Genomic DNA, 264,194 nt, shown 5'->3' on the forward strand with positions numbered 1-264,194 from the left:
CAGCCCCCCCCCACCACCCCCCCCTACCTCGTCAGCCCCCCCCACCCCCCCCTACCTCGTCAGCCCCCCCCACCACCACCCCCCCTACCTCGTCAGCCCCCCCCACCACCACCCCCCTACTTCGTCAGCCCCCCCCACCACCCCCCCCCCTACCTCGTCAGCCCCCCCCACCACCCCCCCCCTACCTCGTCAGCCCGCCACCCCCACCGTCAGCCCCCCCCCACAACCCCCTCAGCCCCCCCCCGAGTGCCTAGGAAGCTCTGGGGCGGTAACGGCGAAATATTCCACGCAGCCCGCGATTTGAAATTTGAATTCGGCTGGGCGTCATTACTCCGTGCGATTATTATTGGTACAGTAGCAGTGCCACCACCGCCACCACGACCACTGTATTTGGTTCTGCGTCTGTTTCGGTGCGAGGTGGTAACGATGGGACAGATTTTCGTGGAAGAACGAGAGCGGAATGCTCGTCTCATTCTACAGATGTGCTGCATGGGTGCGTACCCCGCCGCCTTGAGCGCCGCCGGCTCGCCTCTCTCTCTGTGTGTGTCGTGTGTGTACTGTGTGTATACTGTGTGTCATGTGTGTGTGTCCTGTGTGTGTCATGTGTGTACTGTGTGTTGTGTGCCATGTGTCGTGTGTGTGTCATGTGTATACTGTGCCATGTGTCCTGTGTGTGTCATGTGTGTGATGTGTGTGTACTGTGTGTGTCATGTGTGTACTGTGTGTACTGTGTGTGTCATGTGTGTATACTGTGTGTTGTGTGTCGTGTGTATGTCCTGTGTGTGTCATGTGTATACTGTGTGTCATGTGTCGTGTGTATGTCCTGTGTGTGTCATGTGTATACTGTGTGTATTGTGTGTTGTGTGCCATGTGTCGTGTGTGTCCTGTGTGTGTCATGTGTGTCCTGTGTGTGTCATGTGTGTGTTGTGTGTCGTGTGCTGTGTGTGTACTGTGTGTGTGTCATGTGTGTGTTGTGTGTACTGTGTTGTGTGTACTGTGTGTGTGTACTGTGTTGTGTAGTGTAGTGTATATACTGTGTGTATTGTGTACTGTGTGTATATACTGTGTACTGTGTGTCGTGTGCTGTATGTGTACTGTGTGTGTCATGTGTGTGTGTTGTGTGTCGTGTGTATACTGTGTGTTGTGTGTACTGTGTGTGTGTTGTGTAGTGTATATACTGTGTGCATTGTGTACTGTGTGTATATACTGTGTGCTGTGTAGTGTATATACTGTGTGTATTGTGTACTGTGTGTATATACTGTGTGCTGTGTGTGCTGTGTGTATTGTGTACTGTGTGTATATACTGTGTGCTGTGTGTGTGTTGTGTAGTGTATATACCGTGTGCTGTGTAGTGTATATACTGTGTGTATTGTGTACTGTGTGTATATACTGTGTGCTGTGTGTATTGTGTACTGTGTGTATATACTGTGTGCTGTGTGTGTGTTGTGTAGTGTATATACTGTGTATATACTGTGTGTGTTGTGTAGTGTATATACTGTGTGTATTGTGTACTGTGTGTGTATTGTGTGCTGTGTGTGTGCTGTGTGTGTCGTGTGCTGTGTGTGTGTTGTGTGTGTGTTGTGTAGTGTATATACTGGGTGTATTGTGTGCTGTGTGTATATACTGTGTGCTGTGTGTGTACTGTGTGTATATACTGTGTGTGTGTACTGTGTGCTGTGTGTGTCGTGTGCTCGCGGGCCCCGTTGTGGCGCGAAATCGTCTCCGCTGTCATTCCCACCCCGCCGAGCCGCACGACGTCGCAGCCTTTGTTGGTATCCCCACCCCGCTACAGCGGGCAATGCTGAGATATATACACACACAGATACACATAAACATATACACAGAGATATACAGATATACACAGAGCAGTTTGTAGGCATGAGTTCGCCGCGTTTGTCCTACGACGATTGCAAAAACAAAAGCCGCAGTGGATTTTTGTCGAGGGCGCCCTGCAAAGTGCCCCTCGGTGCCACCGCTCCCCTCCTCCTCCTGCAGACACAACACACAGCCAGAGACTGTGTCTCCTGCAGACACAACACACAGCCAGATACTTTGTGTCTCCTGCAGACACAACACACAGCCAGAGACTTTGTGTCTCCTGCAGACACAACACACAGCCAGAGACTGTGTGTCTCCTGCAGACACAACACACAGCCAGATACTTTGTGTCTCCTGCAGACACAACACACAGCCAGAGACTGTGTCTCCTGCAGACACAACACACAGCCAGATACTTTGTGTCTCCTGCAGACACAACACACAGCCAGAGACTGTGTGTCTCCTGCAGACACAACACACAGCCAGAGACTGTGTGTCTCCTGCAGACACAACACACAGCCAGATACTTTGTGTCTCCTGCAGACACAACACACAGCCAGAGACTGTATGTCTCCTGCAGACACAACACACAGCCAGAGACTTTGTGTCTCCTGCAGACACAACACACAGCCAGATACTTTGTGTCTCCTGCAGACACAACACACAGCCAGAGACTTTGTGTCTCCTGCAGACACAACACACCGACTTTGTGTCTCCTGCAGACACAACACACAGACACAGGCTTTGTGTCTCATGCAGACACAACACAGAGACACATACTTTGTCTCATGCAGACACACCACAGAGACACATACTTTGTGTCTCATGCAGACACAACACACAGCCAGAGACTTTGTGTCTCATGCAGACACAACACACAGCCAGAGACTTTGTGTCTCACGCAGACACAACACACAGCCAGAGACTTTGTGTCTCATGCAGACACAACACACAGCCAGAGACTTTGTGTCTCATGCAGACACAACACACAGCCAGATACTTTGTGTCTCATGCAGACACAACACACAGCCAGAGACTTTGTGTCTCATGCAGACACAACACACAGCCAGATACATTGTGTCTCATGCAGACACAACACACAGCCAGAGACTTTGTGTCTCATGCAGACACAACACACAGCCAGAGACTTTGTGCCTCATGCAGACACAACACACAGCCAGAGACTTTGTGTCTCATGCAGACACAACACACAGCCAGAGACTGTGTGTCTCATGCAGACACAACACACAGCCAGAGACTGTGTGTCTCATGCAGACACAACACACAGCCAGAGACTTTGTGTCTCATGCAGACACAACACACAGCCAGAGACTTTGTGTCTCATGCAGACACAACACACAGCCAGAGACTTTGTGCCTCATGCAGACACAACACACAGCCAGAGACTGTGTGTCTCATGCAGACACAACACACAGCCAGAGACTTTGTGTCTCATGCAGACACAACACACAGCCAGAGACTGTGTGTCTCATGCAGACACAACACACAGCCAGAGACTGTGTCTCATGCAGACACAACACACAGCCAGAGACTTTGTGTATCATGCAGACACAACACACAGCCAGATACTTTGTGTCTCATGCAGACACAACACACAGACACAGGCTTTGTGTCTCATGCAGACACAACACACAGCCAGAGACTTTGTGTCTCATGCAGCCAGGGACTTTGTGTCTCATGCAGACACAACACACAGCCAGAGACTTTGTGTCTCATGCAGACACAACACACAGACACATACTTTGTGTCTCATGCAGACACAACACACAGCCAGAGACTGTGTCTCATGCAGACACAGCACACAGCCAGAGACTTTGTGTCTCATGCAGACACAACACACAGCCAGAGACTGTGTGTCTCATGCAGACACAACACACAGCCAGAGACTTTGTGTCTCATGCAGACACAACACACAGCCAGAGACTTTGTGTCTCATGCAGACACAACACACAGCCATAGACTTTGTGTCTCATGCAGACACAACACACAGACACTGGCTTTGTGTCTCATGCAGACACAACACACAGCCAGAGACTTTGTGTCTCATGCAGCCAGAGACTTTGTGTCTCATGCAGACACAGACTTTGTCTCTGGTGCCCCATCGTGCCCGGGGTGGCTACAACATTTAAAACAAAATTGCGGTTCAATTCGAGCGCTCCGCGAGCATCTCTGGGCAGGCAGTCGCTTGTCACTGCTCGAGAGAGAATTCGTGGAGGTTGTTTTTGGCCTACTCTTCCGTCTCGGATCGGACGTCAATTGCGCCCAGCTGAATACACATTGCACGAGCTGATACTGCGCGCTCCAAACGTGCTCGTGTGAAGGCGAATTCGTATAAAACATCATCGCCACCGCGTCCAGAATGTGCCCGAAAGGGCCCCCCGAAGTTGGCGTTGCCGAATGCTTCAACGTGCAGCCCCCCCCACTCCAAGCAGCTTTGCCGCGTGTGTGTGGCGACAGATGGCTGAGCCATTACAAGGGCATCATCCTGCCCCTACCACTGGGGCACGGCGTGCGTGTGTAGGATGGTGGGCCACTACGCGTCTGTCTGTGTGAAGTCTTTTCATATTGCTGGATGGTGTGAGATCAACTTACGCCTCGTCGGGAACGCACAAGACTGTTTCCAACACAGTGCTGGGTACAGTGTGTCCCCGCAACGTGCCCACACACACCACCACACCACGTGTTGTTGGATGGTGTGCACGCAGCGAGATGTTGCGGTTTCGGGGCTCGCAACTCGCAATCGTAAGGGCGAGAGTTCAAGTCGTGGTCGGCACAAATGTGTTACACGTTTCGGGTTGTCGTGCGGAGAGACTGGCTCCTGTCATGGGAATGTGGAGTTTGTACCGCTGGCGGAGTGGTGCCAATGAAGATGAGCAGTAGCCCACGCTTCCTTTAGGGTGACTTTCATTGACATTTAACGTAAAGGTGTGGCTTTAGAATGGGGCTGGTGCATTGTCATTGTAATGCGATGACGGATATACTAATGCCCTTTACCCAGAGAAGGTGCTGCGTTAGGGTGTTTGGCCAGAGTGGCATATGGAAGGAAACGGGAGCGACCAGAGGAACCCCACGCATACAAGGGGGTAACACTCAAAACTCTCAATATCCATTATTCTACTGAGATCTCTGTCCCTTAACAGCCCAAACTTATTGACGCCTGTTATTCTCAGGTAGAGTCGCACCCAAATACTATCCAGCGCTTGACATCTGATGAGTTCAGGCTCATTTAGAATTATTTGGTCGTATATAAGGGAATGATAATCAGTGATCCGCACAGATGGATTCAACAATTAAATGTTTGTACGTTCATCTCCTGGCCGCTTTGAAGCTCAGCAGGTTTTGGGAATTTCACAAATCTGCGTGATCCACTGACCTTATCCTCCAAAGCCCTGGATCACACGTGTGTGCCACCATGCCTAGCTTGTGCCATTTGCAGGTAAATGTGTAAAGTATTGTAATGTAATATGTGTAGTATGTGTCTCCCTGTTAAAATACTTCAATGGGTTTACACTGAGTTAAAAATACTATCAATGTTATGACTGTTTAAAAAGCATGTTTTACACAGCGTAAATGTATGCGTATACTTTCGTGTGTGCACTGATTATTATAATTAACTGCTATGACACATTGATCAGAAACAGGGACATTAAAAAAGCTCAAAACTGCAGAAAGTGCCATTGAGACATGCGTGCTTAGAATGACACTGAGGGACAGAAAGATGATCACATGGGTCACAGGTTAAAATCAGTATTTTAACTATTAACACAAGTAAGTTGGCTGTAAGAGATGGCCAAGAATAATGATGGAGTGCCAGCCAAGGGAGGGGACAGGTCTGAAAGTTTGGTCACCGTGGAGGTGGAGTGATGAAATAATGTCCTTTGCAGGACCTCGATAGACTGTAAAACCTCGCGAGACCGCAATGAATGGTGACACCTTGGGGAGTCCTGCATCCAGCGGTCCATTGATCATGGCTGATGATGATCATTAAAATGAATGAGGCAGGAATGCATCGATGGATATGGTGTCGGTCGTAAATAGAAGGTCATCGTAGTCGTCATTGTTATTGGCGGTATCACAATTCACCCCCTCCCTCCACCCTATAACCCTGACAACTTTGAATAGTGATTCGGGATTACAACGATGCATCAATGATTCAATTCAAATGGATTATTCCTCTCACCATACTTGTATGACATCACGTATGATAATTTATTGTTTACAAAGCGTACACATCATGGGTTAATGATAGATTTAGTCGAATAGAGCGAACAAACCTGGACAAATGCGAAACAATATATAAGGGTAAAACTGAGACGACAAAATGAGAGATTTATGAATGGAATCGCAACTACAAATCATGACAATCGCATCTGATTTTTGGGTTTAGTTTTTTGTCCTCCAACATCTCCGATGAGCTCGGTTGGCTACATACGGTGCGAAAAGAAGTTCACCATACGAATCGCTGTGGTTGGGGGTAAATAATGACATACCAGGCATTGACACCATACCCTTGACAATTGTGAGAGGTTGTCGAGAGGGGAGTAGTGCACTGGCAGTAACATTGTTGTATCGGGTTTCGTTACTCTGGTTTGGCAGATGAACGAGACAGGGTGCAAAAGAAAACGTTCACCAAATGGATTAACAACCACTTACAGCAGGTGAGTGCTGGTGAACTGTAGAACACATGAATAACGTAATTTATAATTACAATTCCTTTCCCATGATAAGCCTCACTGAGTCTCAAGGTATTTTTTTTAGGATAGCAATGCATTAAAATGTTCGGCCAATTCCATCCATTGGTGTTTGACAGCAACCGTGCTACGTGGAGAAAAGGCTCCACAGATAGATTGAAGTAATCCATTCCTTTCCTGGCATCTACCTGCTACCTTGCAGCCCAAGCCTTTAACGCCTCATATTCCCAGGCAGTTGCACATCAAAATACAAAACAGGGTCAAAGCTGCGTTGCTTCTTAGACCTGCTTTGTGTACGACAGCACTTGTATCCTGCAGAAACATTCCAACGCAAGAATGTCCTACCCTACCCATAGAAAGCATTGTATTACTCTCAGTGGGCATTACGTAGCGTACACTATTATTATCGCGGCTCTTAGTTGTGATTGTCACGGGGGCTTTGACGCCGGGAGCACCACCGCTCATAGTGAAGAGATGTTAACTCTCTCGCCTGGTATGCAGTAAGTTGTGGGTTCGATGCGGACCCTGGCACCTACTGTATATTTGGAGTTTGTATATTCTCCCCGCGTTAAGAGTATTTGGCTTAAATTTCAATTTAAAGCTTTCGTGACTGCAGGATTCATATTCTTGGTTCTTTCGGTAAAGTCACGTAGAAGGGAAATAATGAAATAATGCAAATAAAAATAATAAAATACAATTCTCACGACGTTTCGGCCACAACACAAGCAGCCGTCCTCAGGTGAAGAACAGAGCTGTCGGAAAGACAGCGTCCCAATGTATTTGGCTTCTATAAATGTTCACATGGTACGTCATATCGTTGAATTATAATTTGTTATAGCCAGGTCACTTCTGAAAATGAGCCATATCGCTCAGTGGGGCCTTAATTGGTAAAATAAAAATGGCGTTCTTAGCTCACAGTGTGGATCCTGCGCTGTGCCATGCTGCAGGTGCGCGTGAACATTGGAGACCTGTACGAGGACCTACGCGATGGACAGGCCCTCATCTCGCTGCTGGAATCCATGTCTGGAGACTGCATTGTACGTGCGATCGGTCCTTTCTACACAACGGTGGCATACTGAACCCTCCGGATAATAAGATGGACACTTTATTTTTTAACCTGCAATTGAAAGCAAAAGTCGAGGGGTGCGTCTCGTTAATACGGTAGTTGTGTGTGTGCGTATGTGAGACCAGATTTGTGTGACTTTCACTGACACTGGGAACAACTTTGGGGTGCCTTACAATCTGGAGTGGATGGTAGCTATCGAGTGTGCGGGCGGCGCAGCTGCACCAGGGCCCACGGGCCGGAGAGAACGCCGGGGATATGGAGAGGGGGGGATGCCAAGAGGCTGGGTGGGGGGGCATTGCAGTACTTGCAGCAGGGCCCAAGTCAACCACGTGTGTTTAAACAAGTAGGAGTAGACTTTCGCGACCAATATTGTCCATATTAAAGGTTTGTTTTGGGTTAGATCACGTAAATATTAAATGTTAACCCACCACCACCCGACACAGCCAATTAGTCAAGTTTGTCACGTAAACAAAATGTCGCAATTAGTTTCTACTTTGTTGAGTACGATGTTTAAATGGAAATCCAACCACTTCTGCTGCACAGCGTCTCTCTCGCCATGCCGATCTTGCCGCTCCAAGAGATTGAAGCGACCGCTGCTGAAACTGTAGCTCCTCTTCGATGTCGGCGATTTAAGAAAAAAAACATACAAAGAGGATTTTGCTGCTCATTTGAGTATGGGACAGTGCTCGTCTGTTGTTCAAAACACCCCGAGCTAGTCATGGACATTTCACATTCGGGTGGTCAAGCCAGATAACTGAGTGAGGAGCAGCGGAGTGTATCGCTGTGATGTCTCCTTGTGAGGTGGACAGTCTGCTTGAGGAGAGAGGGAGATCCTCAATGCAATGGAGGCAGTCAGTCTGCTAGAGGGGAGAGGGAGACTCTCAATGGCAATCTGCGTTTCTTTCTCAGATTCGAGAGAAGGGGCGGCTGCGTGTGCACCACGTGCAGAACATCCAGATCGCACTCAACTACCTGCAGCACCAGCAGGTGAGCGAGGCAGCCTGTGTTGGTCATGGAGGTTGTGTGGACATACTTCACCACGCTGGTCGGTGAGGGTTATTTTAAGTTGTTATCGGCGCAAAAAAAACACTTTCTGACAGCACATTTTGCTCCCATACTAGATATACAATGACACAAATGTGTCGGCTTGGAAATGTTATGAAAAGGTCAAAGTGGTTTCTGCTCAGTTGAGGCAAGGGCGACAATTGTCTCCTGTTTACAGCACCGCGTGAGTAGTGGACATTCCACCTTGCTGTGGCAAGGAGGTTGAGTCTTTCTATAAGACAACGACCGTTGACCTCCCTATGAAGCGCTATTAAATGTTATTGGGCCCAAATGGATAAGTTGACCCTCAACCTGGAGTGGAACTCACAACCTTCCCGATTGCGAACCGCACGCTCGACCGCTGTTAGCTAAATATCATGAATGCAACACAGTAATATAATTATCATACGGATTTTTAATGTAAGCAGTATTATATTATTGGTTCTTTCGGTAAAGTCACGTAGAAGGGAAATAATAAAATAATATGAATATAAAACAATACAAATTCTCACGACGTTTCGACTGCAACACAAGCAATCATGATCCACAGGATTTCACACCTGATGATGATTCTTTGGTTCTTTTCGGTTAAGTCACGTCTAAAAATAAAATAATAAATTTAAATAACATATTACGACGTTTCGATTGCAACACAAGCAATCATCATCAGGTATAAAAGAAATAGCAACACAAATCTAACTAGAAAACTATAGACAGACATACAAGCAGACAGACATCACAACGGCACACAGAGAGAGGACACAAATCGGCACAAAGAGAGGGGTCGTTTCTGTGACGGTCCCTTAAATATAGAGAGGGGGGGCGGGGACGGAGAGAGGGAGGGGGCAGAGAGAATTAGCATATCAATGAGTGTACGGCAACGTACTGCTGTTGCAAGTAAGATGACAATGTGGATCGGGCACGCAAAATTGAAAACGGGCACGCAAAATTGAAAATTAGGAGACAGGCACACGAAAATTAAATAACCTAGCAAAATATCGAAATGTGATGTAATACAACACAGAGAGTCGGTTAACACACAATTAACGCATAGCCTGGTTGATTACGTGTTTCAAAATTTGCTAAGTTAGAATTTTAAGTGTGAAAATTCCAAAGAGAGGACACAGGCAGAGAGAACAAATAGCCAGAAAGAAAAAGGATAAGCTTAAAACTTCCCCGTAGAAGTGGTTCAATCTTAATTTAGGAGCTTTCGTGACTGCAGGAATTATTCTTTGGTTCTTTTCGGTTAAGTCACGTCTAAAAATAAAATAATAAATTAAAATAACATATTACGACGTTTCGATTGCAACACAAGCAATCATCATCAGGTATAAAAGAAATAGCAACAAAAATCTAACTAGAAAACTATAGACAGACATACAAGCAGACAGACATCACAACGGCACACAGAGGACACAAATCGGCACAAAGAGAGGGGTCGTTTCTGTGACGGTCCCTTAAATATAAATATTCTATATTTAATATAAATATTCTATATTTAAGGGACCGTCACAGAAACGACCCCTCTCTTTGTGCCGATTTGTGTCCTCTCTCTGTGTGCCGTTGTGATGTCTGTCTGCTTGTATGTCTGTCTATAGTTTTCTAGTTAGATTTTTGTTGCTATTTCTTTTATACCTGATGATGATTGCTTGTGTTGCAATCGAAACGTCGTAATATGTTATTTTAATTTATTATTTTATTTTTAGACGTGACTTAACCGAAAAGAACCAAAGAATAATTCCTGCAGTCACGAAAGCTCCTAAATTAAGACTGATGATGATTGCTTGTGTTGCAGTGGAAACGTCGTGAGAATTTTAATTGTTGAATATTTGTATTATTTTATTATTTCCCTTCTACGTGACGATACCGAAAGAACCAAGAATATGAATCCCTGCAGTCACGAAAGCTTTAAATCAATATGTAAGCAGTATTGTTAATAGTGTGAACATGTATTGACATGATAGCAATCTCCATTGTTGATTGAAAAAAATATATATACCTGCTATCTCTATAAGATGAACCCGATAAGCTCATTGTTGATACAATTGACTTTTTTGGAGATTTTACAAGAAAAATATACCTTTGGGATTAAATTAGAACACTTTATTAATGTAATAGTCTAACAAATTAACTGCATTCGTGCATCTGACAATTGTCAGCTTTGAAAGGAGTTGAAAGCAACAGATGTAGATTTGTCCTTTAAAAAAAAATTAAAGTTTATCTAAAAACAGGTGAATTTAATCTATTTTATGGTCCTAAAATATTTTTACGTACAGATTATTTTTTAAGTTCCCCTCTATGTTAATGTATTGAATTTGCGTAAATATTTGTATTTCAAACTCTGAACTTCATGCAGATGAGTCAAACAAAATATGAATGCATGTATTTTATTCTGTCACGCATGAAATAGAATACAGTGCACCAGCATGCACATGTACTTCCACATAATTGTATAAACTGTCATTCGGATGTCCAGAGGAAGGGCTCAGGCGTCACTGAGCTGCTACTCTTGAGATCATAGGTTCTCATCAGGGTGTCAGCTGCCTGTGATTAAACTGGGTTCTCTAAGTGCACCTAATTAATGGTAAGCCTGGTCACCAGTGACCTTAAAAAAACGATTTCAAAAAGATTTTCACTTATTTTGTTTAAATTCTAGCTCTGGGAACCAGAAACAACATCAGGTTGCCTTGCATCAGGGTGTGTTGGAAAGTGCGACCACCAGTGTGCATCTAGAAAAAAGGTAATTTTAGTGAATCCCAGAAGTACTTCTGTGATAGACTCTTCCACGGGTCATTCTCTCACGAATGTGGGTACGCACTGCTCTGCAAGATTGCAGAATGGATTCTGCTTCTCACGATATTGCGCCAATAGCAAAACTGGAATAAAATCAGCAAGAATGCAATGAATAAATAATTCAAAATCTCCTGTGTAGCTCTCCAACGCGTTTTTGGATTGCACCGCACATTTTCCGGATCTGCTGCTGAAGCAATGTTTTTACACGAGGCCTCTGTGCGCGCCGGTGAGCAGGTGAAGCTGGTGAACATCAGAAAGGAGGACATCGTGGATGGGAACCCCAAGCTTACCCTGGGCTTGATCTGGACCATAATTCTGCACTACCAGGTGATACACACACTCGTAATCCGTTCTCCGTTTAGCTACGTCCGCCTTAGGTCAGGGGTCTTTCCCCGTCCCCTGTTTTTTAAGTTTTGCCAACCCGATCGGAGGTAGTACCACCACATGCCACACATTTCTGAGAAAGTGAGAGAGGTGATGTGCCAGAAGATGTCACAGGTACATTTTAAATGTCTTCCTGTATTGTATAAATGCAATGTACGTCCAGTGAATAAAATACAACTATTCCTGATTCATTAATAAAAAATATCAACCAGCAGGCCTTGTGGTCCATTCCAGGATATTTTAGACGATTTAGATATTCTGTTCCATGTGTAGTGGTTCACAAACGGAGACGAAGGCTTCTTTGGAGGCAACACGTTTATGCATCAATTCAGCCCTAAACACAAAGGGGTATCTCCCCTTTAATAGATAACCTAGGGAGGTAGTCCCTCCTGGTGAGCCAAACCCTCACACACACTGGGGAGGCTATATTAGACCGGACCCCGACTCAGGTCCGGGTCTTGTCTTCGGGGCTTCTCTTCCAGGCGACGACTTCGTGTCTTCATTCATTCAACAGCAGCCGGCCCCGTTCAGGGCTCCGGCTTACATTGTCAGTGGCGGGCTTGTTCGGCCCTGAGCCACGCCCGTCTTCTGGAAGCTCCCAGAAGGATCTCGATTGGACTTGTGGTCCCCCAGCCCCCTCTTTGGGGGCCCCCCCAGTCGGTACCTCCCGTCACGTGTGCCACGGGTTCACTCAGAGTGCCGTGGCCCCTTGTGAACCCCGCACCGCCCCCTAACCTCTGTGGGCTGGCACTGCACGTGGAGTGCAGTGCCATCCATCTCTGACAAGTGATCTCAGCCGGCCCCCGCTAGGGCCGGTACTGCATCCACATTGCAGGGCCGATGGTGGTGTGCACGCCGTATATGTCGTGCCTCTCACACGGGCCTGCTCACACCACATGCAGAGGCATCCCACGATGCCACAACACATGTAAAAAGGTACATTTTTATAGTGTAATTACATTACCACAGCTTGTAATTAAGTGGCAGCTGCATGCTCATCCAAGTGCATTATTACTCATGGGACTTTGCATCAGCAAGGACTTATTTTGTTCCCATGGACCTCTGCTTTCGACTTATGAAACCACAACCTGTCTTAAATGAGTTAAATCATTAATTTGATTACAACCACAATCCTCTGTAAATAAAACATGTGCACCATAATTCGCATGTCTACGTATCATTTAATGGGTAGGCTGAAGGTGCCACCCTACAATTAAGTAATGAAGTGCTCACACCACACCACACTGATGGCCGTGGGTATTTTTTCACTGCTCTCGTCACGGCGGTCAGGCGTCTTGGTAGAGGTGGGAGCAGCCCACGTGTTACCCCACGACATGTGACTTGTCAATTGGATAACCGTGGTGTCCCCATTTGTACTACTGGGTGTACTACAGCCCCTGGGGCGGGGGTGGGGGTTAAGAAAATGTGCTCTTTGTTGCAACTGCCGCACTGCAAGATGAAACCGGAGACCTCGAGATTGCAATTCCAGCTATTCCAGGATTACACCACGGGAAGATTTCCAAACAATTTAGTACGTAACCATGGATCCACCTCGCTTGCTGTCTGTTACATAAATTAGATGCTGTTATTTACAAACGCACAGCGCCGCTTGTTGTGCTGAACTGCTCTTTGCCGTTTTGACGGTAGCAGCTGCCTGGACAGGTTTGGTAAGCGAGAGGGAATGCACTCAGCACGGGGAGGGGGAGATTCTGCCGTCTCCTGCCTCTGGCAGATCCGGCATTCAAAATTAGTGACTTTTGGATAAAGCGAGGAATGTGTCCTGTAAAATAACCTCCAGAGTGTTCATTCATACGACCGTGAAGATTATTTTCACAAATGCGTGAAACATGGACAGTTGAATTTAGTTTCACACCGAAGTTTGTGTGTGTGTAAATCATCTGTGGGGAGCGGTAGTGTCGCGGTTAGCGTTCTGCGCTACGAACCTGGCGACCCAACACCATTGACGATTATCTGAACCGGTCCTGGGCCTCCCCTAGGTCGACTCAACCTCAAATGAGTACCTGGTGAGGTGTGTAAACATCGCCACTAGGGAGACAAAGGCGGCCGGGCGTGGTGCTGACCACCCACCCCCTCGTGTGCCGTGCCGGCCTTCATAGGTGCTCGCTAACAGCACTTGCCCCAACAGTCTGTTCAGGCTATACGGGGGATCTTTGTGTGTCTTTGTAAATATCATCATCAGCCATGGTGAATCTACTGCTGGATGAAGGCCTCCCCAAGCTGCTGCCGTCTCGCATGACCTACGATACGAAGTCTGTCTAAAAACAGCCATTAAAACGAGAACACTTGATATCGTAACTATAGGGGAGGCTGTGATTGTAATGAGTGAATATGATGAAACCCGTTGAGCTAATTTAAAGATGATAATGCTGATGCGCCCGAAGACACCAGGAATAAAAAAATAAAAATGGGAGTGTGACTAATGCATCCTGGGAATGCCAGAAATGTTGACAGGGTGATTTATTTATTGATGGGTTTTTTGATTGTATTATGCAACAATTTTTTCATCTGTGACAGACTCCAGGACTAGATAATATCAACGATTAATTTGTTGAGCTCAATAATATATTTACACTGCAATACTACGTGGAGTATTATATAGCATTTTATAGAGCGCTTACATGCAACTGCATCTCAACACCGTACAAAACAGTGGTACGTGAATAATCATGGCAAATGAGGTATGCATTTGCATATTGTCTGACCAGCGTGGTGAAGTATGGCCAAACAACCCCCATGGCCGAACACGTGTGTGGGAAGGCCTTCATCCAGCAGTGGATTGCGAAGGGCTGAACGTTGTTTTCATGGTTACTAGTTGAGAACCCGTGGCTCTGCAAAAGCAAATAAGAGACAGCTGTCATTTTCATACCCTTCTTACAATCCTGTTCTCTGAACTCTACAAATAATCTGCCTTTTTAGCATAACAAAATGGCAAGATAATATGAAATTTCAGGTTTTCATATATATACGCACTCTAGGATGTAAAGAATATTCTGGCAAAGTAAATTAATAGGAATACAAATTGAAAAGATATAGCAAATTTAAATGAACCGTGTCAGTCTTCTCTATCTGTTATTCCCACTCCTTCGGTGTCGCTGTCTTTTATTAAATGTCTTCTGAGCTTCTTTTCTCCCAATTTCAATTCAACTCAGTGTTTATTTGTTTCACGGAAAATACCGTTTTAGCCAGTTACCCAGCTAGCTTCTGTGGCAATGTCCCACAGCCATTAACAGTGACATTGGGGTCGCGAGGAGCCCAGCCAGCAACCAGCCAGGGAACTCAAGGCATAGATTATTATAAATGTATTGTCATAATTTAAATGTATCATTATCACCAAAGCACTTCCAACATGATCTTCAACAATCGGCAGTTGAGTGGCATTAATTAATCTCACTCACAATTTGGGGAAGCCATTCGAATTTAATAATAAAGTACCCTGCGTCTTTTAACATGGTGGAGAATTGTAGCACCTCTAGCGGCTGCAGGGGTCACGTGGATAATTGCACGTGTGCAAAAGGAATGTAATCAATGTTCACACAAACAATTTATACAAGAAATAAAGAAAGTAGCCTTATACCAGACTGCAATCTGTATCTAACAGATCTCTCTTTATTTATTGAATATGTTTCTGTTCTGTTTACAACCAGGTTCAACAATAATGCAAAACGGTAAATATATAACTTATACTAATGTTTCTACAGTAGCATATTTTATACTGAGCAAGAGTAAGGAATTAATTATCGTCTAAAATAAGCCGTGGATGATAGCCCCATCATCCTATCAATGTTTAAACTCATTATATTTCAAGCACCAGCAAGGCCTTGCGTTCTGGGAATCTAGCAAGGCAGCGTTGCGTGTGTTGAACTCTGCTTGCCCGTTTTTTAGAATGCCTCTGTTGCACACATCGAGGGACACCTGTACGTATGTCGAACATCTTTCATATCGTATGTAGCCATTGTGCTAATCGGAGGTGCGTGAATACGAGAACTCTTCCCTAACATCTCAGTGCAATGACAGTAAAATTGTGTTAGCCGTGGCTTGGCAGTGCCTTATCCGGCATCACCGAACAGTGCGATTAGGCCGCTTTACTCCGTGTTGATTCTTTGCAATTTTATTTTCAGCGGGGACACATCATCGCCGGCCGTCTGTGACTGAACCCTAATACGAGAGGAACCAAGCGCTCTGGTCCGTGTTTTAGCAATAGCCGAAAGTCAGGTGTGGTCACGGGTAAAGGTGGAACGTGTTCGTTCGGAGATGATTTTCAAGGATCTCTGAACCAGCCTTGCCCTACAGAAAACTCTTAGTCAGTGGTTATTTTTTCTCAACCTCAAATGACCCGTATGCATATTAATAAAAAACAACTCCAAGACGAACAAGGGCGTGATACGTGCACACGGTGCACTGTGTTAATCCAGCTTCTCATGCTGCATGAATGCAATCAGTAGAGCATAGTATGGGGCAATGCTTACATTGTTTGAGTATGTAAAACCTCGTTAACTCAGCTCATTTGTCTTATTATACTCGTAAGCACGAGGAATTATGCAAGAAATTGATCAGCAAGGGCTGCAACACTTGGCCAAAATGTGTTACTTGACTCCAAATACACTCTTATCTGTGACAATGAATTGGGAGGGGGCTTTACGTAATGCGGTCACACACGCACGCATCAACACGATAAGCCAATCAAATGAAAGGAAAACGAGCAAAAAAATAAAACATGAGAATGAATGGTTGTTGCTCTTCCCCGAGCCGTGGCTGCAGCCCCGTGGCATGTCAACCATTCAGACCTCATGCCCAGCGGCAGAAACGGGGCGGGAGTCTTCCTCGGTGTACGCTGGGCGAGCCCCGCCAATCGGCAGTGTGCACCTCAGATCGGCTTAGTGTCGGCTCAGAGATTTGCAAACGCGTCTGTTTCGCGTCGGGGAGCGAACGGCTCGGACAGGTGTTCGCGGTACCTGATCGTATCTGAAAGTCGTTTGTGTGTGTTTTATATACACGCGAGCATCTCTGAAGGTATAATTAGCTCCGATAGGTATTCTTTGTCGTTTAGAAAGCTGTGTTTTAAAAAAATATATATTTGCGTCGATTTCAACGAGAAAAAGTTTTTACCACCCCCTCCCCCCCGCTGACTGCGATGGGAAACTCGTTAGGCTGTGTCGACAACCAGGAGCTGGAATTCGATCCAACAAAGGCTCCGCTTGAAGCCACCTCGGAGGTCGTCAACAAGACGTACAAGGGCAAGAAGAAAAATAAGTACACACTGAAGAAGCGCTTATGTGTATCAGATCCAGAGGCTCTAGCAAAGGAAACGGTAATACCAGTGGATGAAGTTTCACTCAGCACTGCTGTCCTAAACGAGTTTGATTTACTGTCTGCGCAAGATGACGGGAGAGTCAAGGCGCGGCTATCGAAACACAGCAACATTAGTTCGCTGGAAGAGGCTTTGGATGCTCAAGATGAAGCTAACCAGGGTGAAGAGGAGGAGGAGGAAGAAGTGAAAGAGGTCATCAAGGAGACTGAGGTCGAGGGAGTGAAGGTGACCATAATTGAACGCACAAAAAGCAAAGTCTCAAAGTCTTCTATGCAGGATTCGGTGTCCGAGATGGATCAATCGCAGTGTGGAGAATTGTCCAAGGATGACGGCAGCCTGGTTTCTACCGGAGGCTCGGGCCTCAAACGGGGTTCCACGTCCAAGAAGACCATGATCACCACGGAGATAGTGCTTCAGGAGATCGCCAGTGACGCTGACGTCGGCAAGTCGGCAAGTATGTCACGCTTGGAACAGGTGCCAAGAGCCAAGAGCGGGGACCACATTGCCGGTCAGATTCATGCAATCAGCTTGCACTCGGTTGTTGACCGGAAGGACAGGCGTGGAAAGGTCGACCTGGCATCTGCATTCCAAACTTCGCCAACTTCACCGACCTCTGGACCCAATCCAGGGCAGAGGCGGCAGATTTTAGGAGAAGATGGAAATGAGTCGCCGTTAAGCGACAAGCATCGCGCCGCTGGGGTCACAAGTAGGGGTGGAATGGTTCCAATTGGGGCAGAAAGATACGGCTCGTCAAATGCAGACTTCAATGGGAGTAGCGTATCTACGTTGAGTGACCCAGACTCTGGTAATTTTGGGCAGAGTGTGGGAAAACTGAGTCAGATGAGCCCTGCAAAACGCCGATTTTTCGACCTCGAGCAACCGGTTAATATTTATCCTGCCATCTCCACGACAGAGGGTGACACGTTAGTCACTCCGCTGAAAGGCAAGCAAGAGAGGTCTAATGGTAAAGAAGATGTGTCTGCAAACCTCAGCGGCCTCGGCCTTGCCATGCAAAGCAAGGCTCCATTAGGTTCAATGAAAGTCCAAGACGGAGAATCGTTGGGTGAATCAAATGCGCCTGTAAAGCGAGCGGCCACGCCGAATGAGGGACATGCAACTGGGAATGCTGATGGATGGTTGAAGGAAGATTTAGCCGCTCAAGACAACGCCGTTCCTTTTGAAGTCGAAATGGAGAGTGCTACCCCTGCTCTTGAAGCCAGAGATTCATCGCATGAAATGGTACTTATTATTGCGTATTCTTAACTGCGGTACTGTCTGTTTATTTAGTGTGGTTTTTGTGGGTGTGTGCAAATATGCTTCGAACATTGTTTTTGCCAGCTGTGCTAAATGCAGTGTATATTAAGCTGGAGGAATTGCTTCGATGACTCAACATATTGAAAAGAATGCACCAACACCCATTTCTTAGTCACGATGCTTAGCTTAGTTACTAAAAATAGTTGCCCACAAAAATGCCTTTTCTGGAACCTGTTTTCCACTTCGTACAGTTGTCGTATTGAAGAAGAAGGGTGAACGACGCTCGGCATGTTAATATTTAATGTAAATGAATCGCATCGTACGGCGTTGGAGAACATTTAAAAATAACGTTTTCCTTGCAGTGTTGTCCTAAGCGAGGTAGATATATGTTGAACTTCTGTTGCACCGTACTCAGTCAACCGCGCTAAATGGTCTTGGACTCTGGAATTTCCCAGGTTAACAGACTCTGCTCACGTTTTTCTTCAAAAACCCGCTGGGATAAGCTACCGTTGGAAAGTGACAATAATGACAAAGGCAGCCTAATCTGTAATTAGAGGTTCATTTGGCTTTTTGCTGGGAGTGCATTCAACTTTTAATTAAGCCATGTACCGCCCAGTAAAACGTAAACATGGAACGCTGGGTCCAATGATGGGCCAATATTTCCAACCACGTATGTATATGTGTACAACTTCTGTCGCACCGTACATTGCAAACCACATGCCAAGGTTGACCGAATGTTGGCTCAACGTTGCCATGTTTACTGGGTACAAGCCGTCTACCCTGTGGCGAGATGTGAAGTATGCAGGAGGGTCGTGGGTTCGATACCGACGCTGACGCCTGTGAATTTGGAGTTTACATGTTCTCACCGTGGTCGCGTGGATTTTTGTCCAGGTTCTCCACATTTAGAAACATGCGTTTATAGTATTTAGCTGCTATAAATATCCACGTGATTAGCCACTTCATTGAGCTGTCATTTGTGGCAAAGGTCGCTTCTGAAAAAGAGTTACATAGCTCAGGGGGCCTTACCTGGTAAAATAAAAAAATTGTTTAGTTTAGTTTACAGTAGCATGCAAATTGAGTAAAAAACGAAAGATGAGTGTGAGTGTACTCGAACGTCACCAACAGTCATGCACCAACGCAGAGGGTACAATTTGACCATTTCTTTGTCGAGAGATAAGGCCATTTGATCGTATTTTCTATGAATTATACGTACAGTACAATGTCACATATCTGACGTCACCACATCTGCCCAGATCAATTAAACGTCCACACCCAGTGAACTATTTGCGCATGATGGTGTAACTAATATTATTAAACAAACGACCTCACAGACAGGAACGCAATCTTAACCTCGTGTACGCTTCAGTTCTATTGCACGGCGAATAGTGATAATAATAATGATGATGGTGATGATGTTGTCCCCGTGCTCAGGCAGTGTGAGCTGTGTTTTGTCCGGTAGCCTGTGTGTGTGCACGTGCTGCTGCCAATCTCTCTCGATGTTCACATTTCCCATTTTTCACATGCCCACCTGTATCTCAGTCCCACGGGAAGTCGGGTAGGTGACCTTATACCGTAATTTGCATACGTCATTAAAGCCTCCCTACTTTTTTAATTGGGGCATTGCCTTCACGTGGCGACACAAATGAAGAACCTTGAAAAACCTGAGATGCTGTACCGTGGAGGATAACTCACATCAGTCGCACCACAGTCCTCAGTGAGACAAAATGTGTTCCCTTCACCACCCCACATTGACCAGCCTGGTGAAGTATGGTTCAACAATGCCCATGACCGACTACGCACTTAAAACCAAAGCCCCCAGTCTCAAGCAGCTCTGGATCCACCAGCCATGGCATTGGCTGGGTAGGTGAAGGAGCAGGGGATGATAGGAATCCACTGGGCAAGAACCACACACAGCCTTTCTGGATTGCAACATTGCTACGTTACACACACAGACCCTGCCGGTGAATCGGATACAGAATTGGGAGCATTATTTGAAGAATACTCAATCTTCTGACATTAGAAGCCGACTGGAACTCTGTGCTTTTACATCTACATTGCAAACTCATTTATTAAGGACTGTTACTTGTGCAGAGTTTTGTTGTCCCTCTCCTGCACCTCTGATTAGCATGGTTGTCTAAAAGTTCGACGTACATACAGGTTTCTCTCGTTGTATGCGGTAGCTGCATTCCAGAAAAGGGCGCACAAAGCGAAACATACAGTCCACACAGTCCCACGTCCGACAGCATCGCCGCATATGAGTGAATTCAAACCGCATATTGCGAATTTTGGCTTTAAATAGGTTAGTCACATTTACGCGAAATCGCACAAACCGAACCTGCATAAAGCTGAGTGAAACTTGTACATATAAGACACAGTAAAGAAGATAACTCCATACATTTAAATATTGGCATCTCGTGTGCAGGAACTGTGATGGGCTGTGGCATGGCAATCCTGTGTGAAATATGGTGACGGTTTGGGAAAGCCTTCGTGCAGCAGTGGATCAGCCATGGCTGATGATGAGGCCCATTGCGTAGACTTCGATGGGGTTCACTGCTCCTGAGCTCACAACATACGCCCCCCCCTCCCCGCCTGTTCAGTTGTACACTTGTCTGAAATGACAAACATTGACAGGTCACGGGGAGAGATGTCTGGGGTGAAGGGAGGCCATGGATTGAGCTTCAAGGGGGTGGTGAGCAGTGAGTGAAGATGCTGGCAAAGGAGCAGGTCAGCACAGTTTAGCCAGTCATATGTTAAATGTCACCATTTACATAAGGGGTGGTATGGGGACAGATCGAGTGATCTTTAACAGAGAACACTGTGCCGTTTGACATATCGTTTTATAATTTGCATTTTAATCAATTCGCTGCCAATACAAATATCGGTTTGAAAGTTAAATGTTGCTCACGTTGAAAGCTGATATGTTTATAACCACCGTTCAGATGAACCAACACAGTGCAGGAAAATGCAAACTTTGCTGAGACCACAGTCGATTGGATTGTTGGCCAGATCTGAAACCTGTCTTACCACTGAGCCTTTATTTAAATACACACCACTGCGGCCCCATTGTATTCACAAGCCGAATGCACTTTTAAATTACCACAGCAATAAAGGTCACTGGTATATGCACCTACCTTAAACTTGTTTAACTTGTAAGGGTGTGTTGAGAATACAAAAAAGAGAATGTGTAATAACTGATGAAAATGAAATAAACATTGATTGAATAATTTTAACCTATCTACATGATTTTACCGAAATACTTTACCGAAAGACCCAAAGAATAGGAATTCCTGCAGTCACGAAAGCTTTAAGTCAGGTTTTAACGTGTAATAAATTGCCAATTTAAAGGCATTTAGGAAACAGTAACATTTATCATTCGTTTTCCTTGTAGTTAAATGCAAATGGTTAAATATTTGTTTTACTGCAAAAAAAAGCGGACAGTATTCCAATGTAACATATCTCTCCCATCACATAAAACATTTACGTCTTTTATTTTACACATCCCATCGGCCTCTCGACCTTCTGGGAGTGCAACATTTCAGCAGCATTGGTTTCACTCAAGCAAAACTCTGGACCGGATTTAACATCCAGCGTCTCATCAGCAGAGCCAGGCTTGATCTATACAATGATTCAACACATGCAAAACTCTGGACCGGTTTTGAAGTGCATTGTCTCATTCGCAGTCAGACTTGCTTGAAGCAATGCTGGTGAACTGCCAGATGTCTATAGCCAAAAACCCTCTCTGTTTGATATGGGTCCTAGTTTGACGCAACACTATACACGTAATACGTTATATAAAATTATCGTTAGGACTGTTGCGGAGAAGATAAGTAATTAAATAAGCAGACAACACACCTCATTTACACAGTTGTACCTCAACATGAGTAAGACGTTGTATTTTAACTCATTCAAGCTAAAGAATGGCTCTTCCACGTTTGCAAATTACTTTTATAAATTCTAAATATAACACCGATGATGACTCAATGGCATGCCAGCACAATGTAAACACATTCCTTTTTATTCAAGTTAATTGTAGAATAATCTTGATAATTATTAATATACGTTAATAAACACATTTATACTTAAATTAACAGATTATAAAATTTATACAAATTTTATTTCTAAACGAATTAAAATAAATGTATGTTTGTTTCAGATTTATTTAGATATGTTTGAGTTAATTGCGTGTACTAAAACCGTACGTTAGACTTTGACCTGATGACTTAACAATGTGGTCATTTTTTGTGATTTCAATTCACTCTATCATTCGAGTAAGTGCTGCTTATTCAATTAAAACGCGTTTGTAAAATTGACAAGACAGATGAATATACATACATTCTTCCTTAAGAGCCATATCCTACTCGTGAAATAGATACGCACATGCAAATATGTCCTTTATATTTCAACAAATAATTGCATTTCGGATGCAGTGAATGGGATTTTAATTTGAAATCAACTACACGTGATGGATGCTATCCAATCATAGACAGTCACTGCAAAAAATGCACAGATCCGAGTAGACACGATGCCACTAGCAGCCGTTAAAGATATATAATTCTGCCATTTCATATTTTAATTTGAATAAGCCGAGTTATTTCTTCAGCTTAATGCATACGCAAGGTTTAGAGACATCGTTCAAACTACGAGGAAAAAGTGTGGGCTTGGGCAGGACCTCGTCGCTAGAAGGAATTGATGGTCGATGAGCAAGAATCATGACGGAGTGGCAGTCAAGGCATGGAATGAGTTGAGGTCATTTACTTGCGGTGAAATTAAATGGCAGGGCCCCTTTTTTTTAATGCAACGAAAACACACGGCAATTGATCGTCTCATTTGCCATCGACTGCACCTCGTGTTTGCTGACATCGGATCTGGGCTTTCGAGACGACAGGTCACATTGCGGCACGATTAAAAGAGCACGGCGATGGGTCGTGCTCTTTAAATCTGCACGCGATCATGAGCCACTTCGTTGAGCTATCATTTGTGGCCCGGTCGCTTCTGAAAAATAGGTTAATACCTCAGTGGGCTTTGCCTGGTAAGATAAGATTAGTCTTATTTGTAGATTTTTAAGTGAATCGTTTACCCTTCCTATACTTTGTACTCCTATCGTGTCTTTGTATTTGTTCGCTATTGTTACATTCTGACACCGTGCCTCTACAGATTCCTCCTGCAGTATAAATGCATATTCTGAATCTAATGAGGACGAGTGGCCTCCCTGTTTGTCTCGAGGGCAGGTGTCGGCGGGGCAGGTGGGTGGCACGCCAGGCAGGGAGCGGCTACTGGCTTGGGCGCGGCTGGTCGCAAAGGATGTCCCCGGGCTGTCGTGCCACAACTTCTCGAGCAGCTGGAGGGACGGGCGGCTGCTCTGCGCCATCGTCCACGCGCACAGGTGTGACCCCTCGCGGGACTCTTCAAAACATCCCGGTGTTGGTGAAACCCACTCTTTATCCACCACTGGCATTATCGGCAACTTCTAAACTATTTTTTTTATTTTAGCAGGTAAGGCCCACTGAGCTATACTGCTTAGATTTTTTTCAGCAGCGGCTTAGCCAAAGATGAAAGGCCAATTGTCTTCTTTCGTATGGCTGATGTAGCTGCAGAGCAGCAACCACAATTTCACATTTAAGGTGGTCAAGTCAGACAACCGCGTCAGGAGCAGCGGAGTGTCTCGCTGTGATGTCTCCTTCGTCTTTGTGGGCATTGCATCGTTATACTTCGTATGGTCTGTTCTGGATGACCACAGTCGCACACTGGAGAGCCCAGTAGCCCCATGAAGTGGTTTATGGAAATTCATAGCAGCCAAAGTCTCGAAACGCATGTTTATAAACGTTTAGGGAAAACTGGAGGACCCGGAGAAAAATCCACGCGACCACGGGGAGAAAATGCACACTTGCAAAGCCAGTGGGGGGGGGTGGGAGGTGGGGTGGCATGTGCCCCCCCCAATGATCCGATTGAAATCCCTAATTTCGATCGGATTATTGGGGTTTATTAGTAATAAATCGGCATTTTGCGACCCCCACTGCAGTTGTGTAGCATATTATTACGTGCCAGGGCCTCTATGAGATGATAGGCAATAAGTAATGGCAAGGCAGTTATAAGTGACTTACAGAATTGTACGCAGTTGCGTATTCAGTTCATGACTTCCCTGAAGGCATTCACCTTCAGCGAGCGCGATGCCGATCACATGCGGTTCGAATTCGACCCTCGATCGATGGCTGGGCCATCGCCGCACACGCGTCGAATAAAAAGCAAGGGACGAGTCCATACTTACTAACAACTCCTCTATCATGTTTCATTGCTAGAGGGGTTGCCCCCCTATCTGAAAATCCTGGCTCCGCCACTGAACATGCAAACTTCAAATATACAGGCATCAGGGTCAGGATTGAACCCACGACCTCCTGTATACCAGGCGAGGTAGCTAACATATCGCCACCATGGTGCCCCCAACTTCCATGGCAAGTGTAGAAGAGTAGGCCAAACACATGCATAGTTGCTCACTCAAGCTCCTTCTATTGGGAGGTGTTTGCACCAGCAGTGGCATAAGTAAGTAATTGCAGGCCTGCACCCATTTATTATATGTGGCCCTTAATCGATCGGAAATACATCCCTGTGTTTTGTTGCAGATGAGAGGATTCACGTGAGAATGTCTTCTGATTGTGTTTCTACCTCACTTAAGTTGTTGTAGTGGGTGATAAATTCATCTTCCAGCCTGCGTGACCTCACAGATAAATGAGTTACGAGGAAGAAAACCTGGAATCCATTTCATTGCGATGATGTTATTCAAAACAAATTGCAATCCAATTGTATTTGCCATCTCAGCAAGCAGTGTTCTTTTTAAAATTGTGATTATAATTGACCCCATGTCCGCCTGGAAGTGGCGGTATATTCGTCCCATTCACATTTATTCCCCGGTGACGGTGTAGGTCAGAGGAGGTATTTTTTGTGTGGAGAGACACAAATAATATTATCTGCCAGTAGTGGCTCCCCACACCCTCCCCACATTAACAACGGCATGAGAAGAAAAAATTGCCGTACTCCCAAATCCTTGGGTGCATTTTGAGGTGTTGTACTAATTTACCTCAGTGGGGGCAGTGCTGGGACACACAAACGTCCAAAAAATAACAATAAACTCCTTAAATAAAGTTATTTTTAAAACAACGGTTTTATTAACAACTTCGTTTAACTCACGGTCTTCGAGAAGTACGTCAATGGCGCCTGAGACACGCGGCGCCTGCGTTTTGTGTAAGCCGATTCCACAGTTTATGGACCGCGGCATTTTTGAGCTACACAAAAATAAATAATTAATAAGCCGTCCATACAAAAATTGTAATTGCTTGAAAGGAGGCAATTTAATTGACGAATTGATGCCGATTTTCATACAGGCATAAATTGTCACCGGATCTGAGTACGCGTGCAAAATTTGGAATTGATTGTACAACAGGAAGTAGACTAACTTTTGATGACAAGATTTGACCACGACAAACACAAGTGAAGTTAAATAAAAGCGTTGAAAAACCCCGCAGCTGTGTCATACATGTCTGCTGCCATCATAACGAAGACGAAGATCCCCCGTATAGCCTTCAACGACTTTTGGGGAAAGTGCTGTTAGCCAGCACCTACGAAGGCCGGCACAGCACACGACGGGGTGGGTGGCCAGCACCACACCTGGCCACCTTTGTGTCCATAGTGGCGATGTTTACACACCGCACCAGGTACTCATTTTAAGTTGAGTCGACCTCGGGAATGCCCAAGACCATCATAACAAGCACTGCATTGAAACCATATGCACAGGGTGATTCATCTACAGATACCTCACTGATTTCGAAATGCGCTCTTGCTTTCTTTTAAACGGGTCTTTGAATAGTATTACAGCGTTGGCTTTGTTGGACAAGGTGTATCCGGAGACTGTTAAAACATTGAATGCGTGTATATTGTTTGGCAGGGAGACATTTAGAGCCTTTGAATTCAAATGTAGTTTTCTCTGTAATGTATTCTAATTATGTTAGTGGGGTATCTATACATGGGTCTCCCTGTATACTCATGCTGTCAGCAGAAGCCCCTCCGATTAGCATGGTTGGCTACATACGGTGCGAAAGAAATTCAACAAACATACATTGCAATGCAGCAGATTGTGAATTTTACAGGGTGGGCCAAAAGTCATGACATTTATTTCAACAAATCACAAAGGGTTATTTGATTTATTTCAACAAATGTTTACTTTCATTAACATGAATCCATGCACGAATTCTCTTTTCATATGGATTTAGGACTTTTTTTTAATTACAGGTGTAATCTTTGAGCATTCATTAATTGTTTTTAATTTGAATTAATTCAGGGTTCTTGGTCAAGTTTAGCAAACGACGGATTGGAGGTGACCCCACAAGAAGAATAAAAATAGATAATGATGATACTTATAGATAAAATATCAACTTAAAGATTGAAACATTAAAATGTTTAAATGCCAGTGTTCAAATACATCAAATCACCCTATGTGTCCTGACTTTTGGACCACCCAATAGTTTAGGGGACAGGCTTTTACAGCAGAGAATATCTACTTCCATGCCATCTCGGTTCCTCACACGTCATTTAGCCTAAGAACATTTCATTATTTAGTTTAATAGCTTTTAAATGTGGATCCTGAGCTTTTGTTCACGTCGCTTGACAGCGGTAAATGTAGATAGATGAAGAAATAAACAGGAAAGTAAGTTAACGATTCTACATATGTGCAGGTGTTTGCGATTGTGCTGTGCCACGTATTTTTAGGCTGTACCGCGTGTTCGGCGGCATATTCCGCACCTCCGATTAGCAAGGTTGGCTACATACGCGAAAGAAGTTCAGCAGACATGCATATTCGACATTTTCTCTCCACGTGCTGAGCAAGTGAAAAAGCTCCAAGCACTTGGTAGCGATATATACAACCCGACGACACATTGGAGGGCTTGATGTTTACAGAGGTAATATATCGGAGGACATATACGGACAGACGCACATAAAACGCACGTACTTTAACCGAGATCTGTGAAGATGCCGTGTGCATTTATCCCTTGAGTGTTGACAGCAGCCAGTGAGTGAGTGGTGGCATCGGGCATTGCAAAGTGAAGTCAATTGCAGAGATGTGATCCGTGACATGTATGATCACACCCCTTGCCAATTAAAATGGGGTTGCCGGCGGTTTACCCGTCCCAGTTCTGTCTCATACATATCTTTTTTTAGTTCATAGGACCGCGTTGAAGTACACATTGTTTTTTTTATGAGCGATTGAATGCCGCGTGCCCAACGACCTTCACATTTAAGTAAGCGAGGTGTGTCTTCCCGGAGGGAGAAAAAAAAAATCCATTTATGTGCTCCAAAATAACGATGTCAGTGCAGCGATTAAACTTATACGGTGGTTCTGCCCAAAGCAAAGTTGCCAAGCCAAATCGTTGGTAGAATGCAGTCTTCTAAACACATACCTTCACCGTTCGCAGCGCTTTCCTTTAATTATCCTTTGACAATTTTTATCACTTGTTTATGGCATGCGCCTTCTGTTTTCGCTGGTTTTTAAAATATTTTTTTCGCCTGTGAATTTACCTCATTTTGTTCTAATTAACGCGATACAGACATATACGGAATGTGCTCACGTACGTTTCAGTCTGTTTTCCTACGATAGAATGACCGTGCATGCTATATTTAAACCACCTTGGGCCTCTTCCATTCATTGTGTGTACATAACTCGCATATTTCATGTACGTCTCACGGTTGTAAAATTTGCTAATGACAATAAGTCACGCCCCACCTACTGAAATAGTACACGCGTCTGTTGACAGTGAGACCGCAATAAGCCTCTGAGGTCTCTGAGTATAGATGGAAATACCACATTAAATGGTTGTGAAAAGGTGGGGTGGATACCCAGACTTTACCTCACCGTGACCCTTTTGCTGGCAAACTAATTTGAACCACACACACACACGTTGCTGTAGGAACTATAGGTAGTTGTACAAGATTTGAAGTGTCTTGAGGACTCAGGATGCAGATCACTGAGCCGGCAACCACTGAGATTGTGGGCCTCAGTCCGGATTTCATCCTCATAGCTGTGGTGAGTTGATGGTGTCGGCCCAGTCGGTGATGAGTGGAGAACAAAACATCATCACCTAAAATGTAGGTTTTTACTTCATTTTTTTGGTTCTTTCGGTAAAGTCACGTAGAAGGGAAATAATAAAATAATAGAAATAAAACATAATAACATACAATTCTCACGACGTTTCGGCCACAACGCAAGCAGCCATCCTCAGGTGAAGAACAGGGCTGTTGGAAAGACAGCATCTGAATGACTTTCCGACACGTCGTGAGAATTGTATTTAATTGTTTTATTTTTATTATGTTATTTCCCTTCTACGTGACTTTACCGAAAGAACCAAGAAAATGAATCCCTGCAGTCACGAAAGCTTTAAATCGAAATTTTACTTCATTGTTACTAAATTCCAACCAGTGTATCAGTTCGTCACGTGGCAAAAGCATTCTTTGTGTAGCCGGGTGTGTGGGAGAGTGTGCGGCCCCTCATGTGAAGGGATACCTTAACAAGTTCCGCGATATCCGCTGCAGTGCACCATTCTCTAGTGGGGGTCATGCATCTCTGTGTGAGACTTCCATATCGACTCCTCATTCCATGGCACGGTGTTGATATGCCATTTGTAGTTATGATCACTCAATCGCATTACATCCAATTCGCACTATGAAAACACGCGTTATAGGAGATCGCGTTGTAGTCATTTGGACTCCCCACCCCCCCTCCCGTATCGTGTCACCGGCTTAAACGTTGCGATTGTCCGCGCAGGCCGGGTCTCGTGGACCTGGAGGAGGTCCGGCGCCGGGGCGCGCGGCAAAACCTGGAGGAGGCCCTCTCGCTCGCGGAGTCGGAGCTCGGCGTGCCGCGGCTGCTCGACCCGGAAGGTTTGTGCGGCGACGTGGTCGGTGGCCGTACGCCGACGAGAATGCCTCTGAAGCCGCAGGACGAGCGGCTCTCGTCTGATTGAGCGGTGTCGGGGTGGCACAGCCTGGTCTGGGCTTGCACATAATTGGAAAACAAACGTTGACAGGAATAAAAAAAACGTGGCCAAGCCCCGTCTTGAATGGCATCACTGTGTTTGGCATTGCACGTTCGTGGCCTCACTGCGTTGGTATTGTCTTGTGTAATACGGTAGTAACGTCTCACATGTTAAACTGATGTCACACTGAACATGTGTTTTTACATATTTTTGTTTTGTGTGAGTGGCAATTATTACTGCCCCGTTTTAACATACGTGGCATCACTCACATAGTCTTAAATTCTATTGATGTAGCAGTGATGTCACTATTGTGCAATAATGAAATGCTTGACTGCAACTTCAAAGTCCATCTTCTTAAAACACAATCTTCGTGCATGTGTAGGACAGTGTGGGACACAACATCTGGAGAATAAATATATCCATATAATATTTAACATATATATATGCTCTGTTTTGTACCTTCCTTTCAATGGCAACACATGCGCAATACAACCGTATGCCCCGTTTTGTCTGTGTGCAGATGTGGACGTGGACGCCCCTGATGAGAAATCCATCATCACATACGTCTCCGCGCTGCACAATGCCCTCCACAAGCAAGGCGGGCAGAGCCGTGTCGCCCTGGTACCTGTGCACGGATATTTTTCACTCCTCCCACCACGAGGGTTCGATTTATTTCGTGAATGGGTTTTAAGGGATCATTTGAATTCCGCACACGTATCGTGTACGGCTCGCAGTCGTAAGGTTGTGAGTTCAAATCCGGATGGCGTCATTCGTACTGCGTTACGTCATTGGCTCTCTGAATATTGCAGTTTAACTGTGACTCGAATCTGGTGTCTTTATTTCACACAGAGAGTAGTTTAAAAAACTAAACTAAAAATACGTTTTTATTACCATGTAAGGCCCACTGAGCTTTATAGCTCTTTATCAGAAGTTATCTGGCCACAATTGATACCTCAACGAAATGGCTTATCGCATGGTAAATGTATAGCAGCCAAATACTCTAAATGCGTGATGTTGATTCTAAATGTGGAAGGAAAAACTGGAGGACCCGGAGGAAAAATCCTTGCGACCACGGGGAAAACATGCACACTCCAAATATACAGGCGTCAGGGTCGGGATCGGACCCACGCGAGGCAGTTATCATCTCGCCACCGTGGCACCCCACATAGAGGTTACGGGTATCTGAGCAAGGAAGCAGTGTTTCCAGCAGCAGATAGTAGCAGCAGCCTTATCACAAACAGGGAATTAATTATTAAGGATGCGACCAAAGGTTCCCGCCGTTGATCGTCGATTGTTGGGGCTGTGACGAGGATGTGAATGAGGATGCAGACGAGTTCTGGAGACTGGCTGCCTCCCTGCGAGTCTGGATTGAGGAGCGTACCATCACCCTGCAAAGCAGAACCTTCCCGTACAGCATCGACAAGCTGATGGTGAGCGACGCAGACGCCCGGCTGCATATGTTTGAATTGGACGATGCTGGACTATTTCTGTCAAAATAATAGTTGCGCGGGTAGTTGAGGTTATCTTTTTTTCTTTCCTGTGCAATTGTGTCGAGCCTCCAAAGGGGAAGAGTATTCAGGTTCTGAATGTGTCATTGTGGGTGTATATTTGGGGGGAGGTAGTTTAGACAGGGGGGGTGTGTAGCGGTTAGCGCACTGCGCTACAAACCTAGTGACCCAAGTTCGATTCCCGCTCATGGCCAACACCAGTGACAATTATCTGAACTGGTCCTGGGCCTCAGATGAGTATCTGGTGTGATGTGTAAATATTTCTACTTGAGAAACAAAGGTGGCCGGGCGTGGTGCTGGCCACCCACCCCATTGTGTGCCGTGGTGGCCTTCATAGGTGCTCGCTAACAACACTCGCCCCAACAGTCTATACGGGGAAGGGGGAGTGGGGGGGGATCTTTCTCTTTGTCTTTAAACTTTGAAAAAATCTGGACTATCATAGTAACATTGACAAACAGTGCGCAAGTCTTCCAGTCAGCCTCCGATACCCTGCTGTGCCGCTCTGGTGCGACTTCCTGGCGGTCCCCCTTGCACTGTGCATGGAGGGAGTGGTGGCAGCCGTGTGAATATCCTGAGCTTGGATATTCAAACTCCCGTCAGGACCCCCGCTGATCTCCGTAACTTCACTCACTTGAAGTGGCAGTGCCACTCGCATTGTTGAGCGGCATAGAGATTCATCCACTGCACCGGGATTGCACCAAGAAAAATATTACAACATCAAAATAATCGTCATAGTCGTTGTGGAGAATATAAGGAACATATAAATAAGGAGACAATACACCTCATTCACATCTCTGTTTCTCCACGTTAAAACAAATGTAAACGTTTTTAAACATCCCATAATCTCAGCAGAATTGGTTCAATGTGAGCAAAACTCTGAACCGGTTTTGACATTGACTGTTTCATCAGCAGAGTGAGGCTTGCGTCAACCAATGCTGATGAACTGCCTATCTGTTAGACACGGGTCTTTGTTCAACACAAAACGATATAATACATAACACAGAATAAGAATTAACTGTGGAGAATACAAGTGACAAAATAATTCAGCAGCCAATACACATCCTTCCCATATTTAGCCCTCCATGTAAAAAATTAAGGATATTTTACACTTGCTCACTATCGGCCACGTGGGATTCTGGGAGTGAATTCATAATTTCAGCGGCATTGGTTCAACACAAGCAAACCCTGGACCCGTTTGGATATTCATTGTCTCACAAGCATGCTTGCTTGAAGCAACGCTGGTGAACTGCCAGATGTTCATTGGACCAACATTTTAAGGTGCAAACCTCACATTGCTGAATTGAAAGGATGCCCTCTGCATTGTTACAAAGCCGATGGCAGGATAATCACATTGGGATCCTTTGTCCGTAATTTGTGAGATACATTTCCACCCGTTGTGCCCACAGGTGATGCAGAAGGAACACGCTCTCATGAAAAACTCAGAGTTTCCAAAGAAGAAAGCCGAACTGCTGCAGCTGGAGGAGGTGTACAAGTCAATGGAGGTACATTGTGTTCACTTGCGCTTGACACCAGATGCATGAAATAATATTTGCCTGCCTGTGTGGCTACCTTCCCCAGAGAATTACATCACACGAATTACTTTTAGAACACCAACGTGGAAACATATATATATTTTTCCCTTGGGCAGTAAACTCCCACTACCGACACACTTCACATTTGATCCTCTAAAAAAAATATTAAGAGCAGATTAAGGCAGATCCACCACCCCCCCTAGACCAGAGGGGTGTCCACCACTACCCCACTCACCAGAGAGGTGTCCACCACCACCCCCACTCACCAGAGCGGTGTCCACCACCACCCCCACTCACCAGAGGAGTGTCCACCACCACCCCACTCACCAGAGCGGTGTCCACCACCACCCCACTCACCAGAGCGGTGTCCACCACCACCCCCACTCACCAGAGCGGTGTCCACCACCACCCCACTCACCAGAGCGGTGTCCACCACCACCCCCACTCACCAGAGCGGTGTTCACCACCACCCCACTCACCAGAGCGGTGTCCACCACCACCCCACTCACCAGAGCGGTGTCCACCACCACCCCACTCACCAGAGGAGTGTCCACCACCACCCCACACATCAGAGAGGCATCAACCACCCCCATACAGCATTCATGAAGACAGAAAGCCCTTCTCTCCGCATACAATGCAATGAAACCCCTTGTTTATTGGGCTTTTTTTACAGTGACAGTTTATCACGTGTTAATATCGCGTGTTTATGTCACATGTTTACATCACACGCTTGGGGCAGTGACATGGCCTAGCAGTAGCGCGTTCGCCAAGTTTTGCAGAAGTTAACGGTTTGAACCCAGCGCCCGCCGTGATTATCACAACACGTGTAATCTGCGTGTATGTTGAACTTCTTTCGCGCCGTACTTAGCTAACCATGCCAATCGGAGGTGCAAGATAATAACCATAGCAATATACAGTGGTATCCCGGAGATCGAACTTAATTCGTTCCAGAAGGCCATTCGAACACCGATTTGTTCGAACACCGAATTAATTTTCCCCATAAGAATTAATGTAAATGACATTAATTGGTTCCAGACACAATAAATATCTCATTATAAAGCACTTTTACACGGAGTTTATAGTAATTATATGCATAAAATCATACAAAAAAACAAGAAAAACAATAAATAAATGGAATAAATGAAATAAATTAACATTGAACTTCACTTTACCTGTAGTAAGGAGAGTTGATGGCTTGAGATGAAGGTGGTGAGGAGGAGGAGGTGGTAAAACCTTTGTCTGGGCAAGCGTCATGCACGATGGCCATAGGCGTCTTTCAAGTCGCGATTGCCCGTTCGACCTCCGAATTTCGTTCGGTTTCCGGGGCAATTTTTTTTCGTAAATATCGTTCGAACACCGATTTGTTTGAGTTCTGGTGCGTTCGATCTCCGAGGTTCTACTGTACTGCACAATGGACGTAAACGATCCCCTGACGTCATTAGCAAGAGGAGGCCATAGTCTGCCAGTGTCAGGGTTCAAACATGCCACATTTGATCGTTACCCGCAAATTACTCAATTTGTATTTTTCGTATAAATCATCGCCCCGCTACTGGCAGACGAATGTCCCAGGTCATTCTTGCAAACGAGGCGTTGCTGGTCTGTTGAGTTCTCACCTAGTTAAACACATGTCACTCGTTTAGATTGTTCCTCATGGGTTCTTTGTTGTTTTTTAAAGGTTTGTTCACCCAATTAGCCTTACTGAATGTGACACTAAAATGTCATTTGATAAAACATAAACATTTGATTCTCACACAGTAGAGTCGATGCATGTAGCATCATGAGCACAATAATCTATTTTAATTAATAAATGTATGCATTGTTCCATGCCCATTTTTTACCCCACAAAATCTGTTTGCATCAGACATTACATCGACTTAAAAAAGGTTGCAGTAATCTGTTGTACCTTTATATCAGTTGTCGGTTTGGTCTCTCGACACGGCAGTTTAAACAATGGGCAATCTTCTTAACTCTCCCCACCTCTGCCCACCCAGCTGTACAAATGGGATAGCCACAGTTAGTTCATTGGCAAGTTGTGTGTGGTGGGGTAAAGTGGAATCAAGTACTTCCACCTCTTTTAAGATCTGTGGCTAACGTGAAAGAGTAGGCAAAATACTCTCAAGAGTGGCTCCTCCTATCAGATGCCCTTCCGCCAGCAGTGACATGCGCAAGCAATTTCAGGGGCCGCGCCTTTACCTTTTTAAGCCATATTTTCTATATGATAAGGTATAAGCATGCCGCACAGTGTTTCTCAATACCCACGTTGTGTTTGGTTTTGTGTGGAAACGTGGACTACTGGACATCTGCCGGCCACTTTGCAGCCGCAGCTCAGCAATGACGGGCATGAGGCCTGCCGGCCCGACGAACTCCATGAAGCCTGGAGTGGCCTGCTCAACGCGTCCGCCAACTACGAAGACGCCATCGTCACCGAGGTTCAAAGGTGAGTCCTGGCAAAACGTGGATCACACCCCCGATTAGCACGGATGGCTACGTACGGTGCGAAAGAAGTTCAACATATATGCTTACATGAACACGCCGGAAACAGCTGCAGGGTGAACATGTTGACTATAGGAGGCAGTACAAGCAAGCACGTTACTGGGTCTGGCTGTCCATAGTTGGAGTGATGTTCCCTTGTTTGTAAGGGTTTTCTCTGAGGGCTCATTTTCTGCCCATGTCATAAAGTACTAAGAACAGAAATTGGACAAGCATCTTGAACAGCAACCTCCTGGACACGAAAGTGTTTGAAACTCCGTGAAACTTTTTTAATGACAGATTTCCATAGAACACTTGAGACCAATTTGAGCTGGTTTGATTGGACTCATTTCTCGCAGAACTTTAGTAGAACAGAGCTTGAGTTGCCCAAAAAAAGTGAATTTCCTTGGTTTTCAGTTACGTGGGTTATCGCGTGAGTTGGGCAAGGTTTTTTTTGCCAAAAATCTGAGTCGAACTTTTACAGAAATGCTTCGCGAATTTGCAGCCAACTAAATTTAACAACAAAATCTCGAAATGCGCTGTTGAGATGTCAATTTGAGGCATGTGTCTCATAGAAACTAGGTTTGAATGTTTTTGTTGTTGCTATGTTACTGTCTTCCTCTTCACATTTTAGGCTTGGTAGATATTTTACCTTCATTGTAGAATTTTTTTATGTAGGTGGAATCAGATAGGGCCAGTTATCTGTGATACAACTGGGTGGCGCAGTAGCAAGTTTATATTCTGGTTCGGGAACAACACAGTCCTTCACTCCTCCAGGATTGATAAAACGAGTACAGTCTTTTCTCCTATAACGTGTGTTTTCATAACGCGAATTGGATATAACCCGATTGAGTGAATAGAGCTGAGTCGCGCGTGTAGGAATACGCGGTTTTACGGCTGCCTCGGCATAGTGTCACTCATGGCGGGATGCTGCTGGATGCTTTATATATGCTACCCCCGCGCGTTAGTATCTGTTGAGTCTCCGTATGCATCTCACGTGTTATCGCAGACTGTGCTTTACCCTATATTATATATTATTTATTACAACGCGATTTTTCTACAACGCGGTGTTCTTCAGGAACAAGCTGTAACTACGTTGTGAGTAGTCAGCAATGTTTGTACCATGTATAGTTTCTCCTGCTACAGGAAAGGGGAATTCCCGCCATTGCCCCAGAGCTGTAAGCAGGAGATGAGCAACACTCCCCACGCTGATTAGAACATTAAAACCACTTGAACTTGTTTCAGATTTCGATAGGCACCTCAGACCTGTCAACAGGTGGACCGCATTGTTGCGGTTGAACCCGATTCAAGAGCCGAATGGCTCACAGGGCTATACCTAATAAATGAACTTTGAACTTTGAACGGCAGTGGCGAGAGGAAAACATTGAGATTGTTGGTGCTGCAGGTTATGTGAACGCCTTCAAATGACCATGACATTGATCTATGAAAGCAAATGTGCATTCAGGACATTCTGCAAATACCGACGCCGTTCTGCTACCCAGCGTGCTTGTTTGAGCGGTTTTCGTGTCTATCTGAACCCTCCGTCACGTACGCCCAGTGTGCCCAGCAGGTCCTCTTTACGCAGCCTTTAGCTGTTCATGTCCAACTGAAACGCCAGCAGTGTTTGTTTAATCTGTGTTGCTGTCAAGAGGCACAACCTCAGCTGCATGTTTTACGTTTCATGCGTTACATGAGACTTTGTTTTTTACCCTGAAAAGATTCACCACCCCCCCCACACACCCCCCCCCCCCCCTGCAATCCCCGACCCCTCCCAGCGATGAGATGAATTGTGACGATTCGGGGGGTCACGATTTGAGAAGTGATTCTCTTTCGTCGCGTTTCTACCGTCTCGCCCGCATTGTTGTTTCACTTTCGTCGGCACGGTTTTGTTCAACGCATCAGTCGTATAAATGCACAATTTGAATGTCATATGCTTTCATGATATTAATTGAATCTCAAGCACGTAATAGTGTACAGGTGTACCTCGATTTGCACGGTAGTAGATGCGTTCCAAATAAGGGAACACAAAGCGTAACTGCACGAGATAGCTGCCTGGCAAGTAGCACGTACAATCCACACAGTACACACACAGTATACACACACTACACACAGTACACACACACAGTACATACACAGTACACACACACAGTACACACACAGTACACACACACTACACACAGTACACACACACACAGTACACACACAGTACACACACACAGTACACACACAGTACACACACACTAACCACAGTACACACACACTACACACACAGTACACACAGTACCCACACACTACACACACACACCACACACACAGTACACGCACAGTACCCACAGTACACACACAGTACCCACAGTGCACGCACAGTACACACAGTGTTACTCCACGTCCGACCGCATCGCTGCATGTAGAGCGAATTCAAACCCCGTAAAGAGAATTTTGGGTAGTAATAAGTTGGTTAGCGTGCGTATATGCGACATCGCGTAAGCCGAACGCTCGTAAAGCGAGGGAAACTTGTTCATGCATCGTGATCTTAAAAATCCATTTTAACCGATTAATACATCTGTGCATTCATATTGGCCTCATTTTTACCCACCATATCTGCATTTGTTTGGCAATTTCATAGACCTAAACAATGTTACATTTGTGGCTGCACCTTCATATGAGGATGCTACTGTAGTGTGGTGGTCAGCGCACTGGACGTGCGATCCAGAGGTTGCAGGCTTGAGCTCCCCTTGCGGCAATTTAAACTCTGGGAAACTTTTTTTTTAAATCCCTTAAATTTACTATCTGCGTAGAAGAGTAGGCCAAATACCCTCCAGAGCACCGATGGCTACCAGGCGCATGCTGGCTCTTTAATACACCACGTGCGGGCTCTATCAAAGGGGCATAGCGCAGAACGTGCTATCACAGTAGCAAAGAAACATGAATGTCACCCGTGCTGTGACGAAAACTGTCAATATATTTACACGTGTGTAGATCCACTTGGCTCTTTGCAGAACTCTTGGGTGCTGTTTGGCTCTTGGTCTGATACAGGTTGGCGGGCCCCGTTCTCGAGTTCCCGTTCGTGTGGCGTGAGCAAGTGATTGCGGGGCTGCACCTTTGCCTCGTCTTTCACGCCGCGCGTTAACGGATGAGCGTCGCAGCAAGGGGGTTTTTCTCAATCTCAGCTTTCGACAGCGTTCTACCGTTGCCTGCACCCTCTTTTCTCAGGAGACAAATCGCCCTGAAACGCTTAGCCTCCCATGGCCCCGTTGCTCCGCTACGTTTCTCGTTGCCAACGCAGCGGAGCTGCTGCTAATTTAAGCAGCGGTTGATGCGGCCGGACGTCAGTGAACAGCCTCATCAAAGTGTGCCCCCCCCGCCCCGTGTGGACTGTAAGGGGGGGGTTTTCACGTACAGGTACGGTACCGTGGGTTGCGTGTCTTGAGAACAATGGCACAGCCTCTTGGGGTGCCCTCTGAATGCCCATTGCAGGTGTCCAGTGGCCGCCATCCCTTTGTGTGCTGTTAAGTCACGCACTCGAGCTGGGTGTGGTGGGGCCCCGATCTTTCTCTCTCTGTGTGTGCACTGCTCAGAGGATGCCGGCACACTGCCCACTCAGCTCAGACATTCATGAAACTCCCTCTGCTCAGTGATGGGAAGGAACCTGGGATTTTTTTAACACACATCCCATACTCGGGTCAAAAGCTTTAACGCATGAGCTCTGTCCGTCCGTCTGTCTGCCCGCCTGTAACAGGGGGTCGTGATGGCTGGAGTAACGACGATTCAATGTGATTACAACTTTCGCAGAAAATTTCGCAGAAAGTTGTGCTGCGATTAGGGACCACATCGATCAAAGCGGGTTGCACTTTCATCAATTTGGCCTTTGCGCGGCTTGGAAGGCATTGCTATTGTTGCTAATCAAACACTCTTTGGTTCTTTCGGTAAAGTCACGTAGGTAGAAATAAAACTAAATAAATCACGGCTAATCAAATACTTCCAAACACAAATGCTTACAGAATCGATTCCTCCTTGATTCGGTAAACATTTCACTGTTGTAGTTCGTCGATAAGGGCGTGTGTGTGTTTTTTTCTCTCTCTCAAATGTTGGTATGTTTTTTTTCGTAACGTATCTACCCTGTACCTGTCTCCAATAACAGCCACAGTCATTTTGCCCAAGGGATAGGCGCGTCAGCTGTCAACTGCGCATTTCGATTGCTCCAAGCGCGCGCGATTGGCCGGATTGGTGGGTCTATGTTCTCACGCGTACATTTGAACCAATGACACGGCTCACCCGCCAAGGTTAGTTGGCAAAACAGTGTAGAGCGTGCCGGACCGCAAGAAGAAAATACTGTTCATGTTGTGGTAGCCTGCTTGTTAATTGTTGGGGAAGTTGGAGGGAGGGGTTGCATTCTCACATGAAGAGGGTGTTTATGCAAAATATGTTACTTTTACTGCACATTTATAAAACTACTTCATATATAGAAGTTAGTTTTATTTACAAACGAATGGTAATTGAGCGCACATACAAACGCACACTGACTTTTCTCAGCTCAAATTAACATTGGATTCACTTATTCACTCTCGTGCAGGACGATAAATGCACGCACTGCCATGCTAACGATCTCCAAGAAAGGTGAACCCAACGTGGGCACCTGTGAGCGTCACGTCGCTTCCAAAGGCATGTGTGCATGGTCCAGGCAGCGTGAACATATTGACCCTACGAGGAATCGTGATTCAGCTGTGCTTCTTTGGCTTTGGAATTCCACGATCCCTTGTCAGCCTTCTTGCCTTCATGCGTGTTCGTTCGCATGTTTCGCCACAAGTACGTGCGTGTGGTTAATGCAGACTTGATGCCTTGCAATAAAGGTATCTGTTTGGCGTTAGAACATCTTAACACCCGTTTTATTGCCAGAGAGGGTAAAACCTATCCTTATGTTTCATCATTTTGGATACTGCCAAAAAAAGGGTCCCATAGATTGGTATACAACGTGTTTCACTTTGGTGTTCCTGGTCCGCCCGCAGCAATGCCTTCTGGCAATCGTCTAATAATGCCATCGTTTTCGTTGTACAACTTCTAGCATCAAAGTGGCTGTATCACACATGCTTTGTACGCGATATTTTACTTATTTTTCTGTTGTTTTAAATCGTCACTGGCCCTTTTAACGTGAAATATAAAAATCGAAAAGTGCAACCGATTTGAGCAAGTGAGGTTAAATACTTTATTTATCAAAACACAGCCAATGGTATTCCACCTCGTGGTAGTATTCGAGTTTGTTTTCAACCATTTTTGTTCGTCACAATGGTACGACTAAAGTTTGTTTACTTCCATGGATAAAGGGGCGATTGTTAATACAGGGAAAACAATATATATGTACAACCAAAATTTTTATTATATTCTTGGTTCTTTCGGTAAAGTCACGTGACTTTACCGAAAGAACCAAGAATATGAATCCCCGCAGTCACAAAAGCTTTAAATCATAATTTAATTATTCGCATGGCTGATGTTGATGTAGTGCAACAGGTATAATTTTGCATTGAGGTGGCTGAATTGATTTATAATTGCACTATGTGGCAGGAGAAGTGCGTGGGGAGGGGCGTATTTGTAACACCACTGTGAGAGGGAAAGATTGACGAGCTTGCGCAAGATATAAATTGCCTGTTAAGAAGAGTGAGTGGGCTTTGCAGGACACACTGCTCAAAGAGATGATGGCCAGTGGTCTACACTAGCGTCAGAGTGGCAAACAAAGCACGCAATTCGACCGCAGAGATGGAGCCGTGAAACCATTTGGCTTGCCATCGAACATTTTGGCTAGCCGCCGAACAAAGACGGCCACTGCATCGTGCACTTTCTGATGCACTTCTGCAGCCGTCTGGAACGCTCTTCCTTCCGATATAAAGAAGCCACCGGAGCGATCCACTGATTTTTGTGTTTAGTTTGTTGTCCTTCCACCGCACCTTCGATTAGCACGATTGGCTACTTATGGTGCGAAATAAGTTGAACATATTCAGTGGGTCTTTCGGTAAGGTCACGTAGATAGGTCAAAACGTCGTAGTTTTTAGTTATGTCTTGTTATTTTCTTTGAACCTATCTACGTGACTTTACCGAAAGACCCAAAGAATATGAATTCCTGCAGTTACGAAAGCTTCAAGCCAAGAAGTTCAACATACAAACATACATAATGCACAGGCGCGAGATGGATTGTTGCATTGTAAGACTATGAAAAATGAGCATAGCTTGGTGAGGCCTTCCACCAGCAGTGGATTGATTGTGGCTAATTACGATGATGAAAGGCGAATGAGGCAGGAATGCGAACATGCAAACGGAACAGAAGTCGTTATAATGAAGGCTAATTGTCCTGCAGAAGCCGCTGGAATGTCAAAAATGGTTCTTGTGGGCTTCTGCGTGCGCTGCAAGTCAAGGCAGTGCCCTGGAAGGCTTTCAAGCGGCGTGCCCGGGTCGTGTTCGCAGGCGAGGCTCAGCCTCCTGCACACCCACTGCTCGCTCTCCGGGCCGACACACCCAGCCGTGTTGTGCGCTCGCGCGCGCGAGAGAGAGAATCTGTCCGGACAGGACAGCGCCACGTTGGTTTCGGCTCGCGCGGCAACCCCGAGTTACTTTTTTAAGCCTTTTATTCCCCCCCGCCCGCAAGAGAATATCGACTTGTATTCTTCCTTCTCGTGCGAGCCGTTAATTTATCCACGAGGGCTGTCGACAATCGGCGCTTCATAGCTGGTAGGAAGGAAGGAAGGAAAAAAAACGCAGGATTTTTTTTTATTTTGTCAAAAGCAAGTCTGAACGTGGCTGGAGATTTGTTGCCATTAGGCGGCGTTTGAGATGACAGATGGGGAATGTTGGAAGTATTAATGCTGTGGAATATAAAAACCTCAAGTGACAGTTAGCACCCGTGGCAACCCGTGCATTCCTACTCAGTGAGTCATCGCACGGATGAGAAATTACAATAATTCATTGGATTTTGTTGGAATCCTATAAATCCTTTTAAATGAGAGAGGATTTTATTTCTCCTCCTCGATAAGTCCATTTGAATGCTGCGCTGGATTAAAAGGCCTCCTGTAAGTTTACAACTCATCTCAGGCTACGGTGTTGGAAGCGTGGCGATGAAGAGAAGCGCGCGCCTGGCGGAGTCACCAAAATAGCGTTGAATCTTCAAAATCCGAACAGACGTTTGAAACGGCGGCCGGCGATGTCCCTCGCGACGCCGCACTTCTCCGGCGGAAGGCGAGGAATTTTCGGCGACTGAAGTCCGGCGACTTTCCTCCTCCGTTCGCGACTCAACCGATTCCCCGTCTCCGCGCGAAGGGGACACCGAGGTGCCGAGATGAGCGCCTCCGAGTGGAGCACGCTGCCCAGGGCGGCACAGCCCGGCGCTCCGGCCGCTGACGCCACGCAGTTCTGGTCGCTGCCGAGACAGCGGGTCGCCCCCGTCTCATACAGCCCGGCCTTCGCTCACGGCGGCAGCGGCGGCGGCTTTGGAAGCGTCTCCCGCCTTGGGTCCAGCTCAAGCGATCAAATCCACATGGCCTCGTTGTCCCGTTACATCCCGAACCACACGCTGGTGTTCGAGGACGTGAACCCGTACAGGTAGAGCGCCGGGCACACCGCTCACTTCTGCAGTGACCCCTGGTCGCTGTCGAGCTTGGATGTTTTTCGTTTGTTTACTTTAGGTATGCATATTGGTTTAGTTACCGAAGGTTGTCAGCGTAGCTTGTTAGTAATGTTTGCTGCTGTAAAGTGTGAGTAATGTCAAGTGATGTGTCATTAGGGTGGTGCATTGATTAGTGCACTGCGCTGTGAACCTATCAGCCTGAATTTTGATTACTGTCCATAGGTTACATTATTATTTATTGCGTATTTGGTATATACTGTCATTTATTTATAATGATCAATACCAGCTGTTGTAAATTAGCAGTCGTGCCTTTGCTTTCGTGTGTAAAATTCAAACTCACGTCTTCTACTTTTCTTTTCTCTCAAGTCCAATGACAGCAATTGTTCCTTAATTTTATAAACGTATTTACGTCTAAAATATATCGAGTGCACGCATTTCACGTAAGCTGGAGATTTATTTGCGTCTACCTTTGTGATAATTATTTTTGTCTATTTTCGTGCTATATATTCAGTATTCAACAAAACTTTAGCCAAATTCGATTTTGCGTAGCATTTAGGGTGTGATTGACAGACTAGCAGAGGGCTTCTTGTCTGGAGAAGGTTGCTGACTGTTGGTGGCACAAAGGTGGATGTGCTTCCACGGATCGCACCGACAGGCTTAAATGGCCTTTGGCCAACATTTGAATTGCCACTCGTTTGACCGTACTGTTCAGCATTGGTTGGTGGAGGGACTATGGGTGTTAGCTGCGGCCCAGAATCAATCTCAGGACGCTGGGTGTATGGCGTGGTGTGCTAACTACAGCAACGCTCCTCAAACCGACAAAGTCATTGGCATACTGTAGTTGTATTAACTTTGTAAAAAAAAAAATACCCGTCTGTAATGTGTTTAAGTTGGCTGATTCCAGTGGCCAGGAAATGGTAGTAAATCAAACTCTTTCTTGAATCCATCTGTGTGGAATTTTGGGTGCTATCCCCTTGTACGTGTGGGGTTTTCTCCAGGTGCCGTAGTTTCCTCCCAGATGTAAAGCACGTGGAATTGGCTGCACATTCCAATTCATTAGGATCCACGAAAAAATAGTATTGAGGCTCTTGCAACTTTCTTGGATAAATACAGGGCATTGTTATTTGTAAAAACACAGGGCATTCATGCCAGAGTACAACTGTGAACAATGCAGGATGTATATTCGTAATCACTTCATCTTTGTTTGGGATAAAACTGTGCCCAGCACTGACTTTCTGTGAGCTACAATGGAAAAAGTGTTAGTCATCAAGCTTCATTGTGGTAATGATACTACTGCTCTCTATGAGTTCATACCACGTGCGGTTGCATGAGGACATCCATTATCAAATGCAGCAGAACATTCTTCAAATCTGTTTACATCGTTCATGATTGGTGTCGTACAGTCTTATATTTGGAGACATAAGTGAAGTACATATGTTCGTCTAAAGCCACTGCATACTGTGCTTTAGAGATGTGCTCATCCGAAAGTCAGGCCGAGACACGAAACATTGTACGATTCACATTTTATATATTATTTGGGTTGATCCAGAAACTAGAAGTGCTGTCCCTAATAGGACTTTTAGGGACAGCACTTTCACACTTTTCCCGCCAACAGTTGTGTCACGCTGCACGTGTAAGCACGAGGACATTTTACATTTGTACAAAATGTCAATGATCCAAAAAGATCACAGACCAGATTATCCCAAAATTTTAACTCGTCCCTACTGTAGATGCATTTTATTCCGTTTTAAAACGTGTGAATATTTTTGTAACCGAGTTTCTGAAAGAAGTGCCGACGTTTATCGTTGACCAATTTTAACGTTAAGCATTTATTTTGCATCCACTCGTCATATTGTTGGATTCAATCAGGTGAGATCCGATGAACTTATTCTCGTGACATGAATTTAGGTTTCAAGATTACAAAAAAATGTAATTGTAGTTGATGAACACAGGCCCAGAGGTCCACAGTATCAAGCAGCCAGTAACAAACAGCAACGCTTGAAGGTGTAATCAATAAGTTAATATATTTCTTGATTTTGAGCAAAGTTGTAAACACTTGGAAAAGAGACGATGGGAGGGAATTCCAAAGTCTTGCAATGCGAAGAAAGAAGCAGAGAGAGAGAGAGAAGCGAATTGACCTGCAGTGTCGTGGTTGAACACAGCATGCATGAGATAACATGTCAGTCCGCATGGGCTGTACGCTGAGACAGAGAAGCGGCGTAACATCGCACATATGAGACAACCCCCCTGCCTCCACTGCCTCGCTTGTCCCGAGTGTCACTGTGTGGGGAGCGGTAGTGTAGTGGTTAGCGCGCTGCGCTACGAACCCGGCGACCCGAGTTCGATTCCCGCCCACAGCCAACACCGGTGTGACGTTATCTGAACCGGTCTTGGGCCTCCCCTAGGTCGACTCAGCCTCAAATGAGTAACTGGTGCGGTGTGTAAAACCATCGCCACTGGGGAGACAAAGGCGGCCGGGCGTGGTGCTCTGGCCGCCCACCCCCTCCTGTACCGTTCCGGCCTTTTTAAGTGCTCGCTAACAGCACTTGTCCCAAACGTCTGTTAAGGCTATACGGGGAATCTTTGTGCTTACGCGTGGAGTACAGCCTGCGGCTTTTGCTGCAGCATGCCGTGTGTGGGCTGTCTGATGTTTAGCGCAGGGGGGTCACGTGTGTTGAGAATCTTTGATCACAGGACACAGTTTCCCTCTATCCACAGCAGCCATTGAATATGCAAGCCAGCACACTGCCCGTGGTTGATGTTTGTTGTCAATCCAGCTGGAAGAAAAGTGTCTCCCGTCTGTCACTATCAATCCAAATGTTTGTTTCTCAAAGGTCAATTCAATTAATATTAATCTTAAGTCACGGTGGTAGTTATAACACGAATGTATGTGAGACATTCTTTCGCACGCCATGTAGCCAACCGTGCTAACCGCTGAAAAAATTAAAATGTTAGCTGAATATGTTTAGTGGGAATATACAGGGTATCCGTGAAGCTCTGTTTTGCTATTACGATTTGAAACTATATAACAGTTTGAACTGCCTGCTTGAAATGTCGGCAAGAAGTTGCTCGTCCGCAACATGTTGACGACACTGAAGAGCTTGAGTGATCCTCAAAAGCACGAAACAGAAACATTCAAGACAGCCGCACTCGAGGTATCGTCGAGAGGGCCTGGAACTTTCCTCTCTGATTTCGACTCGACGAGTTATCGTCCACGCTGTTACAGCGGTGGAGGTTTAGAGGCATTATAGTTAAAAGATGACAAAAAATGTATATTGCACAAGTGCGAGTGTGGGACGTATGTGTGTGTCGTGTTTTGTGTAGCGGTTAGCGCTACGCTGCGCTCCGAGCCCGGCGACCCGAGTTCCATTCCCGCTCATGGCCACCACAAGCGACGATTATCTGCAATGGTCCTGGGGCTCCCCTAGGTCGACTCAGCCTCAAATTAGTACCTGGTGCGGTGTGTAAATATCGTCACTCGGGAGACATAGGCGGCCGGGCGTGGTGTTGGCCACCCACCCCCTTGTGTCCCTTGCCGGCCTTCATAGGTGATCGCTAACAGCACTTGCCCCAAAAGTATGTTAAGGCTATATGGGGGATCTTTGTCTTTGTAGTTTTATAGACCTAGCTCAAATTGCTGGGTAGTATTATTCTTTAATCGTAGATGATACTTTCATGAACATCCTGTATAATCAGCCATTCAACCTAAAACTCACATTTAATCCACATGGACATCACAAGGCTTTACTATGCCAAACGATGAGTGGCAGTTCCTCACCACTAAACGTTTAAGAAAACAACAGCATTAATGCTTGCAGGAGGCAATGAAGGCGTGATTTTCCATGATTAGTGAGGTGCCCTGTTAAACGATTATGTTGGGTGTCTCTCCTACCCCTTTCCCACTGGCAAAGTTGAGCCAAGCCAGCAAGGGTTCCTTTTTTTTGCCGAGGCAAAACCAAACTGCACGACACTGCTCTCGCAAGGCATCCATATCTGATTCGGAGGCCCAAGCAGGGCCAGGGGTGGGGCTAATTGCGCTTTCATTGCACGCAACATCAGCGGCGCCGCGCGGGTTTCTGCGGTGGAAAAACAACCTTCCTCCTCCTGATCGGTGCCCGGCTGGTTCGGCATGGCCCCAGCGTGGCTTGGTTGTCGATTGGAGAAGAGGCAGCAGCGGCATAATGCGTGGTGTCTCGTTTATTTTTCCCTGCACCTCCGATTAGCGTGGTTGGCTACGTACGGTGCGAAAGAAATTCAACATACACGTGTCCCTGTGACTATGCGCACCAGGCTGGAGATGCTACAGAGGCTGGCACAGAAGATGGAGGTGGACACCAACACTTGCGCCGAAGGCCTCAACAAAGTCTACGAGGCTCTGCAAGCCGTGAGTTATTTCATCTGATGGAATCTTTCCACCTTCATTATCATCACCACCACCTTTTATGTATGTATGTTGAACTTATACTGATAGGAACCTCCTGGTTACACCAGCCCACAGGGGATTATTGTGTCCGTCCGTAGTGCAGGGAGGGGCTGGGTGGGGAGGGAGGGGCTGGTTGGGGAGGGGAGGGTGGGGAGGGGCTGGGTGGGGAGGGTGGGGCTGGGTGGGGAGGGGAGGGTGGGGAGGGGCTGGGTGGGGAGGGTGGGGAGGGGCTGGGTGGGGAGGGTGGGGCTGGGTGGGGAGGGGCTGGTCACCCCGTGGTGCCCTTATAAAACTCAACGTTTAACCTACTCACGCCGGCTTGTGCCCGCCCTCACAGTCGGGCATATTTGTGGAATACACCACGCCGCCGTTGACCCTGGCCATTGACCGAGCAACCCAACGTTCAGCTCCCTCCGCAGGAATGTGTTTTCCCACAGTGCTCATCCTGATCTTGCCAGATCTTGGAAGCTATGCAGGCGTGAGCCTGGGTAGTAATCAGACTGCCAGGGGACACCGTGTACTGTAGACTTGGGTCACTCGGTGGTAAGGTGCTGGCAGTCGTAATAGATTATTGGATTAATCTTTACGCTGCACTCAGTGATACGCCCTCACATATATTGGTTTTCTCTGTGTGCTCCGTTTGCTCTCCCCATGCTAAACACTCATTAATGGAGTGGGCAAAAGATCATAATGCAGGGCATTCCTGTGAGTCTTGAGACTCAGGCTTTCCTGAGCAAAGAACGCTATTACTGATGCTTATAATGCATTATCCAACAGAGGTAACAAACCTTCAAAGTAACATTTAACGATGTTTTATGAGTAATTTTCGTGGGGAGGAAAGTTATCATAACCGCCACTCCTTGAAATGCACTGCTCACGACACAAGCCTGAAGGCGTGCTTCTGGTTGTGATGACAGCTTCTGCTTTTTAAAGACCTCGCGATAAGAAAAAGCTTTTAATTTTGAAAAAAAAGGCAGTGCTCATTTCACAGTGGCTGCTCATTGTGGTTCTTGCACATTCTCAACTGACTCGAGTGAGCTTCACCCAAACCTTGAGTGGCTAACCCGCATTCTCAAAACACCTCATTTGCTAAAAAAAAAACCCTGTCTTTCGGATTTTTTTTGGTATTGCGATGGAATCTGCCTCTTCTTGTTGTCCAACTACTGGAGATACACTAAATTAGACAAAATCATATTCACACTCTACCATCTTATGCTCTGTATCTAAGTAGTTTTTTGGGCTTGATCTGTTTGGAGGAAATTATAATTTTCGTAAAAAAATGAAGTTGTTGAAACGTCTTGCAATTCATCACGTGTTTTGTGGTAAACTTTGCGATAAAATAGTAATGCTCTACAAACAGGTCAACCCCACGCCCTGGCAGTGCGCGTTTCCCACTTGTTGCGGAGGTTTACGGTTCCAATCCTGCGGCCGCCCTGGTTAATACTGCGGGTGCATTAACAACAATTGCACTCCACGACATCTGCGTCACAGTAGACGACGTTAAAGATCCCCCGACGTCATTCGCCAGAGTAGGGCACTCTGTGTCGTTGTCATGGTCCAATTTTGCCAAATTAGAAATTGACTCAATGTGGATTATACAAAGCAATCATTGCCCATACTGGTAGAGTAATGCCCCGGGTCACTCTTGCAAATTAGGCTATCCTGGTCTCTTGAGTTCTCACCTGGTTAAACAACATTAACTTAACTTAAACACGGTGTGATATATTCACTTGGTGTAAATAATTTCTGGTTGATTTCTATCGGGAGAAAAATGTAAATTTTCGAAAATGGTATTTTTCTGCTGCATTTGGCTTCATTTAATTCCAAATAAGGCGTTCTCCAACAACGAAATATTAAAATTATGTTTAGTCTCTGGAAACTATTTCTATGTTTCAGTAATAATTATTATTAGTAATAATAAATGAATTATAATTCATTTGATAATAATTTAAACCAAGAAAGCTTCTCCTGGTCGATGTTTGGCCAGTTCCTTTGCTAATGATTAATTTTCATGTTCACTGCCTCTGGGATACTGCCGTGGTACAATGGTTCGCACACTGGACTTGCAATTACATAAAATTGTATCTCCCCGCCTCTATTAACCAACAGTATAAATGGGTCCACCACAGTTAATTGATTGGCAGGGTCATTGTGGTGTGGTAAAGTGTGGGTGCTCCCAAATATATCAAGATATCTGGCCAGCGTGGAAGAGTAGGCCAAATTCTCTCTCGAAGGGCTCCGTCTAGTAGAGAACCTTCCGCCACCAGTTGCGCGAGCAAGCAATTGCAGGGCTGCACCTTTATTTTAAAATTTGTTTTAAAATTATTGATCATCTCTTTGAGCCTGTAAATAGATTATGCCGTGCTTCTGGGCCGTGTGCAGGACGTGGCTCTGATCAACTCTGGCCGAGCCCCACAGCACGGGGAGGAGATCTCCCGCTGCCTCTCGGAGATCGAGGTGTTTGTGCAGAGTCTCTATCCCGACGTGCGGACGCTCACAGACGGGGGATGTTCCCAGCCGGAGCTGCTGCAAACCCGGTAAACCACCAGCACTCACACAGAGACAAACGCAGATGTCCCATGTTTAGTCTCAGAATGTTGTGGCCGTGTGTTGCCTCTGTCTCCCAAGTGAAAATGTTGATGCACTCCACTAGGTGACCGGTTAAAGCCCGAGTTGATCTAAGGGAATTCCAGGCCAGCGTCAAACTCAGATTAGCACCAGGGCAAATTTTTGGCCAGAAGTTGAATGCAGGTTGATAGAATAATCACGCAGTGCCCTAGCAGCGACATAGCTACAACCCTTATCATCGTGTTTATAATCATCGCCATCATCATTGTCTCAGTTTGTCCATCTTTGCAATATCCATCATCAATCATCAGGATAATCAACTACAGCTGACTTGGCAAAGTATGACAAGAGTGAAATTCAGGCCATCATTTTTTTTGTTACATCTGAAGCCATGAAATGTCTTTCCATTCTGAGCATCGGTACATACCCATTGCTCTTTTCACACACGCTGTCAAATGACTGATTTTATCCCTCACAAACGGCCATCTTTCCACCGCCATATCAACGTTTACCTTTCGCTAGTTTTCGTTCAAGGTTTTTGCGTCTCGAGGTCACCCTGTGAGCACCTCACCCAGCTCAACGCGACGATCGCGCGCCGCGCGTGTGCACAGCGTTTGCCGAGTAAAATGACGAACTCACACTTGACGGGGCTTTTCTGTGGTGGGCGCTCGACGCGCAGGCTGCGGCGGCTGGAGGAGCAGGTGGCGTCTTTGCGAGCGGAGCACGCGAAGATCACGTCTCGCGCCGGGGAAGGGGCTCGAAAACGCAGCCGGGATGAGGCCCAACTGCAGGAGGCGTCTTCCCAGCAGGACCAGACCGCCGCGGCCTACCTGCAGGAGCTGCTCACCTGGGTGCAGAGCAACCAGGTCTGGGGCCACGCGCACGGTCCATTAAGTTAACTTACTACACTAGAAGATGTCAGCCATCGTGTATATGTGTGTGTTAATAGGCACAGGATTATTTTAATTAATGCTCCCCCAAATCACCTGCAATGCGCCTGATCTCGTGGGATATCAGAAGCTTAGCAGAGTTGTCATGCACTGACAAGTTGTCATTAGGGTTTGCTGGATTACTTGATACGTCTATGGATCCAAGTAAATACTCCCCATCTTCCACCAATTCACACTGACCAGCATGGTGAAATATGGTCAAACCACCCCCCACGATTGAGACAGCGTGGGGAGGCCTTCATCAACTAGTATATTGACAAAGGGCTGTACGTTGTTATTGCTATAGATGAACATATTGCATTGAGTAATTTGCACATGCTGAGTAATGCAGTAATGTAATATTATTTATGTATGATTCGTGGCCACAGGTAACGGTTGACAAGTCTGGCTATGGCAAAGACTTGGATGAGACGACGGCTCTGCTGGAAGAGCAAAAGGCCCTTCACCAAACCATCGAGAACTTTCGGTCAAGCCTGGGTGAAGCTCAGCAAACAATGGTAGCTAATGACGTAACGTGGCGCATCTATTCACTTAGCGAGGCGGTAAAGCATGAACTCTGCACAGGGCCTGATTCCAGCTACAGTTATCCGGAGTTGAACTCAAGAAAAATATTTTCCTGCCCCCGTCTCCAGCTCTCGCTGTGGGGAGGGGGAGGGAGGTGGCGGGAGAAGGTTGGAGGGTGGAAAATATTCCATGAAGCCCTGATTTTACACAATCCGGAAAATATGTTATCTCACAGTTATCTTCAGTCGGCCGTGTTTTTCTTACATTGTAATTTTATGATGTTTGAAGGTTGTACAATTCATGTTTTAGAAGCCACAATTTGTCAAACGATTACGTAATTTAAAATGAGCATTGTAACTCGATGTCGGCATGTAATAATAACACATCAATTATGCCACCACATCAGTTTGGTGTGTTTAATATGCTTGAGGCAAACTTATGCAATCAAATGTGCTTGTGTTCATTTGGTTGTAAGTCGTTTCCATTGACATTCATGGCTTTTTTCCAAAGTGGACAATTACTTCTGATTACAATTGCCATTGTTAGCTCGTGTTTTTACACCATATACAAGTTGTTATTGTTATTTAGATTTTATTAATTGCTTTAAATTATTCTATTTAATTGATCCTTTATTTAAAAAAAACCCATTCATTGTGACCAACTGCAGTAAATGTTTTCTTCCTTACCAACCATCCGGTGCTTTCAACGTGTAACAGATGAACTTGCATTTGCATCGAGACGATTGGTAAATGCTACAGGAGACCACTGTGCTGGGTGGCGAGGAGTGGCATTTGCAAACCTGTCAACCCCTTATCAGTGCCCTACCTTATCACAGACCAATTCAGACCTCATTGGTCACCCCGTGTCCCTTATAAATCTCAACGTTCACCCTACAAAGTCCCATCACGAGGGAGAAACACAAACAAATAGACAAACAAAAATGGTTTTGCCCGTATTGGAACGGCTGTACGCCGTATGGACCTGCACATTCTATTTCCCTGTACAAGAATGTGGGGTAAACCGTGTGGGTTGACACGGTATGCATTTGAGAAGCCCTACTTCATGCCTTGTACTCCTGGTTCACAGGAGGCCGACACAAATGACTCCAGGCATGAACCATAAGACTTTACGTTGCTGCATTTACAGCAGAGTGTGTCGCAAGGCAGCCGCTACGACTACAGCAAATCACTGGACAAGCTGGAGCAACAATACAGCAAGCTCTTGGTGAGGGCACGTGACCTTGCAATATTGAGATCGTGGAATGCTGACAAAAAACAATCCTCGCAACAATAGATAACATCTATTCAAAGATATGTACGCAGACACTTTCACAGCAATTGTCCTGAACGAGTATTTTTGTTTAAGGCTGACACAGCACACAGAGGGTTGGTGTGACCAACACCACCACTTCCCAGCTGCCTTTGTCTCCCCCTCCCAGGCGCTCGTTTGAGGATGAGTCGATATAAGAGGAGAAAATGTTTATGTACCAATTTATCAAGGTGTACATGGTCAGGAAGTGGAGTGCAGTGACATAGCTGATATTATCACCAATCTGCACGCACACATATTTAAAAGGCTTAATATCACATTTGTAAAGACCACAAACTTTCCACCGTAGAATCAAATGATCTAGGCATCTAATGAGTTTGAAATGCACAGCAATTTTGATAAATAGTTATAAATAAGCGTGATAATTAAATTAAGAAAACGTTTGTTTTGGTTTTGCATTATTACATGCCCAATAGCAACCCTTCCACCATAGAATCCCAAAATGACGGAATGAAATTGTCTGGTCTTAATGGTCTCTTTTTCAAGCATTTTGTCAATCCACACTCCGTGTCATCCATGTGCTTTATTTGACCATACTTCACCATCATGGTTGGTGAAGTCTTGGTGAAAAGTGGAGGTTTGTCTTCATTTGTGTCCATCTATCTTAATCTCTTTGATTTATCAATAATCACAAAGATGCCCTAAAACCTTAAGGGGATCTACTCAGCTGTAGCCTAACTGCTGATGAGACCCAGAAGGTCACAACCAGTCCAGAGTGTTTTTCCTTAAACAAATGCTACTTGATAATAACAGTCCGGAAAGCCAATAGCCTGATGGACTAAACAACTACCGTATTCTCTTGTTATTCACCAACTTGTTATCCACAATTTTGGCTATCCACGAAGCGCATCTCTCTCTCTCGACTGCATCGAGAGAGAGAGAAAGAAAGTGATGAGATAAAGTGATGAGAGATAGAGCAACGAGGTACAGAGATGTGCTACTATGATAATTTTCACGTATTTAACAGCTTATTTATATACTTATTTAAGGTAATTCCTTTTCGTAGGCCAATATGAGTATCCGCAAAAACTGATATTCACGAGCATCTCCGGAACGTATCCCTTGCGAATAACGAGGGAACACTACCATCAAACGTAGAGACACAGAGCGGAGCTCTGCTTGCACACGCTCGTACTCGGCCGTATCGCTGTACGCTCGCCGTGGTGAGTTCAATCAGGAGCTGTGTGCGCAACCGCCTCCGCCGCCCCCTTGTCCCGACGCAGAACGGCTCGCGAGCGCGGCTCGGGCTGCTCGAGAACCAGCAGGGCTTCCTGCGCCGCTGCCAGCGGGAGATGCTGTGGCTGACGCAGCGTGAGGAGCGCGAGGTCGCGTACGACTGGAGCGACCTCAACCCCGACCTGGAGCCCAAGAAGGAGGCGTACGCCGTGAGTCCCCCCGCGCCCTCGTACGCCCTCAGCGGTCGTGACGGGGATATTCATGTGTCTGTGCGTGTGTGCGTATGTCCATGCCTGTGTGTGTGTGTGGGGAGCAGTAGTGCAACCGTTAGCGCACTCCGCTATGAACTCGGCGACCCGAGTTCGATTCCCGCTCACGGCCAACACCAGTGACGATTATTATCTGAACCGGTCTTGAGCCGACTCAGCCTCAAACGAGCACCTGGTGCGGTGTGTAAATATTGCCACTGGGGAGGCAAAGGCAGCCAGGCGTGGTGGTGCTGGCCACCCACCCCCCTCATCTGCCCTCCCTGCCCTCAAAGGTGCTCGCTAAGAGCACTTGTCTGTTAAGGATATACGGGGGTTCTTTGTTTTTGGAGCGGTAGTGCAATGGTTACGTACCCGGCGATCCAAGTTCGATTCCCGCTCATGGCCAACACAGGTGACGATTATCTTGCCCCCAAAAGTCTGTCGCGGCTGTACGGGGGATTTTTGTATATTTTTTTGCCTTCAGCTGCTGGTGCGAGAGCTGGAGCAAAGGGAGCCGGCGTTCCGGGAGGTGGTGCAGGCCGGGGAGGACTTGGTTGGCGAAGGCCACCCTGGCAATCCGACCATCCAGGTGGGAGGCTGTGCCTACACAGGCAGTCACGTGGCCACGTTTGTAATTTCATGGAACATCTGCAGCTTAGTCTCTTTTGTCACCTTTTTTTTTATCACAGTTGTTGCTATCGGTTTCTTACCGTGAGACGAATGGGCCATTCGGAACTCTGGCAGGACAGCGTAAGCCCCCTGTTTTTAGAGGATGACCAGCAGAAGCGGATATTGCAGAGCTCCTGCTGAGATCTTTTCAAGCCTGCTGCAGATTAATGCTCATCGCATGACAATCAAACTGATATTTTACATTTTCAGAGGCGGAATTTAGCCAAACGGAGTGCCGAATCAAATAAAATATTCTATACTATAATGAGCCAAGAATGTCTGTGTGTCCCGCGCGTGACGTCACTCCACGTCGACCAGCCCCCCTCATTAATAATCATGAACAGGTTACGTCCTCCACATGGACCCCCCCTCCTCATTAATAATCATGAGCAGGTGACGTTACTCCACATCGAACAGTCCCCCTCATTAATAATCATGACCAAGTGACGTCCTCCAATTGGACACCCCCCCCCATTCATAATAATTAGCAGCTGACGTCACTCCACATGGGGGGGCGAGGCGCCTCCTCCCCCCTCCTCGGTGTCGACTTACAACCCTCACTACAAAGGCAGAACCCTCACGTCACGCGATCTCCGTAACGCTGTTGAGACATCAAAGTTAAACGGACATCATGATGAACAAGGGATTATAACCTTAAAATGAACTAGATCTGTGTCACCGCGGCCTTACAGATTGCACACGAATGGATGCAATGAATATCACGTCGCGGTCTGCTTTTCGCTTCAGTTTCAGATTTACTGCAATACACCCATCCTTGGATGGGCAAAAGGCTAGTTATGGTTTATTTATAAAGTCATTGGTGACTGACATGACATTAAAGTCACTATACTGTACTTGAAAACCAGGTTTTATCATAGGCAGCTAGATTCGAATCCAGGAGCTGAGATTAGTCACAGCTGAGTGCTCTGACCTGTGGAAGAAAGTAAATTCTTGAAATAACGACTTTACAAGCAGCCGAATGTGATTGTTGCAATAATTTCACGAGCAAATTGAAACATCGTAATGGAGACAATGCATGTGTTTGCAAAAAAAATATCTGTACCAAAACAAACATTAACAACACATGAACCAGACCATTTGGTGGCTTCAGACATACATCGAAAACCTCGTACCCTGCACTCAAAGCTCACGTGGTTCTCTCACAAGGCAGCACATACAGTTATGACTGCATTGCTTTGAGTCAGCTGAAAACCAGTTCGGACATATCCCGTTGAATACAAAAGGCGTTTCGGATGTCAAACCACAATGCTAATTACGTATATTGCTTTTTGTATCTTGCTTTTCCTAATGTAGCCTTTGGGTAGACACGAATATCAAGACTCGTCCTGTTTTGATTTGCTTAGCTAAAGCGGTAACAATTCGTAACTCATTGCTGGCATTTTACTGACACTGGGAATCTGTAGACATTGCATCTGAATAAAATGTTGGCCTTCACTCTAGAAACACTGTGCCACTCTTCACTGTGTGGCACCAATCCAGAGGCGTATATCTCCTTTTAATGGCAGTTAACATAAAACAAATCTGTATTGTCTAAATGAGTGTTTTTATTTTCCATATAAAGTCAGTGATTACTAGTAAAATGTTAATACAGTAATAATGTACAGTCCTTTGTCAACACCCTGCTGGCTGAACGCCCTTCTACGCTGTGTTGGTCATGGAGGTTGTTTGACTATACTTCACCACGCTGGTTAGTCGTGTATATTTGTTATGGGGGGCCCAAGACCATTTAGAATATCAGTTGGCAACGATGTTAGCCATGACTTGAAAACATATTCAGGTCACATGCTTCATAGTGCTGTGCCCTAATCCAGTGCCACCACGCTGCCATCTGTAACACAGCGATATAATAACAAATCATTATGAATAACATATAATGTCGCATAACTGTATCTTTTTTTTTATAAATGACTTGACTTACAGCAGGTAATTTAAACTTGTCAGGAGCAAACAGTGGCCAACTCTTGCCAAGAGTGATGTGGAATCTGTGATGCCTGCAGGCCAAATAAAATAACTTGACCACGCTCATTCCGTACGCACGGCATCTAGGGAGGCTCGCACATTCATCCTCACGCGTATTCCCACGTACATGTGTCAGGTTAATGTGGGATACCTTTGCAGTGAATGTATTGGAGGTGCGATGACATTTTTTTTTTACCGCAACCTTTTCACCCTGGAGGTGGTGAACTGGTCCCAGCTCCGCACCGCCGCATGTGCTGACCATAATGCGCGTGCGCCACGTGTGCAGGCCTACCTGCTCGCCCTCAAGACCCAGTGGTCTTGGCTGCTGCAGCTGTGCTCCTGCGTCGAGACGCACCTGGTCGAGAACGATGTCTACTTCCAGGTAGCTGCCCCCCCCCCCGACAGCCTGTGGCCCTTTAAGCGTCAGCGATGTGCAATCGAGCTGCCATGTCCACGTGAGGCTCAACTGGGACACGTGGTCAGCACGTAGACCCCCCCCTCCGTCTATAAGCCCCACCCACTTTTATATAGCCACACCCACTCAGTCACTAGCCCCTTCCACACAGCGGGTGGCTTTGCTCTTTCTGATGTTGACCCGTACAATTGCTCACAGACCTCTATCACGACAGGCACCGAGAGTCAGGACATAATATGACAATTTTACAGCCATAAAATATGGCAATTTTACAGCAGTTGCCACTGGTTATTGTGACGGTCAATGTATTTACTAAGACCAACAAAGGCAACTTGGTATGGCAGTGGCATGAACGGACAGAGTTGCGTCTAGCAAATAGAAACTGTTGAGAACTGTGATGAACAATGATTGCTTTTTCGAGCACAGAACGTTGGGATATTGAGAGGCTATTGAGACCACTATCGACAACACCTTGAAAGGTGCCCGTGAACAGCTGTTGCCCCTGCGGCCTAGCATACAGCACAGGGGACCTCTGTGCGTGTGCGTGGTCGTCAGTTATTCAAGAATGCATGGGAACTGGAGAAGCACCTGCTATTGGAGCTGTTAACGTGCACAATTACAGCCACCTAAATTAAGATTACCTTGATAGCTTATCAGAAGAGCACTTGCCCATATGGCCTGCAGTACCCCGTGTGTGTGCGTGTCCATGAGTGGTCATCAGTGTGGTAGTGCAGCGGTTAGCGTGTTGCGCTACGAACCCGGTAACCCGGGTTCGATTCCCGCTCACGGCCAACGCCAGCGACGATTATCTGAACCGGTCCTGGGCCTTCCCAGGACCGACTCAGCCTCAAAGGGGTACCTGGTGCGGAGTGTAAACATCGCCACTAGGGGAGCCAAGGGTGGCCGGGCGTGGTGCTGGCCATCCACCCACCCCCTGTGCGCCACAGTGCCGGCCTTCATAGGTGCCACTCGCTAACAGCGCTTGACCCTACAAGTGTGTTGATGCTACACGGGGGGGGGATCTTTATCTTTGTGGCCATCAGTTCTTTAAGGATGCCCGGGAGCTGGAGCAGCAGCTGCGACGCGTGCAGGACGCGGTGCGGCGCCGCTACGCGTGCGACGTGAGCACTCCGCTCGCACGCCTCGAAAACCTCCTCCAGGATGCCCAGGTGAGCAGGACATCAGCATCGACGTCATCATCATCATCATTTACTGGACATCTGTGAACAATAGATTATAGCTTATTGGATTCATCCAGTATAATAATCATTCAGATTCTGATCACCAGCCATGCCCTATCTACTGCTAGGTTAAGGCATCCCTAAGCCGTTGCCTTCTCGCACGGTCTCGCGATGCAACACTCGGCTTTTGCGACCGATGTTATCCATTATAGAGGTTTTTTGTTTTTGTTTTGGGTGAAATCCCGTAAATGTAAATGTGTCGTTAAACCCGCCACCACCCGACACAGGCAACCAGTAAGGTTTCTCACGTAAACAAAACATGCCAATGAGTTTCTAGCTCAATCCCGACCCAGACGCCTGTATAGTTTGGAGTTTGCATGTCTCTCTTCTCGTGGGCGTGAGGATTTGTCTCCGGGTCTGGGAATATTATGTGAGATGTTAACTGCCTCGCCTGGTACGCAGGTCGTGGGTTTGATCTCGACCCTGACGCCTGCTGTATATTTGGAGTTTGGATATTATTTCTCCGTGGACGCTTGGACTTTTCTCCGGGTCCTCCGGTTTTTCCCTCCACATTGAGAATCAACATCACGCGTTTCGAGTATTTGGCTGCTGTAAATTTCCACGTGATCAGCCACTTCGTTGAGCTATCATTTGTGCCCAGGTTGCTTCTGAAAAAGAGCGATATACTGTAGCTCCGTAGGCCTTACCTGGTAAAATAAAAATTGTTTAGTTTTAGTTTATTAGCGCTCTGAGCCACTTGCAGTCTGTTTCACAGCCTAAAACAAACTCGACCAGGAATGTGGGAATGTTCCACACTCCGATTGAATGCATTACAGAGCAGGTGAGTGAACGAATTAATGAATGTGAATGTGTGATGGCCACAGGAGGAGAAGGAGCAGCTGTCGGAGCTCAAGGTGGGCGCATCGAAGCTGCACAAGCGAGCCAAGGGCGTGGTGCAGCTGAAGCCTCGCCGGCCCGAGTTCTCGCCGCGCTCCCCGACCCCCATCACGGCGCTCTGCAACTACCACCAGGACCAGGTGCGGCTGGCTCCGCACGGCCTCCGGCGTTGGGAGTGTCGTTGTTGTCGTTGTCTTGAGCGTCGTCGGCGTGATGTGACGAGGAGATCGATGTCTTAGAAAGTCTCGCGGAGAAGTGCATCGCCCCAGGTTTGAGAACAGTCCACAGAAGCGGATGTCACGGAACTACAAGTTACGTAGAAACATCGCCCGCCTGCTGTGAAACTACTGACGACTGTAATAGTCTGAAAACATAGCACCCGCATGTTGGCCTTGTGATATAAATCATGTTTGTTGTGTGACAGTCAGACTGATAATTATTAACATCTCTAGAGCTGGAACATATACAAAACGACATTTAATATTATCGCTCGACTTAAAAACCTGGGCGAACCTCACCTGGTATATAGGAGGTCGTGGGTTCAACCCCGACCCTGATACCTGCTGTATATTTGGAGTTTGCATGTCCCTCTCCCCATGGTTGCATGGATTTTTCTCTGGCTGCTTGGTTGAACTATCATTTGTGGTAATGTCGCTTCTCAAAAATAGCTATATAGCTCAGTTGGCCTTACCTGGTAAAATAACAAATTGTGGAATAAAAAATAAGTTTAGTTGAGCAGCCCAGGTTTGAACCCAGGAGCTCGGCGGCAGTGCCAGCTGGAACAATGCACTTTTAAATCTCGATTGAAAACTCACTTCATTGGATCGGCTTTTGTGTTATTTTCTTGTTCTTTCCCGCACCTCCAATTAGCACGGTTGGCGACGTAAAGAAAGAAGTTCAACACACACACACACGTGTACTCGGTACTCTGAGCGACACTGAAGGGAGAGACGCACGCGATCTAAATGGGAGATGGTGGGGGGGCTGTCGCTCGCGTCGCCACTTAAGAGTTTCTCGTCCGCCGGCGCCTTTGCAACAGGTGACGCTGACCAAGCACGACGAGTGCTCGCTGAGCGGGGCCGAGGACGGCCGCTGGACCGTGAGCAGCCCCTCCGGCCGCTCGGGCACCGTGCCCTCCGTCTGCTTTCTCGTGCCGGCGCCCAACAAGGAAGCGCTGGACTCCGCCGCACGGTGAGGGGGCCCCGTCCACCACCACGCAGCCGCCTACCGATCCGTCCTCGAGCACGGGGGGGGGGGGGCCCTTTTAGGGCGCCGCGGTGGCGAGATGCTAATTCCCTCGCGTGGTGGACGGAGGTCGTGGGTTTGATCCCGACCCTGACGCCTGTATATTTAGAGTTTGCGGTGTCTCTCTCCCCGTGATCGCGTGGATTTTTCTCTGGGTCCTCCGGTTTTTCCCTTCACATTGAGTATTAACATGCGTTTAGCGTATTTGGCTGTTATACATATTCACGTGATAAGCCACTTCGTTGAGATATAATTTGTGGCCAGGTCACTTCTAAAAAAGAGTTACATAGCTCAATGGGTCGTATCTGGTAAAATATTTTTTTGTGAATTCAGCCTCCGGTTTAGCGCCTCGGAGAAATGGCGAACACCAAAAATCGACCCTGAGTGTCCGCCTATTTTACCGTTATATTTTACCGTATTCTGGCCATGACCCAGACGCTTATAGGCCCAGTCGGCTCTCCATGTACAGCCCTCTCTCAATCCACTATCGGATGAAGGCCTCCTCTCAGTCATGGGGGCTGTTTGACCATACATCACCGTGCTGGATGTTGCAAATTGGTGAAGGGTCAGATATCGCTCGCCACCATAATTAACCATGGCGAGAAATCAAAGTCAGGTCGCCCAGTTGGGCTGCCATCTGGTTATGAATTAAGATTGCTTACTTAGCAACCTATTTGCCCATCCCATCAGTGATTAAGCCTAATAGTGGTATGCTGCACCGTGCGTGTGTGCGTGTGCACATGTGCGTATGTCCGTGTGTACATGTGTGGTTTGCGCGTGTATGTGTGTGTGTGTGCGCGTGTGCGTCCACTGGCCACAGGGTGGAGCAGCGGTACCAGGACAGTGTGTCTCTCTGGAAGCAGCTCTACGGCAAAATGCAGGGGCTGTTGCTGTGGCAGCACCTCCATGCTGACATGGGCATCGTCATGGCCTGGAATATCGACAACGTGAGTGCCGCGTACTGCTCACTACTCATTAACAAAACGACAAACACTCAGAAAAGCAAAGACGAGGAAACGCGGGGAGGGCTATGAGGTTCATTTTACCTTAAGTATATCTTACTTAAGGTATGAGGTTGGGCGGATGTGGGTCCCTTGTTCCTTTTTTCCCCCCAATCCCCTTGCCCCTAAATTGTCTCGAACAAGGTTGTCCAAATTAACGGCGCGAACTGACGAGATCAAGTCGCTCGTCGAGCCGCCACCCCCGCTTGTAATCCGCTCTCCCCTCCGCCAGTTCCGTGGGCTGGCAGAGCAAGACTACCTGTCCGTGATGGACGCCCTGGAGAGCCACTACGGGCAGCTGGAGGGCCACAACGAGGCGAGCCAGGCCTTCTCCGCGGCCGAGATGCAGCAGCTGCGGGGGGACGTGGCCACGTGCCGCACGCGCTACCAGCAGCTGCTGGAGCAGCTTGTGCTGGGTAAACTCGCGCTCGATTTGTCTCCAGTCCTCGTCTCGCGTCGGCTGTCGGAAAGCTGAGCAGGGTATATATATAGAGCCCTGCTGATGTGATCATACCCCCTACTGGACGTCTGTGAGACTACTGGACGTGCGTGATAAAGAACTTTAGAGCTCATCGGATTCCTCCGGTATAAATAAATATTCTCATAGGACTTGGATTAGTGACCCATCAGGAGTTGTTTGCGAGGTATGGCCATGGAGGCTCGTGTAGGATGCCGTTGGGCAGTTGGAGGCAGTGACTTGCTCACCACTTTCTCTATCTTTTAACTCTGATCATTTGTTGCATTGTTTGCTGCTGTAACTTGCTGACCCGCCCCATACCGGACATCTGTGAAAAATAGATTAATAGCTCATCAGAATAAAAAAAAATCAGATTTTGAGTCGCCGTCCAATAACAACGGAGGGCGGAGGAGCAACGCTCTCACAACAACGAGTGGTAGCGCTGGGCGGATAAAACGCAGCAAGTTCGCACAGCAGGGAGCACAGTTGGTGCATCTGCCAGTCGTCTCAGGCAGTCAATCTATGGCACCTGTGTCTGTCCCGTGGCCTCCTGCCAGCGAGCTTTAACACGGTTTAGTGCATTTCAGTTTCTTTGAGGTCAGGAGAAGCCAGGAAATTCCTTAATTGGATCTTCAACAGGTGTGTAATTAGAGGCGATGCATGCTGACCACCTTTCTCAGCGTGTTCACATCACCCGTCATTGAACAATGATCTCGATACTCGTTGGTTCTTTCGGTAAAGTCACGTAGATATAAAAATTGAATAAATGATCTGTACAAGAATTATGAGCCATACTTGTAAATCCTCTGCTGTTATCCAGGTGGTAGTGCAGTTCAGTAGTGGCCATGGCGCTGCGTACCATGGAGAGTAGTGTGGTGATACTCAGTCTAGTGTGATGAGGCATGGCCTGGTATGATGAAGATGATGATGTGACGGTGCCTCATCTGGTCTGATGATATGCGTTTTGATGCGATGGAACTTCGTCTGGTGTGTGACGACGCCTTGCCTGGTGCGTAACGACACGCCGGCTGGCGTGACGCCACCTCGCCCGGTGCGTAACCGCGCGTGGGGGCTGGTGTGACGCCGCGTGTGCCACAGAGGAGAGGACGGACGAGGACAGCGAGCAGCTGCTGTCGGACCTCGCGGCGCTTTCTCAGCGGCTGCGGGAGTGTCAAGAGCAGCTAACTCATGGCGTGCGCGCCCCCCTCGACGCCGAGACGGCGCAATACGTGCAGCTGTGCTTGACCGCGCAGGAGGTGAGCGCACTGGGATGTCCGGGGAAAGCCACGTTGAGCTACGGAATGTGCAGTGGGATGTTTACAGGCCTTTCTTTCCCTCCCTGTGCCGGACCAATTCGTCGTGCGTTCCGCGCAAACCCCCGATGCGTCGTGACGTCGTGCGTTCTCCCCTCTCCTCTGGCCACAGGGGCTGCACCGGGAGGTGGAGAGCCTCGGCTCGGAGGTGGACCGGATGGCGCGGAAGTGCGAGCCGGTGCTGAACCAAGGTGTCGCGAGCCCTCGCCTCCACGCTCTGAGGTCCCAGCTGGAGCAGCTGCAGCACTCGCTCCAGCAAACGCACAGCCTCTCGCTGCTCTACCGCGAGAAGTACGTGGCCTCACGCCGACCGCCACGCACACTCTTGTGGTCCCGCGACCGCTCCAGGCCCGACCCAATCTCCGTTGTTGGCGCCGGCGACAGGTTCCGTCGATTTTCGCTTCGCAGTCGGGGAATGATGCCGTGGTCGTCCGTCCGTTTCCAAAGGGGCAGGCGAAACCTGCTCGAGGAATTAACAGAAGCGTCAGGCTCGTCGGCGAGTTGTTTTCGACGATCGCCGGAAACAGAATAAGTGACATTTTTTTATGCCGGACGAGGATGGAGATCGCTTGCACAATGTAACAAGGAGTTCACATCAGAAGTGCCGCCAGGCGTGGGCACACGCTTTCACCGAAGTTATTCACGGCGAACATGCGACGACATGTTCTGAAAATTGGAGTGGCGAAATAAAGGCGTACATAAAGGTATAGGAATAGGTTTTACCCTTTGTGGCAATAAAACAGATGTTAACATGTTAAAACACCAAACGGAAACTTTTTCAAGGAATCCTATCTGCAGTAACCACACGTACTTGTGGTGAATATGCAGGGAAAAAAATACATGCTCTGATAATATGTGCAGTCTTTGAAACTGATTGGTCCACACCAGAGACAGCTTTCTTTGGAGCCTAGTCTCAAACAGTGTTAGACCAGAAAACGCCAAAAGGCGAACAGCACAAAGACTGCCACTATCAGGGCATTTATAGCTCGGAGTGAGCAGCTACAACATGGGACCTCTCTTGCCAGTATCAGAATATAAGAATAGGTTTTACCCTTTCTGGCAATAAAATAAAAAATCTGTTTCTGGTGTGGACCAATCATTTTCAAGGACAGTGCATATATTATCAGAGCATGTTTTTGTTTGGATGTCCACCACAAGTATCTGCGGTTAATGCAGACATCTTGCAAAAGGTTTTTGTTTGGTGTTTTAACATCTTAACACCTGTTATTGCCACAAAGGGTAAAACCTATTCTTATTTTTATACCGGCAAGAAAGATCCCATATTATAGAGGTACTAGCGGAAGTACCCGGCTTTGCCCGGGTGAAAAATATATTTCTTAAAAACCTTACATATATATACACAGATACTAAGGTATTGTCAAAGCCCGGTGGGCTGTTTGTACATTTCTCCACCAACAAATATATAAGAGGCTTTCACAAGTCCAAAAAGTTGTAGAAAGTGTGGGGTAAATAGTTGATGTCAAAAGGTTTCCGAAAATTGCGGTCTCCCCCCCCCCTCAAAAAATATCTTTACCCCTCGTAGGTATATATACTAACAACACCTTACATACAACAGAGGAAGTGGTATCTATTGACTCTGTAGTAGTATCTACTGACTGTACTGTAGTATCTACTGAGCCAGTAGTAGCTACTGACTGTGTAGTAGTATTTAGTGACTGTAATAACTACTGACCATAGTAGTATTTACTGGGCCTACAGTAGTATTTACCGACTATATACTCGTAACGACTAACTGTATAGTATCTGCTGACTCTATAGTTGTATCCACTGACTATAGTAGTAACTACAAAATCTATAGCAGTATCTACTCACTCTATAATAGTATCTACTGACTCTAGTAGCTACTCACCGTGGTAGTATGTACTGACTGTATAGTAGTATATACTGACTGTAGCAGTATTGACTGACTGTAGCGGTATATACTGACTGTTTTAGTATTTACTATAGCGGTATCTACCAACTCGATAGCAGTATCTACTATCGCTACAGCAGTGTATACCGACTGAGGTCGTACCTGCTATCACTACAGCAGTGCATACTGCTGTGTTGGTACCTGTTATGAAGACAGCAGTGCATATTGTGGTGGAACCTGCTATGATTACAACAGTGCATAGTGCTGTGGTGGTATCTGCTATGATGAGAGGAGTACATATTGTGGTGGTGGTACCTGGTATGATAACAGCAGTGCATATTGACTGTACTCATCATTCACCCTCACCATTCACCACTCACAACTCACCCTTACCACTCATCCTCACCACTCACCACTCCCACTCACTATTCACCATTCACCCTCACAACTCACCACTCACCAACCTCCCTCACCAATCTCCCTCACCACTCACCCTCACCACTCACCCTCACCACTCACCCTCACCACTCACCAATCACCACTCACCCTCACCACTCACTCTCACCACTAACCCTCACCACTAACCCTCACCACTCTCACTCACCACTCTCCCTCACCACTCACTCTCACCATTCACCCTCACCATTCAGCCTCACCACTCACCCTCACCACTCACCGTCACAACCACCACTCACCCTCACCACTCAACTTCACCCTCACTACTCACCATTCATCCTCACAAATCACCACTGACCAATCACCACTCACCACTCTCCACTAACCCTCACCACTCAACCTCACCACTCACCCTCAAAACTAACCACTCTCTCACCACTCACCCTCACCACTCAGCACTCACCCTCACCACTCACCCTCACCACTCACCCCTCACCGCTCACCACTCACCCATCACCACTCACAACCGCCACTCACCCTCACCACTCATCCTCACCACTCACCCTCACAACAACCACTCACCCTCACCACTCACCCTGACCACTCACCACTCATCCTCACCAATCACACCCTCACCAATCACCACTCAGCCGCACTGCTCACCCTCACCACTCACGCTCACCCTCACCACTCACCCCTCACTAATCACCACTCATAACCGCCACTCACCCTCACCACTCACCACTCACCCTTAACACTCACCCTCACCACTCACCGTCACCACTCACCCTCACTACTCACCACTCATCCTCACCAATCACACCCTCAACAATCACCACTCACCCTCACAACTCACCCTCACCACTCACTCTCACCACTCACCCTCACAACAACCACTCACCCTCACCGCTCAGCACTCACCCTCACTACTCACCCTCACCACTCACCACTAATCCTCACCAATCACACCCTCACCACTTGCCACTCACCCTCACCATTCACCCTCACCACTCTCCCTCACCACTCTCCCTCACCACTCACCAGTCACGCTCACCACTCACCCTCACTACTCACCACTCACCCTCAACACTCACCCTCACCTCTCACCACTCACCCTCACCACTCACCCTCACCACTCACCCTGACCACTCACCACTCATCCTCACCAATCACACCCTCAACAATCACCACTCACCCTCACCACTCACGCTCAACACTCACCCTCATCACTCATGCTCACCACTAACCCTCACCACTCACCCTCACCACTCACTAATCACCTCTCACAACCGTCACTCACCCTCACCACTCACTCTTACCACTCACCCTCATCACTCACCCTCACCACTCACCCTCACAACAACCACTCACCCTTACTACTCATCCTCACCAATCGCACCCTCACCAATCACCACTCACCCTCACCGCTCACTACTCAACCTCACCCTCACCACTCACGCTCACCCTCACCACTCACCTCTCACTAATCACCACTCACAACTGCCACTCAACCTCCCCACTCACCCTCACCACTCACCCTCACCAATCACCACTCACCCTCACCACTCACCCTCACCATTCACCCTCACCACTTTCCCTCACCACTCTCCCTCACCACTCACCCTCACCACTCACCAGTCACGCTCACCACTCACCCTCACTACTCACCACTCACCCTCAACACTCACCCTCACCACTCACCACTCACCCTCAACACTCACCCTCACCGCTCACCACTCACCCTGACCACTCACCACTCATCCTCACCAATCACATCCTCACCAATCACCACTCACCCTCACTGCTCACCCTCACCGCTCACCCTCACCACTCACGCTCACCCTCACCACTCACCCCTCACTAATCACCACTCACAACCGCCACTCACCCTCACCACTAACCCTCACCACTCACCCTCACCACTCACTAATCACCTCTCACAACCGTCACTCACCCTCACCACTCACTCTTACCACTCACCCTCACCACGCACCCTCACAACAACCACTCACCCTCACAACAACCACTCACCCTCACTACTCACCCTCACCAATCACACCCTCACCAATCACCACTCACCCTCACTGCTCACCACTCAACCTCACCAATCACGCTCATCCTCACCACTCACCCCTCACTAATCACCACTAACAACCGCCACTCACCCTCCCCACTCACCCTCACCAATCACCACTCACCCTCACCACTCACTACTCACCCTCACCACTCTCCCTCACCACTCTCCCTCACCACTCACCACTCTCCCTCACCACTCTCCCTCACCAGTCACGCTCACCACTCACCACTCACGCTCACCACTCACTACTCACCCTAACCACTCACCACTCACCCTCAACACTCACCCTCATCGCTCACCACTCACCCTCACCACTCACCCTGACCACTCACCACTCACCCTCACTGCTCACCCTCACTGCTCACCCTCACCACTCACCCTAACCACTCACGCTCACCCTCACCACTCACCCCTCACTAATCACCACTCACAACCGCCACTCACCCTCACCACTCACCCTCACCCTCACTACTCACCACTCATCCTCACCAATCACACCCTCAACAATCACCACTCATCCTCACCAATCACACCCTCAACAATCACCACTCACCCTCACCACTCACGCTCAACACTCACCCTCACCACTCATGCTCACCACTAACCCTCACCACTCACCCCTCACTAATCACCACTAACAACCGCCACTCACCCTCCCCACTCACCCTCACCAATCACCACTCACCCTCACCACTCACCCACACCACCACCACTCACCCACACCACCACCACTCACCCACACCACCACCACTCACCCACACCACCACCACTCACCCACACCACCACCACTCACCCACACCACCACCACTCACCCACACCACCACCACTCACCCACACCACCACCACTCACCCACACCACCACCACTCACCCACACCACCACCACTCACCCACACCACCACCACTCACCCACACCACCACCACTCACCCACACCACCACCACTCACCCACACCACCACCACTCACCCACACCACCACCACTCACCCACACCACCACCACTCACCCACACCACCACCACTCACCCACACCACCACCACTCACCCACACCACCACCACTCACCCACACCACCACCACTCACCCACACCACCACCACTCACCCACACCACCACCACTCACCCACACCACCACCACTCACCCACACCACCACCACTCACCCACACCACCACCACTCACCCACACCACCACCACTCACCCACACCACCACCACTCACCCACACCACCACCACTCACCCACACCACCACCACTCACCCACACCACCACCACTCACCCACACCACCACCACTCACCCACACCACCACCACTCACCCACACCACCACCACTCACCCACACCACCACCACTCACCCACACCACCACCACTCACCCACACCACCACCACTCACCCACACCACCACCACTCACCCACACCACCACCACTCACCCACACCACCACCACTCACCCACACCACCACCACTCACCCACACCACCACCACTCACCCACACCACCACCACTCACCCACACCACCACCACTCACCCACACCACCACCACTCACCCACACCACCACCACTCACCCACACCACCACCACTCACCCACACCACCACCACTCACCCACACCACCACCACTCACCCACACCACCACCACTCACCCACACCACCACCACTCACCCACACCACCACCACTCACCCACACCACCACCACTCACCCACACCACCACCACTCACCCACACCACCACCACTCACCCACACCACCACCACTCACCCACACCACCACCACTCACCCACACCACCACCACTCACCCACACCACCACCACTCACCCACACCACCACCACTCACCCACACCACCACCACTCACCCACACCACCACCACTCACCCACACCACCACCACTCACCCACACCACCACCACTCACCCACACCACCACCACTCACCCACACCACCACCACTCACCCACACCACCACCACTCACCCACACCACCACCACTCACCCACACCACCACCACTCACCCACACCACCACCACTCACCCACACCACCACCACTCACCCACACCACCACCACTCACCCACACCACTCTCCCCCTCACCACATGTTAAGGGCGATCCTAAAGGAATCTACAACCTTCGATGATTCCTTTGCGCGATTCAAATAATCGATTCCTGGCGCATAGGAGGTTTCTATTTTTAATTACAGAGTTTTATTTGCATTCGTATGTTATGTTTTAAAGTTTTTAGGAGTTTTTAATTATATTTTAGCCCCGGTCAACGCCGGATATTTCCCATTCGTAGCAGTTTATATCAACTCTATAACCAACTAATATTAAACGGAAATAAGGCGATTCTAAATGAATCTAAAACCGTCGATTCCTTTTCGCGATTCAGAGAATCGATTCTTGGCGCGGTCGGGTTTATAATTTTAATTACACAATTGTATTTTCATTGGGATGTTATGTTTTAAAGTTTTCAGAAGATTTAAATGTATTTTTCCCCCGGGCAACGCTGGGTATATCGAGTTTATACCACAGAGTCGTCGCCTGACAGAGTTGCGTGTCGAGGCCTAGTACCGTGCAGAGCCTCCGGCCTCGCCTAGATTGCCCACCCGACTGAGGCTGGGTGCTGGGGCCGTTAACCCCCCCCCCCCCCCGCGCTACAATAATACTGTCTAATCGCTATAATTGTATTATCTACCGACCCTATAATAGTAATTGCACACATTGGGGTGGAAGGGGAGTGAAGAGGACGTGAAACTTTGATGAATTTACCTCAGAGTCGCGTGTTAATGCGTGCGCATATTTATAACGGAAATTAAAAATGGCGTCCACCTCGCAGCGAATGCGTCGCTACTCGTTGCCAGGGGCAACCGCCGTGGTCCGCGCCGGCCGGCAAGAGTAAATAAATAAATAAAGCGTTAAATAAATAAATAAAGATAAATCGCACTAAATCGATAATCGGTCCGATTTAAAGTTTAGAGACGAAAAATCGGAAATGCCTAAGTTTACCGCGGGACCGGGGGCGTGCCCACCTGCAAAATTTAATCTCGCCGAACCCCACGGTCCGAGAGCTAAATCCCCCGGTAGGGAGCGTACGCAGACGGATGGACGGACGGACAGACAAAAAATGAATTATATAGGTTAGATAGGGACGATACTTTTCCCCCGTCGCTTTTATAAGAGAATAACCCAACGCGGCCCGCCGCGTAAATATAAAACGAAAACAACTAAAACTATTTTGGTTTTACGAGATAAGGCCCATTGAGCTATGTAGCTCTTTTTCATAAGTGACCTGGCCACAAATGACAGCTCGACGAAGTAGCATATCATGTGGGCATTTATAGCAGCAGCGAAATACTCTAAACGCACGTTTCTAAATTTGGAGGGAAAAACCGGAGGACCCGGAGAAAATTCTGCGACCACGAGGAGAGAACCCACAACCTCCTATATACCTGGCGAGGTAGTTAACATCTCGCGGTCGCGGTGCGTGCACTGACGGGCGGCCGATGCGCTGCGGCGTCTCGTGTGTCCAGGCTGAGCATGTTGAACGAGGTCAAGTCCAGCATGGAGGAGACGGAACGACTTCTCGGCTCCTACGAGGGCCGACTCTCCGAGGAGAGCGGCATCCCGAACGAGACGGACGGCATCGACGCTTACCGCAACACCGTCAGGGTACGCGCCGTCGTCGTTGTCGTCGCGCTCGCCGTCACCGGACCGCCCGGCAAGTGGGCTGCCCCATCGATCGCAGTCGGGCAGATTCTTGGGCTCGGCGATTGTAGTCTCGGTACGGCTGCGGGGCGCTTTGAAGGTGCGGGAGGCACGGCGGGACGTGTTTCCGTCGCTCCATAGGAGCAAAGCAGCCACTGAGTGCTCATTGTCCCCAGCTCGTTTTTTTTGGAAATTTAGCTAAATAACTGTGAAACGCAGCCCGAAAATTACACAACAACCGTTGCAGTCAATAATTTTTCGGCCACTGCACGTGTTGTAGGGTAAACTTTACGAAAGACATGAGCCCCGTGGCGGTGCCCGTGCAGGCGTGGGGGTGGCTGGAGGGGGGTGGGGGGGGTGGCCATGGTTCTATCGCACCTCACTCGAGACACATAAAATAAGAAAATTGGCATTTTATTGATATTGACTAGAGACTACATTTGGGTACGGCCCACTCACACCTTCTCCCCCCCTTCCCCCACGCCTGCCGCCCGACGAGAGGTTTCTGGATCCACCTGTGCACCATTCATCACTGCCAGACAAGTTGTTAACGCGGTCCAACAAAACCAGGCTGTGAAAACGGTGGTGACCGCAGTTAACGGTAACGGAACCCTGGGTTTTCCATTGCCTCGTGTGTGTGCGTGCATATTTGTGCATGTGTGCACGTGTGTGTGCGTGCGTGGGGTAGTGTAGCGGTTAGCGCGCTGCGCTACAAAGCTGCAGACCCGAGTTTGATTCCCGTTCACAGCCAACACTGATTATCTGAAGCGGTCTTGGGCCTCCCCGAGGTCGACTCAGCCTCAGATGAATACCTGGTATGGTGTGTTAACATCAATACTGGGAACACAAAGGCGGTCGGGCATGGTGCCGGCCACCCACTCCTTGGTGTACCGTGCCGGCCTTCATAGGCGCTACTCGCTAACAGCACTTGCTCCAACAGTCTGTGAAGGCTACACGGGGGGATCTTTGTCTTTGTGCGCGCGCGCGGCAGCAATGGCAGACGGAGGTGTCCCAGAAGCGGCGCTCGATGCGGGGCCTGGAGGAGGCCCTGGGCCGCGCGCTGACCGTGGGTGAGCGTCTGTCACGCACGCACGGCGAGGCCTGCGTGGACCTGGCCCGCATGCGTGACGCCACGCAGGCCCTGCAGGGCCGCTGGGACAGCGTCGACGCGCAGGTCGACTCACGGTGAGAGGCGTCCACGCACGCACGCACGCAAGCGCGGGAATCGGCATTGGCCTCGGCCGGGTCCTCAGTTTTGCCGCGGTGATGGGGTGGAGTTGTGGAGTTGCCAACATGTCATCCTCGTCGCCGAGAACGATGAAATGAGGCACCAACAGCTCCACAATTGGTGTCTTTCTTCTATTACGAATGCATCAGAGAACCCAATGCCCCCTCTTGCCACGGTCTTGTGCCATCGTTCACCCGTTCGTTATGAGAACACAAGGAGATTAATCGGCAGACTATTCGATCTGATTTGAGGTAATGTCAGGGTATGGGTAATGTCACGTGACATGAAAGGCATTATGGGGGAACTAAAGCTTTGGTTACGATCACGCCTTTTGCTGTCCATTCTTACCCTTGCGACGAGGTGCGTGTTTGCCAGTGGTCGCTGCGGGTTATTTGATTTACACGGTCACGAATGGGTCGCTGCAGGGTTCGTGACCTGGAGAAGTTGTCACGCATCCTGGGCCACTACCGTCAGTCGTACCAGACCATCATGCAGTGGGTGCAGGAAGTGGGCGGCCAGCAAGAGGAGCCCCTCCCCACACAGACGGCCGACTACCAGGAGCTGAGCTCCCAGCTGAACCAGCACAAGGTGATCACCTGATATTATTATTAGAAGCATCAGTAATAATATTAATATCGCTATGCGGACTTGCGAATGTCTGCTTTTCTGAGGATGTTAACTACGCTTTTTCAGCTGGTAAATAGGAGGTTGTGGGGTCATAAGGTTCGATCCCGACCCCTGATGCATGTTGTACATTTGGAGTTTGCATTTCTCTCTCTCCCCGTGGTCGCGTGGATTTTTCTCCGAGTCCTCTGTTTTTTTTCTCCACATTTATAAATGTGCGTTTTAGAGTATTTGGCTTCGATAAATTTCCACGCGATAAGCCACTTCGTTATGTTTTCATTTGTGGCCAGGTCGATTCTGAAAAAGAGCTACATAGCTCAGTGGGCCTTACCTTAGTTAGTTAGCTCGTTAAAGTACATGACACTTACGCCTGTATAATTCATGCTTCCCCCGCTTCACCTTCGCAATTTAATGCGTTGTCACGATTTGGGATTCCTGGGATTCAAACTCAGGCTGTCAGGTTGCCAGGTTGTGCAGTGCGCTCTCCACTCTGCCGCCGATCGACCCCGAGATAAAAAAAAACAATCTCGGTTTATATGCTGCTGAAGCGTTTCACGTGTTAGATATTCACGCACACAGAAGCAGACGCCACGCAATCACCGACTCTGAGGTCGCCGCGTCGTTTTCACCCTCACAGGAGCTGGTCACTGAGATCGACAGGAGGCAAGACAAGGTGAACGAGTGCCAGCGCTACTCCGAGCAGTACTGTGCAGCGCTCAAGGTGAGCTCCGCTCTCCGTTCGCACTCGGCTCACACAGGGCGACACTAGCGGCAGAGGGACAGCGGAGGGAGGGGACACGCCCGGGAGGATGTCCACCATGGAGGTGGAGGGATATTTCCTCACGTGATTGTAATGCTAATTTCTGAAGAAAAAAATCTTGATTAATTCGAGGCATGAACATTTTCAGTAATATTTTTTAAGCGAGCCATCGCTGCACCCCATCTAATGCAAAGGTAAAGGTGCAGGTCTGTAATTATTTTCTCACGACACTGCTGCCAGAATGTCCTCCTTTAAAGGCACTTAAGAGAGGTTTCTCTAGAGGGTACTTTGGCCTAATCTTCCATGCCAGTCTAACATCTTGGAAGAAGTGGGAGTGGCCCACACTTTGTCCCACCGCACGCGACACGCCAGTCAGCTCACAGTGATCTCAATATTTATACGGCTGGGTGGATAGGGGCTTTGGTGTTTTAAAATCAAGTTGCACCAGTATTTCAACTGCCATGCCGGGAGACCGAATCGTACCGGTCGAACTTCTGGATTGTCAGTCCAGTTTGCTCACCCGGGAATGTTTGACCTTAACGCTCGTGACGTCACTCCACATCGACCAGCCCCCCTCATTAATAATCATGAGCAGGTGACATCACTCCACATCGAGCAGCTCCCCTCATTAATAATCATGATAAGGTGACGTCTTCCAAATGGACACCCCCCCCCCCATTCATAATAATTAGCGGCTGACCTCAGTCCACATGGGGGGGGGGCGAGGCGCCTCCTCCCCCCTCCTCGGTGTCGACTTACAACCCTCACTACAAAGGCAGAACCCTCACGTCACGCGATCTCCGTAACGCTGTTGAGACATCAAAGTAAAAGGGACGTCATGATGAACAAGGGATTATAACCTTTAAATGAACTAGATCTGTGTCACCGCGGCCTTACAAATTGCACACGAATTGATGCAATGAATATCACGTCGCGGTCTGCTTTTCCCTTGCAAGTTTCAGATTTACTGCAATACACCCGTCCTTGGACGGGCAAAAGGCTAGTATGTACATATATACATATGCCTATGTAATTTCCTGCCAACTTAGCCTTGTATGCGTTTGCCAAACCCTGCTGCCTGTGTTCATGTATGTGTGTTGTGCTGCCTGGTTCAGTGGTAGTGTAGCGGTTAGCGCTACGCTGCGAACATGGCGACCCGGGTTCGATTCCCGCTCACGGCCAACACCAGTGACGATTATCTGAACCGGTCCTGTACCTCCCTTAGGTCGACTCAGCCTCAAATGAGTACGTACTGCGGTGTGTAAACATCGACACTGGGGAGACAAAGGCGGTCGGGCGTGGTGTCGGCCACCCACCCCTTCGTGCGTTGTGCCGGCGTTCATAGGTGCTCGCTAACAGCACTTGCCCCCAACAGTCTGTGAAGGCGAAACGAGGGATCTTTGTCCTTGTGCCGCCTGGTTCACGTAGGAGTATGAGATGCAGCTGATGGAGTATCGCGCCCTGGTGGAATCGGCGCACAGTGGCCCCAGCAGGCACCAGTGGCAGCAGTCAGAAGCTGACACCATTGCGCAAGAGGTGAGCCCACTTGCTCGACTTGTTGTCTATTGTTACACTTGTTTACCCAGAGAAGCCTCACCGAGTCTCACGACTCTTTGTCACGAGGGTCCTGCCCAAGTGCATTTGCTTTCAGACACATTGTAAGGTGATGTATTTCTTCCCGCTAACCTTGACTGCGGGCGTGTGCGCGTCCCACTGTGTATTCCGGGTCAGTTTCTCGACCTGCGAGGTCGCTACACGGCTCTCGTGAACCTCACGGGTCACCGCGTGAAGACCATCAGTGACTCGCTGCAGCAACTACAGCAGCAGGAGGTGAGCTCCAGTCAGACCTCCTCAGCCACCCGGCAGGGGACACGTGGTCTCTTTAGAGCAGTGGTTCTTAATCTTTACTGCAGCCTTGCACCCCTTTGGTTCTCAATCGTAACAACAACATTCTAATGTTAATAAATGCATAGGGGTTTGATGAAACAAAGTAGTTGTACTTACGTGTCCGTGCTTAATTTTACTTTTCGACGATTCACCTTCTAAAAAACATCTGGCCACGTCTCGCACCCCCAGAAAGGGCATCTCGCACTCCCAGGGGATGCGTGCATCCCAGGTTAAGAACCACTGCTTTAGAGGGTAGGCAAAAGAGAGATCATGAAAGGCTAAATTTGTGGACCCATCAGGACTGCCACCCCAACCCACACTGTTTACGTTTGTTCCCCCATATCGTTATGATAGGATGCCTGTTTAATGGTCATGCCTTGTGTGTAACTTCTGGAAATTGAACACAATCCCATTGTGTGCCCTCTGCATTCATAAGCACTGGACGCACCTTTATCCAAAGTTGACGTTTACTTTCTGTCTGCCAGCTCTGCATTTACAGGTATTATATATTTACAAACTGTTTGCCTGTGTTGTGTTTCTTAAAACTTTTATCTTGACAAATTAAAAGCCAAATTTGATAGCAATGTAATACTCCATTGAATGCAAGTTATTATACGGTGGCACTTTTATTTCAAGTGGAATGCAGTCGTAAAAAGATCAGCTTTGGCTGCGCGCAAATCATTTAATTCGGGGCACATTTCATGGACCGTCCCCTGCACACTCATCCGACCGGCAACTCTACGAAGCTGCCGCGCCTGGGGCCACGGCTCCGCCTGGCTGCTTCGTTGACAGTTGCCCCCCATTTGAAAACAAATTAACCGATTTCAATGTTTGTTGCGCGTTTTGAGAGTTTTTTTTCAAGCATAAATGTCAACGGTTCATCAAAAGCCGACCTCTTAAAATGGAAAGGCCACCGCGGTAGCGCGTTGCCGTCGAGTTTCGACGACGGCGGCGGCGTTTGCAGCGATGGCCAAAAGGCCGCTCTGCGGTTTGTTTGTTTTTTTTTCTTCCGCCTGGCTGTGAACCGCATTAACAAGGGAGACGCACCCCCCGCGCTCTCCCATCGCTTCGTGAGCGGCCGAGTTCCTGGCGCGTGGCGGCAATACAGCGTCCGCTGTCATCGCCGACAGTATTCACCGAGCGGGGGATACTGTGTGAAGCGAAGTGTGGCTTTGATTGTGTGTGTGTGTGCCGCTGCTTGTTGCTGTTGTTTGTGAGCTGGCTGCACAAGCCGTCTCTTGCCCCGAAACCACCGATTGCTTCTGTGCAGGATCGCGTCGAAGCCAATTGCAGGTTAACCGTGAAGTACACGAGTAAACAAGTTATATCAGTAAAAAATATTATTAAAACGCAATATTAACGGACTGCATTGCGGCAGATGGAGGTGTCATACAACGTTATCTTGGTTCTATTTTGAGGGATTATCATATGTTGAGGATAAGGAAGTACCTGAGTAGATTATTTTTCCTATTATAACAGTCAACTCTCGATCTGTCTGTGGGTAATGGTGGGGGGCAGATGGATTGCTTTGATTTGCAATAATGTGGATTATGCAAAACATATGCTTGGCTCTAAAAAACATTTTTCTTTTAACAAGGTAGCATTAGGGGCAAAAAAGTAGAATGTGTCATGTACTTTATCGCTTCTTGATGTAATCGGTGCACATGGTGACCTTCCATGTGTGAGGAGCAGCTTATAATTAAACCAGTGAGCATTTTGCAGATATTTTTTTTCCCCCATAATTCGGATAATCTTCCTACAGATAATCGAGAGTTAAGTGCATCCAATACAGGTTACAGTACAATTATTTAAATGGTTTACACGTGAAAATAGTGAGGGGAAGTATGGGCTGTTCTGTATTAAGGATAAGGAGTACTCCGATCAAGGAGGCTTAATGTGTTGAAACCGACAAGAATCTGATCGTAGGGTGGTGTAAATCCTGTCTGCATGGCGTGCAAAACCCCAAAATGCTTGGCCGCTTCAGCGATGTGCGGACGACGCATGGCATCCAAGAGCAGCGAGCGTGAGCAAAGCACCCAACTAAGCGTCGCCGCTCTGCAATGGCCACGCCAAAGCATCGCTTTTTACGCTGAGCTGGAGTGGCTCCACGCGCAGCGTACGCGCCGTTGCCTTGAGAAAACAAAACCTTCCGTGGTTTGCGCTTCGCTCCGCTGCCGGTGGGCGGTGCTTTGCCGCTCTCCGAGGTAAGCTTCAGCTTTTCGCGGCGAATCGAAGGCGGCGGAGGCGTCCGCTAACGATCGATGTCTGTCCTGGAACGAGCCACGGCAGAAGCAGGCCGAAGCCGTGCCGAGCGTTGCCGTGGGAATAGTTGAGGGAGGAAACGTCCGGGAGGGCGGGACCCTCGAGAGACTCACGTCGCCCAGAGCTCGGCAGAGAGTGACGCTCGTCGAGAAGTCGGTGACGAGGACTGTTGACGAACACGGGAAGGTGCACGTCCAGAAGCTGAAGAGAGACAAGATTTTCTTCCCCGCCGGGGAGCCGTCGGCGGGGCGGCCGCAGATAATCTCAACCGAGATCACGGTGGAGGAGCGGCGAACGCGAGCCGATCGTGGCGCGAGTCCCACCCTGTCTCCCAAGGAGGTTAAGAGCCCGTTGAGGCTTTCCCGGGACATCACGGACATCCGCGGGGGAGCGGAGGAGGAGCTCAAGCGGCACGAGCAGGCTTCGTCCGACATCCAGAGGAAAAAGGACGCTGCTGAGCAGGAGGCGAAAGATCTGAAGGCGAAGTTGGAGGAAATCTCGCACGCAACCGAGGCCACGGAGAGGGAGCTCAACGACCTGAAGCTCGTCCACCAGCAGGGCCAGCTGAGGAGCCTCGCTGCGGAAGAACACCTCCGCGTCCTGAGGGAGAAAACCGAAGCCGGCAAGGCGGTCAGGGTGAACATGGAGATGGAGCTGAAAAGACGGGAGGCACACCTTGAGCAGATCCAGGTGCAGAAGAAAAGAACGGAGGATAAGTTGGCGCAAAAGGCCTTCACCGAAGGTCAGCTGAGCATGAAGGTGCGGCAGTCGGCGCAGCACATGCACAGGCTGGACGCGGAAGCCACTGAACGTCTGCAGAAGCACGGGATGGCCGAGATGGAGGCCAAGCAGCAGCTGATGTTCATTATAGAAGCACTGCAGCTCGAACGCATGAAACACAGCGAAGCGTCGGCCCAGGAAAGGCAGCTTCTGATGGAGATCGACAGCTTCGCTCGGACCAAAGAGAGTGACCTGAAGCAGATGGAGATGCTCAAGTTGAAGGTCGAGGAGCTGACTAAGTCGAAGGAGAAATCGGTGGAGCAGCTGGCGGAGCTCAGGGCTCAAATTCATTCATTGCAGCAAGAAAAGGGCATGGCTGAAGCCAAAGTTCGGGAGCAGGTAGAGCAGATCAAATTGCTTTCGCAAAAAATCCAGAAAGCAGATCAGCTGATCAAGGAAAAAATGAAGACAGAGCAAGAATACATGAGGAAGATGAAGCAAATGCAGGAAGAGCTGTCACTGACCAAGAGATCGACCACAGACATACAGCAACAAACAGGAGCCCTGCAAAAGGCATATGAACAACGGCTGCAAGTGTTGAAGGATCAGATTGAAAAGGAGAAGCATTTCGTGGAATCTGCCTTTGAGGCTCAGGTCACCCAAAAGGAGGCGGAGTTGAAACGGAGAATGGACATTCTCGACAGAGAAAAACATCTTCTGGGCGAAAGGGTGGAGAAATTGAAGCTTCACTCTGAAAGTATCGAGAAGACCAAGGAAGTGGTTGAGAGAGACGTCGAGGCTCTGAAGGCTCAGGCCGATCAGGCCGTCTTAGAGAAGCGCCAACTGGAGAGGGAGATTTCGGAGCAGAAGGCTTACATCGACGAGCTGAAGCTGCACCAGAAGAAAATCGCGCAGGAGGTGAAGGCATCGCAGGAGGCTGAGCGCCTGGCGATTCAAAAGCAAAAGGCAGTGGAGTCCGAGGTGGCCACGATGAAGAGGAAGGTGAGCACGGAGCAGCAGAAGGAGCAGCGGAGCAACAGAGAGGAGATGCTGCTCGAGGCGGCCACGCAGACCAAGCAGGAGGAGATGGTTCGCAGGGTGGCGCACGAGGCCGAGAGGCTGCGTCAGATGGAGGAAGGTTTGCAGAGGCAGCACGGCCTTCTGGAGGAGCTCAAGGGGCAGAAGGCGGAGGCCGAGCAGGAGACGGAGAGGCAGCGGCGGCTCGCGGAGCAGGAGAAGGCCGCCGAGCGGCGCTTGGAGGAGGAGCTGAGGAAGATGGAGGCGGTGTGCGAGAAGGCAGAGGAAGGGAACCGGAAGATCAAAGAGGAATATGAGCGGCTGAAAATGTTAACGCAGGTATTCCGTCGCCCAAGTTAGACGTCCACCCGCTTGTAGATTGCGCTCACCTTGCTGCTAAAGCGAACGCCGAACGCGCCCTGAGATGCAAAGCAACAAATGCGTTTGACCCCTGTAGTGGTGGTGGCAATATGCACGAGCAAACTAACCAGAAGCTTAGGAACCCGAGTAGCCTGTGCAGGATCTAATCATTGTAGCGAGAACACCCACAAATAATTTCTGCTTAAGGCCCCCAATGGGCTTTGCCCCAGCACTAACTTCGCTCATCACTCTGATATGAATACTTATTTATTTAATGAACTCGTTTTATTTGATGTGATCGTTATACATAATTTGCTAAATATATGAAGAGAGAGAAAAGAAAATGAAGAACACATTTTTATTTGATAAATGAACGTCTTTGTGGTTCAATTATTTGTATTTATTTAATTAAAAACTATCTACAAATAATGCCAGGTACATTTATGTGTAGTTTAGACAATTTTCATTGAGATAGATAAATGTTGTTTTCAATTTAATCATCACTAATTCGTACATTATCAGGCGATACATCGATATAACTTAAGCAACGTTAAAATAAATTATTACTGATTTGTTTTTAAAAGTATTTTACACCCCATAATTAGAAATAATTTTCATTAGAACTGGTAAACATCTTATAATGTTAAGATTGGTTATTTATCCCTAACTGCTTATTTATAATGGATAGACGAACACGGCTGTGTGTGTGTTTAGTGCAAAGTTTTGCTTGCATGGATCACGACGTTTATCCGCTCTGTATGAGAATGGCTGTGCCTTCGTAAAGAGTGGCTGGGTTGTTCAATTTCCGCGTACCATACATAGGACTCTATCTGGAGTGGATAAGCTGCAGGTTACTCAAAGCCATTGTGTGGCACTGCAAAGCCTTGTTGAGATATTCAGCTTCAGTATTTTGAATTACCTTGTGAGCCAATAAGCTATTCAATCGGGTTTCATCAACAACAAATAAAACAACGCCGCTTCTCCGACATACGCAACAAGTCACAGTGAAAAATTAATCGATAATAAAACAATAATAGATGACTGACATAAAAAAATAGGAAAAATAGACTGAGGTCAATGGAAGTCCGTGGTTCCAGGTTGGAGAGGCAGTCTCAGGCAGACCACATGGTTATTTAATCATGAAGGCAACCTGTGGTGGTGGTGATGGGAGTCTCAATGAGAATTTATGGGACTAGTTGATAATTGGAACATGAAGGAAAGGTGAGGTGGTGGTGGCAATGATGATGATAATGCATCCAGTGGTGGGTTCCCACCAGAGCGGTTCACCTGGCAATCTGCGTGGGCTGCGGTGGCCGCGTCTGTTGGAGAAAACTCTGATGGTGAAGCCACTGCCAGCACACTTATCCACTCCACATGCACGCATCGCCTACAGACTGGAACACAGCCCGTATTAATTTGCTATCTCGTGTATACTCAAAAGGAGGGGCAGTTGAAACACCTCGAAAACAAAGCTTTAAATATTTGTACAGATTCGCAACAATGGCCTTATTTTTTGTAATCAATAGGCACGCCCACAATTACACACTATGATTAGCACATGCATTGACTCGCAAAATCGTCGTCGCGTTCGACAATGCAAACATTGGTTTAGTATCTGGTTCACAAAACCCCATTGTGCATTCGTGCATAGAGTAAGAAGCAGTACTTGGTGGCTATAACGTGAATCATTTTCATTAGCCTACTACAGTTTATTGGCGTGTCGCGTGTGGTGAGGTAAAGTGTGGGTATTCCCACCTCTACCAAGACGTCTATCTAGCGTGGAACAAAGGGCCAATCTACCCTTTAGTGGGGCTCCCGAGAGCTGCCCCTCTTTAGTGGAGGTCCATCTGCCAGCAGTGGCTTTGAGCTAGCAATTGCAAGGCTGCACCTTTATCTTTTATAGGACACAATTTTTCGTCGTGTCCTTTAATTGGGAGGACAACTTTTAAATTAATGTATGTATTTGCATGCTCATCTACAGTACATTTGGGAGTTCTGATAAAAAACTAAATAATGATGCCTCATAATGTAAATCATGTAATTTGATACAATGAATCGTGTTCTTTGTGAGGAAACGTTTGTGCTGGTGAGTACTTTATTCATCATCCAGGTCTCCCTTTTTGTTTTGTGACAAGAACACGCCGGGGAACAGAAAAAACACAGTGGGTGGCGGGGGAGGGGGTGGTCAGTCGGCCCTTCAGGGCTATACTTGGGGGCGGGGGTGGGGAGTGATGGGCCCGTTGCCCCAACCTCGTGGGGACCTTGTGGGGGGGGGGGGGGGAGAATCTAGGTCTGAAAACAAGATGTGAAAAGTCAATGAGCCCTTATACCTCGTCGAAGTTAAGGATACTCACCTAACTGTATAGTTAAATACGTTTCAAAAGGTCGGCGTTTATCCAAAAGCATTGCCTAGATGGTTGAATGGCTTCTTTGCTCAAATATTTAATACTTTATGGAATAAATAAATACTCTCAAAAGCCATAAGTCAAATATGGTATGATCAAACCAGTATGTGTGTGTATGCATATGCCACCTATTTGCACGGAAAAATGTATTAACACGTGTTTCTTTCCTCAGAGAGATCAGGTTGCAGGCACAAAGATCACGCACGAGATTGAGACATTGCAGAAGAAAATCAAGGAGGAGAACCTGAGGCACCAGACGGAGAAGGAATCTCTCCTCCTCAAGCAGACGATGATCGACGAAGAGAAGGCAAGGCTGGCCAAGATCTACGAGGAGGAAATCTCCCGGGTGAGGTCTATGGCGGAGAACGAAGCGCAGCAGAAAATGCATCAGCTGGAGAAGAACAAGCAACTGCAAAAGCAGGTGGAGGAGTCCTTCGGCGAGCAGTCGGGTGCGGCGCTGGAGAGGCTTTACGAGCCCAGGAGCATTTGTAAGAAAGAGACGAAAATCACGATCACGACCTCATCCCCGTGCGACAAGTCGCCCGACCTGTCCACCGAAGAAGGACTCAAGCAGTCGCTCTTAAATTCGACCGCCAACATACCCTCGGGCCCATTCGCGGGCAAGGACGTGACCGCCTGGGAGCTCGTGCAGTCCAATATTTTGACGGAGGAACAGCGGAGAAAGCTGCTGTCGGAGTACAGTTCCGGCAAGATCATCATCGAAACGCTCGTCTTGGCGATCGCTCAGGCCATCCAGGATGGCGTGGACAGTCAGGAAGTCGTGAAGACCGTCACCTTCAGGGGCCCCGTTGGTGACATTTCCCTGCAGGAGCTCGTAGACTCCAAGGTGTTGCATCCGAGCGTCGCGAAGGAGGTAGAAGAGGGAAAACGATCGGCTGATGAAGTGAGCAAAATGATTGAGAAATACAGCCTGACGAAGAACAGCATTGCTGGCATTTTTTTGGAAAACACCAAAGAGAAAGTGTGTTTCTATAACGCCATGAAAAGGGGACTTATTAGAGCTGACACTGCCTTTGAGCTTCTGGAGGCACAGGTAGCCACTGGCTACATTATTGACCCTGCCACGGCCTGCAAGCTGACCTTGGACGCTGCCATACAAAAGGGCCTCATTGGTGCCGAGTTTAGGGAAAAGCTTCTGTCGACCGAGAAGGCGGCATCTGGGAACCCAGTGCCCTTGTTTGCAGCGATACAGAGGGGGCTGGTGACGAAACACCAGGGACTACGTCTCCTGGAAGTGCAGGTGGCCACAGGTGGGATCGTAAACTCGCAACTCGGGTTGCGAATCCCTCTGGAGGATGCCGTCCCGCTGGGCCTCGTGGACGAGGAGACGAAGAGGGCTTTGTCAGAGAGCGGCCGCGTTGTCAAAGGATTTTTTGACCCAAACACGGAAGAGAGCGTCACGTACCAGGAGCTCATGCAGCGCTGCATGACTGAGCCTCACACTGGCCTGCGCCTCCTGCCCATCAAGGCGAAAGTGCGCGACAGGAAGCTGTCGAGCACGTCCTCCATCCGGAAGCGGAGAATTGTCATCGTAGACCCTGACATCGGGACGGAAATGACCCTGTACGAGGCCTACTGCAAGGACCTTATCGACTTGAAGTCCTACATAGAGCTCTCGGAACAGGAGTGCGAATGGGAAGACGTCACGACGACGATGCCAGATGGAACGACCATCTCCGTTTTGCAGGACACCAAATCGGGGCTGAAGTACAACATCAACGAGGCTCTTGCCAGGGGCTTCATCGACAAAGCCAACTTTAATCTCTACCAGGCGGGTAAGATATCCATCGCCGATTTCGCCGACATGCTGACCGGAAGTGGATATCGTTCCCGTTGCTCGTCGACAAGTTCGGATTCGGCCCCGCTCAGCCCAAAGAGGAGCCCCGTGCCGTTGCTCCCGAACAGTCCCATCAGTGACCCCACAGAGGAAAAATCTCTCATCGCTGGAATATTTGACCTCCACAGTTTGGAAAAGATCACCATCAGGGAAGCTATTGGGAGAAACCTGGTCGATGTCATCACGGCGCAAAGGCTGTACGAAGGCCAGGCGTGCACCGGCGGCATAATTAGCCCGTTCACTGGGCAGAAAATGCTCATTCAGGATGCGGCCAACCGCGGCATAATTGACAGGCAGATGTCAGAGAGGATCGCGCTGGCGCAGAAGGCTCACACCGGATTCGAAGACCCTAAAACGGGCAAGAGGATGTCGACAGCACAGGCCATGAGGAAGGGCTGGCTCTACTACGAGACGGGCCAGCGCTTCCTGGAGGCACAGTACCTCACCGGTGGCCTCATCGAGCCCGACACCTCGGGGAGGGTGACGATGGAAGAGGCCCTGAAAAACGGCACCGTGGATGCGCGCACTGTGCAGAAGCTCCGTGACGTCAACAACTACTCCAAGTGCCTGACCTGCCCCAAGACCAAGCTGAGGATATCCTACAAGGAGGCGCTCGACTCCTCCGTCGTGGACCCCCTGACGGGGCTCAGGCTGCTCGAGGCCTCCACCTCTTCCACGAAAGGCTTCCCGAGCTCCTACAGCGTCGGAGACGTGAGCCCCACCTCGGGCTCGAGGGCCAGCTCGCGCAGGGGGAGCTTCGACGCGTCCGGCACGAGTCACTCCTCCTCGGGCTACGGCACGGCCAGCGTCAACGGCGGACGGTGGTCGCTGTCCACCCCGCACCCGTTCTGAAGCGGGCACGGCACGCGCATGCACGGCCGGACGTTGACCCGGTTACGTGCGTGCGCACGTTGAGTGTGTGCGCGTGTGCGTCCAAAAACGCGTAAGCACTACGAAAGTGTACATAGGAGAAAACGCTGATGTCTGAAGATTGAACTCTAGAATGTCGGATGTCTCGCCCGTCTCTCATAATTCATGCCAGCCGCCTGGATTGTTAGATATAGTTGACGACGTCAGTTACAGAGGAGCTTTGCTTTGCTTTGCTTTTTTACTTTAATTCAATGTGGTGGAAATATACACTCGGGCATACCATTATTTTTGTAGATATTGTTAGCGCGATTCAAGTTCTGTAAACGATAGATGCATCTTTAGATGTCGCAAGTTAAGATTAAATCTTCAATCCTTAACTTATAAGAAGTTGTAATGATGGTATGATTATGGGTTATTACTGTGTAACGGTTATATACAACTGAAACTGGAGGAGAATGTGATTCAGATTTACCTCAAATGCCACGAACCAATCTCCATGGCATGAATTTTCAATTTCAAAGAAAACCCCAGAAAAAACTATGCAGCCCCCCCCCCCACGTGGTGTCAATGCACAGATTAAATAGCCAGTGGTGACAACTTCAAGACCCAGAATCGTCCAAACCGATGATGCCCTTCAGGCAAGGGCGAGAGACAATGAAACGCCACGAGGTTTCACGGCCGCTGAAACATAAATGCAACGTTCAAGTTCGTGGAATCCTTCGGCAGTTCGGCTCCTGGGCCACTCTGCATTTTGACGAAGCCACGCAAGCCCAAGACGAGAGAGATCGCGACAGGTCTCCCCATGTTGTTGTTGGTGGTTGGTTATCCTGCTTTAGGTGACGGGACTTCCGCTCGTGTCAAACGGACAAGTGTTCGTGGAATTGTGCAGAAGGGCTGACTTTGAGACAACTAAGCTCTGTTTGCTTCGTTGCCTGCGTAAAAATAAAAAGTAATACACGACATAAAGCCGACTGCAAATCGGTGCAACATTTATCTGAATTCGAATCAGATAATGAGCATCTCATTATATCAATGCAATAAGTCTGATATTTGGCAAATTTTAGTTATAAGGTTAATGTTTTTTTACGGCAGTTCGGTGTATCCCTTAAAACCAAAGTGCTTCAGAAAGCAGTTACTCTCTGCACATATCTTGTTTTGACACCCATGGTAAATGGGTGATGGAAATGCGGTTGGCTGCTCAATAAACACTTCTCAAACGCACGGAATCCTTGGTCTCCTTCGAGGTTCTATGGGCTTTTATCTTCCTCTGGTGGCGGTACGCTTTACTTCATTTCGGTGTCGGGATCTGCAACTGTTGATGAGATAATACCTCGGTGTGCTTGTCTCGTGAAGGACTCCTCTGTGGCATTGACCGTTTTCACGATTTGTGCTCATGTGCTAGGAACATTGTTGTGGACGGTAAGATGAAATATTTCATACGCTATGGGTGAACTTACCAGCTTCCACTGCTGCTCTGATTGTTTTAACTGCCGATGTTAAGGTGCCGGGACTTTTGTTGTGTGCGGTGTTTCTGTGGCCTAAAGGCCGTCTGGGTGAAACACTTTTCTATTTACACGTTTTTGGAAGATCATGGGGCTCTTAAAATCAGCGGATGTTTACTCCGTGCAGAGAAACCTGCGTGAACTTGTGAGCAGCAACAACGAATGTCTGTTTAACCAAGTGGTCTCACGTTTACGTGTTCTGTAAATAAACGTAGGTGTTCATTTAACTGGCAAGCATTCGGTGAGAAATTGTCACTAATTTTAATACCAACTGGAGATTGCTGTATCATCGAGCACGGTGACGCAGGTTTCACGGCAATGGGGTTAAAATCCAACTGCTGACATTCTTTTGCTCGTCGCCCATTGAGTTCCGACGGTGAATTGACCGAGTCCGGCGTGCTTGCAGGAGACGACGGGAAAGTGCACCGGGATTGGAGGGGAGTTCGTGTCCAGCGACCGCGGCGAGGATTGGGGTGGAGAGGAAACGGCGGACACCTGCGCAGGGAGCCCGGCTCCGCAGGTGAGAGGGAGCCATCGCTAAAAAGCGTGTGTTCATTTACGGCAGCCTTTAAAAATATATATATTTTCGTCATAGTCTTCGTCTAGTTGGTGAGATTTTAGTCAAGTCTCAGTGGATTCCATTCCGTCAGCCTCTTAATCTTGTTGACGTAAATGATGAAAAGTGTAGTCCGCTTTCACTTGGAATATGTTGGTGTGAGGGGTGTGCATTTAGCACTCTCCCACCTCCCATATCAAGTCGGCCAAGAAGCGAACTCGGTAAATCCTTTCACACAAGCATGGCGCACTGCGGTCTCTGATAGCGTTTACTAAATTATCTCAGTCTGGATCGTCATTCAGGCACTCGTTAATTTTGTTGCGTCATAGTAATGTCATGCTTTGGTAGGTGGTCGTAGTCACGTACAGTATCTATGTTGAACTTATTTTGCACCGTACGTAGCCAACCTTGCGATTGCAACTTTTTTTGTGCACAGTCAACGTTGACCGATATATAAAAAACCCACAATATTTACAACACCGATTTCGTTAACAAAATTAACGCCGGCCAAAATCCACTGCTGCATGCCACACTGCTTGCATTTACCGTTCTGAAAATGCCTTCCACTGGTTAGCCACTCATCCTCTCTAAGTGCAAGAATCTCCTCTTCTTTTCTCCTCCTCCACCTTCGAATACTTCTTCCATAACTCCTCTCCCACCCCCAATGATGACACCTCCCCCCCTACCGTGAGTTATCCCACTCGATAAAAGCATCTCGCAACGTACATTCATGTTGGTTTTATTCAGCGACACCTCAATGTTGTGCACCTTACGGGCAATCGGCCGAATTAAATGTTTGCATGTGGGAAAATGTAAAATCAGGGAAGAATGAATGTTATCGATTGGAATGCTTTAGTGAATCTTGAAACGATATGTCAGAAACGGGAAATTGCGGAAAGTGTGAATATTACAGCGAGGATTCGCTTACATGGTAATATTTTAGATTTACAGCCGTCTATCGGTCCGCTGCTGGATGAAGGCCTCCCCATATACCTGTGGTGGCCATACAGATCAGTTGACTGTGATTGGCGAGAGGGGGGCCCATCATAGTCAAGTTCAGATATTGCTTGCCACCAGCGTTCGCTGTGTCCTGGAGCAAAACTGGGGTGGTTGGTTCGGAGTGCGGAGCAATATCCACTGTGCCACCATTGCACCCTGTGTTGTAATAGGGTAGCATACGACACGGACGTGTTTAGAGAAGCATTTAAAGGCTTTGTTTTTCCGTATTCTAAAGAAGAATTGACGTCGGGTGCTTTTTCATTCTATTGTCTGCAGGTCTTCAGTGATGAGAGTCCATCATCAACGCAGAATGCTCTGCCCGAGCAAGATGCAACTGGTATGGTTTTCACTTGGCTAAATGCGTTTGATTAACCTTTCAATTGTGATATTTCACGAAGGATCTGCTGACTAGCGAGCATCTTTGTTGCTCCAACTGTGACCGTGTCGACATTTGTGGTTGTCACTTTCAAATATGATGATGGTGATACAATGATAAAAAAACGTTATTTTTAATTAACTTATTTTTCAACAGCAAACAATTCATTGAGGCTTACTTGCGTAAAATGCAGTAGCTAATCTTTATTACCAGAAAATGTAACTGATTACTGAATTAATACAACTCTAACAAATATATTATCTTACCATTCCATATTTATTAAGCACTTGATTAGGACAACTTGTATTGAAGCCATGTATCGTAACATGTGACAGGACGTAGAATTTCACAGGCTGATGGTGCCTCGCAATCTTGCCATTGACACACACTGCCTTGTCATACACAAACATCTAAACTACTATTAGTACCGGGTGCCCGTAATGGAATCACAAGAATTATAATTAGTACATTTTTATATAGGTCGATAAATCTGAGCACACACTTGGCGGTGTAACAAAAATGATCGTGTGAATTTCATGCCTCTTGACGTCCACATATTCACCGTGGCATTTTGGTCAAAGGTATCGTAGAGCGAGTCTTGGATAATCCCCAACATCTCGGGCGTGATGCCATTTTTATGTTGGTTGAAGATCTCTTAAGCTGTTAGTTTTTGTTGGTGTACACTTTGTAAAAAAACACCATCTACACATTCATCAATAATACTGCCTTGAAAAGTATACATGAAGCAACTTTTTGGCAATGGCCCTTCATAGCACATGAACATTGTTTCCCGCATTGTAGCATGCAGTGGTATTAACGAATGTGTCGTTTTATGTTGTTATTTGTGCTTGTGCACCGCTGCCAACTCAGCATCACCAAAGAATACACTGTATAGGTCAGATTAGCTCAACATTCAACTGTGCTGTTCAAACTTCCGTCGAATTATTATGGCTGATATCTTCATGGACACCTTATATTTCAGTCAGACCTCTGCAGAGCAGGGTATGAAATAACCAGGTAATAGAAATTGCTCGTTGGTGAAACATGTTCTTCGTACACCTTCAGCACCATCTCGAACACAGCCACCTGGTGACTTTCTTGACGATTGCGTTGAACAAAAAAATTCACATCTCCCCTGCCGTAGATTCAGCTATTTGCCTGAACGAAGACTCGGACGACGCGGAGATAGCCCGTGAGGCCGAAGAGGATCCGGCACGGGACGCGACCTTCTCGCTGGGGTCGCCGCTGGACGGCTCGGAAGCGCTACACGCGGAGTGCGACAGCCACCGCAGCGCGTCGGAGATGTGCGCAGACGGAGACGACGATAAAGACGATGAAGACGAGACGCAAGGCTGCGAACTAGAATCTCCTTCGGTTTTCAGCCGCGAGCACGTGGACCTTGCCACGATGTTAGACCAACAGCTTGAAGACGATGAGCCTGAAGACGCAAGCAAAGCCAGGGAGGGTGACCCGAACTCTCAGGAGCAGCAGGTAACCGTGATATGTGTTTAGGTTATGGATTGTATGCTCCTACTGTCTGCGTTTATAAGTGCATATGTTTTGCGTGGTTTGTGAGATGCCTGTGCGATGTCTGCGTGTTTTCACCTTCGTAGGCTTCTCAGGCACCGTCTCCACCAGGATGCAATAGTACTAAAAAACAGAATTGGTCAAATATCTCTAACATTATCCTCCTGAAATTTTGCCTTGAGACTCAACGAGGCTTTTCTAAATGAATAGCACCACCATCATTATCATCGTCATTATCAGCCATTGGCTAACCGATGCTGAAAGAAGGCTTCTCCGCATTTCCACATTACCATCAGAATCAGAATATTTATACTGGAGGAATCCAATAACCTATGAAACTAATTTTGTAGAGATGTCCAGGAGGGGCAGGTTAGGACGTTACAACAACAAACAATACAAAAATCCGATAGGAGTGCAAAGTATAGGAAAAGTAAGCAAATCACAAAAAAGCAATTACAAATTAAACTACACTTTTTATTTTACAAGGTGAAGTCCACTGAGCTATCGGCTTCTTTTTCAGAAGCGACCTGGCCACAAATGATAGCTGAACGGAGTGTCTTACCATGAAGGCTGCTGAGTGCGGAGGATGCTACATTCACTCTCGCTCTTGCGCATTAACGATCTCATCGTTCCACCTCCACGGTGACCGTCCTCTCGGCTTCGTCCATTCAATCACCAGCGTCATCCGTCGGTCATCATCCCTTCCAGCCATGTGTCCAGGCCAAGCCCAGTTACTTCCTCCCATAGTCAAAACGATGTCTCTCATTGGCATTTATTTTCTAATCCACGTTTTGCCTCTGCTATTTCCTCAGTGTAATTCGTAACTTATATTCGGTTAAGCTCTTTAAACACTTTTTAGCTTTTGTTCGCTTTCTTTGTTCAGTTCATTGTACGTTATCGACGACACGCATGACTCTTGAGATTGTTATGCCCTCTGCTTTTTTCACGACCTCGTGGGCAGTTTCTGGACAGCTGGAAAGCCATGCACGCATGGTTGCTGGAGATATCAGACGCCCTGAGCCAAGAGCCGGGCTGTGACGATGGCATCGATACACTTACGGAACGGCTCCTCAAGCTCAAGGTAACAAGGCCATCTCGGTCCAGCTCGTATCACTGAGCATAGGGAGCCGGTATAGGTAGCCTTGTAGTGCGGCCAAAGCTCCTCTTATCCGGGAACTCCGTTGCCCTTAAAATATGGGACCTTTCTTGCCAGTATCAAAATATAAGAATATTGGTTAATGCAGACAGGATTTCTTGCGCAAGGTTTCTGTTTAGTGTTTTAGCATCTTAACACCTGTTGTTTTATTGCCAGATAGGGTAAAACCTCTTCTTATATCCGTTGCTCTTATCTGCAATGTCGTCAATAACCCCCCGGGGAAGCATTCACGAGGAGGACACTCCGCTACTTGCGGCTGCTCCGCCGCCGAACACTTGCGTGGGAGGCGGTGTCGCAGGCCGCATCTATCCAATGATGCTTGCGCAATAGACCTCCGCGGGTCTTGCGCACCCACATGTCACGTTTGAGCCGCATGGCATGATTGGGAGTGTGAGCAAGAGATGGATTTGGCGGAGCGTGCTGGGTTTTCAAGAGTGTGTGGAAGACCGCGGTGGTGATCTTTGCTGCACTGTTTATGGACCCCCCAGGAGCTTCAGGGAGGCCTGCGCGCTCACGAAGAGGCCTACGAGGAGTGCGTGGATCTCGGAGAGTTGGCGGTCGAGGCCGCGGCCCTGACTTCAAACCACGGCCAATTTCAGAGCATGCTGGGAGAGCTGCGGGCCACGTGGGAGAAGGTGCAGGCCCTGTCTGCCGAGCGGTGGGTATGATTGCACACGCACGCCTACGCCCAACTTTGTTAAATCCACTGCTGGATGAGGAATCCTCATGCCGAACTGAAACGGGCTGGTAGTTAACCCACCAACGTCCCCTCCTGCGCCCCGAACCTCCCGACCACGGCATCCGCACCTCCCAATAGCACGGTTGGCTACGTGAGGTGCGAAAATCGTTCAACATACATGCGTACATCCTGATCCCACTCCTCGCTGCCCAGCCCTGCCGGGAGCCGACCCGGTGGCACCAGTAACGAGCTAAGCATCGACTCGCCCATTACATTTCAAGTGTATCGCTCACGATGTACGTGCCCAGTCCTTTTGTCGATCAACTGCTGGACGAAGGCCTCCTCATGCCATTCTGGTCACGGCGGTTATTGGACCATACTTCACCGTGCTGGTCGGAGCGGATTGGTGAAGTCTTTAGGCATTGGTGTAGGAACATACAACTGCAAAGTACAGTCCAACAACAGGTTTTACTGTACTGCCCTCTGCTGCCCACAACGTAGCTCTGCAGAAACCTGTAACACCTGGTAATGCATTGTGGTCACCCATCCAATCACTCTCCAGGCTCAGACCTGCTTAGCTTCTAAGGTCTGATAATCGTGGAATTTGGTCAATAGGGCTTTTGTATCCCCCTAAAGTATACCTTTCATGAATTGTTTTCTTCCTGTATTTTCAGCATCATATCATAATAACAGCAATGTTTAATATCAGAGCTGGAATAATACACGTTACGTGATAAACCCAGTTGCAGGTAACTGAAAATTGCTGCACTTAAGAAGCAGATTTAATCGCGGGTGGCAGCAACCTCGCTTCTAACCAAGGTTCCACAGCGATACCAACTCAGTGGCCTGACCCCCACAGTCATCCACAGATTTATATTTTCAAACATTCACAAATGAGAGGTATGCTCATTACGTACCAAACGCATATGCAGTCGAAACCTTAATTGAGATAGCATATGCTTTCAATAACTTGTTTTAGTGGGTGGAAGTGTTTTGTTGTGTAGGAGGAATGTCACTAACAGTGACACAGAGGTTTACAGAGCTGGCTTCAGTCGGGTGCAGAGGCATCATTGTATGGTAGTAAGTGCTCGGTGTTCACTAAAGTGCTAATTTTATGATGTCTGTCTGTTTAGGGTTCATAGTATATATTTGTTATTGTTCATTGCTTTATTTTCATGGACATGGTTCATGTGCATAATCCACAACCTGTCATTTACATTTTCTACTGATGAAAGAAATAATGAATCTATAAATCATCACTCTGTAAATGTGTGATTCATAATGTATTTTTGGGTAGGCCCACGTAGGTAAAATGTCGTGTCGTAAACCTTCCTCCAGCCGACACAGACAATTCATAAAATTGTCACGTGATCAACCGGGACAGTGAATTATTGCTTCAGAACATCGGTGTGTCAGAGATCGATCCACACACATTTAACAAAAGCCTTTGTGTTAAATGTATGTGTGCGTAATGTTTCTGCTGGTACAAGTGCATAAATCAAGTTCAATGGAACGCAACTCATTTATATTCCAATAACATTTTATGAGCATGCCGCATACATTTGATGCACATCAACATGCGGTGAAAGTCACGCATGGTGCTCCGTTCTCCCAGTAATTCACTCAGGGAGACGTTCGCAAAATGCGGACAAAAAAAATGCGAATAAAAGATAGCTTGATAAAACTTAAATCAAAACGACTGTCATCTGTACAGTTTTACTGCGATGACATCGCCTATATATGACGCAAAGAGCAGTAAGCTTTTTTTTATTTCAAACCGGGGTTGCTTGTCATTGGACGCCTTGTACCGACCACCGATGTGCGCCGAGGGCTCCCTTGGCACGTGGCCACCTTCGGCTAGCTGGCACGGAGCCGCGTGTTGCAGCAGCGTCTGTGCGGCAGTGCGACCCGGTGAGCGTTGTGCCGCATCGGTGACAGCGCCAGCGCGTTTGGTGCCGCTCGGATGAAGCTGCGGCAATGACCGCGTCGTGGACTCAGAAGTAACCGGTCCCTCATTTCGCCGATTTTTGTTTGTTGTTGTTGTTGTGAGGATGCATGTCTGCGTTGGCTAAATGTGCTGCTGTACTGTGCATTCTGTTTGGTTCAATGTTGTATATCTGTGTGCTCGTGTTTTGGTGTGTATATTATGTTACACGTGATTGCATTTTGATAGCGAGGCCTCATGTAGGGTATTGTATCATCTGCTATCGTGTATCGGTTCTTTACTAATCTACCCGGCTGTGTGGTGACAAGCAGTGTGAGTGTGTGCGCACGTACGTGAGTGTATTTTGCGAACATTTCAATAACATGGCATGTCCAATGTGTTTTGTCATAACTCGTATTATATCTTTGTTCATACTAAACTAGGTGGCTGTGTAAGTCACCCATTAGCCCATCAGATTATTATAATTATTAAAAGTATGAATGCAAAGAGACTGGTGGTGTCAAGCTTTATACAATGAAACACTGCGGTTTAAACAATCTGCACTGTTTGAATAACCAGTACAAAGTTGGAGTTAAACATTATTTGATTGAAATGAACCAAAGTAATATGCTTCATAATTGTACTTTTCACATTTCATGATAAAAAATTGCAATTGGCACATTATTTTAGAAAGTACTATGTGCTCACGTGTTTCTTTAATAAAAGTTCTGTATCTCTTAACTCTGTAAATGCCAATGCGTAGCTTGATAACTCTGTCATTCTATGAGCCCAAATGTTATCCTGATGAGCGTTAATTTGCCTCCATTAGTTTTACGACAACGCACCGATGTCTTCATGACTGGCTCCACGCCAAATCGTGAAGGCGACGATGTCTTCTGGCACGTTTACTAAAATGGGAAACTAGCCCTCATTCTTCAAGTAAATTACCTACGGTAGTTCATTGTTTATTCCGTACCAGTCATATTCATGAACTATCTTGGACCCAGTAGATTGCCAACATTTGATAGAAAAAAAATATGTTAGACCTGATTATCAACAGTTTCGAATTGCTATGAATGTAAATACTTTTCAACATTTTACGTCTTACAAAAATCTGTTATTCCTGTTTTATATGGTGTTAAAGTTTTCCATTAAATGTTTTGTTTATTTATTGGTGAACTTGTTTTGCTGTTCGATGTATCTCTAGAGTGTAACTGTCTTGCTCCTTGATGTAGTTATTTTTACCCAGGTGAACCTTGAAGAAGAGAGGCTTATGGTCTATTTGGTCTCTCGGTCAATCAATACGCCAGCTGGGCGTTTTTGCGCCGGTGTATTGACAGCGTCGCTGCTGACCGTAGCAAAGTGACTTGCATGCGTGGCATGTGTCGGATCGCTCGGATACAGGGAGCAAAGCTTGGAGGCATCGTTGATGCTCTCAGGGCAGCTGGTTGACGCCCTGCAGGCCCTGTCCGCGTGGCTCGACGGCGTCGAACCGCTCCTGTCACCTGACTTTCCCGTCCTGGGCGACATGGACACGGTCGCCAGGCTCCTGCGCGAGCACCAGGTACGGCACAACGTGTTCACCCGGTACAGCACAACACGTTCACATGGTGCAGCACGACACCTTCACCTGGTTCAGCACAACATGTTCATCGGGTACACCACAACACGTTCACCTGGTTCAGCACAACACGTTGACTAGGTACAAAACAACATGTTCACCGGGTACACCACAACACGTTCACTGGGTGCAGCACAACACGTTCACCTGGTTCAGCACAACGTTCACCGGGTACACCACAACACGTTCACTGGGTGCAGCACAACACGTTGACTAGGTACAACACAACATTTTCACCGGGTACAGAACAATATTATCACCAGTCACCACACAATACGCCCAGGATATGACGGCCGGGGATAAAATCGCGGCCCAAAATGCAATCTCTTTAAACGTTGCAAAGTTTTGTGGTTTTTAGCGCTGGGGGTGGTCCCTGCTGTCGTCCCGCCATTGCGCCCCCCGTCGGCAGGCCCTCCGCGAGGAGCTGTCGGAGCATGGGCAGAGCGCGGAGTTTGTGCGCCGCGCCTCGCGGGAGTGCGCCGTGCTGGGCGGAGGGAACTCGTGCGGCATGGTGGAGCGCTCCGAGGCGCTGCTCGCCCGCTGGGAGGCCGTGTGCCGGCTCGCCACCGCCAAGGAGACGCGCCTCCACGGGGCGCTCCAGCAGGTGCCGTGGTAGCGAGGGGATGTTAACTACCTCGCCTGGTATGCAGGAGGTCGTGGGTTCGGTCCCAACCCTTGACCGCCTGCTGTTTATTTGTAGTTTGCGTGTTTTTCTCTCCCCATGGTTGCGTGGATTTGTCTCCAGGTCCTAATGTTTTCTCCTCCACATTTAGAATCAACATCATGCGTTCAGAGTATTTGGCTGCTCTAGATTTCCGCGTGATAAGCCACTTCGTTGGGCTATCATTTATGGCCAGGTTGCTTCTGAAAAAGAGATAGATAGTTCAGTGGGCCTTACCTGGTAATATTAGAAGTTTAGTTTAGTAGAGGTGCGCCTGGCGCGATTCAGTTCACACGGATCAATCCAAACTTCTGTTCAGGGAATTATTTTGCCACGCTACGTCCATCTCAAATTCTTCTTCTCCCTTTATTTATTCACAATACTGCAGTGGTGTCCGGCAAGATAAGCAGTGTTCTCGACAAATATCGGGTGAGAAAGTCAGCCCAAATAATTCCTTGTAGCTTATGAAGCCAGCCACGCATGTATTGTGCTCTTCAACGAGGGTGAACAGCATCATGTCTGCTCGTAACAGGAGGGGGCCCTATAACTCTTGTAAAAAAAAGAATGAATAAAAATAAATAAATAAAAGAAACTAAACATTTACAGTACTAAAGTACCTGTAGTAGGGACTTTACTTTTTGAAAACTTGACAAATTAGTCAAAAGGTCACCGAAAATGTGGAGACACAAACCAGAGCAAAAATAACTATTTGCTATAATATGAAAACACATTTGCCCCGACAGCTTCCACACTGCAAATTAAATCCTTTGGAAGGACGTTTGTGCCATTTTTACAGAGTACCACAGTGAGCTTGCTCTCGTGATGGGCGTGATTATCTGCTTCGTACCATCGCTTTTGCAACCGTAGCAACGTCATCAACAGCATCCTTTGAATTCATGTGGAATGTGTGCAGGCCTCTCAGGCGTGGAGAGGTGCGGTAGTAATCAGCGGGTGGCCTTAAGATTGGCCCTGCGTGAGAGGCAGTTGAACATATGAAAGGGGTCCGGTGTGAACGAGTGATGCATGAATCTCAGACCTAACTGATCAGTTTCCAGCGTAGTTTGGTGGGGGTGGGTGGGTGGGTTGTGGAGCATGGCGGAGGGGGTGGCGGTGGCGGCGGGGCTGTTGCTGTGTTTGTAAGAGACCGCAAGGGCCCAGGCACCTGGGTACAAAGACGGGGGGATTTAGAGAGGGCATCCTATTGGATTCCTTACACCAGGACTCATTCCAACCACGCTTTGCCACTGTTTCGGAGGTTGTACTTTCAGGCATTTTATACCTGGGCAGATGCAAATCAATACCTTTCGTATGAATTCAATAAATATTTCCACGTTCCCGCGCCTGGAAACGTGTGAGATAATCGGTATCACCCTGAGAGCGTGAGAAAAATCCTGACTATGTGAGTCTCGGCGCTAATGCGCGAGGTGTGAGAGCATTTGCGAGCTGAGACGCAGCGCTCCGTTTTTTGCAACGCCGTCGCTTTAATCCACGACACACGTGAGAGCTTTTGCGGCTGCTTTTCTCTCTCTCGTCCGGTCATCTCGCCGTGGAGCAGGCGGAGGAGCTGGCGAGAGCGATGACGCGGCAGCTGGAGTGGTGCACGTTGGCCGATCGGATGCTCTACCCGCACGACGCCCTGCCCGAGGAGGAGGATGGCTTGCAGGAGCTGGCCAAGCAGCACGCGGTCAGATGCGAACGCTGCGCACGATCTGCCCGTTGCCCCCCCCCTCCCCCACGTCGCAAACCCGCCCACCATCTACTGGACGCCTGTGAAAAAGCTTTGTAGCTTATCGGATTCCTCCAATCTCAATAAAGATTCTGATTCTGAGAAAGATTTTGAGGTTTGCTACCTCGATCCTGGTTTTCCCAGGATAGTCCGCTTTGTTTTTGGTTCCTGTAGCTGTCTTGGAATATCTGCAAGTCTTCCCAGTACAACAAATGTCCCGGTTTGTGTCAGTTAATTAATGATACACCACGCAAGATAATCCATTTACATGTAGATCCCCTCCTTCTGCTGTATTGTGAGATTCGTTTTTCCCATGACATGTCCAGTTTTTTCGTACGTCAGAGGTGGCACCCCTAAACAGACCCTCCTCCTCCCTCCTCCCCTCGCCATCCCATCGACATACATCAGTGTTCTTCACTTATTTTCAGAGGGGGGCCGATAAGACATCAGTGTGAGGGCCGCCACACATTTTAAACCATTGGGGGTTTGACAGCACAATGTTTTTTCACATTTTCTATTGTCGGGGGCCGCACGTCAAAGGCCACACTGAAGGCCACCAGGGGCTGCCAGTGGCCCGCGGGCCTTGCAATGAAGAACGCTGGCATACAGCGTGAGCGAGTGCTTACGCGGCATTTTATTATCACCGCAGGAGTGGATGCTGGAGCTGGAGAGCAGGGAGGAGGAGATGGCAAGGATCTCTGGCCTGGCTGATGCCATCTTGTCTACCTGTCACCCCGACGGCACAAACAGCCTCAAGCAGTGCCTGGCCTCGGTGCACAACAACTTCCAAGAGGTGAACACGTGGCCCCGGCAGACAGGACATTCTCAATTACTGGCACATGTTTAAGGAAGCAGATAATAATGTACGTGTGTATGTTGAACTTCTTTCGCCGACCTTCTGACTTCATAGGCCACCACGATTGGTGGCCACTGTTTACGATTATCCAGGAGAGCCTAATTGAGTCTCGGGACTCTTCCTCGGGAGGATCGTGCCACATTTGGATGTTTGGCCAGTTTAATCAATAAAGATTTGGCATCTGGGAGGACGGGCCTACGTGTGCACACTATAACCTAATGTGGCTTATTCACTTACAAATCCGGAGCCACATTGAATTGTAGATTGTTTCTTAGCGACCCTGGCCGCCAGGCTAGAGTTGTTCATAACACTTATATTTTTGCTATTGTCTGCACGTGCAGGTGAGTGGCCGGGCCTGGCGGCTCCAGGCCTGGCTGGACACGTCGCTGCGGGAGCTTGAGGAGCAGGCACACCTGGCGGAGGAGATGTTTCTGTGGCTGCAAGAGGCGCAGGACTCGCTGGCCGAGAAGGAGACGGAGCTCCTGCCCCAGGATGAGGAGTCCATACAGGGCCTCATCGACGAGCACCAGGTGACGAGCCCAGCTCGCCGAACCGGCGCACTTTTGCCGTACGTTGCCATTGACTTGCTAGCTCAGCCATTGGTTGGTTGCACTTTGAACTTTCCCATTCCGAGACGTCTGCACGTTGCGGGGTCGGTCCCGTTCACCGCTCAATCTTGAAACGCGCAAGCGGTTAGCGTTAATTTTATTTCCAGAGGCGTAGTGCCGCTGTTTTAAAGATATTGTACTCACTGCAGAGAACTGTACCGACACGACCGCACTCTAGGATAGCTGGCGCCAACCTGTGCCACACGCCTTCCCGCATGGGAGGGCGATGATGTACACGTATGTCGAATCATGCAAACGAATTGGAGGAAAAACTGTTAACGTACATGTACGTCATCGGAATGGGTTAACAAATGATAGACATATATCACGCACCCATGTGTTGCGCTTCAACATCACGTACCCTGGCAAATAGGTATTTATTGGGACAATTGTGTCGAATCATGAAAACCATTAATAAAGGAAGAGTCAACATAGTGATGAGGAGACTCATCTGAAATGTGTGATGTCTCAGTGGTGCATCCAAGGGGTGCGCAGTGGAGGGTGACTGCTACCTCCCTGGGTATTTTGTTGATAATTACCAGAGAAAATGTGTTGATTGTTTATCGTTAATGTAGGACCCCATTCCTAGAGAATTAAATACTGGGGCCATTCCCCCCGCCCATCCCCCCATGGGAAGAGGTCCGCCTCTGTGATGTCAGTACTAATTATGAACGGGTGACGACCATACTCAGTCACTCACTTACTCACTCACTCTATCATGCACCGACTATCTGGTTCCTGTACTTACTCAGGCAATTCTTGAACGAGCCTCAAGACTCTTTTTCAGGAGGTTAATCCTTGCGATGTCTGGCCAATTCCTCTTCAAGCATTCTTAACTGTGTGGGGAAAACGAAAGTGCCTGGATAAAGTACAAACATACGAGTCATAACTCCTCGGAGATACGGTCAGAAACTTGCTTCCTTTCGTGCTGCTATCAGTGAGATGATGACGAATTCACCTGCAATTCAGAACGATGCGTTTTGCACTCACTACATTTCACCTGCTTGCTTTTTTTGCTTATCACGGTTGTTGAGTGCAAGCCCAAAGGTCCCCCAAAAACGCCGACGCTGCCTTCAACCAACCACATCTTCTCGTCGTCTCCAATTGCCCGATGTTGCGTCTAGACCCCCCCCCACCCCGCCCCGCCCGTAGCGAAGCGGGGTTTCTCACTCAGCCACGCGCCGTTCGCTGACACGAGGCCGTTGTCCGCAGAGCCTGATGGAGAGGATGATGCTGAAGCAGCCGGAGATGGACCGCCTGGGTAGGTGCAACAGGCGCAAGTTCTCCAGCGAGTCGCAGCTGAGCGGGACCCTCTCCCCCTTTCTGGACAAGACGAGGACGCGTGAGTTTGGCCATCGTTTTTCACTTCACGCTTTTACAGGGGAGCATATTGAGTCCACCGATGATCTGTGGAGAACGAGTGACTGAATTGGAGTTCGCATGTTTACTGTGCTGACTTTGTATTCCTCGATCATTGCATGAGAGCTCATTGCTTTGGCTGCATGATCGTGTGAATTATATGTGTTGTGTGTGCAGCATTGTTTGTGTAAGCTGTAGGTAGTCAGCACACTGCGCGCTACGAACCCGGCGACCCGAGTTCAATTCCTGCTATATTTGAACTGGGTCTAGGGCTTCCTCTAGGTCGACTCAGCCTTCATCGAGTACCTGGGGCAGTGTGTAAACATCAGCACTGGGGAGACAAAAGTGGTGGGGTGTGGTGTTGGTCCATCCCGGCCTTCATAGGTCCTCGCTAAGAGCACTTGCACCATAGTTAAAGGCTATATTGGGGATCTTCGTCTTTGTGCTGTGGCACGTGTGTCTTGTGGTCATGTGCACGCTGTGGTGTCCATGCCCTTGCCACATCCGCCTTGTGGCATTATTGTTCTGTGGCACGCATGCGGGGTATGGTGTGTGTGTGTGCGTGCGTGCGTGTGCGTGTTCGGTACATGACGTGAGCAGCATGACCCGCATACGTGTGCGTTGTGTGACATGCGTGCCGTCGCACGTGTGCTTTTGCACCCGTGCATTGACTTGCGTGTTTTGTGCACGGGCGTTCAAGTGCGGCACGGTGCGGGCCGCCGCGTGCGCCAGCGGCGGCAGGGCCCAGGCTCGTGCCGTCTTACCCTGGCACGAGCGCCGTGGCGACGTCGCCCTCTCTGAAGCGGCGTGCGGGGGCGTGTGCGTGTCTGGGCGCAGGCAAGCTCTCGGGCTCGCAGCCCGACAGCCCCGTGTCGTCGCCGCTGTCCCCCGGGCCGCTGTCTGAGCCGCGAGACCCCCACGTGACGGCGCTCGTGGCCTGCTGGCACCAGGTGTGGCTCGCGGCGCTGGAGCGGCAGGGCCGGCTCCGTGACGCCCTCCAGCAGAGCCAGACGGTGAGCGAGCAAGTCGACCTCTGGCGGTCAGTAATTAAGGCTGTGCGAATTGTTAATTCATCCCAGAGTGCCATTATTATTATTATCATCATCACTGTAGTGGCATTATCATTATTATCATCATCATTAGTTGCTCAATGACATCTTATCCATCCGTTATTGTCATTCTGTTCTGATCGTTATCATCATTATCATCAGCCTTGATCTATTCACTGCTGGATGAAAGCTGCAAGCTGTCACCATCTCTCACGGTCTCCGTCTAGCTCCTACATACAAGCTGACTTCATCACTCCATCTCAGCCGTAGACTTTCTCTCAGGTGCCTGCCACTCTGTCATTTGTCTCGACCATCGGCTGTCATCCCCTCCTAGAGCCCTGTCCTGCGCAAGGCCACTTGCTTGTCTTAGGTCAGCGTGATGTCTCTAACTTGTCTACGTTCTCCAATCCTTGTGTTCCTCTTCCAAACATGTATGTTTCCATGCACTCGTGCAGAATTCTGTAGAATCGGATATTTATTTGGAATTGTTGTTTGAGCTCATGTGGTTCTCGTTCGCTTTTAATATGAATTTGGTCAACAGCAGTAAGGAATTACCAATGATCTTGAAGTGTTAGGCATGTAATTATGTATGAAATAATTAAATAAAATCTACAATCATGCTCATGACACATGTATCTAATTGTGCAAGAATTAATTAATTACAATTTGTTCAAATTACTCATTCAACAACATCAAAAACTTCAGCTTTCATTCATAAGGCACTAAATCACGTAACCAAATGTCTCGAAGTGCCACATATTCGTACATAAGTAAGATGCTAATTTGTGGCATTCAGACTCATGGAGTGAAACATATTTAGTTTAAATTATATTGCAAAAAATAACAACTACAAACAAGGTTTAAGATTTACAATAACGAATGATCAACTCTTCCATAAAATAACGAGTCTTAAATAAGGAGAATCATAAAATCACCTCAGTGTATGAACATGCCGATGAATTTCCATAAAACTTCTTTCATCGTTTGAAACATTTTTGTGCTGATGGTTTATGGTTGTGGTTCTACAGAACAGTCGAACTCATCAGACATTAGAAGCTAAGCCTGGGTAAGACTTAGATGGGAGACTACCTCGGAATACAGAGTCTTGTAAGTTTGGGCTTTGAGGTGGCCAGGAGATGACAGTACTAGAGAGGAATCATTGACTCCATCTGTGTGGAGCTTTGAGTGTTACCCCCTCGCATGGGCGGTGTGTTTTCTCCAGTTATTCCACTTTCCTTCCCAAACAAGAAGCCAAAAACTCATGAATGGAATTGCTTAAAACACCCAGTGTAGCGGGACCCTCCTGCAAATAGCCTCTTGTGACTCAGTGAGGCTCCCCTGGGGACGTAAATCACATCGCCATTATGACCTTCGACATCGTCTTGAAAACATCCCTTGTTTAATAATCGATTGGTCAAACATATAATGAAGGACCCTCCTTGAAAGGAGTCTGGTGGCCCAGCGGGGCTCTCCCGTGTGAATGAATACCATTGTTTTTACATCGTACAGCATCGCCGTAAATCGTAATTTTGACAACGGGCAGATGCGGCAGGAAATGGAGCAGGAAAAGTTCAGCTTCGCGCAGTGGAGGAAGCTCTTCTCGCAACAGACGAAGCTGAAGAAGTCTCGTCTCATGGACATCTTCAAGCGTCTGGACGGAGACCAGGACGGCCGCATCACACGGGATGAGTTTGCCCGCGAGATCTCTCTGCTGGGTAAGAAGGAGAGAAGCCTCTCCCTGTCGAGACAATAGCAGCGTACAACCATCCATTCATCAACGTTATTTAGAACCAGGTGCCTATGACTAGATCACTTGGAATGGGCCCAATGTCGTCAGATCTCATGAGCTAAGCAGGGGTGGAGCCTGGATAGTGCTTAGATGGGTGACCCACAACACACACGTAAGAAATGTGGTAGGGCTTGCGGGACTTAGTGGTGAGCAGCAGAGGGCAGTGAAGCAATATCCATAATTGTTCTGCACTTCTTTGCCCCACAAGTCTCACGTCCATTCATCCCCGCCTTTACCAACCTGCAAGGACCAATAAATCCTATGCTGCAATAAATCCTATGACCTGCACGCCTTGGGAAGACTTTCATCCAGCTACGTACGGTACGAAAGAAGTTCAACACACAGTACATGTATCGGGAGCACGAGACGTCAGTGCAATCGATGAGTCGATGCTTCGCTTGTAACTGGTGACCCTGGTCCATTTCCTGTAGGGCTGGGCAGCGAGGAGTGGGAGCTGGACGCCGTGGTTGGGAGGTTCGGGGTGCAGGAGGGCACGCTCGTGGACTACTACCAGTTCGTCTCCGAGCTGTGCCCCAGCAAAGCTGGCGGCAGCATGACAGACGCCGACAAGATCGACGACGAGGTGAGCTGTGCACCATGCACAGATGAGTTTCATTTTGTAAAGATGCACGAGCAAACGCGCAGGCATATGCCAACTCAATGCAACTCCAGCAGTAGTCCCTGCAAGACCAATTTCGAAGTGTTTGTATGACTGCTATTGTGAGGGTAAAAATAATGCAAATAGATCATTAAGAAGCAAATTGGATAAAACATGAAATATCAGACGTGATGTTTCTCGAATTGGCAGGAAGCATTGGTGAAGTGCGCTGTGAACCCGGTGATCCGAGTTCGATTCTCAGCCTCGGCTAAGACCAGTGGAAAGTGATTTCTGAACCGCCCCTGAGCGACCGCTTCACAAACCCACACTGACTAGCGTGGTGAAGCATGGTCAAATAACCCCCATGACCAGCATGGCGTAGGGAGGACTTAATCCGGCAATGAATTGATGAACACGGCGGCGAGATGTTAACTACCTCGCCGCTTGTGAAGAAGGTCGTGGGTTTGATCCCAACTCTGACGCCTGTATATTTGGAGCTTGTATGTTCTGGCTGTGGTTGCGTGGATTTTTCTCCAGGTCCTCCAGTTTCTCTCTCCACGTTTGCTACTAGAAGATTTCCACGTGATAAGCCACTTTGTTCAGATATAATTTGTGGCTAGGTTGCTTCAGAAAAAGAGCTTTATAGTTCAGTGGGCCTTATCTGGTAAAATATTAAATAGTTAATAGTAACAGCTATATATAAAAACAAAGTGTTGAATCCAGAATCAAAGCGATATTTCTATACAGAATTCTATAAAAAAAATTCATACAAAATAAGCCTTAAAATATTTTTATTTATTTAGAATATGGCTCAATTACATTTTCTCCATTTAAAGATGTTTGGGTTAGATCGTAACCCACCACCACCCGAAACAGCCAACCAGTAAGGTTTGTCTTGTACACAAAACGCGCCAATTAGTTACTACTTCAGCCCACTGGTGTGTTGGAGAGTAAATCCACAATATTGGTCGCGAAAGTGTATGTGTCAAACTGAAATTTTCTTCTGAACTTATGTGCACAGATGTGAAACAGGTACTTTCACTATACTGGTGATGTTCCAGTCTACATTGTAATCCAAATTGAGGTATTTGGATTTGTGTATGAGGATTGTACTTGTGTTGACGTACTCCTATACTGAGTGGTAACATCTTTGCCCATCACTGCCAGGTCATTAGAAAGGTGTCCGCCTGCAAATGTTCCCGGAGGTTCCAAGTGGAGCAAGTGGAAGAAAACAAATACAGGGTAAGTTTCACGTTTGTTCAATCTGGGAAAAATAAAACCCCAACAAAATTCAATAAATGTGCACATTTGAAGATTTAAATATTCACCCAGAGACAGCTCCACAAACTAAGGTCCCTGCTGAATTACATCAGAATGTTGCATGGTGGATGCGGACATCTTCAACGCCAGTATCGAATTATGAGTAGTTCACAGAGTGACTGTGGATCCCAATTTCAAAACCATGGACCACGTGGTCACATCCCCATGGGCTGTGGCATACTATGTGGCCTTTAATGGTGTGGCAATGAATAAATAATATAAAAAAAACTCTTTTTAAAACACGCTTTAATGAAATTTACCGTACTAGTAATGGAAGTACTCCAGGAAGTAGCCGCGAGGCTTGCCATAACGTAAGGGACCGTGGCCATTTAGAGCCAACGTCAGTTGACCATGGACAATTATAGCCAAGCCGAAACATCACATATAAAAAATAATGTTTCAAAATATGTTTTTTTTAAATGATAGAACATAGTATTATCATCAGTATGACATAAGTATACCAAGTTTGCAGTCGATACCACATTGGGAAGTGGGTACAACTTGAGTTACAAGATTTGAGGATACAACAACGACAACAGACAGAGTGAGTTAAATAAAAGCGCGTAAAAAAAAGATCTTTTACCATGATGGCCTATGACCAAATCACCCAGAATGCATTCGATCTTGTCAGACGTCGGAAGCTAAGCAGGTTTGGGCCTGCTTAGTGCTCGGGTGGATGACAGCAGTACACAACAGCTGTTAAAGGCCACAGGTCTATGTGGCAGGCAGCAGAGGGCAGCGCAAAAAAAATGTGTTATACTGTACACTCGTGCTCCTTGTATGTGTTCCCACCTTTATTGATGTGGTGAAATATGGTCTCCACCCCCCCCCCACGATCCGCATGGTGTGGGGGATGCCCTCATCCAGCGGCTGCGTGTGTGTGCACGCGCGCGTTACCATGCCGAGCCGTGCGTGGCGGCGGGAGTTCTTTTGACGTCGAGATTGTAGTGCAAACCCTCCCGCGGTGAACACCGCACTCATCAGTTGCGGCTGCCGCACGCAGTTTGGGGACTCGCAGCAGCTGCGCTTGGTGCGGATCCTACGCAGCACGGTGATGGTGCGCGTGGGCGGGGGCTGGCTCTCGCTGGACGATTTCCTCCAGAAGAACGACCCGTGCAGAGGTACCATGGCGCTCTGTCGCACCACCACCAACCTACCTTGTCACGGCCACTCGGAGAACCCAGTGGTAATACTTACGCCTTGCGGCAAGAAGTGCCCGGGTTTGATTCCCGACTCGAGCACCTCTCTGTGTGTTTGTATATCCTCGCCCTTTTCTGCATGGATTCTCTCCAAGCCATCCCGGTTCTCCCCCCATAACTACAAAAACACACCGGAGTGTCATTCTCGATTCGAACATTTTGAAGAATTCGAAAATGTACCTACAAATTACTCTTACGGTAGTCACCCTTTCCTGGCAGATTCACGCCCAGTTCCTAGCCAGATGTCGAGTCGCCTTGTCACACACAAGGACAGCTCCCGAAAGGTGCATCGAACACATTTTATTACGTGGTGAAGAGAGCACAATGTCAATGCATTCATTCAGTCACGGGAGGCTGTCTGAATTCTAAATGTGGACTTATTGATGCCAGCTCAACTTCTGAGCCACCCATACAGTACACCCTGTCGCTCAATTTACTTTTTTTGTTCTCATAGGTTCATGTAAATTCGGCAGCCACGAAGAGGTTTCACTTCCACATCAATGGAATAAAAAAATAGTTGATGATCGTATATTGTGACAATTTATGCTTAAGAAATTCAACCATTCTCAAATCTACACACGGATTTACAGGGATATTGACAGCCTTCAGCCAGAAGTTGATGTATATACGTATATTGAACTTCTTTCGCACCGTACGTAGCCAACCGTGCTAATCATGACAACGACGGTGATGACAGTGAATGGAAGTCGGTGCCCGTCCTTATTGCTTGCCGGCTTCCGTGTGCCACGCAGCCAAGGGCCGCACCAACGTGGACCTGCGAGAGCGGCTGTCGTCGGGCGAGGGCGGCGGCAAGGCCATGGTGCTGTTCCGGAGCAAGAGTGGCGGCGGGAAGGTGGCGGCTCCGAGCCGACACAACTCCACCAGCAGCCTGCCCAGCCTGAGCGCCTGCCCTGAAGACGCCGCTCCAGCCGGCGGCAGCCGTGACTCCCAGCAGGTGTGCAAGTCGACAACGCGGCCGCGAGCTACGGCCTGATACGAATGTCGCACCGGTTGCCGACGATGTATATACAATAGAGCGGTGGTGACGTATGGGCAATGTTTGTGATGCTTCCCGCTCCCACAGGCGTCCGATGCCGCTGCGAACAAATTCAGGAAGTCGGGAAATGGAAAGTCTGGGCGCAAGGAGCGCATTGGCCAGCTCAGCAGCTCCGTGTCCAGCATACCCTCCCAGGCCCTGTCTTCAGGTAGACCGTGACTTGTCTGCTTTCTCTACATTTCTGTCTCGTACACTTATTTTTTTCCACTGCACAACAGAGCCGTTCCGGGGCCGTTCCGGGGCCGTGCTGAGCTATCCCGCGGTGTTGGCTCACGAGTCGCCAGGTTGTCTTTCCACTTTAGAATCAAAGAAGCTGTGCCACTGAGGTCACGTGCACCGAGACTCGTCGAGACTCGTGGAGATCACACCCTCACACAGAATGTGTTATTCACTCCGATTGCTCAGTCTCGAGCTATAAACTATACAGGCGTCAGGGTCGGGATCGAACCCCCGACATCCTGTATAACCAGGCGAGGGAGTTCACATCTCATCACCACGACGTGTCTTGCGAGACCACCATCTGGTTCCACCTTTGCACTGCTTGATGTTATCTCTTTGCTTTTCATTTGCTTTTTGATAACATGAGGATATAATTTACATAAATTATAAATTCGTGATTCTTATGCACATGATTCAGTGTATATACCACGAGCATAAAAATATGTTTTGATGTGAACATTGTATGTGATGATACTGCATTGGCAGTGGTGCCCAAGTTCAATTAACAAACAACACATTTGTTAATTACACTGTCTTTAAAGAACAAATTATAATTGGTGGCATTTCAGGCAATGGGCCCTCTTCATAGCACTGTATTTTTTTTATGACATTTCACTCCCTTTGTCTCTCCACAATAATTATGCGATTTGTGTCCATGTCACGAGCTCCAGAATCCATTCGGACCTCGTGCAGTGCAATACAATCCCTTTATGTTGGATAGCAGCGAGCGGACACATTTATCCGAGCTGCCTCTAAAAGCCCGCCTACTGACCCCTGGGTGCCCGTGATATTCTCGTTTCGAAGCAGGCTCCCACAAGCCCTCGGGAATCCCTCCAGCAACCACTGCCGAGGCGCGTCCTGGGAACAACAGCAGCAGCAGCAGGGTGTCCCCCACGCAGCGACGCAGTGGCACCGCGCCAGCTCCACTGGCGAGGATGGCCACCAAGGTCGAACCATCCACAGCCCCGGCGGCCGACGGACCCAACCAGAAAGCCTCCCGGCCGCTGCCGGCCAAAGTGTCCAAGATTCCCACTCACGCGAGCCACGCGACCTCCCGGACAGCCACTTCCAATGGCCCAAAGCACTAGAGCCTTGTTTCGAAGGCGGCACGTTGTTTGGAATTCCCATTTTTGTTGGACGTACGTACGTACATATGTTGAAGTTCTTTCGCACCGTACGTAGCCTACCGTGCTACTCAGAGGTGCGGGCGAAGGACAACAAACTAAACGCGAAAAGCAGCTCGATATAAATGAGTTTTCAATTTAAAATGTGAAGACATATAATATATTTTACAGCAGTTTGACCATAGTGAAGCCAGTCTTAACTGGGAGAATTCTACGTCCGAGCATATTTGATACCCACGATTCCACCCGAGAAAATTCCTGCAAGAACCAACAGTCTTCTATGGGTGGTTCCCCTGTTAAAATATCCAATCAATTGAATGAGATCCTTACAGGAAAACGGCTATGGATGACTCGTGCAATAAGATGGGATTCTATTGAGATTCTGTTGCAGATATAGCTTAAATTTCGATTTAAAGCTTTCGTGACTGCAGGGATTCATATTCTTGGTTCTTTCGGTAAAGTCACGTAGAAGGGAAATAATAATTATTATTATTTTATTATTATTTCCCTTCTACGTGACTTTACCGAAAGAACCAAGAATACAGATATAGCTTAGCTAAGCATTGGCAATGTCATCCTATCAATAGGCCAAAATCGCCATTGCAATGCATTACTATGCTTCGAGCATAGAATTGGGCCGATTCCACGTTAATTGCAATGTGGCATTGAGGATACGAGGTCCCATAGGACCTGGATGGGCTAGTGGAGGCTGTCCCAGGGACGGTGCTTACCCACATCTGTTTCAGGATATCGCCAAGCCTAGCAAGGCAAGGCAGGCCCCACTAGCCCTACTCTCTCACCTGTATGATATGATACAATTAGGGTGGAATTGGCCAAGTTTAATACAATAGACATTTGCACATGGTCCAGAGTGGTCGTCTCAGAGATCTGGGTGTTAGTCCTGAACACGATGAGCACCCTGAGGAGCTCTAGTCCTGAATATGCTTGGATATTTACGTGCTCAATTAAATGTCAAATACTGCACTGGGAGGTAAAACATGTCCTTGTGAAAGTTTTTTAAGCAGGATCCTCTGTATGTCAGTGCATGACGAGAGCCTGGAAATGAAGTGGTTCATTATCTACAGGTCAACATCTGACCCACCAGAGTTACTGTTACTTGTGCATACAACAGCCAATATTATGTACTCTTACCTCTTACACACGTCATAGGGTATGACGATTTCACATCAGAAAACAATATAATTGGACCCTAGCATACAGGCCTGTTAACTGGGATGTCAACATTCTATTGAGTTTCTTTTTCAGTAAAATAACACTACTAACTTTGAACTCCAGTGAACTCGATTACCTCTGGGTGGATTAACTGGCTTGTGGACTAACCTTGCTTGTGGCATATAAAAATGTTTACACATGCCCAAGTTTCATTATTAGCTGGTCCTTAATCTTGAAGGGACAGCGACTCAGTGCAAACCAATCGACAAGTAAACCCATTGCTTTAATATAAACATACGATGCACTGTCAACTATTCTACATAGGTAAACACTTTTATCATATAAATTACATGTTTAGCATTATCCGTTTTTTGTGTTACCAGTGCCACTCCTCCACACCATTTTCCAAGATAATCCAGTTAAATGCAAGATAACCACCTTGAGGCATATGAAATGTGATCTTACCTTCACTGCCATGGGTATGTCTCTTTACCTTTTAGGCATCGGTGATACTATTTCATGAGATTTAATGAATTGTTATTGATGACAAACACTGTATTGCCACTAGAGAATTATGCATTCGTGCAAATAACTATTTTCCCTGTGGGTAGTAACTGCACCACGTTCCAAAAGCAATACTCGCAAGGTACAAATTAAAGGCGTGTGAATTTATATCGACTGGAATGCACGACTCGTAGAGTTCATTTGTTGCAGAACCACTGGCTGATTGTAAAACAAGTATTTAAAGAAACCACAGCTCCTCTAGTTTGAGATAAGTTTATATATATTGGGGGAATGTTTTAATGGTAGTGGTTTAACGCTAACTGTAACTTATTTTAAGGATATTGAATGATGGCGATGTCAGAAATGGGAACGTTTGTGGGCATTTGTTTTGTAAATAGCTACCAAAGCCTGGTCGACATACAGACCAATGTTATCTCTCTTTAACTGTGAAGTATTGTGCACGCACAAAGCATGAATTCCCCCTGGAATGCAATTAGACAACGCCATTATTGATGCGCATTTGCACATGGAAGCATTGGGACACCACGTGACCATGCTGGTACTTCACAGGTAAAGGGATAAGTCGGCACTGGCTGGTATCCCATCGTATATTCAGATATCTCTAGAAAGCTCACACTGCAATGAATGTCATAGTTTTATCATGTGTTATGTATCTTAAGCGAGTGGTTTTAGCTTTGGGACTATTAAGTAGCTGCAATGTGATATCAGGAAATGTTAATATTGTCTGTGCTGGCATTTGCCGTAGTTGTGCCGATGTTCGTTTAGAGCAGTGGAAATCAGAGCCCCAGGTTGATCAAGTCGCACTCTGTGGCTTTGCAATATTGTTCAATATAATCAAATCACTGAAAAAGTTTGCTTTTTTTTAAAATGAGATTTTTAACTTGTAACATTTTTACAATTATACTACGCATTATAATGGGTCGTAGGATGCATGTCCCACATCATATTGCCAGATGTTAAGGTCTTAGCTAAATGGGTGTTTGCTCTTTCAAAAATAAAGGTACAGAATGACAAAACTCACCGCTGGTTTCTTTTATATTTCTTTCAAAATACCATTTGGCACTTAATATACATTGAAAACATGAAAATTAAAACACAATTCCAAAGTCTGGAATTACAATATGTGGGAGCTTAGCGTAAACATGATTACACTAATTGTACAACTACAAAATATTGTATACGAGTATAAAAGGATAGATAGTTTTAATAAAAAATGCCAACCATAAATAAAGTAGCATACAAATGAGCTGTACCATGCCACAATTTGCACATGTCCTTCATGGGAAAGCCAGGATTGAAGACACTTGTAAACAAAGTTATATTTTACGAACAAAGACAATCCTGTTTTAAAGTATGCTCACAGCAAGAGCTGACTGCACTTCAGAGTGTTATACATGAAAACAAAAATTCCAAATAATTATCCCCCCAAAAATCTCCACAACAAAAAAACAACCATTACCTGGTCATAGCGATCATTAAAATATCAGCATAAAAATAACACGCAGTTTATGCTTGCAGAGATACTAAGAGTAAACAAGTTGGGCACATCCTTGCAGCCAGCCTGGGCCCTTTCGAGCCAAAACAGAATGCTGAGATTGTATCCCCAACTCACTACGTATAGAGACAACTGTTTACATACTCGATTGTCTAATATAGTCCCAACGTAAGGACGTGTTCCACAAGGCAAACAATTCATTTGACATTCTCAAGTATTTGAGCAATGCTATTACCACCACTTTCCACCGTCTATGAAAATGCTCATTCAATGCCATTTGGAGCACTCGTTCTGCCTCCATTGGCAGCGGGAGAGGGGAATGCTTACGAATGAGTCTTGGCTGGGTGAGCATAGGCACCTGTATAACAGCGGGTTTCCCCACAGCCAGCAGAATGGCATGGTAGCCGAGGCACCATCACACCGCGGACAGCTCCATCGGGGGTCTGACCTAGCCCCTCCTTGACAGGATTTTTGGCAGAGTCTTCATTGAGACGGAGCCTTCGGTGTCTGGCAACTCGGCCACGTTGCACGCTCTGCTGGCGAAAGGAAACTAATGACGACAACACAGACGTCATCGCGTGCCTCCTCTCCAGTTGGATGAGCTAGTTATTATTTAGAGAGTTGCATTTTTTTACCCAGTGGCAATATGGCCTTTTCATTGCCAAAAGATTTAGGCTTAAAGTATTTTATAACACTGCATATACCCTGATGGATAGTTCAGATACTCAATTCAATGCAAGATGAAGAAAGGAAGAGGTTTGACCCAAGGGTTGTGTGTGTGTTGGGTATCTTAAAAGGTTACGTTGTGTAGCAATGTGCTTTGAAGATTTATCATGAATGATACACGAAGAACAAAGATTAATTTTCAGAACATTAGAAGGTTTTCCGCACTAATGGCCAGCTTAGGTTCTAGTATATTGGATTGGAGGGCGACGCTTTGTATCCATGTTGGTAAAATTTTGTTTTTCTAAAAAAATATTAAAATTTGTAGGACCCTGACATTTCTGAACCATTATTGTAACTGCAAAACAAATTGACTTCTGGTACCTACACAGCACTGGCAATGAAACCACATGTATCGGGCAATTTTTCAAGTCTAAACTACATGAGACAAATCTTTGCACATTTTGTAATCTTGCATTCGCTTACTAGTCTCTCTACGTGGATTGCATTGCATTAAGGTGAAGTGTGAAATACAAATTAGTTTGTCCTACTGAGGGCAACCCTGCTGCTGCTGCTCCACACTGCTCACATTTCTGTCCATGAATCGTAGGTTAGAATATAAAAAACGCTTCGCACTTTCGTGATTTTACCGAAAGACCCAAAGAGTATGAATTCCTACAGTCACGAAAGCTTTGAGTCAAGATTTAATTAGTTTGTTGAATTAGAATGCTAAGCATGATTTATCCATGGGATGGTTCAGCGATGTGGATGCTTGATAGGTATACATTGCGCCAAGTGCTTTAGGCCTGCAGGTAGGTGTGGGCCTTCTGCAGGCCTTCCTTGAGGAACTTCAGGTAGGTCGTGCTCGTTGGGTCCAGGAACTCGGCTGGGAGGTCCGGTGTCAGGTCCTCTGCTTTCACAGCGGTGGCATCCAAAAAGTCATTGGCATTGATGCAATGGACCTGGAACATTGACACAAGAATATGGGGAGGGGCTTAATATGCGATGACCGCTGCATATATGTACATGGATAATAGTCAGTATTGAATAATGCACGTGCTAAGTATATATAGTAAAAAGCACAGCGATGTGGTTGACGAAAGGTGGAGTGACAACAAGAAAAATATTAAATGTAAAAGTGTTTGCCTTCCAGTTGCAAGGCTAAAGGTTGTGGCATTTATGACACGGAGAGAAAAAAACAACACAATAGCAAGATTGGGTTGCCACCTTGTCCCAGTATTCCCAGAAAGTCCTCTTTCCTGGGAAATTTGTATCGTTCTCCCCTCTTCTGTTAGTGTAAGATATTCTTATTCCCATCACATGTCCTATTTTATTGTACCTCAAGAGGTGGCAACCCGAGGTGTAAGAGAGGAATCAATTCTTCCCACGATCCAATTCCAACACGAGAGCTGTAAAGAAAACAAGACCTACCACTGTCCCGTTTGGCAGGGCAATCATCATCTCCACTGGGAATGTGTATTTTGCGAGGTGCAGCGTCGCCCATTTCGCATGCTCCACTTGCTCTTCCTGCTTCTGTAACAGAAATAAAACAGGAATGCTCGCAGTCAGAATAAAACACCTTCAATCCAGCAGAACTTCATGTCATGATACAAACACATTATTCATTTAGTTATTTAGAAAGTGACGAATTTAAAGGAGAGTTTTGCATTGAAATGTTTGGCCAGTTATATTTTAAATAATTTTTGCTTTTTGGAGGAAACTGGGGGTAACTGGAGAAAAACCCATGCATACAAGGGGATCTAACATTCAAAGGTCTAAACAGATCGGATCACCAACCCATTTGCTATACTGCCATCTTCAGGAAACCTCGCAGCCCAGAAGGATTTGGCGTTTCAGATATGTACATTATACACAATCCTGTGTGTAAAGCACTTGATAAGATGCATGCACCAAAGCACCCAGCGTTAAAACACGGACGGGTACGATACGTGAGAGTACACCACAGCAAACGAAGGAAGAATAACTTTGGAAAAGAGTCGGGGATCTTTCCCGCACCTCCGATTAGCACGGTTGCCTACTTACAGTGGGAAAGGAGTTCAACATACATACACGTGCTAGCAAACGAAAAAGCAACGTCTGATGGAAGACAGCCAGATTGCATTCACCTGGATGGTGTGCATGTAGTGCTGCCTTTTACACAAACAGAGATTCGAGCAGAAATGGCAGCAACAGCCGAAGATGGCAGGCGTCGTTGATATCGACGTTGACGAGGCGAGAAAGTGACAGAGACACAGGGACGACGCGTCGCACCTTCAGGTCCTCCAGGTCCTTGACCAGCGACCAGCTACTGATGAAGTTCTCGCTCAGCAGGGCGAGGACGGGCAAACTCTCCAGGGCAGTCTCCCGGAGAGTTCGCCCCGAACCTGCCCACACAAAAACGCCGAGGGGGCACGAGCGTCAAACACCGACACCGTCAAGAGACTAAAAGGTAGCGTTCGTTCGTGCTGCTCGTCAAGATGTCAATTGCCCTTAAAATAAGCGCGTGTAACACTCAATAGCGAAGATGTGAATGCTTGCCATGTCAAGTTGCCAAGTTCAGATTTGTCTCTGGGACACAGAATTTTTCAAAAATAATGTGTATAAATAAAGTGATATATAAATAGTGATCGACTTGCAATTGGAAGGTTGCGAGTTCAGGGGTTGACCCAGGCCTCCATTATTAAAATGTGTGGGGAAAATAGACAGTGGTAGTCTGAGGATAACACTGGCCCACATCACAGCAATGTGGAATTTCCACTGCTGTTCATGGCTGGGGATGATTATCCCCCCCTACGCTCAATGGAGCAGGAAATCATTTTGACTTTTGACCCTGTAAAATTTGTAAAAGCCAGTATCAACACCAACCTCAGCAGGATTGGTCATCCAACGCTCCCCAGAGTAATATGGAGTGGACTAGCTTGTCTTCTGCCTTTGCTTTTTCAAAGGCTTCCGTGAAAGGATGATATTGAATCTAACAGACAGAATAAACAAGTATACAGTACAGAATAAGCACTTCAAGTAAAATGAAGAATTCATCCATGTAATATAAATGGTAATACAACATCACATTAGGTCAGCACTGCCATTAACAATACATTGATTTCCCTTGGCATGAACATCAGCCGTGAGTTTATAGCATAATTTTAACAATCAATGTGAAAAAAAAATGTTTAGCGATTTTAGTAAAAATTTGTATTAAAATTTGACGGAAATTTGTGAAAACTCACCTTTGTCAACAACCCTGCCTTAAATGAAAAATATATAAATAGGCGACATTGTTGGCAATGTCTCTGCTTCATAGGACATGAGTGATGCTGCATTGTTGTGTACGTGTTGCAAGCAGTGTTGTTGACGAATGTGTCAAATTTGTTGTTATTTGTGCTTTTGCAGCCTGGTATACAGGAGAGGTTGTGGATTCAATCCTGACCCCGACGCCTTTATATTTGTAGTTTGCATATTCTTCCCGTGGTCACGTAAAATATTCTCTGGGTTCTCCGGTTTTTACCTCCACATTTATAACCAACATGCGTTATGAGTATTTGGCTGCTAGAAATTTCCACACGATGAGCCTCTTCGTTGAGCTATCATCTGTGGCCAGGTCGCTTCTGAAAAAGAGCTATATAGCTCAGTGGGCCTTACCTGGTAAAATAAAAATAGTTTCTAGTTTTTTTATCGTTTATAGTTTAAATTAGCCCACGTGGCATGTGTTCAGCACCAAAGCCATGATCCAACCCAGTGCTTACCTTCTTGAATGGATACATGGCGACCTCCATTTGTCTGTAGGCTTCCTGGAAGCTGATCTCTGACCGCCACTCAATGTTATCAAACACAAACTGGATGGGCTCCACGTCCGGGTCGCTCGTGTTAATCGCGTTGCCGTTTTCATCGTAAATCAGCGCTGGCACTGAAGGACCTTCAGCAACCAGCTCCATCTGCAAATTCAAGAGAGAGGGCATCTGTAATTTGCTGCCCATTATCATCATCATACATTTTTATTCATCAAGTACTATATATTTTGATTGCTAAAGAAATGTAAATTATTATCGTATTCATCATCAGCCTTGGTCAATCCACTGCTGGATGAACATCTCCTCAAGCTGCTGCCACCTCTCCCGATCCTGCAATGTAATAATCCACCGAGCACTTGCACACGATGGTGGACATTCTCTGGGAAACATTCATTATCATTTTAAAATCTCTAACAGGTCTCATAACCCAACGAATAATCTCCCGTATACGAGCTGCATCTCAACTAGAATGTGAATGTGCAATAGAGATGTACCATTATTTCATTTATACCCTGGTAGTCTCTATCAGTCACTGCATAATGGTCAAGTAAAGTACATTTTATTTTTGCTTACACACATGGCGCCTGCCTGGCACAAATCTGCCACTAAAAGCGGAATCACATTAAAACTCAAACATAAAAAAATACCCTTTCACGCAAATGTATACCTGAAAGAATTTATATTTATATTTTAACGCTCAAATCATAATCATCCCTTGTGTTTTTTTATCAGCAACACACCTTTGGCATGAATCCAATATCCACTTCCATGTTGCCCTGATCCATGGAGCCAAACAGCCACTCCATGTCCACGTTCAGGGACCTGTGAAGTTTCAAACAAGAACAGGTATTTCAACGTACATTACCAACACCTGTCCAATTGTCACGCGTATGCTTGGGTGTAGCTCTCCCAAGTCAATTCTTCAAAGTCTACTCGTCTTAACCGCTACGTTTTCAAACACTTTCGCTGCTCAAAATCATTCTAGTTATTTTGAGCAGCTAAAGTGCTTGAAAACATAGCAGGCTTTGATCTCAGTAAGATAATTAAGCACGAACAAATTATCAATTGTAACAGATTTTTAAGCTTACGACACAAGCATTAAATATTCAGTGTAAGAATCGATTATATTAGTTGCGATTTACATATTCACAGAAACCCCGGGGGTTTATGTAAATGTTGCCGCCACTAGAATTTGTACATGTACCACAATCGTGGAATAAAATGTTCTTTAATTCAATTTGAACACAAACTTGAGACCTACTTCAGCATTGTTTCTTGCTGTGGTTGTTCCATCAGATGAAGATTGCTTGTGTTGCGATCAAAACGTCATGGTTTGTTTTATTTTATTTCTACCTACGTGACTTTACCGAAACAGAGGATAAAAATTGAGACAATTCAGTGAATTGTACCAGGGGAGAAGATGGCAGTATTACATCACTAAAAACTATACAATTTGTATTTTACCAGGTAAGGTCCACTGAGTACGTATGTTGAACTTCTTTTGCACCGTACGTAGCCCACGGTGCAAATAGAAAGGTGCGGCTTATCATGTGAAAATTTACATCAGCCAAATATTCTCAACACATGTTTCTAAACGTCGAGGGAAAACTGGAGGACCCAGAGAGAAATCCACGTGACCACGGGGAGACCATGCAAACTCCAAATATACACGTGTCAGGGTCAGGTTCGAACCCACAATCTTATGTATACCAGGCGAGGTAGTGAACATCTCGTGGCCACGGCACCCCAGGTATACAATGGATCAAAGCACTTAAATTACTGCAGATTTTTTCATCAAGTGGATTACGCTTTCCTGGCAGAACCTCATACTAGTTTGCAGAAACGTTATTTTAAAGGCTCTTTAACAAATTGTATTACATTTATCACTGCTGAATTTCAGATGGTAGTCCTTAATATCGTATACAAATATAAAATCTGATATTGAAACATTAAAAAAATAATGAAAGAAGAATTTGCACTGGCTAAAATATCGACAGATTTGTATAAACTTTTGTTTTTGAGCCTAAGCCCACAAACATCAAACATTGTACCTGCACCTTTGGAAGTGGGCTTCATAAGCCAAATTTCCTGTAACTATACTTTGTGGGTATTTTTAATAGTCTGATGCTGAAGCTCATAAGAGAGTAGGTGAAGCCTGCTTTTCAATTTTGCTAACCTTATTTTTTGTGTATTATATTCTAGTTTTGAAAAATGTTTTGGTCTACAATCATTTCCTTACCGAGGGAAGTCTACAGTACAGAAGGCACACTTCCCCCTTGTCATGATGGTGTTACTCGTGTTGTATATGTTCCCTCTGATGTGATTGTTGATGTTGGTTCAATTAAAAAAATGCCCATTTGTTCTGGTGCCTTGTAATGTACTACACTGGAAGAATTGTATAAATAAATTTTATATTATGATGATCCAAGATCCACGTCCTGCACAAAACTCTCTCGTGCTCTGTTGTCATCCCCGTTGACTTTGAGAACTGTGCACGTGCGACTACTCACCGATTGTTTGGCACAAACATGTGGAATGCGCGGACGTGGGAGGAGTCCCGTGCGATGGTCACATGTCCGGTGAACTGCGCCGGGGTGAACCAGAACGGGAAGGCGGGTGGCTCGTTGAGCTGGAACTCCGCATGAACCCTGTGGTGCACAGACGCAATGACAAATCCATCAACTGTGATCAATCCACTGCTGGACGAAGGCCTCTCCAAGCCGCCGCCTGAACATGGAGGGGTGGCGCAATGGACAGCGGACTTCATTATGATTCCGGTGACTTGAGTTTTATTCCTGGCCACGGCTAATGTTGGCGGTGATATCTCAACTGGTCCTTGGGCAGATCACCCCTTTCACCAACCGCCCTGACAACATGAAGTATGGTCAAACAACCCCAATGACACAGCGTAGGAAGGCCTCCATTCATAAGAAAAGTGAAAACGGGGTTATATATCAATCTACTATTCAAATTATTCTATGCCTTGAGCTTTCTGGCTGGCTCCTGGCTGATCTCCTCCCCACTCCAACAATAGGCCATTGGCACCAAAAACTACCTGGATAACTGGCAAATCCTAATTTTTTTTACGAGCAGAAGTTCAAAAGGCATCATGATATATCATAGCGACAACGAATGTGAGAGTAACAAATAAACAAGACTGACACGGTTAATTTAAAATTGCTCTAACTTTTCAGTTTATGCTCCTATAAATGCAAATATTTTGCCAGAATATTCTTTAAAACATCGAGTATAAAAAAAAAACTCACAATACGCATTTTCTTGTCATATTATTAAATAAAATAGTGGATTACTTTTAGTGCTGAGTACAGGATTGTGCGTAGAACATTAAAATGACAGCGGTCTCTAATTTTCCATTGCAGAGAAAGGGGGGGTCAGTTTAAATAAAAATAGCATTTTATTTTGCTTAAATAAATTGACTCACTGGCCATTATCCACCAGAAACGGGTTTCACTTTAGCGGCCACTACTGGTGTTGCGTCCCAATTACTGTTTATTTTATCTATTATTCAACAACATAAATAAATAAATACACGTAAAAGTGTGTATCCCGTTCACGAGTGAGATATGTTTTTCGTAAGATGTATCCAATTTAATTCCATCAGTTCATTTAAATAAACTGCACTTAAATGAGATAAAAGTTAGTATTTCAATGTTGTTCAGTTTGTCATTATAAAGAAACACCACACGTTCAACTTGAAACATACAAATGTGTAATTGCCATCTAAATATCTCCATTTAATAAGTTACACTAGTGGGTATATTTTAATTCATAACATTGGTTTCTAGAAACATTTAGGTAATACATTGTGAATGACTAACTCAATGGATGGTTCTTTAGAAGAGACCTTTCAAATCAAGAAAACGCGCTTTGCTTTTATGTTCGGTTGGAAAGTTGTCCTTTAGGTAGAAATGTAGAGACACGTATTTGTCCACTTCATCACAATGGCCTTCATGGAGAATGATTCAATACAAATGAATAGCATTGTTAAATGGCCTTTTGCATTTCGAATGTGAATGCCCAAAACGTGTCATGCACAAAAGTGACCTTACTGTTATGATAATAACAATAATCACCTTTTCATTCAACAATTTCTATTCATTTCAAAATTACAAGCGTTCTACAGGATATACCTGTAATGAACACAATCCTTAAACATCTAACAACCCATTCATCTATTATATTCACCCTCAAAGGCTTAATGTAAAGAAACAAGTTTTGCCAAATCTATTGCTGAATCATTAACATTATATTTTTGCAGGAAAGAGTTCGAATTTCTGAATAGATGTCATCAGCAGGTTATTGAATTGCTGCCAGAAGCGACGTTGAAAGACACACCCTTTTGAGAACAATGAGCCATCCCGTCACGCTGAAGACACAGCGTAGGATCGTCACACGTGGTTCACAAGCCCCATTCACGACCATCACCTTCACACGTACTTCACCAGCAGTTGTGAAACCTGAGCCGTACCTGAACACGATGTCGTAATACATGTCGCTCTGCGCGCGAATGCACGCCACGGAACCCTGGGGGGCGAAGCGTGACTTCACGAAGGGCCGTGGGTGAAGCATGCTCAGGAGCTTGGAAATGATGATCTGCCCCAGCATTGCACACGAACACAAACACACCCACGGTTAGCAGCATAAAACCATCGCAACGAGCGATATTATGCAGAACATGGGAATCCCGGCACGGAAGGGGATGAAACATTACACCAAGTCGCATTTGTTTAGTCAGGGTTCACATTTATACACCGATCCATTTCTGTATACCTACCCCCAATGATGTATTAGGGCGATCATTTTCTTTTCAACAGGTAATTGAATATTGTGAAAGCGACGGCTCCACATCTTACAGACGAAAGTGTTTGAAGATTGAATAAGTGGGTTGAGATTTGTGTGAGGCATGAAGAGGCTTTTAAATACAATGTTTTCTCGATAATTTTCCACTTCTTTAAAATTTTTCTGAGATAACTATAAATAGATCACCCAGTATATTTCAATCAAGTGTTTTACACTTACTTTAGGCTGGAAAGAAAACACCTGACAGTTAGTTCCCAGGGACTACACGCAGAAAATGGCACACATTGTGGACTGTCTGGAGTTGAACCCAGGGCCCTTTGGTTGTGGCTGAGCGAACATATCGCCACACCCCAAAGCTACACAATTGGGTGTGCACGTGCGCGATCGCACGCACACGCAAGAGGCAAGTGCATGTGAAATGTCACAGCAAGGATTCAACAAACAATACACCCCCCAGGTGTGACGAGGAAGGGGTCCACAGATGTCATGTCAGGCCACACTTAGCTTAAATGTTCTGTGGAGCCTACGAAAACGTAACTGATAGAAGCAACAAATCAAAACTGTGCTGTTTGATCTTTATAAAATGTGATTAATTCTCAAGAACAATAAGGATGCACATTACTGTGGCTTCATGTATCGTATCAGATTGACATCTAATGTTCCAAGCAGCTCAAGGGTGTGCAACTATTGTGGTCATTACCTCTTTTGCAACAGGCGGTGGTGGGTAGTAGCGGCTGTTGGGCAGATACCCGGTAAAGAGGTTCAGATCGTTGGGCACGATCCACCAGGCTTCCCCCAGCTCCAGGTCGCTCTTTGGGGGCAGAAACACCTTGAACTGGTTCGCGCCAAAGTGCTGACTTGGGGCCTCCGCCTTCTTCCAGCTGCGCAGACCGGCAAGGCAGCTCTGTCCAACCTGACAGCAAAACAAACCCAGCAACAGCTAAAGACAGAGGTGTATGCACTGTATGTTGAACATCTGTCGCACCATATGTAGCCAACCGTGGTAAACAGAGGTGTGGGGGAAGGACAACAAACTAAACATAAAAAAGGATGTATGTGGAGGGAGAGGTGGGGGGCAGTAGTTCGCACACTGCTCAGTTACTGTTCTCACCAGGTGAAGCCCAGGCATGGTGTAGATATCACTTGCCACTGATGCTAGCCGTGACCGGGAATCAATCTCAAGTCATCGGGTTTCTCGAACAATGCAAAAACCACAGTGCCGTGTCTCTCTCCAACATATAAGATATGTGACGGTTCATGCTCGTAGCCAATTAGCTAGTTGGTTGGGGTATGTGTATGGAATATTACTAGTGGCTGGGTTGGCTAGTTTGGGTCAGGGAACAATAGGGGGGCTAACGACACAGTTGTAGACAACCCTACAGCTATTCCCGCAATGCTTAAACACAGCCACCATTGATAACTAATTGTATTTCAATCCGAGTAGGCAGCCCTTGCTTGCGCTCACCCCCAGGAATCCGTCTCGGCTCTTGCTCATGGTCTCCATCAGCAGCGGCTCAAATCGAGCCAACATGGTGAGGCCCTCCCCCTGCGGGTCGGCCTCTTGCGTTCCTTCATACTCCGAAGGGGGCGGCCCTGCGGTAATCAAGGACACGTGGGCATTTTGCGAATTCCAGAGGCAGTCAAAGGGTTTATGAAAAACAATTACTGAGACACCAACTATTCATGTAAAAATAAAAACAAATGATAATTGGCATTGGGGTTGGATCGATTCCCTTACCGCTGCCCCCATCCAACCCCAGCAATGAAATGGAATTCTGAGATTCAGGGTCACGGTTTGATTAAAAAAGCTATTTTTAACATTACAGTGAATTGTAGTGCCTCTAAAAGCTGCAGGGGTGACATGAACCCATTAAATACAACATGAAATGACAATTTCAGTGGTTTGAAATTCCACTGCTGGATGAAAGCTTACTATGGGGTTCGTTTTACCAAAACGTCACCAAACTGATCAGTGTGGGTTGGTTAATGGGGCATCCACAACCGGTTTAGATATTACTCGGCACTTACACTGACCAGGACCAAAAATCTAACTCAAGTCACTGAGACCATAGCACAACATATAAAATATCGATGAATCCTTGTACCCTTCCACCGCAAAAAGGAAGACTGCAGAATTCTGAGAAATATGCGCAGGTCTGGTGTTTACCTATGATCTTGTCGACAATGGGCCGGAACTCCTCGGGGCTGATTTGCATGTCCATGTTGGTGTCCAGGGAGGTGAAAAGGAACAGCCCGTCATTGCCCAGTGTTCGCAGGGCCATTTCCTGCCAGGCAATTAGCGATTCAGCCACATTTGGTCACGGGCACACACGTACGCCACGTCAGCACACTCAGCCAGCAACACCGGCAGCACGCACAGAATTTTTTTGTAAACCCGCACCCAACCCAATAACAACCATGTTAGTTTTACTAGGTGCAAGAAAAACATTTGAATATAATACATGTGTATGTTATTGAACAAAAGCCGGATCAACATTTATATTTGAGGTTTGCTTCATGGTCATACGTGCCACCCATGCACGGAAACTTTTTTGTCTGCCCAATAAATTGTATTATGTATCGTGCATCAGTGCATGTACGTGTACATACGTGTGCAAGTGCATGTACTGTATATGCACGCTTGTCGACCCTGCATGTGCACGCTTTCAAACTTGCTTGGTGCTTGGATGCAAGAACGCCGGGTAAAACCAAGTGTTGTAGCAGTGCATGATGGCCAGGAGATGGCAATGGATATTTAAATTAATCTATGCAGAGCTTTAACTCTACACCCTTGTACGCATGAGTTTTGAATGGGTACACTAATATACAGTACTTGCACATACCAAAAGCTCATGAATAGAATTGGCAGAAAATTGTGATGTGGTTCTCACCCGATTGGACTCAGCGAGGGCTGCCGGAGCCAGCAACATACACTACTGTACTCCACTATTACTGCATCCATTTAACTAAAAGCAGCCATTTGCTAAGGTGGAAAATAGCCAGGCAAAAAATACAATGCATGATCATCCCATCAAAAGCCAGGCTTTTGATGTAATTGAGCACTTGGGAAGCAGGCCTTGGTGGGGATCACTACGTTTTGTGAAACTTCCACACATGCCTGGCTGCGAAAGGGCCAGGCATTGGTAGTGCAGCAAGTGGATTCCTGACCTATCTGTACAGACTTTAGAGCATTGCCCCTTTATAGGCAGTGGTTTTTCTGAGTACTCAAAGAAAAGTTTTCTCCAACACACATCTTCCTGAAGTGGAAATTTTTGCACACATACAGGACCCTACTTAGTCTTCACATTTTCAAAAAATTTACTGAATAACATTATTATTGATGTAACATAAGCAATATGCTGATGACAATAAACACCCAACTGCTGGCGATAGGTTCTAAAACGTTACCAACCTCTCGGTCGGTAACATCGTGAATGAACCTTCTGTAACAAAATACATAAATGTTCGACAACTGGAGGTGACGTCACCACAGCTCCTGTGCCAAGCTTGGTGCACATTCAGGCAACGTGATTGTCAAAGTCTTCCTGGCAGGTCACCAGACAGACGCAGGTGTTAACGGACTTGAGAACTGGCAGACCCGCAACCACCGTGCCAACGTGGCCACACAAAATCTCGTGGATATAGACACACAATCTCACAGTCCCATCGAAACACAAATAATTTCGATATCGTTAACAGTTCTTGCATATCCACTGCTGGATGAATGCCTCCCCATGCAGTCACATCCACCACGGTCCTGTGGTGATACCATCCATCTCACTCCCTTCACCAACCCGTACTGACCCACAAAGACACACGATAACGCCCACATGAAGACACACAAGCTCACACACATTCAAGTGGATATTGCACACATGGAAACAATCACAGACACAAAATCCCATAGTGACAACCAATCTGACCAACACACGATCACGTTAAGACACAATTCCAATGAGATATAAAGTCACACGAAGATCCCATCATATTTACATGGAGACGTACAACCTCACACACAGGGATAAACACCATCACATGCTGTACACATTGAGACACAATCACATGTAGACACACACCATCACATGTAGACACACAACATCACATGCAGACACACACCATCACATGTAGACACACACCATCATATGCTGTACACATTGAGACACAATCACATGTAGACACACACCATCACATGTAGACACACACAACATCACATGTAGACACACATGTAGACACACACCATCACATGTAGACACACACAACATCACATGTAGACACACATGTAGACACACATGTAGACACACAACATCACATGTAGACACACACAACATCACATGTAGGCACACACCATCACATGTAGACACACACAACATCACATGTAGACACACATGTAGACACACATGTAGACACACAACATGACATGTAGACACACACAACATCACATGTAGACACACACCTTCACATGTAGACACACATGTAGACACACACCATCACATGTAGACGCACACACACAACAACATGTAGACTCACATGTAGACACACACGTAGACACACACCATCACATGTAGACACACATGTAGACACACACGTAGACACACACCATCACACGTAGACACACATGTAGACACACACACACGGCAGCTGTGTGTGTGTTACCTGTCTCTCCATCACGCCCCTGTCCGCGTACAACTTCACAGCGGCCGCCAGGAGCGCAGCGCCGAGCGCGCAAGACACCCAGAGGGCGGCCGCCCTGCAGGAGGAGGCCCTGGAGGAGGTGGTGGAGGCCCTGGAGGACGTGGAGGAGGCCCTGGAGGACGTGGTGGAGGCCCTGGAGGAAGAGGAGGCCAACGTGGTGTCCCGCGCGCCCACGACGCGGCTGCCCACGTCTCTTCTCTTCCCCGTGTCGCCGTGGCCCACGGTCGCCATTGCGTTCACAACAACAACCACCACCCTTTAAAACAATAATAATAACAACAACACGGAGAACACTAAAGCCGCCGGGGCTGTTTGTGGCCAAAAGTGGTGGTGGTGGTGGGGGGCCTCATTCAGCCATCGCTGCTGCTGCTGTCACTTCGTCTCATTCGCCAGCGCCCTAACCACTCACGTTAGTCCACGACTCAGAGACATCGACTCAAAAACCCACCGCTGCGACAATAGCGGCCGGCGAAATGAGCGTGGGTCGGGTGTGTGTGTCAAATAAACCCTCGTCTGGAACTCAATTGTCTCTCTCTCTCTGGTGTGGCCACGGCCGTTTCCTGCCTTGCAGAAGTTACCAATGGCGAGGGATGTGCGTGTCACCCTCCCCCACGGCCACTCACGGCTCGTCTCTCTCTCTCTCGCCTGCAGTTCAATGCCCTGCCACTGGGGCCAGATATCGAGGAAAGGCGACCCTCTGCGGTTCAATCTTGTTGTGTTGTTGTTGTTTGTTCGTGTGGTTTGCGTGATTTTGTGTTCGAACCACCTTAGCTAGCAAAATATGGGACAGTGGTTGGGGCCAAACAAGCACAAGCACAAGCCAACATCGGTTCTAAAATTGTAAATGATGTTGATTCACTCTTTAACACACCGGTGGGCTAAAGTCGTGAACTATTTATCTTGTGTAATCGTGAGACATTTTTTACTATATTCTTGGTTCTTTCAGTAAAGTCAAGTGACTTAATAAAATGATAAACAATTGTTTGATAATTTTATTATTTTATTATTTCCCTTCTACGTGACTTTACCGAAAGAACCAAGAATATGAATCCCTGCAGTCAAAAAAGCTTTAAATCGACATTTTTTACTGTTTGGCCGTGTCGGGTGGTGGAGGGTTACGACACATTTAAAACTAACGTGATCTAGCCCAAAAACCTGTATTATGAATCGGTTCTATGTTTACTGCGTATAGAGACCCATACCTTAAAAGACAGGGCCCTTGCCTGTTACATTATAACTCATCACACCTACAGTGCTTGGCACAAATGAACCGCAGTACCTTGCTAACATCGTCAAACAGCATAAACCATCATCACGAGAACTCCGCTCATCCTCGCAGTGGCTTTTGGCGAGACATCCAGCGAAGACGGTCGCTGCATCATGCGCGCTTTCAGATGCGCTTCTTTGGCCGTCTGGAACGCTCTGCCTTCCGATATTAGAAAGCTACTGGGAGCTATACACTTTTAAATCTAGAATGAAAACTAATTTCTTTATAACTTATTTTGGTGTTTAGTTCACTCTTCATCCTCCGCATCTCCGATGAGCATGGTACATCCACCCAGATGCAGAAGAATGCTGGTGAGTGGAACAATGTGTGCGTCCGGAATGACCACCTCATTCGAGACACAAACATCACAATGTGTGCGTCTGGAATGACCACCTCATTCGAGACACAAAAATCGCTCAATCTTGGTTACACCAGACTCTAAGAGTCTCTAAGAGTCTGGTGTAACCATTCACTGTATCAGAACATCGACAGGCCGATGCGCATATCTGTTTCAGAAATGGTAAATTAAAGACAAGCCACATTAGTGCGGTCGTGGCCATGCAACCCAAACTACGGACCACATAGTAAACCAATGTTGTCTACTCTCTTTCAATATCAAAACTACACGAACTCCCTCCTGAAGCCCTCTCGTAGGTTGAAGAATTCGACATTGGCATTTATCTCCTGATCATATTGTTTGGAAAAGCAGATTATGCACGGCACAGTAGCCGGTACACATGGGCGAGGAAGACCAAGGATGGCATGGATGGATAACATCAAATCATGGACGAGGCTCACGCTGGAATAGACAATGAGGATGATAGCGGAAGACAGAAGTCAGTGGCGAGGGATTGCCCATGGTGCGGCCAAGCCTCGGATCGGGGATGGCTGAAGACAATGACATATTGCCATATGCAAGAGTAGAATTCTTCAATGCGGGACGAGGCTCGTAAAATAATTGTGACGTTTGTGTGTGGGATTTTGCATTCAACTACCCAGCAAACATACAACATTGCGCCTATGTTCAGGTCAACACTTCCAGCCACATGCCAGATTTAGCCCAACAATGTTCCATGGTTACTGGGTATAGGACCCATATCTTCAACTCTTAAATTAAGAGTGAGTCCTTCCTTGCCGATTCAATCTTGCAGTTCATCAGCATTGATTCGAGCAAGCCGATACTCTGCTGATGAGATACTGAAAGTCGAAACTGATTCACGGGTTTTGCTAGAGGCGAATCAATGCCGTGAGGCCAGTGGGCTTTGTAGAGACAGATATTTGAAGGAGACATTGCTTATCATTCTCTATAAGGTTGTTAGAATGTTTTTTTACATTACTGCTAACCACAAACAATTGGTAAATAACCGTTTAACCCACGTATAGAAATGCCTATAGCAATACTGTAAATTTAATGTTTTACCTGTTTAACTGAGAAACGATGGGAGTTGTAGTATAACAGCTCATTGGCAGATAGACACTTTTAATGGTCCACAAGTTGGATTAGATATCCCGGCAAGGCAGTTTAAACATTGGGGATAATTGGGATGGTGTAATGGGGATGGTGTAAGTGTGGGTATGATTTCAAACATCCCCTCCTTGTACGGCCTTACCAGGCTGCTGGGGCAAATGCTGTTAGCGAGCAAGGCACAACGAGGGGGTGGGTGGCCAGCACCACGCCCTGCCGCCTTTGTCTCCCTAGTGACGATGTTTACACATCGCACTACACACCCCTCTTGCAACACACGTGGTCAGTGTGGAAGGTGAGACGAAGTATCCCTGAGCTCATTGTAACGGAGGCTCTTCTGCCAGCGCCGGCTTGAGCAGCAAGACAAGAACGTTGCAGGGCTGCGCCTTCACCTTTGAACTGAGACACGCGGTGACTTCGGCTGCCGTGCGCTTTGAACGCGCGCACGTGCCAATCGGTGCATTTATTATGAACATTCCACTTGAATCGATGGCAGGTTCCTCACTTTCGGAATCGGTAATTGATAATTATTAAACACCCCAATGTGTAGACCACTCAATACATTGTTTGTGACCTGTGTGCTCCACTCCCCAGGCAACTTGCCCCTCCTTACCATTGCAATGCATGCAATGTATTTGCTGATACTGCAGAGGAAGTGGTGCACAAGCACAAATAATAAAACTACAAAACCCAACACATTTGAAAATAACACTGCCTTAAAAGAAAATAAACACAAGTGCTGTTTCGGCCAATGGCTCTTCTTGACCTCTTAAAATTTCGACTGGCTTTCCTGGAGTTCACATCGTTCCAGTGAGCGGTGCTCAATGTCAGCCGCAGCCCAGGAATGAGTTTATGGCGCCACCTGCACCGCATTATTTTGTCCACATTATACCGCAGTGGTACGTGCGGTGTGTGTGCCACGTGTGGTGCAGAATAGGATTACGACGGATAGGCATGCCATGCACTCCAGTGGTGGTGCCTTGCGTGTGTTTCTGATCCTTGTAGCAGAACTACACACTCACGGAAACGTTCCTGTTGAAGCACTTTGGTATCTTGTTTTTTACGATTAATTCTTTTTAGCATTCATGTTCTTTTTCTAATTAAAATGCAGGTAACCTACCTTAGAACAGTCACTTAAGTTTTGCCTTAGGGGCCGTCCATAAATGACGTCACGCGATTTTGGCTCATTTTTGACTCCCCCTCCCCCCCTCGTCACACGGCGTCACAAAAAGTCAGACCCCCCTCAAAAATGAGGGGGGGCCCTAAAGAAGTGAAGTTGCCTTTACATGCTTAAGCTGTTAATTTATCCATTGCATGGGTGGACCCTATCCTTATCAATCATCCAGACATTTGCCCCCCCTGAGAGATTTTGCAGGAGCCGCCACTGGGGGGGGGGGGGGGGGGTCAGACATTTGTGACGATGTGTGACGAGGGGGGGGGGGGGTTGAGAAATGTGACGTCACATCAAAATGCGCAACTTTAAATTAATATAGACAACACGTTCTACTTAATTAAATAGACGTTTAAATAAATGTTTTCTCCTACGACATCAGAGTGCAGCGCCACATTAATTACGCACTACAATGACAATAGTTTAAAGCGATTTGAAGCATTTTTTTATTTTTAGGGGGGGGACAGAGCTTTGTGACGTCATATTTGACGCCGTGTGACGAGGGGGGGGATCAAAAATCGTCCAAAATCGCGTGACGTCATTTATGGACGGCCCCTTACATTCAAAGCGGCCCCAAATACACGTGCCGGAACGCAGCTTTCAGAATGATCTTGCAGTAACCAATATTTTCCAGAAGGTGGCAAGCAAGCCGCTTTGCAAACTTCAGCAAGGGAGGGTTTGGAAGTGGCCCTGGTTTTGCTGGCTCAGGCTTCGGGAGTGGCTCAGGTAGATCTTCATCTGCAGCTCAAGGCTGGCATCAAAGTGAGGGAAATCCTTCACCTTGGCTCAAGTCTGGCTCCATCAGAGTGAGGGAAATCCTTCGCCTTGGCTCAAGTCTGGCTCCATCAGCTCCAGCTACGCGCCGCCGATTAGCACGGTTTGCTACGTATGGTGCGAAAGAAGTTCAAGATGCACATGGATCAGTTCCACATTGCTGCTGCATCTACTTTAACCCGCATCCTATGGCTCCAAATCCACAAACGCCACAATCAGTCATGAGAAGGGTAGGGGGAAAGAAGGGGTGGTGTTCAGAACCAGTGCACATTCGACCGGCTGAGATTTTACGATTTTACTTGCCACTGATAAGAATCCAACTCGGGTTCCTGGGAGCGTAGCGCAGTGGGCTAACGACTGCCCCACCGCTGTTAACAATGACGATGAAGATGACAGTATACACATCATACCACACGTGTAATAATTCATATTTCTTATCGTGCCTTGCATGTCCCTTGTATGTAGTGTGGTTGTGGTGCGAAAGGGGGAGTGGAATCACTGGAGATTTGGGGGGTGATTCAGCTATGGACCTGTCACAGCAATGAGCAGCGTTCCCTGTCCACTGTGATATCACAGATTTCTCTATACACCGTGACAATGCATGTTCTGTGCCCTGACATCACTGCTTGCTGTGATCTCTGTGATGTCGCAGCATTCTCTCGGCGCTGTGACGTAACAGCACGCTCCAATTTTTGTGTGACAGCATAACGTGCTCTGTGAACTGTGAGATCACTGTGTGCGCTGTGCACAATGACATCACCTCTTGCTCGATTCTTGGTGACATCACTGCATTCTTGTTGTATGCTGACATAGCAGCATGCTATTTGTTTCACATCACCGCGATCCTCGTGGACTGTGATTTCTCAGCTTGAACCCTGCCTTCTGTGACATCATAGTGATCTCTGTGCAGTGTGATATCACAGCGTCCACTGTGCGCTGTGGCATTACATACCTTTACGATGGCAAGATGTTAACTACCTTGCCTGGTTCACAGGAGGCCGTGGGTTCAATTCCGACCCTGATGCCTGTATATTTGGAGTTTGCATATTCTCCACGTGGTCGCGTGGATTTTTCTCCGCGTCCTCCGATTCCCCCCTCCACATTTAGAAACATGCTTTTAGAATATGTGGCTGCTATACATTTCCACGTGATAAGCCTCTTCGATAAGCCTCTTCAATGAGCTATCATTTGTGGCCAGGTCGCTCCTGAAAAAAATCTAGAGAGCTAAAATAGTTTCGTTTGTAGTTTAGTTTTACCTACGACTTTGTTTAATGAATCGCCGCAAACCACCACGACATCATACAAAGTACTCACATTTATCTTTGTGCCACAAAGAGGCTTATGAACATATAGTACGATCTCAAAATGTGTCGGTGATGCCAAATTCCACGCATGGACGGTGTAAGTTGGTTTTTAGATGTACGTGAACATAGCTGTGAGCCATCTCTTGGTGATATTTACTGATTGGTTCCCTTTCGTGGCGCGAGCTGGTCAATGTCACGCTGTTCAGCTCCCCAAACTTGACAACGGAGTCGAAATACTGACGAGAACGTCAAAAGCCAAAGCTCGATTGACTCGGGCGACATTTATGACTTTAATATTGGAGGGAAATCAAGCTTTTCACAGTCATTGAGATGAACATCTCAACACCTGTTTTGTTGCCAGAGAAAAGGGGAAAACCTATTCTCATGAAAAATGAAATCTTATATTTATATTTAACCACCAAAATATATACTTACTGTACATGTATGTTCATCAGACTATGGGCCTATAGGTATTCTCAATTTCTCATTCAATGCTTTATTTTTCACGCAGTATTTGTTAAAGCATGCTAACTCTACCAGCTTAAATGTACTCGTTATCATAAGCAAATACAGCAGCGCTTGTTTAATGAGTTTACCCATTAAACAATCACTGCTGTATTTGGTATAGGCAAAACACCTCCACGGACACTGTGAAATGTATCCAGTGCAACAAGACAACATTGTACAACATGTATGTGCTGTTGCTTAAGTGCACATGAAACACATTTTTCCCCCTGCTTGCATTCGCCCGTAGGAATTCCGTAGCTATTACGGACCTGTAAACTATAGTCACGACGTGTTCCAAAGGAGCACTCCTGCTGTTTGAAACTGGAGAGTTGTGCGGATAGGCGAATTGACATTAATGATTTCTGTTGAAAACAGCTTGCAGTGCATAAACAGTGAAGGTTGCATTCGAAATAGGTCACGGACAATGTTTTGCTGTGGTAGAATGTATTGCACATTGAACTATGTGGAGCACAGCGGAAAATATCCCAGGCATCTCTCCTCTAAATGGTTTGTAACGTGTGCCGTCCGATGTGTCAGTGAAGGTTAATTTAACACTTTGCCTGTCGCATTGTTTCCATAACTAGTTTGTCTCATAATAATTGTGAAGTGGAAATATTCCCCTTCCCTTCCAGTTGTCTATCACTCTTCCAAATAGCATTGAGCTTTGTTTACAGATGCCATAAATAGCAACTGAGCAGAGAGAGAGTCAAGCCAATGTGTGGCTGCGTGCGGAATTCATGAGTGGGAACACAACGGCATTCGGTCAACAAAGTTTCCATCTGTGCTCAATTGCAGAAAAATAAAAAAAATTGCTCGAGGCACAGAAAAGCAGAAATACGGACTAACTGATCAACAAGATAATATAATGCGTATACATCACTTTGATAGAATGTGCGATAAATGAGTCTGAGTAGATGACACGGGGTTTTCTTGTGTTGACCATATTAAGTCCGAGGTGCCTGCAAGGGCATTCCCACTCATTGCGGTTATGGATCTGATTCATTTGTTGGTAGAGGGCCATTGAAGTTTGGTGGAGGGCTCTGTCAAATTGTTTTTTTTGCATTAGCTCCACCAAAATGGAGTGTTCTGGCTGGCCATTCACCAACAATCTAACATCACACTCTGTTTGGAAAGTAATTCTTGTTTTATATTCCATTTATATTCCAAATTGCGATCATCGGCATATTGTCACGAGATGCAGAAATGTCCATTCAGAGCTGTCGCCCCATGTTACAAGAGTCACTGAAAGGTGATATCACAGAACTACTACAGAGGCCCATTCAGTCGCCTGCTATTCACACCATGAGCACTGGACTTTCCAACCTGCCCAGCTATAGAGGCACTTACAAAAATAATAATTATCAAGGCTGGAATTTGCCACATTAAGTGAAAAAACAAATGCAATGAAATATGTTATTGGTGGCCTCACATTCGCTATACTTGAGAAACTGGTTTAATTACAAGTAGCTGCCTGGATTTGGACAGATTGACTCAGTGGTGATACCATCTGATCCCTGACCCACCCAACCACCACAACGGGCGGTGGCCAAGTTGTTATGAAGGGCACTTTCAAAACACTGATGAAAACAATTTTAAAAGTCAAATTAAATAACAGTCATATTTATTGTACACACAAAGACTACAGTCAATGACAAGAGACACGTAGCTTTGTAAGGTCAGTTTAACTCTGTAAAACAGCATTAAAATGCACTGCAATTCTGACAGACTTCAGAGTACAGAATTTGAGTTCGTATTATGAAATTTTCCCAGCACAGAACGAGCAAGTAGATTGATGCTATTGGTTCTGCCTGTGGTGGAGACTGCAAAATAAGAAGTGCAATCACTAACACCGCCACAAGAAAGAGTGGCACATTCCAGAGCTAATTGCCAACATGTGTGTGGCTCCATGAAGCCTGTCTTACAGTGACGGGGCATTCCAAATTGTATGGGGATTCAACGTTCCTTCAGTATGTCACTTTACGAAGTACATACAACTACAAATGAATGCAACATTGTATAAATACATTCTGCATAATTTATACATTTAAAATGTTTGCCTACGCGTCTTTATTTGTTTACAATGCGTGTGTCAGCTGACACCCCGGGCACCCTGGTAAATGAGATGTTCGACCTCGAAGGATTTTCGAGGTGAAATAATTTAGGAAAAGACAAATAAATACAACTCTCTGAATTCCTTTCTGTCTCCCTTGAAGACGACACTTATAGTCCCATCGGGGCCTGAGTGGGGCCATAGCTCATTCATTCATTGACTCGTTCACTCATTCATTCATTGACTCGTTCACTCATTCATTCATTGACTCGTTCACTCATTCATTCAATCACGGCCCAAATTTATGTACAGCATTTTAAAATGCAGTTTCATTTATACACTATATGAATACAAATTGTACTGTTGAATATTGTTATAGTTATTGTATGTAATTTACAATAATTACAATGGCAAGAAAGTTCCATTCGTTGTCAATTCCTTCTTATCCACGTAAAGAGACGGTTGTGGAATTTTCTGGGGCCATGAAACTCAAAACTATTGACAGTTAATGGCATTTTGTGCAGTTTCAGTCAATTGGGCGCCACGGTGGCAAGATGTTAACTACCTCGCCTGTTATGCAGGAGTTTGTGGGATCGATCCCGACCTGACGCCTGTATATTTAGAGTTTGCATGTTCTCCCCGTGGTCGCGTGGATTTTTCTCCGGGTCCTCCGGTTTTTCCCTCCACATTTCGAGTCAACGTGCGTTAAAAGTATTTGGCTGCAATACATTTCCACGTGATAAGCCACTCCATTGAGCTATCATGTGTGGCCAGGTCACTTCTGAAAAGGAACTCTGTAGCTCAGTTGAGCCTTACCTGGTAAAATATAAATTGTTTAGCTTAATTTAATTAACCATGAACTAAATCAAGATTACTGTCAAGGCGAGCTGAAAAGCAACACGAATGTCAGCCTGATCATTTTACAAAGCACTGTTTCCAAATACACACAGCGTGAATATAAAACACGCGGCTCCGTCCCAGTGTTCGTTTGGCGGCTTCACACAGATGACCCACGACTCGCTCCAATCAGCCGGGTGCAGTCCAGTTCGACACCGACCCCGAGCTCGGTCACGCGAGCAGCGTGATCACGACGCCGTCGTCCTGCCCCTGCCACAGCATCTCGCCCTCGAAGTGCACGTGGCCGTGCTTGCGAGCACGCAGCAGAATGCCGACCACCTTGTCCGAGACGCGCACGTAGCGCTCGAAGAGGCGCCCGAAGGTGACGCGCGCGCGCCCGTCTTCGCCGCGAACGCCCACTTCGCCGATGATGAGCACCATCTCGTCCACCTCGCGCAGCACGTGGCGCTGGGCCCGCCGGCCCCGCTCCGCCGTGACCGTGCCGTCCAGCGGGCGGCCGTAGCCCTGCTCGCCCTTGCGCGCCCTCACCGCCATGGCGTGCTCGAAGTCGAAGTCCCCGCTGAACGGGTTCAGCCGCTGCTCGTCGACGTGGTCGCGCGAGCGCTTCTGCCAGAGGCCGGTGAGGTCGCCGACGACGCCGTAGTTCGGCACCCGGGTGCGGCCCGGCTCCTTGGCGTCGCGGGCGCTTTTACTTCTCGTCGTTTCGCCTTTCGCGGCGGCGCTGGCGTTCGTCGAAGGGCTCGGCGTCGTCCCCTGCAAGCCGCGCTCCGTTGCGTCGTGTTTGCATTTTTTAAAGTCTTTGTTCGCTCGCGCGTCCAACTCAATGGTTGACAAGCGAGGCTCGTCGGTGTTTGCTTCTTCAGGTGTAGCCTCGTGTGTGGGAGTGCTATCCGTGCTCGCATTTTTCCTTATGGCTTTCATCACCCCTTTCGGGGTGTTTTCACATTCTTCAGCATCAACTCTGCACGTTGTTACGTCTGAGAGACCATGGCTTTTTGATGGAAGAAAGATGTCTCCAGACATGTCAGTTAATGGCACATCACTCGTTTCATTTGTATTACATTCTAAGTGATCAGAAATCAAACCCAGAACATTTGTCTCGGCTTGGAAGTCCTTTTTCTCCATCATTGTGATTTTCAATTTGGCACCAAAACTTCAAAAGGATGCTTTTATTCAGATGTCTCCTCTCCTCCCTGCTGCTCCAACTCAGTCTTAAGTTACCCTTCTCGTGCCGATTTTGACCACAGAGATCGTTTGAGTTTTCTTAAATCACCAAGGAAGTGTTTACTCGTACACAACTATATAACTCACCTTCTAGTATTACGGTTTAGACACTCGCATAAGGCAAGGACTGTTTTTTTCATTGCCGAAATGTTGTGTTGTTGAGCCAAGGGGACACAAGCAACCGATCTCACTGGAAGTTCTTGCCCACAGCCTACTGCATAGGGCTCCTCTCACTAATGTCTCATCTACGTTCCTCAGCCGTGCTGCTAATCCCACACTCGTTCCAAAGCTGTGGGCATCTCTGTGACCCCTGTATCGTGTATTTATAACCCGGCTGGCCTGCACCTGGTCTATTTTAAAGCAAAGGCTAATGGTACATTTCAGGCGTATTACAAGCTGCAAGAACAAAAATAGACAATGTTCCACAGCTAGGACATTGGTTGGTGGGGTTAAAGAAGCACTGGACAAAAATTGCATGCAGACTTCCTCTCTTTATGTTATGGAAAGCGCAATTTCCAAGAATACCACAGGCAATTTACGTGTTAAGAAAAAATATCAGTGCAAATATTACTTTAAATATTGCTCTGAAATTTGCAATTGCTTTTATATTAACTGTGAATAGACATTTTTTAAAGTGAAAAGTGCCCACACCGACAATCACTGGTGCCTCTTAACAAGTAGCAGGTCTCTGGCAAGGACGAGTGTATGTAATTAATAGGACAACCTCTGTACTCCCCAGTTTACTCATATTACTGACTCCGCAGGCATTAATGATGACACGGTGGGGTTGAGTTGGTCCCTGCCAGGATTGCAACTCATCGTCATCATTCCCTCTGGTGAATCTGCCACTCGATGAAGGCCTTCCCAAGCCACTGCCATCGATTCTGTGCTGTAATAATCCAGCTAATACCTGTACACGAGCTGATTTCATCGCTCCATCTCCTTGGCGGACGTCCTTTCAGACACGCTCTTATCATTGTTGCTGCAATTATTCTTGACCAGTAGCCAAAATCCATCCTAGAGGCATGTCCTACCCACCCCTACATTTCTGATAGATTTTTTTAATTTAAACTCATGATCTCATTATTAGGAAGCATTTTTATCTACCAACCAGGGGCGGTTTCTTCATTAGGGCGATTGGGCGACGCACCACCAATGTCATTCAACCACAGAGTCACGCTAGCCGTCACTGTGCCTCTGGATATAGTCCAATCAGCGTCATGTCACGTTCTGTGGAGTACCGCCTCTTTTTGGGCGATTTCCCTCCAGCTGAGAATCGCCCCGAGTGGTCCCATAGACTTACATTCAAAGATGTTTTTTTTCGAACGGGGGCGCTGCAATGCATTCTCTATGGCTTCCGGGAGGGCTCGCCCTAACGTGCTTACGTCATCATACGTGCTTACGTCATCATACGTAAGCACGTTTCATCCAACAATATAATTTGTCGCCACCTAGTGGAATCTTTAATAAAAGAAACTTGAGTGGTTTGTTTTAATAGTGAGTATAGAAACAAACAAGATGTATTGTAAGAGTCACTTTATTTTTCATTAATATTAAAGAAGTGAAGTTGCCTTTACATGCTTAAGCTGTTAATTTATCCATTGCATGGGTGGACCTTATCCTTATCAATCATCCAGACATTTGCCCCTCCTTAGAGATTTTGCAGGAGCCGCCACTGCTACCAACTGAGCTACAACTTACAGCATTGCCTTGAGAATATTGTTGAAATATAAGCTGATTTTATATACTTCTTTTTGGAATGTGGTGACTGCATTTTAATGAGGGAAATAAGTATTTGACCCCCTCTCAATCAGAAAGATGTCTGGCTTCCAGGTGTCTTTTATACAGGTAACGAGCTGAGATTAGGAGCACGCTCTTAACGGGAGTGCTCCTAATTTCAGCTTGTTACCTGTATAAAAGACACCTGTTCACAGAAGCAATCAATCAATCAAATTCCAAACTCTCCACCATGGCCAAGACCAAAGAGCTCTCCAAGGATGTCAGGGACAAGATTGTAGACCTACACAAGGCTGGAATGGGCTACAAGACCATCGCCAAGCAGCTTGGTGAGAAGGTGACAACAGTTGGTGCGATTTTTCGCAAATGGAAGAAACACAAAAGAACTGTCAATCTCCCTTGGCCTGGGGCTCCATGCAAGATCTCACCTCGTGGAGTTGCAATGATCATGAGAACGGTGAGGAATCAGCCCAGAACTACACGGGAGGATCTTGTCAATGATCTCAAGGCAGCTGGGACCATAGTCAACAAGAACACAGTTGGTAACACACTACGCCGTGAAGGACTGAAATCCTGCAGCGCCCGCAAGGTCCCCCTGCTCAAGAAAGCACATATACTTTCCCGTCTGAAGTTTGCCAATGAACATCTGAATGATTCAGAGGACAACTGGGTGAAAGTGTTGTAGTCAGATGAGACCAAAATGGAGCTCTTTGGTATCAACTCAACTCGCCGTGTTTGGAGGAGGAGGAATGCTGCCTATGACCCCAAGAACACCATCCCCACCGTCAAACATGGAGGTGTAAACATTATGCTTTGGGGTGTTTTTCTGCTCAGGGGACAGGACAACTTCACCGCATCAAAGGGACGATGGATGGGGCCATGTACCGTCAAATCTTGGGTGAGAACCTCCTTCCCTCAGCCAGGTCATTGAAAATGGGTCGTGGATGGGTATTCCAGCATGATAATGACCCAAAACACACAGCCAAGGCAACAAAGGAGTGGCTCAAGTAGAAGCACATTAAGGTCCTGGAGTGACCTAGCCAGTCTCCAGACCTTAATCCCATAGAAAATCTGTGGAAGGAGCTGAAGGTTCGAGTTGCCAAACGTCAGCCTCGAAACCTTAATGACTTGGAAAAGATCTGCAAAAAGGAGTGGGACAAAATCCCTCCTGAGATGTGTGCAAACTTGGTGGCCAACTACAAGGAACGTCTGACCTCTGTGATTGCCAACAAGGGTTTTGCCACCAAGTACTAAGTCATGTTTTGCAGAGGGGTCAAACACTTATTTCCCTCGTTAAAATGCCAATCAATTTATAACATTTTTGACATGCGTTTTTCTGGATTTTGTTGTTGTTATTCTGTCTCTCACTGTTCAAATAAACCTACCATTAAAATTATAGACTGATCATTTCTTTGTCAGTGGGCAAACGTACAAAATCAGCAGGGGATCAAATACTTTTTTCCCTCACTGGTATGTGTGAATATTATTATACAAGTCAAAGTCTTTGCCTCACTCAAATAAGCATGCGGTGGAATCATAATTTTTTAGCCTTGAGCCAGCGGTGTAAAATCCCCATTACCTATGGTGGGGACAGTCTTACCATAGGAGAACAACCACTGCCATTTATTAGTTATTAAAATTGTTACCCGAAGAAGAATAAAATTACAAAGGCATTTTTGGAACGTGTGACTCTGTTAGATTGCCTTTTCAGTCCCAGTTCCCTTGTTTAAAACAGCAATAGACGCGGATGAATTCTGATGTCAGTAATATTAAGTTGTCTCACCATTGCCATGATGTCAAGCAACATTGTAACGGTTCACTGGTCTATGGTGTATTCTACAAATGACTAGGTTGGTCTGCCACACGTTTCCTGTACCGCGCCTGATGTGACTAATAGGGGTATAATTCAAGCAGATAATTGGGTGACCCAGCCAAAGTATATTTGATTCCAGTGGCAAGCTAATCAACATATTTCCAAGGTTCATGGACAAATAGGCTAAGGCTTGCATAGGATCTTTGATGATGAAGCCAACTTCGATAGTCCTTAACTTGGCTGACAATTAACAATTTAGAATTAATTTTGCCTTTAGCTTTAACTGTACTATATGGACACATTTTCCATGAATTTACTCGTCTAAAAACATCCGGCCAGATGGTGCAGCCATATCCTTAGAACATTTTCCACAGCCTTGCAATGCACCTATATAGTGTTCTGTACTGGAACAGAGTTTGTAGGGATATCATATGCTCATCTGGTAGGCAACATCGCGTGACTCACAATGGCCAGTCACTATTGCCGCAGCCACTTTCGTAACTTTCGCCATCGACGAAATGAGCACCACTGCGAGACAGTCAAAAGTGGTTGTCCTATGGACAAACCTGTTCCCGCCACAGTAATGTGGAATTTACACCACTGGCCAAAAGGTGTAAACAGCAGATAAATCCACCCAATCCTCAACTGAGCAGGGAAACTACTTTCATTTTGATTTAAATTATCTCAAGGCCATTTTACAAAGTTAAAAATGTCAGCCCCATAATTGAAACTTTTCCATAGCGTGCGATAAACCTGCGTTTGAGAAAGGACAGTAATTGAATTATGTTTGGATATCAAGTGTCCAAAATAGCCTCCACCGCAGCCAACCAGCCCCAGGACTGATTTACAGTTTGCTGTGCAGAGGAGAAACTTTCTGCTTCAGCCGGGCCAGGTCACCTCGCATTGACGTCGCGGGAACACAACACGTGACACGGTCAGTGGGGATAGTCGGGATTCAAAAGCCACTGCAAACTCGCCACGAGTAATCGGGCTTGTTTACGCTGGGATTTTTTTCCACGAATTAACCCTCAACGTGATTCTGATAACTCTCCTCACACCGACCCCTTACTAAGGTCGACATAAATGACGTCAGGCCATTGCTGTGGCAAGTAGTTTTTTTTAAATAGACATGTTCATGCAAAGTCCATCTGTATGACATGGGGATGTTCCTATTGATAATTGAGATAGGCCTAAAAAAAAACTCGGATATTTTTCATTCATGAGAATGGGATGATAGGTTTCCATGTGAGTAAATGAAAGTGATTAAGACTGTATTATCAGTCGTATTAACTCTGTGAATAGACAGCCCATTCATTTTCTACACAGTTGACCATTTACGGGGCTTGTCATACAACAGGTAAGTCATTCATAAGCTGCCCTTTCTATATATCAAACGCAATTCAGTCATATGCTAATTTTGGACGAAGTAAGCTTCCCATTTGTTACATATACTGCACATTATAAAGCATTCATTTCAGTTGATGTAAATTATACTTAAAATACATTTTCCAAGTTAGGTTTGGCAACCCTCAACCCATACCACAACGCTAACTAAAGCTTGCCATGCAATACAGCGCAATTAGTAACTCACTCTGGTGCTGTCACACACACTATCCTATCATATTGATGGTGGGCAGCAACATCTACTGTTGTACTGTACGGTGTTTGCTATGATCCCACGTCTATGCTCCCCACCTTCGCCAAACGAAATCATTATTTATTTATTTTACCAGATAATGGCCACTGGCCTCTGTCCACCCAGCAGTATAGAATGGGTCCGGTCGCAGTCGACGGCAAGTTGCGCGTGGTGGGGTAAAATGAGGGTACACCCACCTCAACCCACCTCTTTAAACACGTCTGGTCAACGGAGGGAGTACTGAAGACCACATATCCTCTAGAGGTCCCTCTAGTGGAGGCCCTTCCGTCAAGCAATCACGTGAGCAGGCAAACAATTACAGGGTTGCACCTTGACATGTGAGCTGAAAAAAAGTGGCCAGGTGTGCCACGCGGTGACTTAGGCACCACGTGGTACACTTTCGTGCGTGGCACAGTCAGTGCATTCATTGCTATAACTCCGAAGGAAACAATGACCAGTTGCTGATTTTCGGAACCAGTCATTGGTTACAAAACCGGTTACAAGTTGAGCAGTTGTCGTTAAAATATCGAATATAAACGATCCGAATTTCCCACAAAAGGGCCATAATTGTCTTTACAAATCCGAAATGTTTCCGTTCGAAGCTCATGACAAAGGATCTACACGTACGCATGCACGTTCCTGTTGACAATCCACTGCAGGATGTGGGCCTCGACAAGATGTGCACGTCATGGTAATTTTTTTGACCATTCTTCAACACCTTGGTCAATTATGGGGTGCGACGGTGGCGAGATGTTAACTACTTCGCCTGGTATACAGGAGGTCGTGGGTTCAATCCTGACGTCTGTATATTTGGAGTTTGCGTGTTCTCCCCGTGGTCGCGTGGATTTTTCTTCGGGTCCTCCGGGTTTTCCCTCCACATTCAGAAACATGCGTTTCGAGTATTTGGCTGCTATAAATGTTCACATGCTATGCCACTTCGTTGAGCTGTCATGTGTGGCCAGGTAGATTCTGAAAAAGAGCTACAGAGCTCAGTAGGGCCTTTCCTGATAAAGTAAAAATAAAAATGAAATAGTTTTCATACTAACAAAAAAATAGTTTCTCGTTTATCTACAGGGACTTTGATAAATGATTTTCATGGAGGGCCACGTATCTCGAACACCGCAGCTGTTAGCAGCCATCAGTGGCGAGGAAGGTGGCGTCAGAGAGTCTGCGTGTGGATTGCCATTACATAACACAGAAGCTAGTGAAGGGCAACTTCCTCCAGATGGCGCTTGGCAGCCACTCCAGATTCCCGCTTGGACTTGGGATGATGCGTGGCGGTGCCCTGAGACCCTTGGGAGAATATTGGGTATCGGTCTCACCTTGGAGGGTCGCTTGTATTCATAGGATGTCTCAGTTTGGTCAGGTTTGTGGTAACGGTGAGACGCTGCCACGGAAAGATCTGAGGAGAATTAGTCATCGTCAAAATGGGATTGGCTCCTATTGCATGTATGCTTGAAGAAGACTGTTACAATCTTTGGGAATGTTGTTACTCTCTGATTTTTGGAGAAACATAATTTTGGAAGAAAAAAACAGCATTGGTTTTAGGATAAAAAAATAAAATAGGTGCTAAAGTGCAAGATCATTTGCTGGGAAATAAAATATCCAGCACAATCATACTTTGAAATTGTTCAAACTTAGCATATTTAGCATTAGGGGAATAATTAATATGGATTATTAACCTGTAGATCGAGCCCTGGGTCCAAGAGACTCAGATTGGTGTGTTTGGTATTAAACTTGCACGCAGACCTCTTCATGATCTCATACAAGACACGTAACATCTTATTACATAAATGGATCGATAAGACAATTATATCATTATACATTACTGCTTCGGGTTTTCCAGACACGACCGCTGGGGCAGTGTAGAATATTTCATGGCTGCGTGCAAAGCGATAAGATCGCACACGATGCATCATCCATCGAGTCGCGGGTGTAAGAATTGATGTTTTCAATCCCATTATGTTATGTAATGGGATTACGTAATCATAGCAGCCACTTGTGGCCGCTACATTCCACAATGGTAATACCTTAAAATTGATTATTTTGTAAAATTATGACCATGAATCTAGACCTGTTATCCAATTTAGGGAGCAGGGCTGGGGACTCGTTACCAACCCAATTAACAATGTCTTATTTCAAAATCTGTAAATGTGTTGCCTATGGACATATACATTCTATGGGACTGATGCCGTTACATGACTGTTAACTTTCCCATTGGGTCTAGTACACGTACTCTGTGTGTACCATAAGCCACTGTGGTTTAACCATTGACATGTATTCGCAGCACATGTGATGTATAAATGGTTGACAGTGCAAGGGAAAAAGTGGAGTTAAATTAATAAAAGATATTAATGCCACCCGTGATTTATATGTTGGGATTCCAGGACGACACAAATCACATTTTGTGTCCTTTTTATAGTCATGGATGAGATAAAATAAATATTTCAACAAGCAGGACGTGTATTTTATGTAAAACATAAACTAAGCTCGTGGAGATATATTTCTTCATTTATTAAACAAAATCATGCAGCTGGTACTTTCCATGTATTTAATCAACTTTCCTAAATATTAACCCAGGCACCTCTAACCTTTCTCAGAAAGCCTTGGGGCATCTGCTTCAAGCTCCCGCGGCCCAAAATGATATTCAATCTGATAACATTTAGATTACAGAAACATTTCAGAGTGTGGGAAACAATGTTTGGTAATTCTCCGCACGTACAGCAAAGTGAATTGGCCTATGACCAAATCATCCGATCTCCTCTTATCACAGCTCAGCAAGTTTTAGCCCGTAGTGTCTGTTGCTTATCGATGGGTGACAGCCGTCCTTGAAACAGGTGCTGCTGGCTACTGCGAGGCGGTGTTATCCATTGTTATGTGCTGTACTTATACTCGCGTAAACGTAAATGTGTCGTCAAACTCGCCACCACCCGACACAGCCAACTAGTAAGGCTTGTCACGTAAACAGAACATGCCAGTTCGTTTCTAGTACAGCACACCGGTGTGTTGGAGAGTAAACCCGCAACATTTACAAATCGAGTACGACGTTTCTTCAGTAATTACAACTAGCATCATCAGACAACAGTCAGATTTGTAGAGAAATCCTCCTGTTTCGGTTTTAAATAGAGGGATAAATGTGCTATCAAATCTTACTACTTGTGGCCAACGTTACTAATTGGCTGTGTCGAGTGGTGGCGGGTTTAACGACACATTTACATTTACGCGATCTAACCAAAAAAGCCTCTTATGTATAATATAGGTCGTGAAAGCCTACGTCTTAAAGTAAGTATGAATGCCTTCAACCCACACTGACGAGCGCAGTGAAGTATGGTCAAACATATTCCCCACGACCCACACGGCGTGAAGCAGCTCTCTTCCTGCAGAGGCTTGACACAAGGGGACTGCGTGGAGTGGAGTGAATCGAAGGCGCGTGCGCGCGATTCGGCACGCGTCTCACTAACCAGACAGAGTCTCTGTTACGAATTGTTGCAATTCACGTCGACGATTCTAGTCCAGAAACGTCAATTCTCCTTTAAACGCCGTGCTCAGAGATCACGAGATACCCCCCTGCAGCGTGCAATGTGCAGATCAGAAAACATCGATCCTCATACTCGCCACACGAATGTTCGGCTTCAGAATGAATATAAACCAATCGATCGTTATACATCCCGAATACATTGTGAAGTCCACCAACAGGATGCGATCGGCTCTTGCTTCCTGGACCCCCCTCCCTCCCGGAAGGTGTTATTGATATTCACCAGGGCTGCCTCACATTGGGAGGTCAAAAGGGCAAAGGGGCTAATGCAATGAGTAGGCATCATCGAGTGCACCTGCAACGTTGGCATGCGATTGGAACCGTTGAGTCAACGTTGACCCAACGTTCCAAGTTTACCGAGGATGACTGTGTCTGTGGGCCACGTAAGGAAGGCTGCATGTGCTACGGACTTGCCTTCACTCCCTACCACACAATTATTTGCACGTGCAGTGGGGAGTGAGCAATTCTCGTGGATATGCACATTGTTTGCACGAGCCACGACAACTTTGGTGGCAGTGCCGCTGTTGTGAATGGCATTTGCTGGTAATCTCCAGCCAGATGTGACAGCTCATTTTTGGTGGGAACTCTTGGGGAAAAAAATATAACATCCGATATTTGGAAGTTCCCACCCATAAATGGTCATATCCGCCAGCGCCAGTGATATGCGAGTCATATACACATTCTCCACGCTGTGTAAATTCTTGTGTTAACAGCTTTATTTTGCGACACAATTTATTATGGTAAATGCTTTGCACAAAGGTCCACATATAGTAAATTTAACACTCCATATAGTACCGTTTTTTGGGAAGGCAATAAGGGCTTTCTCATGGATACTCATCCTGGCATAGGCATGTGGAATTTCTAGCACTGGCTCAGAAATGTAAACAGGATGTAAGAAGCCCCATTATGCTTATTTAAGTTGATTTTATTTGTTACACGACAAATCCCTTCTAGCCAGTTGCCCAGCTATTTTACATGGGATATCCGTGTTGCATGAGCACAGCAACGACAACAACAACAACATCAGTCCAGAAGGAATATTGCACAACTAACAATAATGCACAAGCAGGGGACCATGTAGATTTTTTAAAAGTTTTTTTTTCACAGCGCTTTTGTAACCGAGTTGAGGGTTGTACTATGGAGACCTTCGACAGTGTTACAATATATTTGCATGCCTCTAAACTACAAATGCCCATTCTGTTTGAACTCCAGAGGTGATGCACTTACATATAGAATGCCCAATATTGGAAATCATATTCCCAATACCCGATGTCTGTAAAAGCAGCGTGGTCCACTAAGAAATAATTACAAGAGTGTTGGCGATTTGGGCAGAGTGCCTCTCCGTGGTTCGGGGCTTTAAGCTAGCCCAGAGCAATATCGACATCGCATCCTCAACACGTGGCCTGAGACATCCATGCACATCTACTCTTGGCACCCGTCACCGCGCTCTGGTTATGCTATCTGCGTGGCATTAAACAGACTTGGATGTACACTGGCGCACGTGGTCCATTTTTTGAACAGTGCTCTTGTGAAGATGCACTGTATCGTGCAAAGGTTTTGTTACTGGTAGGAACCTCTTGATTACACCAGCCCACAGGGGATTATTGTGTCTGTCCGTCGTGCAGGGAGGGGCTGGGTGGGGAGGGAGGGGCAGGGTGGGGAGGGGAGGGTGGGGAGGGGCTGGTTGGGGAGGGGAGGGTGGGGAGGGGCTGGGTGGGGAGGGAGGGTGGGGCTGGGTGGGGAGGGTGGGGCTGGGTGGGGGGTGGGAGGGGTGGTGCTGGGTGGGGAGGGGCTGGTCACCCCGTGGTGCCCTTATAAAACTCAACGTTTAACCTACTCACGCCGGCTTGTGCCCGCCCTCACAGTCGGGCATATTTGCGGAATACACCACGCCGCCGTTGACCCTGGCCATTGACCGAGCAACCCAACGTTCCTACCAGTTCCCTCTGCAGGAATGTGTTTTGCGGAAGGTCAACTCGTTCAGCGTGGAGTGCAACGCAAAAAAGGAACACCATGGTTCTACCAGAGACATCATTTGACGTGTGGGTAGAGTAAATATGCAATTTAACAAAGGAATAGATTAAAACGTGTTGGGTTTTTTTAAGTTCACAATCTTTGAACTGAATTGTGTGTGAGAATCTATAATATTTGAGTCCGATATGTCCTAATTTGTTCACGTTACCCCAACAGCCACCGCAGGCGTGATGTTCACCGCTATGTAAGTAAAATAATACATTATTTTATTGAATCGTGAGCCCGAATCGTGGCAATTAAATCACGAGGGGTGGAATTCGTCCCATGAAAAGGTGGTGAAGATATCAGCTTTACACATTTCACATGAGACGTGGCTAACAGAGGTAAGTAATAGTGGACCTCTAGTGTTGCATTGAGCTATGTAATGAACACTGTGCAGTCACAATGCCATGATACGAAGCTGGGTGGTATAATGACATGGCAAAAGACACCGCTGTACATAGACATATACTAATTAGTGCCACAAATATGGGTTGTTATTCCTGAAGAGAGCTTACACCGTGACACATGGCAGTTGAGTTTCATCTATTTACGCTTGTCATTTTGCTTGAATCCTCTGTACCACGTAATAAGAATGACTATGCTGCGGTGCCAGCAGCATTCCGGAAACCTGGAAGTTGCCCAGATGTAAGGCAGTGATTTTCCTTTCCGTGCTAAAGGACAGAGTCTGGTGATCAACACAGGCTCACGTGTTCAGCTCCACATCGTTGAAGCTGAACAGTGACTCAATGTGTTCTATTAGAATGTCCGTGCGGTTAAAATACCTCGTGCGCTTGAAAGGGCGTCCACGCCATGGAGACGGAGCGATTAAATAAATTCACATAGGAGGTGGATTATGACATTGCAGGATTGTGAGAAGTGGCGGTGGCTTTGGAGACCTTCATCCAGCAGTGGATTGACCATGTCTGACGCTGATGAACATACCTCAGTATGTATAAAATAATGACGAGACTTTATTTTTTTCAAAAAGTTATTTCATTTGGGATGACTGTAAACATAATTTGGTTGGGAAATTTAGCAAAACTTAACCACCAAGGAAATTAATGATTGGAAATATTCTTTAATAAAAAAAAACACGATGTTTTAGTCTGTTAATTAATAATTATTTCTTGACTTAAAGCTTTCGTGACTGCAGGAATTCTTATTCTTGGGTCTTTCGGTAAAGTCACGTAGATAGGTTCAAAGAAAATATTTTTTTGTTATTTCCTTTGAACCTATCTATGTGACTTTACCGAAAGACCCAAGAATGATTAAAAATTATGTTTACGATCCTGATTTTTATTTCGGATGAGACATAATTCCTCATTTTCTGTGTAATTGTACAATTAAAAAAATGTGATGAACAATATTTGACAGGTTATTTTGTTTCTGCAAGTGATATTATGCAATAATCTCATCAGGCCACACATTTCTTCTTGTTTGCACAAATGTGTGACTATGTTCAAGTCAGCACCCTGACTTGGCTTAATGTGTGCCAGATGTAAGCGTACAATCCATTCCAGAACACTTCATTGTGTTTGTTTCACAGTTTACAATGCGTACTATGCAATGTTGTATCCTCATTAAGTGTTTTTCTCCCCTCAGAATATGGAAATAATGAACCATAAATCTCAGTAAAATTCCTGTCTGGTCCGTGCCAGGGTTATGCCCCACATCCATCCGAGTTGTCTGCCTCAGCAATCGCCTTCTTATTCTCTTGTCCATTTGTCTCTTTACATTCTGTGTTTTAATTAATTCATTAAAGACCTTTCTAGTATTTTTCTCCAATAATAAGAACCATAACTGACCGTGAGAGTTCAAATTTCAGCCACGCAAGCCAGCTTAAAATATCTTCTCCTGCAGTATTCTACTATAATTTACTGTTGCACAATTACGTTAAATTTATTTTACCCACGCTGGCATCGGGAACGCAAATTGGCGGATTGTGTTATCCATACTTCTCTGTGACTTTCCCGTTGCCTACGCACAGATGCGCAGATCAGCGTGGGCAGCGTGGTGGATATGCCGACACTTCCGGCCACACAAATATTGTCCACGGGAAAACATGACTCGTAGGAAGGATAGTTGTGAGGATTGAGGGGTGTGGATTTTAGGAAAAGCAGCTCATAGGAGGGAGAATTACAACGACAAGTTTATATGGTGTATGCATGCAACGGTAATTATGCTTTCCAAAGTGGAAAAAAAATAGTGAGGCCAGAAGAGCGAAGTGGGGGCGGGGTGGGGGTGTTAAGAACTACTGGACATCAGTGAAAAAAAGCTTTATAGCTCATCGGATTCCCCCAGTATGAATATTCTGATTCAGATGTTGAAACATGGGAGAGTAGAGAGGGCAAGGTTCGCCACATTGCAGACATCGATCGGGCTTCAAGCACCCTGAATTGTACTTTTTTTTCTTTTTGAAATTGTACTTTTACTTCGGTAGAAACTTTCAGTGTCAACACGACATACTTTATGTTAAGAGTTGCAACAGGCAGATGTTGCTCGCCGCATTGTGGTGTAAAGAAAACGTTGCTGAAATGTTTAGTGGTTTAATGGGTGTAAGTTACACAAAACCCAGCGAAATGTAAATAAACTTTGCTGACCTTAATTGTCTTGGGAAAAGTGTCTTTAGAAACAACACCGCGGGAACAACTTTCGCTAATAAATAATCATCATGTACAGCCCTTTGCCAATCGACTGCTGGAAGATGGTCTCTCCTTCACTCATTTCTGGTCACGTGGGTTGATTGTCCATACTTCACCATGCTGGCGCAGTGCACGTTTGTGAAAGGGAGGGGAGAAGCAGTTCTCATTCAGATATCACCCGGTGGTGATGTTCGCCGTCGCCGTGAATTAAACTCAGGTCAATGGGTTCATAACACGGTGCTAGAAAAACTGCGCCACCAATTCCCCCCCTCCCCCTTTCAGAACTAACCTTAACCCCACCGCCCGCAAATACTCATACAGACTGCAAAGAGTAAAGCTACACAGCGATGGAGTGCAGCAAAAGCGTGACGTTCAGAGGAGGACTAAGTGAAGTCTATCGGCGTGCTCGCTCCCAGGCGGACACTCGCAATCAGCCGTGCACTCCTAAGGCCCCGAGACCATTTACGGGGAGAAAGGGCCTCACCTACACCGTTATTTTGGCTGGCATGCCAAGTGTGCCACCACTTTGATATTGCGGCACACGCTATGCTGTCCACTGCAGCGCAATCAGCCAACATTCTCAGGGGATTCATCTTTTCTTCTTTTAAGCAGCACGCGAAAAATGAAAATTGAAAACAGAGTTGCGCAGGTCACCGGGGCTTTTGCTGCTATAAGGCTCCTGTTAACTTTGATATGTCGAGAGCAGAACAAGTTAATTCCAGAGCTTTGTGGGCGCCACGGTGGGGCGTGATGTCACCTCCCTCACCCAGTACGCAGGATGCCGTGGGTTCGATCCCGACCCTGACGCCTATATATTTGGATTTTGCATGTTCTCTCTCCCCGTGGTGGTGTGGATTTTTCTCCGGGTCCTCCGGTTTTTCCCTCCACGTTTAGAATCAACACGCGTTTCGAGTATTTGGCTGCTAAAAATTTCCACGTGATAAGCCACTTCGTTGAGATATCATTTGTGGCCAGGTCGCTTCTGAAAATGAGCTATGTAGCTCAGTGGGCCTTCCCTGGTTGGATAATTATTATTTATCTCTTGTTAACATACTGTATTGTCATAAAGTATGTGATATAAGCCAAGATCTCATCATGAGACTAACTCAAGTAATGTCTCTCGTTCGCCACTGTCAGCGCACTGTAGGATAAAGACCTATCCACACCATGCTGATCATGAGGTTTGTTTTATTGTCTTTAACCACATTGGCCATTGCGGGTTGGCGAAGTTTGGCAAGCATAGACATAGGAGCATAGGTGTGCATTACAACCACGGACTTTGCTTGACGGCCCTCTGCTGCCCCATGCTGACGAGGAGGAACCCGCGACTCATTCAGATGTCACTCGCCACCGATGTCAGCCATTGACGGGAATCGTCCTCAGGTCGCCGGGTTCATAGCACGCAGTGCCCCAACCACTGCACAGCTGCTCCCATCTCGCGTCTCTGAGGAGTGGCTCAGAGTCACATTACACTATTTCAATGTTGAAAATATATCCCTTGTGCCACGTAACATTTGTCAGTGGCTTTAATATTGTAATACAGCGTATTTAATAACTCTATAAACCATTATTGTACCACGTGTATGCTGTATATTTGTGGAGCGGTGGCGGAGTGGTTCACGCGCTGTTGACTCTTCGATTCCCAGTCAAGCGTGACATCGTCAGTGATATCTGAACCAGTCCTGAGCTTTTCTCTCGCTCACGAAAACCGCACCGGCGAGCATCGTGAAGTATGGTCAAACAACCGCGGCAACCGATACGGTGCAGGGAAAGCGTTCCTTCAGCAGTGGGTGGGCAAAATTTCCAGCAGTGGGTGGGCAAAATGTCAAAATTGGTTGTTACGTTTAGAGCAGTGGTTCTTAACCTGGGGTGCAATCACCCCCTGGGGGTGCAAGACACGGACAGATTTTTTTCGAAGGTAAATCATCGAAACACAAAGTAACCACGGGCAGGTAAGTGCAACTACTTTGTTTTTATCAAACCTATGTATGTATTAACATGATACGTTTTTTAACGATTGAGAACCACGAGGGTGCAGGGCTTGCAGTAAAGGTTAAGAACCACTGATTTAGAGTATTTGGCTGCTACACATTTCCACACGATAAGCCACTTCGTTGAGCTATCATTTGTGGCCAGGTTGCTTCTGAAAATGAGATTATGTAACTCAGTGAGCCTTACTTGGTGAAATGAATTTCGTTTTTTAATTACATATTACTTTGGGTTTCTAATATTAAATGACCGTCTGCTGATTTTGTAAAATTTGTGGAATTGATACATCCATACCATCTTGCAGGATCCTAATTGGAAACGAGATATGAATCGGGTTCAAATATTAATTTTGTATTGACCTGAACAAACTTGTCTCTATTTTAATGACTATTTGCTTGCCATATAATAATAGGATTTGGATATATATAGCAACTGCATTTGAAAACGCCGGAGATTAAGAGTGGGGAAATGTATTGCATAGAGAGAGAGGAAGGGAGAGTCACAGGCAGAGGGAACAATAAAATATTGAGCATATACTTTAACAGGGGCCTAGAGTCAACAGGACGAGTTACTGGAGGAAGGCAATTCCAGAGCATTGGGGGCAGCAGATGAGATTTGGGGGACCTACAGAGAAAACGTTGACTGGGGACTGCAACTGGGCTACGTACGGTGCAAAAGAAGTTAAACGTACATAGAGTAGATGCTCACGAAAGATGAAACAATGCAGCAGGGATGCATGATGCCAAATACTGTACAGATGAAACAGGGCAAATCGACAACACAAGAGATAGGTTGAGACAGTACAAAATACATGACAGTGCAAAAGGTAGTAACAAATAGACACAACTATACATTACAGACGTAAAATACAGCGCAAGAAATTAAAACTAGATACATTACTTAAACATTCGTCGTGTATATTATGGCTGTACGCACCTCTCAATGTCGATGAGACGGCAGGAATATCACGCTGGTGTGCATTGAAACCTTTTATCATTGGTCAATATTTTTTCTTGCAATCAGCGTCAAGGTGAATGAAACAAATGTATATGTTTTCATTGCCGTGATGAATCATATTCTTATTATTATTTTAGAAAAAAAATCCTCAAGAAATGTACCTGCATTGATTAAATTTGGTGGTGGGGGGTGGATTTTTTTTTTAAATTTAGGAATAAAATTGCCATCGTTTATCAATGCAGGGTATCATCTTTGTATGTGCTCCCTCGTTTTGCCTTCCCGGTAATTAAAAGAACAAACTAATTTTCATTGCAACACATTTATTTTCTTCGTTTAAGTCGATAACAGATTTGAAATAGCTTTTTTATATGGCATGTTTCAGTGTTTAGATTTGATCGAAAACATAAGAAAAGTCTAGGACAGCTGCGACAATACGCCAGACTTGGCCGATCGTTTGAGTCACACAGCAGTGCAAGGAGTCACGGTGTAACATTACTGCTGCCTTCATTCTCTTCTAGCTTGGATAGAATCACTGCCTTGACTTGAGATGTTTCAATTCTCCCAAACATGAGGAACACATTTTAAGTACTATTAACATATAAACGCGTGCAGTAATGTACATTGCAGTTCATTTTTCTGTTCATAACCAACTAAAGGTGGCAGTGGTTTGTGAACCGTGCTAAGAACACGGTTTCCCGAGTTCGATTCACGGTCATGGCTAACATAAGTGGCGAGTAAATATCTGATTTGGCCTGGGATTCTCCCCCTTGACGAACCTACAATGATAGAATTGGTGAAGTATGGTCAAATAACCCCATGACAATGCACTCTGTGGTGGCTTTCATCTAACAGGCTTCAGATGCATTGTTATTAGCTTACTGAAGGCCATACGTGTTTTTTCCAAGGATTATCTGTCAAATTACACGCATCCTGACACTCAACAAGGTCTCGTGCAAGAAGTTTAATTGCAGCATTAATCATCAAAACAAAACATTACGGTTAAACATCAAGTCTGTGCGTCGTGTTTCTCATGTCTTTGATGATAAAGAATTATTGTTTTAATTCACGATCACAACCCATCCACTGTCACTATTTGGTATCGCCGTTTTGATTGTATATGGCTGGAAACATCTTACTGTATAGAGGATTGCAGAACTTGGCCAATTGTTGGTGCCGCATCACCGCGTGGCTCCCTTCGAGCTTGTCTGTGGTTCCTCGGCAATTGTGAGATGCGATTTGCATGAATGACAACAGTGTATAAAGCTAAAACATCAACATTAAGTGTTGTTTTATTTTCCTTCAAACTAAATTATTTAACAACCATTGCCGTACAGTAGTTGTTTTAAACCATGCTCTATATGAAGACGTGAAAAAACTAAAAAGTTACAGTCAGTGAAGGCCACACATCGGCACGACATCAAAACTATTTTGTTTTAATAAGCTTATTTATTGTTATATATTTGTTTGAACATTCAATACTTTGTGTTGAAAAGAAAAGTTGGTCTTAGTAAAAATAAATAGAGCGGTTAACGTTGCCATATATCAGTGTTTCTCAACCTTGTTCGGCCCTCGGACCACTCAAGTTCCCCACCCATGGTGACAAAACACATTCACTTCTTACTTTAAATACCAGTGATCAGAGGTGTGGACTCGAGTCATGTGACTTGGACTCGAGTCAGACTCGAGTCATGAATTTGATGACTTGCGACTCGACTTGGACTTGCATAACAGTGACTTTGTCCCACCTATGAGATGTGGACTCGAGTCATGTGACTTGGACTCGAGTCAGACTCGAGTCATGAATTTGATGACTTGCGACTCGACTTGGACTTGCATAACAATGACTTTGTCCCACCTCTGCCAGTGATACAAAACGATTCATTTTACCGGAACATGCAAAAAAACTACACAGCCAGAGTTTTTTTTTAGGGGTGGCATTTAGATCTTAGGGTTCGGGTCGTCTAATCAGTGTAGTTTTCCTAACTAAATTTTTTAACTTATTAAATATAATCCGTCAAATATTAGTTAATGACAGAAACAAAAGGAATAAACATTGTAATTATTTCCGGATCAAACTAAGTTTACATCACAATGCTGCGAACCACCTGGGGGGCAGTCGCGGACCACTGGTCGTATCCGGGCACCACACTCCACCACCGCCTTATATCAGTGCCATATATCATGCGGAGGTAATCACCCAGCATACGTTTACATTGCAGTTCACCAGCACAAGGCCCTAGACAAAAACTAGAAGAACGGAAGAAGGATCAATGTTAAGATCAGGCTCCCTCTGGAGATGTAATTCTCAATGGCTTAGTTATAACAGCTGCCGTGCTGGATAAAGACTTGCTGAACAGGGCAGGTACACTGGCTTAATGATTACATAGCATTGAGGTTTGTACTACATCGTACTTTTGGGACGAGGCCCCTAGTAATGTCTTGGGCATATTGCAAAATGCACAGCTGGTAATGTGATTGTAATTGTTTTTCACAAGCACACACAGCAGTTTCTGGTTATAATTTGATGCAAACAGGTATCGAAACAATAGCAGATACGCCTGCACATATATGGGTGCAATATAGAGTTAGAATCGGCTACACACTACTCACTGGATTTGAACTACTTTTGTAAGCGATTCAATCTTAATGCAACCACAGACATTCGGCTACAATGAATTGCAAAGTGACCAGTAGCTGGTATATTTCAACAAGGATGGAAAATAGTTGGCAACAGTGCAACAACAGGTAATTGGAAAATAAACAATGGTCAGAACAGGCAAATATGTTTTCTGTTCACTGATGCATCTCACTGAACGATTATCAAGCAATGCACGTGGGTGTTGAGGAATTTCCCTTGCATTTTCCTGCACTGAAATCTGCCAAAGTACTCTTACTCACTTCAAAATCCTACAAAATAATGCCAAAGAAGTTTTCGCTTCCACGATTTTCTATTTGACCCAGACACAACGCTGGCACCCACATCCATTTAGATTGCAGCTATATGATCCGCAACAGGTTTTTGAACAATAATTCCCTTGTGTCAAGTGTGTGCAATAGATAGTATCATACAAATTCTGGCACAACGCCACTCACTGTTCCATTATCTCTATTGGTCGCACCTAAACAAGGCAGATTTTAGAATTTTTTTTAAAAAGCTGCAGCAGATTTCACTGCTGGAAATCAACACAGCTTGCGAACAATGTTTTTTTTTTGCTCAGATATTGGATGCCGCATCGTTTAAAAAAAAAGTATGGGTCATTTAGAATTTGAGATGCCTGTTTGTTTGATTTATCTCTGTTGAGATACATCAGTGGTTGCAACACGTGTCACGTTCAAAAACTTGGACAAGATGCCACTGTGGCTCTGGGGCATTGAAAAACATATAAATTTGGGATCCTGAATCCCTTTGAGAAAAGTCCAACAAGTGTTGGAGCAGAAATACGTTAACAACAACTTTATCATGGGAAAAAAACATCTCTCCGTGGCTGTGACATAGTGATATATGTAAACTTGCTGCTGCTATTGAGATGGACGACTCTGCTTTTAGCAGTTTCATGCCGGAATTTGTCTTCAAGTCCCTGGTCGATTCCTTTCTGGGAAAATCTATCTCTCCTTTACTGTAAATTTTACCAACCCTACGTCGCAAGGAAATATTTCCCTTTATTCTTTGGAAAAAAATTCCAATTCCAAGAACCCAACCCCGAATAACACGGAATGCATTATGAAACGAATCAGAGCATTGTTAAGTCATCCACGTTCATCACAGACTTGTAAACATTCCTCTGCAGTTTAAAAAAGTAACATTTATTAACAGGTGGCCGGATGGGTCAATCGTCAGAGTAGTTATCCAACACCGCCTGAGACCCTGGGTTGGAATCTGGACAGCCACCTATGATTAAAACTCGGCTTATCAAATGCATTGGCTTTCAAAAAGTCCATCACCTAAATTGTTGCTTTGCACTTCCTATTCTTTGGGTCTTTCGATAAAGTCACGTAGATAGATCAAATAATAAAACAAAAATAACAATATCACGACGTTTCGATCGAATATATTCTCAGCAGCTCTTCCGCGATATTTCTCACCTGATGACGATTGCCCGTGTTGCGATCGAAACGTCGTGATATTGTTTCATTTCTCGTTTGATCTATCTACGTGGCTTTACCGAAAGACCCAAATAATATGAAATCCTGCAGTCACGAAAGCTTTAAGTCAAGATTTTCACTTCCTGTTGTGAGAATTAAAAATATCGGTTTGACTATCATGCGACAAACAATTTCACAGAAGCCAATCTCTTAAACGGGGCGCACTCTGTGATATTTGCGAAGAGGCTCCGATAGCACAATTGGAATTAATTGGGTATCAAACCCATAATATATTAATACAAATCAACATGCGTAAGTACAAGCGAAAGTAAAAGGTATTCAGCCAACAGTTACATGACGAGGTGTCAAAGGTTTACCACACCTCCGATTAGCACGGTTGGCTACGTAGGGCGCGAAATAAATTCGACAAACATACCAATGGCTATTATTTCAGAAAATCGAGGCAGCGGTGTAGCGTGGTTAGCACGGGCCTCGGTATAATACCATTAAACGGGGCCCCCTGTCCCAATTTCCCCTCTCTCCATAGACCAACGCCTATCCCCCCTCCACTCCCATTCCAGCCTGTGCACTCCAGTGCAGTTGCACCGGCTGCACACTCGATATCGCCGTCACTGAACAGTCAGTGGGCGAGACACTGTGGACAGAAGTTACGGAACTTTAATCACAAGTTCTAAGGCAAATGTGATCTCTGTAGCAGGCGCCATTAATCATTGGCAGATACAGCCTTTGTAGGGGCTGCTTTGGTGCCATTATCTTTAGAAAAACACAGCAAGACTAATATTACCCCTAATTAAATAAATATCCCTTTGAGAGTAATCAATTGCAAGTTTGTGCTGCGGTGAAATAATAACCCAGAAAACTCAGTAGGTAATTCTGTGAATGTCATTTTGTTAAGTGTGTGTGTTTTTTACGTATCTGTAAAAATGCAACAGTCAACTCGGTCACGTCTTGTGTGGGCAGTTGCCTTGATGTTAATCATTGCAGCTGTATGTCGACGTATGTTTCACAAAAAAAATACTTTTTGATGATGATAGGCATATCTCCCCCCCCCCCTCAGTAGTGTGTGGGTTGGCACATTCTTCCCCAGCAAGCCACGTTACCCTGAGATTGCTGACTTGTCCAAAAGGGCTGAACCAGAATGCTGCATTTCATTCACGTCTTGCTTTTTCTAAAGCGCACTGATTAGCCATGCCCGGCCGTGATTATAAACATAACGTGGTTCTGTTTATAAGCTCTGAAATGATAAACAGAACTGAGCCAGATAGAGGGCTACGCGCACATTGCGTAACGATTTGTGTAACAGAGCGCACGCTTTGCAACAACGCTGCGGTGACTTTTAAAATTGCTGCAATTTAATTAGAGACAATATTTAGTTTGCCTTTTTCATGGTTCGCAAGTAACAAATCAGTATTACCAAGTGACAATGGTAATTGTCAACAGGTTCCCATCACCAGTCCTGCTAATATGATTGTTTTGAATGAGTCATTGTATTATGCTGAACATAGGTCACTTTTGTATCGGTTACAAACGCATTTTAGTAATTGTAATATTACTGAGCAGACACAGTGATATTACGAAGTGGTAGACATAAGTGTACACATGCAGAATGCACAACGTAAAAATATATACGTAAAGTCATGCATGTAGAGGTGTAGATACACATCCCGCATTACAATTGCAGAGGACACAAACAGAAGCAGTTCCTTTGGCACTTTCTGCAAGTGGCAGCACTGAGGACGCGACGCGCGTCTGCGTTGCTTGCGTATGAACCGCATCCGTCTACCCCCGGCCCTGTTACCCTCCGAGAGAAATTGGGTGAGGACATTCCGCAGCCCTGCTGGGGAACTCGGCCTATGATGAGTGCCCCAGACCTCCTGGGGCGGGAGAAAGGAAGTCGGAACTCCCAGGCACACAATACCAAGGCCCCCCCACTCGCCGCGAATCACCCAACCCCTCCCTGAGGTTTATAAATATGTTCTGCCTCAGCTGGCAAAAGGGGCTTTTAGCTGCATGCTCCTCCGTGTCATGGTGCAAACAGGAATACATTCCACCAGGCATGCACCACTAACAAATGTCCAGCTAAAGTCGGATTACGTAACAGGAATTGGGTATTTGTACATTTTTTGTTTAAATTGTTTTTGTGGAAAGTTGAATTTATGTCAGTGAAATAAGCACTGCCCTTTGTAAACATATATATTGCGTGCGTATTAAAAAAATAAAGAAACCCCGGGGCAAACATCTTAACGGCAATTTTTGTTCCATAATCATTAACACAGCCGTGGTGCTTCGCCTTAAGAGTACAACGCCGCGTGTACAAAAAAAAGGAATCTGGTTGAGAACAGCCTTTGCAGAGCCTTCGCGCAACACGATGTGGTCTTCCTGCCTCTGGCTGGCCGGCACCCTCCTCCTGAGCGTCGCGGCGCTGGATCGTGGCTCCGAGCGGCCGCACGACCCCGTGCCCTCGAGGCAGGGCTACCACCGGCTGCGACACGCCGGCTGCACCTACACATTCCTCCTGCCGGAGCTCGACTCGGACTGCGGCAGCGGGGAAGACGCCGAGGCACGCCACGGCATCCAGAGGGACGCCCCGCCGCTGGACGGCGACGCGTCCCTGCAGCGGCTGCAGCTGCTCGAGACGGCCGTGGGCAATGCCACTCGGTGGCTGCAGCAGGTGAGGACGGAGCGGAGCGAGCGTGCCAAAGGGCGCATCCGTGCGTGAGCGCCTGGTATGGTTGCCACCTGTCGTGGTTTCTGTTTAATTTCCACCCCAGGAAATTGTGGTAAGCTTTTGCCGAAGCGTAAAAAATATATTGGTTTTGGTCTGTTGCGTGATAATGCACCACGCAAGACTGTGCATCATATTCTTGGTTCTTTCGGTAAAGTCACGTAGAAGTGAAATGATAAAATAATAAAAAGATTAAAGAATAAAAAAAATCTCACGACGTTTCGACTGCAACACAAGCAATCATCATCAGGTGTGAAATCCACGTCGTGAGAATTTTTTATTGTTTTATATTTTTATTATTTTATTATTTCCCTTCTACGTGACTTTACCGAAAGAACCAAGAATATGAATCCCTGCAGTCACGAAAGCTTTAAATCAAAACTGTGCATTATGTTTACATGTCGTGCTCCCTCCATCTGGTATTGTGGGATCGCCTTCTTCCCGTGATACGTCTCAGTTATTTTTGTTATACCGCAGAGGTGGCAATTCTCGTGCCTGATCCGTGAAACCTGGGGGTGTCAATGAAAAGTGGGTATGAGCAAGGCGCCCTGCTCGACAGACTCGCTGTGTATTGAACACATTATTTGGTGGACACTGTGTTTTGGCTTTGGTGCACAAATAGCAAAACAAACTTCACACATTCATAAATAACGCTGCCTTTAAAGGCAGATATATAAGAGGTGATGATTTGGGTAATGAACTTTTGTTATAGCATGTAAAACTCTATAACAATCTTGATTTGAAGCTTTCGTGACTGCAGGAATCCATATTCTTTGGTTCTTTCGGTAAAGTCACATAGGTAGAAAATAAAACAAATCACGACGTTTCGGGCGCAACACAAGCGTCCGTCATCAGGTGGGAAAGACAATGTTTTGCGTTTTGAAATAAAAAATAAACTATTTAGTCTGAAAATGAGAGCCACCCCTCCATAGTAAAATAACTCTTTCACTGAGACCCTTTGTTTTCTGTGAGCCTTAATATTCCAATGTTATTCTCGCAAAACGACAATACGGTTTAAAATATTGTCCTAGCTGTAACAATTTTTTTTCCCGGCAAACGAATATATTATAGTCTGCCCACTCTTCCCAACCTCTAAGCATTTGACTCCACCGAAGTTCACAGGCGAGGCCAAAGTCAAATTGTTTAAAAGTCAAACCCAGGTTCAGCGATTAATTTTTCCTTCAAGACCTGAGGTAAATAAATAACCCCAGCATGACTTTGCCCTATTTATTTTGAGCACAGAGCATGTCGTTGTATTGTGAAGGCGCACCTGCACCTTGTTTGTTGTTAATGGGCCGTGTCACTTAACACCTCGCAGCCTCCACAAATCTCAAGGCGAGGGCCACGGCCAGGTCTGGGCACAACTCTTATGGGGAATTGGCTAAGCAGTCATCACCATGCTGCAGGAAGGAGTGCTAATTTGCTCAGCAAGAGATACTTCCTGCTCAGCCACTGTTAACTGAGCAACTCCCGGGCTTGACTACCACGACTACTACTACGATGCTGTTGCGTGTGTCATCGCTTCGTTGGCACGCTCAGCCAGGCCCTTTCTTCTCTGTGAATCTTAATATAAAATGTAATTCCTAAAACAACGAGGGTCTGGAAATATTGTCCTTGCTTAAATCATTTTATTCTTACAGGCAAATTAAATTCAAAGCCGAGCCAACCTCTGCATTGTCTGAATAACAGCAATTATGTGCTCATACTAGTTGTCTGTTTAGAAGTATGAACCTAAACTTGCGTACATTCACAGTCTGGTTTTATAAGCATTTTAATTAACGAAGACGGTTGTTTTAAATTCTACTGACATTTCTTTCTGTGGAGCGGTGCTATAACAACATACATGTTTAAAAAATATATATTGCAGATCAAACATCACCTTTATTTCGGTTGCAAATATGTCCAAATTACGTCATTTGAGGCTGGTGCTAAATCAACCAAAATTCTATTCAATGCTCCCTCTTGGGGCAATCCCGCCAAAGCAAAAATAGCTTTACTGGATCTGTGACGAAGGAAAAAAATCCAACAAAAGAATTCATATATTAGGTACAATAGTAGCAGATGCTTCCTGCAATTGGAAGTTTACTAACATTTATAATATAAAGAAAAACAGGAAAGCGAGGAGCAAACAAAGACGACAGTCGTCCTTGCTTTGTATTTGCGATCCGGACACAACTATTCCCCAAAGTTGTTGTTTTTATTATTAATTTTTTTGTTTGACGGAATAAGGACCGGTGGAAAACGATCGTGGCCATTACCACAAAAAAAAGAAGTGGGTCTCGCCACCTCTGGGCCTCACCCGCCTGCCTGGCGAGTGACAGAGTTGCCTTCATGTTCCCGTCTATATTGGGCCCCATTGTAGTGGAGCTATTCTTGGACGGCGGTGGTTACTTTGAATTTTTTTTACAACAATAACGACAAGAAAATGAGCAGACAAACAAATTCCACACGCGTCGTATGACTTCCACAGATGTATCGGGCTTCATTCGTTACACTCGATATGCGCCAGGTCCAGCATCGGGGGAGCGGTGATGCAGTGGCTAGTCCACTGCGTTATAAATAAAGTGACAAATGAAACTCCCGGCGATGGCTACCACCAGTGGGTAGTGATATCCTAACCAGTTCTGGGCCCTCCTTTTCACCAACGCACACTGAGCAGCGTGGTTAATTATGCTAAAACAACCAGGATAGCCGACATAGTATGTACAGGCCTTCATCCAACAGTGGATTAGCATAGCAATTTAAAAGGTCGGTAGGTAAATAATTAGAGAAGTATATTTTAAAATAGATAACTGTCGTGAAATGCAGGTGTTACTATATACAGACATATTCTATGGGTCTTTCGGTAAAAGACCCATATAATATGTATTCCTACTCTTTGGTTCTTTCGGTAAGTCGAGTAGGTAGAAATAAAACAAAATGCATCACGACGTTTCAATAGCAACACAAGCCGTCGTCTTGTGTTGCTATCGAAATGCCGTGATTCATTTTGTTTATTTCTACCTACGTGACTTACCGAAAGAACAAAAGAGTACGGATTCATGCAGTCACGAAAGCTTTAAGTCAAGAAATATACAGACACTTTGTCAAATTAACTTTGAATGAACGCATCGCCACGCCATGTCAGTCAAGCGTCACCAGGGTGGTCCGTGCGTGTTGGTGGATGGCTAGCGGCACCAAGGACCGGTCTAGATACCCCCACTGGTGTTGGTCAGGACCGGGAATCAACGTTTGTCTGCCAAGTTCATAGAGCAGTGCATTGACCACCGTGCCACTGCTCATCCAAGGCAGGCATTGTATGTTGACGTATTGGCGATACACTGGTGCAGCACAACACACTGGTCCTCATGAAACAGTTTAAATACAAATTTTGAATAAGCAAATCTGTTTATCGGTCTTTCATTGACCTTGTCGCCAAGTTTGACGTTATTCGAAGGTTTATTGAGTCTACTGAGACTTGCTAAAAAAGGTCAATATTGACCGTCGATTTGGGTCCATTGAAGCGAGGGACTGTCCGACCACGTCTAGGGCACGAGTCAAATCTGCCTTTGGAATACGGAGCCAATCGTCACCAGGCTGAGTGCTGTATGGCAACAGACTGTGAAGCTTCGTGTTCAGCCGCTCATAAACGTTTGTCTTCTGACCGCTTCGACATCACGAGAACTGATTTTGACGCATCACCACCCCGCGAGATTTTCTGACCGGGGTTTCGAATCGTGGGAAAATAAATAAATAAACGTTATCCAGAAAGGGCCTTTTTTTCTGTTATACCACGCACCGATGTACCGTCAATACGTTAATTTGTCAAATAAGGTATCGTGCCTATGACCGTAAGTGACTATGCATATCTGTGAGATGGCTTGAGGCAAGATCATGGAACCACGAACATGAAGGAGGACTTATCTGCACTTTGTCTTGTGGTGTGTCTAAAGTGAAACGTAACACTATCACCATGGCAACAAACAAAAACATCTGGACAGACACAGCACAATTGCTAACCCCAGGGGGAAAACATTATATGTATAAAAAAAATTCCATCACGTATTTATTTGGTACAAAAGCATTATGTTGTAGGGTTAATATTTCCCCATTGGAATGCAAAATATCTTCCCGAAATTATATTGCATGCACACATGCCGATGCAGGGTTTTATTAGAAATCCCATTTTTCACGAACTCAACTAACATACAGCGAGAATATATATGGATATGTTTTACATTAGTGAAGCATCTGGCTTGATTAAAAAAAATGTTAATGGACGCTGTCAGAACACGACCATTGGTCCTGTGAAACAAAGTTGAAAACGCGAGAGGTGCATCTTGGCCAAGCTGCCGGCAGGAAGAATTCGTTGCAACGGTGAAGTTGAAGCCCTCTAACAAACAAACAAACAGGTGTCAGCCCTCCCTCTCGGGAGTCGCTGGGTAATAATCACGTCTGGCTTGGAATGCAGGAAAAACATGTTGTTGTAAATGTGGGCTCAGCTGGGAGTGACGGGCGGGGGAGGCGTTCCGGTTGATGGCGTCAGAGGAAGAGAGATTTGTTTGAGGTGGCCACCACGGCGCTCGGTGTACTCCGTCGTTCTCCCTCCTCTCGGAAGCCTGAGTCACACTGAGTCACACCGACCAGCCCCCAACAATGAGTTTGCATCTCACGATCATATATCTGTATGGTCATGAACAAAGTATGATTCCCCCCACCCACTTCAGTTTAAATCATGTTAAAGTTCCAATTTAAAGCTTTCGTGACTGCAGGGATTCATCTTCTTGGTTCTTTCGGTAAAGTCACGTAGAAGGGAAATACTACAATAATAAAAATAAAACATAATAAAATAATTCTCACGACGTTTCGGCCACAACGCAAACAGCCGTCCTCAGGTGAAGAACAGGTCTGTCGGGAAGACAGCGTCTGAATGAAACACCCCAGGCTTGGAGCGTATATTGGAGGGGGAAGAGCGCCTTGACAAAATAATTTGCATATCAATAGGAATTTAGCATATTTATGGGAAATGCAGATATGGGATTAGTACTACTTGTGAAATGCATTTCACAAGTAGTATTTCCCTTCTACGTGACTTTACCGAAAGAACCAAGAACATGTTAAAGTTACTCATTTGCTTGCACTTATAAGGGTGTCACCTAACATATTAATTTTGTCAACTTGTTATTTTTGTAATTGTTTCGTAATCTCCCTCCCCCCTCACCGGAGCTATAAGTTTAGCCAAATTAAATTGTAGAACCAATGTTAATGCGATGTTTTATTGTGTCGTAGAAACTTGTGACCATCAACTCCTCTACCCTTGAGAAAACAGTTTAATCAGAGGCGGCTTCCTGGATTTGAGCCCAGGATCTCTGAGTAATATGGAGCAACCTCCTCAACCAACTGGCCTTTAAGTTGACAGTCGTTTTTGGGCATCGCATTGTAAAAATATATATATTTTAAAACTAAAAGTTATGGAACGTCTTCCTTACCACTGTAAAAAAAACATTGGCTGGAATTGTAGCCAATGGAATTTTTTACGTGAAAATACACAGTTAATGACAATTTTGGTATTTCTCAGCCCAGCCTGTGATTGTCAACGCAGTCCCTAAACGTCGATGCGATATAGAGGAGGGCACGCTGCCTTGAAGGGTACATGACATGTGGGTCACGCTGACGTTCACGTGCAATGCAATAGGCCACCTTTAAGATATTATTTTGGCAAAATAATTGATCATTTAAGTTCATGTGAATAAGATACGTATGCAATTTCTGATCTACATAAATTATATGCAATGATATGCCATTACACTTAAGCTAATGGAGCAAACACAACTGTAAAAATAAGTTGAAAAAACCCCCAGAATACTCACCCCAATTCATGACAAGTGATTAAATCACTGGGGATACGTGAATCATCAAGTGGACACTAAGAATACTGACTCCATATTTTACCACTGCTTGTGTGTATGTATATACAGTATATATACACAATGCACACACTTGCACTCTACACTGCAAAGATACATACATATACACTACACTTTTCATGCGATTTTCCAAATGTACTTCATCAAATGTACTTAACCAATCTGCCAAATAAACACATTCCTTCATTTAAAAACAACGATAACCTCATCCAGAAACATACCTCTTTTGCAAAGAGGGAACCCCGATCATTAAACGTTTGGAGGAACATTCCGAGCAACACTAGAAAAAAAATACTAATAAAGAAAAAAAATGATTTCAACATCGCGTGGAAAAAAACCCCACATGCGTCCAGTCCAATGCCCTTTACAGTGTGGCCAATATAGTTTTTTTTTGTATCCAGCAAGGGCAAACAACAGAACGATTCCCCCTGTTGCCAAATTTACGATAATTTTTTTCTGTCACAAATTGTTAAGTCTCCCCCTTGGGAAAGTGCATCAATATGTGGGGAAAATCGAAGTAATTCTGCCTAATGAAACTGGGTCCGTGCGGTTTGATTGTGTAAAAGCAATGCTACAAATGTGTTTTACACTGCGCTAACATGGATACCGTGTTGTATCAAAACTACAATGACTATTTTTCAGTATTTTGGTGCATATCATCCCTGAAGTTATGACAAATTTTAGAAGCCATTCTAGTTGCAATAAGAACTCAACTCACTCATCAGCAGTCTTTAAGTAAAAATGTACATTAAATGTATTCCAGTTGCATGTCATTTTGCATTTTGCAATGACATGCAACGAGTTTTCTAATGTTCTGTTATTGTTTCAGTAAAAAAAGAGTGTAAATATTCACAAGTTTATAGAAAAGCACGCTTATTATTCGTATTTTTTTCTTAATATTACTGCGTTTGTAGTGCTGCAGAAGAACAAACAAAACATAATTTGCCCTAAAGAGAAAACAATATATATTATGATAGGCGATGTTTCAGGCAATGGGTCTTCTTCATTGCAGAACAATTATAGTTCAATAACCCCTCATTAATTAAAAACAATTAACACATGTACAATAATAATATTACATAAATAAAAACGTACATTCATCTGCACATAATTGCAAATGTATACTCGATCAGCATATGCAAATAGCTTGGAACCTACTTAAAAACAACATTTAATAACGCTTCCTCCACAGCGTGCCATGTGTTTGACCACACTTTCCACATCTGTCACTTTATGCAACTTTTTTTTTAAGTGGCAAATAAACAAATGTATAGATCAGAGGGCTGCATTTTTTGCCATGCTTTCAATGCAGCCTGGTTGCTTGTGGAATTTCCGGCTGTGGTCCAGGGAGGATCGGTGGGGGGGGGCAAGACGCCCCTCGTTGCTACACGAGGAGCGTTTTGTGTCTGGCACCCACAGAAGAGGGTTGTCGTTCTCCGTGGAGAATAACAAAAAATAGGAACATAAATGTGGGTACGGGGTCTTCCTGCTGTCGCTCACGAGAACAGAATTTTCTTACTGACAAACAAAAAAAACCTCACGCCCTGACTTGGTAATACATCTTCTAGCAAGGGATTGGGGTTAGGACTTGGGTTCGGGATGTTTGATGGTTTTAAGACGCTTGGGAATGTTTGGGAGATTTTTCTGATTTTTGCTTTGACTTGGCAGTGCTTTCCAAAATATTTCTTGTTCTCCCCTAAAACATTTATTGTCAGATAATGGACGATGGTTCAATAAATTACAGAAGCCATACATTCAATGTGATCCTTCATATTAATGCTTACCATATATATGTCCAATGCAAATATTACAAAATAATTTCACAACCATCTTCTTGGTTCTTTCGGTAAAGTCACGTAGAAGGGAAGTAATAAAATAATAAAAATAATAAAATAATTATCACGACGTTTCGGCCAGCTTACAAGCAGCTTGCGTTGTGGCCGAAACGTGGTGAGAATTATTTTATTACGTTTTATTTTTATTATTTTATTACTTCCCTTCTACGTGACTTTACCGAAAGAACTAAGTTGATGAATCCCTGCAGTTACGAAAGCTTTAAATCGAAATTTCACAACCATTTAATGCGCATATATTTCTGCTCTTTGCAAAAATAAAATTCCTTTTAAAATGTTATGAGTTACCTTGATGGGGCTCTCAATTGGTTTCAAATCTTAACATTCTCAAATCTGGCTTTGATGTATGAGTGAAAATATGAAAAATAATATCAATTATAAGATGTAAAATGGCAAGTAAGACCATGTCGAACCCTCCAAACTGGGAGTGGAACAGCGGATCACGTCATACATTAAAGCTGATTCTTAAGCTTTATAAATGACGTTAAGATAAAATAAATATGCATTGAGAATCAATATGTGTGAGAATCAATACATAAATTTTTTTTTTTATCTTGCATGCAGTGGGTTTCCCAGTGAACAACAGCCACCGGAAGTGCTACTGTTCACCAGAACGTAACAAAAACAAAGAATCACGACCCTGAACTGTGGCAATTCATGAACTTACTGTGGGGGGTAATACGATTCTATCCCTGCTATTAACGACCTCAAAACGTCTACGCAGCAGCAGTAAGAGAATGGATACAATAACCATCGTCTTCTCTTCTCAACTGCAAAGCAAACACCCAGAAGGTTAAGTTATTTGCTACACTGTGAAGGTGCTGACCTTGAAAATGAGCCCTTCCTCTGTGCTGCCCTGTTTCCACCAAGGTCAAAGGTTATGTTCCTTTCTAACTAATGAGCACCCCCCCCCCCCCCCAATTCTTTGCATTCCATGTGAAATGCATGGGGTAACTTTCTTATTTTTGCATTCTAACACAGCGCAGAGTTTTAGTAAAGCAAAATATGCTGCTTATGTGTATACATTTTGGAATAAATGTTTATTGCAGATGGATCAAGATTTTTTTTGTAAATATTGCGACGTGACTTTAATGTTGCCAAAGCATGAATCCACAAACTGGCTCCAATAATGCACTTTTGGCTCTTAAGCGATCATAAAAGGCCAAAAAGCCATGCTCTCATATTGAGGAGCTTTTAAATCAATTCGAATTAACATAATACGGGTTTTTAATGACCGTTTAAATGAACAAAGATGTTACATTATGCGATTGGACAGAGCAATAAAAATGAAGTTTTAAATGCAATGGAACAACTTGGTATTCCACAAAATCTCAGGCGCCATGGTGGCAACTTTACTACCTCGCCTAATAGATAGGAGGTCGTGGATTTGATCCCAACCCTGATGCCCGTATATTTTGAGTTTGCATGTTCTCCTTGTGGTCGAGTGGATTTTTCTCTGGTTCCCCCAGTTTCTCCCTCCACATTCAGAAATATGCGTTTAGAGTATTTGGCTGCTATAAATTTCCACATGATAGGCCACTTCGTTGAGTTATCATTTGTGGCCAGCTCGCTTCTGAAAAAGAGATATATAGCTCAGCGAGCCTTACCTAATAACATTTTAATAAAACATAGTTTAGTTGAGCATTGTTCATAAAGTAGGATTTTTTTAGTAGGCAGGTTAAGTGAATGAAAACAGTGAATTATGAAGTTAATTGAGCAGCCATTAGTGGCAAGATGATGCTATAAAACAACCAAACGTGCATTTTAATGTGTTAAAAGGAAGGAAAAGTTAGATGTTAACAAGATTGTCATCAATCAGATAACAGCCCAATTTCCGATAGCCTAAAATCGGTACTAGCTAGAGGGCTGAACTTTGCAGTCACCCCCCAAACACATCCCAGTGGATGATATCATTGCCCAGGTTGACGTAGCCCTCAAAGGTTTAGGTCACATCCCAGCAGAAGTGGCAAGATCTGAAATCGCCGCCATCCTCAAAAACGCTAAGAAACCCATTAGTAACATCAGCAGGGACGAGTGTTTTTACCTACGTGACTTTACCGAAAAAAAACCTAAGAATATGAATCATTGCAGTCACGAAAGCTTCAAATCTAGAATGAGTGCTCTGAACTCGCTCAATTGAGAAAGAGAGATGACATTATCATCCTTTCAGCCAACAAGGGCAATGCCACGGTCATCATGGATAAACCACAAACAACAACATCCAGGACCTTCTTCATGATGGCAGTTATACTAAAATCAACAAAGATCCTACCAACTGCCTGGGTACCGAAACCAACAATATCATCACTAATTCGACTTCTCTAATCGAACCGAGCAAGCAGCTCTCTCTAAAGCCTTTGGCTGCTAGACCACCCAGATTTTATGGTCTTTCAAAAATACATAAAGAAGGTACTCCACTCCATCCTATCGTTTCTACCATCAACTCACCTACCTACAAACTGGCACGATTTTTATCTGAGACCCTGCTTCCATTCACGGGCAAGACCACCTCAGCAGTACTTAATTCAGCTCACTTGTTCTTTGGTTCTTTCGGTAAAGTCACGTATAAAGATAAAATAATAAATTAAATTAAATACTAGCATACGACGTTTCGATTGCAACACAAGCAATCATCATCAGGTATAAATGAAATAGAAACACAAATCTAGTATACTTAGAAATGTAATGTAATACAACAGAGAGTCGGATAACATAACAGTCAACACCCTATCTGGTTGATTACGTTCTTCCTGAGAATGCTAAATTTGAGAGAGAGATTAAACACAGAACCAGAAACATATAGACAGACATATAAGCGGACAGATATCACAAAGATACATAGAGAGAGAGAGCAAACATAGGCACAAAGAGAAACTACGCCTCTGTGTCGAGGCCTCAACACAGATGATGATTGCTTGTGTTGCAATCGAAACGTCGTATGCTAGTATTTAATTTAATTTATTATTTTATCTTTATACGTGACTTTACCGAAAGAACCAAATAATAATTCCTGCAGTCACGAAAGCTCCAAATTAAGTTTCAGCTCACTTGGTTTATCTAATCAAGGACATCTCACTGTCTCCAGATGATTTGCTTGTCAGCTTTGATGTAGTCTCTCTGTTCACCAAGGTACCTGTACCTGACACCATAGCAATCATTGAGGACTTGGTCCAACAGGAACTGAATCTTGATGTACCAACTTTGGTGAGGCACTGCCTTACCAACACTTACTTCATCTGGAATGGTACATTCTACAAACAAAATGAAGGTACCCCTATGGGTTCTCCCTTATCACCAGTGGTATCAAATGTTTTCATGGAGAAATTTGAAACTGATGCCATCCTGACATCCACCCTACGTCCTTCCCTGTGGAAGAGATATGTAAATAACACTTTCATCATCTGGCCACATGGCCAGCCAGCACTAAACCAGTTTTTGAACCACATCAATTCCATACACCCATCCATCAAATTTGCCATGGAAATGGAACATGATGGCAAGTTACCATTCCTGGATGTTTTGATCGAGAAGAGGCCTGATGGCTCGTTGGGACATTCTGTCTACAGGAAAGCCACCCACACGGATTCCTATCTAAAGCCTCACTCCCACCACCATCCGGCCCAGAAGAACTCTCTCATCAAAACACTACACCATAGGGCCCGTTGCATCTCTGACCAGCGCCACCTAGCCAGTGAACTGGAGCACGTACACCAAGCCCTCAAGATGAATGGATACTCAGACTGCACAATCCGCAAAGCTGTAGCCCCAACCATGGGGAGACAACCATCTGAGGACCGAATCAAAACCATCACCTTGCCATACATAGCAGGTGTTACCAAAAATATTTTCAAAATCTTAAACAAACACAAGATCCAGGTCCGATTCAATACAGTACACAAAATCCGTGATTTGATCCCATCTGTGAAGAATGTCATTCCTGACATGCAATACCCTGGTGTCTACAAACTAAGTTGTGTCTGCGGCAGCAGTTACATTGGGGAAACGAAACGACATGTCTCAGACCGTGTTCGCGAACACAAGGCAGATTTGAAACACGGCAGAACCAATACCTATGCAGTGGCTGATCATTGTTATAAGATGGATATAAGCTGAGCAATCATTGGAAGGACGTTATTAACCAAGCAAAGTCGAAACTTGCTGTGGTGCTTCCATTCTTCCCTGCCGTTTGGCTGTCATCTCCGACTCTCTGAGTTGCATTGCCCTGTTAGGTGCCTCTGCATTAATGGGTTGGGGTCTCACCAACATGGCCACCTCTGCTCCCTTAGCCTCGATGTATCGATGGTTCTGGCTGTGTGATGGGCTTTGTGTCTCGCTGGCGTGACCACCATTGCGGTGGTCTTTTTGCGTGGACACGCTTTCCTCACAGCGCAGTTGGCAGCGCCGCAGCTTGTGGTACACATAGACATGACATTAACTTGCTAATCCCCCTAATCTCCCTGCCTAATCTGTCCCATCAACATGGTGCTAATCTCCCATTAACACTGCTGTTGTGCGCATTTGCGGGGACGATACTCTTATGCGGCGACGGAAACTAATTTCACGCTAATCGCTCTCTCTCATTCAAGACCCAAACATCATCAAGACCCAAATCCCCCCCCCCCCCAGCATTGACAATCCTCGAAGGCACTGGTGTAACCATCAACTGCATTAGAACATCAACAGGGTGATGCGCACGTCTCCTTCATGAATGGAAAATGAAAGCTAAATCAGAAGACTGCGATGTTGGCCATGTATAGCAATGCCTTGCCACCTCACACCCTGTGCCACACATCCAATCCAAACTATGGACCTTATAGAAAACCACCGTAGTCTGCGCTCATTCAATGGAGGAATAGCAAAATGACACAAACTCTATCCTGAAGTCCTTTGGTGGTTATCAGACCTTGACATTGGCATTTAGGTTCTGAACGTATTCCCATACGCTTAGGAATAGAGAATGCGGTATTATTTGCAATAAAAACAATTTTGTGTCAAATTTTGCATTATTAACAGTGGCAGCTGGACATTAGAACTGGGGTTGGGCCTCACCACAGAAAGGGTGAATAAAAAAACAATAACAACACATTTTCACGTTGATAAAACTGCATGTTATTTTACATTTCCTCATACATTAAGTATAATTTCTCAAAGACGGCTGCTTAAAACTGGACGTAAATAAGCCGATGTACACTTATAGCCTCTGGTGAACACGTGCGAGTGACTTGTGCAGGTTTTCCGCTGCAGGGCTCGCTGTGATATAATTGCACTGTGCGCTGTACATGAACACGGCAGATAGGGGATGATGTTGAGGTTTTTTTCTTCTTCTGGGCATTGTAGGGGCAAGGCCAGCCTCTACCCCTTGCCTGCTGTGCCCCGCTGCGTACGCCCTTGTCAGTTGTCAGTTACTCTACCAAAATGGTTATCGACCACCAACATCGCCCCACGCGCCTCCATTCCCCACCAATATATTTACACTGCAGCCGCCACCCATAAGAGTTTATACGTTTAAAATACACAGGGCAGAACAAAAACATATGGTACATTAAGAACACTCACGATTTTTTTTCTTCGAAAATTAACCAACGCACAGAAGACTCGAGTTTGCATGAGGACATGGGCATTACAATAATAACACAACTTAGCTCTGGTTTTCCTTCGGAACGTTTCATCAACAGTTTGTAAATGTTGTTTAAAGCTATTGTGGAATGTCGTCAAAGGGAAAGCGTACATGTCCCCTTGCATTAAAATATGCCGAAATAACTGGTAAAACTAAACAAAAATTCCAATAAAGTATGGTATATGGGTATTTCTTGGAATTTCATCTGCACCACTGTAATGGTTGCCTGTCGTCAGGGGTTGTAGCACAATAGGCATTGTGCTGCTTTTGAATTTAACCAAAAAATCCACATAATACTTGAATCAAATTAATTTGGCAAAACATGATAAAATAACATGGTAGGGTCTGCACATTTAATCCAATACTCTAACAAATGTCGCCCATTAAAAATATTATTTAACAAAATGCTTTCAAGAGCTTAGTAGTGCTCGTGGTGGTCCAACTGTTAAATCCACCAGATCATTGTTGACCAAGAATTGGCCGATAGCCTTTCCCAGCTCACAAATTGGCAAACAATTACTGAGTAAATGTTGAACTGTTTATTAATTTGAATGATATAAACCCTCGCAGATGGCCATGCATAAACCAGTTGGTTGAATGCCACATTTTTGTCACTGTCAAATCCGTCGATTTCTATCTACTTTTAAACAACTGAGTGCTTTCTTTTTTAAACAATGTTTACATTTTATTTGTAAGAGGCATGCAGCATCTTGTGCCAACCCTTTAAATGCAAACACGGCCACCAACTGCTTACATAATGAGAGCTTTGCAGAACATAGCTTTACCACTTCAGACGTTGTCTTTCCGACAGACCTGTTCTTCACCTGAGGACGGCTACTTGCGTTGTGGCCGAAACGTCGTGAGAATTGTATTTTATGATGTTTTATTTTTATTATTTTATTATTTCCCTTCTACGTGACTTTACCGAAAGAACCAAGACGATGAATCCCTGCATAATATTTTATGATGTTTTATTTTTATTATTTTATTATTTCCCTTCTACGTGACTTTACCGAAAGAACCAAGAAGATGAATCCCTGCAGTCACGAAACCTTTAACTCGAAACTGTACCACTGCTCGAGGGTAACCTGCGGGGGGAGGTGGCTCAGATACATTCGCTGGCACTGCCTGAGATCCTGAAATGAATCTGAAACTGGTCTGTGCAGCCAGTTCATGGCCTCATCCCAGTAACCAATGAATCCACATGGTTTGGCTAAGTTCCAGCAACGAGCGTGAAAAAATATGGCTATCACTGGCATAAGACAACTTCTTGGAAGAGCGTGTGGGAAAGTACGCCCCCTGCTGTGTCAAATAAAAAAAATTCCATACTTGAAGGATCTTTCAGAAGTCCTGTGAAATATCGGGATTTGCGGGCCGTTTTATTGCCACATGGGTTGCACTGCTCTGTGAAATGTCTGTGTAGGGGTGTCAGAGGAAGGATTCCCACCAATAGGAGGGTTAGTGGGGCGGTGACAGGAGAAGGGGGAGGAGTAAGCGAGGAGATATAAGGGGAGAACGGGCGGGAAGAAGGGGAGCTTTGGCGGAAACGAGATTGAGACGGCTGGGGACAGGTGTGGATGGGAGAAAAGGATTAAAAGACGAACCTCCTGCAACCTTGTGTTGGCTCTCCTTTACATCTGAATTGATGCTTCATTTCATGACGCCAATAGCACAATTATAGTAATTTGTTTCAAACAGCAGGTAAGTAAACATTCAGCCCTGCATTCACTAACACGGCTCCCTGCATTGCTGGTGGAAGGGCCTACCACTTTACAGGGCTCAAGAAAGCCCTGTTTTAAAAAAATATAAAAACAAATGTAAAACAATAATACGAATGAAGAATGACCTGCTGGACCGTGTCGTTTGTTTGGGACGTGTGACACATGCAGTTGGAAACACGCGTGCAAGAGAACGCAGGCAAGGCAGGCTTCCTGCACAACCTCTCTGTCGAAGAAGCCGGAGATGTGGGCTCGATGCTGTTTGCTTACAGCCATGAGCAGAACCAGTGGATAGCCAACATCGAGATGCAGGTGAGAGGTGAGGCGGCCAGCACGGTGTCCGCAGAGACACACCTGACAGGAGGGGAAAGGCAGAGCAGAGCTCGCAGCTGTCCTCTCTTCCTGCCGCGGTGTGTTTTAACCATTAACCACTTTGACGTGTGCCTCCTCCGTTGAGTGTGGTCGTGGCATTTTTGCTTATAACTGTCCAATCCAAACTGTTAAAACGATTGAACTACATCATTAGACCTACTTTGCCAGTACCAAAATATAATAATAGGCTTTTCCCCTCTTTTTTCTGGCAACAAAACTGAAACCTTTTTACAAGTGTAATAATCTTTCGGGAGACGGCTTCGGAATCAGTCCTTTTATTTCCACTCCACAATACACTTTGCTCACTCACTCTCCGTTGCTGGCAGACAACGGAGAGAGGACAGACTACGCACTAAGTCCCCACCGCGCACGTGGCACCCCGAGCCCCCGTCCGCGCGTGACCCTGCTCTTGTCAGTTTCAGTCTGCTCCCAATCGTTCTCTCTCACTCGCTCTTAATACCTTCGTCACGTGGTTCCCCCAGCCAATCGTTCATGGACAGCTTCGACCATTCTCGATGGTTCCCTGTCAATCCCGGGACCACGCCCCTCATCCGGCTCCCCATTAGCTGGGGCCCCCGAATGGCTAGGCCAATCACTCCTGATGACCTGTCGTGATCACGCGTGGGCCATGGTCCCTATCTCAACCCTTATTGGCTACAAGCAGGACCGGCAAGCCAATCCCCACGTGAACCCTCTATGGCTTTTATTACATCACCCCCCCCCCCCCGGTGAAAAAATTTAGCCGTCTCGGCTGGGAAAAGGGTGAAGAACCAATTCCGCAACATCTTATTAGGGCACCAAGGTGCGTTTAACAATTTGAGGGTGAACCGGCGTTCCCGCGCCAAACAACATTTAAAACAGTCACCCATAATAATAAACAAAAATCACAACATACATTAGGGCGCCCCTGCAGCGCGGTAACGACAGGGAATCAGCGAACGATCAAACGTTAATGAAACGGAAGAGATTTCGACCGCGTATGCGACGCGGGACCCTCTCCGCTCCCAGCGCAAGGTCGCTTTGCTTCCGGATGGACAGGAGGTGGCAGGCTCGAAGAAGAAGTCGGTTGTTGGTGCTTGGTCACGTCCAGGGCAGGCCCCGTTGGAGGGGGGGCAGCGGGGGCTTCCTCAGCCCTCGGAACTTGTTCATCTGCAGGAGGCACAACACAGTCCCCCCTGGGATCAACGGGCGTGTCAAGCGGCGTAGTCGGCCCAGCAGAACCCGGGAGGTCAGCTATTGGGGATGAAGGACCGACACGCGCGTCAACATAGGGTTTAAGTCGCGAGGAATGAACATACCACCGACGTTTGCCGTATTGAACTTTGCGAGTTCCGAACATCTACGAGCGTCACAGGCCCCCGCCATGGCCTGTGCAGTTTAGGGGATGTGCCCGCCGGTACCTGGGGGCAGTGGAGCCACGCCAGGGCTCCCACTGACCAAGGCATGCGAGTATGCGATCGACGCGCGTACCATTCATTCCTTGCCTGAGCACGGGCCGTCGCACACCGGGCAGCCTCTCGTGCTTCCGTTACTCATTCAAGCGAGTCACGCACGTGGTCAGGCAGGGAGCGGGACGGTAGTTTACTCGGCGTACCCAGTTGCACATCGATGGGTGGAACATTTTCACGGCCATACATCAAAAAAAACGGTGAGTATCCCGTGGACGTGTGCGGAACCATGCGGTATGCCGCCAAGACGCCTGGTATGTGCAAGTCCCAATCGGTTTGCTTTTCACTGACCGTGTGACAAAGCATAGCGGAAAGGGTACGGTTGAATCGTTCCACCATACCATCTGTTTGTGGATGGTATGGGAAGGTGCGAACTTTCTTTGTACCTAGCGCGTCACAAACTTCCCTAAGCAATTTAGAGGAGAAATTCCGGCCTTGATCTGTGAGCAGCCTTTCAGGTGCCCCCTTGTCCATGACATACCCGTTCAAGAAAGCGTCGGTGATGGACGCTGCCGTTTGGTCGGGCAGAGGCCAGGCCATCGGCCATCGAGAAAAATATTCCACCCCGACCAGAAGGTATTTATTGCCCCTAGCCGACGGGGGAAACGGCCCCAGAATGTCGAGAGCCACTAATTCGTTGATACGGGACACTTCAATGGAACGCAACGGTGGTACATAGTGGTTCCGAGGCGGCTTCCTCTTCGCGCAATCATGGCACGAACGGACAAAATCATTGATGTCCGCCGTCATACCGGCCCAGAAAAAATCCTTTTGCATCGCGGCCACAGTCTTTTGGACGCCGAGGTGCATCAACTTATCAGCGTGCAGAGCACGGAGCAGGTCGTAGCGAAGCGAAGTAGGCACCACCAAGCGTGTTCGGTCAGACACCCCGTCGGTACACATTAGCAATCCCGACTTACCCCGGAACATCTGCCACTTCCAGCCCACCAATTGCGATTTCTGTTTCCCAACCAATTTACGTAGCGGAGACAGCGAGGCATCGGCCTCCTGCTCGCGCAACCAGACCGCGTGCGGCAGCCGTAAGGTATCATCGGTGTCCACCGACACCTGCTGGTCCTCCTCCTTCGCTTTCGCCCCTGCGTCGTCCTCATTCGCTATCGCCCCCATAACCGGGCAGGGCGACGTGGGCGGTGCGGCGCAGCGGTGCGTGCCCGTCAGGCAAGTGCATGGAGGAACGGGCGGCAGCCTTGAGAGCGCATCAGCATTCGCATGACGGGCCCCCTTTCGGTATGTTATATCGAAGGAAAATTCCTGTAACGATTCCAACCACCGGGCCAATTGGCCTGACGGCTGATCCAATTTGAGGGAATATTGCAAAGCCGCATGATCAGTGCGGACCAGGAATTTCCGTCCATACAGGTACGGTCGGTACAATCGAACAAAATGGACAATTGCCAAAAGTTCCCGCCTTGTCACGCAATATCGCGTTTCCGCAGGGGACAGAACCCTGCTGCCATACGCCACCACCCTCTCAACCCCGTCCTTACATTGCGACAAAACGGCCCCAATGCCGATATCCCTAGCATCCGTATCAAGGATGAACGGCTGTGAAAAATCTGGGTAATCTAATGTAGGCGCCGTGGCGAGGTGGTCCCGAAGTGCCATAAAGGAACTTTCTTCCTCTGCCCCCCATTTAAACCTTTGATTTTTGCCAGTCAGAACGTGTAATGGTTTTGCTAACGTCGCAAAGTTCTTAACGAAGCGGCGATAATAGGAAGCGAATCCAATAAACCGCCGAACATCACCCACTGAAGTGGGTGTGGGCCACTCACGTACACACTTCGTTTTCAGAGGGTCAGTGGATACACCGTCCGAACTGACAATATGACCCAGGTAACGGACGGAGTGTTGCAGGAGGTGGCATTTCCTCGGTTTAAACTTAAGGTCAGCCGCACGCATTCTTTGAAAAACTGTCTCAAGGCGTTGGAGATGTTCCTCGAACGTGCGGCTAAAGACAATTATATCGTCTAGATATATGAGGCACGTTTCCCACTGCAGTCCCGCCAACACCAATTCCATGAGCCGCTGAAACGTGGCCGGAGCCGCGTTCAGGCCCATCGGTAACCGATTAAATTCAAAGAGGCCTTGCGGCGTGCGGAATGCCGTTTTGGCTTTTGACTCGTCATCGAGGGGAAGCTGCCAGAAGCCCGAGGACAGGTCAAGGGTGGAAAAGAATTTAGCACCCGATAAAGCATCCAATGAGTCATCCATCCTCGGTAAGGGGTACGCGTCCGCTACCGAGATTTTGTTCAACCGGCGGAAATCAGCGCAAAACCTCGTACCACCATCTTTTTTCTTAACCCAAACGACGGGCGCGCCCCAAGGGCTGTTGGATGGCGAGATAATATCCGCCGCCAGCAATTCATCTACCGCCCCACGCACGTGTTCCCTTTCCGCCGGGCTCATGCGGTGAGGGTGCATACAGACAGGAGGCGCCGCACCGGTTTCAATATGGTGCGACAAAAGCGATGTGCGGCCGAGGTCCAAATCATTTCTGCTGAACACATCAGCGTACTGCAGCAACAGCGAACGCAAGGCGTTCCTATGTTCATTTGACAAGGAAGAATTCTCTCTGCATAAATCCGCGATCCAGCGTTCTTGTGAACGATCATGCGGAGGCCCATCTGCGGGCATCCGAGCGCGCGGCGGTTTTTCACAAGAGGCGAAATCGGTAGTGGCGTGAGCCAGCACCGATCCCTCCGGAACAACAACGCGATCAGGTCCCCCATTCAAGACCTGTATGAAAGGTGCCTGACCTGGGCGCACGATCGTTTGTGCCGCCGCCAAAGAAAAAGATTTCGATACGGAATTCGATGGGGATAATAGCACGCCCTTCGCACCCCTTGCCATTTGAAGTGGTTTTCGGTAACGTAGCGGAATAAGCATTTGCGCTCCCGATGGAACCTCCACCGTAGCCGCAACTACAGCAGTAACTGCGTTACCTGTAGGCGCCTTGGCCAGCAGGGAAGGCAGGAACGCCATCCTACGACCCCCTGGCATTCCCAAACAGTCTTGGTCGACCCGTATTCGCAACGGCATCCGGCGCAGGAAATCCGTACCCAACAAGCATGGAACAGCTAGCGAGCGAGAAATTAACACAGGTCCTGTGGCGTTAATATTTCCGATAGCGATGCTCACATCCACCTGTCCGCAGATACCCATGCTCCCCCCATTGGCGGCAACACACGCATCATTAACCTTGCATATTCTCGACGCAGGAATGGACAATAAATGAAAAATTACATGCGAAATGATGGTAGCCGATGCACCAGTGTCCACCAAGATACGGACGTCAACGCCGTCGATGGTACCGCGTACCGTCGACAAGCCCGACGCCGCAGCCACAATCCTGCGAGCCAATTTCTTCCACTGTGTAGCAGAGCGTGTCAATGGAGCAGGAGAAGTAAAATTATCCTTAGGAGTGTAAGAATGAGTGTGAGTGGATGAGTGATGTGACACGACCTGCCGGGTGTCCGATTTGTGTCGACTCGCCCGAGGTTGTTGCAGCTCCGCAGTAGGTAGAGGAGATGGAGGTCCCCTTGGCGGAGGAGGCGACAGCAGAGGTCGGCAGCGGCAGTCACGGGCGAAGTGGCCCCGTCTGCCGCACATAAAACACGCGGCCGATGTCGGCAGGTGGTCGGACGACCCGGCCCTCGCACGCGGTCGGCCCGTGTAGTCGCCCCGCTGGTCGCGCAGCCGCCGTCCCAGAATCCTATGCGGGACAGCAGCAGCCAGCATGTCGTCGTCGCCCGAGTCATCGGAGCAGTGGACAACCAGTCGCGGAGACCACCCCAGAGGCGGCCCGTCGATCTCGGGTTTCCCCGTCCACGCCGCCATCTGGTCCCACCGCTTGATATTAAACTTAGCGTCCAGGCAGCGCGCCACCCACCGCGATGAAAGCGGTTCGTGGCCGCACCCTGGTAGAGAGATGTTGAGCTCCTGAGACAACTCCAGCATGCGGGAAAGGATGAGTGGATCTAAATGCTCGGCCGTTGCGTCGGGGTAGGCGGCCATGGCCATCGCCATCAACGCCCCCCGATAGGCCAACGGCGATTCCTCCGGTGCCCGGCGACACGACATAAATTTTCTGGTGGCCGATGTCGGCGGGTCATAAAATTCCGCCATCTCTGTGAACGCATCCCGCATTGTCTTCTTCTTGGACACCGGGATGGAGCGGAAGACTCCCAGAGACACATCATCGAGCAGCGTAGGTAGCGCTCCCAGCGCTTCTTCCTCCGTCCAGTTGACAGATCTAAAAGCTGACTCGAAGCGCCACGTAAAAGCACTCCAATCGCCCCCGGCGATAAATTCTTTTATTTGTGGAAGGCGATGTCCGCGGTGGCAGGCGCGTGCCGCGGGCGTCTCCGGCTGCCGTTCCCGCTCTCCGCTCGGTGCAGACAAAATGGCGTCCGGCGGCCGCGTGGTGGTAGGCGTGCCCAAAATGGCGGCCGACGACTCCGGCGCAGCCGCCCCACCCAAGACGACGGCGTCCTCCCGCGTGGCAGGAGCAATGGCGGGTCCCGCTTCCATAGCAGGACCCCTTCCCGCGGCGTCCAGCTGATCGGCGATCTGGCGACCCACGGCTGGTGAGGACGCCACCGCGGTCACCAGGCTTAGCAGAATTGCGCGCAATGACTCAATCTGCTCCGCTATCAGCCGCCATTCGTTTCTCGGTCCTGCGGTGGTCGCATCCTCCCCCGGTCGACGCTGAGAGGCGTCGAGGCGAGCGTCATCAGCCAGCGGCACCAGGGCTGTAGCTCCCAACAGCTCATCTTCATCCGTCTCGACCTCTTCCTCCGATAGAGGCACGGGCAGGTTCTTTTTTCTGAGGTGCTTAGACATCTTGACGATCGTCCAAACAGTCGCAGAATTACTTCTGACACCAGTGTAATAATCCTTCGGGAGACGGCTTCGGAATCAGTCCTTTTATTTCCACTCCACAATACACTTTGCTCACTCACTCTCCGTTGCTGGCAGACAATGGAGAGAGGACAGACTACGCACTAAGTCCCCACCGCGCACGTGGCACCCCGAGCCCCCGTCCGCGCGTGACCCTGCTCTTGTCAGTTTCAGTCTGCTCCCAATCGTTCTCTCTCACTCGCTCTTAATACCTTCGTCACGTGGTTCCCCCAGCCAATCGTTCATGGACAGCTTCGACCATTCTCGATGGTTCCCTGTCAATCCCGGGACCACGCCCCTCATCCGGCTCCCCATTAGCTGGGGCCCCCGAATGGCTAGGCCAATCACTCCTGATGACCTGTCGTGATCACGCGTGGGCCATGGTCCCTATCTCAACCCTTATTGGCTACAAGCAGGACCGGCAAGCCAATCCCCACGTGAACCCTCTATGGCTGTTATTACACAAGGAATAATGTGTGCATTAACCACAATACTTGCGGTCAAAATGCAAACAAAAATCATACTCTGATAATATATGCATTGTCCTTTAAATTGATTGGTCCACTCCAGAGACAGCTTTCTTTTGTGCCTCGTCTCAATTGGTGATAGACCAGAGGACGCCAAAAGGCGGAGAGCTCAAAAGAAAGCTGTCTCTGGAGTGGACCAATCAATTTCAAGGACAATGCATATATTATCAGAGTGTGTTTTTTGTTTGCATTTTGACCACAAGTATTGTGGTTAATGCAGATATGATTCCTTGTAAAAAGGTTTCAGTTTTGTTGCCAGAAAAAAGGGGAAAACCCTTATTATTAAACGATTGAACTATTTTACTATCGTACCAGGTAAGACTCAGTGAGCTATTTAGCGTTTTTTCAAAAGCGACCTGGCCATAGATGATAGCTCAACGAAGTGGCTCATCACGTGGAAATGTATAGCAACCAAAAACTCTAAACGCGTGTTTCTAAAAGTGGGGGGAAATAACGGAGGACCCGGATAAAATCCACGCGACCACAGGGAGAACACACAAGCTCAAAATACAGCAGGTGTCAGAGTCGGGATCGAACGCACGACCACCTGCATACCAGGCGAGGTAGTTAACATCTCGCCACCATCAAAATAAAATGGTAAAGGTGCAACTGTGATATTTCTTGCACACACTTCTGGCAGAAGGACTTTCACGAGAAGAAGCACTCGAGAACCCCTTTCCATATCCCCAATTAGCACGGTTGGCTACGTACGGTGTGAAAAAAGTTCAAGAAGAAATTCAACATAGAGGGTATTTGGCCTATTCTTTCAGTCCAGCAAGACCTCTTGAAAGCGGTGAAAGTGCCCGCACTTTACCCCACCAGACAATCTGCCGAGCGACTAGCAGTGGTCACACCACTTATACTGCTGGGTGGGCGGAGGTGTTTAAGAAACTTGTACGATTGTTGACACCGCTACGTACCGGGGTCAAATCGAACCGGTGAACTGTGAATTGCAAGTCCAGTGTGCCACCCATTACACTGTGACACCATCCTCGTAACCAAACCAATACAATTATATTTTTTTAAAAAGGAGATGTTACTTCAGGGCTGCATGGTTCCTTCTAAGTTTTGTCCCATCTCCTCCATCCACCACTAACAATGGAGAATGGTTGCACCCCTGTCCATTTGAACCATCTGAACTACTCTCTCGAGATGTGGCGTTGATGTTGGAATGTTTTTTGCAAGCATATGCTCCGTGTCTATGGCGTATCCCTGTGTTGTACGTAAAATAATTTCAAGAATTCTAAATATTACTTCATTTCCATTTATGGAATGTAAACACATTTGCAAATAACGCTCTGGATTACAAAAAAGTATGTACTGTAAAATAGCCACATTATAGAATGTGTCATCTGTAGGAGAGAATGTTAATGATCGACTGAATTGATGCCTGCACTAAACAGTAAAAATATACACGTTCATGTGTCAATCTACTGCTAGATGAAGGCCTCTATGCACGGTGTCAGCCATAGGAATTGATGAACTATATTTCACCGCGCTGGCAGTGTCGGTTTGGAACGACAGGAGGGGGGGGGGAATCACTTCGTAAATCACTCACCACTGATGTTAGAGGCTAGGAACATAACTCGGTGCCTGCCAACTTCATCTTCAATTGCATCCATCTCTCCAACACTAAATGGTAATTTTTTTTGGGTTAGATCACGTAAATATATAAATGTGTCGTTAAACCCGCCACCACCCACCAAAGCCAACGTCACGTAAACAGAACGTGCCAATTCGTTACTAGTACAGCACACCGGTGTGTTGGAAAGCCAAGCCACAACATTTACAATCTAAGCACGACATTTCGCCAGTAATTACAACCAGCATCATCAGACGAGAGCCAGATTCATGGAGAAGTCCACCTGTTTCGTTCCTAATGTAGAGGCAAAGATGTGGTGACCACGCAATCTAACCCAAAACACCTCTATTATGGATGATATTGGTCGCGAAGGCCTACGTGTTAAGCTGACTAAATGGTGAAGCTCGTTGAACGCATCGTGTTGTGTACGTCATGCCACTCCACGCACACATCATCCTTCTGAAGATGCCATAATATTGGATGCAACACTTGTGTACACAATGGCTAAACAATGTGCCATCATTGGCAATAACAACACGCTTGATGGCATTAGTCTGCAGACTCTACATAAACGTTTATATACAATGTATCCCACAGGAATTGAAAATGTGCAAACAGTCTGTCTCATTTTACATTCTGCAGCTCGTTAATCAGACATCAAAGTTGGAGATGAAGATTTTGGAAAACGCTCTGTCTATGAACAAGCTGGAGAGGCAGGTGCTGATGCAGAAACAAGCGATTGAACACCTGCACGAGAAAAACAGGTAACTACTGCAGATGCGCTCATCCAAGTAAGGCTACGATTTGGTCACAGGTGATCATGGAAATTGTGAATTAAAAAAAGGGAGTGCGGAAAGTTTGGGTGACAGATGTGAATGTTTGTATGAACACACTCGACTTGGGCACTTCCTTGAATTCCTCTCGGTGGGCGGCCTCATTTCCTCTCTCCGTAACCTTCCTTGGATTTTTTTAGTTTTCGCCCTCGTCGATTTCACTAAAAATTACCGTGACAAAATCAGCACCTTGCAGAGAGGAGTGAGTTGGGTCACCCTAATAATCTGCCATTCTTTCTCCAGCACAAAGCCAGGATTAGCCTTTTTTCAAGATATCACAGGAAAGCTCACGTTTATTTCGTTGTTTTGTTGTTGTATCAAGAAGTTTAACCTCCGGTGACGCAAGACGTCTCTTCATTAGATGGTGGACATGCTATCACGTCATCGAGAAGCCAGTGCTATTGTGCAGAATGTTGATATCCCAATTTTAAAATATGGGGTTCATGCCACGTCAGCAGTGGAGCCCGTGTCTACAATCATATATTTTTTTTACTATAAACATTTTTTTAAATTATATCAGTTAAGGCCCCACTGAGCTATGTAGCTCTTTTCCAGAAGACCCTGGCTAGCACAAATAAGAGTTCAACAAAGTGGCTTATCAGGTGGAAATCTATAGCAGCCAAATACTCTAAAACGCATGTTTAGTCTATATATGGAGGGGAAAACCAGAGGACCCTCAGAAAAATCCACGCGACCACAGGGAGAACATGCAAACTCCAAATATATAGGCGTCGGGGTCGAGATCGAACTCACGACCTCCTGTATACCAAGCGAGGTAGTTAACATCTCCTAGCCACCGCTGCGCCCTACATTGCACAGCATAAAATGTGGCGTTGAGACAAACCATCTGAACTCAAGTGTGGCATCGTTGAGAGGTTTGGGTCGCACGCCATTTAGCTGGGGGACATTTATGACGTGTTACACATAAGTGACTTGGCCTTGAAAAAAATCATAATCTCTAAGCTCAGGCAGCATTTATGTTACATGCAGTGCATTTCAGGTCATTATGGAGTTTGAAAAAAAAACACATGTGGAAAATGTTGCTTAGATTTGAAAGGCCTACAGGGGAAGCTAGAAGCTGTTGTCAACTTTATACATCCATCAGCTGTCTCGGGACTCAAGCTACAGACCCTAATTACACGTCACCCCTGATCCGTTAGCCTTGGGACGTGAAGTAGAACAAATTAATGTGACTAAAAGTGACGTATGGTGTTAGGTGTCTGACGTCTATCCGTGCAATTGTGTTAATCTGTGAGTGATGAACAAGCCACTGAGTAGAGGGTCAAAATAAACCAATAGAATTATCCGTGTGTCTACCTACTTCAACATATGTTTTGCCCATCAGCCCGTGGGCTTCCCAAACCAATGCTATACAGAAGCATCATTTAAATGGGGAGATATGGACCTTATGGGTCTCATGGAAGGCCCAAGGGCTGATGGACTGAAACAATGTTATTTTAATGCAGAGAGGCAAATTAAGGTCCAGTTATTATGTGAACGTATCATATATATATATATTTTTTACATTCCTGGTAAATGATTCTGCAATAACATTTTGTAAAAATGATTACAGAACATTCTTCTTTCCTTTGGTTTTGTATAGCAAACGACTCCTACATCTGTGTCCAGGTCTGATCGTCAACGCCTCGGAGGACGCTGCAGTACTGTCACCGCTGTACGACTCTGTTTTTTTTATTTTTTGCCCAGCGTGCTGGAAGGGAGGCTCACAGCGATGCAGGACAGCCACGAGATGAAGCTCCAGTTGATCGTGCAGGAGAAGCGGCAGCTCCAGAAGGTGGTGGAGGACCAGGCAGTCGTCGTGTCGCAGGTCGAGAGGCACCTGGAGGAGGCCGAGAGGAACAGTTCCCTGCTGCAGCAGCAGCAGCAGGAGATGATGCACACCCTGCACAGCCTCCTCAACATGCTGACTCATGCAGCAGGTGACACATCTCGGGGTTTTTCCGCATCCGGGCAATGAGACGCAGCAGTATCCTCCGCTAATGTGGCCTTCGTGGCTTTTATGTTTATCTAAAAATCACTTTCAAAAGGGGCATTTACTTGATATTTGTTTATGGCACTCGTCTTACAAGGTTATTCAATTTTATGTTGACACTTTCCTGTTCCGAGACGTCTGCAAGTTGCGGCTTGGGTCTCGTTCACCGCGGAATCTCGGAACGCGCAAGTGGTTAGCGTTAACTTTATTTAAGGAGGCGTAGCGCCGTTGTTTTTAAAGACATTGTCCTCACCGCAGAGAACTGCAGCGACACGACCGCACGCAATCATAGCTGGCACCCAACTGTGCCAGACGCCCTCCCGCATGGCTTTGTGGCAGCCTCGATACGTCTTCTGACCGACAATTTTTTTCCGATTCCTTTCCAATGACGGTAGTGATGTACATGTGTAATGATGTACACGTGTACATCATTATTGGAATGGGTAAGGGTGAAGCAGAACCCGGTTCTGTGTAACCTCGGACACGTAAATAAATGTTTTAGTCATTGGCCTATTGGCTTCTGGAATAAAATAATTATTATTTATATGTGGAGAGAGGCAACAGAGTTATACTTTTATCTGCCATTTCCCATGATATTACACAATGCTTCATGAGTTTGCATGCCATCTTAGATGCGTTTGGTGAAATGCCCATGTATTATGTATCCAGCAAATGCAGTCTAAATTTGCTAAGGATTAGCCAGCCACATAAGAATTTAATTAGGACAATGGTGTTTAATCCTCATCTGTAATTACAAATGTGAAAATATATTTAATGTCCAGAAGGTAGGCAAAAATAATTTAACACCTTAACTACAAGACATTACATTCCATATAGCACAAATAAACGTATGAAGAGACAATAGCCGGCTGTAGACTGCCCATTACATGCGCAAGAGCAGATGCTGCTCGCATGATCAATGCAAGAATCGGCGGTGGAGGTTTTTTTCTTTCCGTTTCCAAGCCCCTTGTTTACTTTTGTTTGTTCGCAGTGAATCAGCAAAGTGCCAATGACGAAGTAAAGACTGAATTCCAGGACTGTGCCGACCTCTATCATTTGGGGAAAACGAGCAGTGGAATTTACAGCGTCTCGGTGCGGAACATGAGCGAGCCCGTCAAGGTGAGCTGGCGACCGCTGGCGCTGCTGGTTGCTCACGCGCGCCGCACACACAACATCGTTGGGAGGCCGAGAAGCTTGGCAAACGCTGGTACTAATTTGGTTTGGCCAACGCTGGTACTAATTTGGTTTGGCACTGGCGTCATCGAGGCTGCCCGGCGTCTGGTGTGACTCAATCGTGCCAGTTGTTACAGAAAACAGACAGGACTCACGCATCGACTAAATCGCCACCCACTTTTGCCCAATAAGTCCGGAATGCAGTTATAGAGGAATGTAACGATACGCCAAACCACCACACCCACCTGAGCCTCCGGTCGATTTGATGAATGAGCATCATTCGGGTAATGATTAGGGCAGAAAAGGCAAAGTGTTAAAGGTGGGGATGCAATGATTCAGCCTCGTCGCAATCTGATGGATTGTCACTGTTCAAGGTCGAGATTTTATGCAACAATTAATCTTTTAGCTTCAAGTTTCTCGCATCTCGTTTGTATCGCATCTCTAGTTCTGGTCTTATTTGTACAGTTTTGTTTCCTCCATTCGCCTACATATAATATCTATACATAATTTGCAGAGAATGCGCATAAATAATACATTATTGTTTTTTACACACGCGATTCAACGCATGCATTGTAAGGGTTATAAAAAGATATTAACCGAATTGACAAAGACCTGTAAATGATTATATCATCATCTATGATGCATATCATAAAATTTCTCATATTAACACTTTTCTTCCACTCAAAGCAAAGTGTTACTGTGTGCCTTATACAAAATTTAACTATTTTGTTTTTCATTGTGTTGTGAATGTTTTTGTGACACCTCAATAAACCAATTCTGTTCCGAATGGAATCAAAGTATTAACGCATGCCTGAACCTAACTGGTGAGGTAGGCTGTCTCATAGAGAATTATTCCCTGGTTGACAATCTCCATGGCTTGACCCAGAAACATGCGTGTTATGGGCTCGTATTCAAAGAGATTGCTGTCTGCACGCCTGTGAACGTGAATTAAAGACTCGAGGCCACTCTCTGAAAGAAGCATCAATTTTCCGCAGATAATGAGGCCAACAAAGGCATCTGCATTCAATACGCAAGAGCCACGGGCACAAAGCAAAAATCCTCTCTATAAAAAAAAGCTTTTGCTGCCCATTTTCATCTGGGTGCCCCTCCCAAGAAATCAATCCATTTGCAAACTGGAGGTCGTGGCATAAAGTTGTTGGTCTTGACCCTGGTGCGGAGAATTAAATGGCGTCCCCCGGTCCAATCTCCCAAAGCCTCTTCGTAGCCCGGTGCCTCTGGGCCCCTCTGACCTGTGGGCCCCAGGGCAGTCGCAGCGCCTTCACACTTAATAGCTGCGTCACTGCCTGGATGAGCTATCCTGAAGTGGAGGCCGTAGCCTATAAAAACAAACACTTCGATGTACAATACAATACAAATTCCTTACTTTAATTGCCCGGAAGAAGGTCGCGAAGGGAAAACCTGGTTAAAATAAAAAAAAATGCAATCAAAAGATTTGGATTTGCACGGCGTTTAAATGCAACCGCATCTCAAGATGCTGCGCATACACATTGGGCCACGTTCGTTTTAGGGAAAGAAAAGAAACAGTCATAGTCTGAGGTTTTGAGCCTGGCCTTGAACAGGATCAGCGTGGGAGGCTTGGAAAAAGAAGGGGAGTCCCAGACTTTAGGGGAAGCAGAAAAGAATGAGTGACCTCCCCGCTTACGGGCCATCCATTCAGTACGTACGCATGGAGGGGGGAGGGGGGGTTCACCCAAATGCGTACGCTTACGTATGGGGGGTCTACTGACAATGTACGTACGCATAGGAAACGGGGGGGGGGGGGGGGGAGGGGCGGTGAAGCCTCGATAATAATGTGTCTACATTGGCCTTCAAATGAGTTAGATAGTCCGGCGGTGGACTATCTGTTTGCTCAAACACGTTCATAGTATTCATCCTTGACCGTTTCTGCCGGCCGTTCTATAGGTGGGGGGGGGGGGTGCGTCAGGCTTACGTACGCAGGTGGGGGGGGGGGGGTAAAAAGTCCGCGTGCGTACAAGGAGGGGGGGAGAGCTCGAGTTTTGACAGATTTTTGCGTACCTACTAAATGGATGGCCCCTTATTAAAGGTTAACTGGGGCCTTTAACAGAAAGCCCTGGTTGTTGGGGAAGAGAGGCCTGGGAGGGGAATGGAGTCCACGTAGGACGTGGTGCAACAAAATGAAGATGCAGAATTTAAACATCAGAAACAGAAAACATTACAGACATATTAGAGGTGTGTCTGTAGCCTTTTCAGTTATCATCTCCTTAGGTGTTCAAGGAAGTATAGTTTGTCTTGTTGGAGGTACGGACACGGTACGTCAAGCAGCTTCTGATGCTGTCAAGTAGATTGCCAAACTCACATCGCTATGATGTTCTGTTGTCAGTTTCATAAAAAAAAATCATACGAAAGAAAGAAAAAAGCACAGTGTCGTGTTGATGCTGGAAGGGAACAAACAAGAAGATTATAAACAGTGGGTGAATCCTGAATTGTAAATGCTGTGGGTTGACTCGCCATCACACCGATGTGCTGAAGTAATAGCTAATCGCCACATTTTGTTCACATGGCAAACCTTACTAATTGGCTGTGTCGGGTAGTGGTGGGTTGAAGACACATTTATATGTATACGATCTCATTCAATAACCTTAATTATGATTAATATTGGTTCGCGAAAGCCTACGTGTTAAAGTGAATGCTAATTTTGTCTGCATTGGTCCCCCGTCTGCACTGTCCAGGTCTATTGCGACATGGAGACCGATGGCGGTGGGTGGACTGTACTCCAGCGCCGGAAAGATGGCTCCCTGGACTTTCATCGCACCTGGAAGGAGTATAAATTGGTGAGATTACATGGGCGCATTTGGTTAGAATTTGACCGAAACATAACTGTATTTGTATCTGTCCCTGTCACCTCCCTGTGTATTTTACAGGCAAAAAATTGGGTTTCTCTAAACACAGAACCTTCCATATTAATTTCATCGTCACCACCATCGATACTTAACCTATTGCTCCATGAGGGCCTCTCCAAGCCGTCAGCATTTCTCATGGTTCTGCAGTATCACCATCCACCTTGCTCATTCCTCTATGAGACATCTCCTTTACCAGTGGCAAAATATAGTAATAGGGTTTTACCCTTTCAACTGGTACTGAGTTGTACGCCTTTTGGCGTCATCTGGTCCAACACCAATGGAGACTAGGCTCTAAGAAAAGCTGTCTCGGGTGTGGACCAATCAACTTCAAGGACAGTGCATATCATTATCATTATCAGAGTTGTTTCTTTTTGTTTGCATTTTGACTGCTTGTGTTGTGGTTATTGCAAACATGATGCCTTGTATAAAGGTGTCAGTTTTTGTACCAGTTGAAAGGGTAAAAACCTACTACTATAATGCTCATTCCGTCGCTCGCTCTCCACAGTGGACGTCCTCCCAGGTGCAGTTCGATCATCGGCTGCCATTGTCGTTAGTCCCGACCACCCGGCTATCGTCCCCCCTTGAGTGCCGAGTCCTGCCGTTAAGCGCTCTTTCTTTTCTAAACTGCTCAAATTGTGACTTAAAACTTTCGTGACTGTAGGAATTCATATTATTTGGTTCTTTCGGTATGGTCACGTAGATAGAAAATATTAAAATTAAAATAATAAAATTAAAAATTATTAAAACCTAAAACTCACGATGTTAATAAAATATAATTATTTTTGTTATTTTAATTTGACTTTACCGAAAGAACCAAAGAATATGCCCAAATTGTCTTTAACCAGCCTCTGCTGTATAATCTGTGTTTTGTTCTATCTCGCAATGCAATTGCAAGCGTGCATCTCCACAACCTTCCTTGTGTGAATTTTAACCTTTTGCATTGAATCTACCAAGGCTAAATTAGGAACGTATTTTCCACGTGTCACACAGGGATTTGGAGACCCCGTGGGCGAGCACTGGCTAGGAAACGAGGTGGTCCATCAGCTGACCAGCCACAAGTCGTACGTGCTCAGGGTCGGACTCAAAGACTGGGAAGGCCACGAGGCGTTCTCCCTCTACAACAGCTTCGCGATCGAGAGTGAGGCACACAACTTCAGGTGAGAGGGCCACAGGGGACAACGTTGTCTTTGTGCACAAATGCAGTACTCCCCCTTTTGTCAGGCGGAGATGTAGGGGGCACTGTTGCGGATTCGGTTATGCGTCATCAACTCTGTGAATTCCTCCTGTTACCTACACAGTTGTCTGTGGAAACACGCACAGAAGAGGATTCACTTTTGACCACTTCTGCATGGCTCCTTTTTTACCTGTGAAAAAGTGCGGATAATAGAAGAAAAAAGATAAGGAAAAATGTTTGTGGATCGATTTTAGGTGTGAATAATAGGAGTTGTGGATAATTTGGCCTCAATGATGTCGAGTATAATTGTGAAGAGATATCCACTCACATGTACTACGGGCATCAACAACAACAACCGTTCACCACCAAGTGGCAGTGACATCATCACGCCCTTGTGCCATGCTAGGTGCACTCTGAGGCCACGTCAAGTGTTTGAAGGCCTACTGACATGAGGTCACGGAACAGACCCAGGTACCTTGGGTTGACTGAGATGACTGGCAGATGCACCGACTGTGCTCTCCACTGTGGCAACTCTGCATTTTAGCCGCCCAGCGCTCTGCTCGTTGTTGTGAGCGTCGCTCCTCTGCCCTCCGTTGTTGCTAAAGGGTGACTGTCTCCAACTCCCCAGTAGCATCCTTCATGAACCTCTTCCACAGAGGCCCATCTTGACACTGCTGGTACCAGTCATCGGAAAGTCCAATCACCTCCACATCCTTCTGTACCACATCAGTCCCTTTCTTCTTTCGCCCGTGCCGCGGCCATTTAGCCCCCTCTAACCGGCCAAACAGAAGCTGCTTGGGCATTCGGTATACATTACGGCAATAACATCTTCATGCACATACATCATGATCATCACACTGCCAGTGGTTAGATACCATTCCTACAATGACCGGTTCCATGAAATACTTCGAGATATTTTTCATAATGAAGCTTTTTCGGTTAGATCGCATAAGTATAATTGTGTCGAAACCCTCCGCCACCCGACACGGCCAATCAGTAAGGGATTTGTCACGTAAACAAAACGCCAAATAGTTACTACTTCAGCCCACCGGTATGTTGAAGAGTGAATCCACAACATTTACAATCTGAGTACGACGTTTCGCTGGTAATTACATCCAGCATCATCGGGCGATTTGCCAGAATAGTGAAGCCAACCATATATATGCAGTAGTTCACACCAGCGAGGCAGAGACTTCTTAGAGGCAACACGTTTATTTAACAATAAAGCCCCAAACACGAAGTGGTATATCTGCCCCTTCACCAGCTACCTTAGGGAGTTATCTCCTCCGGTCTAGCTCACCCTCGCTCGCACGGGGTGGCTATCTCGGACCGGACCCCGGCTCGGGTCCGGGTCTTGTAGTCGGGCAGGTCTTCTCCAGGTGACGGCTTTGGTCTTGATTATTGCAACCGCCAGCCGGACCCGTTCAGGGCTCCCGCTTATATTGCCCGTGGCGGAGCCGACCCCACCCCTTGCCATGCTCCCCCTTCTCGAGCCTTCGAGAGGAACCTGGTCCTGGTCCCGTGGTCCCCCAGCCACTTCTGCTCACCAGACCTCCGGGTTCACATGGAGTGCCATGGCTCACTGTGTACCCCTGCACCGTCCCTGGCACTCTCGCCCCCTAACCTGCAGTGCCATCCATCCTTGATCGGCGATCTCAGCCGGCCCCCGCTAAGGCCGGTACTGCATTCCCACTGCAATGTTGTAGGTGGTGTGAGCGGCGTGTGTCGTGCCTCACACAGGCCGGCTTCACACAACATGCAGTGACATCCGCCGATGCCACTACATATATATGCATTGCTTGACGTACATTGTGGAAAGTTTCATTTGATTATTACTACTACTTTTTACAACAATATTTCACCTGGAAAATCCCTTGAGATGGAACATCTCATTCGCAAGGGGGTCCAGGGTTGCAGTTGACGTGGACAAAGCCAACACGTAACAACACACGTACGGGCATTTTAAATACACAACTTGTTCAGGATGAATTTACGCAATGAATATCGCACCCTGTGAAACACACACACGTACACATATATATGATTAAATTGTGCGCACCACTCATTCAATCGTGTGGGAATGTACTTTAGCTGCAGCAGCTGCAAAATGTTTTGCAAGTGCGTTGTAATTAATTATGTAGATACGTTGAGACTGTCATTTTGCACAGGAAGCAACGTTCTTCGATCTAATGGTACTGCGTTCTGAAAAGTTGCACATTTTTTAAAGCTTTGCATTACCCGATAGACAAAATAGAAGACGAAACTATGCCTTTGATTCAACAGGTGTAAATATAGATACATGTCATTGTTGGATCTGTCTTAAAACACTGTACAGTATGTTCCACATTAAGCCATACGCATCTTTGAAAGAAATCAAATGTGTCATTGCCATTGCATATTAACTCAAGAAATAATGTGCAAATAGAGACTGGAGCATCGACTTTCATGGCCAAACTAAATATCTCATAGGATTGCCAAATGTAGAACACATGGCATTGTTGGTCGCCCAAGAAGACAACACCGCATAGTTTATGGATAATTTTTCTATCGTCCCACATTTGCAGATTTCCAAACTCAACCAAACCAAGATGTACAATATTCTCGCGTTAATAAAATACAATTTGCATCGAAAGCATTGAGTCACGGGAGGCCCTGAGGTTCGCTCAGATTTTGTGGATAACTGCTCTGCAATGCTGATTCGGTCCAGTGGTTTGTGACTTTGTATGCACAGACATCAGGATACGTTGCTTCTCATAAAAGTTAACTCTCGATTACCCGTGGGTTCGTTATCTAGGTTACTAAGCAACCGTGTTTACAAGAAGAATAAAAACATGTTTATGCACACAACTGGCTCATTATCTGCAACTGACTCGTGGGAACATTAGTAACTCAGTAACAACATGATCGCAAACTTGTCAACACGCAAACCACTTGCTTGAAGAGGCAATCAAAATAAACCACTCTGTGTATGTTCGCACCCCTATTCTACGTAGGCAAACAATACACCTGTGTTTATATCGTAACATGGTTTTTATTTTAACACGTAGGCTTTCGCAACCAATATCATCCATAATAGAGGTTTTTGGGTTAGATCGCGTAAATATATAAATGTGTCGTTAAAACCCGCCACCACCCGACACAGCCAACTAGTAAGGGTTGTCACGTAAATAGAACGTGGCCAATTCGTCACGAGTACAGCACTAACCGGTGTGTTGGAGAGCCAAGCCACAACATTTACAAACGGAGTGCGACGTTTCGCCAGTAATTACAACTAGCTTCATCAGGCGACAGCCAGAATTGTGGAGAAGGCTTACTGTTTCCTTCCTTATATAAAGGATAGCTATCGTCTTAGTGCTGCGTGGAAGGGAATCATCAAGTAAGACATTATTTAAATGCCTTGCCTGCTTCAATAGGGATTACCGTTGCTCGGGCTATTTTAATCAACACAATAGACAGGAAGGACAAGTTCAAAGGGCTCGCATAATGCACATGCATCATGTATGTTGCTTCAGTAATCCCCCTCCCCCCACACATTGTGCAAGAGCGCAGAAGGGTGGTCAACACATCTATGCCTATTTTATTTAATTTTTGTCCGAGCCATCGTTCCTCTGCATCACCCTCGACAATCGACGGTTGACCTGATTGCTGAGACGAATTTGTTCTACAAAAGCCAAAGTTTCTTCAAAAACCTGGATATTGCATTCATATGTACGAGGGTGACATCCCAAGGTGTTGCTGTAGGATTGCAGGTCACGACCGGAGTTGCTGAGCACAGTATTTATATCGTGGAGCCACCGCCACATCGAGGAAAACGGCGGTGGCCCTACGATCTTACACTGACATGCTAATCTCTCACAATTCAATGGCGACCCCCGCAGAGTCGTCTTCGTGGAGGTTGCCCAGCTCTCTCCGATCTTACATTGACATGCAAATTTCATCACTAGCCCCGCCCACTTCGCTTATGACCACCCTTGGGCTACACCCATCTCAAACCTTTATAACATCCTGCCTCAGCAGCTCTCCCATAATTTTTTTCACCTGATGACGATTGCTTGTGTTGCGATCGAAATGTCGTGATATTTTTATATTTGTTTCTATCTACGTGGCTTTACCGAAAGACCCAAAGAATATATTTATTTAGACTGGAGGAATCTGATGAGCTATAAAGCGTTTTTTACAGATGTCCAGTGGGGCGGGCAGGGGGTCAAAACGTCAGAACATCAAATAATACAAAAACACGATCGGAGTGCAAAGTAGAGCAAAGATAAGCAACTCTTAAGAAATATATACAAATAAAACTGTTTTATATATTACCAGGTAAAGCCCACTGAGCTATTAGCATATTTTTCAGAAGCGACATGGCCACAAACGATAGCTCAACAAAGTGTCTTATCACGTGGACATTTATAGCAGCCAAATACTCTAAATAATCTAAAAACGCCAAGCCAGCAACAAATTGCGTTATTGATGGTGTAACAGATCGGAGTTAATACGAATGCAATGTGGAATTTGGAAACTAAAACAGTACAGCGAAATGGAAAACAAATCTAAACGGTAAATAAGCTTACATAATGGAACACAATTGGCAACGAAAACGAACTCTTCGCGCTCGCATGGAGAGATAACAAATGATCTCTGTTACAACCGGCACGAGGTGCTAGTTCGCACGTACAAATTCAGTCCAGAGAGGAGGGCACGTGGGGAAAAGTAAATCAACACGCTCTGGCGAGAAGCTCCAAGTTTGAATTTCTGCAGCGTGTACCAACGGAAGTGTGCTTGACATCAGTGCGCACACACAGGCGCCTTAGCTAATAGGCATCAAGCAAGACAGCCCTTCCCAGATGCAACGCGAAGTACGAGTGAGGTAGTAATAATGACAATAACTATTCGAGTACTGTAACTCACGGTGCTCGGTCGATCACGTGACGTACGAAGGCTTTGCTAAGCCGCGTCAGTCATGGGGGTTGTTTGGCCATGCTGGAGCTTTGGGTATCACTCGCAAGGGAGGTTTAATTCGTGTTAAATTGGCTAATGCTCCCCGCGTAGGTAACACAAACTTTTTTTTAGAAATAAAACACGGGGAAGATGAAGGGAAAATGAATTAAAATACACGAGGATTCAGGTAGAGTTTATAAAAGTAGGGCAAAAAACAACAAGCAAAACTTACATTTATACTGCAATACTTCACAACGAGTACACAAATGTTGCAGGATTACAATGACTATTTTACCTTCTTATGTGCTTTTCTTATAGGGACTGGTCAAATGTAATGTTATGTGTGGGCAAAATGTTGGATTATGGAACATCAGCCATAATTGTTTAATGGGTATATTGTTTAAATGGGATAATTAGATATGGTAAAATGCACAAAAGCGAGTTGTTATAGTGACATTTCACTGAGTAAAAAAAAAATCAACATTCTACAAACAAGTTAAGGTACCCCAATGGGTTCTCCCTTATCTACAGTTGTAGCCAATGTTTTCATGGAGAAATTTGAGACAGATGCCATCCAGGCATCCACCCTACGTCCTTCCTTGTGGAAGAGATACGTAGATGACACGTTCGTCATCTGGCCACATGGCCTACTAGCTCTGGACCAATTCTTCAACTACATCAATTCCATACACCCAACCATCAAATTCACCATGGAGGTGGAAAAGAATTGCAAGTTACCATTCTTGGATTTTTTTTATCGAAAAGAGACCTGATGGCTCAATGGGACACTGTCTACAGGAAAGCCACCCATATGGATGCCTACCTAAAACCTGACTCCCACCACCATCCATCCCAGAAGAATTCCATCAAAACTCTATACCATGACGATTGTTTGTGTTGCAATCGGAACGTTGTGATATTGTATTAATTTTATAATTTTTCTATCTACGTGGCTTTACCGAAAGACCCAAAGAATAATTAAAATAAATTACACTATGTAACACAATTTGTGTTCCTGGGTAGTAAATGTTATTTCGTAATTGCTTATGCCTAAAAAGTATAGAAATTGCTATTATTCCCCACTAACGGCGAATTTGTGTCTTTTTGTTCACATAAAGTCATAAAAAACAACATATGAATCAAAATTAACATGTATTTATACTAAGGTAATACAAAAATGACTACACAAGATTTAGAAGTGAGTAGTTTTTCGAGACTTACGATTTATACTGTAAATGATTTTCATGAATCAGCCCCCAAATGTAGTCTCCCATCCTGTTCTCGTTATACTGTCCTTGGTAGCGGCGTTCAAATTCCAGTATATCTTGGTGGAAGCGCTCGCCTTGCTCGTCCGAGTACGCTCCCATTTTCTCCTTGAATTTATCAAGATGAGCATCAAGGATATGGACTTTTAGGGACATCCTACAGCCCATTGTGCCGCAGTTCTTCACCAGAGTCTCAACCAGCTCCACGTAGATTTCGATCTTGTGATTGCCCAGGAAGCCACGAACCACTGCGACAAAGCTGTTCCAAACCACTTTCCCCTTACTAGTGAGCTTCTTGGGGAATTCATTGCACTCCAGGATCTTCTTTATCTGTGGTCTGACGAAGACACCAGCTTTGACCTTTACCTCAGACAGCTTAGGGAAGAAGTCTTGAAGGTACTTGAAGGCTGCCGACTCCTTATCTACAGCTCTGACAAATTGTTTCATAAGGCCCAATTTGATGTGCAGTGGTGGCATCAGCACCTTCCGGGGGTCCACCAGTGGCTCCCACTTGATGTTGTTCCTTCCCACAGAGAATTCGGTCCGCTGTGGCCAGTCCCGCCTGTGGTTGTGCGCCTTGGTGTCCCTGCTGTCCCAAAGGCAAAGATAGCAGGGAAACTTGGTAAAATTGCCTTGGAGACCCATCAGGAATGCCACCATTTTGAAGTCTCCGATGACCTCCCAGCCGTACTCATCATACTTCAAGGCGTCCAGCAAGGTCTTGATGCTGTTGTAATCCTCTTTGAGGCGCACCGAGTGAGCCAGGGGAAGAGACAGGTACTTGTTACCATTATGGAGCAGCATGGCTTTGAGGCTCCTGGATGAGCTGTAAATGAAGAGGTGCCACTCATTCTGGTTACAGGCGATTCTGATTTCCTCGAACAGACTGGTTCATTGTGGCAGAAGCAGAGCCCATCTTGACGGGTGAAGAAGCTGCAAAAAGGTTGGTGACACTTCCTCTGATCTGCGACTTTCACACTTTTATCCAACAAGTTCCACTGCTTGAGCCTAGACGTCAAAAGCTCGGCATTGGACTTGGTGAGACCAAGATCTCTGATCAAGTCGTTGAGGTCTTTTTGGTTGGAGTAGTATGGGTTTCTCTCAACTCCACCTCTGAAATTGTCATCTGGATCTACAACGTCTTCCTCGCTCTCTGACTTGCTGCTCTCTTCTAAAGACTCTCTCTCCGGAGGAGTGGGTATGGGGAGCTCATGGCAGTGTGGCACCGGGTCGATGGATGAAGGAAGGTCCGGATACGTGATAGCAGGTGCATTCTTGCCAGTCCGACGTTTGGAAGGGTCCACCATGCAGAAGTAGCAGTTGCTTGAGTGGTTAGTGGGTTCCCGCCAAATTCTTGGGATAACGAACTTCATGGCTCTCTTTTTCCCTCTGTATCATCCTACAAAAATACATTTATTTCACCCATGACTAATGTGTAAGAGATTCTTGCAACATTTTTCATATATGATATATTTTTTCAATTATATTGAAAATTGTAAAACATTTAAAAATTAAAAATTTTTACAATTGAACAATTTTTAACAAATCTTATAACATAAAATTCTGAGCAACAATTGTACATCTTACCTTCCAGAGATTTGTTTGCATTGCTTGCAGGTGAAATGAGGTGTCCAGGGTTTGTCTTGATCCCCGACAGGCATGCCAAAATATGCCCTGTAGGCCTCACACATCTTAGCAGATGGTTCCACAGAGTACTTTTTCGCCCTTGTCTTGATAAATGGGCTGCAGACATCGCAAAATGCGTCTGCTGGATGCTTGCAGCCTCTTGATGCCATCTCAGAAAAACGCAGATATGCATCCACTTAGGCAGCTGGAATGAAACTGAACTGGTGGGCTTAAGGACCCTGTATTTATACTACTATTTATATTACTGAAAAGTTCTGGAATGTTCTAGAAGTTACTCCGCACTGAATCTATCTGGAATGTTCTGAAAAATAGGTAAATTTCTAAATATCACTGTACTGGTCACAAACCAAAGTTTGTGGGGAATAATAGACATTTTCTGTACTTTTGAGGCATAAGCAATTAGGAAATAACACTTACTACCCAGCAACAAAACAAAAAAAATGGTTTCACAGTGTTATTATAGGTGACGAACACTTTACAATGTAGGGCACATTTGGTCCATGATAGAAGATTTAAGTCACATTTAAATGTAACTTTTAACAACACGTCATAATGTGTGCGGAATTGTTACAGAATACATTTCCACATGAGAAGCCACTTTGTTGAACTATCATTCGTGGCCAGGCCGCTTCTGAAAAAGGAGCTATATGAATAGTAAAAACAAAGATCAACAGATACTCATACATTTACGCGAGGCCGTAGCCAAGGAGTCAACATTGGGGGGGACCAAATCTTCCAGGGTGTCTGGTGGTTCCAACCCAGAAAAAGATCTAAATTTGAAAACAAATTTCCTGGATAAAATATAAAAAAATTCACTAACACGTGGGATGGACTTTTATTTTATTTTTACAATAACGTCTAATAGTGTATTATATTGCATTGCTCTGTTTTTACTTTTTTTACAATTTCTTGTTTCATTGTATGTAATGGCAGAGATGAATAAAGTACAACCATAACCACAACAATATGAACAGAAATCTATGCATTGATTTATATGAAGACAAGTCCAGATAGTGTGGCCAAGGTTTAGCAAATTGTTGTTTTTATTTACATAGCATCGACATTTTTTATAGCAATATATTGGGGGGGACATATCTTTGCAGGGTTTCTTTCATCATTATATATTCTACAAAAGTGAAGCTGTCGTGCAGATACGTCCCCAGGCTGTGTCCCAGGCTGTACAAACACAAAGTTTGAAAGTTCAACACCATTTTTAAATGAGAAAATAAATGCTTTAAATTCACTGGCCAGTGCTTTGTCATAACATTCCAGTGACATCACTGCATTAACACCGCGTAACATTTCATGGGAGGAGTCTAGACATCCATAGAGTGCCACCATGACATAAATGACCGTAACTTTAAAGTATTTGTCATTCACAACACTTCAAACGCGACCGAAACATCGTGTTTTATTTTATTTTATTATTTTTTCTGTCTACGTGACTTTACCGAAAGAACCAGAGAGTATGGAGAAGATCTTAAAATAACAATAGGCTTTTTCCCCTTTTTTCTGGCAACAAAACTGAAACCTATTATTACGTTTCGGTCCTGGCAAAGGAGGCCTCATAATGCAAGCTCTTAAAATGCCTGTGAGATGATGATTTCCATGAGTACATATTTTCCCTTGCATTTGTACATATTTTCTCACCGCCTGTCCCTTTAAAATTATTGTAGAGCACTCCATTCAAAATAATTGCATAATACATGTTACGTCACAGCAAACCAATCATAAGTCATTTTCTAATCGTGTTCCCATGCATACTGCACACATGGGGACTTGGCAAGTTTAAGCACGGTACATGTTTAGATGGAAGGAGTGAAGCAGTGGCGTTGTGGTTAGCGTACTGCGCAAATGAACCTAGCGACCCGAGTTTGATTCCCAACCACAGTTAACACCAGTGGAAAGTGATGCACGTGCTGGTCCTGGGACCCAACCTTCTCTTCACAAATGCTGCATTGACCAGCCTGGTGAGGATTGGTCAAGAAGCTTCAGGACCAATACAATAATAATGCCTTTGACCGGATCACCTGAAATGCACCCAGTTTTTGTCAGATATTGGAAGCTAAGCGGGTCTGAGCCTGGATCGTGCTTGGATAGCCGGTTACCGTGAGTCAAGGGCTACGCTGTGGGCAGTAGAGAACAGTGCAGCAACATCTATTGCATTGGATTCTGTTCCCACAAAAATCCTCCCCACCTTCACTAAATCTGCAGTGATCAGCGTGGTGAAGTATGGTCAAATAACCCCCACGGTCCACACGGTGAGGAGAGGCCCTCATCAAGCAGTGGATTAACAGAGGGACGTATATTACGCAAGCATAAATATCAGTAAATGTATATACCCGAAAAGTCATCCGCATTGTCTCTGGTCTCCTTTTAGGACGGCCTGGCTGAGGTTGATTTTAATAAAATATGTGTGTCGACTGGGAAGATGAGCTTGCATTGACAGATACACTCGTTTTGGGGTCTGGATGCTATTTGTTACCATCTCTTTTCCTTATATGTGAGGTTCTATAGCCTTAGTCTTGGCATGACATGAACTGGGTCTTGTTTATTGGCAGGCTTTTCTCCTGCGTTTCAATACAGCCTCAATTTTACAGGATACTTCTTAAATTCTGCAAGAAACATTATTCGTTAATCTAACTCGGTTACACAAAGTAATAGCAAAACGCAGTTGTTAACATGTAAAGGGTTAAAACGTTGTCCCATCTGGTTATCTAGCACCATAACGCATGAATGTTAAATATCATGCCTGGAGTGTAATTCCAAGAACAACAAAAAGCTCATATTTTCTGTATTTCCACAAGGGCTCATCTATGATTCAGGATTTGATTAAGTGGAAGTATGCTAATATGTGCATGCGTGTTTGTTCATGGGTGTTCGTGCATGTATAACCAAAACTTCTTTGGGAAAAAAGTTCTAGTGTGAATGAAACTTACATGAGGATTATATCATGACGGAGCAAGTGTCTAAATCATATTCAGATGCAACCAGCAGATACGCACACTATTACATGTGTAGTGATGTTAAATGGATCACTGCGGCGCTTAGCGCCAAGTGCCGTAGAAGTGGGCACAGAGGCGAACACACCGTGCAGGACCACTCAGTGGGCCACGCGGGGCATGGTACTGGGTGCTTGCAGGAGGAAGCCAGATGAGTCCAACCGACACAGTTGGGCAGCGGTCCTCAACCTTTTTGGAACCAGGGACCGGTTTCGTGGAGGACAATTTTTTCACAGACGGGGTGGGGGGGGTTCATCATTCGGTCTTTCCCCCTTTTCAAAGAAGTTCTCCAGCAACGTTTGTTTTTTACTCATCTTGGCTTGGGGTTAGAGCTTGTGGGCTACCAACACTGTGACTGAGACGAGTGCGCAGTGCTGGAAAGAGGCGCGGATGGAAGTGCTGAATAATAAAATCATGGGGGCGGGGGGCCATGCGTGGACTCACCGCTCTCACCTCCTGCTGCTGTGCGGCCCGGTTCCTATCAGGCCACGGACCGGTACCGGTCCGCGGCCCAGGGGTTGGGGACCCCTGCAGTAGGGGATAACAGCCTCCGCCAGCGCCGCAAGGAATTGCCGCAGAGTCGGTCACTGGCGGAGTGTGGTGGGGGCGGCTGGCGGTAGGGGGGGCAAGTGGGGCACGTGAGGGGCCGGGGTGAGCAAAGTGGGCCAAGGGTGAACGAGGGAACACGGGAAGAGTAGCTGGGAAACGTCTGGAGGGTTCCCGAAGGGGGCGTGGTTCAGGGCGGAGCCAGAGAGGGAACAGGTGCGGTGTAGCCTGGAACCGTCGGGAATATTCCAGAGGTAGGCGTTGCCAAGGGTGGAGCCAGGCCGCCCCAAGAAGGATAAAAGGGAAGCTCCGATCGTATATCGGGGCTGTCTGCAGGTGAAGTGGAACCCGAGTGCTACGTCTACGTCTCCGACATCGTGGGTCAGACAGCACGCTGGCTGCTCTAACCCGATTATAGTTATCCCGCATACGAGAGGAATAGGTGTATCGTGGTCCCGTGTGCAACAAGAGTGAGAGATAGGTGTATTTAGTCCTGTGGGTAACGGTGTTACGTAATTGTAGAATAAACGTTGTTGCCTCCTAAATAGTGTCTCTGAAATGACTCACTACACATGCAATAAAATGTGTAAAATAAAATAACATGTCCGTCAGCCTGACATATAATGACATTGAGATTCATGGATGTAATGAAAATCATAACTATAGGCATAACGAGGTAAATTTGTAATTTAAAACACCTACTACAGCCGTCGCATATTGTTTTATCTTTTAACAAAAGGCCGCCAACTAAAACGTGAACAAGTTAAATAATTAAAATGGACAGCGAGTTGTATGATCTCATTCATACAACTCACTGTCCATGTGCCTTTGTTGTTACAAAACAAAGGCGAATTTGCCAACACACATTTCACCATTCGCATCGCTGAGATGTAGTAGCTCTGCTGCAATTAAAGTTTGCATTTTGTTCGATGCACTTGACCCATTTTCTGTATCATTAAAATTCCCGAGTGAACAATACGTATTCGTTTCATTGTTTATTTGAATACCATTTGTGTAATGTTTGCCGTTGTAACTTGCTGACCCGCCCATGCTGGACGTATGTGGCAAAGAGCTTCATAGCTCATCGGATTCCTCCTCCTCCTGTGTAAATACAGATTCTGAATATGTTCTTAAGTTGTCACGGAATCGATAGTGTCTCACACAATTCACTTCAAAGACCTGGCACGGGTATCCGAAACGTGACCATGTGAATTCACATTTTTTTTATAGAATACATTCACACACACTGTGTATATAATAATTCATGTTCACATTCCAGGTTTGCAATCCGTATGTTATGGCACATAATACGCACTGATGGAAAGCGTTATTCTTTACGTGCACTGGTACGCTGTTTTTCATTCCTATTTCCATTTTCCAAAAACGTTCATACTGACGTAGCGCACATCTTTATTTCATAACTTAGATCCTAGTCCATCTGCAATGATTCCCCTTGGTATTATACATGCACTGATCCATTTTCCAGTTGTCTTTTTTCTTTTGATGAAATTTTCGTTTTGAACCTCTTCTATCTTTGTAGCCTTTTTTTGTTACGTTGTCAATAATTGCATTTGGTTCATCGCTCTTGACTGGGTGAGATTTTCGGAATTTAACTGCTAGTGCTGCTGTGAATAGCCTTGGTGAGATAATATATAATGGTTTGACTACTCTTTTAACTTACATTTTCTTATGTTTCAAAAAACATAACCATTCATGTTTCATGAATGGTTATGTTTTTTTTTATAAGGTGTTGCTCCATGTGGAGCTTGGACGACTGCATTAGCTCCCACTGAATCAAATGCCGTTGCCTGGTCCATAAAAGCAGTGCATGATAGTGTAGGTTATGGATTATTTTTTCTAGAACTTGATGGTACAGTATGCGTGTTCAATGGTAAAAAAATAACGATTCTGAAACCAGTTTGCTGTCATAGTTGGTTATGTACTAAATCGACCATTTAATGTATTTTTATTTATTAATAATATTTATTCTTATGATTTCTTACTCAGGAAAACCTCGCTGAGTCTCACGACTCTTTTCCAGGGGCCAATGCTTGCTATGTATATTCAAATTGAGCAATTCGTAAGCAATGAGTAGTTGACATTTCCAATTGAGCAATGTACGTGGTTCTCTATTATCTTTGTAAAAAAATTATACACATGTGAGAAGTGTCTAAGGGGTCTGTGCTTACTCAAATCAGTTTTGCGTACAGCAAAACCTGTTCATGAAATATAGAATAAATTACCATCATTCACCAAAAGAATACACTTATATTAACAGAATGATGCGATCACTAAAGTAATACATTTCGATATTACCGTTACAAAAATGCAAAAATTGTAAGCAATCGATGAATGTATAAGAGCTGCCTGATCTCGTGAGAGCTTGGAAGCTAAGCAGGTTTGAGCTTGGGTAATGCTTGCGTGGGTGACCACGGTGCATGAGTCAGGCAGTTATATTTTGTCGTGCTAAGTTGTGGGCAGCAGAGGGCAGTGCACCAAAAACATCATTTTTACAGTACTTATTCTGACAACATCAATGCTCCTCGTCTTAGGGGCCACCCATTTAGTAAGTACGGAAAAACCTGTATGCACGCGTACGTCTTACACCCAACCCCCCCACCTGCGTACGTACGCACGCTTTACCCCCCCCCCCCCGAATCCTATAGAACGGCCAATATCTAATCGATCAATGATGAATAATATTAAGGTGTTTAAGCAAACAGATAGTCCCCGATGGCTGCATTATTATCGAGGCTTCACCCCCCCCCGTTACCTATGCGTACGTACATTGTCAGTAGACCCCCCCCCCCTCCATGCGTACCTACTGAATGTATGGCCCCTCAGCCGACCTGTACCAATCGTCGTTCAGTGTGACCGAGTAACATCTACGACTCGCACGGCGTGGGGGCCCCAGTGGTCACGTTGGCCCAACGTGTCCCACCGTTACTGGGGAGGCTCTCTCTCTCTCTATCGCTCATCCAGCAGTGGATTGGCAAAGAGGGCTGCACGTGTACCCTTGGTGTGACGTATTCGACGCGTGCCTCCGCTCCGCCAGGCTGCACGCGAGAGGCTACTCGGGCACGGCCGGCAAATTCAGCAGCCTGGGCATGAGCAACCCCGAGTTCAGCACCAGAGACGCGGACAACGACGCCTGCGCTTGCAAGTGCTCCCAGATGAGCAGTGGAGGTGAGCGCAAGAGCCTCTTAAAAGAACACAGCAGCGGGTCCGGGGCCGCTCGGATCGCGTGTGTGTGCGTGTATGTTGAACTTCTTTCCCACCGTACGTAGCCAACCACGCTAATCGGAGTATTTAGACTCGATGAGACACTCCTCGAAAAATAAGGAGCGTTGTAATTGTCGTCGTCAGCCATTGTCAGTGCACCTTCGGATGACGGCTTCCCCAAGCGGTATTGGGCATGGGGGGTTGTTTGACCCCATACTTCACAGTGCTGATTGGTGTGGAATGGTGAGATGGGAAACCACCAAGGAATACAACTCAGGTCACCAGGTTCATAGTCCAGCAGGCCAACCACTGCATCGTCACTCTACCACAACATTAGTTGATTTACAAATTATTTACGACCAATGTGTAGCTCAGGAGCGTCGATGCAGTAATTAGCGCATTGTGCTATGCACCCAGCATCCCGCGTTTGATTCCTGGCCCTGGTAACATCGGTTGGGCGAGTGATGGGTGAAGCAGATATCCCGAACTGCACCAACCCACATCATCTTAGTGGTCACGCTTGGTCAAACTCTACATTGAGGGGGTCTTCACCAAGCAGTGTGTTGACAAAGGGCTGTAGATTGCAGCAATTCTTGTAGCACAATTGGTAGAGGACAACACTTGTGAATGTCTCAGTTGAAGTCCAAGCCAGGGGGTAGTCCCTCCAGGGGTCAGTAAAATGAACACCATCTGATGGACACCACAATTAGTACCGCAGGGTGAGTACTGGGAAGGCGTCTTTATCAAGCCCTACCAAGCAAAGAATACATTTGATCACATTCTGTTGTAAATCTCCACGTCAATATAAAAAATACGTTTAAGTTTATGGACCTCTTGGCCTTCTCTATCTTTGTTCGTCAGCAGCATTTGCTTAAATATGAAAACTCTGAACCAGCTTTGCCCCTTCTGGGGCTCATCGTTTTCTGGCCAAACAGGGCCCTGCTGAATCTTGTTCCAACCCTGGACTCTTCTGAACAGGAAGTGGAAGTACAAGTCATGAAGCCACGTCATCCAATAGAACGCTGATGCCCAATTCATGTGTAGCTGAGGTGCTTTCCACAAAATATTTGATAGAAAATGTCAATATATGCCTAACGCTATTATGATTTGTTAGTAATGTTTCTACTATGTGTACTATGTCACTATTAATAGATAAGAACTGCAGATTTACCACTACTGACCGGTTTGATGTCGCTTTGAATTTCCCACTTCTTAATTGTAAATGTACCTGTGGAATTATACAGGACTAGAAAAGTAAAAAAGGCGAATCAAAAGCAGAGCAAGTGGAAAGTAAAAACTAATCTGAAGTGGATAATGGGCGACAAAGTAACCACATTTGTTAAACTTAGCAGAGCTTTAGCAGTCTATACTCTTAGGTTTTTTCGGTAAAGTCACGTAGGTAAGAAATAAAATTCAAAGTTAATAAAAGTAATAATGGAAATAAAATAAAATAATAAATCACGACGTTTCGGAGGCAACACAAGTCTCCGTCATCAGGTGGGACCGTCACAGCTAAAATTACTGCATCTTGTAAAATAACTGCATCTTGTAAAATTACTGCATAACTTGTATTTAAGGGCTGGTCTTTTGGAATTTTCCTCACTTGATGCAGTAATTTTAGCTGTGACGGTCCCACCTGATGACGGAGACTTGTGTTGCCTCCGAAACGTCGTGATTTATTATTATATTTTATTTCCATTATTACTTTTATTAACTTTTAATTATATTTTTTAGCTACGTGACTTTACCGAAAAAACCTAAGAGTATGAATCCTTGCAGTCACGAAAGCTTAAAATCTAGAATCTTTAGCAGTCTATCCGTCACGTATCGGTGCAAAATTTCCCTTTCCCGCTAATCGTCGAACAAGGAGCCCGCATTCGGCAACACGTTGCGCCTGACGGGAATGGATAATCCCAGTCGGTAATTCGGTCCAGCCAGTCGGCTGACGCGTGTTGTGTGTTCTCGTTCCAGGTTGGTGGTTTGATGCTTGCGGCCCCTCCAACCTCAACGGAGCCTACTACGGTGGTGGCCAGTACAGAGGTCGCATCAACGGGGTCAAGTGGCATTATTGGAGAGGGGTCAACTACTCCCTGAGAGAGACGGCCATGATGATCCGGCCCAAAGACTTTTAAGCAGCCTTCCATTTGCCCTTTACCTCGACCCAGAGCAAAACTTTTAAACACTTCAGGCGAATAACATGTTAAAGAAAAAAATTGAAGCATTTACGTTCATGAAAAAAATATTTAAAAATAAAGGTATATACTGTATGTACATTACTAAAACATAATGTTGAAGTCTGACACGAAGTAAAGATACGTATTATAGATCAGACATTACTAACGATGCACACATTGTAATTTATAGATGAATATTCGTTGCTTGTTTGTAAGCTTCACGCACACTTTCCATGCTATTTTTGCAGCTACTGTGTTTACATGTCCAGCCTTAACGTGAGGTTATCTGCCACACTTGCGTGTCAACCTCATGGACATCACGACTGGTCTGTGCGTGGATCTGTTTGTTACTGTGTTAAGAGCAGTGCAATGCTTTCACGTTCCTGTAATTGCGAGCACTTACATTGGCATTGTGGGACTGCAAAATTAAATGAAAACAAACAAAAAAAATACTGATTGCATTATTAATCCCACGACGTGGAAGCTTTAATACATTTAAAATTTTTGTTTATTTAAATTTGTGGTTTGGGGTTGCATTATATTAACGCATGAACGTTTTCAAGCATATTCCAAAGGTCCTTCTTAATTTTAAACACGTGGGTTTCTCTGGATGAAAGCAAACTGAAGTGCACATGTTCGTACAAAATAAACAATGTGAGCCTTGCACTTATTGCAAGTTCAGCATGTACTGTTAGCCCATGGGCCGGAGCAGAAATTGATACCGCCGAAAAACGTAAGCAGTACCGATTGATTTACATGACTAATAAGAGTGAATTATTTGATAACTCACTCATTTCACATAATTCACTGTTATTGGTCAAATAAACTGACAGGTGGTACCGACAAGTGAGACATCTGGCCTGGGCTCGGGAACTGTGTATCACGGAACAAGAACAGGAAGGTTGACTGCTGGGGACTTCAGCCCTTGTGCTGCACCTGATGGGTGTCCTCATCTTGCGATGCATGTTCATCTAAGTAAACCTCGACTCCTTCTTTGAGAATTTAGCAATTTCTAAATCTCGTGATTAAATGTTGACTATTAAAGCCAGCCAGTTCCAGAAGCACATTGCCTGCTTTTAACTTATTTTTTTTTTACTTTTTGAAACAGCCTTTGCTCTAATGTAGTGACAATTAACAAGTTAAAATTTAACATTTTTGACGAAATGCAAAATAAAAAATATGTAAAGAAATAAAAAAATATAATATATCAAGTTTGTCATTGTGAAATCATTTTATTTAGAGGTCTTTATCAATCCACTGCTGGATGAAGGCGTTCCCTGGCTTTTCAGTCGTGGCAGTCGTGTGACCATACTTCACCACCACCACAGCAGTCGGTGTATGTGGGTGAAGGTTGGGGGCACAGGACTGGTTTAGACATCACTCATCACTGATGTTAGTAATTGCCCGGCAATCAACATCAGGTCGCTAGATTCTTAGCATGGTGCGCAAACCACTGTGCCGCCGGTCCACCCCCAAGTGAAGTAATTCCACATATGTCTTTTAAGGTTGTTCAGCGTGTTACTTTTTCAAAAAGAGATGAGATCATTGCTCTAAGCCAGTGGTTCTTAACCTGGGGTGCAAGCACCCCCAGGGAGTGCGAGATGCCTTCTGGGGCTACGAGACATGGCCAGATTTTTTAGAAGGTAAATCATTGAAAACTAAAATTGAGCAAGGGCACGTAAGGACTACTGCGTTGTTTCATCAAACCCCACATGTATTTATTAACTTAATTTGTTTACGATTAGTATATGGTTCTTTCGGTAAAGTCACGTAGATATAAAAAATAACGATTGCTTGTGTTGCAATCGAAACGTCGTGATATTTTTATTATTTTTTATTCACTTTTTATTTTTATTATTGTATTGTTATTTTTTCTTCTATCTACGTGACTTTACCGAAAGAACCATAGAATATGAATTTCTGCAGTCACGAAAGTTTTAAGTCAAAATTTGTCTACGATCAAGAACCAAAGCGGTTGCAAGGCTGCAGTAAAGTTTGAGAACCACTGCTCTAAGATGACTCCGGTGATAATCAAGTTCTGATGTAAGTTATTTTACGTGAGATTTGTGTCTTTTAGTAAAGGACATGGGTGATAAATGGCATTCCTTATTTGATGTACAAGGGTTAATTTTACCTCGACAAAAATATTATATGCAGGGGTAAGTGAATATTTTTTTTGTTACCAAATGTTTTCAATATTGCCTTCTGTGGTTTCCAGAATGCCTTAATCCTTGAAGCAATCAGTGTCCCATCTGCTCGCAGATACAATCAATCTTCCAAGAACGAACGTCAAATAGTACGAGAGTAACATGATAGTTTATAAAACATCTAAAAAAAAATAACATCAGTAAATAATTACATTGAGAATGACTTGGATGTTTTCCAAATCAATAAAATGCTCAGGAAACCAAAATGTACGCGGTTAGACCAAATCATTGCATCTGCTTTTCTTTAAAGTCCAGCGCCTTAGACTTCTGAAAATGTTGCTGGGAAGACTAAAGGACCCCAGTGGACAGAGTTTATGCCCTCTCGTATGTTGGCAATAAAACATCAGAAACACCTTGCAGGCTGCAATAGCGATCACAATGTTTGGATCGCAGGCGCAGGGACACATTTTACAGCGAGAGTTCGGCAATTGGGTGGACCGCGTGTCCCGGCTTTACCCGAGACGGCTCCGGCCTGCGGAGTTCTTGCCCCTCGGGGCCGACGCTGAACTACAAACCAAGTCTGGGGCGCTTCAACGCGAGTTTCTCGCATTCTCCGCACAGGTGTGGCTCAAATGATTCGCGGTGAAAGCACAAATTGGTCGACAATTCGGCCTTGTGATTGCAGTCGGTTGATTACGCCTGGCTTAAGCAATATGTAATCGATACGGAAGGTACGCACGTAGTGGGCTATTCTGGATAAAAATTTACATCGGTGTTGCGCTGCGCATTCTTTGGTGACTTTGCAGAGTGTATGGCACTTGGGAGATAAATTGTGCGGCACAATGCAAAATGTAAGCTCTTCATTGTACACCCACATTCTTAATATAGCGTGACGTAAGAAGAGTATTAATATGTGTTTGAGGGGCAGTCAAGGTGTTTACTAAAAACCAATGGACACACATACACAGCACAATCGTCAATCCACTGCTAGATGAGACTCTCCCCATGCCTGTCGAGGTCATGAGGCTTATTTTGACCATACTTCACTGTGCTGGTCGCTGCGGGTTACTGAAGCGTGTCTGTATACTGTGGCTACAACCAACGCCGTTGCAACTTACGAGAAAAGTCACCCAAAAAAATGCACACTAATCTCTTTAAAAAAATGTATCTAAAATGTTTCACATTAACAGGCTGTGAAGAAAAAAAAGAAACCCATCACCTCATACCTGGGACAGACAGTGGGAATAATTTGTGTGAGCCCACGCAGGCTGCTATTTTGAGTTGGGACTTGAGTTAATGCCCCATGTGTGTAGAGAACGAGAGATGAATGAATGGAGTGGGCCCCGAGCTAAAGATGCTGCGTGGAGGAAGCACATTCATTACTTTCCCATGGGGGGGGGGGGGGGGGGTCGGGGTGTTCCTTAGAGGGGTTAAGAGGGGAAGGGGTGCGCGTGTGGCTTGAGCCAGTGTACGTGCGTGGGAGCGGTGGTGCAGCGGTTAGCACCTCGCGCTACGAACCCCCGGCAACCCAAGTTCCATTCCGGCTCACGGCCAACACCAGTGACGATTATCTGAGCCTCCCTTAGGTAGACTCAGCCTCAAATTAGTACTTCGTACGGATGAATGTTGGACTTCTTTCGCACCGTACGTAGCCAATTGTGCTAATTTGTGGGAAGGACAACAAACTAAACACAAAAATCAGTTCTAAAGAAACGAATTTTGAATCTTTGGAGGCAAAATCGACTCGGCGTGGCGCTGGCCAACCACCCCCTTGTGTCGTGCCGGCCTTCATAGGTGCTCGTTAAGGGCACTTGCCCCAAGGAGTCTGTTCATTTTATACGGGGGACCTTTGTCTCTATGCGTCCATGCACCGCGCTTGAAGATGACTGTTTCTGGCCACGGCTTGAGACGTGACGCAGCAGTGCCTGGAAAATCGTGCGGATCGTGTAGCTGGCTATTAGAGATCATTATAAACGCCGGAACCCACTCAATGTCGCCCAGTTCCCGTGCCAGCCTCTGGCTATCACTGCACACGCAAGGAGATAGAGTTCACCAGCTGTGCGTGAGACCGCTGGGTTCGTCATGTCAACGCTGCTTATTGTCAAGCAAACCGGCGTGGTTCGCCACACAATTCCCGAGTTATTGTTATTTTTCAGGAGGGGACGTGGGAAATCAAGCCATAACGGGGCTGGGGGGGGGGCATCTCAATGAAATGACGCGATCGTAGTACGTGCTGGGGCCGTCGTTTACCAAAGCTGGGGAGTGAGGAATTGTTCCGTAACTTCATTCCACAAACATTCAGCCGTAAATTATCAGCCATGCCAGGGATGAAACGGAACGCAGTACAGCCCTCCTGGTTTTCAATACGAAACCGTTCACAGAAAATCAGTAGGAAGTTGACTCAGATGTGTTTTTTTTCTTTCTTTACGCAGACGACACGAATGCACGTGACTTTGTTCGAACGTCTGCAACTTCGAGGAACGTAACGGGCAATGGGCTCCGAGGAATGGAGCGCATCCGAGAGGACGTCCGCCGAGGAAATGGATCAAAGAAATCGGTTCATGTGCAGATGGCAGTCGTAGACTTACAACTCGGGGATGGTGAAGCGTGCAGGCAGCTTTGGGGGAAGGTGAAGGGGGCGGGGGAGCTGCATCCAGCAGTCGATAGACCATAACAACAATACAAACTAAACAATGTTTTTTTTATTTGACCAGGTAAGGCCCACTGAGCTATACTGGACAGCTCTTTATCAGAAGCGACCTTGCCGCAAACGATAGCTCAACGAAGTGGCTTATCCTGTGGAAATGTATCACTCTAAATGCACGTTTGTCTTATGTGGAGGGAAAAACCGGAGGACCCGAAGAGAAACACCGCAAACTCCAAATATACAGGCGTCAGCGTCGGGATCGAACCCACGACCTCCCGTATACCCAGGCGAGGTCTTTAACATCTGGCCACCGTGGAGCATCATGGATGATGATGAACAGACACATCTCTTCACCATAAGTTAAAACTCACATGCGCCGAATGTAATGAATTACTCATGACTCGTTTCCTTCCTGCACTTAGAAGCCAGTGCCACTGCTGCTCAGCAAAGCGCAGAGCTTTGATTTTGCTGCCTCCAAGTGGCCACTTCACTTCTGCGTGATTTCAAAGACACGAACATGCATCTTCGTCTCTCGTTCAACATGCTCGCTACCCTTTGGAGGTACTGCATACATGCAATCCCACACTGTGGAAAGAGATTTGTCAGAGTTGGTGTATCACAGAGAGATGGAGCCCACGTGCAAGCCAACAGGGTGCCTGGACGAGGCAGTAGAGTAAGTAGGTTTTAAAATCTGTGTGGTTTGTGTGTTTTACATTCGTACTCCATACAAAGTAACAAAGTAGCCATATGGGGTTCCTCCTTAAGAACCAAGGGCAGTATTCACAGAGAAAACCAAAAATGTGAATTGTTAAGACGACTGGTCAGATGCAGGGGTGGCACTTTCGCCACAAAGCAAGGAGGGCCTGCGTTTAATTATGGACTTGGGTACCTCTCCGTGTGGAGTTTCTCTCCCTGCTCTGCATGGGTTTCCTCCATGTATTCCTGTTTTCGTGTTTTCCTCCGTGTTTTCCTGTTTTCTGCCGTAGCTAAAAATAATTAAATACTTGCAATGTAAATGTGGTATTGGTCAAACATCCCAGTGCTGAACAATCAGCTGCAAACTAATTCAATTGGGATTACACGCAGCAGAAACATTGACCCACCGACTCTCGAAAGAGTCTTGAGACTCAGTGAGGCTTCCCTGAGTAAACGAGCGCTACAAACGTAGAGGCCAGTCCAGGTTTTGCTTGGACTGAATCAATGTCGCTGAAGTTCCGTTGCCCCAGAAAGCCACGAATTGTGTAAAATAACACGTTTTTATTATGGCTGTGTAGGTTGAACTTCTTTCGCACCGTGCGTAGCCAACCGTGCTAACCGGAGGTGCGGGAGAGACATGTGAAGGAGACGTTGTGTGTGTTCTGTGTGCGCGAAAGCTCAACGCGGCTGCAGCCGCAGTCAAAACTTGGGATTACAAGGCCACTGCGTGCAGACGCGGCACCGTGACTCCGGATACCGAGTGCGCTAATCCGGTCGAGTGTGCACGGATGCACAGGGAGAAAAGCGCGAAGGAGCAAGTCTGTTTCTTACATCATGCGCACGATGAATGAAACTCCATTCAGCGGAATTGAACAAGTACAGGTGTCCAGGCGCGGGGCTTCTTTGTCGACCGCACCGCCAGCCTGGGTGGCTGGAACCCCATTGATACGTTGCGGAGATGCTGCCGAAATGTTTAATGTGTTCGAGTCTGAGCTGGACATGTTGTCCCCTTGGGGGGGGGGGAGGGGCTCGGCTTTTATTCCGGGCATAGTGTATGGCAGCACCGCAGGATGGAAAAGCATTTTGAGAATTTAGGAAAGCGCTGATTTCAAACAGAATGTGCCGACACGTGTGGATAATGTCACACTTTTCTTTTGAAAGCTGCGGTCAATAATTTAATTTGAAATTCAGCTGCTTCGGTTTACCTAGAAGCTAACAACAAAGTAGAAAAAAATTAGGTTCTAAAACACATCTTCATGTACATGGATGAGGAGCTCCCCACATCATGGGGATTATTTGACCATACTTTATCACGCTGTTCCGTGCAGGTTGGTTAAGGGAGGTATCATTCATGATGTAGGAGCACAGAAGTACAGTACAACAATGCCCTCTGCTTCCCACCACGTAGCCCATAACACCCTGTTAGTATACGGTGGTTGCCAATCTGAACACTATCCTGACGGAACTGTGCGAAGCTTTGCGATGTGACCCCAGGCCAGGCGAGCGCATTCAGGATGGCCTGGTCATTGGCATCTTAAACACAAACTATAAAAAAATATGTAGATAATACAATGAAAGTATTACTATAATATTATCGCATTTATTTCACACGCACAGCGCTAAAAAAATACAACAAACTACAGTATACGATGAACATATTTCAAATGTCCTATTTGTCAAATTGTGCCCGTTGGACTGACTGAACGTGTGTTGGCCACTAGGTGGCGACAGACTGCGTGGAAGTGCACATTGGGATGACCGGCAAATCACATTGTGATGTTGCCATCAGACTTAGAGACCCACCTTAATTCATCTTTAACTCATCCGTGACACACAACATCGTAGATATGTTGTAATGGTAACGTCACTTGGCAATTAATTACACTGTTGTTGGGACATACTGTTGTTGGCTTTTGTTTACAAGGGTAAACAAAATCCTTCTGTCATTATCACATATTCAGTGAACTCCTATATCACGTACCTCCATTATCACATTCTCAAAAACATGTGTTTTGTTTAACAGCATACACGACGTAAAAAGCTATTACAATTAAAACTATCCAGAAAAATGTACAATTTAAAAATAATTGTATTGTTTATTATCAGCCTTGCAACCCAAACGATGGACCATAGAGTAAACCACTAGTCGTCTGCGCTTCTTCAAGGGAGGAGGATTCGTAAAACTACACAAACTCTCTCCTGAAGCCCTCTCGTGGCTCGCAGACCTAAACGTTGGCATTTGTCTCCTGAACATATTTCCATACAGGAGAATAGAATCGTCTGGAAATATAAGATATCGCATTTAAAAAAATATTAAATTGACAATATACTGTCGGCAGTATGGGTATACAAAAACATGAATTGTATGCCGCGTACATGTATACATGTGTACGATATTATATTTATACACACATTCTGTGGCATGCTAGCCCACATTATTTCGCTGTTGGTCTTGTGGGGCAATGATGTTTGTGTTGACCTTTTGAAACTGATAGCATCCCAAGTTACTCATTAACCCCTAATGGGCAATCGAGCGGTCATATCTTCAGCAATCGTGTCCCCAATTGTTTTATTTAATCTCAAGCGGGAAAGTAAAGGACCACGTGTGAAATCGTAAATGTGCTTTTCCGGTTATTGAAATTTATCAGAGAACACTGAACAATTTATCGCAGAAAAGACCAATTTTAGATATATTTTTTATTTTATTACAAATAATTCTTTCTGTCAGGACGTTTGAAACGATAATACAACATATTTTGAAATCCCCAAGGAGAAGTGCACAGCACATTGCAGGTATAATCGCAAATTGGAATTATGAGTTAAAGTATAAATCAATACCTAAGTATAACACAGCACTGCACATGCCACAATGTATACGGATATGAGCACCATATATGGACATCTGTTAAGCGGACATCTCTATTTCTCTTGCAATTTTACTCTTTTATATTTTTGTCAATATTTCACAAAAATTGTCGCCGCACGCACACGCGCACAAAGCCCACAGCGACTTACGGGAAACTACATAAGCCTTGGCTCTGTGTGGATGGTCTGAAATCTGAAGCACAAATTCCTCTATACATTCATATTCAATGAAACACCACGCAGGCACAACATTCTCCGAACTTAAATTAAACAGTACATACATTACAGCAAATGTATTCTTTGCATATGCGAGCATTGAACAGTTGTACAAAATTAATTGGCACTTGTCGTGACGGGCACTGCACGATGCGACCGTCTCCGTCTGGTGGCTCGCGAAGCTGCATTGGCTTCCGGTTGCCGAACGAATGCATTCTACACAAAGTGTGTGTGATGAAGCCCAATACCTCGCTGATCTCGTCAAGGAGCATAAACCATCATCACGCGCCCTGAAACAATCCTCCCCGAGACTGCGGTCATCGCGAACTCCGCTCATCCTCGCAACGGCTTTTGGCTAACCATCGAACAAAGGCGGTCACTGCATCACGCGCTTGCAGATGCGCCGTCTGGAACGCTCTTGCTTCCGATATTAGGAAGCCACTGGAGCTATGTACCTTTAAATCTAGATCGAAAACTCATTTCTTTAGAACTGATTTTTGTGGTTAGTTTGTTGTCCTTCCCCCGCACATCTAATTAGCACGGTTGGCTACTTATGCTGCAATAGAAGTTCAATATATAAACATAGAGTTGAATATGACAAACGATTGCAATATATTTAAGTCTCTCGATAATACAATCTTAATACAGCTTAAACACGGCGTTATATAATGTCCATACAATGACACGTCTAAAGTGAACGAATGAAGCAACATACCTTTTGCAAACTTAGAAGGGTTTATCTTGGCATTTTTCACTTGCATGCACATCCTAACGTTTCCTTTGCTTGTACTCAATTAATTGAATGCTTTGAAAAGTTTAAAAACAGTGATAATAGTAATAAATAAACAAGCACAACAACAACAACCAGCTAACAACCCCCCCCCCCCAACACTATCGATTCAGCAGCAATGATCACACTCAATGGTGAAAGTGCCTAAGGCTCATATTGTGAGACATTGTGCTTTTGCCTCCGCTTTTCACACTCGCGCATTTCGCACCGCGTGAAAACGCAGGCGAAATAGCCGGTTCCATGACAGACAAAGGAATTCCTCCATTCGCTGCACTAATACTGAGATAATTAGGGCTTTTTAAAGGACCACTGCACGGGATTATGAGCCTTTGTTGACCCTGAATTGCTTTCATTTCATTCACAGCAGGGCCCTTTCGCGAGAAAGGAGGCCCAAGAACACCGGGGAATCTAATAAATCTGGGCTGAGAACGCCTGAGAAGCCATGACAAAAGTTGTCTGCAGATATTCATTAAATCTTTTATCAGCTGTTTAATCTAGACGTGGGTCACATTGCTTGGCCGGCACGATGCGAGCACCGGAGTGTCGGCCCCCCAGATTATGCCGGAATCGTGGCTGAAAGCAGGCCGAACCTAATGACATTTGGCATTTACTGCGATCCCCTGCATAATCCTCTGCAAAGTTAATGCAAACAGAGACATGGATTAGCCAGACAGGCTTAAGGAGCCCACTGGAGCGCCTTCATTCTTTAATTGTCAATTAGCGTCGGTGCGAGGTAATTAGATTGCAATTTACCCTCAACTTTTTTTTCTAATATGTTTTTTTTATTTTCACAGCACGAAACGTCCAACCCCCCCACCACCCCTCTCATGGCCGCGCCCATCTCGCACGTCTTACACATCTTAGGACACTCGGTCAGCGAGCGGTGCCCCACACTATGTGCAACTTCGAGCCAAGAACACTGCGGACCACCATAGGCCCTGTGTATACTCACATTCTTGGTCAAGATGCCATTTTCTTTTGTTTTTCGAATCAACTTCGCACGGTTGCAAACTGAACCCAACTGTTGCTCGGCTGCCTGCAGGCAAGAAAGGGGCTTGCTAAAGTGGGTGCATCTATCTAAGCTGTCAAATTGTATTCCCACAGTATGATTGTTGGGAAAACGAGACGCTGATTTGCTGCTGAGCTACTGTCATCGTCGTCTGCGAACTGATCCAGATTTGCTGCATAAAACAAGCATATTCTCCTTGGTGTTATTACAAAATTCCAACTACCATGCCAGTAGTTTCTAAGCGCCAACATCAATCTTTTAAGACTGCAATATCGAGTGTTATTATTGCATTTTTCTAATACATATGCCATTTACATGACTCTTTTTGCAAAATCTCAAATAAAATGGAAATTTTTTTAATGTTATTTATGAAAACCAAAAATAGTTAATATTGGAATTTATATGTAATCGATTAGGTATTTGAATGTATTTACTGACTTCCTAAATTATTAAACAAAACACTTAAGGGATATATTTAGAGAATAGGTTTCCCCCTTTATTTCTGGCAACAAAACAGGTGTTAAGATGTTAAACACCAAACCGAAACCTTGTCTGCATTAACCACAATACTTGTGGTCAGAATGCAAAAAAATAAAATATATTTTGTTAAATAAGTGATTTTAAAAGACAATAAATTATATAGATGCCCACACAGTTTGTAGACTGTTTCATAACAACTGGTTCTATATAATACAAGTTTGAGCATAAAGCAGTCTTTAAACTGTTCTATGCTGAAATATTCATAACTGTACACTCTTACAAAACATAAAGGTTTTTATTTTGTACGGTATTATTGTTTCCAACCCCCCCCCCCTAATTTTCATACCCACAGTTTCAGGTATTTAATTCAAATCTTGAGGGTGGCCTCAGTAGCAACTAAACGATTCTCATATTTCTGAAGCAGAAGAGGGAGAATGGTTTTTTTTCTTCCTGGCAGAAAGCTTACAACAACTCATGAATGCGGCGCATTCATATCAGAAATTCAACCCACACATGGCGCAGAGTGAGGCTTAGGCCCTGACAGACAGGGAGAGATCATTTAGTGACAGAATGACTCGTTAGCTGGCTAATTAAACACAGCGACTGCACTGGGAGCCGAGGATTCAGGAATGACATTCTGGCGCAATTTTGGGCCTGGGGATTAAAAATAAAAAGTTTAAACCTGGGTGTCTGGTGGGATGTAATCTTACTGGCAATTAGTTGGCAGCTGCAAAACGGCTTCCTAATACGAGAAGTCATTCTATAAAACAATTTCCTAACTCGAGCAGACGTGTCATTGATCCAGCAAGAGTCGGCTCAATGTAAACCTCATTCACGCGCTCCACTATGCTGAACAATGGGCGGGGCGTTTTTTGCTCAGTCGCTATACAATTTGCTTCTGAGTCATTAGCAGCAGCATAATGCAAAAGCATTCATACTCCAAGTCACTGGCCAACGAAAAGTTCAAATGGAAGCATAGAGAGAATGCAGTGAGTTGCTCGAGGATTATTGAGGAAGGAATTGGCCAAAAGTCTTAGACTCGCGTGTTTAGCATGGTGATGAAATAATTTTCTCAACATAAAAACTAAATCTAACTTGTTGTTTTCGTACATTATTTGTCCTTGTTGATTGCGAAAATTGCATGTGATTGTGGTCAAATGTATTTTTTTCATATATTCAGTGGTGAGTGATATTGAACAGGTCCTGGACCTCCCCCTATGTTGACTCAGCCTTAAATTAATCTCTGGTGGGGTGTGTACACATCAGTACTGGAGAGACAAAGGTGGCCAGATGTGGTACTGGCCACAACACTCTCTCATGTGTCAGACCAGCAGTTTCCCAAAAACAGATCGTATGGCGATATGCCACAATAATACAGGCAAAAATATGTCTGTAGCACCACATAGTGCTCTCTCTCTCTCATTCAAAATGTGATTCATTTATGTATTCACTAAACACTGACATTTTCAGTGCTTACATTTTTACGCTAAGAAAAAAACCCGCTAAATAAACTACAGTGAACTTGAGCATAGAAGGTGATAAATTAAGACACTTGAACAGGATCAGCCCCCCAACCCCCCGGCCCAGTCTGCCATGACTGCACGAAGCATGTGTCCTGATCTCTTCTGGTTTCAATAAAAGGTAGGTCACAGGAAGCAGTGTTTCTTCAGACAGACATTGCATTAATCAGGGAAGTAACAACAGAGTGATTTGTAGCAACACGGTCGAGCCACAAAAGCTCTTACAGAGTTTCACACGTTGCTTTTGCCCTCAATCACTCTCCAGTCCAGGGCCCTCGTCCGCCCAAGTGAGGCCCTGCTTTCTTGACTCAGCTGTGTTTGATTTCTGGTATCGAGAGGGCACGGAATTTGCAGTGCGCCACTCTGGAGGAGCTTCAAGGGCTCGTATGAAAACCAGGCCACGACTAAACGGGCCCCAACATTTGTCCTTGAGCCGGCATCGTGCGCTTTTTTCTCATCATGGAATCTAGCGGGCACCCCGACCTCCAATAGATCTCACTTCTGTTTAACCCCGCCACCCCCCGTCGTCGCAGACCACTGCTACCAAGCACACATGTACTTTAGCACGTAGGCTTTCGCGACCAATATCATCCATAATTTAGGTTTTTTTGGGGGGGTTAGATCGCGTAAATATATAAACGTGTCGTTAAAACCCGCTACCACCCGACACAATCAATTAGTAACAGGTGGACTCCTCCACAAATCTGGCTGTCGCCTGATGAAGCTGGTTGTAATTACTGGCGAAACGTCGTACTCAGATTGTAAATGTTGTGGCTTGGCTCTCCAACACGCCGATTAGTGCTGTACTAGTGACACATTGGCACGTTCTGCTTACGTGACAACCCTTACTAGTTGGCTTTGTCTATTATGAAAACATGTACTTGCCAAGCAACATGCACCCCTGGTTTCACCTCACGCTAAAATATCAATTCGACGTTGCATTTATCCCTCGGCGATGTATGCATGTGTGCTGAACTTATGTCGCATCACGCGTAGCCAACTGTGCTGGTCGGAGGTAAATGGCTGGTTCTTTTTTGTGACTAGATTTAAAAGACATTTGTTGTAGGCAAACATCTTGTTATACTGTATATGGATTTTAGACAGAAATAGATTGTATATTTGGTACGTGATGACACTGTAGTTGAGCCTAAAGGGGGACAGATTAATGATTTGCTTATTTATCCGTGTATCCATGTAATCTTTTTATGCAGGACATCTGCTCTATGTTAAATGCAGTTTGTCTACAATTGGGGGTTGTTTCTCCAGCAAAATCCTACTTGCAGTTTATCGAAAGAAGACTTTTGGAGTAATTATGGCCAATCCAATACAAATGTTAATTCAACGTCCCTCACACTACACAGCACACTCTCTCTCTCACCTGTAATCATACTTAACCATCGTACCCTGATAATCACATAAAGGTTAGAACACCCCTGCGGATTATTATTGTTCCGCTGGCATCATGACCTTTAGGGGTATAATGATGCATCCATTAGAATTGAGTTGTATGGGAGGGGTCTGAGTGGCTCAGAGGTCAGAGCGCTAAGCTGGCACCGCCGACATCCTGGGTTTGAATCCAGGCAGCTGCCCGTGATTAAGTGTCGTGGGTTCATGGCCTCAGTGTCGTGGGTTCATGGCCTCAACCTGGTCATTGATGACAACGCAAATCCCATCATTTGAAATACGATATTGCACTTAATTAGAATTCTGATCAAACGTAATGTTCATCGTGATGCGAGGAACACCGCTTTACGTGGCAACGCAGGTGACAGAGTGACCATGACTCTCTGTAGCCGGATGGATGGAAAATGCTCTCCCCTGAGTGTGGATACAAGATCACTTGAAGAGATTTCAGAAGCGGTTCTGTGATGTCTCCTTCCAGGGCCTGTTCTCGCACGGGGTGATACGACACTCGGCGAAAATTATTAATGGGTTCTTCATCTCAAAAACTGCATTAATAGAACACATGCTTTGAAATGGAGGGATTTTTTAAAAATCTTACATGCACAATACATGAATTGCATGAAATCGCAAGGTGAGTGGGAAAACCATTATAGGCCTAATAACCACTGCTCATTGGCACTCTTCATTGTTCCTTCATCTAAAAATATGTTGTTACTGTCATGGTCTTATTTTTAAGATATATTGGCTGTGCTGTGGATAGAGGGATTACATGTGAAATTTAGGAAACTCCGATGGTCCAACTCTGATTATTCCGACAATTGTTGCCCATGTGATGGACATTGTCATATTGCCATGAGTTGTATATATTGCCATGAGCTGTGTGTATCACCATGACCTCTATCACCATGAGCTGTGTGTATCATCATGAGCTGTGTGTATCATCATGAGCTGTGTGTATCACCATGACCTGTATCACCATGAGCTGTGTGTATCACCATGACCTCTATCACCATGAGCTGTGTGTATCATCATGAGCTGTATGTATCATCATGAGCTGTGTGTATCATCATGAGCTGTGTGTATCACCATGACCTGTATCACCATGAGCTGTGTGTATCACCATGAGCTGTGTGTATTACCATGAGCTGTGTGTATCACCATGAGCTGTATGTATCATCATGAGCTGTATGTATCACCATGAGCTGTGTGTATCACCATGAGCTGTGTGTATCACCATGAGCTGTGTGTATCACCATGAGTTGTGTGTATCACCATGAGCTGTGTGTATCACCATGAGCTGTGTGTATCACCATGAGCTGTGTGTATCACCATGAGCTGTGTGTATCACCATGAGCTGTGTGAATCACCATGAGCTGTGTGAATCACCATGAGCTGTGTGAATCACCATGATCTGTGTGTATCACCATGAGCTGTGTGTATCACCATGAGCTGTGTGTATCACCATGAGCTGTGTGTATCACCATGAGCTGTGTGTATCACCATGAGTTGTGTGTATCACCATGAGTTGTATGTATCACCATGAGTTGTGTGTATCACCATGAGTTGTGTGTATCACCATGAGTTGTATGTATCACCATGAGTTGTGTGTATCACCATGAGCTGTGTGTATCACCATGAGCTGTATGTATCACCATGAGTTGTGTGTATCACCATGAGCTGTGTGTATCACCATGAGCTGTGTGTATCACCATGAGCTGTGTGTATCACCATGAGCTGTGTGTATCACCATGAGCTGTGTGTATCACCATGAGCTGTGTGTATCACCATGAGTTGTGTGTATCACCATGAGCTGTATGTATCACCATGAGTTGTGTGTATCACCATGAGCTGTGTGTATCACCATGAGCTGTGTGTATCACCATGAGCTGTGTGTATCACCATGAGCTGTGTGTATCACCATGAGCTGTGTGTATCACCATGAGCTGTGTGTATCACCATGAGCTGTGTGTATCACCATGAGCTGTGTGTATCACCATGAGCTGTGTGTATTACCATGAGCTGTGTGTATCACCATGAGCTGTGTGTATCACCATGAGCTGTGTGTATTACCATGAGCTGTGTGTATCACCATGAGATGTGTGTATCACCATGAGCTGTGTGCATCACTATGAGCTGTGTGCATCACCATGAGCTGTGTGTATCACCATGAGCTGTGTGTATCACCATGAGCTGTGTGTATCACCATGAGCTGTGTGTATCACCATGAGCTGTGTGCATCACCATGAGCTGTGTGTATCACCATGAGCTGTGTGTATCACCATGAGCTGTGTGTATCACCATGAGCTGTGTGTATCACCATGAGCTGTATGTATCACCATGAGCTGTGTGAATCACCATGAGCTGTGTGTATCACCATGAGCTGTTTGTATCACCATGAGCTGTGTGTATCACCATGAGCTGTGTGTATTACCATGAGCTGTATGTATCACCATGAGCTGTGTGTATCACCATGAGCTGTGTGTATCACCATGAGCTGTGTGTATCACCATGAGCTGTGTGTATCACCATGAGCTGTGTGTATCACCATGAGCTGTGTGTATCACCATGATCTGTGTGTATCACCATGAGCTGTGTGTATCACCATGAGCTGTGTGTATCACCATGAGCTGTGTGTATCACCATGAGCTGTGTGTATCACCATGAGCTGTGTGTATCACCATGAGCTGTATGTATCACCATGAGCTGTGTGTATCACCATGAGCTGTGTGTATTACCATGAGCTGTATGTATCACCATGAGCTGTGTGTATCACCATGAGCTGTGTGTATCACCATGAGCTGTGTGTATCACCATGAGCTGTGTGTATCACCATGAGCTGTGTGTATCACCATGAGCTGTGTGTATCACCATGATCTGTGTGTATCACCATGAGCTGTGTGTATCACCATGAGCTGTGTGTATCACCATGAGCTGTGTGTATCACCATGAGTTGTGTGTATCACCATGAGCTGTGTGTATCACCATGAGTTGTATGTATCACCATGAGCTGTGTGTATCACCATGAGTTGTATGTATCACCATGAGCTGTGTGTATCACCATGAGCTGTGTGTATCACCATGAGCTGTGTGTATCACCATGAGCTGTGTGTATCACCATGAGTTGTATGTATCACCATGAGCTGTGTGTATCACCATGAGCTGTGTGTATCACCATGAGCTGTGTGTATCACCATGAGCTGTGTGTATCACCATGAGCTGTATGTATCACCATGAGCTGTGTGTATCACCATGAGCTGTGTGTATCACCATGAGCTGTGTGTATCACCATGAGCTGTGTGTATCACCATGAGCTGTGTGTATCACCATGAGCTGTGTGTATCACCATGAGCTGTATGTATCACCATGAGCTGTGTGTATCACCATGAGCTGTATGTATCACCATGAGTTGTGTGTATCACCATGAGCTGTGTGTATCACCATGAGCTGTGTGTATCACCATGAGCTGTATGTATCACCATGAGTTGTGTGTATCACCATGAGCTGTGTGTATCACCATGAGCTGTATGTATCACCATGAGCTGTATGTATCACCATGAGCTGTGTGTATCACCATGAGTTGTGTGTATCACCATGAGCTGTATGTATCACCATGAGCTGTATGTATCACCATGAGCTGTGTGTATCACCATGAGCTGTATGTATCACCATGAGTTGTGTGTATCACCATGAGTTGTGTGTATCACGATGAGCTGTGTGTATCACCATGAGTTGTGTGTATCACCATGAGCTGTATGTATCACCATGAGTTGTGTGTATCACGATGAGCTGTGTGTATCACCATGAGTTGTGTGTATCACGATGAGCTGTGTGTATCACCATGAGTTGTGTGTATCACGATGAGCTGTGTGTATCACCATGAGCTGTGTGTATCACCATGAGTTGTGTGTATCACCATGAGTTGTGTGTATCACGATGAGCTGTGTGTATCACCATGAGTTGTGTGTATCACCATGAGCTGTGTGTATCACCATGAGCTGTGTGTATCACCATGAGTTGTGTGTATCACCATGAGCTGTATGTATCACCATGAGTTGTGTGTATCACCATGAGTTGTGTGTATCACCATGAGCTGTGTGTATCACCATGAGCTGTATGTATCACCATGAGTTGTGTGTATCACCATGAGCTGTGTGTATCACCATGAGCTGTGTGTATCACCATGAGTTGTGTGTATCACCATGAGCTGTATGTATCACCATGAGTTGTGTGTATCACCATGAGTTGTGTGTATCACCATGAGCTGTGTGTATCACCATGAGCTGTATGTATCACCATGAGTTGTGTGTATCACCATGAGCTGTGTGTATTACCATGAGCTGTATGTATCACCATGAGTTGTGTGTATTACCATGAGCTGTGTGTATCACCATGAGTTGTGTGTATCACCATGAGTTGTGTGTATCACGATGAGCTGTGTGTATCACCATGAGCTGTGTGTATCACGATGAGCTGTGTGTATCACCATGAGCTGTGTGTATCACCATGAGCTGTATGTATCACCATGAGCTGTGTGTATCACCATGAGTTGTGTGTATCACCATGAGTTGTATGTATCACCATGAGCTGTGTGTATCACCATGAGCTGTATGTATCACCATGAACTGTGTGTATCACCATGAGCTGTGTGTATCACCATGAGCTGTATGTATCACCATGAGCTGTGTGTATCACCATGAGCTGTGTGTATCACCATGAGCTGTATGTATCACCATGAGCTGTGTGTATCACCATGAGCTGTATGTATCACCATGAGTTGTGTGTATCACCATGAGCTGTGTGTATCACCATGAGCTGTGTGTATCACCATGAGTTGTGTGTATCACCATGAGTTGTGTGTATCACCATGAGCTGTGTGTATCACCATGAGCTGTATGTATCACCATGAGTTGTGTGTATCACCATGAGCTGTGTGTATCACCATGAGCTGTGTGTATCACCATGAGTTGTGTGTATCACCATGAGCTGTGTGTATCACCATGAGCTGTGTGTATCACCATGACCTGTATCACCATGAGTTGTGTGTATCACCATGAGCTGTGTGTATCACCATGAGCTGTGTGTATCACCATGAGCTGTGTGTATCACCATGACCTGTATCACCATGAGTTGTGTGTATCACCATGACCTGTATCACCATGAGTTGTGTGTATCACCATGATCTGTGTGTATCACCATGAGCTGTGTGTATCACGATGAGCTGTGTGTATCACCATGAGCTGTGTGTATCACCATGAGTTGTGTGTATCACCATGAGCTGTGTGTATCACCATGAGCTGTGTGTATCACAATGAGTTGTGTGTATCACCATGAGCTCTACGTATTGCTATTATGTACAACCCTTCTTGACACCCGCAGCACCACCACCCCCTCTTTCCTACCCACAACTCTCCCACTACCCACTTCTTTCCATCCGACATGCCCCTCTTCAACACATGACCCACCTCTCCCCCTCCTCTCTCTTTCAAAACAAATCCCAACAACAAAACACGACCCTATACGGCTTATCCTTGGACATGATTGATGACGCTGGAGAGACACAATTAGCTTTATCTGCAGACAGTTCCCAAAACAATTCATATTAACGGCACTTTGGTGTGCCAAAGTTACATGTTAAGATTTTCCAGCATGGCCCGAACAGTGGGAGTCTGAGGGAGAGGAGGGAGTTTGAGTTTCTCCCAAAGAACGCTGCCTTATAAAGCTCTTTCTGGGAAAAGATTGACACTGCTAGAAACACTACAGTTAACTACATTTGGTAGGCATTATCATATTGCCAATGAGATCTTCACTTCAAGTGAAGTGTGAAATCCACATTTTAGTTTAGTACCAATACAAGTCAACTCCTACATTATTTTTGTCTTTTTGCTCCAAATGTTATTTCCAGGTGTTCTATGAGCATCACGTGACGATGGGAAACAGCCATTGACACGCTTGAGAACCCAGTGTAATTACAGGTGGCTGCCTGGATTCCAACCCAGGCTCTCTGCGGTGTGGAGATAGGGCCTTGAGCTACGTTGTAGTAGTTGTGTGACAAGCACCCGAGTCACTGTCTCGCACAAGGACGTGGAATTTGGTGATTAAAAAAGAAACTGTTATTGTGCAAGAACTGAATGCACTCAAAATCGTGAGATCTCATGAGCTTAACAGCCTTCTTCTACTGCGTTTGGCAATATGATCCTTATGGCAGTACCCCGTGGTACTAAGGTTCATATGTCGAGGAGCAAAAGGCCAATGTTGAGGTCTGCTGGCCACGAACATGCTTCAGGAGAGAGTTTCTGTCGTTTTGCTCCTCCATTGAAGCATCGCAGACTGCAGTTGTTGACTCCGTAGGTCATCGTTTGGGTTGCATGCTCACAATCGCGCTGATGTGGCTCGTCTTTAATTTTCCCACTAATAAATGAGATGTGCGCGCCGGCCTGTTGCTGTTCTGATGCGATTGATTAACGGCGTTGGACCTCGTTAACGCTTAGACGACTGCCTGGGCTCTTCGAGGCAGCCAGAGGATCACAGTACAGCAATGTATTCTTACATTGATATGTACATCGTAAGGCAGGCCCCTGCTGAAATAAACTGTTACAATGCAGACTTTGCTGGACAAATGCAGAGCATAAACATAGATGTAGTTTATATCTGATCGTTCTATGATTTGATTGATTCCCAATCACTGTGTTAAAGCATGAGCTCCACATCCATGTGAACAGATGTTATGTTTGTCTCAGTCAGTCTATTTTAGAGATAAAGACATTCACATCCTGGAACTCCTGGCTATTAACTTACTCTGAGTGTCATTCCACATCTGATGCAAGTGTTTCAATTCTTGATAGTTGACAGATTCGTTAATAACACTGCAATAAACAGAGCATAGTATAGATAATAGGTGACAATTCAGGCAATGACACTGCTTCGTAGCACATCTAGTTTTGTTATTTGTGCTCATGCACCACTGCCAATGCAGTTTCACCAAAAAAAATTGTTTAACACTTTAATCGCAGTCACGGAAAATTCCATTGTTGAAAGCTTTACAATACACCGTCTTATCACAAAGCTAAATTTACATTCAATACATAATAATTGTATATAATTAATAACTTTTGGATAATTATAGCATTTATATGGATGGGCAATATCTACACAGATAGTATCTACATTTGATTAATGAATTTATATATCATTAAAAGCTTACACAAACAATCATCTGGACCAGCATACAGCGTATAACACATTCGCTCGATAATTATCAGACACTCCGGAAAGTAAGGCACAGTGACACATCCAACACGCGTGAGTGGCGTCAACAACTTTACACGAATCTGGCCACACACACACACGGGAGCATGTGATCACGATCCAGAGAATATGGCGATGTTTAATCATTTTGAGATGAATACATGACTGACCATGGCTTCGGCCGTGAGTATATCGGCATAGCTTGCAGGTGTTTTGATGCAGAACTCAAGGAGATATCCTGTGGTCATGTGCCAGATGAAGTGCCAGATGAAGTGCCAGCATTCCGCGATACATATTTGCTTGTTCGCGCACATTCCCAGGAGTACAATGTCTTTCATGTGGCCTCCAGTGGACTTCAGTCAAAGCCCACGAGTTTGTTTTTGGTTTTTCTACATTAAAATCACTACCTTACATTTTTATTGGCATGTAAAATGGATAAAGCATCGTGAAAACAATTTTTTAATCTTGGAAACATTTTTGAAATAATAAAAACGACATGGTCAAGAATTTATATCATATTGGATTAACAGTGGCCAATCCTCTTCTTCGTAGTATTTGATATGGAAAATTGTTATGTTTTTCCTTCCTTATGGATATGAATTATGTAATAGCAGAACACACATGGTTATTGAACGGCCGTACTGTGTGTGATATTAAATCGATAGCTGCTGCTTTGATGAAATAACCCCATTTTCAAATTTAAAAATCAGTTATAGCATCTTAGCTATACACTTACACATTGAGAATACACTTGTATATGTATATTCTTTGGGTCTTTCGGTAAAGTCACGTAGATAGGTTCAAATACAGATATCCACAGTCATTTTTTTTTATTTCCATTTTATTTCCTGATTCAGGAAAGAGATATAAAGTCAGGGGGGAGAGGGAGTGGTGGCACAGTCGTTAGCGCACTGCGCTATTCACCTGGCAAAGTGGCTTTGATCCCGGGGTCATGGCTAATATCAGCGGCGAGTGATTTCTGAAGCTTTTTTGGATCTCCTCTTCATGAACGCGTACCGACCAGCACTGTCGAGTATTTGTCAAACAACCTCCATGACCAACGCGTCGTCCGGAGTCTTCTGTCCAAAAGTGGATTGACAAGAGGCGGAAATTATTATTTGTTTCTTTCGGTTAAGTCACGTCTAAAGATAAAATAATAAATTAAATTAAATAATAGAATACGACGTTTCGATTGCAACACAAGCAATCATCATCAGGTATAATGAAATAGCGACATAAAATCTAACCAGAAAACTATAGACAGACATATTAGCAGACAGATATCACCAAGATACATAGCGAGAGCAACACAGGTAACAGAGAGGGGTGATCGTCTCTGTGTGGTGGCCTTAAATAGACAGAGGGGGGGGGGGGGCGGAGGCAGAGAGAGGGAGGAGGGTTAGAGAAAAAATTAGCATATCAATGAGTGGTCAACAGACGTGGTGCTGCGAATGCGATGGCACGGCAAGCAAGCCTGAAAATCAGGAGAAGGACACACTAAAATTAAATAACCTAGTAAAATATCGAAATGTAATGTAATACAACACAGAGGGTCGGTCAACACACAATTAACGCATAGCCTGGTTGATTACGTATTTCAAAGATTGCTAAGTTAGAATTTAAGTGTGAACAATCTAAAGAGAGGACACAGGCAGAGAAAACAAGTCGCCAGAGAGAGAGAAAAAAGATAAGCTTAAAACTTCCCCGTAGAAGTGGTTCAATCTTAATTTTAGAACTTTCGTGACTGCAGGAATTATTATTTGTTTCTTTCGGTTAAGTCACGTCTAAAGATAAAATAATAAATTAAATTAAATAATAGAATACGACGTTTCGATTGCAACACAAGCAATCATCTGTCTGCTAATATGTCTGTCTATAGTTTTCTGGTTAGATTTTATGTCGCTATTTCATTATACCTGATGATGATTGCTTGTGTTGCAATCGAAACGTCGTATTCTATTATTTAATTTAATTTATTATTTTATCTTTAGACGTGACTTAACCGAAAGAAACAAATAATAATTCCTGCAGTCACGAAAGTTCTAAAATTAAGATTGAACCACTTCTACGGGGAAGTTTTAAGCTTATCTTTTTTCTCTCTCTCTGGCGACTTGTTTTCTCTGCCTGTGTCCTCTCTTTAGATTGTTCACACTTAAATTCTAACTTAGCAATCTTTGAAATACGTAATCAACCAGGCTATGCGTTAATTGTGTGTTGACCGACCCTCTGTGTTGTATTACATTACATTTCGATATTTTACTAGGTTATTTAATTTTAGTGTGTCCTTCTCCTGATTTTCAGGCTTGCTTGCCGTGCCATCGCATTCGCAGCACCACGTCTGTTGACCACTCATTGATATGCTAATTTTTTCTCTAACCCTCCTCCCTCTCTCTGCCTCCGCCCCCCCTCTGTCTATTTAAGGCCACCACACAGAGACGATCACCCCTCTCTGTTACCTGTGTTGCTCTCGCTATGTATCTTGGTGATATCTGTCTGCTAATATGTCTGTCTATAGTTTTCTGGTTAGATTTTATGTCGCTATTTCATTATACCTGATGATGATTGCTTGTGTTGCAATCGAAACGTCGTATTCTATTATTTAATTTAATCTATTATTTTATCTTTAGACGTGACTTAACCGAAAGAAACAAATAATAATTCCTGCAGTCACGAAAGTTCTAAAATTAAGATTTAAGAGGCGGAAAATTATGATTGCTACCATAGAGTCAAATCCCATTGTTTAGGCGAGACTGAATATAAAAGCAGCACACCACGGGAATAACTATAGCAGTTGTCGATGTTAAATATCGGCATATGCACAAGGCTGCCGCATCTGTCAGCGTGATGCATGCAGTTTCATAACCGCCACTGTTACACACTGCCATGTCGTCCCTCATTACAACTTGTATTATTACACAACTCAATACAGCAAAATCCATGTAATTTTAGTTCTCTTCATTTCCTATATGTTTCTTAAAAAAACATGTTTCATCCAAAATCTCTTCTTCCATTTACACAAGGAAACAGCTTTAAGGAAACAACACTTTCAAGTTTTCATTTATTTTTAATTTTTTTCAGAATATGCAAAAAACAAAAAGACGACAACAAGTTTTTACAGACACAATTTTCTCCTGTTAAAGTTTTACCATTTACAGCTGATGTGGTGGAGCAGTGCCACAAGTGATTAAGTGCAGTGCGCTACGAATCCAGCGACCTGAGCTCGATTCCGGGGCTACAGCTGCAGCATTGGTAGTGGGTGACATTTGAATCAGTCCCGGGGCCCCTTTTTCACCAACCCATGCTGACCGTTGTGGTGAAGTATGGTCAAACAACCACAACGACGGGCACGGCATGGGGAGGCCTTCATCCAATGGCAGAATGACAAAAGCCTCCACATTTGCAGCTGTTGGTAAGTTACACATCCTGATTGGACATGTGGCCAATTGGCATGACTGGGCAGACATTCTTATCGCAGTGTAGTCCGGCCAATGTTCTCTTTCTTGCCAAGGTGTGATATTACCTCCTCTCACCTAAGGCCTCCCACGCGCAGATAATGTCTCAGAGTCTGGAGCAATGACTGCCAGGTCTAATCTATCAACTTTATGACAAGGAAAAATAATTGCAATCCATAATGAACATTTTTGGAATGCTTTCACTGCAGCATTGTGCTGAAATGCTGTAAGAGTATCCATAATTAAATTAATTTCCATTAGGAACGTTCAACAGTGGCATTGTTGTTCTTCGATGCATACCGAAAAATAAGGAGAACGTCAATAAACAAACATCATGAATCAACGCGTGCGTGCGTGCAGTTGTTCCAATCCGACTTCTTTTACCATTTGCGGTATGTTTAGAATTGACAGCAGAATTTTTAGGCATCTAGTTTGTTTTGTTTTGCAAACAGACATGTTTAATGCGTTGTTTTGGGAGCCCTGGTCATATGTCAACTGCAATGTGGAGCAAATGTATGAAACGCGGCACGAGCGACGCAGCTGCACGAACGCACAACACAAAACCTTGACAGCAAACGAATAGAGGCCACTGTCATTCGCAATGCCTGTGCCAATCGTCAGGGGTGCGACCATCAATGAATTGTCGCGGTTCGGAGTAATGGATTTATTCAATCAGTGCCTTTTTTGTTATTATCGTAATGAACATTGCAGGTCTCTAATAGCTGACGGGGGTTATGTCAACTCATTACAAAAACATATGCGCGTCGAAACAGCATTGATGATTTCACAAGCGATTGTCACAAGTCGAATGAGGTTAATAGTCGATATTAATCAACAAATCGAGGTATCATATTCTTGGTTCTTTCGGTAAAGTCACGTAGAAGGGAAACAATAAAATAATAAAAATATAAAACAAAAAAATTATAATTAATTAAAATTGCCTGTAAAGATGTGCTGTATATGCATGGGAAACAAAGGAATGGCTCTGACAATCACAGGGAGGTGTTGCCGTGTTGGTGATACGGTTGGGGCGTGAACAGCAACTGCAGCAGCAGCAGCAGCAGCAACAACAACAAGGTATTCCAAGTGTCTAGACCAGGGGTCGGCAACCAAAATAACAAGAAGAGCCATTTCTTTCCAATTCGGTACAAAATTCAGTATTTCAAGAGCCGCAATGCATCTATGTACATACGTACATATTGTCAAGAAGCAGCCCGTAAAGAGCCGCATGCGGCTCCGGAGCCGTAGGTTGCCGACCCCTGGTGTAGACGAAGCACATCTCACGACGTTTTTACAAAAGGTGAAAGCAACTGCATTAGAGTAGAGGGACGGCCAGAGAGAAAGAGAACGAAAGGAGAGTCGGGAAAGCGCAGGAGAGAGTGCGGGAGAGCAAACACTGTGACACCTGGGCCCAGCAACAGCCACGAACCCCAGAGACAGCCAGCGAAAGTACCAAGGGGTCCAGAAATATTGACCTTGGTTGAAACCCAAACACATGTAGTCACAATCGATCATGCGGTTTGCAAGCAAGCGTGCCGAATTGTTGCCAAAGAAATATATAAACTTACTGCCAATCTCATTAAAGCCATGAATGCATACGCACGACACTGCATGTTAAACATATGGGAATGTCACGATGTTATGTAATAAACGTGTGCATCGTGTTTTGGCGATACCGTCCTTGCATGTTCTTTTAAAGCGTGCCTTCATCTGATCATCAAATGATAGCTTGAATGCAACTACCATCATAAAGAGACACGGCTACATTGTTCAGAAGGTCCAAAAACCTGTTTTGAGTTAGCTTCTACATAATAAACTTGAAGACGGGCAATTGCTGAACGCTTCATGAGACAGTGCAACGAGTTATAATAATAATAGTTCAATTTGTAACGCGCGCAAATTTGCAGACGTAGTGGCCGCAACTCAGAGGCGTGGAGCCAAGCTCAGAGTCGCTGGAAAGCATGATTGTAGAGGTGAGTTTTTAAGTCTCTCTTGAAGGAGGCGATTGAGGTGATGCTGCGAATGTGCAGAGGGATATCGTTCCAGACTGTTGGGGCTGCCACCGAGAAGCGGCGCATAGACATGACCATCCTGGATCTTGGTATCAAGAGGAGATCGTGAGTCGCGCTGCGCAGGCATCTGCCGTGTGCTGAGCTGCAAGTTGTCAATAATGAAGAAAGGTACGGCGGGCAGGCGGACATGAAGGCATTGTGGCAGAGGCAGGCGGTCTTGTATGTGACCCTACTGGCGATGGGGAGCCAGTTGAGAGCACGGAGACAAGCTAGTGAGTCGAGACGGGGATGAGGGTGGGCAATGACGACGCGTGCTAGGTTGTTTTGTAGTCTTTGAAGTTTCTTTAGGTTGCCAGCGGAGGTCCGGACTAGGACGGAGTTGCAATAGTCAAGGCGAGACCCAACTATGCAACATGCCAATGTGTTGGCAATTTCAGTAGAGATGAGAGGACGTATGTGTCTAAGAGCCTTCAGGTGAAAGTTACATGAGCTGATGATATGGTTGGTTTGACGGTCGAAGGATAAAGTTGAATCTAGGATGACATCGAGGTAGCTGAAGTGGTCGGTGAACTTGATGCTGTGACCGAAGATGTGTCTGTGTGTGGGGAGTGCTGATGAATTGAGACGTTGCTTGGTACCTAACATGATGGCCACTGACTTTTTCGGATTAAGGGCTAGGTTGTGTGCAGTGAACCATTGTTGCACGGCGGTGGTACATTCCGAGAGCTTCTCGAATCCAGATGCATTGTTAGAATCGATGGCGGTGAATAGAATCGTGTCATCCGCGTATGAGTGGTGCTTGACACCGAAGCTTGCGATGAGCCGGCCGATCGGGGAAGTGTAGGCTATGAAGAGCAGGGGACCTAGTACAGAGCCCTGGGGAACACCGCATAATGCTGTTGTTTCAGGCGATGTGGACATGCCCACCCTGACTGAAGATTGCCGGTCAGAAAGGTACGAAACTATCTACTTGAGTGCTGAGCCGCATATACCGAAGTCGGATTTCAGGAGGGAAGTAAGGAGCGAGTGGTTGATGGTGTCGAAGGCTGACGAAATGTCCAGACTTACAAGTGCAACAGTTGAGCCGGAATCAATGATCGTTAAAATGGCATCGAGCACTCTAGTGAGTGCTGTTTCTGTGGAATAGTTTTGACGGTAAGCTGACTGGAAGCAACAGTAGTTTGCGGAGGAGGTGATGCGTGGTTTTAGCTGGGCGAGGGCTAGTCGTTCAAGGAGTTTAGAGAGGTTCGAGAGGTTAGTAATGGGACGATAACTAGATGGGTCATCCGGATCTAGACTTGGTTTCTTTAACAAGGGAGAAACCAGACCAGGTTTGAGGTTGGATGGAAAACACCCCGAAGAGAAGGAGGCATTTGCGATGTTCCTGATCATGATGGTAAGTTATAGCGACAGCCTCTGTTATAATTGTCTATCCTTCCATGAGTGGAGGAGGCGCTGCATATGAAAGGAGGCGTATCCCACGGAGGCACATGCGGCCACGTGGCGGCCACCAGCTGGAGTGTCACGAGGGGGCTGCAGGTGACCCACCGAGCGTGGCGGGACACGTGCTTCTGTAATTCGGCGATCGCGAGGCCCTGTTAGTGGATAATGCAGGTCAATGGGGTGGCCTGCCGAAGGCTGTACAGCAACGTCGTTTGCTGACCCATGTGTTGTTCTTTGTTGCATTTTGCCCTAACGTCCGGCTCATAAACCGCAGCTGGCTTAAGATGGCCTAGACGTCATCAGAATTGATGGGAATGGGCTCTCCAAAAGCTGTGTGGCCTGCCAGTGGCCTGCCGAATCCAGTTCAGGGTAGTATGCATAATTTAAAAGGTAACGGCGCATCCCTGCAATTTCTCGCTCACGTCACTGCCAGTTGAAGGATGTCCGTCCGCTGGAGAGTGTTCTAGAGAACCCCTCTAGAGTATATTTTGGCCTACTCTTCCATGCTGATCAGACGTCTTGGAAGAGATAGCGGTACTCGCACTTGACCCCACCGCACGTGACCTCACGATCGACTAACTGCGCTGCACCCATTTATACTGCTGCCTGGACACAGGTGGGAGGAGATCATTCATCACGCCCTAAATGACTTGGGACTCCCCACCTCAAAGATCGCCCTGTAACCTGCATTCTGATGTTGAATCTGTTGTCTTCTAGATTTGAACTTCTTTGGTTCCCTAGACATCATCTCGAAAGGATAATGGGTTGTGGCTTTTCTGTGTTAGCACCATGTTTCTGGAACTCACTCTTGGCTGAGATGGCATCTTGCTCTGACCTTGCTCGGGCTTTATAAAACAATGCAATGGTTTTTAGATCTCCCAAGCTTTTAGTTAAAGCTTGATAGAAAAGTTATAAGTATTTTATAGCTGATGTAAGGTGCCATGATGGTAAATGTTCAATAAAAATGGAGCGAAAAACAATAAATAAGTATTGGGCATTATCTCCTCGTACTCATGTTTTCTCCCGCTACTTTGCGTTTTCCCCTCACATGCAAATGCAGTCGATAATGAAATGGCCAAACATCCCAAACAGGGCTCCGCTAAATACAACTCTTGAGACTCATATACATAAATACAAGGTCATCATTGCAATAATTGCACTTTATGGCGGTACCCCGGGGTACCATAGTACCATAGTAGCCCGGCTCTCGCATCATGTCCGTGATGCAGTCGTTTTTAGTCTGCTGATGGTCGATGATGCGGCGATCGACTCATCTCGACGAGCTGTACACGATGCACCACCACTACGGTGCGTACCGCGAGCGTTCAGGGTTTCGGCGCAATCGTCCTCGCTGCGTTTCGACATCGCAGAGTAGCACTGATGTCGGATTGATTGGTACCCCAGTCGCGGAGTTAAGTACACCCCTGGAAAAAATAGTGTCCCAGAAATACAATATTTAATTGCCTCGGCCAGTTTGTATTATTTGGTACCCCGGGGTACCGCCATAAGGATCAATTGTATCAAGTTCAGGCAACCTGCTGCAGTGTGTGCGCAATGCAGTAATGCTTGTCGACTTTGCCAGCGTTGAAGCAAACAGGCGAAGCCACCAGACGATCACCTGAATTTGAGTCGTTGGTTGACCCCTGTACATGCGTTGTGCTTAACATGACGTAGATGGTCAAATTAAACTTTTCCAACTAGATCATATGGGTAAAACAACTGCAATGTTAGATATTGGTGAGACTTCTGTGAAGGAGTTTATTGGACAATGTACTATCGCAGCCAAATGTTGTGATCATTCCACCAGACGACAGATGGTCAATTAGTTTTATCGAAGAGAGTCGAAATGTATCACCCGACTTCAAATTAAGATTATTTCCCAGCGTGGTCATGGATAAGATCCGCACGTATAGAGCACTTAAATGCCACCTTATCAACTAAACACATCCTTACATCACATGCCATCTCAACCATTGCAATGCCCTGCTGCAGTGGCAGCTGCCCCTCTGCGACTCAAGGTGTACACGGCACCAGCCTGCAAATAAGTTCTTTTAAAAACACAAGTGCTATTTATACCAAGGGACTATCATAATGAAAAAAAGAAAGTATGTTTCGTGAGCTATGCTTTAAGTGTGCTTCAGTTTAACATGTAATGCAATGGCATGTTTAAATAAGTATTTAAAAATAACAAAATATGAAAAATAACATGAATGCATTTTTGTTCAGTGACAATAAGCACGTGGAACCAATTTCAACGTATTCACTTAAAGAGCTCGAAGCAAAAAAATCAGCCTCAAAACACTCCCCCGGTGTGTCGACGGGGGCTCATCAGATACCTGGTCTGATTGAAAGTTTGCACTGCATGAGCCTGGGCTTAGATCAAAACTCTGCGATGCCTAAACCTATTCCACATGTCCCCCTGTGCCACATTTTCCATCGCGATGCCACGCAAGCCCATGGCATGCCGCAGAAAGGCAACACGCGAAATGTTGCACGTGTACAATTGCCACGATCAAGTGCATTCTAAAGATAAATATATATTTGTAATATATATGTCTATCATTCTTTTGTTGTGGTAACTTTTTTTTATTGTTTGTGCTTTTTTTGTTTTGGTGTAATTTCTTAATGTATTTATTAATTAAGATTTTGCTTGGAAGTCGTGTTTTCATTTGTTTGGTAGTGGCTGTATATGAGATTTGATCCTTACATATAATTAATGTACAGCGTTATGGGATGCTATTAGCATGAAATACGCTATCAAAAATGAAAGTATTATTATGAGTGTGTAGCCCTATGTCAATCCACTGCTGGACCAAGGCTCAGATATGAGTCACCACTGATGTTAGACATGGCCAGGAATTGAACTCGTATCACCACGTTCACAGTGTCGTGAGACGAACCACTGCCTGTTATTAAAATCAAAACCGTAAAAACACACTTATACGATACTTTAATGATACGTAAAGTTCTAAAATGGTCGATTCCCTAAAAGATAATTAACTTAAAGCCATATTTGAAAAAAGCTTTCAGTTTGCTCACTTATCTCAATTTGCATTCAGAAGTCACGTGACTGAGAGTTTGCTAACAAACAGCATTTGCAAAAATAAAGAACAAAGGTAATCACACGGAAATACATATATTTGCTATAATCAGTGCTAATTTATGCAGGCTCTACTAATCATTCGGGCTGAGTTCAAGTCAGGTAAGTTTGATAGCAGAAACTTTAACATTCTATTTACTGCCAAATCTGAGTGAGGCCATGTATTACCTCAGCCATGGAGATTCCAATATGACCCAGGAGAAACATCTGCCCCTTTTTGTGTGATGTGTGATGGATGTGCAGTGCAGCTATTTTAATGGTCTTATGGCAAATCCAACCTTTCTCTTCCAGTGATTAAAGCAACCTGCCCACACACTTTCTACGCTATTAAACTCGATGCATTAAAGGTTACATTATTCTCTACAATATATCCCAATAATGATAAATTACATGCAAATTATTACAATGGGATTACACGTGACAACATTGTCCCTACTGAAAAATAAATGGAGTGGACCCTCCTGAAAAACAATATTGAGATTCAGTTTTTCCTTGGTAAACAGGTACAACAATAAAATAACAATCTGCTCTATTAAATGTAACTTACAAGCCACTTTGTGATCGTAGACATGGTTTCATTTTCTGGTGTTGAACGCGTTGTTTTATTTGGTACAGTTGTGTACCTCAAGAATTAGTATTTTTTTTGTTATTGCCTGCCAAGCCCCTTCAATCCAATCTACACAGTTGTTGCTCCCTTTTCAAGGTAATAAAATAGTCGTTCATTTGTGCGAATGAGTGCTGCATGTTTCTTCATGCATGTGTGCTTGCGTGAGTGTGTACGTAGGCACGTGTGCTCATGCATGCGTGTGTTTCCACTGCCTTCAAAACTAACACAATAAAGATGCCAAAAGGAAACAATTTGCTGGGTCACGCTTCAAAGAAAACCAATTTACAAGCACAAGTAAATCATATAATGTATTTCAATAGATCGGGTTGCTGCCAAAATAGCAGTGGTGTATGTGTGTGTGTGGTGCTTACTTGGAAGAAATCTGCGTGGTGGAATTCATCGCTCAAAGATTGTAAACATTAATACCTTGGGAGCGTTCAACAACTACATTTACAACGCTGTTTCATAGTGTCTATGCCACCGCGTACAGGTGAGAAACTACACCCAGGTGATGTTAATAAAGCCTCGACATATTAACGGATGAGAGCCCATTCGTGAAGACGCTGTCTCTCGAAAGCGAGAGCCATGAGAACTGAACACTGTGGATGAATGTGCGATGGCAAAAAAACAGCAACAACAAAACACAGCAAAAAAAACTCCCGTGCAGCTTTTGAGAAATGCAATTTGCAGCACCTGGATAAAGAGTGCTGAGTGGCGTACACGTAAAATAATCCATGGCGAAAGGTGAAACGGGAATGGAGTAATAAAACAAAGTATAGAGGTGCTGGAGTTGATTAATAAATTCTCTCCACACATGCCTCCCTGGGTTCACTGCTCGCAGGACTCCTGATGAAATTCAAGATGCTGCATTTTAGAAAAAATAAAGCCGTATTTCTTAAACAAATAAATAAAGAACTGAATACCGAACTGCATATTCTCACCCATCCTTGACACATATGGCACGATGCCCAACTTCGCTTCTGAAAATTTCCTTTTAAAAGCAGGCAGTTGTAAGTGCTTCGTGCGTGATTTCTCATTATATGCGGATTATCGTTCAAGAAATTATTATATTTTGGAATTCAAACTCGTACTGCGTATATAAAAGATAGTCTATTGTGCAATTACTTTAAGACACTAGATGGCTCTCTTACACCCTGATGCAATGCGTTTTTGGAGAGATAATGTTACCGTGAATTTACAGCTAAACATATATCCACCAGAAAATGTTGAAAAATCAATAGCGCGTAGAAAAGAGTGGCAGCCCGAATCACTGGTCACGCTTCTTTTGCACTCTGGCAACGCCGATTGCTCGCTTCTCACTGTTAAACGCAGAACATAAGTGTAAGCAGGTGTGCAATTATACACACACGAGAGAGAGAGTGCCTAACACGGTGTATTTTACAACTGAAAGAAAGTCACAGTTTAAATACCAGTTGCTGCAATTCAATTTGCTTCCACGCACAATCCGGCAAAATAGTGCAAAACACATGAGCGGCGCTTGTGCGATCACAGGTAAGCGAGTGCCAAGCTCAGAAAGCCATCTTCACACCTTTTGTAAGCAAGCCAAACGGCTGCGTGGCTTTTTTCATTTTCTCATGCTGCCTGCATGGGAACACATCGTAAAAAAAACACACACACGGATACATTTGTGGAATGATTTTAAGTTGTGGTGATAATGCATTTAGAAGCAATACATTTAATTTTAATTGCGATTAAAACTGTTACCGCAGTTACAAAACATGTATATTACCATGCAATACCCCCAAATAGTATATAGGTATGACTTGTATTGTTTTTTTTGCAACACTTAATACTGTAGTAACAAAAAAACTACGTAAATTTTCTTTTCACTAATTTTTCAATACCGGTGAAGTTAAATGTAATCTCTCCAAGTTGCTTGTTGTGGCATCATTTCCGCGCCATTGTTCCCCATTCGTGTTTCACACGTGTTGGGAAAATAGAGGGTTAACACATCTCACTAGCCAACAATTACTCAAAGAATCCCCCCGGTATTGATATTTAATCATCCACTTACTTAACTAAAAGCCACAAGTAAAAAGGTGGGATTAGGCCCTTTTTTATCTGTTGGGTCTGTGATTGACAGGGGCTTGTTTGGATTGCAATAACAATTAGCCGTGGCTCTCCGTGGGCTCTGATTTAATCAGGTTAATGTCTCCCCCGCACTGTAGGGAAAGGACATGCTGTCTATCAGCGCTGGCTGAGTGAACCGCACTCACACACACGAGCCGTTTGTCTGGAAGGGCGGCAATACTGTGGTTGTCTGAGATATGTGCCTCTTACACATTGTACACTCAATATGCACGTTATGTTGTCGGTGGTGCTCACTTTCCCCAACTGCACCCCCCCCCCGCGCTTCATTACATTATTTGTGTATAGCTAGTCTTTTTTGGTGCTATGCAATGGCATTAGGATTCTATTAATGAAGTAATTAATTTACGTTTGTATTGAGCGGTGAAGTCTCCTTCACCAACCTGTAATGACCAATGTGGTGAAGTATGGTCAAACAACTCCCGAGGCCAACACGTGATGTGGAGATACCATTATCGAGCAGTGGAATATTACTACTTTTGTATGTGACGTGAGTAAAGTTTGACCTAATCATAATAATGGTGCTGCGAGTAATGACTCTATGGCTGGGAGTTAAGTTTGGGTGTTGGGTATTGTATTCAAGTATGACTTGGATGTCAACGTTAGGATTAAGATTACAGTTACAACGAGGTTTTTGGATTAGGAATTACGCTTGGACTTAGTGCCTGGCATTAGCAGTACAGCTATGAGTTGGCATGCTTCACAAAAGATCTTGGCAACAATGTATTCTGCGGATAAAGAATAATTATGCAACGTCCGTGTGTGATTACTGAGAGATCCCCGGTATCCTAGCAATATGCAATTGCTAAAAAAATTGCTACTCGGTCAACACTGCTTCATCCAAAGTGGCAGCATCAGGATACTATCCCTATGAGAGAGATGCCTTCTAAGATGGAGATTACGGGCCACATCCCAAGTGCAACCCTCTCTTCAGAACCACTGCTCTTATTTAAGTGGGTTTCCAACTGGCGCGGGGGGGGGGGCATGTTCTGACCCTCCGATGTTCCCTATTATCCAAATCCACCTCCCGGTCACGTTGGAGCAAAGCTAGACCACCCCCTCCATTCCAATCATCCGTTGCAGCGACTAACATCCTCCTGCCTCCCCGGTCAGCCGTGCAGTGGCCCCATACGGTGCTCACCTTCCGCGGTGGTCTGGACACGAGATTCATTGAAATTCTGAGGCAAGGCCAAGCGGGAAGGTTGTTTTTTAAGAAACAATAACCCTTTTTTCTATATAAGCATTGCCTGACAGAAGCCCCCCCCCCCCCCCCTTCAAAAATTGCACAGTTGTTGCTGGCCAGAATGCATTAACGTGTCAGCGGTAATGTGCCCTATCCCCCCACCCCACCACGCCTCGGTGTAGCGATTGTGCAGAACAGGGCCGCCTCTTGTCTGAGGCTCGTGGACGAGCGGCCACACCCGGCGCGCGATGCCCGCCCGTCTGCCGCGCCACCCAGGGGCGTCGTCCACGCCGAGCAAGTCCGGGGGTTGCCCGAACCACGCAGTGGAAGTCCGGGGGTTGCCCGAACCACGCAGTGGAAGTCCGGGGGTTGCCCGAACCACGCAGTGGAAGTCCGGGGGTTGCCCGAACCACGCAGTGGAAGTCCGGGGGTTGCCCGAACCACGCCGTGGAAGTCCGGGGGTTGCCCGAACCACGCCGTGGAAGTCCGGGGGTTGCCCGAACCACGCCGTGGAAGTCCGGGGGTTGCCCTAACCACGCCGTGGAAGTCCGGGGGTTAGGGCAACCCACGGACTTCCACGGCGTGGACTACGCCCCGATCGATCCCGGTGGTGGCTGGCCAGTTGACCGACGCGCAGTGACCCCCCCCATCCCCCCGCGCGCACTAAAACGATTCGCACGTTCGCGGACGTGCCTCGTGAAGGGGTCCGTTGCGTTTCGCGGGTCTCCGTTAGCCGCCGTCTTAATAAAAGAAGTTTTGTCGGTGTCCAGACACCCGAGGCACTGACAGGCGGCCGTGCCCGTCTTGGCGCCGCAGCGTGGCGGCCAGAGCTCACAAGGAGCGGGCACGACAGGCCACCACCACACCTCCCAGCTGACACGCACACACGCACCGACCGCTCCCCGACACAGGGATTCTTCCCCTTTTGACAGGCTAACACAAACACAGAGGGGAGGTTAAACCTTCAAGTGTTATCATGTTATTTTACGGCCCAAGGTAAGAATGTGTGCTTTAAACTTGTCACATAAAGGTTCTTACCAAAAATAAATAGTGAAACGTAATGGTCCTGGTACAATCAACACACGTGTTTCGTCGTGTCATAAAGCCCAAGTTTGAGCGTATCCCTATAATAAACTACATGGTACTGTGGTATCTATTACGAGCGAAAGAAATAACATAGTCTCCAAATGTAATCCAAAAGAAATAGATACTTAGACACTGATTTCACGTGTGCATATGTTTCTTGGCTATTTTTTGTCTTGTAGGCGCTGACCTTATTTATTTTGATCTATTGCACTCACTGTTGAGGGAGAGGTGAACGTGTGGGCCACCTCTTCGTCAACCTGATTACATTCTTCAGCACTCTGGGGCACATCCGGCCAAACTGTCGCGAATCTCCAAGACGACACCTCGAGCTCCATTTCATAAATAGACGGGATATTTTCACACCGATTTAAGTGTGGCATGATCCAATGACAGGGACCGCAGATTTGGAACAATCTTTCTTTTCCCATGTATAATGAATAAAACGTGACTGAGATGAAAAATGTTACCATTTTTTTTATTGTGTATGGAAAATATACAGCACTTAAAATCACATCGCCACGCTTGCTTTTTTATAAAATAAAAAAAACGTGGTGAATAGATTCGGCCAACAAAACGAAAATATGCATACAATTTTGACCTAGCCTAAAAAAATACCTTTGGCCCGTCCTCCTGAAACAACACAAACCAAATTAAATTGTGCAATATTCCCACCGATTAGGCTCAGTGTAACGTCAAGCCTTGGTGATTTGCTGGCCGAGACTGCTGAAGATGAATGGGGTGAGTGGGGGGCCAAGGGAGTCGCGGGTTTCCCACATTCTGATGCTACCCCATGCCAGCATGCCACCTTCACTCCCCCTTGCCCTGTTCCCACCCACCCCCCCTCTTCCCCTACCTCCACTCGTCTCGCAACCAAACAAGCGACCGTGCAAAGTAGGGAAACTCTTTTTCCTAACGACAGGCATCCACACATTGGGTTCATTATAAACGGGAGCGCATACAAGCCCATGCAAGCATGCGGTTCTTAGCTGTAAATGGGCCGACGGTGGGGGGTTGACTGATCACCGCTCTCCGCTGGGGGTCAAGTTTCCTCCATTCGGAAAGCCCCGCAACTGTGTGGCGGCTCTCACAGAGTTCCTGAGGCCGCCGTCACTTGGAGGAGATGTCCATAAACGGACATTAAACATTTCCACGCGACTTCACAAGAGCAGGCCCACCGTCTCGCGTCCATGCCGGTGTCATGGCCAAGTTAAGCACCTGTCATTAAGAGGCATGCGCCTCTAAAAGAAAAGAAAAAGCCCCAAAGTAGAGTATCCTTGTTAACGAGCTGGTCATGGCTCTAATTGTGGCAATCTGTGAAAAGGTGTTTTATAAAAAAATAAACATGATCCTCTTTGTAAAAAAAAAAAAGCTCTGTGTAAGCTGCCTCAATTAAAAAAAACACAGGACTTACGAGTAAACCAGATATATAAATATGGATCAATAAAGCTGTTTGTGGTTTGCACAGCATGTAGTGCTGTCAAGTAACGATGCTGGAAGAAGCTTAATTGCACTTACCGATGTAACATTACTCTATATTTCTATTGAAAAAAATACAACCAATATAAAATATATTTTAAAAGTTCTAAAGAACTTTTATTTTTCGGTAAAGTCACGTAGGTAAAAAATAAAATAAATTAAATCACGACATTTCGGAGGCAACACAAGCCTCCGTCGTGATTTAATTTATTTTATTTTTTACCTACGTGACTTAACCGAAAAAAACAAAGAGTATGAATCCTTGCAGTTACGAAAGCTTCAAATCTATAACTTTTATTTTATTGAATTGCAATTTTGTGATATGCCTACGTGCAAAACTTTATAAACACACACAATACCTAAATATATAACACAGGCCAAATTTAGACATCCATACAGCAATAGATAAATGTAATATATTCCAATTGTTCTATCAGTGTCATTCCATGAGATTATTTAATGTACATTTGGACCACTGCCACTATCAGTGTCATAGAAAGGGCCTGGATGTTGACACCGTCAGAACTAGTTCATCTCTAGCCTCATCAATGTCTCTCTATCCACACGAGGGGATACACACTATTTAATCTCCTGCTAAATTGTTCATCTCATGTCAACAAAACCAATGTTTTAAAGTTTCCACTGGATTAAGCCAAAATAAAGGGGAAAATTTTATAACGCGAAGGGCTTTTGCAGCCATTGATAGGCAGACTGAGAGCATCAACTCACTGCAACTCGAGCATCGAGTTTAATCACAGGGGGCTAAAACTCAGCCTTGTGAATCACATTGCCAGATCAGATATCCGACTCCTGAGCCAACCGTAGATATATTTGATAAATTTAACCTTGTGTTGTTTTGTTCAATCTAATCTAAAATCGGTGTACTTCGTCTTCGAATAGAACCTCGAAAGAAAACAGAGACACTGTAATGTAACCCACCCATTTAGAATGACAAGCCACATTGATGGGAACATATTCCAGCCAAGAGTCCCACTAACAAAATATCTTTATTGCCCCCACGGCATCAAACACAACCATGGACTGCTTAGAGTAACATTGTATAACGGCAGTACACACACGGCGTGGATCGCAACCACTTGGAACCCATTAAAGGCACAGTCTGTTTATAGTTCCCTCCCACCCCTCCCCCTTTTAACAGCAGCAGAGCTCTTCAATTTCCAATTCTCTGGAATTTTCAGCGTGTTTTGCAGTGTGGGCTGCCCAATAAAACTAAATCCCGGATGTTAAAAAGTCCTCATTAAATGGCGGCATGTCACCGCCTGGGAATTTACAGCCCAGTGAAATTTCAATTACCTCCCCGTTTGTATCGCGTTATCTATTTTATTATGTAAACAACAAACCCCCAATTCGGCCTGCCCCCACACCGCACCGCCTCCATGGCATGGCTAGGTGGCGGAGAAATGTCTCGTATGCTTGCAGTAAAAGTGTCTCCAGATAACATCACGGCACTTAGACGCTCTTTACATGCGGGCCTTGTACACGCGTTACGGTAAGAAGTCGCAATGGTGTTTGCAAAGTGTTGCCGCTTTACCGACCTATGACCTCTTAACCCGTTAAGTCACCGCTTGTGAGAGAAATTTGCCTCGCCTCGTTGGGCTCCTCCCTCGGAAGCCTGGAGCACCGCCATGTCCCTACATCGGTGCAGTTTAAGATCTCCCTCTCTCTCTCTGCCCTTTGGAGGCGGTGGCATCGTTTTATATATTCGCTTTTGTAATAATCTTTGGTGCCTAAATACCATGGCAACTTAAAGCGCCTGTCATCACATCTCATCGTAAACACTTGAAGGGTGCCCCCAATGGCAGCTGCCCTTGTGTGGCACCTCTAGTCTGCCAGCAGGGGGCGATCGTTGCAGAGTGTAATCCCCATCGAGTAAATTTGGTGTTCCTTTTCCAAATAAGCGAGATTACGTTTTTGCTAAAATTGACAATTTCTTATATACTTTGGTTTTTTATGTAGTTTATACTTTAGTTTTCTACGTGGTTGTTTAGTAACTGCAGCTACATATCAATAACATTCCTTTCCTTTGTTAATGCTACTCCCTGCAACCCCCCCTTGGTGCTGTTGATCCTGCATAATGCATGGGCATAATATGCCTTTGAAACCCCCCCCGCCCACCTCCTACGCATTTTCCATGAATATGCTAAATTCCTCTTCATATGCACATTCTTTTTTGTTAAGGCGCTCTTCCACCTCCAACCCAGTTTATATATAAGCTCCTAGCTTGGTAGTGTCTCATTCTTCACCTGAAGACGGCTGCTTGCGTTGTAGCCGAAACGTCGTGAGAATTATTTCATTTTATTATGTTTTATTTTTATTATTTTATTACTTCCCTTCTACGTGACTTTACCGAAAGAACCAAGAAGATGAATCCCTGCAGTCACGAAAGCTTTAAATCGAAATTTCTTATATCCTATGAAGATCATCTAATTGTGAGGAATCTATTTGACTCTTAAACATGTATTTAAAGGGCAACTCTTCATACAAGTCTTAGATAAACAAATGCATTGTATGTAATTGTTTTATATGCCTTCATTCAAACCATGGGTTTATTCAAATACATATGAACTCGCAGTGTCACAGCGTTTAGCGCACTGCTATAAACTCGTCAACCTGATTTCAATTCCAGGCCATGGCTAACATCAATGGCGAGTGGATGTATGAAATGGTCCTGGACCCCCCCCCCCTCTACAAGCCACAATGGTCAGAGTCATGTAGCTACGGTCAAATAACCTCGCAGCTAACCACGGTGTGAGGAAGGCTTCATCCAACAGTCAACTGACAAAGGGCTGAAACAGCGAGAATTAACATAGGGGAGACCCACTAGAGAGATGGCGCGATGAGATCACGTCACATGCAGGAGGAGTGAGATCCGGGGCAGTGACAGCTCAGCCGTGGTTGTTATGGGGGTCCGTGGTTCGACGGTGGCTCGTTTACACCACAGGTGCATCAACAGTAACATTCCACACACCGTCTGCTGCAAGGTGCGCGTTAGAGATCCCGTGATGCTGTTCGAAAAGTATCGGCCTATTGTGTGCCGGCATCACGGTCCAAATGTGGCAAATTTGAAAAATTACCTGCTAATGACTCTATTGTGATTACACATCACCCCCTACCGTGAAGCTACTGCGGGCCGTGTCTGTGAAACACAGTGCCTTCATGATAGCCTTGCAACAATAAAAAGGCAAATGATACCAAATGCAATAATAATTATACGTATAGAATCATGTAGAAGCGCAGATGGCAATGGTGTGGGGAGGCACCAGCAGTGGATAGACATTGGCTGATAAAGACGATGATTATCATTCAGGCTCTGACATTAAATGTATTGTGTTTTAAGAAATGTTGAAGAAAATTACCCCTCCACTGGCAGAAACAACTTTGCTCAAAATCCTTAGAAATGTCTCATGGAATGTTGCAAACTCATACTGGGCTTTTTACTAAACAATTAAACTTATGAAGCAATTAGAACGAATATATATTATAAAAAATATCGATGTTGCCTGGCATTGCTTAACACATGTTGAATGTGAAGACTGCACATACAAAGCAAGTTCAGGCTCCAAAAGTGACAAAACAGTTCCGCACAGCTGGTAAGCAGCTGATAACAGTCTAGAAGGAATTGTTTTGACACAATACCCTCTCCACACAGAAAGATGTTCATGGAATGTTACCAACTCAGACCCGAGCTTTTACAAAAAAATAACTTTTAGATGTTGTGATTGCAATGAAAAGTGGTAAATGCATTTATATTTGAAATTAAAGCTGGGTGATTCCAGTAGGAACCACGACTATTCTACGGATTAATCCCATATGAATACAAATGCACATACACATGAGTGAGCACCTGTGGGTGTGCAAACATAAAGAGTATATATTTGTGTGTGCATGTGAGCATCCAATCATTTGCCAGGTCTAGTGGTCTGAATGGCATTCCTGGTAGCCCGAGTGCCCTTGGTGGTAATTCCGGTATACCTTGATGGTAGTCCCGGTGGTTTCAGTGGTCTGACTGCTGCGTCTAGTGATCCTGGTCAGCCAAGTGTAAAAACTACATATACATGTAGCTGCACCGTGTAGACACTAGGCTATACACTTAGTTGTTCGGTGTATAACCTTGGCCTCCACTCGTCTGTCCAAGTCCCATTTACCCTCGCCTCTTGCCTCAACACAATACCAGAATTGTGGTTGAATTGGCATCACGACTGCAACATATTATTAGAAAGGCATTGTTCACATTTCAATGGCAATTCGACGAGGTCAACCAGGCTCCACAGGTTCTCCGTAGTTATTTCCTGAACACTACATCGAGCTCCGAGCAATCCAGCACCCCACGGTCACACACTTCTGATCCCATCAGGAATCAATATTCGATTCTAAGAATGGTTTCACCAATCCCAGGTGAGGAATTGTGAGGATTGCCCGGCTCTATTATATACACTCTTTATCCTGTGTCAATGTAAGAGGAATGTTTTTAGGGTGCTGTGGTTTTTTTTGGGGGGGGGGGGGGAATTTAAAGTTGGTGCATCAGTAAAAGACTGTGTAGTTGCATTGCAAAGTATCAACACATTCATTCGTGTAGACAAATGTTGGACCGAACAATAAAACAACTAATTCTTCAACTCTGCTCAAAGAGCAAAGTTGCAACCCAAAAAGCTCAAGTTTAGTGATCCCTTCACCCCGCAAAGTGAGCATTTATTGAAATTCCCAATTATGCGATGATAAACAACCAACACGTTTAAATAAAGAAACGGATAATTGTGATTGAGACTGCAGAGAAAAAAAGACTAACCATTAGTTAAAAAACAAGTGAGGCCAAATGGGGTGGACTTGTGAGTGAAATGGCTTTATGAGAGCCTGAAATGAACTCAACAGGGAGAAAAAGTGGAAAAGTAAATGTGGGCCTCCCGACTTCGAGAGGGATCTCAAACGTTCTAATTGGCAGTCGCATCCAATTCAGTTAAACTCAACTGCAGGAGCACGAACAGTGACAGATGGGCCAGAGCAACCGTGTCCTCGCAAGGGCAGAGAGCACACTGTGTTGAAGGTTGTTTAAGCGAAACTAATTGACTCAGACATTGCTGACATCCGGCAAGCTGCAGTGGATAAAGTTGGGTAAATATGGCTTTAAAAAATCACCAAACATTCACCTCGCAGCAGGTATATCTACTGGCCGGTTCACCGAATTTTAATCATGAATGTTGCCAGAAACTCGTCGCAATATCATCATTCACATCGGCGTTACATTTGATGCATTCCCATGTGTTTTTGGTTTCTAGCCACTTCAGCAGAGGCAAAAGAAAAAAAAACAAGAATCACCCAATTGTATAAGTATGTATGTGTGTAACTGCGTCAAGCTTTGACAAAAATTCACGCCTTTGCCGGTTCTGACGCGCGTCATATGCAAACACCTGAAGGAATGAGCGCATGCCGTTGGGGCCACAAACAGGAAGAGCACGCAATAACTATTGTGCAAAAGGGCACTAACATAACGGGAGCTTTGTTATGCTGTGCACACGTGTAGTAGCAATCATGGCTTTTGTATGATTATTCACAGATGCGGGTTTGTCTAAAAATGCTGTATTTACAAAAATATGTATTTTAATTAGACGTATGCTACCGACGGAACGCGAATGCTTTGAAACAATGTGCACATGACTTCATGCCCAAAATGTCCTTCACATTGCCATTACTCAAGTAAATGATGTAATGAGCAGAAATGCACAGCCGGATGGAGCAGTGGAGCATTCGTGAGGGTATTGCGCTCCGAACACAGCCACCCGAGTCCTTAGATTCAATGAGGCTTTTCTGGATGAACAAGCATAATACTAGTAATACATTATAATTATAATGTAGACTCTTTGGTTCTTTCGGTAAAGTCACGTAGGTATAAAATAAAAATAAATCACGACGTTTCGGGCGCACGCACAAGCGTCCGTCATCAGGTGGGAAAGCTTTCTTTCATGCCCAAAAACTTTCTCCTCTGATGACGGATGCGTGTGTTGCGCCCGAAACGTCGTTTTTTTTATTTTTTATTTTATACCTACGTGACTTTACCGAAAGAACCAAAGAGTATGGATTTCTGCAGTCACGAAAGCTTCAAATCAAGATATAGTTGAATGTTTTTGCAATACGGTCAGTGCTTCACTTACGAAGGGGTCACGTTCCTGAGACCCGTTCAGAAGTTGATTTTGTGTTATCTCGAAACTCAACATTTAATTTTCTTCTTAGGTTTTTTCGGTAAAGTCACGTAGAAAGTAAAATAAAATAAAAACAAAAATCACGACGTTTCGGAGGCAACACAAGTCTCCGTCATCAGGTGGGACTACGTGACTTTACCGAAAAAACCTAAGAAGATGATTCCTTGCAGTCACGAAAGCTTCAAATCTAGAATCAACATTTAACATTTAATTGTACACACGGTCATTATAAAATGTGTTATGGTTCAGCAAAAAGGGAAGCATTGTTATGGGGCGGTTCGTTTGTAAGTGCGGATGTGTATAAGTCGGACATTCGTTTCTCGGGGACTGCCTTACTGGATTGAATAAATAAAGTCAAATACATAATTGTAGAAATATCAATCGTCATAGATTCACTGACGACATCATATAAACCAATGGTAATTAATGATATCTTTTTATATTTAAGAACTTTACAAAGAAGGCTGCATAGTAAAACTCAAGATAAATATGTACAAAACTAAAAGCATAATAATTTTGGAGCCAAAATAAAGTAAACATGTTTTTGAGGAACGCTACTGAAAAATAACTACCGAAAGTGGATCGGGATCAATATAATGAAGTGCAAAGATGAACAAGGGTAGGTTGTTTTTATTATTTTTATTATTATTCTTTTTAAATTATTTTACCGAAAGAACCAAAGAATAAGTCTATATTACAGACTGCCAGTACGCTCACCGAGGTTAAGAACCAGGCAACAGTCGACATTATAGACTGCCAGTACACTCACCCAGCTTAATAATCATTGCTACAGTTTACATTATAGACTGCCAGTACACTCACCAAACGTAATAACCAGGCTACAGTCTACATTATAGACTGCCAGTACACTCGCTCATATTAAGAACCAGGTTACAGTCCACATCATTGTTTTTTAAAAATGAAAATTTTAATTATTTTAAATTATTTTTTTCACTTTTTTTCTATCTACGTGACTTTACCGAAAGAAGCAAAGCATAGGTTGGGGGGCTTTTGGAAAAGAAAAAAACTTTATTCAATAATGAAAAACAACTTAGCAATACACTTTGAGAAGAAGGTTTTCAATCAGTCCATATTACCTGCGATTACGTGAAATCAGAAACGTGTAAATGATAAAGAAACTGGAACAAAAGCTCAAGCGTGCACAAAGAGGCATGTTGGGAATTACACTGAAAACTGAATCGGAGAACAAAGAGAAAATAGAGGACATCGTACTGACGGTTGAAGGAAAGTAATTGGCTTAGACAGGATACATTGTTGCATGGGGCGATGGCCAATGTATGAGACTGGTGACAAGATGGCATAGAACGGATCGAACATGCCCAAGAGGAAGACCACGACAGAGATGACGTGATGAGATCAGCTCATCCGGAAGAGCAAAACGGATTATGGCTTCGCAGGACCATGAATGATAGTGTCGGTGGAGGGAGGCCTTCATCCAGCAGTGGGTAGGTCATGGCTTATGATGACGATGATGCATTTAAAATAGCTTTAAATTACGTGTGCACGCTTGTATGCGCAATATTTCAGCTGCATTCCTTTCTTACATAGCAGCGTCTATGCGTTCACTTTGCAACAAAGGTGCATAGATAGATTTGCGAATGAATAGATTTAGGATGAACTCAGTGTCAGGGACCTAATCGTTTCACTGCACATGCCTGCTGGAATATACTGTGCACCTATGATATACAGGTATTGCAGTGAGAATTATTTTATGTTGCCACTAAAATACAAAACGTGCCATTTGCAGAAACTACCCCTAGATTCCACGACAACTTTTTTAAGCAGCCCTGTCATAAATAGTTTTATGAGTTGATCAGATACCAATGCCACACATACCAGGTTTGTGGTTTGTCTTTTTTTCCATCCTCCATGAAATTAGTTGACTATTTCGTTTGTCGTGTCACCGGCGCAGTTGCCATGGAGACTTACCGAGTGACTCAAAAGGTGTTGATGCCATCACTATAAAGCTCTTAATGTAAAAGCATTCACTAAATTCCTGAGCATTGATATCGCGTTTTTTTTAAAAAGAGTTCATGCAACTTTCACGCAGGATTCAGTTTTCAATGCCATCGCATGCGTGCGAGCATATTTGATCGTGCAATGAACTGATGTTTGATCACGTGAAATGCCAATATTCTTAAATATTTACTCTTCTATGCATTCCATTCGTAAATTTAAAATGTCCATCATGAGTGGTTAATTCCACATTATAAAATATATCAGCCAGATTACAACCATCTTGAGATGCTTTTGTAATTTAGACGTCATAGACATCCACACGGTGTTGTACTGTTAAGTGGATAGCAAACGTTGTGCCCATCTCTTGAATGGATGTGAAAACTATTCACGGTGTTCTGCTTGTTCAATGCAAACTACAGAAGCTTATTCAAGTTGTTCACATTCTCAACAAAGACGAAGAAACAAATGAGAAGAGTATTGACTGTTCTTTGGGTCTTTCGGTAAAGTCACGTAGATGGTTCGAAGAAAATAACAAAAAGCTACGACGTTTCGATCACAACACAAGCGGTCGTCATCAGGAGGAAAGCTGCTGAACGCAGACTGTTTTACAGGGTGTAGTAGTCCTAGGGTCATAAAGGAAGTGGGCGGGGCTAGTGATGTTAATGTGATAGATTAGCGTGTTCATGTGAGAGATTAGCGTGTTCATGTGAGAGATTAGCGTGTTCATGTGAGAGATTAGCGTGTTCATGTGAGAGATTAGCGTGTTCATGTCAGATCGCAGAGCGACGCAGAGGTCAGCGTCCGTAGGTGGCCACGTTGGCGCGATAAATTCAACCTGTTGATGTGAAATCGGAGAGCCGAAGCCACGGGGAAAAAATACAAAATTTACATTGGAAGGTGGCAGGATGGGAACATCACAGCCAGTTGTGACTTAAACTGGTTGATAACGTCCTTCCAGTGATTGCTCAGTTTGTACCCATCTTCTCGGTTGAAATTGTGTCTGTGTCTATATATATGGATGGCTTCATGAACGAATCTTTGTTGATAGCCAGTGGGTTTGCAAAGTACCTTCGTCTTAGATAAATTAATTTCTTGTGAGCCCACCGCATTAAAACAATGATCAGGCACGGTCGAGGTATTGGTCCTACAGTGTTTCAGATCTGCCTTATGTTCACGAACACGGTCCACCTAAAAGGCTGGTCATGTAAATGACGGCTGGTCATGTAAATGACCAGTCTTTTAGTCAACCCACTTGGATGAGTGCCTCTCTTCTCCATGCAGGTTGTGGTGGTTACTTTAACCATACCTCACCACGCTGGTCAGTGTGGGTTGGTGAAAGTGAGCAGCGTACACTTGGGAGCATCGAAGTACATTACCACAATGTGTATTATTGCCACATTGCCCTCTGCTGTCTATAGAGTCATTTACATCTCTGAAAAACACATCTGAATGTACAGCCATGACATTGTGGGCCAGTGTATTCCCCAGAATTTGCATTAACACATCATGAATGAATGTATATCTGAAGTGGCCAGATGACTTCGTGGACTGATGCCATATCAGAGCACTGAGTCAACGCTGCTGATATTCTGAATTGCAATGAACCAGAGTTCTCAAGCATAACGAGTTGATGGTCTCAGACCAGTCATCAATGGATGCACAAAAAAACCCATCATGTTGAATTCAGTTTTCCCAAGTCATTCATATTTCCACCACCGGAAACTAGAACACTATCAACATGAATACCATGTGCCAAGCATCTCTACAGCACAGTGTGTGAGGAAGTACGGCACCCCTCACGTGGATGTGAAAAAATGAAAGAGATCTCAGAAGTACGGACCGATTATTATACAGATACCCACCAATGTGCGATTGGATATTCTGAAAGCGATGGCCCCCTATCTTGCAGAGAAGATTGTTAAACAGTTTTGATACGTATATTCAGATTGGTTGGAGCTGTGTTTAGGCTTTTAAATAAGTTGTTTTATATATAATGTCGTCCTATTATTTTAGTGGGGTGTCTATAAATGGATCTCCCTGTCCTGTAGTTCTGTGATAGCATCTTCCAGAGGGCATTCTCAAACACAGGGTTGATGCACTACTTGCTGCGAGGGTTTCCAATGGTAATGCATTAGTTTAATAACATAACATATATACAAGCACAATGGGAATATCTGGTATTTGGAGCGGTAATACAATATTTGATGTTGCTATAAACAAACTCACAGAAGACCATGAACAGATTTTGAAAAGGGCATAAACAGAGTTTGGAGTTCATATCATTCAAGCGATACACATCCTGATCACCCCTCATGTATTTTGTTTCATTTAAAGAGACCTTAAGTAGGCAATCCCCAGGAAAGGAATGCCTAGCAATAACACATACCATAATAATAATATTATTAATAATGCCAGTACAAGACAATTTGATATACATCGCGTCAAATGCAACTGCATCTCGCATCACACATATACACACGGAATAATAGCACCAGCAAATAGCACGTTCACAAATGAGGCTGGGAGAAAGAAAAACACATTGTGTTCCAGAACAAATGGGTGTGGTCCTTGGAAATGTCTTATACAATCACAACCATTGTGTCATTAACTACTATGTATACAAGCTCTCTCAACTTTCTTTTACTTAATAATGAAAAATGTCCTTTACAATTGGACAGCCCGAGTACTTTTTTTGTTCTTGCACAGTACAATACACAAAGTGCATGTGAGTTAACAGAGAGCCATATGGCACACGTGTGCCAAAGCTTGCGGGTAGCCATCCACTCTCTTTGCCGACCACAGTGACAGGAATAAACTGCGCAACCTAAAACATTACCCAGAAAAAAAATCATTTTTTTGCAAAAAAAAAGACACGACCCCTGCAAGTTGCTGCTCCCACAGGGGTCAGGCAATGTCAGAGCCTGTGTGGGAGGATCTGCATAGCTGTGCATCCAATGTCACGTCTCGGGTTCGCGGCATGTTTACAGGAAGTTTCCCTCTCATCCACCGTCCGACTCAACACGAGCCCGTATGCAAGCACTCTGCGCCCCGTGTTCACACCACGCTTCATTTACAAGAGCACAAAGCCTCACGCAACAGCCTCCCCGCAAAGGTCAGCACTTCAGGACGGTCGGCGTTAACCGCAGCGACTCGTGCAAGGGGCTCTCCATCGGCAGGCAGTGCCCCGCGACCGGTCTCTTGTATCCACTGGAAGAGCTGTCACCGCGAGCGCCACTGCCTGCATTCCACTTCCCACAGATATTCCTGAGTCTCGTCCCAGCCCGATTCCCGAAATCATGAAATGTACACAGTACATGCAGGTGCAAACACCTGATAGCACTTGTGCCTAAAGCATTCCTTTCATGCAGAGGTGCAGAGTGCTGCATTTTAACGTTGACAATTTGACGCTTAAACGCGTCCCAAAGTTTTCCACTCGCTTATGTGGGTCAAACTACATCGTGCGGACAGATTCTTAATGAGGCTCTTCATATCAGCGTGGCAAGATTGTCAACAGAGCTTTGCTTTATTAACAAACATTGTGATAAGCATGAGCCTTTGCTCCATTTTGGGGCATTTATTGCGTGCAAAATTACAATCGGGGTTAATTTTTATTAAAAGTCTGCACGCGAGAGCGATATCTGCAGTAAGCTCTTCGATGTGACAAGCATATTGACTCCGAGCTCCTCAGGTCGATGACTTTTAAGAACTCAATGCCCCTTTTGACAGCAAATACCAAACACTTTTTTTCAATTGTTATCTCTAGGTCAGCTGAGTGACGGGAGAAACGCAGGCTTAGGACAGTGCCCTCTGCTTTTGATTACATTTAATAATGTGAACACGTGGGACCTCCTTTGCCAGTACCAAAATATAAAAATAGGGTTGTCCCCTTTTTTCTGGCAACAAAACTGAAACCTTTTTTTTACGAGGAATCTTGTCTGCATTAACTAGGCCTCGGCAAGGTAAGGTAAAAGTTAAAAAGTAAAAACAAGGAGCCTACCTTTACCCTACCTTTTACCTCACCACAATACAATCACTCTACCCTACCTTTTACCCTTTAGCAGGTAAGGTAAAAGGTAAAATGTAAAAAGCAACGAGCCTACCTTTACCCTACCTTTTACCCTTACCCCATATAAATTACCCGATTACAGGGGAATTACTGGGGTACTACTACACATGAACAAGGTTTATACCGGTAAATGGTAGGTAGAGCGCTTTATACATATAGAATACTCTCGATTATTAAAATTTTACACGCTTTCTTTTAACTCACTCTGTTGTTGTTGTCGTTGTATCCTCAAATCTTGAAACTAAATTTTAACCCACTTCCCAATGTGGTATCGACTGCAAACTTGATATACTTATGTCATACTCATGACAATACTATATTCTATCATAAAAAAATATATATTTTAAACATTATTTTTTATATGTTATGTTTCGGCTTGGGTCTAATTGTCCACGCTCAACTGACGTTGGCTGTAATTGGCCACAGTCCCGTACGTTATGGCAAGCTTCGGGGCCACTTCCTGGAGTCGTGGAGTTCTGCCATTACTCGTACATTTAATAAAAGCGTGTTTTAAAAAAAAGTTTAAAAAAAATATTACTTATTAAATGGAGGCCACGGACTGCGCCACAGATTGTTTAGCAGTAAACAAGGTACCGTATTTACCGGGTAATACTACGCGCTACCTTTACCCTACCGGGTACTTCTTCCGAGCTACCTTTACCCTACCCTTTACCTTACCCCTTGGCATGTCGACACCTTTACCCTTTACCTTTACCCTTTTATCCGGTAAAAAGGGTAAATTACCTTACCTTGCCGAGGTCTAGCATTAACCACAATACTTGTGGTCAGAATGCAAAGAAACAACATACTCTGATAATATATGTATTGTCCTTGAAACTGATTGGTCCACGCCAGAGACAACTTTCTTTTGAGCCTCGTCTCAAACGGTGCTAGACCAGAGGACGCCAAAAGGCATACAGCTCAAAAACAATGCACTATCAAAGTAATGAGAGCTCGGGGCGAGCATCTACATCACGGGATCTCCTTTGCCAGTACCAAAATATATTAATAGGGTTTTCCCCTTTTTTCTGGAAACAAAACTGAAACCTTTTTTACATGGAATCATGTCTGCATTAAGCACAATACTTGTGGTCAGATTGCAAACAAAAAAATACTGTAATAATATGTGCATTGTCCTTGAAACTAATTGGTCCACACCAGAGATAGCTTTTTTTTGGAGCCTAGTCTCAAAACGGTGTTAGACCAGAGGACGCCAAATGAGACGAGGCTCAAAAGAAAGCTGTCTCTGGTGTGGACCAATCAGTTTTAAAAAACAATGCATATATTATGAGAGTATGTTTTTGTTTGCATTCTGATCACAGGTATTGTGGTTAATGCAGACATGATTCCTCGTAAAAAGGTTTCAGTTTTGTTGCCAGAAAAAAGGGGGAAACCTATTCTTATGTGAACACAGATACATACATTTGTATGGGTGCAAATGTCTGCGTGTATTTTATATCACGTTTTTATTGAAACAACACTGTTAAATTACATGCCAACCGTGATTGCGTTTTCGAAAATTTTATGTCTGGTTCACATGCTGGCCCATGTTCCTTTTCGCCCAATTTTCTTTTTCAAAAATGTAACAACAGTCTCCATTACTAACAGAGAAATAAATTGCAAATATGTGCATTTGGTGAAAATGTAAATCTGACAAAAATGTCTATTGTACAGAATAGAGTGAGCATTTTCGTTGGCAGCACTGCACATGGATAGAAAACCCACGCCATATTTAAATTTGTATATCTTAGGAAGCTCAATGAAATCCATCACGTAATGTTTGTCCAAGAAGGCGGCAAAAAACCCCATTAACAAACGCATTGACCTTTACCATCTAATAACGTGCACTGTATCACAGACGTACGGCGCCTCTTAAAAGAGACGTCGTGCTGCCAGCGGACCTGCCATGTCTCATACCTGAGTAAGTGCGTAGATCATGCAAGATGTGACCTGCCAGGTAGCCGGGGTCTCGGCGCATCGCACCGCACACCCTGCAGCCGTCACTCAGCGCGGTATCTCGGTGTCAGCGTTTGCGCTGCCTCGCCACCTGTGCACCGCTAGACTTGCCAAAAACACACCCACACACGCACACACACACGCGTACGAACGAACGGCAGCTGTGGTGCCATTTTTGCACATTTTATTTACATTTGTCCAGCAAAATAAAGAAAAAACGTTAAATCATTTTTGGGAGGGAAAAAAACCCCCTCCAAACTTTTGAAAAGCTAGAACCTACTATTTAGGATTGTAGAGAGAACTTGCGAACATCGGAAGACTTTAAAATGACAAATAAGACCCACTTGCTACATATGCCTACAAATATTATCAGGACACGCTTAAGAGCAGAATAAACAAATGTAAAATGTAATTTTCGATATCATTTCGGGTTGTACTGCATCTTCATTTGCTAAAGAAGCGAAACACCTAATAACTCGCAGTACAACCAGAAAACATCAGAGCTATGAAGCACAACCATGACAACCTACACAGTGGTACTACCCTATTATTATTATTTGCATGGTTATTGATCTAATCGGGAAATAGCCTATAGCTGTAAAACCTAATTTTGTTAATTGTATGCAGTATTGTGGCATGCTTGATGATAAAATTAGATGAAATGCATGATGTCCACATCCAATTCCTGCCAACGAATGTAAAAATCATACTTTTGGGAGCACCAAAATACACATTTTTGATTGCATATGTGCACATTTATACCTGGATAGATTGGGTAACAGTACTGTGATTGACAGAGTACAGTATTCTATATTACGGTATTTGCAATATGTATTAATGGAACAGTTCAGACCATTTGCAAATAGATGAATAACAGTGCAGTATTTGAAGATGGAGTGATGAAATCAGCTTGTGGGTATTTGCTAAATGGACTGCTGCGACGCAGGACCATGGTGTGAAAAATTGAAATGCCTCAAGGAGGCCTTCATCCAGCAGCGGATTGAGCATGGCTAATAATGACGATGACAGTATTTTTACTTTGCATTTTAAACTATTGCACTCAGCGGCACAGGAAGGTGTGGTTTTGTATAAACAGCTTTTGCGTGCTCTGTGACCGAAGCTCAGAAGGTCTACTTCTTGTTTTATTTGAGTTGGGTGGAAAGTTGTTTTTGCTTTGTTAATTTGTGTGATCTTGCGCTCCATTTAAACGCACTAAGACTTCCAGAAGAAATACATTCCTGAAAGACGAAAATCTACATTTCATGATGCTTAATATGGTAACAATACGAAATTAATGTGAACATGTGGAATTATCATAATGAGGACAACTTCAGTTGTCGTGGTAGTAATGACTGTAAGAAAAATAAACTGACCTTCGATGCCCCATGTTAAAAGTATCCTCCTACAAGCACACTGCCAATTAAGTTGACAAGAAATGATCAAAATCACGATGATTACGATGATAATGATGGCAATCACCATGGCCTCGATTACAGTAATAATAGCAATGGTTAGGCAATTCCCCATTGTAAATTGTCAGTCCGCGAACGCTGTCACACTCAGTCAGGTGCGTCTGTGTGCCTGCGCTCTGTTTCCCCGTTGCCAGGAGGCGGTGCAACAACCACTGACAGATTTAAGGACACAGCAACGCACTGGATTATGCAGGCAGGGAAGGCTGTCAGCTCACTCATTTCTTGAGAACAGATCACTTTGTTAAAATCGATGTTAACTAAACACACTACGTTGATGAGATTGTGAGATTGGGATGGCATGCTGAAAATAACAAAAATGTTACCTTCATATTGTGAAGATTCTGTTGCTATGGGTGAAGAATGGTCTGGGGTTTTTGCTCTTGGATAAGGTTAGGATAGGAATGCCTCGTGTCAGGTCAATACAATTTAAAATATCTGCTCGAGCATTAAACCAAGCCACTCCAACAAACACATTTTTGTTCATTGTTGATTGCCTTGACATTAAATGTTATGAACGGGATCCCGTTTAAAAGGCATTTGAAGAAGAAACGTAGACTACATAACATGTGTAATCGCTTCATATTGACAATGACTAAACACTCAAAAGGAACTGCATTTTAATGTTACTATGATCCCATTTTACCACACAAATGTCAAACAAAACGTTGTCAATGAAATTCAACGAGACTATCATAATAACATAAAGGACTTCACTGACTTTTACATAACAAAGTAGAACAACATAAATGTGATTATCAATTACTCTTGCAATGTTTGTACTGACTTATTTTTTAACATATGACATTGAAATGTTTTACATTTCACAATATAAGCAAGGTTCGTATGACAAAAGTACATATAAACTAATACAACCAGCAAATACCGTAATGATAATACTGTATAGAATATTTTTGGTTTATCCTGAAAGTGTACCCGAGTTCGAAAATAGTTTTCATTGGATATTTGACTAAATTTGCCAAAATAAAAAATATGAGAAAGGTCAAGCACTGGAAAAAAAATCCATACATGTTAAGATTTTACTGGTTTTTAGACACCTGCTTAAACACCTAGTTTTATAGTCAAGTGCGCATACGGTACGCACACACACACGCACACACGTTATTTAAGTAGTCTCTTTTTTGTTATCCGTGTCGCGTAATTTATGACATGTTTGATTTGGTCCTTGCAGGGGATGAAGTGGAAAGTGATTGCATAAGAATGCAATGTGGGCTACACCTGTTGTTATGGCAAGGTAAACAGCGAGGTTTAGGAGCTGGCAAGTTGACTGGCCAAGCTGATCATGCATAGCAGAGACTGCCCAGTTGTTTATATTGCTCCGAACACGTCTCAGTCCGCCATCTGCGACTGCGTCAAGTAGTTTATAACAGGTGCTGCTTCCACGTGCCGCTTGGGTCCCAGGTCAGGAGATCCTTAGGTTTCAGTGAAAGTGCCCTAAGGGCTTGGAAGGCCAAAATGATACGTATTTATAATGAGACGGGCAAGATTGCAATGCAATGTACTGTTGTTTACACTATTTTTCTCTTTTTCAAAACAGTCACAGTAGTGTATGCCAGATGTTTGCTTAATAAGGTCCAATCGTGTACACTTAGTTTCCTCGCATGTGTGTTAAACATTTGAAAGGTTAAGGTGCGGCCCTGCAATTACGTTTGATCACTGCTGTTAGAAGGGCCTGAACTAGAGATAATTCTTAAGAGTCCAACTCGAGGGTACTTTGGTCTGCTCTATCACGCTGGCAGATGTCCTGTAAGAGGTGACGGTACCCGCACTTTACCCCACCACACATGACCTGACAATCAACTGTGGTGTCTTTGTCCTTTGGATAGACTCGTCCTTGTTCATAGGCATGGGGAATTTCCACCGCGAGCTCAGCTGTTAACACGAAAATGAGCACCACCTGAATGCTCAAGTGAGCAGGAAATCACTTGTAGACTCATAATAATGGCAAAGTATGAATTGTATCGTGCTTGATTAGCCTAAAAACAGCAGAGGGTCATGGGCCTTTTCATGAGGGTCTTGCCAAGTTTATACAGTTAAAATGGGGGGGGGGGGGGGGGGATGATTGCTTTATTGCAATTTTGAAAACTCGGCAAATTTGGACCATGACTCCCAACACGCAGTGGCCTACTCTCGAGAACAACGCCACGGACTCTTCAACGTCCACGACGCTATGGTCAAAACACACCCGCGGGAACAACCACGGCATCGGCTGGATACAAAGGGGCCGTTCATAAATGACGTCACGCGATTTTGGACGATTTTTGACCCCCCCCAAATATGACGTCACAAAGCTCTACCCTCCCGCCCCCCAAAAAAATAAAACATGCTTCAAATCGCTTTAAACTATTGTCATTGTAGTGCGTATTTAATGTGCTGCACTCTGATGTTGTAGGAGAAAACATTTATTAAAAAGTCTATTTAATTTAGAACGTGTTGTCTATATCCATTTAAAGTTGCGCATTTTGAT

The 264,194-nt window shown here is 45.5% G+C and overlaps 5 protein-coding genes across 10 annotated transcripts; 3 read left to right on the forward strand and 2 right to left on the reverse strand.

The window, feature by feature from the left end:
- The first annotated feature begins 258 nt into the window (after positions 1-258).
- Positions 259-109,281, forward strand: LOC144935794 (plectin-like). 5 transcript variants are annotated; one of them, XM_078862545.1, is made up of 51 exons: positions 259-493; positions 6,436-6,497; positions 7,478-7,567; positions 8,506-8,583; positions 11,668-11,760; positions 23,629-23,783; positions 29,208-29,323; positions 29,939-30,039; positions 30,729-30,848; positions 32,333-32,428; positions 34,777-34,895; positions 46,827-46,920; positions 49,342-49,496; positions 50,207-50,393; positions 50,846-50,974; positions 52,128-52,205; positions 53,534-53,695; positions 54,219-54,323; positions 56,670-56,765; positions 57,842-57,967; positions 58,864-59,016; positions 59,916-60,067; positions 60,942-61,068; positions 61,355-61,538; positions 62,678-62,835; positions 63,005-63,183; positions 70,743-70,881; positions 71,909-72,102; positions 72,571-72,733; positions 73,407-73,490; positions 74,958-75,065; positions 75,261-75,359; positions 86,817-86,930; positions 88,242-88,302; positions 89,486-89,832; positions 90,830-90,949; positions 91,513-91,682; positions 95,032-95,191; positions 95,658-95,852; positions 97,462-97,593; positions 98,285-98,428; positions 98,833-99,021; positions 100,312-100,441; positions 101,296-101,471; positions 103,051-103,222; positions 103,728-103,879; positions 105,062-105,136; positions 106,218-106,335; positions 107,166-107,368; positions 107,498-107,618; positions 108,494-109,281. In XM_078862545.1, the coding sequence occupies exons 1-51, from the start codon at positions 427-429 to the stop codon at positions 108,775-108,777; spliced, it is 7,032 nt and encodes a 2,343-aa protein (XP_078718671.1). In that variant the 5' UTR covers positions 259-426; the 3' UTR covers positions 108,778-109,281. The 5 variants fall into 5 exon arrangements, with proteins under 5 accessions (XP_078718671.1, XP_078718673.1, XP_078718672.1 ...); XM_078862547.1 differs by having other exon boundaries at positions 108,497-109,281; XM_078862546.1 differs by having other exon boundaries at positions 97,465-97,593.
- On the forward strand, positions 77,403-85,927 carry LOC144935767 (uncharacterized). The gene is made up of 3 exons (XM_078862508.1): positions 77,403-77,439; positions 77,626-79,770; positions 82,285-85,927. Exons 1-3 carry the CDS (start codon positions 77,403-77,405, stop codon positions 84,888-84,890), a joined length of 4,788 nt encoding a protein of 1,595 aa, XP_078718634.1. The 3' UTR covers positions 84,891-85,927.
- A 2,247-nt stretch (positions 109,282-111,528) lies between the features above and the next one.
- SELENON (selenoprotein N) lies at positions 111,529-217,431 on the reverse strand. 2 transcript variants are annotated; one of them, XM_078862551.1, is made up of 15 exons: positions 217,353-217,431; positions 186,249-186,360; positions 143,099-143,178; positions 125,932-126,082; positions 123,446-123,563; positions 122,744-122,871; positions 121,979-122,191; positions 120,947-121,071; positions 118,968-119,105; positions 117,198-117,279; positions 116,413-116,601; positions 115,535-115,640; positions 114,941-115,053; positions 114,101-114,202; positions 111,529-113,631 (listed from the first exon to the last, which is right to left on the reverse strand). In XM_078862551.1, the coding sequence occupies exons 3-15, from the start codon at positions 143,119-143,121 to the stop codon at positions 113,470-113,472; spliced, it is 1,650 nt and encodes a 549-aa protein (XP_078718677.1). In that variant the 5' UTR covers positions 143,122-143,178; positions 186,249-186,360; positions 217,353-217,431; the 3' UTR covers positions 111,529-113,469. The 2 variants fall into 2 exon arrangements, with proteins under 2 accessions (XP_078718677.1, XP_078718676.1); XM_078862550.1 differs by lacking the exons at positions 143,099-143,178; positions 186,249-186,360; positions 217,353-217,431 and having other exon boundaries at positions 125,932-126,201.
- On the reverse strand, positions 135,296-136,287 carry LOC144935768 (actin-binding Rho-activating protein-like). Its single transcript, XM_078862509.1, has one exon. The coding sequence runs from the start codon at positions 136,285-136,287 to the stop codon at positions 135,577-135,579; it is 711 nt and encodes a 236-aa protein (XP_078718635.1). The 3' UTR covers positions 135,296-135,576.
- Positions 158,989-209,697, forward strand: LOC144935797 (angiopoietin-2-like). Its single transcript, XM_078862552.1, has 9 exons — positions 158,989-159,690; positions 175,010-175,150; positions 184,330-184,451; positions 186,228-186,460; positions 187,505-187,632; positions 190,398-190,499; positions 191,559-191,725; positions 206,193-206,323; positions 208,331-209,697. Exons 1-9 carry the CDS (start codon positions 159,388-159,390, stop codon positions 208,489-208,491), a joined length of 1,488 nt encoding a protein of 495 aa, XP_078718678.1. The 5' UTR covers positions 158,989-159,387; the 3' UTR covers positions 208,492-209,697.
- Positions 217,432-264,194: the final 46,763 nt, after the last annotated feature.

The sequence above is a fragment of the Lampetra fluviatilis genome, chromosome 14 (genome assembly GCF_964198595.1).
Source record: "Lampetra fluviatilis chromosome 14, kcLamFluv1.1, whole genome shotgun sequence".
NCBI classification, from domain to species: domain Eukaryota; kingdom Metazoa; phylum Chordata; class Hyperoartia; order Petromyzontiformes; family Petromyzontidae; genus Lampetra; species Lampetra fluviatilis.

Bases quoted from the DNA above. Each gene is read 5' to 3' on its own strand.
- LOC144935768 (XM_078862509.1), bottom strand. From the start codon at position 136,287: ATGAAAGCCATAAGGAAAAATGCGAGCACGGATAGCACTCCCACACAC.
- LOC144935794 (XM_078862545.1), top strand. From the start codon at position 427: ATGGGACAGATTTTCGTGGAAGAACGAGAGCGGAATGCTCGTCTCATT. The intron at 49,497-50,206 runs GTAAACCACCAG...CTCGACGCGCAG, and splicing joins CCGGAGCTGCTGCAAACCCG to GCTGCGGCGGCTGGAGGAGC. The intron at 75,066-75,260 runs GTGAGCCCACTT...ATTCCGGGTCAG, and splicing joins CTGACACCATTGCGCAAGAG to TTTCTCGACCTGCGAGGTCG.
- LOC144935767 (XM_078862508.1), top strand. From the start codon at position 77,403: ATGTGCGGACGACGCATGGCATCCAAGAGCAGCGAGC. The intron at 77,440-77,625 runs GTGAGCAAAGCA...CTCCGAGGTAAG, and splicing joins GGCATCCAAGAGCAGCGAGC to CTTCAGCTTTTCGCGGCGAA. The intron at 79,771-82,284 runs GTTAGACGTCCA...TGATCAAACCAG, and splicing joins GCAGGTATTCCGTCGCCCAA to TATGTGTGTGTATGCATATG.
- LOC144935797 (XM_078862552.1), top strand. From the start codon at position 159,388: ATGTGGTCTTCCTGCCTCTGGCTGGCCGGCACCCTCCTCCTGAGCGTC. The intron at 184,452-186,227 runs GTAACTACTGCA...TTTTTTGCCCAG, and splicing joins CACCTGCACGAGAAAAACAG to CGTGCTGGAAGGGAGGCTCA. The intron at 191,726-206,192 runs GTGAGAGGGCCA...CCGCTCCGCCAG, and splicing joins AGTGAGGCACACAACTTCAG to GCTGCACGCGAGAGGCTACT.